General features: G+C 42.4%; 2 protein-coding genes across 7 annotated transcripts; both read right to left on the minus strand.

The window, feature by feature from the left end:
- Positions 1 to 28,431: 28,431 nt before the first annotated feature.
- On the minus strand, positions 28,432 to 122,317 carry FBLN5 (fibulin 5). Of its 4 annotated transcripts, none has more exons than XM_055555381.1 (12): positions 122,179 to 122,317; positions 121,795 to 122,016; positions 117,886 to 117,940; positions 115,480 to 115,531; positions 111,229 to 111,483; positions 59,965 to 60,087; positions 54,288 to 54,404; positions 50,120 to 50,239; positions 44,136 to 44,258; positions 42,933 to 43,059; positions 39,025 to 39,220; positions 28,432 to 29,401 (listed from the first exon to the last, which is right to left on the minus strand). In XM_055555381.1, the coding sequence occupies exons 2-12, from the start codon at positions 121,809 to 121,811 to the stop codon at positions 29,240 to 29,242; spliced, it is 1,347 nt and encodes a 448-aa protein (XP_055411356.1). In that variant the 5' UTR covers positions 121,812 to 122,016; positions 122,179 to 122,317; the 3' UTR covers positions 28,432 to 29,239. The 4 variants fall into 4 exon arrangements, with proteins under 4 accessions (XP_055411356.1, XP_055411357.1, XP_055411355.1 ...); XM_055555382.1 differs by having other exon boundaries at positions 121,795 to 121,839; positions 122,179 to 122,271; XM_055555380.1 differs by having other exon boundaries at positions 121,795 to 122,278.
- A 16,212-nt stretch (positions 122,318 to 138,529) lies between these two features.
- Positions 138,530 to 207,842, minus strand: TRIP11 (thyroid hormone receptor interactor 11). 3 transcript variants are annotated; one of them, XM_055556508.1, is made up of 21 exons: positions 207,291 to 207,842; positions 203,048 to 203,106; positions 195,679 to 195,789; positions 192,243 to 192,521; positions 189,814 to 189,882; positions 187,878 to 188,043; positions 185,767 to 186,126; positions 182,267 to 182,307; positions 181,634 to 181,720; positions 177,441 to 177,653; positions 173,822 to 176,842; positions 170,989 to 171,129; positions 170,213 to 170,406; positions 166,732 to 166,895; positions 164,460 to 164,563; positions 159,939 to 160,038; positions 146,692 to 146,773; positions 145,752 to 145,866; positions 145,180 to 145,296; positions 144,021 to 144,165; positions 138,530 to 140,534 (listed from the first exon to the last, which is right to left on the minus strand). In XM_055556508.1, exons 1-21 carry the CDS (start codon positions 207,427 to 207,429, stop codon positions 140,314 to 140,316), a joined length of 5,928 nt encoding a protein of 1,975 aa, XP_055412483.1. In that variant the 5' UTR covers positions 207,430 to 207,842; the 3' UTR covers positions 138,530 to 140,313. The 3 variants fall into 3 exon arrangements, with proteins under 3 accessions (XP_055412483.1, XP_055412482.1, XP_055412484.1); XM_055556507.1 differs by having other exon boundaries at positions 203,048 to 203,109; XM_055556509.1 differs by lacking the exons at positions 138,530 to 140,534; positions 144,021 to 144,165; positions 145,180 to 145,296; positions 145,752 to 145,866; positions 146,692 to 146,773 and adding an exon at positions 157,114 to 157,691 and having other exon boundaries at positions 203,048 to 203,109.
- Between the last annotated feature and the right edge of the window lie 6,874 nt (positions 207,843 to 214,716).

Below are 214,716 nucleotides of genomic sequence, written 5' to 3' on the forward strand. Positions count from 1 at the left end.
TAGTAACCACAGGGTCTTAATCTATTGCCTGTAGCTTCCAAGGCGTTTCCCTCTGTTATAGCTTCTTCTGTTTGCTGGTCTCTTCAGTGTCTGGTTTCCGCCCTGACACAAAGGGGACAGTGGAGGACACTTTTTTTTTTTTTTAGGCTCACTTGTTCAGTCGCGCTGTGGGGAGGGAGGGAGGGAGGGATGCTGCAAACAAATAACACTGGCGTGCGCTCGAAGTGCCTCAGCCACACTGGGTCTGCCCCCGCTCACGGCGCGTGTAGCCTCCCTGCCCACACTGCTCGGGCTCTAGGTTGTTCTGCCAGGAATCATCCGAGCCCGGCCCTGGGCTGCTTGCACTTCCCAGGTCCAAGCTGCTCGGGTTCAGGCACTCGGGTAGTCCTCAGAGGCGCAGACTCTCGGTTGGGCCTGCATTTTGTGCCCTTCCCAGATCCAAGCAGCTCAGATGATGAGGTGTTTGGCCTGCGCGATTGCTGCAACTTATTGCCTCCCCGCCACTCGGTTATCTGGGTGTAAAACCAGCGCACCTTCTCAGGCAGATGTTGACCGTCCAGACCCCCAAGAAGTTTTAGTTAGCAAAGAAGCTTGCTTACAGTTTTATAGATAATGTCTCTCTGGGGCTGCGATTGCCCCCTTCCGGCTCTGGCTGCCTGTCACCGGAGGGGGAAGGTCTGCAGCCGGCTATCTCTGTTTGGTCCTTTGTTCCGTGCGCAGGCCTGGCAGTGTCTTAGGTTAGGGCTGGCTTTTCGCGTGGTAGATATCCCACAGTCTGGTTTGCTAGCCCAAATTATTTTGCTCAGATAGCGCTCAGGGTATTCAGGCCAGGTTCTTACTCTAAGCGATGCAGCCCATGCTGCACCTCCCTGCCCAGCCCCCGCTTGCTAATGGCGTGTGCAGGCATCTGCGCTGCTTCTCCGCTGGGGGAGTTACCGTAGGGCTCGCAGTCTGCGAGTTTTAATTGTTTATTTATTTTTTCTCCCTGTTATGTTGCCCTCTGTGCTTCCAAAGCTCGGCACAGATTTGGCAGTGAGAAGGTTTCCTGGTGTTTGGAAACCTCTCTTTTTAAGACTCCCTTCCCAGGACGGAACTCCATCCCTCCCTCTTTTTCCTCTTTTTTTGTCTTTTATATTTTTTCCTACCTCCTTTCGAAGACTTGGGTTGCTTTTCTGGGTGCCTGATGTCCTCTGCCGGCATTCAGAAGCTGTTTTGTGGTATTTACTCAACGTTTAAATGCTCTTTTGATGAATTTGTGGGGGAGAAAATGTTCTCCCCGTCCTACTCCTCCGCCATCTTGGCTCCTCAATGTGTCTGCTTTTGAATATGCTATCTAGGTTGGTCATAACTTTCCTTCCAAGGAGTAAGCGTCTTTTAATTTCATGGCTGCAGTCACCATCTGCAGTGATTTTGGAGCCCAAAAAAATAAAGTCTGACACTGTTTCCACTGTTTCTCCATCTATTTCCCATGAAGTGGTGGGACCGGATGCCATGATCTTCGTTTTCTGAATGTTGAGCTTTAAGCCAACTTTTTCACTCTCCACTTTTACTTTCATCAAGAGGCTTTTTAGTTCCTCTTCACTTTCTGCCATAAGGGTGGTGTCATCTGCATATCTGAGGTTATTGATATTTCTCCCGGCAATCTTGATTCCAGCTTGTGTTTCTTCCAGTCCAGCGTTTCTCATGACGTACTCTGCATATAAGTTAAATAAGCAGGGTGACAATATACAGCCTTGACATATTCCTTTTCCTATTTGGAACCAGTCTGTTGTTCCATGTCCAGTTCTAACTGTTGCTTCCTGACCTGCATACAAATTTCTCAAGAGGCAGGTCAGGTGGTCTGGTATTCCCATCTCTTTCAGAATTTTCCACAGTTTATTGTGATCCACACAGTCAAAGGCTTTGGCATAGTCAATAAAGCAGAAATAGATGCTTTTCTGGAACCCTCTTGCTTTTTCCATGATCCAGTGGATGCTGGCAATTTGATCTCTGGTTCTTCTGCCTTTTCTAAAACCAGCTTGAACATCAGGAAGTTCATGGTTCACATATTGCTGAAGCCTGGCTTGGAGAATTTTGAGCATTACTTTACTAGCGTGTGAGATGAGTGCAATTGTGCAGTAGTTTGAGCATTCTTTGGCATTGCCTTTCTTTGGGATTGCAATGAAAACTGACCTTTTCCAGTCCTGTGGCCACTGCTGAGTTTTCCAAATGTGCTGGCATATTGAGTGCAACACTTTCACAGCATCATCTTTCAGGATTTGGAATAGCTCCACTGGAATTCCATCACCTCCACTAGCTTTGTTTGTAGTGATGCTTTCTAAGGCCCACTTGACTTCACATTCCAGGATGTCTGGCTCTAGGTCAGTGATCACACCATCGTGTTTCTTATTTTATTTATTTATTTATAATAAATATAAATTTATTTATTTATTTATTATTATCATTATATTTCTTATTTTATTTTATTAAAATAAAATAAGAAATATAATTATTGCAAGTCCCAGACATTTGTATCTAAAGGTGAAAACACTACACCCTGCAGAAATAGCCTTGTAAGAAGCTAAATGAAAATCAGAAGGTTGTCTGGGGAGGGATGTGGAACTAAAATTAGAAGAGTTAGGAGGACTATTGATTGATGAATAGCATCAACTTATAATTACTATCATCAATACCACAGATAAGCTGTGTGATTCCATTATGAAGTATACAGAGTCATAGGCCTTCTTCTCCTTAGTAGATTACAGGACTGGCTTGAGCTCTCCTTGAATCCTACCCTTTGTCATGACTTTGAAGTTCCTTCCACTCATCAAGTGGAATATATTTCCCCACCTCTTGATTTTGGGTTTAGCCACGTGCTTACTTTGGCCAACAGAACGAGAAGGAAGTAATGGTGTTCAAGTTCTGAGGCTAGACCTGAGGAGATTTCATATGTTACTGTTTGCCCACTTGTGTTTTTCCATTACCATGAGAAAATTTTGCCTGGGCCAGCCAGCTGGTCCAAGAAGGATGAGGGACATAGATCATCCTAGACAAGTCCAGATGAGTGGGACTAATCAGAACTGACCAGCAGATTGTTGTCTTACATCATGGCATCTGGGGACTATTTGTCACACAGCAATAATTACCTGACATACTCTTCAATCATTATTTTCTGTGTTGGGGTGGAGAAGGTACTCTTACCCCACTGTGGCCCCAGAGTTCCAGACCAGTGTGCCCAGGATTCCCCTCCCAAATCACTAGAGGTCTCCTTGGACAAATAGTAAGTCGGGGGATTCAGCTTCCCATCTTCAGTAAAATCCTGTTTGATTTTTTTTTTCCTGTCCTTTCAGTTAGATGTAAAATCTAAACATGTGTCAACACAGAGGAGAGAGATTTTTAAGCTCTTCCGAAGGCTACTTCTGAATATTAATGGTTGTTTACAAATGCAACTCAAAATCATTATTTGAAATAAAACTGAAATCTGATCACTTGTAATTTGTGCTTTCACCAGAGTTTTAGGAAAACTCATACGCCCAGCAAAAATCCCCAGACAGCTTAGGATGCCAAGATGTTCTTCCCCTCTCTTTTAAATCTGCTCCAAGTCCATAAGGAGAGTTCATGAATAAATGTGGTTGGCGGAGGAACTAAAAGTGCAAAGACATATTTTTATGACAATTGCATATTCATTTGTTAGTTTGAAATATGCATTGGTCTTTATATGAATTAGAAGCGTGGCGGGGTGGGGGTCTCAAAACACTTTCCAATCCCATTTTTATTCAGACATTCCTTCTTTCCCCTCCACTCCCTGCCTTTCACTAGCCTCCCCCACCCTGCTAGTTTATGAAGGGACTGAAAATGTTGGGATATTTTTTGAAGAAATGTGGGAGGTCTGCAATCCATTTCCTACTTGGTGTGGGTTTCATTTACCAGAAGAAGAAACAACAACAACAACAATGCAAACACACTTCCAGGACAGCTGGATAACAGCTCCATGCACTGGCTTTTAAACAGCTATGCTATCACCCCACAAGGCAACATCACTCAGGGGACGGGATGGGGTCTGTGAAGGCCAGTGAAGCGTGCCCTTCTATTCCTGAAAAACATCCCCACAGGAAACAACTTGGCATTTCCTGCAAACCATGAACTTGCTTGGCAGTGGGAGCAACTCATCACCCCTGTTCATCTCATATTGCCTGTCTGATGAATAACAATAACTAGTCCAAGAACAGAGTGACTACAACTTCAATAGGAAAGAGGGCCATGGGAGATAAACAATGCCCTCGCCAAAGGAAAAAAAATGTGTGTGTGCACACAGGCACACACTCTCCCTTATAAAATGTTGAGGGACTTCCCTGACAGTCCAGTGGTTAAGTCTCCACACTTTCAATGCAGGGAGTGTGGGTTCGATACCTGGCTGGAGAACTAAGGTCCCACATGTTGTGTGGCGTGGCCAAGAAAATATATATTTTTTAAAAATGTTGAGAAGTACAAACTGCCTCAATCAAAACCACCTTATGTTACTGGAAACAAGGTTGAAAATTACTACCCTTCTCCCATCCAGATATGTTTGGAATGCTAACAGCTGCCATTCTTCATTGACAACCATAAAACAATCATGGTGTTAATGGTTCATATCCATACACTTATTTTAATTCTTGCAAAAACCCTGCAGAGGAGATATCTTAACTTTACAGTTAAGTAACCTTTCCAAGATTACAAAAAAGTGATCAAGGAGCCAGGATTTTAAACCAAGGTTGTGTGTGATGCCAAAAGCCAGGCTTGTTTTATGAAATCATAGGCTTGGTTGATAAACTGTGAAACCCAAACACAGGAGTTGTTTTTATTAATACATAAACCTAAGTCATGCCTCATACTGTTCATGGGGTTCTCAAGGCAAGAATACTGAAGTGGTTTGCCATTCCCTTCTCCACTGGACCACATTCTGTCAGATCTCTCCACCATGACCCGCCCGTCTTGGGTTGCCCCACCAGCATGGCTTAGTTTCATTGAGTTAGACAAGGCTGTGGTCCTAGTGTGATTAGATTGACTAGTTTTCTGTGAATATGGTTTCAGTGTGTCTGCCCTCTGATGCCCTCTTACAATACCAACCGTCTTACTTGGGTTTCTCTTACCTTGGGCATGGGGTATCTCTTTGTGGCTGCTCCAGCAAAGCGCAGCCACTGCTCCTTACCTTGGTCTAGGGGTATCTCCTTACCGCCGCCCTTCCTGACCTTCAACGTGGGATAGCTCCTCTAGGCCCTCCTGCACCCGCACAGCCACGGCTCCTTGGGCATGGGTTTGGTCCTCCTGACTGCCGCCCCTGGCCTCAGGTGTGGGTTGCTCAAACCACTTCAGTATTCTTGCCTTGAGAACCTCATGAACAGTATGAAAAGGCAAAATGATAGGATACTGAAAGAGGAACTCCCCAGGTCAGTAGGTGCCCAATATGCTACTGGAGATCAGTGGAGAAATAACTCCAGAAAGAATGAAGTGATGGAGTCAAAGCAAAAAGAATACCTAGCTGTGTATGTGACTGGTGATAGAAGCAAGATGCGATGCTGTAAAGAGCAATATTGCATAGGAACCTGGAATGTCAGGTCCATGAATCAAGGCAAACTGGAAGTGGTCAAACAAGAGATGACAAGAGTGAATGTCGACATTCTAGGAATCAGCGAACTAAAATGGACTGGAATGGGTGAATTTAACTCAGATGACCATTATATCTACTACTGTGGGCAGGAATCCCTCAGAAGGAATGGAGTAGCCATCATGGTCAACAAAAGAGTCCGAAATGCAGTACTTGGATGCAATCTCAAAAACGACAGAATGATCTCTGTTCGTTTCCAAGGCAAACCATTCAATGTCACAGTAATCCAAGTCTATGCCCCAACCAGTAACACTGAAGAAGCTGAAGTTGAACGGTTCTATGAAGTCCTACAAGACCTTTTAGAACTAACACCCAAAAAAGATGTCCTTTTCATTATAGGGAACTGGAATGCAAAAGTAGGAAGTCAAGAAACACCTGGGGTAACAGGCAAATTTGGCCTTGGAATACAGAATGAAGCAGGGCAAAGACTAATAGTGTTTTGCCAAGAAAATGCACTGGTCATAACAAACACCCTCCTCCAACAACACAAGAGAAGACTCTACACATGGACATCACCAGATGGTCAACACCAAAATCAGATTAATTATATTCTTTGCAGCCAAAGATGGAGAAGCTCTATACAGTCAGAAAAAACAAGACCAGGAGCTGAGTATGGCTCAGACCATGAACTCCTTATTGCCAAATTCAGACTGAAATTGAAGAAAGTAGGGAAAACCACTAGACCATTCAGGTATGACCTATATCAAATCCCTTATGATTATACAGTGGAAGTGAGAAATAGATTTAAGGGCCTAGATCTGATAGATAGAGTGCCTGATGAACTATGGAATGAGGTTCGTGACATTGTACAGGAGACAGGGATCAAGACCATCCCCATGGAAAAGAAATGCAAAAAAGCAAAATGGCTGTGTGGGGAGGCCTTACAAATAGCTGTGAAAAGAAGAGAAGTGAAAAGCAAAGGAGAAAAGGAAAGATATAAGCATCTGAATGCAGAGTTCCAAAGAATAGCAAGAAGAGATAAGAAAGCCTTCTTCAGCGATCAATGCAAAGAAATAGAGGAAAACAACAGAATGGGAAAGACTAGAGATCTCTTCAAGAAAATTAGAGATACCAAGGGAATATTTCATGCAAAGATGGGCTCGATAAAGGACAAAAATGGTATGGACCTAACAGAAGCAGAAGCTGTTAAGAAGAGGTGGCAAGAATACACAGAAGAACTGTACAAAAAAGATCTTCATGACCCAGATAATAACGATGGTGTGATCACTCACCTAGAGCCAGACATCCTGGAATGTGAAGTCAAGTGGGCCTTAGAAAGCATCACTACAAACAAAGCTAGTGGAGGTGATGGAATTCCAGTGGAGCTATTCCAAATCCTGAAAGATGATGCTGTGAAAGTGCTGCACTCAATATGCCAGCAAATTTGGAAAACTCAACAGTGGCCACAGGACTGGAAAAGGTCAGTTTTCATTGCAATCCCAAAGAAAGGCAATGCCAAAGAATGCTCAAACTACTGCACAATTGCACTCATCTCACACGCTAGTAAAGTAATGCTCAAAATTCTCCAAGCCAGGCTTCAGCAATATGTGAACCATGAACTTCCAGATGTTCAAGCTGGTTTTAGAAAAGGCAGAAGAACCAGAGATCAAATTGCCAGCATCCACTGGATCATGGAAAAAGCAAGAGAGTTCCAGAAAAGCATCTATTTCTGCTTTATTGCCTATGCCAAAGCCTTTGACTGTGTGGATCACAACAAACTGTGGAAAATTCTGAAAGAGATGGGAATACCACACCACCTGATCTGCCTCTTGAGAAATTTGTATGCAGGTCAGAAAGTAACAGTTAGAACTAGACATGGAACAACAGACTGGTTCCAAATAGGAAAAGGAGTATGTCAAGGCTGTATATTGTCACCCTGCTTATTTAACTTATATGCAGAGGACATCATGAGAAACGCTGGACTGGAAGAAACACAAGCTGGAATCAAGATTGCTGGGAGAAATATCAATAACCTCAGATATGCAGATGACACCACCCTTATGGCAGAAAGTGAAGAGGAACTAAAAAGCCTCTTGATGAAAGTGAAAGTGGAGAGTGAAAAAATTGGCTTAAAGCTCAACATTCAGAAAACTAAGATCATGGCATCCGGTCCCATCACTTCATGGGAAATAGATGGGGAAACAGTAGAAACAGTGTCAGACTTTATTTTGGGGGGCTCCAAAATCACTGCAGATGGTGACTGCAGCCATGAAATTAAAAGACGCTTACTCCTTGGAAGGAAAGTTATGACCAACCTAGATAGCATATTCAAAAGCAGAGACATTACTTTGTCAACAAAGGTTCATCTAGTCAAGGCTATTTTTCCTGCGGTCATATATGGATGTGAGAGTTGGACTATGAAGAAGGCTGAGCGCTGAAGAATTGATGCTTTTAAACTGTGGTGTTGGAGAAGACTCTTGAGAGCCCCTTGGACTGCAAGGAGATCCAACCAGTCCATTCTGAAGGAGATCAGCCCTGGGATTTCTTTGGAAGGAATGATGCTAAAGCTGAAACTCCAATACTTTGGCCACCTCATGCGAAGAGTTGACTCATTGGAAAAGACTCTGATGCTGGGAGGTATTGGGGGCAAGAGGAGAAGGGGACGACAGAGGATGAGATGGCTGGATGGCATCACTGACCTGATGAACTCCGGGAGTTGGTGATGGACAGGGAGGCCTGGCGTGCTGAGATTCATGGGGTCGCAAAGAGTTGGACACGACTGAGCGACTGAACTGGACTGAAGTCTTTCCTCAAGGCCCAGGGATATAGCCATCTCATCTGTAAATTTTTGACTTGTTATAGACAAAGCTTTTGATGGTTACCAGTAACAGAAACCCACCCAGATTTATTCAAGTGAAAGAGAATGGAATCCTAGTCCCAGCCCTGTAAGGGAACATTGGGAACACAGAGGAATTTAGGAACAAGTGGAACTCAGAAAAGACAAGACCTGAGGCAGCCCAACTACCCTTGGCCCCTCACCTCAAGGAGACTGCTTGTCTCTCACACCCACACATCCTTTCCACTTCTCTGAGTCTCCAGCCCCTCAGAGTTGTAGTCTGCATACAATTCCACAATGATTTCCTTGATGGCAAATCTACTAGGTCTTTGAACTCAGGGTCTACCACCTCAGACAAGTAACTGCTTCTTCTTTTCTGGATTCCTGGGAGAGGAATCTGATGGGCTCAGCTTGTATTTTCCAGCCAGTTTCCACACAAGGCACAGGTTGTTGGCTGGTCTCTTGCTCAGCGCCCCTGGGTCAAATGTTGACCCTGGTCCAGTGAGAGGTGGCCGGGGAGGGGGGATCAGACCTGGGGCTGCACCTTCTGAAGTCCAGAAAATGCTTGGCTCGTCTTCACTCACTATTTCTTTCTAAGGCTGGTTTGTGCACCTGGTTTAGCACTTAGTTTTAAGAAGCCTGATGATGCTCTCCAGTTGCCTTCGATTGCCCTCTATTAATTTTCTAGGTTTCTAGAGAACCACGTCTTATCACCATTATGTCTGCAACACCTAGCAGAATGCTAAGAACACAGTGAACACTTAAAAGTCATTTGTTTTATTACAGTTCGCTGTGGGGCAGAACAATGCAATGATCAAGAAGAATTTCTTTATTCCCTCTTTGCCCACAAAAAGACCACTGGAATTAAAAAGAGAGTATGAAGTGTGATCCCGAGTCTTTACCCTCACTAGCTTAGCTGTTGCATATGCAGAGAAGGAAATAAATTTGAACTTTTAGTACACAAACTCCAAATCTCTTCCAAATCTTCCTAAAAGAGGCATCCAGGCCAAAAGATCTCAACCTGGAGTAATGCTCCCATGAACCATTTTCTTGCTCTGATTCTATCCTCTTATCATCCATTCCGAGAAGCCTGTTGTTGCTGTTCAGTCGCTGTCGTGTCCGACTCTTTGCAACCTCATGAACTGCAGCATGCCAGGCTTCCTGGTCCTTCACTATCTCCCAGAGTTTGCTCAAACACATGTCCATTGAGTCAATGATGCCATCCAACCATCTCAACCTTTGCCTCCCCCTTCTCTTTCCCTCAATCTTTCCCAGCATCAGAGTCTTTTCCAATGAGTTGGCTCTTTGCATCAGGTGGCCAAAGTATTGAAGCTTCAGTTTCTGTCCTTCCAATGAATATTCAGGGTTGATTTATTTTAGGATTGACTAGTTTGATCTCCTTGCTATCCAAGGGACTCTCAAGAGTCTTCTCCAGTAGCACAGTTCAAAAGCATCAGTTCTTCAATGCTTAGCCTTCTTTACGGTCCAACTCTCACATCTGTACATGACTACTGGGAAAATCATAACTTTAACTGTATGGACCTCTTACACTATTATAGTGGTAAGCTTGATTATTCTCTGACTTGCAAAAAAAAAAAATAGCTTCAAAACCTAGGTATTAAATTACTAGTAACTAATTACTAGTAAACATTTTACAATTGGTATTGTGATTGAGAGTGATTAATATAAGACATTCTCCTGTCCACAGCTGTGCATGCATGCATGCCAAGTTGCTTCAGTCAAGTCTGACTCTTTGCAACCCTATGGACCATAGCCCACCAGGCTCCTCTATCCATAGGATTCTCCAGTCAAGAATACTACAGTGGGTTGCTATGCCCTCCTCTAGGGGATCTTCCCCACCCAGGGATTGAACCCCCATCTCTTGCATCTCCTTCATTGGCAGGTGGGCTTTTTACCACTAGCACCACGTGGGAAGACCCCCCCCCACCCCCGCCACACACACACAGCTGAGATGACACTAATTCTAGAAATAAGAATGTTTTCTGCTATTAATAACAGAATACCCAATTTGAACAGTCATAAACTTCAGGAAATGTATTGGCTGATGTCATGGCTTAAATAATGTTGTAATTCTTTGAAATTCCTCTCATCAAGGTTGGGATCCATGTCCTTTCCCTGTATCGAGGGTAACCATAGTGACTAACTGACCAAGAGAGTAACGTGGAAATGACAGAATGTGGAAATAACGGAGTGAGTGATTACAAATTAGAGAGTCAATGTCACGATTAGAAAATGAACTTTTTTTTAAAGCATTTTTGCATAGATCAACCAAAATGAACTGGAATTGAATCAAGCCTAAAGAGTTCATTCTCCCCCTTATTGAACTGTCTAATTGGATTTCTTTTAAAAATTACACACACACACACACGCACACACACAATCTGTGTTTAAAATGGTTGTTGAATCATTGCCATTGCCCAGAATCCAGCCTGACCTTGCAGCACTCCTAGATATTAAAAATCCTTTCCATAGTCTTACATTTTTTGGTTTAACAAGCACAAGAGGCCATGAACTCCAATATCTGAAGCAAACGTGTTAAACATCTGGGACCTGGCACAAGTTTCTCCTGTGGGATGCTTTGTTTGTGCAAACTTTTATTGAATTAAAAAAAAGTAAGGACTGAGTTTCAAAATATTCGTGTAACCTAGTAAGATTATTTCTCTGAAGCTCAAGTCAAAATACAGAGTTCTTCAAACCAGTTAATGAGCTTAATTTAAAATCAGGCTAGAAATATGGTCTTAAAAACACAGAGCAGAGTCTAAAGGGAATCAAACTGATGTATCCAGAGCTCTCATTCCAACAAGAAGATGGCTAGGGCTTCCCTAGTGGCTCAAATGGTAAAGAATCTGCCTGTCATGCAGGAGACTTAGGTTCGTTCCCTGGGTCAGGAAGATCCCCTGAAAAAGGGCATGACAACCCACTTCAGTATTCTTGCCTGGAGAATTCCATGGACAGAGGAGCCTGGCAGGCTTCAGTGCATGAAGTTGCAAAGAGTCGGACACGACTGAGTGACTAACACATACACAGTCTAAATTAGGTGGATTTTTCCAGGCTAAGGCTCCAGTTCACAACCACTTGAAGAAAGGCCACGACATTGGCAGGAAGGGCACTGGTCTGTGGTTTTGGACAAGTTCTGTCACTTAAACACAGATGATCTTAGGCCATTTACTTTACTTCTAGGCTTGATTTTCCTTATATCCTATAAAAAATGAAGAGAACAACCACCCCATGGGTCTTAGAAATTTACAAGCATTAAAAAAAAAACAAGTAGAATAATGAGGGTGACAGAACATGTTAAAAAGTACTATTCCTATAGAAACATGGGAGAAGAGGAAATACATAGAGAGAGGAGGAGGAAATAGAATGCAAGAGATTATTATTAGAAGATGGGAGAGATCGAACAAAAGAAGAAAAGCCAAGCTTGGTCTTCCAGGTTATTCTTCAGGGTGGGCTTGAATTTTTTAGCATTTCCCCAAAGTGCCCAGGGCTTCCCTGGTGGCTCAGACAGTAAAGACTCTGCCTGCAATGCAGGAGATCTGGGTTTGATTCCTGGGTTGGGAAGATCCCCTGGAGGAGGGCATGGCAACCCACTCCAGTATTCTGGCCTGGAGAATCCCCATGGAAGAGGAGCCTGGTGGGCTATAGTCCATGGGGTCGCAGAGTCAGACACTACTGAGCAACTTAGCACAAAGTGCCAAGGGCAGCAGCCACTGATGACAGATGTAACCATCCCTCTCAACTTTCACAGTCCATACTCTGAGCATACTAAAGGGTGGGGTGAGGGTTAAGGCCAACAGGTTTAACCACTGGGTCTAACAGGCTGGAGGACAGGAACTAAAGAAGAAACATGTCTTCTTAAAGGGGTACAGAAATCATTTTCAAAATCCACCTCTTTCTTCTAAGAGGGGCCAGTAGTCCTACAAAGTGCTTTGTGCAGCTGAGCATTTGGAGGGGTTTTGGCCTGAATGGTGGGCTGGGAACTGAGCTTGAGAGTAAGTGTTCTATATCTTAGAGCAAGATAAATTTGGAATTCATGGACTTTTTGGGAAGGAGGGACAAGGAGCAAATTGAACAGAAGAGAAAGAATGCAGGGCAGGTGGGGTGGGGACGGGGGATGACAGAGGAGCTTGTGAAAGAGCAGAAATGGAGAACTGAAATGTAAATTACTCTCTGTCCTATGCTGTATTCTCAAATACTCAGTAAAGTTGACTACCTACCGAGTCACCACAAACTGGGTGGCTTAAAACAACAGAAATTTGTTCTCTCCCATTCTGGAGACTGCTGCTGCTGCTAAGTCACTTCAGTTGTGTCCCACTCTGTGTGACCACATAGATGGCCTCCCACCAGGCTCCTCCCATCCCTGCGATTCTCCAGGCAAGAACACTGGAGTGCTAGAATCCCCAAATCAAGGTGTCAGCAGGACTGTGAGCCCTCTGAGGCTCTGGGGAAGTAGCCTTCCTTGCCCTCACCCAGCTTCTGGAGGCTCCTGGAGTAGTATGATCTCAATTTGATCAATTATATGTGCCAAGACCCTATTTCCAAATAAGGTCAACTCAGATGTTCTGGGGAGATATGAATTCGGGGGAACACTATTCAATCCACTACCATGTTTCCTCTTTTTTTGTGTGTCAAATCAAGTGCAAGGCAGTTTCATGTCAGAATCAACTGCCATGTTGGTGGTCAAATGGCCTATGCAACAAATGAATTAATTCAGAAAAGTTCAGAGTTTGAAGTTGGAGGTGACCACCTCCCACAAGAACATTCAGAATCTAGAAAGACGTTGGAATTTTACAGGACATGAAATGAGGCGTTCAAGCCAATATTACCTAGATCTCATGGGCCAGGAGACCACAGCTAACTTCTATGCTTTAATCATTATGTCATGTCCGACTCTTTGTGACCCCCATGGACTGTAGCCCGCCAGGCTCCTCTGTCCATGGGGTTTCTTCAGGCAACAATCCTGGAGTGGGTTGCCACACACTCCTCCAGGGACCTTCCCAACCCAGAGATTGAACTCAAGTCTTCTGCACTTCAGGCAGATTCTTTACCATCTGAGCCACCAGAGAAGCCCAAGAATACTGGAGTGCATAGCCTATCCCTTCTCCAGCAGATCTTCCCAACCCAGGAATCAAACCAGGGTCTTGTGCATTACAGGTGGATTCTTTACCAGCTGAGCTACCAGGGAAGCCCTCTGGATTATCAATAAAAGAAAAAGGTCTGGAGCAGGGGAAGACAGAGAGGTAAAGAAGAACAACAAAAGAAAAAAGGTGGGGAGATGAATAAGAAAGACGTATGAGTTTTTAAAGGGAGACCAAGGAAAAAGAAAGCAGGGTTAAGAATCTAAGGCAAGGCCTGGTATATTTAAAGTGCCTAAGAGAAGTTTAGAGAAGAAAGAGAGGGAGGGAGGGAGAGGTGTGGGGGTAGCCTATCCCCTTCCTTATGTAATGTCACCAAAAATTGCCTCCACAGTCACCCAGAGCTATCCATACCATGGCGATGTGCTCATAACCCTAATCCGTTTCAAAGACCAGAGTGACATGTGGAAACCCTAGTTGCTTCTATCTCTGTATCAGTGTTCTGTGGACTAAAGAGGCCAAAGTCCATTTTTCACCCAAGGCCCATGATATATTTTCTTTTCTGATGATGTATATTCTATTTCAACTCTAGTTTGAGTTACCGCATATTTCTTGTCTCTTTGTGGTTTTTGCTGTCCCTCACTGTGCCAGAGTTTATCTTATTGAATTCATGAAAGGACATGCCACTGCTGCTGCTGCTAAGTCGCTTCAGTTGTGTCTGACTCTGTATGACCCCATAGATGGCAGCCCACTAGGCTCCCCCATCTCTGGGATTCTCCAGGCAAGAATACTAGAGTGGGTTGCCATTTCCTTCTCCAATGCATGAAAGTGAAAAGTGAAAGTGAAGTCGCTCAGTCGTGTCTGACTCCCAGCGACCCCATGAACTGCAGCCTACCAGTCTCCTCCGTCCATTGGATTTTCCAGGCAAGAGTATGACAATGGTCTAAATTAGTGAATGTCTTTCAGCACAGAAGGGCAAGGAGAACCCTTGTGGATTAAGCAAATAGCTTTTGGATCACTTGAGACACAATTGAAATAGTTCAGGACAGCAAAGATTCTGTGATTTAGGGGAAAGAGAACTACTAGACCCAGAATCAGGAGACCTCTATGCCAATATACCACCAGGTTACCTGACACAAGTAAATCCCCTATTCCTAGCCTTGGATTCCTCATTGATGTCATGGCATGATTTCTAGATCCTTTTGGCTGTCATTGTCTATGTAGAGGCATTATTAATGAATTTCGATTAAAATGACCTCCCTAGGACATCCATGGTGTATTGGGAGAATGAAAATATTGCTAGAAACCACATTCCCACTTGTAGAAAGTGAAGATGAAATGGACCTGATTTCAAGTCATGGAGTGAAATGAAATGCAATGGAATGAGAAAGAAACTGCTGAGCATATGCTGAGGGAAGTGAGGGCACTTCAGTCCTTCAAGTTCCAGGAACTGTTTATAAAGTGAGTTATCACTTGGGTAAATGACTTGGATATTTGCAATATCTGAGGTGAAGAAAGTCAAAGGGCAATTGCTTTTCTGCTAGGACAATAGAGAAGAAAATCAGCAAGAATTTCCACACACATCATCTTGTTTCTCAAAACAAGGAGGTATCGTTATCTCCATTTCATAGATGAGGAAACTAAGATTCAAAGAACCTAGGCGACTTATTCCAGGTTGCAAACTAGTAAGTGGCAGAATAGGATCCAAATCCAGGTCCATTCAGCTCCAATCCCAGTGTTCCCTCTGCCTCCCCAGATGGATGCTATTACACCCAGTTGTCTGAGCCAAAAAATACCCTATAAAGAACCTGAAGGGTGCATATCTCCCTTTTTCATCCTCTAGCATAAAGAACCAGAGAAGGCGATGGCACCCCACTCCAGTACTCTTGCCTGGAAAATCCCATGGATGGAGGAGCCTGGTAGGCTGCAGTCCATGGGGTCCCAAACAGTCGGACACGACTGAGCGACTTCACTTTCACTTTTCACTTTCATGCATTGGAAAAGGAAATGGCAACCCACTCTAGTGTTCTTGCCTGGAGAATCCCAGGGATGGGGAAGCCTGGTGGGCTGCTGTCTATGGGGTTGCACAGGGTCAGACATGACTGAAGTGACTTAGCAGCAGCAGCAGCAGAAAAAACATAGGCATGCTTTCGAATCGAGAGCAATGACTAGCAGGCCAAAGCCAAGAACAGAGTAGAAACTTGAAAAATATTTGTTGAGTTAAGTGAATACTGAGTTTAGAGTTAACCTTTTTTGCAGGTTACAAGAAAAATCTGAGATTCAGAGAGGCCAAGTGTCTTGCCTTAGGTCAAGAGACCTAGAAAAGTTCTCTCTTTTTCCAGAGAGAGCGAGAAAGGAACCAAAGATGTCTAGACTTCCACACTAGAGATATGCCTACCATATCACCATAACTCCTAAGGCCAACAGAATTTTTCTTACACATTTAATTAAATGCAGTATACTTTAGGAGGAAATGAATGCTAACCTCCAATCAAGAATACTTACTTGCCTTATTAATTATCTTATTAATGGGTTAATAAGAAAATGACTCTCTGTTTCAGAAGCTAATAGATGGCATGGTTAGTATAATTTTCAGTTTTGATATGGGCTATGAGTCATCTTTGTTTTATCTTAGCATTTTTTCCTCAGGTGTGGTATGTACTGACCATAATTACTGGGAATAGGAGGACTGTCACTCACTCAGGAAGTAATTGACAGACTTGCAGTGAGTGGATGACTGTTTTCATGAGTATGTTTGGTCATTTAAGTCAAAAAATGGGTCCTTGGGGGATTTTGCTCGTCAGGTGGTTGACTGTATTTTCACTGCAGGGGATGCGGGTTCGACCCCTGGTCAGGGAACTAAGATTCCACATGCCACTAGCCAAAGCCAAAAAAAGGAGTGGGGGGGTAGTTCTCCAGAGCTTCTCATCTCTAATGAGCCACTTCATCTGCATCCCCAAGACCACATCTCAAAGGACCCCGAGAACTCAATCTCTAGTATGAAACTCTCTTGTCCAACTCACACTTCTGACCATCTTCAGAAGACCTCCACCTGGATGTGTCATAGCCACCTCAAATTCAGCAGATTCTACTTGCCCAGTGGTATCTAACTGTGGAATTAAGATACAGGCACTTCCCTGTATGTAAATTGTATGCCACAGAGAAATAAAAATAAAGAAGCAAGTTTAAAATGGAGTTCATCTTCCCCTATTCCTCAAACTCCTCCTTCTGAGGTATTCCTTGACTTGGGTCAGGGTGTGTCTTAGTTCCATAGCCTCCACACCCAGTAAGTCACCAAGACCTATTGATTCCATCTACTACCAAGAACGAGGAAGTCTTCTCTTGTGGCTCAGCTGGTAAAGAATCTGCCTGCAATGCAGGAGACCTGGGTTCGATTCCTGGGTTGGGAAGATCCCCTGGAGAAGGGAAAGGCTACCCACGACAGTATTCTGGCTTGGAGAATTCCATGGACGGTATAGTCCATGGGGTCGCAAAGAGTTGGACACAACTGAGTGGCTTTCACTTCACTTCACTACAGTTCTTTATACTCTTTCCCCTCCTCTCCATTTTCTCTTGTCAATTCCCATAATCATATCACCTGAATGACCCTGACCCCCTACTTTGGGCCAGACAGACACTATGCTAGCCCTTATGTCTATAGTGATGAGCAACATGCATAGGGTGTCTTGAAGGAGTTTGCATTTTAGAACTCCATGTGGGAATCACAACCACAGAAACACAGATAAGATAAGAAGGAGCATTTCATCTTACAAAGGAATAGGGTTCAGAGTGAGCAGTGCAGTTCCAGGGTTTCAGGGATGGGTCTGGAAAGCTCAGACAGGAGTTGACCTCTTAGGAGAAAACTGAGAGATGAATAGGCATCCAGCAAGTGGACAAAGAGAAGCGCTGCCAATGAGAAGAGCTCTAGCAAGAACAGCTGGAGGGAACATTTAAGCCTTTCAGGTTGGCTAGAGAGGTGGGGCGGAGAAGGCAATGGCACCCCACTCCAGTGCTCTTGCCTGGAAAATTCCATGGACGGAGGAGCCTGGTAGGCTGCAGTCCATGGGGTCGCGAAGAGTCGGACACGACTGAGCGACTTCACTTTCAATTTTCACTTTCATGCATTGGAGAAGGAAATGGCAACCCACTCCAGTATTCTTGCCTGGAGAATCCCAGGGACGGGGGAGCCTGGTGGGCTGCTGTCTATGGGGTCGCACAGAGTTGGACACGACTGATGTGACTTAGCAGCAGCAGCAGCAGCAGCAGAGAGGTAGGGACATTGTTTGAGAATTTGTTACAAAGGAGAGGAAAGTGATAGGAGATGGAGCCCAAAGGTGGGCAGGAACCAGATCATTGGAAAGCTTTGTCAATTACATTTAAGAGTTTGAACTTTATTCTATGGGAAGAGGGTGGTCAGTAAAGACTTTTAAGCAATGGACTAAACAGCCTTCTCTCTAGAAAGATCAATTTAGAGATAATGATCTCTAATGCGAACAACTCAGTATTTTTCTTGATGCCCATTTCTCTCATCTCCATAGACCACTTCCAAAGTGATCTTCCTAAAAATAAGACCATGTCCCTTTGCTTAAAAAGCAAAACAAAATAAACTATAAACCCTACCATAGCTTCCTATAGCAGACGGTGGCAATTCCCAAACTCTAAGGAAAATTATCCCTGCAGATGTTGATGTTCTGGGGAAAAAACACAATTCCCTTGAAAATAAGTTTCATTCACTTTTATACAATAATTAAACAGTTGTCCTTTTCATTGTAGGACTTCTCAGAGGCTTTAATGTTCAAGTGTCAATTGTGAAGCTTTCTAAAAGGGATTCAGAATTCAGATTTCCAAATCTATTAAGCAAGCGATCTCTTCAGTCTTGGAGCACTATTGACATCTCCATGGACTAGTGTTCTGTGAAATTCTGGCCTCTACACAAAGTCCAAACTTATTTAGATGAGCAAGGCCATCAGTGATGTAAAAAATTTCATTGCTGTCTGCCATACTGACACCCATGAATCCTCTGCCCCAGCCACATTGGTCTTTTCAGTGTCCTTTCCTTCCTATGCTTGCGGATTTCTTGGTCATCCTTTATGCTGTTGTTCAGTCACTGAGTCACGTCTGGCTCTTTGCAACGCCATAAACCACAACATGCCAGACTCCTCTGTCCTCCACAGTCTCCTGGAGTTTGCTTAAATTCATGTTGATTGAGTCAGTGATGCTAATCTAACCATCTCATCCTCTGCTGCTCCCTTCTCCTTTGGCCTTCAATCTTTCCTAGCATCAAGGTCTTTTCCAATGAGTCAGACCTTTGCATGAGATGGCCAAAGTATTGAAGCTTCAACTTCAGCATCAGTCCTTCCAATGAATATTCAGGGTTGATTTCCTTTAGGACTGACTGGTTTGATCTCTTTGTAGTCCAAGGGATTCTCAAGAGTCTTCTCCAGCACCACAATTTGTAAACATCAATTCTTCAGCGCTCAATCTTCTTTAGGGTCCAACTCTCACATCCATACATGACTACTGGAAAAACTATAACTTTGATTATACAGACCTTTGTATAATCACTTTGTCAACAAAGTGATGTCTCTGCTTTTTAATATGTTGTCAAAGTTTGTCAGAGCTTTCCTTGCAAGGAGTAAGTGTCTTTTAATTTTATGGCTGCAGTCACCATCCACAGTGATTTTGGAACCTAAGAAAAGAAAATCTGTCACTGCTTCCACTTTTCCCCCTTCTATTTACCATGAAGTGATAGGACCAAATGCTATTATCTTAGTTTTTTTAAATCTGAATTTCAAGCCAGCTTTTTCACTCTCCTAATTCACCCTATTCAAGAGGCTCTTTAGTTCCTCTTCACTTTCTGCCATTAGAGTGGTATTATCTGCACGTCTGAGATTGTTGGTATTTCTCCTGGAAATCTTAATTCTAGCTCGTGATTCATCCAGCCCAGCATTTCACATGATGTACTCAGTATAGAGGTTAAATAAGCAGATGAAAACATTCAGCCTTGACGTACTTCTTTCCCAATTTTGAACCAGTCTGTTGTCCTATGCCTGGACGAGTTCTAACTGTTGCTTCTTGACCTGCATACAAGTTTCTAAGGAGACAGGTTAAGTAATCTGGTACTCCCATCTCTTAAGAATTTCCCACAGTTTGTTTGATCCACACAGTCAAAGGCTTTAGCATAGTCAATGAAGCAGATGCTTTTCTGGAACTTCCCTTGCTTTCTCTATGATACAATGAATGTTGGCAATTTGATCTCTGGTTCCTCTGCCTTTTCTAAACCGACTTTGTACATCTGGAAGTTCTCGGTTTACATGCTGCTGAAGCCTAGCTTGAAGGATTTTGAGCATAACCTTGCTAGCATGTAAGATGAATGCAATTGGATGGCGGTTTGAACATTCTTTGGCATTGCCCTTCTTTGGGATTGGAATGAAAAACTGACCTTTTCCAGTTCTGTGGCCACTGCTGAGTTTTCCAAGTTTGCCAACACATTGAGTGCAACACTTAAACAGCATCATCTTTTAGGATTTGAAACAGCTCAGATAGAATTCTGTCACCTCCACTAGCTTTGTTCATAGTAATGCTTCCTAAAGTCTGGCTCTAGGTGAGTGACCATACTATCATGGTTATCCGGGTCATTAAGATCTTTTTTGCATAGTTCTTTTATGTATTCCTGCCACATTATTCTCTTCTGCTTCTGTTAGGTCCTTAATGTTTCTGTCCTTGATTGTGAGCATCCTTGCATGAAATGTTCCCTTGATGTCTCCAGTTTTCTTGAAGAGATCTCTAGTCTTTCCCATTCTATTTTCCTCTATTTCTTTTCACTGTTCATTTAACAAGGCCATCTTATCTCTCCTTGCCATTCTCTGGAACTCTGCATTCAGCTGGATATATCTTTCCCTTTTTCCCTTGCTTTTTGCTTCTCTTCTTTACTCAGTTACTTGTAAAGCCTCTTCAGACAACCATTTTTCCTTCTTGCATTTCTTTTTCTTTGGGATGGTTTTGGTTACTGCCTCCTGTACAATGTTACAAACTTCCATCCATAGTTCTTCCAGCACTCTATCAGATCCAATCCCCTGAATCTATTTGTTACTTTCACTGTATAATCATAAGGGATTTGATTTAGGTCATACCTGAATGGTCTAGTGGTTTCCCCTACTTTCTTCAACTTAAGCCTGAATTTTGCAATAAGGGGTTCATGATCTGAGCCATAGTCAGCTCCTGGTCTTGTTTTTGTTGGCTATATAGAGCTTCTCCATCTTCAGTTGCAAAGAACATAATCAATATGATTTTAGTATTGACCATCATTTGGTGATGTCCATGTGTAGAGTGGTCTCTTGGATTGTTGGGAAAGGGTATTTGCTATGATCAGCATGTTTTCTCAATAAAACTTTCCACTTTGTATGCCAAGGACAAACTTGCTTGTTATTCTGGGTACCTCTTGACTTCCTATTTTTGCATTCCAATCCTCTATGGTGAAAGGACATCTTTTGTCGGTGTTAGTTCTAGAAGGTGTTGTGAGTCTTCGTGTGTGTGTGTGTATGTGTGTGTTAGTCACCCAGTTGTGTCTGACTCTTTGTGACCCCATGGACTGTAGCTCATCAGGCTCCTCTCTCCAGAATTCTCCAGGCAAGAATACTGGAATGAATACCCATTCGCTTCTCCAGGGGATCTTCCCGACCTAGGGGTCGAACCCAGGTCTCTCACATTACAGGCAGATTCTTCACCATCTGAGCCATTAGAGAAGTCCTATAGGTCTTCATAGAACCAGTCTTCTTTGGCATCAGTGGCTTGGGTGTAGACTTGGAATACTGTGATGCTGAATGGTTTGCCTTGGAAGGAAGCCAAGATCATTTTGTCATTTTTGAGGTTGCACCAAGTACTGCATTTCAGACTCTTTTGTTGACTATGAGGGCTACTCCATTTCTTCCAAGGGATTCTTGCCCATAGTAGTAGATATAATGGTCATCTAAATTAAATTCACCCATTCCATTCCATTTTAGTTTACTGATTCTTAAGATGTCAGTGTTCACTCTTGCCATCTCCTGGTTGACCATATCGAACTTACCTTGATTCATGGATCCAGCGTTCTTGGTTCCTGTGCATTACTGTTTTTTACAGCACTGGAGTTTACTTTTACCACCAGACACATCCACAGCTGAGAGTTGTTTCCACTTTGACCCAGATGCTTCATTCTTTCTGGAGCTGTTAGTAATTGCCCCCTGCTCATACACAGTAATGTACTGGACACCTTCCATTCTGGGGGGCTCATCTTTCAGCTTCATATCTTTTTTCCTTTTCATACTTTTCATGGGGTTCTCACAGCAAGAATACTGGAGTGTGTTGCCATTTCCTCTTCCAGTGGACCACAATTTGTCAGAACTCTTCACTATGACCCATCCATCTTGGGTGGCCCTGCATGGCATGGCTCATAGCTTCATTGAGTTGCACAAGCCCCTTCACCGTGACAAGGCTGTGATCCATGAAGGGGGTCCTCCTTTAAATCACAGCTAAGTCTGAACTCCACTGTGAAAAGGGGGTGTATGGGAAAAGGTTGCTAAGATATAGGTGGATCTGAGTAAAGGTTAGTGTTCATAAAACTGCAGTATGTTCTTTATGAGAATAGTTTGGATGAATAATTCTATAAATTGTGAATCTATGAAAAGTGCTAGACTACATTTTACAAAGAATGTTGAGTTATTTGTTATGAGCAAAAAAACTCTGGTCTTTAGAGACAGTGCATTGTCCCGTGTTTAAACAGACTCCAGTTTTTCCCAGCCTCTGCTCCTGACTACGTGAAGAATATAGGCACCATGACAAGATGGACTAGGGACAAAGAGAGTGCTGGAAAGATTTTTTAAAGTGCATTTCTGGGAATGAGTAGGGGTAGCCTGGCTCCTGACCAAGGGATGTTGTTGGAATGAAGGAAGTCAAGCCTGGAAGGGAGAAACTGGAGGTCAGAAAAGATCCTGAGAATGACTCCTCATGAACAACATCCACAGGGAAGACCCAGAATCAAATCACTGGATAAAGAGTCTTTCTATTTTGAGCAGGGAAGAGAGGAGAAAAATGAGGAAAGGGAAATCGTGGCTTTGCTCAGGAAAGGATGTTCCAGAGACTGGACAGAGGTTCTGTGTGCTTGGGAGAGAAGAGGAAGGGAGGTGTAGAGAGAAGACGTCAAACTATATCCGTCATTTTATACTTTGCCACTCGGACCCAGCTCTGCTTTCACTGGACAGGACCCTACCACCAACTTCCAACTTTGGGATGGAGATCAGGGAGTGGGAGTTAGGGGACAGTGTGGAAAAAGAAAGAACAGAGGGAAGAGAATAAAGAGAAGCAATGAGAGGAGAAAAAGGAGGGGAATGAAGGATTCTCCCAACCCCAAGCCCACAACCTTACTCAGAACTAAAACGAGGAAATGGAGCTTTTATTTGGGAGGAGGAACAAGAGAAGCCCCATCCTTGTCTCCATCCTTGCCCTCTTCTTCCCATTTCCCAGCCTTCAGCAGGTTGTTGAGGAATCAACAAAGGAGTGGAGCGGAGCTGAGTGAAATCTGGTGAAAGTTACAAACTAGAGCAGCCTTGAGGCAGTCTCCCAAGATGGAAGCTTGCAGCTGGAGGAGTGAGTATGACGAGCAGAGTATGTATTAGCTGAGTATTAGCAGTGTGCTGGCTCGGGATTTGCTGGAAGAAGGAACTTCCTTCCCTTCCAGAGCCTGCCCTATCTCTCCAGCTGCTCCAGAGGAGCAAACCACTGCTTTTCCACGTGCCTTATGGTCACAAATTCTTGCAGCACACCTGCAAGCTCTTCACCACTTACTTGAGAAAAGTCTTGGCTTTTTATGATGGAAAATGATGCCATGAGTCTTTAAAAGTGGTACTGAGGGCTCTGAGAAGGTTATACATTCCAAAGTTCCAACAGGAAAAAAGCAGGAAGCAAGATGGGCTAGCTCTCCCCAACTCTGGCTAGATTCTGAGCTGAAAAGATCCTCTGGACTAACTGTGGTTTTACTGAAAAATGCCAATTATGATTTCAATAGTGCCTTTGCACATAAAAACGCTGCCTTTGCTGCAGTGTTACTGGCCCACAGCTCTGCTTTTCAGAAAGACTGGGAGGATGCTCTATGGAAACGCCAAGCTTGGGGTGGACACTTCTGTGGGGTCTCTTTCAATGTGGAACTAGAAGGAAACGAAATAAAGTAAGACAACAGAAAAATGTAAGGCTACAGGATCACTGTAAAGAGCTAATTGATTTGCAAATACCACAGCTTGGTTTAAATGATGGGTACTTTCTCGGTAAAAATTTTTAAGAGCAGAGAATGAAGACTGTAAGAGCGATCTGTGCTCCTCTTTAACACAGGGAGTTCAACCTGGTGCGGTGCTCTGTGACAACCTAGGGGGTGGGGTGGGGGTGGGGCAGGAGGGAGGCTCACAGGAGCGGAGATATACGTATAGTTATGACTGATTTGCGTTGTTGTACAGCAGAAACCAACACAACATTATAAAGTAATTATCCTCCAATTTAAAATAAACTTAAAAAAGAAAGGGGCAATCCAAAATAGGGTAAGTTATAAATGGTTTGTACGTTAAAGCTCAGAACTCAAGGCACGTGTTTGAAAGTATAGTAGCTATCTTGTGATAGAAGCCAGTTCTGCAACATCAAATGTATTCTCAGTAGAAAGTAGGAGAGTAAGAATTAGAAAAAAGGCTCGGTTGAAACCAAAACAACCCTCTCCAAACAAAAATTACTTTAAAATGGCATTCAGCAATCCAGTGACTCTGGTAGTCTTACTACTACGACTACTGCTAAGTCGTTTCAGTCGTGTCCGACTCTGTGCGACCCCACAGACTGCAGCCCACCAGGCTCCCCCATCCCTGGGATTCTCCAGGCAAGAACACTGGAATGGGTTGCCATTTCCTTCTCCAATGCATGAAACTGAAAAGTGAAAGTGAAGTCACTCAGTCGTGTCCGACTCTTCGCGACCCCATGGACTGCAGCCTACCAGGCTCCTCCGTCCATGGGATTTTCCAGGCAAGAGTACTGGAGTGGGTTGCCATTCAGATTAATAAATTACCAACTTAAATCTTGATAGATATCATAAAGATCTTAATATTTACATGTATGCACAATTTACTCCTACATTCACCTTACATTATTGCTCAAGAATACTTCAAATTCCTGAAAAAAAAGGGTTGCTAGTCACCACCTGTCAACATGTCTTTCCCTCTGAGAGGACACCAACAACAAAATAATAGACCATTCCTGTGTTGACACCTGTTTTCTCACCCTAACGGTCGGTTTCACTGATGGATGCTGGCGAAGGTTCCTCACCAGGAATCATTAGCAAATCCAAGATTCTAACTGGATGCTGTCATTCCCCCACCCAGGGCCAAAAAAAAAAAAAATGCTACAAAAGTAATAAATCTTGCCTCAGTGCACTCCTTTTGTCCTGAAGCTTCTTGGTTATTATTATTATTATTATTTTTTTACAAAACTTCTTTTAGTTATTTATGTCAGGGATTCTAATGAAGCTATCAGTGATCTGTTAAGTAAAGACACTAAGAAATTTGAGAACAAAAACATCAACAAGAAGGAACAATCTGTGTATCTATGATAGGTGATGGGTGTTGGCCAATTTCAAAACAATGAAGAGCTTTACTATAAGTCTGCTTTTTTTCCCCTAGAGATGAAAACATTGCATTTCAAAGTACATACCCACAGTATGTACCTCATATCCTAGAGAGAGAAAAAATCCAGCCTCAGTATCCTAGAGAGAGAAAAATTTTGGCTAACATTGATTTTGTGTTTCCTTTCAGTGTACTTAGTAACTCCTAAGCAGAGGCTTTTGAACTGTGGTGTTGGAGAAGACTCTTGAGAGTCCCTTGGACTGCAAGGAGATCCAACCAGTCCATCCTAAAGGAGATCAGTCCGGGTGTTCATTGGAAGGACTGATGCTGAGGCTGAAACTCCAATACTTTGGCCACCTCATGTGAAGAGTTGACTCATTGGAAAAGACCCTGATGCTGGGAGGGATTAGGGGCAGGAGGAGAAGGGGACGACAGAGGTTGAGATGGCTGGATGGCATCATCGACTCAATGGACATGAGTTTGGGTAAACTTCGGGAGTTGGTGATGGACAGAGAGGCCTGGTGTGCTGCAGTTCATGGGGTTGCAAAGAGTCAGACATGACTGAGCGACTGAACTGAACTGAACTGAAGCAGAGGCATCTTAGTCTAAATTTTAAACACGTGCCTGAGGATGTTCATAAGAAATTTTGTTGTATGAAATAGATGTCTTAATAATTATGAAAATCTAACCCAAATCATTTTGTTCACACTGCTAAACTGCATCCACCACAATGTATTTCACTTCGTTTTGTCTCGGAGGCTGCATCAACCCTTAGATATTCATAAATTTCTTATGGGGACCTCTATCTATCTCATTCATCTCTCTGAATCCAGAAACTGGCCCAACCCAAGTGGACTGAGTGGATGCTTAACCAAACTGTGTTCTCCTCTTACAATGAAGACTTTTTACAAATAGGATTTCATGTGTTGAGAGAGGAAAAAGAATAGTTGCTCTTTGGTCATGTCATCTCTCTCTGGGGGACCCTCAGACCACCCTCTTGGGTTACCCAGATGAAGAGTTTGTACATATTACAGTAAACAATCAGTCCACAAAAATACATTGAAACCACCAAATAAATGAAGCAATCCGACCAGCTGAAAAATTTTCACCATCTGGGAAAATAACACCCCAAGCGCCAAGACAGTTACCTAAGAAAATTTCTAAGTACGTTACTCAGGCCTGAGAGGCAACAGGTAGGTGGATTCCATGCCAATTAGAAAGTGTTATGATTGGCAAACCGCTGTAAAACTCTAAAACTGCAGTTTAATGGAAACGCTGGCTGTCATCCCCAAAGTACATTTCAAGGAATCACAGAACTTTAGAATTAAAGGCAGCTGAATGGAAGTTTTCATCCATATTGAACCCAGAAGATTAGGTGGTAACACAAGAACTTCTGCAGGTGTCCCAATTCTTAATCTGGCATTTCTTCCACCACATAACCCTTCATTCCTCTGACGGAGCTGAACAGAGCAAGGTTCATGTGACAAGCTACTGGCCAGCTCAGAGATGGGGTAGAGCTGATGGGGTGGAGGGTGGGGGGAATGGCCTGATACCTCAGGGTCCAAGGGAACAGCCAGCCCCTGCAAACTCAAGCAGAGTGGGGCACAGTGCTGAGATTCGAAGAGCAGACTTATTCCTGGTCTTGTGAAAACAGTAACACCCAACTATTCTCAAAGGGTGGCCGAAACCAACAGATTTTGGGTTCTGGGAGCCTCTGAAACTGTTTCCCAAATGTTTGGGGTTTAGCCCTACAGCACATACACGCTTTGCCCCAAGGCATCTTTCCCTTAATTTTTAGGCCCCAGTGTATTTAAGGTAAATTGATCCCACATGCTTCTGATTCATTTACACTGAACTCATCAGGCTATGTTTGGAAAGAGCAATCTGAAGGCCAAGAAGCCCTTTGAGACTGCTTTTATGTGCCTTTTTTCTTAGAAACAGGAAGCCACGTCTTGACATGAACAAATAGAATGCAAGCCCTTGAGACTCAGGTCTGGTTCCAAAGGTGGCCCCTCTGAAACCCAAGGGTCCTCAAATCACCAAGACAAGGCTGCCCCTCCTACTTTTTCAGAAGTTAAAGGAAACCTTACCCTAGCGGTGTTATGAGCCTGAATCAGTCATTCGGAGTGGCTTGGCGCAGAGCTCACACAAGCCTTTAGCATTCTAACTCCACACCCATTCCTGACACCTAGGACTCCAACATGCAAGGGGAGCCTCAGGCCCAGGGCCACCTCTTCTCTCTGCTCTGTGGGGCTGGGCCTGCAACCTGGCAAGTCTGTAGGAAATTGCTCTTTTCATCTGAGCTGCGAAACTGGGCCGTTCAGTTGTTGATTTGTTGCTGGTGTTACTGTTAACATCCTTGAACCTGACAGAGGAGGCACAGTGGGAAATGGTTCAGAAAGGGTTCCTTTTAGGGAGGAAGAAAACATATCCCCTCCAGCGGCTGACCAGAACCAGGAAATGTTTGACTTTGCTTTCTCTCCTTTTAGTATAAAAGAAGCCTGAGGTCTAACTCAGGCAAGATGGTTTTTGGGATATGCGTCAAAAGTCTCAGTCTGCAGACTTTGGAACAAAGTCATCATTCTTTGCCCCAACAATTGGTCTCTCAATTTATTGACCTGTAGTGAGGCCAGCAGTGTGAGCCTGGACTCCGTAACAGGTTTGATCTCTGGGATGGGACACAAAGGCAGCTGTCCCAGTCCATTCTCCCATCTGTGACCTGCTCTGTTGACTCCCTTTAATCCTGGCTGGGGTTCCAAGAGTGAAAGGAATCCAGGTCACTGACTAGGAAAAGGACAATGAACTGAACAAGTTATTGAAAAGATGTTGAAGACAAAGTGGCCAGGGCTTGCTCCCATTTGTCTCCCTCTCTTTATACAATGCACTCTCAACTCCACCTACTCACCAAGTTTTTAAAATTCTTAGGCCCTACCTAAGAGCAAGTAAATCAGAATCTCTAGGGGTAAGGCCCAGGAAGTCAAGTTTTTGTCTTGAAAACTCCACTGGTTATCCTACTACGCCATCAGGGGTGAGGGCCACCAATTTAAAGCAACTTGAATACTTTCCTGTTCTGGAAAAGTACCTGGAAATAATCCACATCACAGAGGGTTTGATCATTGTCTCCTAATGAAATGGACTAGGATTTGGAGTTGATGCTCTCCTCTCCCTCACTCCCATTATGTTTTTAATGGTGATCATGCTCTCTGGAGAGCTTTTCAAGCCAGTACCCAATAAACTAAAGAGAACTAGAACCAACCCCAAAGGCTGAATCATCTCCCATGTCAAAATGAACCAAACACAAGATCTCTTCAAATATTTAATCAGTTTGGAGACCTCTGCCTTCCAACCCAGTTGGGTAAAAATTCAAAAGAAAGCATGATGAAGGGGTCTTCAAAGAAAACACTGGACTAAAATGGAGAGGAGACTGGGTTTAGGAAGACAGAATATAACATGTGCCTTATGACCTTTTGAAGGCATTCTACCTTGGATTAAAAACAATAATCATCATCAAAATGAACAAGAAAGGATTAAACAGTTATACAAATTTAAGGACAACTAAAACTTCTCTTATGGCTGAAAATACCAGACATGGCTTTGAAATAGACTCTTTAAAAACCTTTAGATCATTCTGTGGTTTCTTTCTATAGCCTTCTGTACATGCAAGAAGCAAGCTAGCTATACCTAGCATCCCCGGGAGCTTTGGGGGGCCTTGGCAAAGAAGCAATCAGTGAGAGATAGAGAGAAGGCCTGGAGGAGGTGAGAGGAAGTGGTTCACAGTTTTTGAACGTGGACTCAGACCCCGCAAACCTAATCTATTTTCTTTGAAAACTATGGAAATAAACTGAAGGCCTTGAAAAATCACCGTCGATCTCAGGTCAGTGTGCCGATGATAATGCTTTTCGATAACTGTGTCATAGAAACTGGGGAAGTATGTCCTTCAAAGTGATGGGTCTGTAATAATAGAGGCGTGGTCGGGACTCATGCTGACTCCTCAGGAGACGTTCAGCAGAAAAGGCCTCACGTCTGTCTCACTCTCGTGCTCTCTCTGGTTTCTCTGCTTCTCTGTCCCTTGGTGCAGTTGGAGGCAGTGTCAGAGGCTGCGGCCCGGTGCTCAGAACGGGTACTGGGACACATATATCCGCAGTCGGATCACAGAGCTGCCTCTGAAGTTGATGACGGTGTTGACCGTGATCATTTCCAAGTCCAGCTGTATGTCCCGGGGCCCTTTGATGGGGCGAGTCATCACCAGGGTGGCACTGATGGGGCCCGTTTGCTGTGGACGGAACCGGGGATACTAGTTAGAGAAGATCCGACCGGCTGAAGGAGCCAAGGGTAAGCTTGACTCTGGAAGCTGTCAAACAGCAGAAAATGGTACAGATGAGCCTGTTTGTAGAACAGGAATAGAGACGTGTAGACACAGAGCGGGGAAGGGAGCTTGGGAGAAGTATTAACATATATACAGTATCATGTGTAAGATAGCGAGAGGCTACTGTATAGCACAGGGAGCTCAGCTCGGTGCTCGGTGATGACCTATAAGGGTGGGATGAGGGTGATGGGACGGAGGCTCGAGAGGGAGGGGATATATGTATACATAAAGCTGATTCATGTTGTACAGCAGAGACTAACACATTGTAAAGCAATTATACTCCAATAATAAAATTTTTAGAAAAAGAAAACAAACAATGGTAGAGAGGGTGAGGAAAGCTGCCCTTCAGGTGACATGGCCTCTGGGACAGTCACCAAAGCCTAAGTCAAGTGGTCTGGTTGCAGCCAGCCTCTGTAGCCCCAATCGGGGTGCTCCCCCTTGCCCACTGCCAGCAGACTGGCATCCCTTGATGCCCTCCTCCCTGACTTTGCTCATGTTCCCCTGGCTTCTCCCTGCTGCCCCTTCAGGTCTCACTGAAATATCACCTCCTCAGATGAGCTTCTCTGCTTTTCCCAATTTGATTCAGGTCCCTGTGACCCTCTGCCAGTGCACCCCCTACTTTACCAAGGAAGAAGACTGTTCATTATCACATGTCATCATCCACGCTATTTACCAGGTCCATGTCTGATGTCTAGGTCCACACTAGACTGGGGGTGGGTTTTCCACCACTGAGCCCTCCAGAACCCAGAATGACGCCTGGCACATGGTAACTGTTCAGTGACTGTGTCTTAAATGAAAGAAGAAACAGTTGCCCGAACTATGTGACTCCAGGCTGTCACTTCACCTCTCTGGACCTCCTCTCTAAAAGGAGAGTTTGTACCAGATCAGTAGTTGCCAAGTAAACAGCTCCATAGCACCTGGGACACTTTTTAAACTAACAGTTCCAGGGGCCCATTCTGAGATTTTCTGCTGCAGTGGATTTTTTTGATGATGCCTGAGGAAGTGTGACTTGTTTACCAGCCTCCAGCTGGTTCCAAGTGCAGCCTCTGCTGGAGCTTCTGGCTGGACACACCGCACCCCCTGCCCTGCAGCTTCATCACTCTGTGAATCTATCTCTGTTGTCCTGATAACTTCATGTGAGCTTTTTTCCTCCACTGAATCTTTTCCTGAAGTTTTTAAGGTGGTAAGGAGAGAAGACTGACATAACTGAGCTTCTGCTATGTGTGAAGCACTCTTCTGGCCACTTTTATGTACATATTCTGATTTAATCCCTGTAAAAGCTCTGAAAGGCCTGGCTACTCAAAGTGTGGCCCTTGGACTAGCAGTATCAGCATCACCAAGGCACTTATGAATCACCTTAGCACTTGCCTAAGGCATGCTAAGCCAGAATGTGTAGCTTAATATAATCTGCAGGTGATTCATGGGCACATCAACAATTGCAATGGCACCCCACTCCAGTACTCTTGCCTGGAAAATCCCATAGATGGAGGAGCCTGGTGGGCTGCAGTCCATGGGGTCACGAAGAGTCAGACATGACTGAGTGACTTCACTTTCACTTTTCACTTTCATGCACTGGAGAAGGAAATGGCAACCCACTCCAGTGTTCTTGCCTGGAGAATCCCAGGGATGGGGGAGCCTGGTGGGCTGCCGTCTGTGGGGTTGCACAGAGTCAGACACAACTGAAGCGACTTAGCAGCAGCAGCAGCATCTAAAAGCACAGGACCCAGTCTGGGGACCCTAGCTGTCATACTAAAGGTATGTCTCGTTATCCCCTTGTTTTGTTGTTCCTTGTGAACTGAGTCTCCATAAGTTAAATCACTGCTTAGGGTCACTAGACCACTTATGGGCAGGGACATGGGGTTCCATTCCAATGCTTTTGACCACAAACTCCAGGCCTTTTTCACTGCACAGCAATTATCAGAAAAGACTGATATGTGTTTTATTTCTCCCTAGCACTGCCCTAAAGGACAAATACTCAGAGGGCCAGAGAGTAGGTCCCTGGAAAAGAAATAGCACAAAGGAACAGGACATGCTGGACGATCCCTTCCTACAAGTTGCAGAGCCCGGCGCTATGTCCAGAAACAAAGCAACAAGCTCTGCAAAATCAAGAAACTTGGCTTGTTTAAAGCCACACCAGACATTTTATCTGTCTCCATGAAGGGAGAGCTCCCCATAAAGTTCTGGACATCACCAAGAGCTGCCACAGGTATGACAAGGGCAGGGCAGGCAGACAGGTTTCACCCAGGTAGTGGGACCTCCCCTGTCCTCTGGGCTATCAGCAGCCTGACACCACACAACTTCCTCTTGGCATCAGCTCCCTCTGTTCCCGTCAGCATCCATGCACTTGGCACCCTCTCATACAGAGGATTGTTCCGACTTCCTTGTCAACTCTTGAAAACCCTTGGAGCTCTGGGCTAGGACTTCAGAGGGTACAGCCATACATGGAAATGCCCAGGTCACTTACAGATCTAAATATCTCACCAGCTTTCACTGTTTGCACAAACAAAGGCCAGGGGTTGAGGACCCTGAGCTGTGGACAGGCTTGGGCGAGCTGTGGGCAAGCTGTGGGCGGGAGAGTTGCAGAGCCAGGGACAGGGAGTGGAACAGCTGGAAACTTCCCAGTTGTTCCTTTGGGCTGTCCTTGAAAATGTCTCCAGAGTGTGAGAGCATCACTGCCTCTTCTATTTGGAAGTAGTCTTAGAGGTCAACCAGTCTGATCCCCAGCAGGATCAGATCTGCAGCAGCCTGAGAAAGGCCCGCCCACAAGCACACGGAGGACTCAAGTGCCTGCCAAGTTTGCTGAGGACAAATATCTCCACTCCTCACTAGGCTTTTAGGGCAGACCCAGGGCATTAATGAAATAGGCCCCCTTGAGAGGCTCTGGTCATTAGTGGACTTGGTGATCACTTGGTACAAAATGATGATGGTGATGGTGGTCATGGCTGATACTCAGCATTTGGCTATGACTTGGGCTTCCCTGGTGGCTCAGATGGTAAAGACTCTGCCTGCAATGTGGGAGACTCAGGTTAGATCTCTGGGTCAGGAAGATTCGTTGGAGAGGGGAAGGGCTACCCACTTCAGCATTCTTGCCTGGAGAATCCCCTGGACAGAGGAGCCTGGTGAGCTACAGTCCATGGGATTGCAAAGAGTCGGACATGACCAAGTGACTGGTACTTTCCCTTTATTTTGCATACATCTCCTTTTTAATCTTTATAACCCTACAAAGTAAGTAGGTTAAGTACATTAGCATATGGTACTAGAGCATCTGACTCCAAAAATCAAGCTTCTAGCTACTAAACTCAGATAAGTTCTCAGTATCTCTCCATTTCCAGACCATCCCAGGCACTTAGTCTACTTGAGAATCACTCCTTTGAATTGTAAATGTTTGCCTGCTTGTTTTTCCCTCCCCTCACAGTGTGGATTCCTCAGGGCAGAAGCCGTGTGTTCCTAAACTCTCAGAGCTGCATATGTAGTGGATCTGAATTAACGTCAGTGACCAAAGGTGGATGCGAAGTCGCAATGCCGGTGAAGGGGCCTGCAGGGGAGTAGCTTGCAAACAGCCCACCTGACCGTCTGTCTTCTTGGGCCTGCCCCTACACAGGCTCAGGTTTGTCCTGAGTCAACCAGAGAGGTGGCATTGTCTGACGCAGGGCAAGCAGCCAGGCCACAGCAAGTCAGCTTTCCCTGATCCCGTCACCTGATCTCCACGCCCTTTGGCACAGTTTATGCCCCGTGACCGTGCTCCTTCTTCCCGTCCTAACTGTCCCTAAGTCACCTGGCCAAAGCCAGTCACCAGTTGTCTGTCCAGGTCTCAGTGGGAGAGAGAGTGCCAGTGGGGGCTCATGAAAGGGCTGTGTGTGTACGTGTGTGTGTGAGTGTGTACGTGTGTGTGTGCATGTGAGTATTTGCATGTGTGTATGTACCTGTGCACATGAGCGACTGTGTGAGTGTACATGTGTATGTACAGGCATGTGTGCATGTGTGTGTACATTTGTGGGTATGTATGTGTGTGGCTTGCCTGTTGTGTGAAATGAAGCTCTTCCCAGGAGACTGTAACACCATCAGTGACACTCAGGGTAGCAGAGCCTGAACAGCCATCAACACCCACCCCCGACAAGATGCTGCAGTCCCTTGGGCATCTCCAACATCACCAACCTCGACAACCTCGCCAGGGCCCAACAGCCCACAACCTCCTAACAACAGTAGCAGCAGCCGCAGAAATGACTCTACCAATACAATCATCAGGTCAGATCAGATCAGTCGCTCAGTCGTGTCCGACTCTTTGCGACCCCATGAATCGCAGCACGCCAGGCCTCCCTGTCCATCACCAACTCCCGGAGTTATTTCTTGTTTGACCACTTCCAATTTGCCTTGATTCATGGACCTGACATTCCAGGTTCCTATGCAATATTTCTCATAATCAGTGCTTATTGGACACTTTCCTTTTTTTTTTTTTTTGATTAGATGTTAAAGGAGAGATTTTTGTTATCTCAATTTTGGCTGAGACCCCAAAGCTAGACAAGTACTCCACATCCTAAAGAGAAATGTGAGAGTATGTATAGATACTAGCAGCACACTGTGTGGGTTCTAATCCCGCGCTGGGATTTCCTAAGCTGCAAGATCTGGAGCAAGTTCCTTCACCTCTCGGTGTCTCAGTGCTCTCATCTGTAAAGTCAGGGAGGGCAAGCAAGCTTAGCAGCGGTCCCCAACCTTCTGGGCACCAGGGACTGGTTTTGTGGAAGACCGGAAGCCAGGGGATGGCTTCAGGATGATTCAAGTGTGTTACATTTATTGTGCACTTTATTTCTACTATTATTACATCAGCTCCACCTCAGATCATCAGGCAGTAGATCCCGGAGGCTGAGGACCCCTGCCCTAGAGAACAGGGCTGTGATGAAGATGAGAGCAGTGACATATGGAAAATACTTGGCATATGTCCCGCACCGTACAGGGTCAGCTGCCACTGCTCTTTGTGTAGATTCTCCTGCTGTTGTCATAGAGGACTTGAAGGCCATGGCCCAGCGCCAGATCTGTCTCTCTCACTCTGTCACCTCCAGCCTGTATAAGTGTATGAGACACACTTACCAGCCCCCAAATCAAGCTTTCAATGTGGGACCTCTGAACTTAAGGATGCAGAGAGTGTACCGGACTCTGTGGGGAAAAGAGAGCCCAGAGATGCTGTGCACCATGCGGGGGACAGGGGGCTGTGGGGGAGCTGGCTATTGGTGTCCTGAAGGCCCAGTGCAAGGTCTGCCCGCCAGGGTGAGGCAACACCCACACATGCAAACTTTCTGAGAGAGCGGTTTGGGGTGGCAAGCAGCCAACCAGATGCCCTCGCCCACACCTGGGAATGGTCAGTGCAAAGTCCTCAGGGAAGTCTCCAAAGAACCGACAAAGCATCCCATGAAAGCAAGAGCATTTGGGTCCCAGAAGAGAGCACCAGGTCCTGCCTACAATGGCAAAAGGGAATAAGACCCTGGCCCCCCTCACCGCCTCCCTTCCACCATCTGTACCCCCAAAACCCCAGAGGAGGAGCCAGGTCAGCACCATCAGTGAGGAAAGGGGAAGAGGAAGGCAGGAAAGAGGCCAAGCTGGCGGGGACTTTACACTGAAAGACTCGGTGGTTGGCTTCTACCTAAAGCAGCTGGGACTTCTGATATGCGGGAGAGAGGCAATTCAATAGTAACTGAGAGCATTTGTGAATCCAATGGGCTCTGCCTGAGAGCTCACTCAGGTGTGTGCAGGTTCAAGATAGCCAGAGGAGAAAAAGAAAGTTATTGAAAGTTTCATCCTGCTTGTTTGATAAAAAACAGCTGCTCTGTGCTCCAGGCACTGGGCTAAGTAGATGATCTCATCCAATCCCAGAGTTGATACTGTCATTCTCCCCTCTATACAGCTAAGGATGCTTCCCAGGTGGCACTAGGGGTGCAGGACCTGTCTGCCAATGCAGGAGACATAAGAGATGCGTGTTCGATCCTGGTTGGGAAGATCCCCTGGAGAAGGAAATGGCAACCCACTCCAGTGTTCTTGCCTGGAGAATCCCATGGTCAGAGGAGCCTGGCGGACTACAGTCCATAGGGTTGCAGAGTCGGACACAACTGAAGTAACTTAGCATGCACAGGTGAGAAAACAGTCTCAGAGAGGTTAGAGTGTGTGTCCAGGCCATAGCGTTGGTGAGTTTTAGAAGGAGATGAGGTGGGTCAGCCTGGCTCCACAGCCCATGACTGCATGGCCTTCTGAGGAAGGCACTGCTGCTTTGCACAGTGTCTGGAGGGAAACCCTACCTCCTCCTGCAGGGAGGCTGCCTGGCTTCACAGGGCCCCTACACCGGGCCTGTCTTCTCTTCCCAAGAGCAGCCTTTAGGACCTTTCCAGCCAGGATCCAGCTTCCCATCCCTAAGTTCCTTCAGCCATTCCCAGGGCAGGTCTATGTGCCCTCATCCCCTCTGTGTCATGGCATCCTCAGTTGAATAAATGCTAAAGAATTAGGGCCCTTCTCAATGTTCTCCAGAGAGAGAGAGCAAATCACATACAGCTCAAAGTTTTGTGAGTTTCAAGGGTCCCCTCATCGCTGTAACAATCCAGGCACTAGATGAAGCTCGCAGGAAGGGGCCCTGCTCCTGGTCACTCGCCTGCAGAAGACAATCTTCCTCCCCTGCCATCACGGGGCAGCTCTTACAAGTCAGCTACACGGGGAACATTTGGATCAAGGGGATTTTAGTAGGTGGTGACCTGGCCAAGACAAGGCCACTTCCTACAGAGCTTCTGTTCTGCAGCGGGGAAAACCTAAAGCAGCTGATATACGTGATGGTATTTTAAATCCCCTAGAGGGGCATCTTTGTACCCTATGATTGGGACCTGCTGTGTCTGGACAGACCATAGAGGGCAGATTGGAGAATGCTGGCGGGCTGGGCTTATGCTCAAGGGGGCAGCAAGCCCACAGAGGCGGGCAGAGGTGGGTTCCGCTGGATGGCCATGGCTGATGGGAACGCAAGAAGGACTGACAGAAACGCAGCTCCATCTTTTTCATCTTGAGAAGTTCCTCTACCCTCAACTCATTCCATCTTTTTACAAAGCCCGTGACCCCACTACAGTGTTCTACAGATGCTGGGTCCACAGGTGCGTTATCACATGTGACCTGGCCCTGTTAGAGTCTTGCCAAAAACATATTAGTGAGGAAACAGACATAATGCTCGCTCCTGAGGCCTTTCTAATCTGTTATAATCCTGCTTCTGAAACTTCTCTGTTTTCAGATGGTCCCAGCCCCAGAGGCAAAGACTGGAAGAGAAGGGCTTGGGAGAGGGCGGGGAGAGCTCAGACACTTGGTTCTTTCACCAGCCCACAGGCTGAAGCTGTGAACTTCTGAGTCGAGTGCCCCACACTGACCCTGGAGGACCACATACTGTGTTCATTAGAAATGCAGATTCCCAAGGTGAACCATGGCCCCCAGTGGTATCAAGTCCTAATCTCTGGACCCTATAAATATTACCTTATATGGAAACAGGATCTTTGCAGATGGGATTAATTTAAGAATCTCAACATAGGGGGATTATCCTGGATTATCTGGATTATCTGCTGCTAAATCTCGTCATTCTTGTCTCTGTGTGACCCCATAGATGGCACCCAACAGGCTCCTCTGTCCCTGGAATTCTCCAGGCAAGAATACTGGAGTGGGTTGCCATTGCCTTCTCTGCTGGATTATCTGGGTAGGCCCTAAATACAATCACAAGTGACATTCTAAGAGACAGGGGGAGATTTGATACACACAGAAGAGGAGGAGGGACTGTGACAACAGATGCAGAGATGGGAGTGGTGTGGTCACAAATCAACAAGACTGGCAGCACCAGAAACTGGAAGAGACAAGGAATGGATTCTCCTCTGTAGCCTCTGGAGGGAGCACGGCCCTGCCGACATCTTGATTTCAGCACGTGCATGAGTGTGCTAAGTCACTTCAATTGTGTCTGACTCTTTGACCCCATGGACTATAGCCTGTCAGGCTGCTCTATCCATGGGATTCTCTAGGCAAGAATACTGGAGCGGGTTGCCATGTCCTCCTTCAGGGGATCTTCCCGACCCACTGATGGAACCCCCATCTCTTACATCTCCTGCATTGGCAGGTAGGTTCTTTACCACTAGCTCCACCTGGAAGTCCAGAGCAGTGGGTAGATTCTAGCACAGTGACAATGATTTCGGACTTCTGACCTCCAGAACAAATTCCTGTTGTCCTAAGCCACCAAGCAGGTGACAATTTGTTACAGCAGCCATCAGAAACCGATACCCTAGGTCTTAGCCACCATCTTCTGAAATAAATTCTCTAGAGAGGAAGTTCTGGAATTCACTTTTTCAACAAGCATCCAAATTCACACTGAAATGTGAAAAACATAGCTGTAAGACAGTGGGCTCCAAAGACATGTGACCACTCCAGAGGCTGAGGGAAATGAAGCTCAGTAATAGGAATGGTACAGTATCATGTGTGTAATTTACAAATAAGCAAATACATTTAGGATGTGTGCTCCAAAATTTGTTCCTGATAAATCCACATCAATGTATCCTGATATGGCTAAATCAATGTTAGCCAACCAAACTTTCTACAGTGATAGAAATGTTCTGTATCCAAGCTAATACAGCAGCTGAGCACCTGAAATGTAGTTAGTGCAACGAAAGAAACTAATTTTTAATTTTACTTATTTTACTTCATTTTCATTAACTTAAATTTAAAGAACCATGTGGCTACTGTGTTGGACAGCACAAGTAGAGCCCACTTCTTTGAGGAATGCCTTTAAGTTCACTGCTATGTAAGTGCCATGAAGGCAGGCGTTCGGGACCTTTTTGTTCTTTGCTGTAGTCAGTTTCTAGAAGCAAATAGTGGGGACTTGATGCGTGTTTGAGTGTATGCTCAGTTGCTTCAGTCATGTTGGACTCTTTTGTGACCCCATGGACTGTAGCCTGCCAGGGTCCTCTGTCCATGGAATTTTCCAGACAAGAATACTGGAGTGGGTTTCCTCCTCTAGGGGATCTTCCTGTCCCAGGGATGGAACCTGTGTCTCCTACAGCTCCTGCCTTAGTAGACAGATTCTTTACCTGGGAAGCCCAGGGACTTGAAAGAATATACATATATATATACAGACATAGATATAGATATGTCTATATCTGTAAATATAACTGAATCACTTTGCTGTACACCTGAAACTAACACAACATTGTAAATTGTCTGTACTTCAATTTTTTTTAAATGGTTAAAAAAAAAGAAGAAGTGCAGGGAGAAAGAGACCTACCATTGCATCTTGGCCTAATTTCTCATTGCACAGATAAGGATCCTGAGGCTCACAGAGGAGGAGCAACGTTCTCAAGGCCGCTCAGAAAGTGAGAGGAACCAGGACAGTGGAGTCCTGACTCCCATCCACTTTCCCCTCCTGTCTCCACACCCACCCCTCTGAACTGCACTCTGGCCTGTTTCTAGAAGCACACTCCGGGCTAGACAACAGAACAGCTTGTGGAAGATGGTGACCAATACTCAGCACCCCCTCTTACCCGCATATAGAATTCTCTGCCCTCATTCCCAGACTTGATCTGGAAAATGTAATAAGCGCCAGGGTAGCGGGTCGTTGCTTGCATTTGGAAGATGTCAGCGGGAACAGAGCGTCCTGACACCACATCCATATCCCGGTACAAGATGGTGAAGGGTTGGTCTCTGCAGCCAGGATTCTCCGCAGGACACATACAGCGGCTGTCGGGAAGGGAAATCATGTGAGAAAGCGGCAGATCCTTTCCAGATGCTGGTTGTACCTACCTCTGTGCTTGAAACATGGAAAAGAAGGACACCCCCTTTCTACCATCCAAATGCTGTGGCTGTGGAGGCCCTCTCCTTCTGTCTCTAGTCTAAAAACTCTCCAGCATGTAGGTGAGCCCTCTGTTTCCTAGAGAACGGCCTGTTCCGGCCAATCAGATAGTCCTGCTACCGAAGCATAAACCTGAGTTGCCTGGTTTTCAGAACACTGGGACATCCTGTAATATTCTTCATGTTTGTCACTTATTTAGTGGGCAAAAGTGTGCTGCAGAGCCCTTCACTTCCCAACCATCCATACTCATTGAGAAGCTTTAAAAATGAGAAATTACAATAGATTGATGGGTCTTGAGTGGTCTTTTTTACATTTTTTATTGTACTTACCCCAGTCTGTGTGGGCTAGAATTGGGTATTTCCTTTCTCTAAACAAAACATCAGAACTCACTATGTACAAGATACATTAGGACAGGACTTTCAGATGTTAGGATACTTATTGCAATGATAAATTTAATTATCTTAAATTCACTCTTTAATAGGAGAAATAAATCATAGACGCAAATGTCTGATACAAAGCATCTCATTTGAGACACTAGTCAGAGCATAGTCTAACTATGTATATTTAACACAGTATAACATAGTATAAAGTTGACTCATTACCAAGGTATGCGTTTTACAGACACCCCTGGATTTATCCTGAATCACCCCCTCCCATCTCTCCCCTCATTCCTGAGATTTCCCCTAGGGGTCCGAGTGCATAACAGGATGAGGATATCTGTTGATCTATGCCTTGGCGGCCAAAACCGGGAGTAAGTTTTGCTGTTTCTGTCACTCTCCCCTGACTTCCAATCCATCTTCAAAATCTATCCGTTCTACTTCTAAAATGTAGTCCAAATCCAGCTACTCCATGTCCACAGTCACTGTCAGTGACAACCCTGCTGTCTCACCTGGACCTTGTGACAGCCTCCTTGATGGAACGGAAGGCTCTCCCACTCCAACCTATTACACCGCAGGCAGAGTGCCCTTCGTCAAACAGAAATCAGATTATGTCTGTATCCTGCTTCAAAGGTTCTACAGTGGCACCCGTTGCAACTTGCATAAAAACTAAACACATACTCTAACCTCTAAAACCTCATGGGATCTGGTCTCTGTTAGTTTCTCTAACTTCCTCACAGGTCACTGTCCATGTCATTGATGAGGCTGCAGCTTCTTCCCGTCCCTGAAGACATCAAGGTCACTCTTGCCTCATAGTGTTAAACACGCTATTCCCTCTGCTCTTCTACTCTGTTAACATCGACTCACCTTTCCATTCCAGCTCAAGGGTCATTTACTCAGAGGGGTTTTTAGACTCCCCAGACTAGACCAAGTCCAGCCTACTCTTTCACTTTGTAAATTTCTTGTTCCTTCCTACAGTCCCTACTACCATCGAGGATCATGGATTCATTATGTGACTATTTGTTCATTGTCTTTCTCCTCCACCAGCATAAGAACAAACACCACAGCACCTGGCACTGGGCACAGACCAGGAGTTCGACTAACACTTGATAAGTGAGTGTATAAAAAGAATTTTTAGGGCCTTTCCTGGTGGCTCAGTGGTAAAGAATCTGCCTGCAGGAGAGGTTGGATCCACATGCAGGAGGTACGGGTTCTATCCCTGGTCTGGGAAGATCCCATATGCCAAAGAGCAATTTAGCCCATTGCCACAACTATTGAACCTGTGCCTGGGAGCCACAACTGCGGAGCCTTCACTCTGAAACTACTGAAGCCCATGGGCCTAGAGCCTGTGCTCTCAACAAGAGAAGCCACCTCAATGAGAAACCCTCGTACTGCAAATAAAGAGTAGCCCCTGCTAACTGCAACTAAAGAAGAGCCCAAGAAGCAATAAACACCCAGCACAGCCAAAAATAAGTAAATCAATAAAATTACTTTTAAAAAGGAATTTTTAAAGTTTTGTTTTTTTAAGGCTCCATAGAAACAGCCAAGTCAAGATGTTCCGGGTGCCAAAATAGCCACATTAAAATGTCACATGTCACACAGAAACTAATTGTTTTCTAAAAGAGATTTGGAGGAGGGAGAGATGGCTCCCAGCTGAAGAGGATCGCAAACAGCTGGGAGGTGGCATTGGCACCCAGATCTGAAAGATGGGGCAAGTCTGTCCCTGTGGCAATGGCAGGAAAGCCTTCCATGTGCAGAAAACGTGTGCACAGAAGCCAGGAGGCAGGGCATTCTGGGGTGTGGGTGAAGGTGAGAGCAGGTCATGCTCAGGTTGGCAGGAATACAGGACACCTGAACAAGGAAATGAGCTGGATAAAGGCAGCTGGAGTGAAACTGGAATGGGGCCTGAAGGCAGGGTGCAGGAGTCTCCCAGGGCTCTTAGCAGCTCGTCGGGGCCCTGCCAGTAACACCAGCTCAGGGTGGGTCCCCACCACAGACAACTGAGACCTGGAGAAACCCAGAGACAACCAGGAATGGGAGTCGGTGAGGGTGGAGTTCTGCTCTGCCACAAAGGGCCCTGGAACCAGAAATCAAAGAACGCTATTCCACAGGGCTACTTAGAAGCACAGCTCTTAGCAGCCAGCAAAGACTCCTTTAGGACCTGTCTGTTCCTGCTTTGTCCTCTTCTGCCAGCTTTTGATCAGAGCGGGAAGCATACTGGTAAGGCGTGAATTCCTCTTAGGAGCCGTGTCCTTAGAGGACATGCACAATGGACGTGTCCCTTCATCCCTGTATCCCAGTTGGGAGGGCTGGGAGCTGTGGGGGTAGTAAACAGGTGACTGGAAGGGAGGAGGGCAGAAGACATCCGTGTGTGTGTGTGTGTGTGTGTGTGTGTGTGCACGCGTGCGTGTTGCAAAGCACGCAGGCTGCAGTGGAACTAAGACAGTTAAATAGGAACTGAACAGTAAAAAAAGGAATTCCTAGTACACGGGGGCAGAAAACCACTGTTCTAGTGTATCACTCTGTAGAGGTTGTCTTCACTTCGGTGCTCACCTCAACGAAATATTTGCCATCTGGTGATTTCATTCAATCACTACTATGACATCAAAAACTTGATTAGAGCAAGCTAGGTACCCTGAGTTATGAGAACTCTCTAGCGACCTGTCCAGCCTCTCGCTACTCCCAACAAGGTCCAGGAAGACTGGAAGCATCCATTTCATCTGGGGGCTTGTCTGCAAGGCCGAGTCTCATACCAGATCAGGCCCACAGAATCAGAATTGGGCCACTAACAAGATCCCTGGGTGATTTCTATGCATGTGATCTTTGAGAAGCCCAGCTCTAAAGACCCTGTATATCCACCAAAACAGCAACAACATCCAGGACAAAGTCATTAAAGGGAAAAGGAGATTCATGAACCCCAGCTCTCCTCTTGATTAGCTTTCTAGAGAATCTTCATATAGCTCTGGCATAAGCGGGGGAACGGTAGAGAAGTGTGGCGGGGGAGGGGGGCACGCATGTGTTGTGTTCAGTCCAGTCGCTCAGTGCTGTCCGACTCTTTGCGACCCCATGGACTGCAGCACGCCAGGCTTTCCTTGTGTAGGAGACAGTAGACCACATCTCCCATTACCCTGGCAGGTACTCTCTCCTTGACACCACACCGGCAGATTTCTGAAACAGGCTCCTCATCCACATTCCCATCTCCCCAGGGGAAGCCATGACTTACTTATCACTGATCCGCAGATAAGGCTCCTCACAGCGGATGGGGTCAATGCACTTGAAGCCCCCTTGCAAATTGTAGCAGGTCTGCTGCAGGATGCACGTGTGGTTTCTGTGCTCACACTCGTTGATGTCTGAAATGCGTGATAGACAAGAGGCTGAAGCCAGGCAGCACTTCCGAGGTGCCAGTCCCGGGGCCAGACGGGTGGGAGTTGGGGTGGAGGCGGCCTGGGTCTCTCTATAGAGCTACACTAGCCAGTATGGCAGCCACGGCCACACGTGACCACTGAGCACTTGAAATGTGACTAGTCTAAACTGAGATGTGCTGGAAGTGGAAAATACAGATCAGAGTCCAAAAACTTAGTAAAGCCAAAGAATGTAAAGCATTGATAATTTTTATATTGAGTACATAGTAGAATGGTAACATTTTAGATATATAGCTCTAAATAAAATATGTTCTAAAATTAATTTTACCTGTTTCTTTCTATTGTTTTAATGTGACTACTAGGACATTTAAAATTACATATGTGGCTCACATTTATAGCTCACAATATATTTCTACTGCTTGGCACTGTTGTATGGAGAATTCTTGCTTGGTGCTGGGATAAGGCAAGTCCAAGGAGCTTAAAATGAATCTGTTGCCCAGCTACCAGCCTCCTCCATCTGCCCCAGTAGGTGAGCATGGGCTGGAAAGCATCTTGAGCAGCCAATCTTGGGGAGACCCCACCCCCTTCACAGCCGGAGGTCACGACCCTTTGAGGCATGTAGCAGTCAGAAGATGCAGGTGGCCCCCGCCTGCGTCCATTCTCTAGGAAGTTGGTAGAGAAAGGCTGACCAGGCTGCTCTCCAGGGACCATGAGAAAACCGGCTCATGGACCATGACCTGGCCATCAGAGGTCCTGGTGGGGTCTGGAGCCTTCCTCAGAGGGGCTGCAGAGACCTGCCTGGGGAGGCAGGACCAGCTGCGTGTATCTGCAGAGGGCATTCCAGCAAGGAGAGTGACCTTGTCCTTTCTGAAGCCAAAGGATGGGGTTGTAGGGCAGGAAGGTACCAGCCCAGGCATCCTGCCCAGAGCCTGTCACACTGGGAGTCACCAGCACCCATTCATACCCTCACCCCTGCCACCTTCCCCAGGCAAAGACATCCAGGTGGCCCCCTGAGCCAGCCCCATCTCACACCTCCCCCAGCTGGGTCCCTCTAGCAGCCTCACCCTGGCAGCTCCGGTTGTCATCCAGCAGGATGTAGCCGGCTGGGCAGGAGCAGAAGTACGTGCCTGGCTGGTTCACACACTCGTGTTGGCAGAGGAACTCAGAGAAGCTGCATTCGTCCATATCTGGGGGAGACAAGTTACACACGCCATTTATAATCATAAACTACCTGGGCATGGGAACTTACTGCTATTCTAGCTTTATTTATCCCAGCCTGCACACTCTCCTTGGTCAGCAAGGAGATCAAATCAGTCAATCCTAAAGGAAATCAACCCTGAATATTCATTGGAAGGACTGATGATGAAGCTAAGGCTCCAATACTTTGGCCATCTGATGCAAAGAGCCGACTCATTGGAAAAGACCCTGATGCTGGGAAAGACTGAAGGCAGGAGGAGAAGAGGATGAGAGAGGATGAAATGGTTGGATGGCATCACAGACTCAATGGACATGAGTCTGAGCATGACGAAGAGAGACGGGGAAGGACAGCGAAAAGTCTGGTGTGCTGCAGTCCACGGGGTCGCAACGAGTCAGACATGACTAAGCAACAAACAATAGTAACCACACTCTCCTGACACATAGGATAGCTTCTCTGCCAAGAGGTTTCCAATTCATTTTTGAACACTTCTGGTGATGGGGAGCTCACTACCTACCAAGGAAGCCCATTTATAACTGGACAGCTCTAATTGGTAGAAAATTCTCTCCTTCATGAAGCTAAATTCTATCTCCCTCAAGCTTCCAACACCGTTTGCCTCTGGCTCAGCTACATCATCTACTCATCACTGTCTCATTTTGCCCTGTAGGTGAATCTACCCTCTACATCTGGAGGTGAGATTTGTTTGTCTGCTGGAGTTTTCTGGGTACAGAGCTCTTCCCCAGACCTAAAAAACACATTCACTGGACCTAGTCTTCTGAAAGGGCAACTTTACCAGTGCCTTGTTGTTATTTAGTCACTAAGTCATGTCTGACTCTTTGCAACCCCATGGACTGCAGCACGCCAGACTCCTCTGTCCATGGGATTCTCTAGGCAAGAATACTGGAGTGGGTTGCCATGCCCTCCTCCGGGGATTTTCCTGACCCAGGGATCAGACCCACGCCTCTTATGTCTCCTGCATTGGCAGACAGGTTCTTTACCACTAGCGCTTCCTGGGAAGCCCCAGTTACCAGTGCCAACTCCCCTCTAATCGCCCACAAGTTGAGAAACAATATTATTCCTAAAATCACAACTAAAAGGGACATCTCCAGAAGGCCAGGGGGGGTGAATTTTATTAAAACTTCATTGTATCCAAAAACCTCCCTGAGGGACTTCCCTGGTGGTCCAGTGGCTAAGACTCTGTCCTCCCAATGCAGGAGGCCCAGGTTCCATCCCTGGTCCAGGAACTAGATTTCACATGTTGCAACTAAAGATGTCACATGCTGCAATGAAGATCGAAGAGTCTGTGTGCTGCGACTAAGCCCTGGCATGGCCAAATAAATAAATAAATACTAAAAACTTCCTGGAAAGGGAAAACTCTGTGTGGCATGGGGTGGCCCGCCTGCCTCAGGTGGTCCTTGGGATGTAGGACCTGGTGCTGGGCCACTCTCCAGCCACAGAGGTGGGGACCTGAAGAGGGAGCCATTGAACTTGTAGACTGTGGCCAGGGATACAAAAGCAGGCGCTCCACAAAAGCCAACTCTTCATCACACACAGCGTTTGGCAAGAGAACCCCCATTTGAGCCTCACGCGATAAGCACGCCAAAGAAAACATGTTTTTCTTTCATTTGTTGTGTTCCCGAAAACTTGCTTTCACTGACTTCCCCATGTGACATGTCCTCGGATTGCTCTCTGGAATCACCCAGAGAGGGTGTCAGCGCATGGGAGGCTGCTCCTCCACTATGCGATAATTCCTGTGTTACATGCCTGCTGTCTCTCACATTTGAGAAGGAAAAACTCCTTTCCTTCTCTCCCAGGGGCCTCCAGGCGATGGGTTACGAGCCAGCAGAACTGAGATGCTGCTTTGAAAAGTTAAAGCACGCTTGGTGAGTCAGATCTGCTCTGTCCTGCCCACTCCCGCTCCCTGGGGAGCCTCGTAGAGTCTGGTCTTGGCCCCAGCCATCCTAACAGAGTGTCCTGTTTATTTCTGTTAAGCGTGTAGATTCCATTCATACCCTTAGTAGAAGGCAGTGGTAAAACCTGTCATTTCCTGAGAGCTCGCTGTGTACCAAGCCCTGGGTTACATGCGCTACACGCCTCATCTTATTCAATCCTCACCTCAGCCCTAGAAAGGGGTGCTATTACTAACCATACTTGACAGAGAGGAGATTGAGGCTCACAGAGATTAGGTAACTTTTTTTTTCTACTTTTTGGCCACGCCATGTGGCATGTGGGATCTTAATTCCCCAACAAGGGATCAAATCTGCCCCCTGCATTGGAAGCACAGAGTCTTAATCACTGGACCACCAGGGAAGCCCCAAGGTTAGGGACTTTGACTAAATTTACAGATAACGAGTAAGCAGTAAAGCTGGGATTTGAACCTGGCCAGCCAACCTCCGGATTCTATACTCATAAACACAATGCCATAATGTCTCTCTGAATACATCCTGCCTGAATTGGACTCCAAATCGGTGGATCTGGGGAGTCCTGGGCTTGGGAAGTTCCCTGGCTGGGGCGCGCCCCACTGCAGATGGAAAGAGAGCAACCACCTCCACCTAACAGACCCCTCTGCTTATGTTAGAGTCACAATCCCCAGACTTTACTAAGGACTGTGGCTCCATCCTCCATAAGCAGAAATGCAATGGACCTAGAGAAAAAAAGTTATGACAAACCTAGACTGCATATTTAAAAGCAGAGACATTATTTTGCCAACAAAGTTCCATCTAGTCAAAACTATGGTTTTTCCAGTAGTCGTATGGATGTGAGAGTTGGACTGTAAAGAAGGCTGAGCGCCAAAGAATTGATGCTTTTGAACTGTGGTGTTGGAGAAGATGCTTGAGAGTCCCTTGGACTGCAAGGAGCTCCAACCAGTCCATCCTAAAGGAAATCAGTCCTGAATATTCATTGGAAGGACTGATGCTGAAGCTGAAGCTCCAGTACTTTGGCCACCTGATGTGATGTGATGTGATGTGAAGACCCAACTCTTTGGAAAAAACCCTGATGCTGGGAAAGATTGAGGGCAGGAGAGGGGGACGACAGAGAATGAGATGGGTAGATGGCATTCAATCTTCACCTCAGCCCTAGAAAGAGGTGCTATTACTAACCATACTCAACAGAGGGGAGGGTGAGGCTCACAGAGGTTACCGATTCAATGGACATGAGTTTGAGCAAACTCTGGGAGATAGTGAAGGACAGGGAAGCCTGGTGTGCTAAGTCCATGGGTTTGCAGAGTCGGACACTACTGAGCAACTGAACAACAATAAGTAAGTGAAGTAAGTCAGAAAGAAATATCATATGTTAATGCATATATGTGGAATCTAGAAAAATGGTATAAATGATCTTATTTGGAGAGCAGAAATGGAGACACAGACATAGAGAACAAATGTATGGATACCAAGGGAGGAAGATAGGGATGGGAAGAATTGGGAGACTGGGATTAATGTATATACACTACTATGTATAAAATAAATAGCTTACGAGAACAGACTGCATAGCACAGGGAACTCTCCTCAGTGCTCTGTGGTGACCTAAAAGGAAAGGAAGTCCAAAAAAGAGGGGATATGTGTATACATACAGCTGGTTCACTTTGCCATATGGCAGAAATGAACACATTGTAAAGCAACTAGACTCCAATAAAAATTACTATTAAAGATTGAAGCAGGAATAAAAATGAAATACAGGCCAGTTTCTGGCAAGGAGCACAGTTTCAAGCATCCACATGAGACTCCATCATGGTTTCCTGGGTCAGCTCACTTAGCAAATCTCTAAGGGACATGGGGCTGCACGGAGGGGCCACAGCAGCTGGAACAACACAGCAAAGGTCACAGTTCCCGGCCGGGAAACAAGCAGCACAGAAAGGGAGTAAGTAGGAAGGGACAGACAACAAGCTCCCAGCAAACATCCCCGCAACTCCTGTCTGACTCTCTGCAACCCCATGGACTATAGCCCTCCAGGCTTCTCAGCAGAGGGGAGATTTGTCCTGTCCATGGGATTTTTCAGGTAAGAATGTTTGAGTGGGTTGCCATTTTCCTCCTCCAGGGGATCTTCCTGACCCAGGGATCAAAACTATGTCTCCCGTGTCTCGTGCATTGCAGGCAGATTCTTTACCTGCTGAGCCATCAGGGAAGCCCAGGCCCACAGTGGACAGGGGTTACCTAAAGATTTCAGAAAGTGTGCATCATTACGAATATGGGGAAAAAGATGACCATTTTGGTTAAAGCGAGTCAACTGAAAATCTTTGCCAAAACACCAAGGATGGCTTCTTGAAAAACCAAAAGTTTCTTACACTTAGGCTTAGAGAAAGTAAGTTAACACAAATGACACTGAGGTCCCCCAGCTCATTCACCTTTATGACTGCCCGTGAAGGTGTTTGTTGGTTGGTTTGTTTTTTAACAAATGAGGAAACTGAGGCTCAGGAAGTGACTTGGCCAGGGAAAGTACTGAACGGGAGAGCTAGAATTTGAAATTGGCTTCGTCTGACTCCACAGTCACTCTCTCACACCTTCTCTGCAGGTGGTCACATTTGTGGATGTGCAGACAATTCTCCAAAAATGAATGACCCCATTGCGTAATGCTAAACTTTTCACCTCTTAGTTCCTTAGCCCAGATTCCCCAAAGGAGCACTACAGGAGGTGGAGAGAGACGGGGATTGAAATCTAGGAAGAAAGTAGCTTTTTATGCCTGAGGGTATCTTACGACTATTTCTGGGACTGACATTTAATCGGCCTACGGCTCTCTGTAACTGCCTACTTGTGGCTCTATCTTTCCAGGCTCTGGGGAGAAGAGCTCGTTTGTTTCAGAGAATTCTGTCCCCAAAACACTCTAGTTCTATCTGAAGCTATCACACAAGTTCCATTCATGGCCTGGGTCAGTTCCTGTTACGATGAAATCCAGGATTAGGAAACTTTCTATTCTGGAGGACAAAAAGATTTTCACACTCTAGGATATGGCCCACTGGTTTTGAAAAATACAGTGAAGCATCATTAATTTGGACTGTGCTCCTTCACAATTGCTGATGATGCTAAAACTGAATAGAATGGAGTTTAAGTCAACATTTACCAAAAAACAGGAAAAGAAAGAAGAGAAGGAAAAATGAAGCAAAGAATGAACTATACATGGCCCTCTGCAGAATGCTACAGGAACAGATAGGAGTAAGAAGCTACTCCTATTCCCAAGGAGTTTACTGGAGTTTACAAGTTTCTAAGATAATTATATGAGTCCACAAGCTAGCATGAGCCAAGAGTCATAGCTTCCTGGGCTTGGAAAGAATTTACAAAAGGTCAACTGAGCCATCTGTGTTCTCACAATAAATTAAGATTTTATTCATTCAACATCCAATCATTCATTAGTTGATTTGAAAACTAGTTACTGCATGTTCATGATGTGCCAGGTCTGAAGTTAGGCACTGACTATAGAGATTTTAATAGTTTACATACATAATCTCATTCATTCAACACTCCCCCTCCCAACCCTACCCTGTGACACTTGCTTTTATTCCTGCTATCATTCTATTAGTACTATCTGCCCTATTCCCATGACTTGACTCAGTGCTGGGTGAAGACAGATAACTCAAACCAGCATGTAAAATTAGGCAATTCGTCTTCCTCTTCAACCCCATGTCAGATCCTAAAAGTTAGCTTCACTGATTTTTGCATTAAGGGTCAAATGACAAGGGATGTGCAGTTGCATGCCACCTTTGGGAAGTGACTCATCTGTTTTGTGTGGTTGTAACCCCGCTGCACTGGAAAATGTCCCAAACTGGAAATCTGTCTGGGAAACAAGAGGAAACACCTGTGAAGAAACCCCTGTCCCAGTGTCCCTAGGACAAGTGGAAGTCTCCAAAGCCAAGCTCATTACCACTGCAATGAACGCCATCATCCTCAAGTTCATATCCTGGGTCGCAGCGGCAGATGAAAGAGCCGTAGGTGTTGACACAGGTTTGTACACAGGGATTCTCAGTTGCACACTCATTCACGTCTGTGAAAAACAAAAGCATATCACTGACCATTCCCACAAGAGAACGTTTGTATTAACTCGGCAGAAGGATGCACCAGCAACAAAATCCACTACCACCAGGAAACCAGATCCACAGATACCAAGGATCTCCACTAAGACCTGTCAGATGGAGAGCTCAGACCCCAAGGGTTCACTGAAGAAGCATGGGCTCCATCCATACATCCCCTATGGGGCTGCAAGTTAGGAAGGGTGGAAATGGCATGTATACGTATCATATACGTGTGCAGACATGTACACATTTACACCTCCAAGGAAGTCCACTCTCCAAGGCTCGCCAACAGGAATTTCTAAGCTACATCTGCTCCTTCTCATCCCCAATTAGCTCTTACCTCACCCCCACTGACTTTGAAGTTTCAGATAAAGAGGTAAATAAGCATGATAATTTACAAAAAATAACTATTCACTATTGCTGTGGACTGAACTGTGTCCCCTCCAAAATTCATATGTTGAAACCCTCATCCCCACATGTGATGATATTTGGAGATGGGGCCTTTGGGAGGTAATTAAGGTTAAATGAACTCATAAAGGTGGGGCCCTTATGAAAAGAATCACTGGAGCTCTTGCTCTTGCTCTTTCTGTTGTGTGATGACAGGGGGAAAGTGGCCACCTACAAGCCAAGAAGCACCCAAGCAGCCAATCATGCTGGTAACTTCACCTTGGACTTTCAGCCTCCACAACTGGGAGAAAGTAAATTTATGTTGTCTAAGCCACCACGGTCTATGGTATAATATTTTATCATGGCAGCCTGAGCTGACTATGATAGATGGACTTAAATAATGTCACTGATTATTACAGAAGGATCTCGTACTCACCGAATCCTTACAGCCTGGGCTCAGGACCATCACCCCATGTTACAGGTTCAGTAGGTTAAGGAGAGAACCACAAAAGGGCACAAGGAAACTTTAAGGAGTGATGGGATATTCATTGGGCTTCCCAGGTGGCACCAATGGTAAAGAACTCACCTGCCAATGCAGGAGACATAAGAAATGAGGGTTTGATCCCAGCATCTGGAAGATCCCCTGGAGGAGGGCATGGTAACCCACTCCAGTATTTTCCCCTGGAGAAGCCCATGGACAGAGAAGCCTGACAGGCTACAGTCCATAGGGTTGCAAAAAGTCGGACACGACTGAAGCGACTTAGCACACACACGTGGGATATTCACTGCCTTGAGCTGGCGATGGTTTCGTGGGGATACATGTATGTCAAAGTGCATGAAATCGTGTGCCTTTAACAGTGCAGTTCATCTATGTCAATTATACATCAACAAAGATGTTTATCTTGGTTTTGAAGTTGAGAGATGTGCCCAAGTCCCCAGGCTAGCAAGGGCACAGTTGAAAATGGGACATGAGTCAAGGGTCTTTCCACAATATACAGGATTCATTCTGCAGAGCTCAGAGAAGGGGAGGCAAGGAGGGAGCCATTGGTACAATGGCATTGGCTGACCCATTTTAAACTCCTCTCCCTGATACTCCATATGACAATGACCGAAGTGCCAGCTGAGAAAATTTCTATCCCTTTCAAAGTCCAGGTAAACCTCTTCAGACTCTTAATAGAGATTTGAATGCTTTCAGAATTAAAAGAGAAGTGGCTTGAGAAGTTTTCCTTACTGAAGAGGGCAAGCCCATATCCACATAGCTCCCACATCCTGGCATCTTTGAAACTTTCAGAGCGGAAAAAAAAAAAAAAAAAAAAAAGATGGCCATGCAGGGCGAGTCCAGGGAGATGCCAGTCTCCACCGGTGCAAAGGAAGTCTAGAGGCTGTCCACCCAGGAGGCCAGGAAAATGTTGTGATGCCAGGCTGTCCAGGCAGGACTGCACCAAGGAGAAGGAGGGCTCGAGTCCTCAGCTTCCAGCCAGAAGCTGGCTGTGCAAGGAGAGCAAGCTCAAGACCTGCCCTCTTACAGCTTCAGCTACTTGCACTTCTGCCCCTAGGACCCTGGTGGCCCTCTCTGGCCGGCCCTGCCCTCCACACATACCCAAGGGCCCTTCTGAATCCTGTGAGAGCAGACCCGCTGCCCACTCCAACCTGCTGGACAGGACGACTGGACTCTTGGGCCTTACGCTCCTTTCTGCCACCACCTAACTGTGTGACTCTGGCCACGTTGCTTAACCTCTTTGAAGCCTGATTTCCTCATCTGCCCTGCCTACCTCACAAGGCTATTGTTGGGGCTCAGTGAAATGAACAAATGGGACAATCCTCTGACGAGGGCAAAGCCCTCTACCTTGCTTGAGGTGTTAGGAATACAAAAGCTCGCTGGAGTTTGTCACATCCTGTGTCACCGTGGGCCCTGCTGATGCAATATCCCAGTGGCTGAGTGCCTGCATCCAGGCCTGGGTGCTGTGTCTGTTGCTTTCTCACACTGCCAGGTATGTTAACTGCTCCTTGTCAGAGGATGCTCTCCATGGGACACAAGGGCCTTTGGGCTTCTCTGTGCATGGCTGTGCCTTAGGAGGGGCTGGCATCTCAAACCTCCAGCCCTGGCATGGAGAAGCCTGCATCTGCGCTAAGCCACTTATCACAGCAGCAAAGGAGCCAGGCGCCTGCTCCCCTGCCCAATCAGCTCCCTCAACCTCCTAGGCCAGCCTCTGCTCTCAGAAGAAAATGACCTCTCCTGGAGAGAGGAACACAGTCGAGACTTCTTGGAACAATCAGCAGAACCAGCTTTGGAAGAGAGACTGACAAAGAATCCAGGATCCAGCTCTTTAACGCTGATGCCTTCCTGTTTACTCAATGATTTAGATACGATTAAACTAATGGAGACATAATATCCTCCAACTAGCTGGCCAGGAGCCTGCCAGCCAGACCTCGAGTGCTGTGACAAGGAAATGGATCCTGCAAAAGCTGGTGGCAGGCTCCAAACAAAGACCTCATTCTGAGTCTCTGGCGCTGTCTCCACCCTGGATGGGGCAGCTGCCAGGGACTGGAGGCCCCGGGCTGGGGGCTGCGGGTGGGGAGCTGGGGGCCAGGCAGGACTTGCGCTAATTCTTTGGGTCTTAAGTCCCCTGTTCAGTTCCTGAGCAGAAGATACCTTCAGCTGGAAACTGCCATAAGCCTGGAACTTGTTTTTCTTACTTATCAGTATGTGACGCGATCATGTGAAAGTCAGAAAATGCCTTTGTTTCATTCTGTTACTGCGGGGAATGTCGGGTTGTAAGGGAAGTTACCACCATCACCATCCTATTACTCTTTAAAATAATAGGCCCTCCTAGCATGGACAAGGGAAAGCTATAATGACAGGCATTGAAGTTGCCTGTGGGGCTTCCCCTGGTGACCCCGGGGTAAAGAATCTGCCTGCCAATGCAGGAGACAAGGGTTCCATCTCTGATCCAGGAAGATCTCTCATGGCACTAAGCAACTCATCCCGTGTGCCACAACTCCTGAAACCCCCAAGCCCTAGAGCACGCCCTCTGCAACAAGAGAAGCCACCACGATGAGAAGTGCATGTACCACAGCTAGAGAGTAGCTCCTGCTTGCTGCAACTAGAGAAAGCCTGTGCAGCAACGAAGACCCTGCACAGCCAAAAGTAAAATAAATGAAGAAAATTATTATTTTTTAAAAGTTGCCTGTGAAACCCTTGCATAAAGTGTATGTGAATACCTCGCAATTCATCAGGAATCAGGAGCCCTCTCTCTTTATCCCTCTTCGGGCCTTGGGAGTTGAAGTCAGTCAGGCTAAGAGGACATGTGAGAAAGCTTCTGACTGATCAAAAATGTTGGCAAGGCTACTTGTGGACAGCGGATACACAGAGAGAAGCAAATCCATGAAATCGTAAGCTCCCAGCTGGTGGATGATGTGGTTCTAATCTCAGTAAATGCGCAGAGTACATCCTGACATGTTTCACATAAGCTCAGTTAGGATCTCAGGTTTCTGTAAGCAACGGCATGAGTGGGCAGTGAGTAGAAATACACTTTAACAACGGCGTTTCCCACCGACATAAGCTGTCAGACTCTGAAGAAGACAGCATCTAGGGTTTCACACTGTGTTCAAGTTATCATTCACATCACATACCTTGGCAAGACCTTCCATCCTCGTTGAGGGTAAAACCAGGGTTGCATGTACAGGAATAAGATCCGGGAACATTCGCACACAGCTGCTGGCAGTAGCCATAACGACATTCATCAATGTCTGGAAACAGAATTGCAAGCAAGGTAAGATATTTCTTCTCTATCACCGATGCCACCCCCAGCATCACTACTGCCCGTTTCTTCTGGAACAGGATCCATAAAGGGAAGCGAAGGGGAGCTAACGCAAAGACAGCACAGACTAAGCCTCAGGGAGGGAAACAACCCTCTGGATTCCAGGCTCAATCTCCCCACCATCCTCCCTGACCTGTCTCAGTCTTGTGAACACCTGAACCTATCTTGAAAGTTGCAGAAAAAAATTTTTTGCTTAGAGAGGAACGTTGGTCCAGGTGACCTCTAGGATTTCATCCAAATCTAAGACTTAACACTAAGATGGATCCAACCCTGACAGTCGCTCTAAGATTCTACAGAAGCATGTCACTGCCCTGGGAACGGACAAGTTAAAGTGTAAAAGGATTCCATAGTCTGGTTCCTGTAGGCTCTTTGCCAGCTCCCCTAATAATGAATATGGGGACCTTCCTGGTGATTCAGTGGTTAAGAATCTACCTGGTAATGCGGGGGACATGAGTTCAATCCCTGATCAGGGAACTAAGATCCCAAACATCATAGGGCAATTCAATGCTCGCACCACAACTAGAGAAGCCGCCACTCGCCACAACCAGGCCTGTCTGCTTCAACGAAAGACCCCGCATGATGCAACTAAGACCTGACACAGCCAAATAAATAATCATTTCTCTAAAAATAATAATAAATAATGAATATGTCTGGCTGTTGGGAACAAGACTGAGTACCGGCTAGGCCAAGCTGGGGAGCACTGCAGTCTGGAGACCTGTGAACCCAGGAGCACAAGAATGCTGGAGTTCGCCTTGAATCTCCTCCTTGTAGCACAGCAGCCATAAAACTCTGGATAAATACACCTTTTTCAAACTACAACCAGCCTTTCTTGAGCAAGCAGCTATGTGGGTGAATGGTTCCTTTTAGCAGAGCCAGGCTGACATGTGCCAGTCTGTGGGGAGTCTGAGGTTATAGGAAAGCACTTCCCAACACCCCAGGCTGATGGGCTAGAGAAACCACTCCTGCAAGATAGGATGTTTTGAATGAAGCCTCCAGGTGGGGACTAAGCTCTCACTTGACTTATAGCTATAATGGGTCCCTATTTCATGCTCAACTCCTCCTAAACGCTCCCCCTATGGTATCCCAGTTCCTTTGGAACCAGGATCCACTCAGGGTTTTGAAGACCAGCTTAGAACTTTTCTCTGTGCCTGGCTTCTACCACCTACTGCCAGAAAGCAGTAGTTCCTCATTGGAAGGACTGATGCTGAAGCTCCAGTACTTTGTTGCTGATGAGAAGAGCTGACTCATTGGAAAAGACTCTGACGCTGGGAAAGATTGAGGGCAGGAAGAGAAGGGGGTGACAGAGGATGAAATGGTTGGATGGCATCACTGACTCAATTGATATAAGTTTGAGCAAACTCCAGGAGAGAGTAAAGGACAGGAAAGCCTGGTGAGCTGCAATCCATAGGGTCACAAAGAATTGGACAAGACTGAATGACTGAACAACTGCCAGAAGGGACCCCACCTCCACATTACTCATTGTTCAGCCCACCTCAGAAGCTGTGCCCTGCCCTTGTCAGTCTGTTTTATCTCTGAATGGCAGCTACTTTTAACCTGGCTCACCCCACCGCCCACTGAGTGGTATGCAGCTCCCACATGGAAAGCACACTGACTTGTGCAGTTGCTGGTCCTGACTCTTATGTGGGTGCAGTTGGGTGCATCCCCAAGCCCAGAGAGGCAGAGGGGGAAAACAGGGCATCTTCTGCCTTAGGGGTGGCTTGGAGGAAAGGCAATCTCCTGGCCATTCTTTTTCTGCAAAGGCAATACCTCCAAAGTCATGCAGAAAGGGTGGTGGATGGCTATGGAACTTGCACCTTGAAAGCAAAAGAAGAGTTTGGCCAGGAGAAGGCACAAGTTTAGCCATATTGGGGAAAGTGAAAGTGAAGTCGCCCAGTCGTGTCCGACTCTTTGCGACCTGTGGACTGTAGCCCACCAAACTCCTCTGTCCATGGGATTCTCCAGGCAAGAATACTGGAGTGGGTTACCATTTCCTTCTCCATTTCCTTTCTTCTTGGGGAAAGGTCCTCACTTTGGATGTCAATTGTAAGCAGACTGTGCGTGCAGCACCAATTAGGCCTCTAGGAGCATCCTTCCTGAAGCTTCATGCTCTGTGAATAAGAACAACCCTCCTGGGGGAGGAATGTCCCAGTTACTGTCCCTACTCAGACGGGGAGGGGTTTCCTGGCCCCAACTGCTGCTACTGCTAAGTCACTTCAGTCGTGTCCGACTCTGTGTGACCCCATAGACGGCAGCCCACCAGGCTCCCCCGTCCCTGGGATTCTCCAGGCAAAAACACTGGAGTGGGTTGCCATTTCCTTCTCCATTTCCTTTCTTCTTGGGGAAAGGTCCTCACTTTGGATGTCAATTGTAAGCAGACTGTGCGTGCAGCACCAATTAGGCCTCTAGGAGCAACCTTCCTAAAGCTTCATGCTCTGTGAATAAGAACAACCCTCCTGGGGGAAGAATGCCCCAGTTACTGTCCCTACTCAGACGGGGAGGGGTTTCCTGGCCCCAACTGCTGCTACTGCTAAGTCACTTCAGTCGTGTCTGACTCTGTGTGACCCCATAGACGGCAGCCCACCAGGCTCCCCCGTCCCTGGGATTCTCCAGGCAAGAACACTGGAGTGGGTTGCCATCTCCTTCTGGTCTCTGCAATCCGGCCTGTGCGTCCCAGTCACCTGGTCTTCTCTAGCACCCCCTGGTGGTGGAAAAAAATGGACTGAAAAATAGGACACAGATTTTAGACCCAATAGCATATTCAACAGAGAAGGCAATGGCACCCCACTCCAGTACTTTTGCCTAGACAATCCCATGGACGGAGGAGCCTGGTAGGCTGCAGTCCACGGGGTCGCTAAGAGTCAGACATGACTGACAGACTTCACTTTCACTTTTCACTTTCATGCATTGGAGAAGGAAATGGCAACCCACTCCAGTGTTCTTGCCTGGGGAATCCCAGGGATGGGGAAGCCTGGTAGGCTGCCGTCTATGGGGTCACACAGAGTCGGACACGACGGAAGCGACTTAGCAGCAGCAGCAGATTCAAAAGCAGAGACATTACTTTGCCAACAAAGGTCTGTCTAGTCAAGGCTATGGTTTTTCCTGTGGTCATGTATGGATGTGAGAGTTGCACTGTGAAGAAGGCTGAGCACCGAAGATTTGATGCTTTTGAACTGTGGTGCTGGAGAAGACTCTTGAGAGTCCCTTGGACTGCAAGGAGATCCAACCAGTCCATTCTGAAGGAGATCAGCCCTGGGATTTCTTTGGAAGGAATGATGCTAAAGCTGAAACTCCAGTACTTTGGCCACCTCATGTGAAGAGTTGACTCATTGGAAAAGACTCTGATGCTGGGAGGGATTGGGGGCAGGAGGAGAAGGGGACGACAGAGGATGAGATGGCTGGATGGCATCACTGACTTGATGGACGTGAGTCTCAGTGAACTCCGGGAGTTGGTGATGGACAGGGAGGCCTGGCGTGCTGCGATTCATGGGGTCACAAAGAGTCAGACACGACTGAGTGACTGAACTGAACTGAACTGAACTCTTTGTCCAACATGTTCCTCCTCTATGCGTCTCAGTTTCCAACTCTATAAAAGGTGGATGACATAATATATAACATCCCTTCCAGCTCTGAAATGCTACATATTGAGTTCCCATACAAATAACTCACACTGATCTGCTTATGTTCAAATCAGTGGCCTCAGATTTTCCATAATAGCTGAGGTTGGTTAAAATGCAAAGCAATCATCATATTCACACATGCCCATGTGCAGCCAACTCTTCGGGGCCTGGAAAGGAGAACCAAGTGAGGTCCAGGCTGGCTTGTCAGGCCCCTTTGGGCAGGGCTCTAGAGGAGACCTCAACACAGTTTCAATCAAGAGAAAACGGGAAAAAAGAATCTTTTTGTCTGTTTGTTTCCATGATGTTGTTTGGATTTATTTCTTAGCACCTCCAGGACTGACTTTCAGGCAACAGCAGTGTCTTGAGACTTTAAACTAGAAGGGCTTTTCCAAGAAACAGCAAAGAAATCACACCCTAGAAAGAGAAATTGCAGTGACAACTAGAGATTGTTATGAATGCGTGCACTTGGCTAAACCAAAGACTAGAGGGGAAGAAAGAAAAATAGCCCTCCAGTAAAAATAAACAGAAGGATCATATAGCTGATGCCAACTGCAAGGGAGAAAATTCTCAATAGGTGCTGACTGACTTCTTAAAAAAGACCAGAGCTAGACGGGTGGGCATGGGGTGGGGGATATGGTGGGGTATTGGAAGGAGATGATGTTAGATCTGAATCCCCTGATTTACATTTGAAACCTGGGACATTTCTGTGACAAAGCAAGCACCCCCTTGTATCGGTAGGATTTCTAATTAGGGACAGAATAACCCTCACCTCTACCACTTCCTGCCTCTGTTATAAATTTCCAAAGGCAGAAAAAAAGGTCTAGGTAAGACCAAATATGAACCTTTAAAAATTACATTAAAAAATTCTGATGATGGAGAGGCAGGGACGAAGGCCTGAAAAGCACCTTCCTATCCTGGCAGAGTCTTTATTAGACTCTATATAAACAGGGCAGCCAAAGGGAGGAAGACTGCAAGGCTCAGGGCCTGAAAAGCAGGGTAAGCAGCTGCAGCCATGATGGATCGATCCCAACTGTCAACAGCAGGGAGCCAGGCTGCCGCAAGCTTGGATTTACCACAAGTCTGCATTTGGGACTGGACAAAAACATGTTTTGGTGGTTCAGTGGTAAAGAATCTACCTGCAATGCAGGAGATGCAGATCCGATCTGTGGGTTGGGAAGATCCCCTGGAGAAGGAAATGGCAACCCACTCCAATATTCTTGCCTGGGAAATCCCATGAACAGAGGAACCTGGAAGGCCACAGTCCATTGGGTTGCAAGAGATACACCTTAGTGAGTAAACCACCACCGTTATCATAATAAAAATAAGAGAAAGTGAAAGTGGCTCAGTCATGTCCGACTCTTTGCGACCCCATGGACTATACAGTCCATGGAATTCTCCAGGCCAGAATACTGGAGTGGGTAGCCTTTCCCTTCTCTAGGGGATCTTCCCAACCCAGGGATCTAACCCAGGTCTCCTGCATTGCAGGCAGATTTTTTACCAGCTTAGCCATGAGGGAATACTGGATTGGGTAGATCCAAGAATACTGGAGTGGGTAGCCTATCCCTTCTCCAGTGGATCTTCCTGACCCAGGAATCAAACCGGAGTCTCCTGCATTGTAGGCAGATTCTTTACCAACTGAGCAATCAGAGAAGCCCAAAAATAAGAAAGTGGGGGAAAATATCCCTGGTGATGACATGCCGTGATGCGGTGATGGTGACAAGTGATCTTAAAGGGTGGTGCTCCATGTCAGCTCAACGGTCTTCTGCCACCCCCAACCCCAAAGAAAAGCCCATTGCCCTTAGGCCACCCAGCCATGACCACAATTCACAATACCCCCAGGCAATCATTCACTTTCAAGAGCTTCTGTATTACCTAAGCACTGGCCTTCGAGTAGCCAGTAGCCATCCGTGCAGGAACAGGTGTAGCCTCCTTCGGTGTTGATGCAAATCTGGGTAGGGTTACACTGGTGGGAATCCGTTGCACACTCATCCACATCTGTAACACAGACATATTCCAAAGAACGTCACCTACATCTGTTTAGAGCCCTTGGAGCCACCAGACGTGCTAACTGCTTGCTTGTCTGGCTGGGAGGCAGTTGATTATGTCCCTGGATTACATCACCTCCCTGACAGGTACCACTAGGAGACCCTGGCTTTTCTGGAGGGGGCAGAGCTAATCTGCTCCCTGGAAAATCTACCAGGGAAATGGCCAAAAAGAAAACACACATCCTTAAGCATGTTCTGCCATCCTGTCCAACATTCTCTGAAAGCAAGTTCACCTTGATGACAACCATTACTTGAATTAGGAATGTATTTTGTATTAGGCTCATCCATTCACATATAAACAGGTCTGCTGTGTACCTTCTGGGTGCACAGAGCCATGATAAACACCTCTGAGAACAATAACGGAAGGAAGAGAAACATCCTTCATTAGTGGAAGCTTGCGAGTCACTTGACTGCATCCACATATGAAAATCTTTTAATTTGGGGCCCCTGCATCTTCAGGAAGATTCTAGGAGCCCTCCAGCCTTCCCTCCTCCACTCCAGAGCTCTGGGGCTCACCTCCTGCTGCCCTCTGCTCAGATTGGTTTCTCCATGCTGTCGTTACACATGCCCATCTGTCTGCTGCTGGGCAGGTACTTGTGCCAAGTCAGTCCCTTCTCCTTCAGTGGGACCGTCGAAGCGCAGAGACCAAGCTGTATTATGGCCACGTTTCTCATGTGGTGTACACAGTACTCAAAACTGTTTCAGCTGAAACGAATCCTAGTTTCTTTTCTCCCCACACTGCACCTTAGGGAGTCCTGTAACAGGTGCTCCTGACACCACGCCCTCACTTTGACCAAACTCCGCAGGGATTCACCCAGCACGCTTAATTCATCCGGCCTGGCCCTGCCTCTCCCCTTCACTCCCACCCTCACCTGCCTGCATCCTTAGCAGGGCTCTGGCCTTTTGCCCTCTCATCAGGGTTTGCTCATCTACACCCTAACCCTCCAGAATGGACCATCGCACCATCAGAAATATCAAGTTGACAAAAAGTTTGTTAGGGTTTTGCCATAACAGCTTCTGAAAAACCCAAACAAACATTTTGGCCAACCCAGTAGCATTAAAAGCTGCACTTCAGGGAGACTGAGCCGTGCACCTGGCTCCTCATTTTCCTCTCACAGTCGCCCCATGCAGTGGGCTCGTGATTCCCATTTTACAGATGGGAAAATGGTGCCGAACATGCTATAGCACCGAGGTCTGTGCAGGGATGACAGGGCTCATGCTGCCGGGCCCTGGCAGCTCAAGCAGAGGAGAGAGGGTTGAGCTTTTGCTGCCTTTTCCTGCCCCACCTGGGAAACTGTCTGCCTCTTAATATTGTAGATGGCAGACTGGGGGCGGGGGGAGGGGGCGGTGGTGCAGCGTTGGGGGGCCCCGAGGATTCCAAAGCATTAGCTCCATAGGTAGCACAGGGGTGCACTCAGGAAGCCAGCACAACTGATCCAGTGAAACAAACATTCAGCCAGGTAAGTGATGGTCTCCTGGGTCCAAGGACACCACCCACCACAATCCACCACCATGTGCCTCATCAGTCAACACCAAGGACGCTGGTCAGTTCCCACCCCAGCCCCAGTGACCAGAGTCTGGACATCACAAGGAACCAGGCTCCAGCCTTCTCAACATGGACAGCCTCCAAGAACCTATTTCCAGGGTGGCAGCCACCTCTGCTGCACCCCAACGATGTACAGCCTTGATGGCAAAGACCCAGGGCCGTTCTCAGCTGCAAGAGCTCCTGCGTTTGCCCCAGGCATCACCTCCAGCCCCAGCTCTGCCCACCCAGCAAAGCCTCCCAGGGGATCCCGCAAATAAGCTTGGCCAACAGCCAGCCGCTCCTGCTCAAATCCGTATCGAAGCCTAGGATAATAAATAACGCCACTATCGGCCAGCACATATTTACATTTTTCCGGCGGGAAGTGATGGATGACAATTGTACCCTGGGAACAACTCTGCCTTAGGAATGTGTGCTCTTTATCCTGCTTCAAGGGGAACGGAGGGTGAAGGAGCAGCAGAGCAGTCAGAGAGCCCTGGTGACAGCAAGTTCCCTTGCTCTGTGCTGTGTAACCTGCATGGAGACGACGTGCCCCCAGTAGCCTGATAGAGAGCCACCAAACTGGGAGAGGCCCAGACTGGGCTCAGAGGAGCATGGGAGGCCTCAATGTGTAGGCAGGTACAAACTATTCAAATCATCCAGAAACAAAATCTCTAAGGTTCATTTTTTTTAAATCCACCATTTTTATTCAGTTAAAGAATTAACTCAGTTATACTGCATATCTGTTGATGGACATTCAAAAAACTACTTGAATTGACTGATTGGATGACTTGAACGGGTTGAATTCATTGTCAATTGATTGACGTTGAACGGATGGTCAATCTAAATATGTTCTGAGAACTCAGTAAGTCTGGGAGTCTCTGGGGGAAGTATGTCCCATATTTATATCCTCAAAATATACCTGGTTTTAACTTGATTTAACATGCATGTGTTAAATCATGTCTGATCCTTTGTGACCCCATGGATTGTAGCCCACCAGGCTCCTCTTGTCCATTGGTTTTTCAGGCAAGAATACTGCAGTGGGTTGCCATTTCCTCCTCCAAGGGATCTTCCTCCTCCAAGGAATCTTCCCACAGGATGGAACCCATGTCTCCTCCTTGCGTCTCCTGCATTGGCAGGCGGGTTCTTTAACACTTAAGCCAGCTGGGAAGTCCCCACCTTGGGTCTATAGTAAATCATCAATGAATGAATGAATGAACACATGGGCAACACACATTAAGGCCTTTCAGTCCCCAGACAAGTTTTTCCAGCCAACTTGCTGACAAGTGTGTAGACTTTAAAAACAACCACCTCCACCGAAAACCCCCATCAGCTTGCACACCTGAGGGGCTGAAACTGAGAACGTTCACGCCTTGGGTTCCGCACGAGGTGAAAAGACTCATCACACATTCCAGCTCACAGCTGAATTGCTTACATTAAATACCTTTGACTTAAATAACAGAAGGGAAAAAATATGTCAAACCACTCCCAAGGACATTCTTTGGCAAACATTCTTTTCTGCACCAGTGGAAAAGTACAAGTTAGGGCAACCTAAGTAAGTACCATTATCCTCAGATGCAAATTGTGCTGGTTACTTTTTTCCTTTTCTGTGTAATGTTTAGGAAACGTCCCTTAAGAGAAGAGGATGCTGGGTTCATTCAATCATTCATGCCCTCGCTCATCTATTAATTCTTTCTGTTCTACTGTGGCTGCGAGTGCGTGTGTGTGTGTGTGTCTCCTCCCAAATCTCCAGGCTGCTGAGAGAGCCAGTGGGGAGCACAGTCCCTCCAACCACGTGACTCCCACAGTGTCTCTCCTGGGGCTGTAGCCCCGGGCAGCTGCCTGGGCCCTTCGAGGACTCTAGCACAGCAGCTGTGGCTCGTCTCTCCTCCGCTGGGACGACATCTACCCGCTGTCGTCCAGCACCCCGATGACTGGAGGACAGAGCTCCCTGACACCTCCAGAACCAGATCACAGCCCAGCACTGCACCTGTCCAGGAAGAAATCATTCTCCGTGTTGAACAACACATCCCTGCTGCCCGATGCAGCTCTGAGCTGTTGCCCTTTCCTGCAGACCTCCCCAGGGTGGCCGTCAATTACAACATTCTCGGGACTTCCCTAGTGGTCCAGTGGCTAAGACTCTGCACTCCCAATATAGGGGGCCCTGGTTTGATCCCTAGCCAGGAAACTAGATCCCGCATGCTGCAGCTAAGAATCCACATGCCATGACTAAAAGATCTCACATGTGGCAACTAAAAAGAAAATCTTATGCCTCAGCAAAGACTGAAGATCCTGTGTGTTGCAACTAAGACCTGGCACCCAATAAATAATAAAATAAATAAATACACGTGCATGCATATTAAGTCACTTCGGTCGTGTCTGACTCTCTGCGACCCTATGGTCCATAGCCGCACCTGCCAGGCTCCTCTGTCCATGGGACTCTAAAGGCAGCGACACTGGAGTGGGTTGCCATGCCCTCCTCCAGGGGATCTTCCCGACCCAGGATTCGAGCCCGTGTCACTTACACCTCCTGCACCGGCAGACAGGTTCTTTACCACTAGTAGCATCTGCTGCCGCCTAGGAAGCCCCAAAATAAATGCATATAAAAATGATTTTTAAAGTACAGCAATCTCAAACGACAACTGCTCACTTAGAAAAGTTCTCAAAGCAGTCAACCTCATCTCCTTGACCCGCTTCCAGGAGGCAGAAGCGGGCTCCCGGCCTTGGTACAGCGGCCCACATGTCAGACATACTCATTCAGAAGGTCATATCCATAGCTGTCCCATGTCCCCAGCTGGTGCACTAAGGCAGCAAGATCTCACAGGGGCACCAGGTGGAGAAACTGGCCTCAAGACATCAGGATACAACTGCCCAACAAACCAGGACAACAAAAGGAACAGAATCTTCCAGGCTGAGACCTTAATAAACATTTCTCTGAACAGAACATACAAGTAGCCATTAGGCACATGAAGAGATGCTCAACATCACAATTATTAGAGAAATGAAAATTAAAACTGCAATGAGGTACCACCTCATACCAATCAGAATGGCCATCATTAAAAAGTCTACAAATAAATGCTGGAGAGGGTGTGGAGAAAAAGGGACCCTCCTACATTGCTGGTGGGAATGTAAGTTGGTGAAGCCATTATGGAAAATAGTATGGATTTCCTCAGAAAATTAAAAATAGGATTACCATATAATCCAGCAATCTCACTCCTGAGCATATACCTGGACAAAACTGTAATGTGAAAAGATCATGCACCCCTAGTTCATAGCAGCACTATTCACAATAGCCAAGACATGGAAACAGTGTAAATGTCCACCGACAGACAAACAGATAAAGATGTGATGCATATATACAATGGAATACCACTTGGCCATAAAAAGAATGAAGTAATGCCATTTGCAGTAACATGGATGGACCTAGAGATTATCATATTTAATACTAAGCAAAGTAAGTTCAGAAAGAGAAAGACAAATACCATATGATATCACTTACGTGTGGACTCTAAAGTATGACACAAATGATCTTATCTATGAAATAGAAAGAAAATCAAGGACATAGAGAACAGAATGGTGGTTGCCAAGGGGGATGGGAAATGGGGGAAGGATGGAGGGGCATGTTGGGGTTAGCAGGTGTAAACTATTATATACAGAATGGATGAACAACAAGCTTCTACTCTACAGCACAGGGAACTATGCTCAATATCCCATGATGAACCATAATAGAAGAGAACATGAATAAAGAATGTCTATATGTGCATACGTCCGAGGTCAGGGGCAGCAGCCGAGAGTACCAGACTGTGACGGCGCAGGAACTGCCGAGAGGAGCTACCCGCGTCCGAGGTCAGGGGGGCAGCGGCCGAGAGGGGATACCCAGCGTCCAAGGTCAGGGGCAGCCACGAGAGGAGTTACCCCACGTCCGAGGTCAGGGGCAGCCACGAGAGGAGTTACCCCGCGTCTGAGGTCAGGGGCGGCCACCGGGAGGAGATACCCCACGCCCCAAGCCCGAGGCCAGGGGTGACAGGCGGGAGGAGATACCCCACGCCTGAGGCCAGGGGCGGTGGCCGGGAGGACCAACCCCACATCCAAGGAGCCGTGGCTGCGCAGGCACAGGAGGGCCTAGAGGAGCTATCCCACATTGAAGGTCAGGAAGGGCGGCGGTGAGGAGATACCCCTGTCCAAGGTAAGGAGCAATGGCTGTGCTTTGCTGGAGCAACGGTGAAGAGATACCCCACGCCCCAGGTAAGAGAAACCCAAGTAAGATGGTAGGTGTTGTAAGAGGGCATCAGAGGGCAGACACACTGAAACCATACTCACAGAAAACTAGTCAATCTAATCACACTAGGACCACAGCCTTGTCTAACTCAATGAAGCTAAGCCATGCCCGTGGGGCAACCCAAGACGGGAGGGTCATGGTGGAGAGATCTGACAGAATGTGGTCCACTGGAGAAGGGAATGGCAAACCACTTCAGTATTCTTGCCTTGAGAACCCCATGAACAGTATGAAAAGGCAAAATGATAGCTTACTGAAAGAGAAACTCCCCAGGTCAGTAGGTGCCCAATATGCTACTGGAGATCAATGGAGAAATAACTCCAGAAAGAATGAAGGGATGGAGCCAAAGCAAAAAGACTACCCAGCTGTGGATGTGACTGGTGGTAGAAGCAAGGTCCGATGCTGTAAAGAGCAATATTGCATAGGAACCTGGAATGTCAGGTCCATGAATCAAGGCAAATTGGAAGTGGTCAAACAAGAGATGGCAAGAGTGAATGTCGACATTCTAGGAATCAGCGAACTAAGATGGACTGGAATGGCTGAATTTAACTCAGATGACCATTATATCTACTACTGTGGGCAGGAATCCCTCAGAAGAAATGGAGTTGCCATCATGGTCAACAAAAGAGTCCAAAATGCAGTACTTGGATGCAATCTCAAAAACGACAGAACAATCTCTGTTCGTTTCCAAGGCAAACCATTCAGTATCACGGCAATCCAAGTCTATGCCCCAACCAGTAACGCTGAAGAAGCTGAAGTTGAACGGTTCTATGAAGTCCTACAAGACCTTTTAGAACTAACACCCCAAAAAGATGTCCTTTTCATTATAGGGAACTGGAATGCAAAAGTAGGAAGTCAAGAAACACCTGGAGTAACAGGCAAATTTGGCCTTGGAATACAGAATGAAGCAGGGCAAAGACTAATAGAGTTTTGCCAAGAAAATGCACTGGTCATAACAAACACCCTCTTCCAACAACACAAGAGAAGACTCTACACATGGACATCACCAGATGGTCAACACCAAAATCAGATTAATTATATTCTTTGCAGCCAAAGATGGAGAAGCTCTATATAGTCAGAAAAAACAAGACCAGGAGCTGACTGTGGCTCAGACCATGAACTCCTTATTGCCAAATTCAGACTGAAATTGAAGAAAGTAGGGAAAACCACTAGACCATTCAGGTATGACCTAAATCAAATCCCTTATGATTATACAGTGGAAGTGAGAAATAGATTTAAGGGCCTAGATCTGATAGATAGAGTGCCTGATGAACTATGGAATGAGGTTCGTGACATTGTACAGGAGACAGGGATCAAGACCATTCCCGTGGAAAAGAAATGCAAAAAAGCAAACTGGCTGTCTGGGGAGGCCTTACAAATAGCTGTGAAAAGAAGAGAAGTGAAAAGCAAAGGAGAAAAGGAAAGATATAAACATCTGAATGCAGAGTTCCAAAGAATAGCAAGAAGAGATAAGAAAGCCTTCTTCAGCGATCAATGCAAAGAAATAGAGGAAAACAACAGAATGGGAAAGACTAGGGATCTCTTCAAGAAAATCAGAGATACCAAAGGAACATTTCATGCAAAGATGGGCTCAATAAAGGACAGAAATGGTATGGACCTAAGAGAAGCAGAAGATATTAAGAAGAGATGGCAAGAATACACAGAAGAACTGTACAAAAAAGATCTTCACGACCCAGATAATCACGATGGTGTGATCACTCACCTAGAGCCAGACATCCTGGAATGTGAAGTCAAGTGGGCCTTAGAAAGCATCACTATGAACAAAGCTAGTGGAGGTAATGGAATTCCAGTTGAGCTATTCCAAATCCTGAAAGATGATCCTGTGAAAGTGCTGCACTCAATATGCCAGCAAATTTGGAAAACTCAGCAGTGGCCACAGGACTGGAAAAGGTCAGTTTTCATTCCAATCCCAAAGAAAGGCAATGCCAAAGAATGCTCAAACTACTGCACAATTGCACTCATCTCACACGCTAGTAAAGTAATGCTCAAAATTCTCCAAACCAGGCTTCAGCAATATGTGAACCGTGAACTTTCCGATGTTCAAGATGGTTTTAGAAAAGGCAGAGGAACTAACATCCAGAAAAAGCAAGAGAGTTTCCGGATCACGGAAAAAGCAAGACAGTTCCAGAAAAACATCTATTTCTGCTTTATTGACTATGCCAAAGCCTTTGACTGTGTGGATCACAACAAACTGTGGAAAGTTCTTAAAGAGATGGGAATACCAGACCACCTGACCTGCCTCTTGAGAAACCTATATGCAGGTCAGGAAGCAACAGTTAGAACTGGACATGGAACAACAGACTGGTTCCAAATAGGAAAAGGAGTTCGTCAAGGCTGTATATTGTCACCCTGCTTATTTAACTTTTATGCAGAGTACATCATGAGAAACGCTGGACTGGAAGAAACACAAGCTGGAACCAAGATTGCCGGGAGAAATATCAATAACCTCAGATATGCAGATGACACCACCCTTATGGCAGAAAGTGAAGAGGAACTAAAAAGCCTCTTGATGAAAGTGAAAGTGGAGAGTGAAAAAGTTGGCTTAAAGCTCAACATTCAGAAAACGAAGATCATGGCATATGGTCCCATCACTTCATGGGAAATAGATGGGGAAACAGTGGAAACAGTGTCAGACTTTATTTTTCTGGGCTCCAAAATCACTACAGATGGTGACTGCAGCCATGAAATTAAAAGACACTTACTCCTTGGAAGGAAAGTTATGACCAACCTAGATAGCATATTCAAAAGCAGAGACATTACTTTGCCAACAAAGGTCCGTCTAGTCAAGGCTATGGTTTTTCCTGTGGTCATGTATGGATGTGAGAGTTGCACTGTGAAGAAGGCTGAGCACTGAAGAATTGATGCTTTTGAACTGTGGTGTTGGAGAAGACTCTTGAGAGTCCCTTGGACTGCAAGGAGATCCAACCAGTCCATTCTGAAGGAGATCAGCCCTGGGATTTCTTTGGAAGGAATGATGTTAAAGCTGAAACTCCAGTACTTTGGCCACCTCATGTGAAGAGTTGACTCATTGGAAAAAACTCTGATGCTGTGAAGGATTGGGGGCAAGAGGAGAAGGGGACGAGAGAGAATGAGATGGCTGGATGGCATCACTGACTCGATGGATGTGAGTTTGAGTGAACTCCGGGAGTTGGTGATGGACAGGGAGGCCTGGCGTGCTGCGATTCATGGGGTCGCAAAGAGTCGGACACGACTGAGCGATTGATCTGATCTGATCTGATATGTGCATAGTTGAGTCACTTGGCTGCACAGCAGAGATTGGCACAACATTGTAAATAACTATACTTCAATAAAAAATATAAAATTAGAATCTTCCAGGTGGACTCAAGGGACAGCATGGGAAAGGGCCACAGTCTACAAAGCTGCTGAATGGTTAGCCCTTGGAGCTGGAATCTGTGATAGAAGCAAGTAGCAATAGACAGCTCCCCCCGGTCTTGTCAGATGGAGTTCTCACAGGGCACCCTGACTATCATGCTGTTGCTTTATGCCTCATACGTCCTTCCCCGGGAGTGAGTGAGTTCTCAGCATACAACCCACTTTCTCATTCCCTATAAAACTAATGGTTCCAAGTATAATCTTAGGGTTAACTCACAGTTTATTATATAAAAACCTCTACAGGCAGCTAAAATGGACAACATGCCGCTATAAACACGCGTAAACGTGTGTGTGCTTAGTCGCTCAGTCGTGTCCGACTCTTTGCAACTCCATGGACTGTAGCCCACCAGGCTTCTCTGTCCATGGGGTTCTCCAGGCAAGAATCCTGGAGTGGGTTGCCATTTCCTCTGCTGGGGATCTTCTGGACCCAGGGATCAAACCTGTGTCTCCTGTACTGCAGGCAGATTCTTTACTATCTGAGCCACCAGGGAAGCCCATGCATAAACATGTTTGAATACAAATAATATGCATATATAAGCCAGGTACTTATTATATTTGAATGTCCATATTATATACCTACACATATTTACATTTCAGCATTTATTCCTAAAAGTTCAAGGGAAAATAGTTAAACTGTTCTCACAACACAAATTCTCATTGAAATAAATGTCCCCAGAAAACTGTAAAACAAAGCAAACCCAAACAAAAACTAACGGTTCCTCCATGCCCACAGGGAAAAGATTTCCTAAGTCATGCTGCCTGTACCAAAGCTTAAGAGGAAAAAAAGACTAAAGGTCTGAGACCTCCCCAGAAAGGGCTGCTGGGTTAAAAAAAAAAAAAAAGTCGAGGGCAGGCAGAGCTGGGTGTGAATCCAGTTCTTGCACTTAAGAACTGAATATTACCGACAAGTTGATTAATGCGAGGGATGCTCAGATGCTCTGCAAAACGGAGCTGCAAGAGCCTGCCTCCTCAGCTGCTAGGACAGTTCGCAAATAATTGTGTTTGCAGGTGCTATTGCCGCCACCTGGCGCACAGGAGGTACTTGGGAAGTTTTAGTTTCCTTCCTTAGTGAGTTGCTGTTTCTAAGAGTTGTGAAAGATGGGGGAAGCTTGTCCTCTGCTGGCTGCAGGCTTTGTCCTGGGATTCAGAAGACACGATGACGACAGCACTCAGTGGGCCGTGAGACACAGTTAGCTTATGGTTCAATCAACCACAGTCGCCAGCCGTCCATGATTCTGTAACTGAGGATGTCCGGAAGCCTAAGGTGCGTGTGTCTCACTGAAGTCCACAGCCAAATACCTTAACACCATGATTCTTCCCTCTTCCTGTGTTTTCTCTTCTCCGATACTGTGATTAAGGCAGGGCTGACTTTGTGAGCCTGTGTACACACCCTCGGCTGAGCATCTCGGTTCTTGTGTGAGAATGGCCATCAGCCAAAGGGAAACATTCTCAGTGGGTGACACCAGGAGAAAGTGTCCAACGCCTTTGGAAGACTGCACCTTTCCAAAGGCCTCCACGAGTCCTTTTTTGGACACAGCCAAATCATTTCCTTGGTAGTAAATTTTTACCCAGTGAAACAACATGTTTTCCCAGCCTGCTTTTGTTCCTTCCTTGCTCAAGCTAATGGGGCTTGATAAGAAAGAAGAAAATAAAAATGGCACATTCCAATGCCTCCAATTGAAGCCAGTTTCAGGCCTGCTGCTGGGCTGGATCGGGGCCATTTTTCAGCGAGACGAGCTCAGCCAAGGCTGGAAGCTACACAGGACCGACTTCCCAAACACCTGCTTAATTAAAGATCTCAGCGTTTGAGAACTCTCTTGTTGAATTCCCAGGACATCTGCATTCCATGTGTCTTATGGGGCCAGGGCAGTCATCAGAAGCCAGCTCTTTCTGTGTTTACAGCACTTTTCCCAATGCTTGATATTAAGCTTAGAACATAAAGCCTGCTCGTTTCGTGCCTCTAATTAAGCAACAAATATGTGGTCCATTTTCCAAACAACAAAATATCCTCTCAGATGAAACCAGCTGGGCTGCAGCTTCCAACTTCTCCGTGGATTCTATTTTTCTATCCATAAAGCAAGAGCTTGGAGGAGAGCTCTGAAAGGCCCTTCTAGCCCTGACCTTCTACAGAAACAAACTGTGCAACTAATGGGGATCACGTTGTTTGGTTCTTGGCTAATTTTTTTCATCCAGAGTGCTTGGTAAACATCAGCTGACTTTAGCTGCTCTCAAACTGGGCAGTGAATTGGCTAGGCTCATTCAAGTTTTGACAACGTGTGAATGATCACTGCAGGTTCAGGCATGGGGGTGGGAGTGGGGCAGCAACACATACATTCCTTCCTGAGTATCATGCATCAATAGTCCTGAGAGGTCTCTTCACTGCAGAGTTAATTACTTAATGTATTTATTAATAATGACTTTAAAGTATTTTGTAGAAATATACTGTAAGATTCTTTATGCTAACATTATCATTAGCATTCTTCAGATTTACGTTCTCTAAGAATCTAGGTATTCCCCAAATCATTAACTACCTGAAGATTTTAAAAAATTATAAACTTCCAGCAATGAAAAATATTTCATACTTGGGAGCACATTACACAAAATAATGTGAATAAATTTGTTTTACTAGACTTAAAAAAAAAAATTGTCCTGAGAGTAAGGGGACAAGGCTGCTTATTGACAATGTAGACAATGGTATTTTTCAAAAGAGCACGAGACTTTAGCTATTATTGTGATTATAAAGCAACAAACGTGGAGCTCAAACAAGATTTCCATTTGCCAACATTCTTGCCATTTGTCCATCAACAGAGAAGGATTTTTGCAACTATACAAGTCAGTGGTTCACAAACCCAGCTGCCCAAGAGAATTACCAGGCTAACACAGAAAGTCTGGGGTGGAGGCTTGAAAAACTTTTTAAAGTGACCTGAGTGATTCCAATGTAAAACCATACCTGGAGCTTGCTGTGCCAGACTAAAACTTCTTAAACTTTAATGTGCACATGACTCTGAGGATCTTGTTGAAACGCAGGCTCCAATTTGGTCTTCTCTGCGTTTCTAATAAGCTCCCAGGTGATGCCAATTCTGCCGGCTCCAGGACCTCACTCCACGAGGCAAGGTGCTGGATTATTGAGAGCGGTGTTTGGTTCTGTAACCACGCAACCTGCTCAGAGTTTAAGAAGCTGTTCAAGAGAGTCTGGGAGGGAATTAAGTGTTCAAAAGTCAAACTGGCAATCCCTAGCCAGATTCTTCTCTAAGATCAAACCTGTTAGTTATAACAGTATTGTGATTTTTAGGGCCTTATTTAAGAAGTTCTCAACACAGTGAAAACCACAGTCTAAAAATGCTTTCCTGGGGGGGTACAAACAACAGCTATTACTCACATCCACCTGCAATGGTTGCGAGCACTGTGTACCTACAAAAGGTTCTCCTTTCAATTTGCTGGTGGTGTTTTGATTTCCTAAGAGTTAACTCAGTTCACTGAATCTTAACTAAGTTAGAAAATACTGTCCCCAAAGTGATGACAAAAAGTGCAAAAGATTCCAATCAGGAGAAAAGACAGGGTTTTTCCTTCAGTGCAGACCATCCCTTGTTCAGGAACACAGTCTATAAATACTTAGCTCTTAAATTGTGTCATCTCCACTGCATCTCCCATAGGCTCCATCTCCCAGTTCCCTCTGAGCTATTCCTCCCCCACACCCTCAGCTCATCTACAGTGCCCCAGGCTGGGATCTCCTTGTCCCTGATCCCCACACCCTCCTCTCTGTTTTGCAGAACCCCAGGCTAAAAAGCTCAGACTTCCTTAAATCCTTTCCCCCACCCACGACTCTCACACAGTTCTCCTTCTGGAAATCTTGCAAATTCTTTCTTACCATCCCTTATACCCTAAAATTCCAAGGCCTCACTGTCTTTTCTCTGAATGACTGGAATAACTCCATACTAGTCTGCTGGCTTCCAGCCTCTCCCCCTGAAAGCAAGCAAAATGCAACCTCCAGAACCATGCAAGACACAGCATGTGTGGCCCCTACTACTCAACACTGTATATCCCCTCCTTAGAAACCTCAAAGCTTTCTTTTTACATTTTGGCAAAGCACACGATGTGATGTGATGTAATTAAGCATATCAGGTTTTCCAGCATCTCACACCATATTATATAATTAGCTGTGCAGGGCTCCATCTCCTTCCACTAAACTGTGAGTTTCTTGAAAACAAAAAGTGGGTCTTATTCACATTTGTGTCCTAAGCAGATGGAGGACATCTGGGGACTGTGCTTGCCCAGCAGACCTCAGGCCCCCGCCCGGGATGTGTCCTAACCCCTGTCCAGTCTTTGCCGAGGGCTGATTTGAAAGTGTCTACTTTCAAATTGTGGTGCTAGAGAAGACTCTTGAGAGTCCCTTGAATTTCAAGGAGATTAAACCAGTCAATCCTAAAGAAAATCAGCCCTGAACACTCATTGCAAGGACCGATGCCGAAACTCCGATATTTTGGTCACCTGGTGCAAAGAGCTGACTCATTGGAAAAGACCCTGTTGCTGGGAAAGACTGAAGGCAGGAGGAGAAGGGGTTGACAGAGGATGAGATGGTTGGATGGTATCACCGACCCGATGGACATGAGTTTGAGCAAGCTCTAGGAGATAGTGAAGGACAGGGGAGCCTGGAATGTTGCAGTCCATGGAGTCGCAGAGTCGGGACATGACTTAGTGACTGAACAACCAACCTCCAAAGGCTATGACATGCCATGTTCTTGGCTTGATGGAGTGAGTTATATTTCCTCTTTCCTCCTAAAGAGCCAGACAAACTAGACAAGCAAAAAGTTTATTCTCAACATTCAGGAGGGAGGGACATCAGAGGAGAGAAAAGATACACCTTTTCCTGGCTTGAAAATGGGCATCGACAGGAACTCGTAGAGCACAACCAGGAAACCCAATCCACTTTGCAGACCCTCAGTCTGGTGCCAGCTGTGAGAATACCCAGGTGTGCAAATTCACCCCAAGAAATCAATCATCCTGTTGTCAGGATCAAACACTCCCTGCCAATCCCTCCCAGAGCACAAGAAAGGAATCTGCATATGCCTCCCCACACAGGGGATCAGAAGCTCTGCTACCACCTCTGACGCCATCACCAACTAACCGGCATGCCCGTGTGTATGCCATTGGCCTGCCTGTGCTTCCCTGTCTCGGAAATGGGGCCTCAGAGGACTTGTAGGCTTGTGGGGAAGACAGGTGGTGAACAAAATGAGGAGTGCACTGAGGAACGCTATGGGAACATGTAACAGTGAGTGTCCCACACCTGGGAGGTGAGGGCAGGCTTTGACCCCAGACAGTGACATAGGGGAACGCTTCCTCCTTATACACCCATTCCTGGAGCCCTAAGACAAGGGAGGGGGGAGACAGATGGCTCTTTCCACATAAGTTACAAGCAGCAGGCCAGTAGGTGATTAAGGATATAGATATTCCATCCTGAGACTTCCCTGGTGATTCAGACGGTAAAGAATCTGCCTGCAATGCGGAAGCCCTTGGTTCAATCCCTGGGTCAGGAAGATTCCCTGGAGGAGGGCATGGTAACCCACTCCAGTATTCTTGCCTGGAGAATTCCATGGACAGAGGAGCCTGGCGGGCTACAGTCCATGATGTAACATAAGAGTCAGACATGACTGAGGGACTAACACTTTCACTTTTCTTTCATCCTGAGATCACCCCCTTTGATGATCTCCTCTCCTGCTCCCCACCCCCTACTCTGCTTTGGTCCAAAGTTCCCTGTTCCTCATCTCCAGCCAATGACCTCAGCACATCAGAGAATAACTGTTGAGGCTACAACTCAAGAGGAGGTGAAACCCCACAGGATGGGAGAAAGAGGTCAAAATACAGAGGGGCTCTAAGGTTAGGGGAGAGGATGCCAGAAAGAGAGAGGGTCTGTCTGGTGACTGAGGGGTTGCATGTCCTGAGAGTCTGGAAAGGAAAGCCCCACCCCAAACGGAACAGGACTGCAACAGCCACACCAGCTCCACACAACCTTTTGGACTTGGTAAGCCTTGGGTTGTATCCCTTAAACCTAAAATAAATATTTGAACTGATTTAATACTTCCCAGGATTGTATGTTTACCTAGCTGATGGAGTAGGGGCTGCTCTCTTCCATCTCCCCTCTGGGCTCACTAGCAGATGTCTGGATTTCTCTTCTTCGGAAGGCAGGGAGGTGAAGGAGCAATATTTGAGGGCAATCAAGTAGGTGACCTGCTGACCAGTCTAGCCCTCCCTCCAACCATCAAGAGCTCAGCACCAAAGACCCAGGGCCTGTAATACAGCTATTCAGGATTCATTTATGCAACAGGCCTTCACCGTGAGCCAACACTGCTGTAGGTACTAGGGAGTCAAAGATAAATGACACGTGGGCCATGTCTGTTTACAGTCTAGCAGGCAACGGACAAGAGACCAGATAATCCCAATTCAGTATGGTAAGTGCCGTGCTGGAGAAAAGAACGTGGGCACTTCTGGGAGGAAGAGATGTCTTGGAATAGGGGGTGGATTCCTGGAATAGGACATTGGGGTGAATCTAGATGGATGATGTGGCAGAGGCTACCCCAATCAGACACAGTCTTCTGATACCCATTCTCCCAACTAAAGACTGCATTTTTCATTTTCCTTCACAGTGATATGTGGCTATGTGATGAAACTCTGGCCACAGGGATATAAGTAAAAATAATATGTAACAACTTCTGGATCATGCTTTAAAAGAACAAATGTGTGGTTCCCTTGTCACCTCTCTCCTCCCTCTGGCTGGGATGCAGGTGTGATGGCAAGAGCTGGAGCAGCTATTTTGGGTCCAGAGGTGAAAGCCACACATTGAGCTTGGTCTAGCCAGCCTCTAGCCCTGAACTGTGTGCCTCTGGACTGTACTATGAGAGAGAATTTTAATTCTCTCCTATCTAAACCAGTGTGTTGAAAGTCTCTTTGTTATTCTAATTTAACTTGTTTCTCAATACAAATGAGTAGGAGTCAGCCAAAAGAATGGCATGTGCAAAGGCACTGAGGCATAAGAGCCACAGAACATTTAGACAGCCAAGAACAGTTAACACAAGCAAACATATATGGGTGATTGCAGGGAAGGGAAGGGAAGATAGGAGCCCATTTGTAAAATGATTGTGTACCAAGCTAAGGATGCTGGAGAAGGGGGAAGAGAAGATGAGCAGAAAGAACAGGAAAGGGGAAAATAAAATGAAAAAATGAAGAGATGATAAGGAGGGCAAAGGAGGAGTGAGAGGAAGGATAAAAAAAAAAGCCATAGTCATCATTTCCTGCATGTGGGAACTTGCATTAGTTCTCAGTTACCACCACAGAAGTCCTAGCCCTTTGTGGTTCTGCAACAATTAGCACTAAGCTTCATGTTTTAATGAGCTCTCTGAGTTGGCCTCAATCAGAAAATTTTGACTTATTTTTTTTTTAAATAACACAATAAGATGAACCCTCTAAAATATAGTTACTGATTCTAAATGGTTGGGTTAAGAGTATGCTCAGTTGAGTTCATAATAAATGCTGTTTTGATTAATAGTAGCCGTAGTGAAGGAAATGCTAATAAAAACACATGAGCCAATGTAACTCCCCTGTGACCATCGAATTTCTCTGGGTCCCTCTGTCACAGTCTTCCTGGAAGTAATTGTCTACAGTCACTGCTCTGCCTTCCCACCTCCCACTCTCTCTAACCTGATACAATCAGACTTCTATCTTTTTGATTTTACTAGAGCCTTTCTGTTCAAAGTCACAAATGATTTCCACAAGGTCAAGAATGATGTTCACAAGATCAAATCCAAAGCTTTAGTCTTTATCCTTCACTACTTCCCTTCAGCATTTGGCACAGTCATCCTTGCCTTATTTCTTTCAAGACTTTCTTCATTAGACTTTCATGATCACACCTTTCTCTGGTTTGGGTTCTCTCCTAAGGGTATGCTGGTGGTCAGTACGGGTGGGTCAGGACATATTATGGGTAGTCAGCATGGATGGATTGTTACAGCATTAATCACAATAGCTGAAAGATGGAAGCAATCCTACTATCCATCGATGGAAGAATGAATAAACAAAATGTGGCCTATACATACAGTGGAGTATTATTCGGCATTTAAAAGAAAGGAATTTCCGACATGCAACAGCATGAAAGAACCCAGGGAGACATTATACTAAGTGAAATAAGCCAGTCACAAAAAGACTAATATTAATGATTCCACTTATATGAAGTAGCTAAAAGTAGCCAAATTCATAGAACACCTAAGGTATAATGGTGCTTACCAGGGGCTGAGGGGAAGGGTAAAAAGGGAGTGATTCTTCGATGCGTACAAAGATGACAAACTTCTGGAGATCTATTTCACAATAATGTGAATGTCCTTAACAGTATTCAACTCTACTCTTAAAAACGGTCAAGATGGTAAATTTCATGTTATGTGTTTTTACCCCCAATAAAGTTAGTATCTGTAAATCAAAACATATTCATTGACTTCGACTCTAAATTTTATCGATTGTTCCTACTGGAAGACATAATTGACCTGTGATCTGAAATAAAATCCCAGAGAAGAGGCAGACAGTAGCATCCTGTGCTTCTGACGAGCTTACCTCCCTGCCTATCAGCCCATATCTCCTTCACAGCTCCCTTCTCCACAAAGGAATCAAGATTTGAGTATCCTTGGATGGGAGCAGCAAATCAGGAGAACAAGGATGGAGGGGTAGAATGATGAAGGCATAGAGGGGAGGGGAGTGGAACAGGAACAAAGAGATCTGCACTAGGGCATGGGGCATCTCCCACTTCTGTGCACTAGGTTCAAAGGACAACAGAGGTCGGTGGGAATATTGGCTTTGGAGTCACACCTGTTTCAAATCCTACGGCTATGTGATTTTAAGCAAGTCTTTTCTTATTTTTTGCTGATTTGTTTTAGCCCCTAAAAGCCTTGTTTTCCCTCATTTGTAAAAGGAGTTGGTGATGATACACAACTCCTGGTGTTTTGTGAGGATCCCATATAAGTAAAGCCTGTAAATCAGTGCCCAACACAGAAATGGCCCTCAGCCAAGGCTGACTATTCCAGCTTCATGTCAAAAAGTAGGAGGAAGAAGGGGAGGAAAGGGATGGGAGGAGGGGAGCTCACCTTCTAAAAGAAGAGAAAAAACAAGGGACTGAAAGCCAAATCCTAGTCCAGAACCTTCCACTAGCTCAATGGTGGCCCCAGGCGAGTCCTTCCCAGCCTTTCCTCCTCTGAAAAACGAGATCTGGGGTCTCCTTCATCTGGAAAGTTTGATACATCTGAATCTTCTCTGCTCCAGAGGAGTTCCCTACTCTCATCACTCACTTTACACCTCTTACCTATGCAGGGCTAAGGAGGCCCTCTAGAGGACACAAGAGGAAAAGACATAAACATGGCTGGAGGCTCACAATTTGACTCTGCATACAAAATAAGGACATGATCTTGTAGAACAGACTATTACAAGGTTGGGAGAAGACACAGGATAAGAGAGAGACCTAAATGGGGAAGGGCTTCTTACCTGATACTCTTGGGGAACACAACTAAGTTAACTTCTACTTTCTGGTTGTCCCCATGTCAAGTGTCTACTACAATATATAAACATTGCTATCAGGTATGACTATGCCAAAGCCTTTGACTGTGTGGATCACAATAAACTGTGGAAAATTCTGAAAGAGATGGGAATACCAGACCACCTGACCTGCCTCTTGAGAAACCTGTGTACAGGTCAGGAAGCAACAGTTAGAACTGGACATGGAACAACAGACTGGTTCCAAATAGGAAAAGGAGTACGTCAAGGCTGTATATTGTCACCCTGTTTATTTAACTTATATGCAGAATACATCATGAGAAACACTAGGCTGGAGAAAGCACAAGCTGGAATCAAGATTGCCTGGAGAAATATCAATAACCTCAGATATGCAGATGACACCACCCTTATGACAGAAAGTGAAGAGGAACTAAAAAGCCTCTTGATGAAAGTGAAACAGGAGAGTAAAAAAGTTGGCTTAAAGCTCAACATTCAGAATATGAAGATCATGGCATCTGGCCCCATCACTTCATGGGAAATAGATGGGGAAACAGTGGAAACAGTGTCAGACTTTATTTTGGGGGGCTCCAAAATCACTGCAGATGGTGACTGCAGCCATGAAATTAAAAGACGCTTACTCCTTGGAAGGAAAGTTATGACCAACCTAGATAGCATATTCAAAAGCAGAGACATTACTTTGCCAACAAAAGTCCATCTAGTCAAGGCTATGGTTTTTCCAGTGATCATGTATGGATGTGAGAGTTGGACTGTGAAGAAATCTGAGCACCAAAGATTTGATGCTTTTGAACTGTGGTGTTGGAGAAGACTCTTGAGAGTCCCTTGGACTGCAAGGAGATCCAACCAGTCCATTCTAAAGGAGATCAGCCCTGGGTGTTCATTGGAAGGACTGATGTTGAAGCTGAAACTCCAATACTTTGGCCACTTCATGCGAAGAGTTGACTCATGGGAAAAAACTCTGATGCTGGGAGGGAATGGGGGCAGGAGGAGAAGGGGACAACAGAGGATGAGATGGCTGGATGGCATCACTGACTCAATGGACATGAGTTTGGGTAAGCTCCAGGAGTTGGTGATGGACAGGGAGGCCTGGCGTGCTGTGATTCATGGGGTCGCAAAGAGTCGGACATGACTGAGCGACTGAAATGAACTGAACTGAACTGATGACCATTGTTACAGTATATGAACATTGTCATACTATGATGCAAGTGTTGTTACAATATATGAGTGCTGTTTTAATGTATAAACATTGCCATCTTCCCTGAGATACACTCTGAAAGAAGAATGGTCCCATATTTTCCTCTGGAACTCTTTTAAGACCTGTTGAATAGGCATCTTCAGAAGGCCCTTCTCAGGGGCTTAGGAAAAGACTGAGAAGCTTCTAATTAATTAGTTTTTCTCTTATATTCCAGCTTCACGCTCCCTAGGTTTATGTCAGTGTTTCTGTTTTTTAAATGGGTGTATCATGCCTAACTTCTTTCAGGGATTCAGTGAAATACGAGTTTCCTTTGGAAGAAATGCCAACTCGTACATATTTTAGAGACTATTATCATTATAGAAGAAATATTTTTCTCCAGAAATAAGTATAAAGCAATTATCTAATTCTATTATGTTGAAGACTGGGTCTGATGGTCTCACACTATCCGTTTTGCAAGCAACCTCTCACCCACCCACTCAGTGTCTATTTCCCAGGCCAAAGGAGGAAGGGTGTGAGCAGGAGAGGAGACGGTTTTGGCGGGCCATTATATTCTTAGTGCGCGTTTGCAAGGGTATTTTGGAATAAGATGTAGCTGGCAGGACTGGACAACTTGGCTGAGTAGAAAGAGCTAATTTCTCTAATGCCTGGTCACTAGACATTTATTTATCTGTCATTCATCAGATCAGAAAACATTTACCAAAAAACTTCCACATTCTTGGCATTATGCTAGGCACTGTGGATACAAAGTGAGTAAATCCTGTTCCAAGCAAATCTCACAGTATCACACAAATCATATTCCCTGATGACAGTGCAATTAAGTAGAAATCAATAACAAAAAAGATAACCCCCATAAATACGTAAAATTTAAAAACTCATCACTAAGTAAATCATAGACCACAAGTAGTAGTCACAATAAATTAGAAAATCCCCAGAACTTAATGGGATTAATGAAAATACTACATATCCAAATTTGTACAACACAAAGAAAAATATATAGTCTTAAATATTAGGAAAGAAGGAAGGTTTAAAATTAATGAGCTAAGTATCCAGCAAAAGAAATTAGAAAGGGAACAAAGAAATATTTTAAAAATTAGAAAGACGATACTAAGGATAAGAGCAGAAAAATAATGAAATAAAAAGCAAAAACTAAAAAAAAAAATCTACAAAGCCAAAAACTGGTTCTTTGAAAATGACTAATAAAATAGATATGACTTTAGCATATTTTTAAAAGAGCACTAAAATCCTGGGAATGAAAATAGCAACAGAACTACAGAATAGCAACAGATTCAGCAGAGATTTAAAAGAAAATAGAAAGACTGCTATGCAAAAGCTCATGCAAATTAATTTGAAAACTTAAAATAGACAATTCTTAGAAAAACATAACTTTGCAAAACTGACTTAAGAAAGAGTAAAAAGTCCAAAAGTCCTATAACTGTTAAAGAAATTATATCAGTAGCTAAAAATCCTCACACACACATATAAAATCAGACCTCAATGATCTTATAGAAAAATTCCAATAACTTTCCATGAATCATTTTAGCCTTCCAGAGAATAGAAAAGAGTATCACGCTATCAAGATATCAAACACAGCAAGAGTAATTTTTTAAAAGAAATACAAGTCATTTTAATATATAGACAGTAATGAGAAAATTCTAAACAAAATATGAGCCAAACAAATTCAGCAGTTTATTTGAAACAAATTATATGGTATCATGAAAAAGCTGGTTATACTAAGAATGAATGAAAGGTGGATTAATAAGAAAATCTGTCATTGTGAGTCCCCACAAAAGCAGATTTCAAAAGCATATAATTATCTCATCAGTTCAGTTCAGTCGCTCAGTTGTGTCCGACTCTTTGCGACCCCATGAATTGCAGCACACCAGGCCTCCCTGTCCATCACCATCTCCCGGAGTTCACAGAGACTCACGTCCATCGAGTCGGTGATGCCATCCAGCCATCTCATCCTCTGTCGTCCCCTTCTCCTCCTGCCCCCATTCCCTCCCAGCATCAGAGTCTTTTCCAATGAGTCAACTCTTCACATGAGGTGGCCAAAGTACTGGAGTTTCAGCTTTAGCATCATTCCTTCCAAAGAACACCCAGGGCTGATCTCCTTTAGAATGGACTGGTTGGATCTCCTTGCAGTCCAAGGGACTCTCAAGAGTCTTCTCCAACACCACAGTTCAAAAGCATCAATTCTTTGGCACTCAGCTTTCTTCACAGTCCAACTCTCGCATCCATAAATGACCACTGGAAAAACCATAGCCTTGACTAGACGGACATTTGTTGGCAAAGTAATGTCTCTGCTTTTGAATATGCTATCTAGGTTGGTCATAACTTTTCTTCCAAGGAGTAAGAGTCTTTTAATTTCATGGCTGCAGTCACCATCTGCAGTGATTTTGGAGCCCCAAAAAATAAAGTTTGACCCTGTTTCCACTGTTTCTCCAATTATCTCATAGTTGTAGAAAAAGCATTTGATAAAATTCAATAACAATTAATTATTTAAAAGAAAAGAAAACATTCTTAATGAGGAAAAACAATGGACACAGTCCTTTTACCATCAAAAGGCACAAGAATTCTATTGTCAACACCTATGTCCAATATTATTCTAAAGGTACCAGCCAGTACCGTAAGACATAAAAACAAAGAAAAGGTTTAAAGGTTTAAAAATTAGAGAAGAAACAAAATTCTCATTTTTCATAGATAGTGCAGTTGTCAAAATCACCTGAAAGATTCTACAAAGTATTGGAAAGAATATGAGAATTTCACAAGCTATCCAGATATAAGATCAATATTTTAAAATAAACTGTTTCTATACACTAGCAACAAAAGAAAGACATAATTTTTAAGATATCATAAATATAACAACAAAAATATGTATTATATATACACACATATATATACACTTCCAAGAAATCAATCTAGACAAAGATGCACAAAAAGGGAAGAGATTTAACGTATACAGATAAAGAGATACAGTAAAATGAAGAAGTCAGTTCCCTTCAAATCCATCTAGGAACTCACTGAATTACAACCAAAGTCTCAAAAAGTTTTTTTAAGGCACTTGACCTAAGAATATCCCAGACACTCCTGAAAAAGGAGCCTGCCTTGTTAGATAGTAAGACTTATTATGAGCTATAATAATTAACACTGAGAGGTACTGGTGCAGAAACTGACAACAGAAGAGAGTGACAAGAACACAGAAACAACACAAGTGTTGTTTCTTTGATATTTGATAGGCAAGTGAGGGGGCATTACAGAGCGATGGGGAAGGGAGGTGCTACTCAGTAACAGGTGTTGGGGTAGTTCGTGATTGTCCATGTGGAGAAAAGTGAAACTGGATCTATACTTTTCACCATATACACTAATAGATTCCAAATGGATTTAAGGTTTATATGTGAAAAACAAAGCTTTAAAACTTTCAAAAGACAATATAAGAAAACATATTTATTATCTTAGGGTTGGGAAAGATTTTTCGGGCAAGCCTCCACAAAAACATTTGACTACATTAAAATTGGGAATGTCTGTTCTTCAAAAAACTCCATGAAGATACTGAAAAGATAAGCCATAAATTGGGAGAAGTCAACTGCAACTCATACAATTAAAAAAGGATAAGTATCTAGATATATAGATTCATACAAATCACAAGTACAAAAAGGAAAGAAAATCCAATAGGAAGACAGGCAAAATATATGATCAGATAATTACACAAAAGAAGAAATACAAATGGGCCAATAAATATATTAAAATATGATTAACCTCATTAGCAACCTAGGAAATGCAATTTAGAACACAAAAAATACCTTTACAACTACTAGAGTGGTAAAAAATTAGGAAGTATGTCATACCAAATGTTGGTGAGATTGAAGATCAACAGAAAATCTTAATCACTGCTAATTAGTATGTAAACTGGTATAACTATCTTAGAAAACAATAAAGCATTGCTTTGTAAAATTGAAATTTCCATACCTTCTTGGATATGTGTCTTAAGACACATATTCAAAGTCACATAGCTAGTGAGATCTAGGGTCAGGCCCAGATACCCTGGCCCTGGCTCTAAGGTCTTCCTATAGATGCTTCTCCATTAAATACTTGGAGGGAATATTCTAGTCTACTTCTGACATCTCAGGACTATGCCCTGAGCGTAACTCAGGTCCTTTACCAGAAAAGCAGTATTCAATTGCTTCAGATTTTCTTTCTCAGTCATGGGGCAGTGGTATATCCCTGGACCATCATTCCAGTTCAAAAGCTCTTAGAAGCTATCCTTACTCTGCAAGTGATCAATGGGGCTTTTCTTTAGGACAGAAGTTAATTACTCTAATGAAACAAGTCTTAGGGAATATATGGCTACCTAGAGCTATGCTTCTTACTTATTCTAACATCACATACTTTGTATACATTCTTTTAATCCTCCCAGAAAAACATGAGATAGGCATTATCCTTATTTTATAGTTAAGAAAACCAAGGCCATTCCCAAGATTTACCATGATAAGGGGCCAGGAGATAAAAAAGAATCAAAAACTCTGTCCATGTGAGTAGAGGCAATTAACGTACACAAACAATTAATGTATCAGTGCTGGTGAGTGCTAATTCTCCTCAGCCATGTCCAGCTCTTTGTGACGCTATGGATTATAGCTCACCAGGCTCGTCTGTCCATGGGATTCTCCAGGCAAGAACACTGGAGTGGGTTGCCATGCCCTTCTCCAGGGGATCTTCCCGAACCAGGGATCAAACCCATGTCTCTTGGGTCTCCTGCATTGGCAGGTGGATTCTTTACCACTAGTGCCACCTGGGAAGCCCAGAATTAATGTATCACCACCATTAAAATAAAAATGGAATCAGAGACACACAGGTCCCTTGATGTGCTATGGTGATGAAAATGGTTATACTCAGTACTAATCTGCCATACCTGTTTTTTATTTTTTGTTTTTCTTAAGCACAGGATAAGAAAGAGCAGCACAAATGATTTGAGCAAGACAACAGGCATTTCTCCTTGACTCAGAAAACTGTAACAGCCTGGTATTTCTATAAAGAGGATTTGTATTATTGTCTCCCTGGCAATTTTTAATGACTAAGAGCGTTAATCATCTTCAAGGGGCAGTGTGGATACCCAGCTACATGAGGACAGATGAGTAACATCTGGACAGTTCCAGGGCCCTGACTTCTTTCTTTACTGGCGACCATCCCTCTATGTCACAGAAGGTGCATGTACAAGGGACACTGAATTAGCTGGGGAGCACATTCTCCTTTATCTATCACTGTTGACTCAGAACAAACTACGGTCCTTCTGTTTCCTCTGTTTCCATGTGGAAGACAGAATCTGCCCTGAAAATCAAGAAGCCTTTATAGTGGAGACAGGAGATCCCAGATACAGCTCTTGCCCACTCAACATCCAAACTCCTTTCACAAGGTAACAGTATTCTAAATTTCCTTTGAGAAACCATCTTTCCTCACCTTTAGTGCAGTGTTCCAGAGAGCTTTACAACCCAGTACTGGCTCAAGCATTGGGCTGGTGATGTAGGCTCAGTGAATCACAGCCCAAATTGTTGCTGGTCACAGTAATAGGCTCAGGGCTGGGCATGTGACCCAAACTAGCTAATAAAATCCTACTACACCCTTTTACCAGAGTTCCAAAGATGGAAGCAATCTCTCATGTTGCTAATCCAGTAAGAGAAAAGCCTGCAGCTGCTAGGGGCTACCTCTTAAGACAGCTGCCCCAAGAATGAAGAAGCCTTTGTATTGGAGACAGGAGACCAGGAGAGAAAAAAAAAAAACAAGTCCATATGATACCACATGAGCCCTTGGATCTAGCCATCTCTGGGGCTAATTCTGCTCATGGGCTTCTCAGTTATGAAAAACCATAGCCTTGGTTATACAGACCTTTGTTGGCAAAGTGATATCTCTGCTTTCTAATATGCTGTCTAGGTTTGTCATAGCTTTCCTTCCAAGGAGCAAGCATCTTTTAATTTCATGGCTGCAGTCACTGTTCACAGTGATTTTGGAGCCCAAGAAAATAATATCTGTGACTGCTTCTACTTTTTCCCCTTCTATTGATGGGACCAGATGCCATGATCTTGGTTTTTCAATACTGAGTTTCAAGCCAACTTTTTCACTCTCCTCTTTCACGCTCATCAAGAGCCTCTTTAGCTTCTCTTTACGTTCTGCCACTGGGGTGGTACCATCTGTATGTCTGAGATTGTTGATATTTCTCCCAGCAATCTTGATTCCAGCTTGTAATTCATCCAACCTGGCATTTTGCATGATGTATTCTGCATATAAGTTAAATAAGCACAGTGAATATATACAGCCTTGTCATACTCCTTTTCCCAATTTTGAACCAGTCCATTGTTCCATTTCCAGTTTTAACTGTTGTTTCTTGACCTGCATACAGGTTTCTCAGGAGACAGGTAAGGCAGTCTGGTATTCCCATCATTTTAAGAATTTTCCACAATTTGTTGTGATCCACACAGTCAAAGGCTTTAGCATAGTCAATGAAGCAGAAGTAGATGTTTTTTCTGGAACTCCCTTGTTTTCTCCATGATCCAACAAACGTTGGCAACTTGATCTCTGGTTCCTCTACCACTTCAAAATTCAGTTTGTATAACTGGAAGTTCTCTATTCATGTACCGCTGAAGCCTAGCTCAAAGGATTCTGAGCATAACCTTGTTATTAATAGCATGTGAAATAAGCACAATTGTACAATAGTTTGAACTTTCTTTGGCATTGCCTTTCTTTGGGATTGGAATGAAAACTGACCTTTTCCAGTCCTGTGGCCAATGATGAGTTTTCCAAATTTACTGACATATTGAGTGCAGCACTTTAACAGCATCATCTTCTAGGATTTTAAATAGCTCATCTGGAACTCCATCATCTCCACTAATTTGTTCATAGTAATGCTTCCTAAGACCCATTTGACTTCACACTCCAGGATGTCTGGCTCTAGGTAAGTGACCACACCATTGTGGTTATCTGGGTCATTAAGATCTTTTTGTATATTAATACACTGAATGTAATCAAATTGCCCTACAACTTTAATGAACCATAGAGTCCTAATGTTGGCTTTCACTTTGTCCAAAGTCAGAGCACCAAAAGTAATAGGTGAATATATTTCATTTTAAAAGGTAAATACTGAGAAACCTACTCAGTGATCCTAGACATCTCTGAAGAACACATCAGTCTAAAGCAGTCCTCACCAACCTCTTCCATTTGGGGGCATACATAGAAAATTCTAAAAGTATATAAGGCACAATGGAGAGAACCAAGGTAACTGGTCCAAGGACTCAAAGCATCCCAAGGCCCTGGCAACCATCCCAGGAGCTGAAGGGACCAACATCCAGGTACACCTACCCTCCGGGAACCAGGTAGGAAGCTTTACTAGAAGAAAGTAGAGGAAGGAGGCGAGGGAACGTGTTTCAGAGCAAGACCTCCAAGGAGTCTTCTCTTAACACGACGGGTGACCTCCCTTATCTAATAGTACATTCCTCATCCTCTGTACACCATTCTGAAATAGTGATTTTAAATTATCAGCATTGTTTTTCAGAATCAGCCTGCCAAAACCCAGCTGTTTCTGCACAGTCAGGCTTTCTGGGCTGTGTGGCTCTGGGTCCGTGGGAAGGACCCTCACTCTCCCGAAACTGCCTCTGCTCTCAACAGCAGAGCCAGACGCTCAGCCAAGAAACAAGGGGACAGAAGGTCACAGGACTGGGGGCGGAGGGAGGAGCATCCACAGAGCCTGGCCAAATGAATGCCATTATTCAAGCCATGATTGAAGCGCTTCTTAAAGACTGGCCAGGGGAGTCATTCTCTTTGAACTCTGGGGGTTTAGGAATGCTGAGAACCCAGATGGCAGACTTCTCTGTTGACCCTTGTGGTCAAACAAGGATAGAAGGGTGGAAGGAGCTTCTTTTTTTGATAAACCCAGGAGCTCGACTTTGTCCATGAGTGCAAAGACTCTGAGGAAAGGCATGTTGCTGTGGCTGTTTTATTAATAGCTGCATCTTCCTGTTTATCCAGCACTTATTACCCAACTTCCTTGGACAGCCGGACCATCAACAAGCCAACAAATATTACCAAACCTGCTCCATATGCAAGACAGGAGGCGGTGGGCTATGAGAGAGACACAAAGATGCCTAAGACATGAGGCTTAAGTAAATCAGGAGCACAGACACATTTCTAATGAAGTCTAAGGGAGATGATGATAAATGGCTCAACAGAGGTACCAGCTAAGTGTCTGAGGAAGTCAAGGGGCTGTGGGGAGGGAATCCAATGGGCTTGGGACAGAGCACTAAAGATCTAAGAAGGCTTCCTGGGAGAAATCACCTAACAGCTGGGTCATTACGGATAAGACCAAAAACCGGCTTTCCCAGTGGCCTTTGATGTCACAAGGGTACCCTCCACCAACCCTGGGAGGAAAAGGACTGTGTCTTACATTTCGGGCTGAATTGTGCTCTCCCCAAAATTTATATGTTGAAGTCAAACTGTCTCTTGAAATTCATTTGTTGAAGTTCTAAGCCCTGGGACCTCAGAATGTGACTGTATTTGAAGATAGGGTTTTTAAAGAAGGGATTAATTAAAATGAGGTCATTAGGGTGGATCTTGGTCCAATGTGACTGGAGTCCTCACAAGATGGGGGAATTTAGACACAGAGATGCACACAGAAGGAAGATGATGTAAAGATGACTTTTTGCAAGCCAAGGAGAGAAGTCTAGAACAGACCCCTCCCTTCAGGCGCTCAGAGGAATCTGGCTCTGCTGGAACCTTGACCTTGGACTTCCAGCCTTCAAAACTATGAGAAAACAAATGTTGTCCTAGCCCTCTAGTTTGTGGTACTTGTTACAGCAGCCCGAGTGCTCTAGGACTTTCTGTGTGCTTCCTCCTGGCCCCGAACACCTCCCGCCCTGGAGACTGTCCCCAGACTCCCAGAGGGACGCGATGGCTTGCCCTCCCCTCTCCTCCACCCGGTCTCAGGGTTCTTAGTGTGTGTGTGGGTCACTGGACTCGACTCGAACCCCACACACTCTTCCTCAAGGCCAGTAGGCTGCCCTGGAATGCGATTCTGGCAAGCCTGCCCTCCTCATGAGAGCTAAAAGCCAAGTCACACTATCTCCTGCTGTCTTATAATCGCTTTCTATTTTATTAACTCTTTTGTGACTCGTTTGCTTCTGAAGTACCAGGGTCTCCTGCCACCTTTTTTATTTTCTTTTTTTTTTCATCTTCAGAGGGAGATCATGCTAACAGTCAAATTTATTCCATTTACAACACTCTTTTCCAAATTGGATTTTTTAAAACTGCTTCTTTGGTTTTTGTTGTTGCTGTTGTTCTTCATGCTCTTCTGCTTGTGGGATGTTAGTTCCCCAACCAGGGATTGAACCCATGCCCCCTGCATTGGCAATGCAGAGCCTCGACTACTGGACCTTCAGGGAAGTCCCCCATTTATAACTCTTTATGGAGCTTGAACATGGAAAGAACAGAGCTGTATGACTCACAAAGAAGATTCAGCTCAGCCTGTCCATGCAGCTGGGTTGGGGAAGAATTCCCGTGAAACCAGACTCTAGTGAAAGCAACTGTAACCAATGCAATGAGTCTGCTTTAGAAAGACAGTTATGTTTATGCCCTGACTCACCTTATCCTGACAAACAGTAGCTTGCCCAAACTGCGTAGAATATAAAAGTTAACACCGGCGCCAGAACCAGAGCTCCCCAGTCTGTCCATCTGAGATCGTATGATGTTCATCTCTTATCCCCACAATGAGTGAGGGCCTAAACTAACCCTACAGATCACTGTCCTCTGTGAGGCCCACAGACAAGAAGGGACTTGTTCAAGGTCACTCAGCTTCACATCATCTCTTTCCACAGCACCACACGGTTTTCTGGAATCAGGAATCCAGTGAGTTTAGGCTCTATCCCTCCTCTGCAAATGACAGGTAAGGTGACTTTGGGCAAATTATGTCTCACCCCTGGTCTCTAGGTTCCCATCTAAACTATGCATGTCCCTTCTCTGGGTAGATTTCTTGACTCTCTTGGGCAGAGGTAGTTGCTCCTGTAATATGTATTCCAGAGCAGCCATGTGGTTTGCAAACCCATCCCTTCTTGTGTGGGCACGTGTGTCTGCACACGTACACACACCCACTCTCTCTCCATTCCCCATGGGTCCTTGAAGGAGTCCTGCCCACAGCTGGAGGATGAAGCGTGGGCCATCTTGGCCCCAGCCCCCTCTCAGCACTCCATAAACACCTCAGACCTCATCTTCCACTCCGCTTTGACCAGGAAAATCAAATTTTACCTTTAAAACCCAATTCCAGTCTGACAAAATCTCAACTTTTTTCTCTTGAAACCACAGGGTAGGAGAGGCCTCAGACACTTGAGGTTCTGAAAGTACCACTCTGGGAATTAGAAGTGTCCCATGCAAGCCAGTCCTAAAATTCTAATTCACTAACCCAGAAAATTCCCAAGAGGTTTAGACCTGTGATATCTGGCTGGGTCGTAGTTTGTTTGAACAAAATGCTGACAAGCCCAAGATGAAGGTTTCTTCCTGTAATTTCAATCTGCTCATCACAGAGGAAAACCTTGAGCCATGGTCACAGCCTGCATGCCCCCAATCCATCACAACCACAGCTGGCTTGCCGGTAATTTGTCCCAAGTGGGAAGAGTGAGGATGTGTGTGCTGTTCCCCACCTGTTGACAGGTGAGGTGAGGTGAGTATCAAAGTTTAAGTACAGCACAGAGACGTGGCCGACTCAGGGAACCACACTTGGCTGGATATCCTGGTTGGACTTTGGACAGCCCTCCTTCAACCCAGATAGCCTCATTCATTCATCTGGAATTTCAAGAAAATTGTCCATAAAAACTATATACCAATTTAATAATAACCCTTAGAACAACAAACTAGTGAATTCAACAAAAAAAAGAAGCAGACTCACAGATATAGAGAACGAAATAGTGGTTACCAGTGGGGAGAGGAAGTAGGGAGGGGCAAGATAGAGAAAGTGGACCAAGAGGTACAAACTATTGTGCATAAAATAAGCTATAAGGATATAATGCACAGCACAGGGAATATAGCCAATATTTTGTAATAGCTATAAATGGAATATATCCTTTCAAATGGTGAATCACTATGTGGTACACATAAAACATATATTTTTGTATATCATCTATAATTCATTAATAGTAATAATAACCCTCAGAAAAAGCTTAAGAGTGAAAAAGTGAAAGAAAAAGGTAACAGGGAGAAGAGATCAGACCATATAACTCGATGTTTCTGCCAATGTTCCACCTTTCTTCTTAGGTGTGGGATGACAACACAATAAAAGAGTTCATCTGAGCCTTCAGTCAACACTCATTTGACAAATACTTGTCAGGCACCAATGATGGACCAGGCATAAACAAGGATACAGCAAAAACAAGATAAGAGGTCGAACAGACAATAAACAAACAAGTACTGCCAAGATACGAAAACAACTCACATGTCCATCAGTGGATGAATGGATAAGGAAATCAGCCATAAAAAGGGAAATCTTGCTGCTTGCTACAACATGGAAGGACTGTGAAGGCATTATGCTAAATGAAATAAGTCAGAGAAAGACAAATTCCTTAGATCTCACTTACACATGCAATCAAGGGGAAAAAGCTCCTGTATACAAGAATAGACTGGTGGTTGCCAGAGACTGCACTGGGAGGGCGGACAAAATGGGTGAAGAGGGTCAGATGGTACAAATACCCAGTTATAAAACAAATAAGCCATAGAGATGTAATATAACTCATGGTGACTAGAGTTAATAATACTGTATTGCATGTTTGAAAGTTGTTGAATGTATATCTTAAAAGTCCTCATCATAAGAAAAAAAAATTTTTTTTAATTGTGTGTGGTGATGGACATTAACTAAACTCACTGTGGGGATGCAATATATTTTGATACTGTGCTTGAAGTCCTCCAGATGATTTTAAACCTGCTCCATTTCAAGACAAACAGCATGGACCTAACAGAAGCAGAAGATATTAAGAAGAGGTGGCAAGAATACACAAAAGAACTATACAAAAAATATCTTAATGACCCAGATAACCGCAATGCTATGATCACTCACCTAGAACCAGACATCCTGGAGTGTGAAGTCAAGTGGGCCTTAGGAAGCATCACTACAAACAAAGCTAGCAGAGGTGATGGAATCCCAGCTGAGCTATTTCAAATCCTAAAAGATGATGTTGTTAAAGTGCTCCACTTAATATGTCAGCAAATTTGGAAAACTCATCAGTGGCCACAGGACTGGAAAAGGTCAGTTTTCATTCCAGTCACAAAGAAGGGCATTGCCAAAGAATATTCAAACTACTGCACAATTGCACTCATTTCACTTGCTAGCAAAGTAATGCTCAAAATTCTCCAAGCCAGACTTCAACAGTATGTGAATCAAGAACTTCCAGATGTACAAGCTGCATTTAGAAAGTGTAGAGAAACCAGAGGTCAAATTGCCAACATCCACTGGATCAAGGAAAAAGCAAGAAAATTCCAGAAAAACATCTACTTCTGCTTCATTGACTATGTTAAAGCCTTTGACTGTGTGGATCACAACAAAGTGTGGAAAACTCTTGAAAAGATGGGAATACCATACTACCTTACCTGCCTTCTGAGTAATCTGTATGCAGTTCAAGAAGCAACAGTTAGAACTGGACACAGAATAACTGGTTTCTAATTGGGAAAGGAGTATGACAAGGCTGCATGTTGTCACCCTGCTTATTTAACTGATATGCAGAGCACATCATGCAAAATGCCAGGATGGATGAACCACAAGCTGGAATCAAGATTGCAAGAGAAATATCAATAACCTTAGATATGCAGAAGACACCACCCTTATGGCAGAAAGTGAAGAATAATTAAAGAGCCTCTGAAAGAGGAGAGTGAAAAAGCTGGCTTAAAACTCAGAAAATGAAGATCATGGCATCCAGTCTTATCACTTGATGGCAAGTAGATGGAAAAACAGTGGAAACAGTGAGAAATTTTGTTTTCTTGGGCTCAAAAATCATGAGGACAGTGATTGCAGCCATGAAATTAAAAGATGCTTGCTCCTTGGAAGAAAAGCTATGACAAACCTAGACAGCATATTAAAAAGCAGAGATATTACTTTGCCTACAAAGGTCTGTATAATCAAAGCTCTGGTTTTTCCAGTAGTCATGTACGGATGTGAGAGCTGGACAATAAAAAAAGCTGAGCACTGAAGAATTGATGCTTTTGAACTGCAGTGCTGGAGAAGACTCTTGAGAGTCCCTTGGACTGCATGGAGATCCTAAAGGAATAGAGGAAATCAACCCTGAATATTCATAGGAAGGACTGATGCTGAAGCTGAAGCTCCAATACTTTGGCTACCTGATGTGAAGAGCTGACTCACTGGAAAAGACCCTGATGCTGGGAAAGATTGAAGACAGGAGGAGAACAGGAAGACAGAGGATGAGATGGTTGGATGGCATCACCAACTCAGTGGACATGAATTTGAGCAAAATCCAGGAAATGGTGAAGGACAGGGAAGCCTGGAATGCTGCAGTCCACGGGGTCACAAAGAGTTGGACACGACTGAGTGACTGAACAACAACACAACAGCAAGTTCAGAGCAGATAATGATAAGACCTGCGACAGAATGACAGCAGGGTGACTTCAGACAGGGTGGAGAGGAACGGGCTTGTTAAGAAGACATCTACTAAGCTGAAGCCTGAAAAGGGGAAATGAGCTAGGGGGCATTCCAAACAGAAGGATTTGCAAGTGTAAAGGCCCTGAGGTAGGAAAGAGCCTGCTCTGTTTGAGAAGACAAAGGAGGCCAACGTAGTCAGCATATATCTTATGGGAGGAGCTGGGTCTGAAGATCAGCAAGTCTACACTCTGGTTGGCCTCTCCCATGGACAAACTGTGAGATGTGACAATCATGCAGCCCTTCAAAGTCATCCTTCTGAAATGGGGACATGATTCTAAGCCTGCCTACTGGTCTGTTTGAAAACTCAGTGAGTTACTGGATGTGAAAGCACTTGGAAAATGGAGAGGCAGTGTTCAAGTGGGAATTATTACAATAAAGGGAGTCACTTAAGGATGTAACCACAGGATCGAGCTTCCCACAGTGAGTGGCCATCAGACCACAGGCCAGCACCACCTGGTCCCTGGCCAACTCCTGCTCTCTGCAGCTGAATGAGATTGAGATGATCCTTTAAAAGGGTCTGTTTAGAAGAACTGGGGGTGGGGAGGGGGGGGATTTCCCTGAAAGGCGTGATTGTAGAACTCTTACATTCTTAGCCCATTGGTCAATCTCAGAAGAGTCTTGGCTCTGTAAGGAATCTGTGTTTTGCTCCAGCTGCTTGCAGACTCTCCCCAGGTGTTACAAAGGCAATGCCAGATTTCTTACAGAACCAGGCCGTGTGCTATCATCACAGTCAAAGCCAATTTCATCACCGTCCACTGATGACCCTTTCCTGGAGGTACTCAAAAAGGACTCATCTCTGCCTCAAGCTTAAAAGAAGGCTCCACAATATCACTGATGAACATAGATGCAAAAATCCTCAACAAAATTCTAGCATACAGAATGCAACAACATATTAAAAAGATCATACATCATGACCAACTGGGCTTTATCCCAGGGATTCAAGGATTCTTCAATATCCACAAGTCAATCAATGTGCTACACCACATTAACAAACTGAAAGATAAAAACCATATGATTATCTCAATAGATGCAGAGAAAGCCTTTGACAAAAGTCAACATCCATTTATAAACCTTCCAGAAAGTAGGCATAGAAGGAACATACCTCAACATAATAAAAGCCATATATGATAAACCCACAGCAAACATTATCCTCAATGGTGAAAAATTAAAAGCATTTCCCCTAAAGTCAGGAAAAAGACAACACTGCCCATTCTCACCACTACCATTCAGCATAGTTTTGGAAGTTTTAGCCACACCAATCAGAGAAGAAAACGAAATAAAAGGAATCCAGATTGGAAAAGAAGAAGTAAAACTCTCACTGTTTGCAGATGACATGATCCTCTATATAGAAAACCCTAAAGACACCACCAGAAAATTACTAGAGCTAATCAATGAATATAGTAAAGTTGCAGGATATAAAATTAACAAACAGAAATCCCTTGCATTCCTATACACTAACAATGAGAAAACAGAAAGAGAAATTAAGGAAACAATTCCATTCACCGTTGTGATGAAAAGAATAAAATACTTAGGAATGAATCTACCTAGAGAAACAAAAGACCTATATATAGAAAATTATAAAACACTGATGAAAGAAATCAAAGATGACACAAATAGATGGATAAATATACCATGTTCATGGATCAGAAGAATCAATATAGTGAAAATGAGTATACTACCCAAAGCAATCTATAGATTCAATGCAATCCCTATCTAACTAACAACGGTATTTTTCACAGAACTAGAACAAATAATTTCACAATTTGTATGGAAATACAAAAAACCTCGAATAACCAAAGAAATCTTGAGAAAGAAGAATGGAACTGGAGGAATCAACCTGCCTGACTTCAGACTATATTACAAAGCTACAGTCATCAAGACAGTATGGTACTGACACAAAGACAGAAATATAGATCAATGGAACAAAATAGAAAGCCCAAAGATAAATCCACACACCTTTGGACACCTTATCTTTGGCAAAGGAGGCAAGAATATACAATGGAGAAAAGATAATCTCTTTAACAAGTGGTGCTAGGAAAACTGGTCAACCACCTGTAAAAGAATGAAACTAGAACACTTTCTAACACCATACACAAAAATAAACTCAAAATGGATTAAAGATCTAAACATATGACCAGAAACTATAAAACTCCTAGAGGAAAACATAGGCAAAACACTCTCTGACATACATCACAGCAGGATCCTCTATGACCCACCTCCCAGAGGAATGGAAATAAAAGCAAAAACAAATGGGACTTAATTAAACTTAAAAGCTTTTGCACAACGAAGGATAAGGTGAAAAGACAGCCTTCAGAATGGGAAAAAATAATAGCAAACAAAGCAACTGACAAAGAATTAATCTCAAAAATATACCAGCAGCTCATGCAGCTCAATACCAGAAAAATAAATAACCCAATCAAAAAACGGGCCAAAGAACTAAACAGACATTTCTCCAAAGAAGACATATAGATGGCTAACAACACACGAAAAGATGCTCAACATCACTCATTATCAGAGAAATGCAAATCAAAACCACAATGAAGAACAATCTCACGCCGGTCAGAATGGCTGCTATCGAAAAGTCTACAAGCAATAAATGCTGGAGAGGGTGCAGAGAAAAGGGAACCCTCTTACACTGTCAGTGGGAATGCAAACTAGTACAGCCACTATGAAGAACAGTGTGGAGAGTCCTTAAAAAACTGGAAATAGAACTGCCTTATGACCCAGCAATCCCACTGCTGGGCATACACACCAAGGAAACCAGAATTGGAATTGTACTCCAGTTAAAGTGCACTCCAATGTTCATCACAGCATTGTAACAGCTAGGACATGGAAGCAACCTAGATGTCCATTGATAGACGAATGGATAAGAAAGCTGGGGTACATATACACAATGGAATATTACTCAGCTGTTAAAAAGAATGCATTTGAATCAGTTCTAATGCACCTCTAATAAGGTGGATGAAACTGGAGCCTATTATACAGAGTGAGCTAAGTCAGAAAGAAAAATACCAATATAATATATTAACACATGCATACAGAATTTAGAAAGATGGCAACGATGACCCTATACGTGAGACAGCAAAAAAGACACAGATATAAAGAAGAGACTTTTGGACTCTGTGGGAGAAGGTGAGGGTGGGATGATTTGAGAGAATAGCATTGAAACTAGTAGGTCACCAGCCCAAGTTCAATGCATGAAACACTGCACTCAAAGCCGGTGCACTGGGACAACCCTGAGGGATGGGGTGGGGAGGAAGGTGGGAGAGGGGTTCAGGATGGGGTATTTATGTACACCCATGGCTGATTCATGTCAATGTATGGCAAAAACCACTACAATACTGTAAAGTAATTAGCCTCCAATTAAAATAAATTGGACTTCCCTGGTGGCTCAGACGGTAAAGCGTCTGCCTACAATGCGGGAGACCCAGGTTCGATCCCTGGGTCAGGAAGATCCCCTGGAGAAGGAAATGGCAACCCACTCCAGTACTCTTGCCTGGAGAAATCCATGGGTGGAGGAGCCTGGTGGGCCCCCAGTCCATGGGGCCATAAAGAGTTGGAAACGACTGAGCGACTTCACTTCACTTAAAATAAATTAATTAATTAAAAAAAAAGAAGGCTCCAACCAGGACTCTGTGGAGCATGGAGGTGATATCATTGGAGGTAGTCTGATAATTAACCCCCAAAGTTTAGACTCACTGTAAAATCACTGCCTCCAATGAAAAGATACCACCTCTAAGTCTACCTGCCTCCAGAAGCTAGTCTCCACTTAGTTGTCATAATCATGTCCACATCCCAAGCAGTCAGGGCTGGAGGGAGCCTTGGAGACTGTGGTCCAGCCCCATTGTGTAGACAGGGAAATGGAGCCTAGAAAGAGAAGGTTCAGGAGCCACGACACCTTCTACCCCGAGCTTGTGCAATAATGAGATTAAATCAAGACTCCAGTCCACTGGGCTCCTAAGCCAGGAATCTTCTTCAAATAGGTATCAAGACACTACTCCTCCACTTAAAAACCAGTGTTCATAGAACAAAGCCCAAGAGATTATCATGGCATACATGATAGTTCCTGCCAAATATCTTAGCCTCATCTGTCACTCTATGCCTGTTCCCCTGCCCCACCTTATTTCCATGCAGCAGCCATGCACTGGGTATCACAAATGGGCAAGTGACCAATGGGCTCATGACCAAGGCTGGCCCTCACCAGTATTCTTCAACATATCAAGAAGTTTCTTGCCTTCATGTCTTTGTCCAGGCTGTTCCCTCAACTCAGAAAGCCCTTCCCCATCTCCACATGAAAATCCTACTCAAGCCTCCAAAGATCGACTCAAAGGCCATTGTATTCATTGCCAGGGGCTTCCCAGGTGGCTCAGTAATAAAGAATCCACCTGCCAAGCAGGAGATATGGGTTCACTTCCTTGGTCGGGAAGATATCCTGGAGAAGGAAACGGCACTCACTCCAGTATTCTTGCCTGGAGACTCCCATGGACAGAGGAGCCTGGCGGGCTACGCTCTATGGGATCACAGAAGAGTTGGACATGACTTAGTGACTACACAATAACAATCCATTGCCAGAGCAGAATCCCTATTCCTTGTGGGCACTCGTACAGCACTTGCCCATACTGCTCTCACCACACTCAAGCTCATGGAAAGACTCTGATGAGTTACATGTATCTATCCCTCCCCAACTCCCACTCACATCTGCTCAGCTGTGAGATCCTGAGGGCAGGGACTGAGTCTTATTCATCTTTAGATCTCCTCTCAGAACTTGGCAATATCTAACACAGAGACATACTCAGTGAATACCTGTTTAATCAAATAAATGCACAGATGTGTAACACCTGTCCTTGTGGAAGGATTCTGCAACCACTCCAGCCAGGGCCAACAGAGGATCTCATATCTGTTTTGACTGCTGTCCCATTTCCTTGAGCTGTAACTGTGTATGTGTTGGTTCCCTACCTCCTACCAACCTACCCCAACTCCTGGCAAGAGAACAGAACTCTCCAGAGCAGTGATGATGCCTGATTTACCTTTGTGTGCACAGCACAGCTCCCACATGAAAATGATACATGAATAAAGTCCATTAATGATAATAAGTTAACCCATGTGGTTAATTTATTATTTATTGGGAAGTAATCAATTTCTCTGGCTCATTCGACTCTATAAATACAATTCACCTCTATACCTATTAGTAAATACACTTCACCTCTATATATAATTCTGCTTATTAAACAAATATTTTGTTGTTATTGTTCAGTCACTAAGTTGTGTCTGACTCTTTCAGACCACATGGACTGCAGCATGCCAGGTTCCTCTGTCCTTCACTATCTCCTGGAATTTGCTCAAATTTATGTTCATTGAGTTGTGATGCTATCTAACCATCTCATCCTCTGGTGCCCTCTTCTCCTTTTGCCTTCAATCTTTCCCAGCATCAGGGTCTTTTCCAATGAGTTGGCTCTTTGCATCAGGTGGCCAAGTATCGCAGCTTCAGCTTCAACATCAGTCCTCCCAATGAATATTCAGGGTTGATCTCCTTTAGGAATGACTGGTTTGATCTCCTTGCAGTTGAAGAAACTCTCAAGAGTCTTCTCCAGCACCACAATTCAAAAGCATCAGTTCTTCAGTGCTCAGCCTTCCTTATGGTCCAACTCTCATATCTATACATGATTACCAGAAAAACCATAGTTTTGACTACATGGACCTTTGTAAGTAATGTGATGCTTTTACTTCTTGATACGTTATCTAGGTTTGTCACAGCTTTCCTTCCAAAGAGCAAGCGTCTTTTCATTTCATGACTGCAGTCACCATTCTGCAGTGATTTTGGAGCCTAAGAAAATAAAATCAGTCACTGCTTCTACTTTTTCCCCTTCTATTTGCCATGAAGTGATGGGACCAGACGCCACAATCTTAGTGTTTTGAATGTTGAGTTTTAAGCAAATATTTATCAAGCACTAAAAATACAAGGTGAACAGGACAGAAAGTTCCTGCTGGACATAGAGATGTTAAATACATAATCACAAATATCTATTTATCACAGTTATGGAGCATATGCACCAGACACAGTGCGGGAGGCGGTGGTCACTGCTGTTGGCACTGAGTTCATCGTCTGCCATGGCGCCAGCATCCCATCATGCTTCACTTTGCTCACAGTGGCCCCAGCAGAGGTGGCCACCCCTCACCCAGCTCAGATGCAGAAAACAGATGATTTGTCTTTCTCCCCAATGGGAATGAAGCTGAGTCTGGGATTTTTGTGCCTTTGCATTATTAATATAATCTCCCTTAAATTATTATCCCCTGCTTCCCACGGGAACTGTTGAAGATGCCAATTTCATACTGATTCCGGATGCAAAGTCTGTTCTGTCTGACCTCATTGATTCCTGGGGGATGTGTTAAGACCTATGAAATATGTGGGGCTCATAAATCAACTCTGGCTGGGTTTCTGCAAACGTTTTAGTTTGAAGGAAAGTCAGTTCACACTGACAAGTCCCCCACGCCTCACCGCCTCCCAGCCTCGACCCGCCCGCCATCCCCTGGAGCCTGTCGATGCTGGCTGCCTGGGGCAGGGCCCGGCACTGGCTGTCCCCATCTCCCCTCTGGCCCAGCTCCGACAAGCCGAGGGGAATGGGAGGTCAGTCCTTAACATCCAGTCTGATGTCTGAGGCCCTCTGGAGGGAAGGAATCCTGTGAATGTCCTTTCCCTGCCAGCCCCAAGGAGATGGCCCGGGGACCCTTCCCCAAGCATGCACCTCTGTTTCCAAGACAAATAGGAGCCTCCCGCTGCTTGTTGGGCTCCAGAGGATGCCAATGGCAGGGCCGCACAACTGAATGGCGCCCCTTGGAGTTGTGCGAGGAGCTGACCCTGGCTGCAGGCGGATCCCTGAGAGCCAGTCCCTCCCAGGGCAGAGAAACAAAGCCCTGGTTCCAAGGAGAACACAGCTTATCACAGATTTTTCCTAGCATAGCCCAGGGCAGAAAGGATGGTGGAGGTAAGGTCTCTTGGTAAATTAATCTGAGCAGATGATTCTTCACAAGCATCTTTTCCCATCAGCCCCTCAGCTACAGTGTAAATTCAATTCAGTTCAATGCTTGCCAAGTGCCAGTGGTCCAATGAAGCATGCTGGGTGCAGGCACACACCGTGAACACGGTGCTGGCACTCAAGGGGCAGAGATTCTTGGTCATCTTGGTCCCCCTTTGGCATCCAGCACAGTGGGAGCCATTCAAGGGGCGTGCTTTGAGGGGGTGATGAGAGACCAAATGTGGAAGTGAGTGAAGGTCCCCCCAGTCACCTGGGTTGAACGGTGCCCATGCTTTCCTTCTATTCATCCCGTCACTCATCCATTCATTAGTTGCCAATAGCTTGTTGAGAGAGGAGGGCATGGCAACCCACTCCAGTGTTCTTGCCTGGAGAATCCCCATGGACAGAAGAGCCTGGCGGGCTACAGTCCATGAGGTCGCAAAGGGTCAGACATGACTGAGTGACTAAGCACAGCACAGCTTGTTGAAAATTCACACTGCCAGATGCTGAGGGTAAACAGTGGATGCTGGAGCAGTGGCTGCATCCAAGGAAGCCCCAACACTGTCTCAACTCCCAGCACCCATGTCCTGGTGAGAGCACGTGGACTCCTGCCTGCCCTCTGTCATATACCTGGAGGCTGCCAGGAAGCCTAGCCTTTCTGCCCTTAAGCAGGAGACCACCCAGCCTGCTCAAAGATCATCTGACTCAGGGGTCTCTAGATGATGGGTCAGCCCAGCCCACCAGCACTTCCTAGTCACCGCCTCCTGGGGCAATGTGGTCTGGAGTCTGTCTTTCTGTTGGCGTGTCCACGTGTCCAGAGAGGCTGGCAGCCGAAGAAAGAGAACGAGTATATCCATCTGGCCCCTTGGCACCCCCAGAGGTAAGAGAGCCCAGAGAATGACTCAAAGCCAGCCCCTTTGGCTGAGCAGGGATCAAAGTGGAGCTGGGAAGAAGCATCAGCACATGGTTACAAATCCCTTTCCCTCCTGACAGCTGCCCACCTGGGATAAGCCACCAGTGAGCAGCTGCCACTTGTCTGTCCCTGTGCTGGGCAGGGATTGGCTAAATGTGATGCGACAGAGGCGCTGCTCATCTGTGGAGAGGGTGGTGGGAGTGATAGACAGCAGCAATTGTTTGGGGGGTGTAGACAGCACATCCTTTGCTAAAACCAACTCCAAAGGGTAAGCACTACCATCCCATCTGGAAGAGAGGTCTCTCAAAGGGTTTATAGCTTGGAGCCAGGCACCTGTGCTGGGGGTGGCATTTGAACTCCAGCATCTCTGAATCAAAAGCCCACGCTTTCCCCACACATCACACTGCCCTCCACCACTCCCCAGCCTGTCACCCAGTCCCTCCAGGCCTTTGAGAACACAAAGATCCCCTTTCTTGGCATAACAGCAGATATAACTCGGGCCTATCAGATGGTATTTACATGAGGATGTTGTTGTCGGCAGCATTAAACGTGATTCCTCATTTACAGCTTGAATCAGTTTCCTTGTACACATGCATACACTCTCCGCAACACTAACACTTTGCTTTCGTATGGCATTTTTACTTCTTTATTTCATCTAATCCGTTCCTAACAGCACAAAGAATTCCCAGATCACTGTTTCTTGCATCACACTGGGTGTAGGAGCCGCACACATGCCCTGTGGACCCCGCCCACACACGCAGATCAGAGCCACACGGAGCTCCAGCAGAAGCTGCGAGGCGGGCAGAGAACCTCTGCGAGAAGCTCTGTTCCCGGGTGTCCAGTGGTGTGCTCACCCCACTTCATCAGAGGGATCTTTGAAAAGAAATCTATAACCTGCCTCGACGATGTGGAGGTACAATCATCTTCCTACATATCGGGAACCACCGAACATCTTTGAGAACCACAATACCAGGCACCTACCACTAATTTCAAACACATGTGGCTAAACAGGCTGCAATGGTCCACTCGGCCCTGGCCCCAGAAGGTGACAGCAACCTCGTGCCCTCCTGCCCTGCAGCAGGGCTTGCTGGAGACCTGGCCTTACACTCGCTTTCACCAGAAACAACCACAGCAGGGCTGGAGCTGCCACAGCTCAGAGTCCACGTTTCTCCATCCTCTTGCAATACCGCTTGCTCTTCACACACAACTGGCTAATCCTAGAATGGAACATGATGAAAAGAAACATGACCAGACCAAGGAACATAAGGTGAGAGCCAAGAAAAAGTTGTGGTTCATTGAGAAAATGGCCATGCGAGGCAGCAGGGAAGTGCCTACCACATACACAAAGGCCCGGAGAGTTCCCGTCCAGCCCCAAGGCCAGCCAGTGCCCTGACCTCACCGCGGTCAGGGTGAGGTCACCCAGGCCTCACCTAGGCCAATCCCTGCAGCCAGCTACAGCTGTGGGTAGGTCAGGCTTCCTCATAAATGGAGGACTGGCATGGTCCCAGCAGAAAATGTCACTGAGTACGTGGGCTGGTTGAAACACACAAGTAGAGAAGGACCACAGTACAAGCAATCCAGGTGGGAACGAGTTAACAGAAAACCCAGGCTGCCTGGACACAACCATCATCTTCCCTAAGGACCAGGGATTGAAGAAATCATCTGGTGTAGGGCATGTGTTTTTCAGACCAGTGAAGCCATGGACCTGTTTCTCAGAGTAATGCTTTTCATTGCATAAATTACATTCATAGGATTATGAAAGAAACCAATAATACTGAAAGTTATCAAAATATTTTTTAAACAAATGTTTAATATATCTTAGAAATGACAAGGTTGAGCAGTAGGTCTAGTATCTCCCACAATTTTGCAGTGATGGCAAGTGGGACTATTTCAAAATACATCAAGATCTTCAAAGTGTGTCAGAATAATTGGTACAGCTCTAATGTGATGTATAAATATCTGTGTTTCTCTTGTCAATACTGCCACAGGTATTGCTAAGTGTCCTGTGGTTTATTGCCTATATAAGGCAGATAATGTTAAATTTCATTAGAAGTTAGTAGGGAAAAAAAGATGAAAACCGATCTGCTAAATTCTATCCACAGATCCCATAGTAAGACCTCTGCTGCTGCTGCTGCTAAGTTGCTTCAGTCGTGTCCGACTCTGTGCAACCCCATAGATGGCAGCCCACCAGGCTCCCCCGTCCCTGGGATTCTCCAGGCAAGAACACTGGAGTGGGTTGCTATTTCCTTCTCCAATGCATGAAAGTGAAAAGTGAAAGTGAAGTCGCTCAGTCGTGTCCAACTCTAGCGACCCCATGGACTGCAGCCTACCATGGGATTTTCTAGGCAAAAGTACTGGAGTGGGGTGCCATTACCTTCTCCAGTAAGACCTCTAATCCCTGCTTTTTACAGATAATAAACTTTAGGTCAGAGAAGCCAAGTGACTTTCTTAATATCACACAGCTAATAAATAGCTAATCTGGGATCAGAGAACATTTCTTATTGATGTCCTAACTTTACTGCTACAGCATGATGCTTCAATTTAGACTTTAAAAATATTTCTTTGGGGCTTTTTGTTTTTGTTTTTCAACAAAAATAAAACATTCTTCTAACAAATTCGAACAATATGGGAATTACATTAAAAATAAAGTTTCTACCTTTCTTCAAATCCCATAGTAAGACCTCTAATCCCACAGTAAGACCTCTAATCCTAATAATTCAAATGCAGGCCTATCTAAGGGTAGACAGATGGATGGTAGCTTCCCTGGACCAGCAGCATCTCATCATCCAGGAGCTTCTGCAAAATGTGGAGCCTCAGGCCCCAGAGCAGACATGCCAAGTCAGATCTTCCCCACAGGTGACTCTGGGGCACATTCGTATGTGAGAAGAGCTGTCCTGGACACCCTCCTGGAGTCCCTTCTCTGCTGAGTTCCCCTTGGAAGCACAAGTAATGCCAATTCCTGCCACCGAAAGTGGCAAGAATTCAACCCTCCATGCTCTAAAAGGCCTGTACTCTTTTCTTGTTGTTGCTGTTTCTGCTGCATAACAAAGTGAACCCGCTCTGCATATACACATGTCCCTTTCCTCTGGAGCCTCCCTTCCACCACCACTCCCCCCATCTCACCCCTCTAGGTCATCACAGAGCACCAAGCTGACCTCTCTGTGCTATACAACAGCTCCCCACTAGCTATATATTTTCTGCTTGGTAGGGTATAAATGTCAATGCTACTCTCCCAATTCATCCCACCCTTTCCTTCCCCTCCTGTTCACATGCCCATTCTTTACATCTGCATCTCTATTCCTGCTCTTAAGTCTAACTCCCAGAGGAAAGAATAAACAATAGCAGAATAACAAGACTAGAAATATGGAGTAGCAGAAGTCATCACAGAATGATAAGATCTGACACACCCAAAACAGTATAACAACTATTAACCCTTACAGAAAGCCAGTCTCCATGCTAGACAAGTTATGTGAACTATCTCAGTGAAATCTCACAAATATCCTATACTAATAATTGATACTGTCACCCGGTTTACAGATGGAAAAACTGAGGTTCAGAGAAGTGAAAATGTTTGCTCACTATCCCAGCCAGTGACTAGGAAAGATCTGAAGCAAGATGGGACAACCTGAGTGCGGGGACTGCACACGATCAGGCTTCCTAAGGCCCAGTTCACAGGGACATCTGAACAAATCTGTATCCTGCTTCCACCTGGGTCCCCTCCTCCCTGGGCCTGCCTGGTCTGGTCCCAATTCAGCAGCTAAAGAGCCCAGTGTCTCAGTTTCCTGTGCTTCCCTCCTGGTCTCATCCTGAGGACTTGGTTTCAAACCTGTATTTTAAAAAATATGAAGAAAAGCCTGCAGGAGCTGCCCCATCCAAGCACTCCTGCCCTTGTCTTATCAGCTGGGTAGTTTATTTTGTTTCACAATTGAATAAATTCAGGGTTCACCAGCATCTCAAAGCACAATCTGACTGAAGTCTCATAAAGTGCTAAACTGGGCAAAGCCCAACAAGGTCTGCAAGGTGAGTGAGTACCAAGCTCAGTTTTAGGTCATTTTAAAGGTTTTCAAGAATTAGGACCTTGGGTCTTCCCTGGTGGTCCAGTGGTTACGACTTCTCCCTTAACCACTGAGTACAGATTCAATCCCTGGTCGGGGAACTAAGATCCTGCATGCCACATACAGCCTGGCCTAAGACATTAAATAAATTAAGTTATAAAGATTAAAGCATCCTTGCAAAAGAAAAAAGAAGACCAGATATCAATTTAAAAAAAAATTAAGGCACTTAATACATTTTCAGACTTGATGACTCTCTACAAGTTATCATCTCAAGACCTGAGAATCTTTCTTTTCTCAATTAACATTTACCGAGTGATACCCTATGCAGACACTGGGTGAGATATTTTCACATGTTATCTGTGAAATAGGCATTGTTGTACCCATTTTACTGATGAATAAACTGAGGCCCCAGTCTCATACCTAGGAAGTAGCCAAACCAAGGTGAATATCAAGGCCTGACTGGTTTCCAAGCCCAGCCCTCTCCACTCCAGGAAACAGAGCCTTTTCCTGTCTGCCTTCTCTTCGAAAAATCTCAGGAACCTATCAGAGGCCGCCAAGTATTTCAGCTGCTTGTTCCATGACTAATCGCCCTTCCTTGATGGTAAGCTCTGAAGACAGTCCCATGGCTGTGCCCAGACTCCCTGCCCCCCTCAGCGCCTAAGCCAGAGCCTGGCACCAACGAGGTGCTCTATAAACAGGGATTGACTACATGTTGGCTGACTTTCAGGAAAAATAACTCAAGAGAATGCTTCAGGCCAATGCCATTCATCTTCCAAAAGGATCCATATGTGTTCCTCTCTGCCTGCTCAGGCGCTTTGATCAATGAGAAAACCCTGGGCCAGAAGGAAGAATCAAGATATTGCTTGTAACTTCACAAATGACCAGAGGAATTCCTGTAGTCCCTGGGGCAGTGTGGTTCTAGTAAAAGGCTGCTTTCTCAATTGTAAAATGTCTCATGAGCATTAGTTATTGGTGGAGTCCCTAGTTTGGCCACAGAGCCAAATTGATTAGCAAAGCCAGAATGAAGAATGTCCACCCAGAGAGGTGACAAGTTAAGCCACAAAGGAAACAGACACTCCTAAAAGAGTGGCATCAACATGAGGGACCTTAGCCAAAGTCCTGTTCTCAGAGGCAGTGTGATGGTAGAAAGGTTCCTGAGTGGGAGTTGATATTCTGAGTGCCCCAACCACTCAGCTTAGCTCACCCCTCCCTGGGTCCTCACATCAACCCTGTTAGCCCCACAGCATCCTGCCTTTCAGGCACCAGTTCCATCCTCCTTGCCAATTAACCAAGTCCATCTGGTTCTCCAATCTCTGAGATGCTGACCATCAGCTCTCCCAAGGGGCCAGGATCCAAGGAACACACTTTACCCAGCCACGGGTCCCACTACCCTCACAGAGGTTGCCTGGTGCTGAACATCCCTAAGCCAAGATGCTGGTTTTCTTGATGACACAAAACTTTCTTGGTTCATGTAATTCTTGTGTCACTGTTCACTCAGCCTGCAGAGGTCCTGAGTGATCCAGGTTTACATCTAGGGGTTTGTGGACTCAAACCTGAGGCCAAACTTTGTTCCAGAAGGAGCAGGGTCTAGGGATCTCCCAAGTAGAACTGAAAACAGAGAGGTCAAGAAGGAAGCTCAGAGGCTCAGGGTACCTGGGCTCGGAGTCTGGCCCTGCCTGGCCTGCAGAGACAGAGGACAAGGAAGGAAACTGCTGTCTTGGAAATGGGTCCAAAACCCAGAAGGAGCAAACCTCAGTGAAAGTGTCCACTTGCTTCTTTAAGCCGGACTTACTTACAGTTGATGTGCAGAAACCTGGACATGGAAAGAAGAGCAAGGACACTACCTAGAAAACAACTGGCCCCAAATTTAAACTTAAATTGGATCAAGTCTCTAGATCTAACTATTACCAGTTTACAGAAAAATAGATAGGATGAAGAAATATGCTAAATCCACTCCAAGAACACAGCAAGCAAGATCTCAAATGTAGGAAATTCTACAGGACAGACAACTCAGCCTCTTCAACAAATAAGTGCGAAAGAGTCAAAAAAGATTAAGAAGGCGTTAAGAGACTTGTTGATCAAATGTAATTTGTAGACCTTACTTGGATCTGATTCTAAAAAAAAAGAAAAAAAGGACATTTATGAAAGAATCACAGAAATCTGAACTCTATCTGGATATTAAATGATAAAAAGGAATTATTGTTAATTTTTATAGGTTTGACAATGGTATTGTGGCTATTATTTTTTAAAGAAGCTTTATCTCTTAGAGATAGATACATTTTGAAGTATTTAAGGATATAACGAATTGATTCCTGATATTTGCTTTAAATTGATCCACTGGGTCAGGGTAAAGAAGAAACAAGAGTGGGTCTATATTGACAATTACCAAACTAGGTGACAAGTAGGTAAGTGTTCACTTTGTTTTCTCTGCTTTTGTCTAGATTCAAAGTTTTACAGAACAAAAATTTATTTACCAAAAAAAAAAAAAAAAAGGCAAGAGAAAGCCCTAGTTTTTCATCAGGGATCCAGGACTGACTCCTGTGAGGCTTGAACCTTGACCTTGTTCAGCCTCAGTTTCCTCATCCAGAGCCTGAATGGGTTCAAACCCTGGGTCAGCCCCCACCTGCTGTATGACCTTAGACAGATTCTTAACCTCTCTGTGCTTCAGGGCCAAAGAGAATAACAACAGGCCTGCTGTAGAGGCTTGTGGTGAGGATTCAACATGTTCATTCAGGTAAGGATCCCAGCACACAGCACCATGTGCTTGCTATTATTACTGCTGCTGCTGCTGTTCCTGTTGCTGAGCATTTTCTGTGCTGAAGAGGAGGAGGAGAGGCCCCTAGGAGATGTGGTCCTCCTCTCCCACAACATCCAAGTTTGAAAAACAATAGATATATGCGTATGTACAACAGAATCGCTTTGCTGTACACCTGAAACTATCACAACATGGTTAATCAACTACAATCCAATATAAAAGCTTAAAAAAAAAAGAGGGATTCCTTGGTGGTCCAGTGGCTAAGACTCTGCTCCCAATGTAGGGGGACCAAGTTCCATTCCTGGTCAAGGAACTAGATGCCACACGTCGCAACTAAGAGTTTGTATGCCGCAGCTTAAAGTTCCTGCTTGCTGCAATTAAGACCCTGCTAAGTCAAAGAAATAAATACATTAAAAACAGAAAAAGAATACCCAAGTTTCAGAAACACTTTCCAATTCTCCACATCACACGCCACTCACTGTAGCTTCCTCCACAGGATCAGACTTACGTTCACCCCCTCACCTCCTCTTTTGCCAGCAATATCCCCTTCTGGGTTCCTTCGGTTCCTCCCCACCTTCCCCCACCCCCCACCCCCGCCCCAGCCTTGCTTCCCCGTGGCCTGTTCCCAGGCCCCGCCTCTCTCATCCCTCCTGGGGCCTCCTCCCTCTGACGTCCCCTCTCACAATGCCCAGAAGAACCAGAGTAAACCAGGAAAGGCGGGGTGGGGTGAAGGGAGGCGGGGAGGAACCCGGGACTTATAAATACATAAGGCTGAACTTTTCGGAAGTGGACGGCCCGGTGCCAGTCCTCGCTAGGGTTCCTGGATTGTATTCTCCTTACAAAAGGGCCATTATGAGGCTCCGCATCTCCCGTGAGACAGGTTGGAGGCCGTAAAAGTGCTGACGTCACAGGGACCGGCAGATGAATAGGGTTCCCAGCCGCTTATTCTCCAGTGCTGGGATCCTGGGAAGAGGGCTTCAGGGGAGGGGTCGCATTGGTGTTCCCAGCTGTCCCCCAGAAGGGGTCTGCGGGACTGCCTCACGGCCACCGAGACCCGCCCCCGCTGAAATCCTGGAGTGACTCACAGGGTCCTGACAACCCCTTCCTCACTTCAAGATGTGCACGTGGTCACTCGGCTTCTCCAGCCCCACAGGACATCCTGAAGAGCAGCTCCCCACCCCCCAACTCTCTTTCTCTGCCTTTTCTTCCAGATCATTCCTTTTCTACCAAATGAGAGCAGTCACGTAGGCGAGTGAGGAAAACGTAGGCTGCTGTCAGCAGAGCAGGACCCCCATCCTACCTTTGTAATTACCTCTCTTGGTGGAGTCCACATCCCCGTTTTTATAGAATGAAGAGGCTGTGGTTAAAGATTGTTAAAGTCCCTTTCAGTTACAATGGCCTACTGTCCTAGTGGTCATAAGGAAGTACATTACTATCTTCCCCACCAGCACTTCAGTCCGTGACTTGATTGGGTCCTGTATTCTTTTTCCTTGAACACTCATCTATATTCAACGTGACCATCAGTCAGCTTCTTGTCCCTCTCTCTCTCTCTCTCTCTCTCTCTCTCTCACACACACACACACATATCTTGAGATCAGTAAGAATAGAGAAGTTTGGACAAGGCGAATCCAATTTTCCCCTCTGCTCTGAAAGACACTTTGTTCGCATATTATTTCCATGTAGTCAAATGAAAATGCACACTCATTTGCATGGGCATATAGAAGACATGGCAAAATCACCAACACACCTCCCCAGCAGCAGGTTACAATACCACCTTCAGAGCCCTGGAATGGGACCAACATCAATCTCATTAAGTACCCTGATGGTCTCGCAAACTTCCAGGGCACAGGAAGGAAATATTAGAATTTCAATTCATATTTTATTTTGATCACATTCTTTAAAATTTTCTACATCTCACATATGCTTTACACTCCTCAAACCATATGAGACTAACAGGATATGTATGTAATTTATAAACATGCATGTAATAAGGGTCCAGGTTCAAAAAGATTTTGCAGATGGAGAGTATGATCAAAAAACTTTGGAGTGATCATCACTCTAGACCCACCTTCCAATGTTGGAAACAGTTGCAAAGTTTTGGTCCAACCAAAGCTTAAGCAACGAGGAGGGATACTGGGTAACCCTCCACGAAAGCCACACTGGCCCACAGAGCTCCAGCACTCCCCCAGGCACCATCACAACACTTGCCAACAGCCTGGGGACCTCATGGCATATGGCATCTCCTTCTTCCCCAAGATCCACTCACACTATGAGCTCCCATCTACAAGGTTCCGCTTGGTCAAAAGACTGGTCCCCACCCAAGGAACCCACTTTCTTTCCAGAACAATTGGCCTTGTCCCTCAAGGCTTCTTTTCTTTCAGGAGCAAACATTCCATTCAAGGGTGTGTGATGCTGAAGGCTCTAGAAAGCTGGTCCTTTTTAGATCTTTAGATCCTCTCTCTGGGATTCACTTAGTATGTTTGACCAAATATATTTGTTATTGAACAGAGAAAAAACATGAGCTTGGTCTTCAAATAGATAGATGATAGATACAATTGAAAGACAGATAGGTAGGTAGATAATAAATACGTAGATGATAGATAAGATAGATAGGTGAATATATAGATGAAAATAAAGCGAAGACAAAGTGGCTTCCTGGAGACGACCTTGGGCTGGACCTGCTGGACAGGAACGTGGCTTTGCCAGCCTAGAGGAAGCCTAGGACGTTGGGCTACTCACCCACACACTGGTTGCTTTCATCCATCTGGTATCCAAAGCGGCATATGAGAGGCCTGGAGATGGTGGGGTAGTTTGGAGCTGACAGCGGGGGTGCAGCTGCTGGGTAAGAAGCTGAGTAGGGGTTGGAGTAGGGGTTGGAGTAGGGCCCTCGGTACACGGGGTTCGTTCGGGGGATGCACAAATACCCGCCGTTTTGGTTGACACACATCATGTCTCCTCGGCAGGCCTCAGGGATGGTCCGGCACTCATCAACATCTGCAAGGCCACAGAAAGGACAGGTGTTAGCAGCTCCTCAGCCACATGGCGCAAACTGAAGCAGAGCTCTGTGCTGACAGCACCAGGAAGGACCCCAACCATGATTTACCAGCATCTGCTCCCAAATACGTAGGGCAGCGCCTGGCTCATCACCATCTGGTACTACCCAAATATTAGCTGAATTGAATCAAATTGACAAGTCATCAAATACCCGCTACCCTGGACTGTCACATGCTTGATCCAATTAACCAATCCATCGTGTGTTCGGTCCTGTCCAACTCTTTGCAACCCCATGGACTGTAAACCACCAGGCTCCTCCGTCCATGGGATGTCCCAGGCAAGAATACCAGAATGGGTTGCCATTTCCTCCTCCAGGGCATCTTCCCGACCCAGGGATCGAACCTACATCTCCTTTGTCTCCTGCACTGCAGGCAGATTCCTTACTGACTGAGTCATCAGGGAAGCCCCACATGCTTAACACTTTTCTCTAAATGAATCCACATTGTAAACCCAAGTGTGCATATTTTTTTCATCTTACATGAAAGCAAATGAAAAAAAACACTATCAATTGTGAAAAATAGAAGGTAAGAGTAAAAATAAAATATAAAACTATTAAAATAAAGAGTGTTTTTCTGTGGATATATCACCCAAAAGCATCTCAGGTACTCTTGTGTGTCCATACGACACTCAGGAAACACTGGGATGGTTCTCATCATTGTATTCAATTCTGTTCCAAATAACAGCTAGGCAGGGAGAAAAAGTCCCTTGTGTCCAGAAAGACAAGGCTTGGCCAAGAGTGAGTTACTTGTTAGGAAAGTGGAGACTTACTTGAGAGTCAGCTCACACGGTGCCAACAAACAGGGCCCGCTTCCAGCCAGGCTGGTGCTCAGTTTGTTGTGTCTAGAGTTGGGGGTGGGGTTTGGGGGTGAGGGTAGGTTCTCTAGAAAATCAGCCTTGCTGGACTGGGGACAGAGGAGGCCTGGACTGGGTTGCCAGCAGGAGCAGCTGACCTGACCCCACTTGCGGAGGTCAGGGGCTTCTCATCAACCTTGGGTGGTCTGTTCTCCGTGGGACCAGAGGTTGGGGGAGAGGGCCCTGAATCCTGACAGCTCACCCCACCACTCCTCCGAGAGACTCGTGCCAACTCCCCCTTCAGGAAAGAGAAACATGGAGCTCCGTTTTCTAGCTGTAAGCCTGAAGTCATCATTAAAACTGGGGGGGCAGGGAAGACGGCTGTCATCCTTCCCTGCATCCATTGGCGCATCCTCACGCCCCTTCACCTTGAGTCAAAGCGGGAGCCTGGAGCTTCCAAGTCATGGTTTTGTTCCTCACCACCCATCATTCTTTTCAACCCTAAGCTCAGAGATTACAAATGATTTGGTCTAAATCAAATATAATTTAAAAGGTAAATATATTCCCAAGATGGGAGCCGTATTCTTTTTCTATACTCTATGCTTCATCCACAGCACGCTATTCTATACTCTGATTGTCTCCCTGGTCTTTGCTGATGCTGTTCCTACCACTTGGGATGCTATTTCTTGGGATCTTATTCATCCTTCAACACCCAACTCTATGCTTCATCCACAGCACACTATTCTATACTCTGATTGTCTTCCTGGTCTTTGCTGATGCTGTTCTTACCCCTTGGGATGCTATTTCTCAGGATCTTATTCATCCTTCAACACCCAACTCAAATGTGACCTCCATGAAGGCTTTCTTTATTGACCTCAGACAGAAGGCATCACTCTCTCCCCTACTTCTCTAGGGGACATCACCTCATCTTGGCAATGACTTTATTCCACTCCGTACAGCTCACTCCGCCTAGGTCTACCACCCCCACTAGATGGCGTGCTAGGAGAAGAGCCCTAAATTGTCCTCCTTGGAACCTGCATCCCTGCTGCTGGCTCAGCTGGTAAAGAATCTGCCTGCAATGCAGGAGACCTGGGTTTGATCCCTGGGTTGGGAAGATAATCTGGAGAAGGGAAAGGCTACCCACTCCAGTATTCTGGTCTAGAGAATTCCATGGACTATATAGTCCATGGGGTTGCAAAGAGTCAGACACAACTGAGCAAATTTCACTCACTCACTTGGAACCTGTGACTACATTAGGTTACAAGACAAAGAGGAATTAGGCATGGATGGAGTGAATTTAAGGGTTTCCCAGGTGGCTCAATGGTAAAAGAATCTGCCTGTTAATGCAGGAGATGCAGAAGATGTGGGTTCAATCCCTGAGTCCTAAGGATCCCCTGGAGGAGGAAATGGCAATCCACTCCAGTATTCTTGCCTGGAAAATTCCATGGATAGAGGAGCCTGGAGGGCTACAGTCCACAGAGCTGCAATTGCAAGGAGTCAGACACAACTGAGTGACTGAGCATGCATGCACTCACAGAATGGATTTAAAGCTAATCAGAAGACCTTGAGATGAGAGGATTATCTGGGATTATCTGGGTGGGCCCAGGGAAATCATACAAATCCTTAAAAGTGGAAGAAGAGGCAGAAGGATTGGTCAGCGAGATGAGGCAACAGAAAAAGATGTGATTAGAAACATGTGAGGGACTTAACTTGTTGCCTCTACAGGCGGAAGACCAAGGAAGAGGCCAAGGAAGAGGTGGCCTCTAGAAACTGAAAAAGGCCTTCAGCTGACAGCCAGCAAGGAAACAAGGCCATCAGTCCTACAACCGCGAGAAACTGAATTCTGTGGAATGTAAATTAGTGCAGCCACTACGGAATACAGTGGGAAGGCCCCTCCAAAAGTTAGACCTAGAAATACCATACAATCCAGCAATTCCAATTTGGGGTATATTTATCCAAAGGAAATGAAAATAGAATATTAAAGAGATATCTGTACTGCTATGTTGATTGAAGCATTTATTCAGGCTAGCCAAATTATGGAAATACCCAAAATGCACATCAATGGATAAAGTTCATAACAGATAGATGTGATATTATCAATTAATATTATCATCATATGAATAATATAATATTAATAATAATCATATGACTATTATTCAGTCATGAGGAAGAAGGAAAAGCTGCCATTTGCAACAACATGGATGGACCTTGAGGGCATTATGCAAACAGAATTTATGAATTCAGGCAAACAGAGAAAGACAAATGCTACAAGATATCATTTATATGTAGAATCCAGAAAAGCCAAACTTAAAGAACAGAGAGTAGAATGGTTGTCATTAGCGGCTTGGGGGTGGGAGAGATGAGGAGATGTAAAATGGTACAAACTTCCAGCTAGAAGATAAGTTCTAAGGAACTAATGCACAGTATTGTGAGTATTATGAACTATACCATATTGTATACTTGAAAAATGCTGAAAATAAATCCTGAATGTTCTCGCCACAAAAAAAAAAAAAAAAAAAGGTAATTATGTGACAGGAGGGAGGTGTGAGCTCTAAGCTATGATGGTCATCACACTGGAGTACATAAGTGGATCGAGTCAACACACTGTACACCTTAAACTTGGGCGCTATGGTATGTCAATTATATCGCAATCAAAATAAAAGAGAAAAGAAACTGAATTCTGCCAGCACCATGCATGAGCAAGAAAATGGATTCTTCCCTCCAGTCTCCAGAAAGGAACAAGGCCCTGCCAACACCTCAATGTTATCCTGGTAGAGCCCCATCAGGCTTTTGACCTGTACATCTATAAGATCATATAGTTGTACTGCGTAAGCCCCTAAGTTTGTGGCAATTTGTGAAGGCAGTCCTAGGAAACTGACGCAGACGGGGAGCTCCTTGATGGCGGCGATCAAGCCTTCCTCATCTTCGCCCTGTCGCACAGGGCTTACCAGTGCTGGGCACAAAGAAGGTGACCAGCGGAAGAGTTCATTGATTTCAACCATCCCGTGGCACTGTTTCTGCCCACTTCTGTGGGCAAGGCTGATACAGACTTGACAATACTGAACAACAGCTGAGAGAGAAGTGGCCCTGCGATGGCGCTGTGGCTGCACCCCCGCCCTGCGAATGACCTTCAGGGCCTCATACCTAAACACTGTCCTGACGAGCGGTCCAGGTCAAAGCCGTTAGTACATTGTTGCTGCAGGAAGGAAGAGAAAAAGGAGAAGTAATTTTACTTACTTTTTTTTTTTTTTTTTACTATAGAAGTATTCTAACTGCATCACAGAAAGTACAGGAAATGGGTAAAGAAACAAGGCATTTGTAATACCAACATCTGTGTTATAACCCCTTTTGGTCCCTTTTTAGGTATTTTTTTTTTACAATCATTTTACACCTAGCATCACTTTTTAAACTCCTGCATCATTGTATCAAAATGCCCATTTTTAGCAAATGGTTATTGGGGCCTTTTCCTGCTCTAGTTATGAAGAGCAATACTAATCACATCTGATGTGCCCAGCGAGGCTTGCCCTGTACTCACCCCTTCCTGGGAGAGGATATTATTGCTTTAAGGGCAACTACTCTCTTTCTTTGGGAGCTATTTAACTCCTTTCCAGTGCCCAGCATGAGTTCTTTGGCCCCTCTGAAATCTTGTACCTGATTATAGGGTCTGTGTATAAAATAAATCTACACAGTGATGCAGTCAGTTTTCTAAGAGAAACAGAATTGGGGAAATTCTTCCGTTTTAACCTCAGGAAGACAATTACACAAAGATGCTTCCAGAGATAGCCAGGTCTCAACAGTCCCCGAGGGTTGCAGGCTTCACATACAACTTGAGTTACAACTTCATGCATTTAGAAAAATCTCATGGGCTCAACAATCAACCTCTAGAGCTGACATGTTACAGGAATAAGTCAAGGAGGTGTGGTTTTGCCTGGCTTTCCCTATGGTTTGGGGGGAGTTAAACTTCCCTGAGCTATGGGTTGATATGTGGAGATGATAGATTCAGCTGCATTCCTGGGAGTGGGTTCAGGTATCTTAGGGCCTTGGGGCAAAAGAAATGGAATGAATGAGCCAGGAGGCTGTGCCATAAAGTTCAGAAAACCAGGAGATGTGGTAAGCCTTAACCTTCGTTCGCTAAATGCAGGTGTGGGTTCAAGTCTACTGACTGGCTTCCAACTCTCACTCCAGCCCCCACTCACTGCATAACTTTTCTATGCCTCAGTTTTCTCATCTGTAAAATGGGGATGATAGTACTTACATCTGAGTGGTTGTAAGGACTAAATTGTTAATGTGCCTAACATGCCTATAATGCAATAAACACTATATTATAAACACGGCCCTCTCTGGATCTAGATATCAGCTGTCACCACAGAGCTATAATGGAGAATGCCAAGACCTTTCCAAGGCCTAAAAGTCTTTGGTGGGACTTCCCTGGTGGTCCAGTGGTTGGGGCTTTGCCTTCCAAGGCAGGCGGTGTGGGTTTATTTCCTGGTTAGGGAGCCAAGTTCCCATATGCCTTGTGGCCGAAAAAAATGAAACATAAAACAGAAACAATACTAACAAATCCAATAAAGACTTTAAAAAAATGGCCCACATCAAAAAATGAAATCTTTGCTACTTTTCTCAAGATTCTTTCCACCACCAATGAAATCTATTTCAAAATTCTTAATTTTGAAAAACCATTTAAAGGATGTGATCAAAACAAATGTGAATTAAAATTCTAAGATCTCCTTCCTAGACCCTGAAAGTTTGGGAGAGCATCCGTCTACTCATTGAGAGTTTGGTTGGTCCTGTTTCAGGGCTCTGGTGTACACAGCTGAAACCAACAGTTGGAGGGGCTGTGTTGGTGATTTTGTCCTGACTTCTATATGTTCATGCACATGCATGTGCATTTCCACTTGACTACGTGGCCCCTCAGCCCTGCTCAGAGGTGGGGCTTCTCTCATTTCTGAGCTGGAGATGCAGAAAGGCTGCCCTGAGCTCCTTAGGAGGGATCTGCCCACATTTCTCAAGAGCTGACACAAACATCACTTTTGTAAAGTCAGGGATACTGCAGGTTTCTCCACATAGCCCCCCAGGAGCTTAAGATCCCCCTTCACACTCTTCCCAGGGGTCTGGGCCAGAGCCGGGTCTTCACTGGTTGGGAGCTGAGTCACCCTTCCTCTGCCCACCTCCTCCAGTTAGGGCACATACACACACACGGGCAACATGGGGAGAATAGAGAGGCACCATTGCCCAGAAACACTAGAACATGCTTGAGTTTTTAGCACCTACAATAACTCAAGACCCCCAACGAACACAAATGAGGCAGCATGATCTGATTATAAGAGTCTTGGATGGCAAATCAGGACACCAAGGTCCCAGCCCTGCCGCTTATAAACTGCACCAGCTGGGGCAAGTCTCAGCTTCCCTGAGCCCCAGCCTTAACCTCTGTACAATGAAGAGCTAGGCTCAGGTAAACGACATGATCCTAAGATTCTAAAATGCATGGCTGGACACCCTTAGCCTGTTTTTTAACATACTTCATGACAAGTAACAAAATAAAAATCTTACCTGTGCATTCCCAGGACTTGGAAGACAGAGAGCCAGAATGGTCACGGTGAGTATCCTGTGGGAAGTAAGAAGTTGATGTAAACGCCCAAGACACTTCCAGCGCCCGGGTCTGGTGACTTCACCTTGTGCTTATATTTGGAGGGTGAGGGGCGTGCTCCAGAGTGGCCGGGGACATGCCAGATGTCCCAAGCATCCCGAAGAGAACTGCGCCCCTTCCACTCATTTCATATCAACATATCAACACAACATAATGTGTTAGGTGGCGTTTTTTAAATAATTGAAAAAAATTTTAATGGCGATTGATTTATAACATTGTGTTAATTTCTGCTGTATAGCAAAGTGATTCAATTATATATATATATGTTCTTTTTCATATTCTTTTTGATTATAGTTTATCACCAGATATTGAATATAGCTCCCTGTGCTATACACTAGGACCTTAGGTTTTTTTGTTTTTTTGCCACAGTGTATGACTTCAGGTGGCATTAAAAACAAAAAAAAAATCAGGGCTTCCCTGATAGCTCAGTTGGTAAAGAATTTGCCTGCAATGCAGGAGACCCCAGTTTGATACCTGGGTCGGGAAGATCTGCTGGAGAAGGAATAGGCTACCCACTCCAGTATTCTTGGGCTTCCCTTGTGGCTCAGCTGGTAAAGAATCCACCTGCAATGCAGGAGACCTGGGTTCGGTCCCTGGGTTGGGAAGATCCCCTGGAGAAGGGAAAGGCTACCCACTCCAGTATTCTGGCCTGGAGAATTCCATGGACTATATAGTCCATGGGGTCGCAAAGAGTCGGACACAACTGAGCAACTCTCACTTCACTTTAAAAATAAACAGTTTGACTGCTTCAAAGAACAAACCTAACACCCACCACTGTGGTATTAATAATGTATTCACCACTGCTTGACCTTCACTCCTGACCCAAGGGGACTTGCCTGAGTTTTGAACATCTTCACTCTGAAATGACTACAGCGTGAAGGGGCCGTTGTGCCCCCGGATGATGAAAGTACAAATGTGAAGCGTGTGAGTTCCCCAGAATGGAGGTGTCACAGGGAACACACACGCTCCCAGAGTGCACCTCACACAGACCCAGATGGAGGACAGGACATGGGGACCCAGGCAGCCCCAAGAAAAAGGAACACAGTGGACACTTAGAAGGAGGTGCCAAGAAACTGTGTATCCACTTTATATCCATCAGGTGGCTATAACCAAAAAAGCTCAAAGCTAGTAAGGCTGTGGAGAAACTAGAGCACTTGTGCAGTGTTGCTGGGAAGGTATGCTGATGCAACCGCTATGGAAAGCAGTCTAGAGGTTCCTCAAAAAATTAAAAATGGAACACTATATGATCCAGCAATCCCACGTCTGGGTATACACACAAAAGAACTGAAAACACAAGCTCAAAGAGACGTTTGTACACCCCTGTTCACAGCAGCATTATTCACAGCAGCCAAAAGGTGGAAGCAACCCAAGCGTCCATCACCAGATGAATAAACAGTGTGTTACACACATAAATGGAATACTATCAGCCTTAAAAAGGAATTCTGACAAGTGCTACAATACGGATGAATCTCAAGGATCTTACGCTAGGTGAAACAAGCCAGTCACAGACAGACAAATACTGTTTGATTCCATTTATATTAAGGACCGAGAGCAATCAAAATCATAGACAGAAAGCAGAATGGTGGGCGTCAGGGGCTGGAGGGAGGAGGGATTAGGGAGTTGTTGTTTGTGGGTGTAGAATTTCAGTTTTGCAAGATGGAAAGAGTTCTGGAGATTGATTGCACAACAGTGTGAATGTACTTAACACTATTGAACTGGACACTTAAAAATCATTAAAATGGTTTTTAAAATAATCTATGCAAATACAGAGCTTTGTTTGGTGCTATTATTACTGAGTTCAATAGAGGGTTTATCTGAGCAACTACTACTTACAGGCAGAAAAACTACAAAACTATGACACAGACGCTGCTCTGGAGAGCAGGTTGAGGGGCCACCTGAAACAGTAACGTCTAGACACTTTGGTTAGGGCATGGATAGAAACACCCAATGAGCACCAGGAGAGCCAGGCTGGGGCTAGAGAAGGTCAGGGAAGACTTCCTGGAGGAGGTGACCTCAAAGGCTTCTTCAGTAAAGCAGTGGACCTGGGACCTGCTTGAATTTAGTGACCTGTTACGATCAATATACACCTTCACTTTACAATCCCTCTCTTTAGAAAAAGAGAGTTCAAAAGACTACAAAGCTCACTCAATCCATGACACAAGGTTCATAGGAACAAGCAATGCTGGGCTACTTGGAGAGCCCCAGAATTAAGGTGAGGTTCAGAGGAAACAGGACCCTGATGTGGCGCTAGGAGAGGCAAGCCCACTCCCTTCATCTAATCCTTGATCTGAAGAATAATGACCCTAAGAGTCCACAAGCTTTCATTTCATCTCAGCGCCTGCACGAGACAGGTTCTAGAACGCCGGAGATGGCTCTGACCTTATAAAGTGCAGAGCCAAATCCAGGGCTTTTTGATATTTGCAAAGGCCAGATTTATATCTGGAAGGAATGAAAGAACAATAACAAATTTATTTTCCAGGCTGTATATTATGAATTTCAATGTTTTCCTGTTTCTTCACATGAAGTTTCCTTTTGGTTGGTTATAAAACCCTGTCTCATTTTTGTTGGAGACAGAACAGGCTGACTGCACATAGTGGACTTCAAGACCTAGTAGAAAAGGCATGCTAACCCCCCACGTCTCCCCTACCCCTGACTCCCCCGCTCCCTTTGGCCAGAGGGCAGTCCCAGGACAGGTCTCCCCTGAGAGATCCCGCCCCAAGCCCAGCCTCCTGGAAGAGCCCCAGCTGGGGCCTGGGGGCCAAGTAAGCTCCAGGCTAATTGAGACAGTTTTCCAAAAATGAAATAACATCCAAGCATCCCTGCTCTGACAGTGTCACAAACAGTTACGTTTGTCATGAAAACCTCCAGAAAACTCCAAGATAAATTAACTACAGGAACCCTGGGGATCCTCTGATGTTCATAACTGGTCCCCGGGACTTTCAAAAACAGGTAGGTCCACCTATTTTGTGTTCCATCCTCAACTGGGAGGAAAGCCAAGAGGGACCAACCGAATCTCAAATCTCAGGACTGTCTGTCAAAGAAGTTCTGGTCCCCGATCCAGGATGACAGGATTACAGCTCCATTTTCAACACACACACACACACACACACACACACACACACACACACACACTGTCTAAAGCAGTTACGTTCTCAAGAGTTCCCTGGATAAAAACTGCAGATGTAATCCAGATAAAGTTCTTCAAGGTTGAAGGATCACTTGACTGGAACTGCAATTTCCTTAAAGAATATCAAAATGTTTGCTTACATGCGTTTCTGTCTGCAGTCCCCACTTTTCATTGGCTCGAGACTTCTGGGTCGCATGCCCTTTGTGAATCCCACACAGACATAGAGCAAATCCAGCCCTGGGAGGTGCAGCTAGCTTGTTCGCTGGTCCAACAGCCGATGCAGCAAAATAACTGTTGGTGAACTAGTAACTGATCTCTCAAATTAAGAAAAAAAATTTTTTTCTTTTTTTAAATTAAAAAAAGAATAAAAAAACGGCACACAAATCTGCGGCCGTTTCGGAAAAGAAAGAGGAAAACCAAGCTCTGAGATTTTTGCTGTGCTCTGTCGGATGCTGGCTTCTGAAACTGTCTTATAAAGTACCCACTCCCAAAAGAAGACTTCAAGATGGAAATTACAGAGGCGCAGCTTTTTATAATTAACAATATCATTGCATCACTAGCTAATGCCTTTTCCAATATCCTGACACAGCCTGAATCACGGCCATAGCCATTTTCCACCCATCGGGTTTTGAGTAAGGTTTCCAGACCCTGGAGGGAAAAAAAAAGTCCGGAGCAGAGAACGTACCTTTTGAATCCTGGCATGTCCAAGATGCGTGGGCAGGAGAAGCAGCTGGTGGGGAAAAAGAGGAAGAGCTCTCAGCGCCCGCGGGACCCCGGAGGAGCAGTTCCTGAACTTCGGCCTCCTCTGGGCCTGTGGGGCTCGCCGAGACTTTTATTCCAGGGGGGCCGAGCCGAGGCGTGGAGAGGAACAAGGGGAGAGCCTGGGTCCTCCGAGCCACTGGAGAGCCTACAGAGAAAGCACCTGGTTTTGCTTAGCCCTCTTCAGTAATTCAGCATTAAACCAATTGGAGGAGGAATGTTAAAAATGAACACTTCATTTTCTAAGTATGTTAAACAATGCAAATGGGGCCTCAGTCTGGACACAGCTGGTTCAGATTACAGCGCTCACCAACTGGCTAGACTCCTCACAACAATCTTGGGGCGTCTGCCAGGACCAAGTGCTCAGCGCTGGGAGGAGAGCCCTTTCCCGGCGGAGCAGTCGCCCTCGCTTGGGCTCCCAGCATCTCTATGGAGGCGATTGGCGGGCAAGTGCAGGAGGGTGGGGTGCGGGGCGGTGGGTGGGCGGGTGGCTGGGAGGGCCCGTTGACCCTTTACTTCCCACCCGGGGAGGAGGTCCCCGGGGCTGGGCAGTCGTGGGCCGAGGCGGGGGCGAGGATCTAGAGCATCAGCACTTCGCCGAGCCGTCGGGACACCAGGGAAAATGACTCCCACCCTGGGAAAGGACTAACTCGAACTCGTGACAAACAGCGACAGGGACTAGAGTCTTTTGATTTATTGGGAAACCAGACCCAACGAAGCAGAGGCTTGGGGTAAGCCGCGGGAGACTCAACGATTTTCCAGAAGGGGTGGGGAGCTTGAGGGAGTGGGAGAGAGGAGGAGGATGGAAACTGGCTGACACGAACTCCAGACGTCAGCTTGTGCAATGCAGACCTCGGAGAGGACACGCTCAGGCCCGGCTTCATCCTGGGATTCTCAGGGCCATGTTCTTGCTTGAATCAAAATTTGTCCCTGTACCAAATCAATGATTTGTACACCTTAAAGGTATACAGCGTTGTCTGTCAAGTACATCTCAATAAATCTGGGAAAACATTTTTAATTGAAAAAAGGTGTCCCTTGGCTTGAAAGTGATTTTAACAAGTAACCAGGTGATTTGAAGAGAAAGTCAGGGTAAAGCAGAATGACGGCCAATAATAATAAAAGCACTACTCTGAGTCCTTTACATCGGTTGCATTGGTGGTTTCATACTATTTCTTTTTCTTTCTTTTCCTTTGTTTTTTAAGCATTGTCTGTGGATCTGTGCCCTCGGTCGTGTCTGACTGTTTTTCAACCCCATTCCTCTGTCCCTGAGATTCCCCAGGCAAGAATACTGGAGTGGGTTGCCATTTCATCCTCCAGGGGATCTTCATGACCCAGGAATCGAACTGCATGTCTTATGTCTCCTGCATTGGCAGGCGGGTTCTTTACCAACTATGCCACCTGGGAATTCCTTTTTAAGCATTAGATCCTTTTTTATCAAATGAAATTTTACTAAAGACCCTATTCTTTTCTTTTCTTTCTTTTGGCCGTACCATATGGCATGTGGGATCTTAGTTCCCCAATCAGGGATAGAATTTGAATCCCCTGCATTGGTAGCATGGAGTCTCAACCACTGGACCACCAGGGAAGTCTCAGTCTCTATTCTTTAAAAGATGAAAATGGATTGGTAGCAGTCCAAGCCCCTCCTTTCCCACCTGCATCTTCCCTTGGGCCCCTCAACACAGCCCTACCTCCAGCTGAGGAAGCACTGATGAGATTCTTTTTTCTCTTTATAAGTCTGTGCATAGGAACTATTATCTCCACTGTATTGGAGGCGGTTAAGAGAGGTTAGTTTACTTCCCCATGATAACACAGCTATTGATACCACTGAGACTCCAAAGACTGCATGTTTAGCCTTTTTAAAGGGCTTTTTTTTTGGTTAGTAAATGGAGTCCTCCTCATGAAAATACATTTGACAAGAAAGGCAAAATGTTGATGGTTGTTGAAGCTGAGTGTCCATTATACTATTCTATTTACTTTATATGTGTTGGACATTTCCCATAGTAAAGTATTTTTAAAATATATTTACAAGGTTATTCATTGCTTGGAATAGCAAAAAGTATAAAGAGACATATCATCAATCAATTAGGTATCAATAGGGTTAAATAATGTGCAACCAATAGAAAAAATAGAAACCAATAGAAAAAAGTGGACGTATAAGAGTACATACTGGATGACAACTTTAACATGGAATTCAAAATAAGGTAGTAAATGGGAGCGGGCACAAGGGAACTACTCCACGCTGGTAATATTTTAATTAGTCGTCTAGATGCGGGCTCCACAGGAGTGGGTACACTTAAGATTTGTGAAATCTTTGATTTGTAAAGTTCATTAATATTAAAAAAGAAAAGAAAAAAAGATCTGTGAAGTCTTATGTATGTTGCACTTTATTTTAAAAAAGAAAAAGACTGAAACAGTTCCTTATGGAATTGTGAGTCATTATGGACTAATAATGAAAGGTTTCTAATAAATTTTGTAGATCAAAATGGAAGAATATCAGTAATTTCACATAGATCAAACTAATATATTAATAAGTATATCAATACATTGTAGAACTGTGTGTAAAGCATGTCACCATTTGAGAAAAATGTATATGCACAAGTTCTAGCTTGTATATGTATAGAAAAGACTACTCTAGAAGGATATGGGAAGAACTGTTAGCGTTTTTTGTCTCCTAGGAAGGAAATTGTGTAGGCAGATGGGAAGGAGATATAAGAGAAGAATTAGCCCTTTCCTGCTTACCTTTTGCTATAATTTGAATTGTGTACCATGTACCATATTGTACCTATTTAAAATATGAGGCTAATTTAATAGTATACGGTATTTGTGTAGAGCTCTTTGGTGGGGTAGAAAGAGGTTTAAATGACTTCGTCCATTACCTCAGTTATATTGTCAACCCTTCTGAAGGATAAGGAGAGAGAGGAAATCAATATGACTGCTTTCTACATGAGCAAAAGGAGTCTTGAAGGCAAAACCGCCCAGAGATCCATCTTGGACCAGAGATCGTTCCCGCCTTAAAACTGTAGGATTGGAAGAGAGGAGAGAATAAGCATTCCAATGAAAGTCTGAGTCTTGATTTTTGCCGATTATCTGATGGGTGACCTTGGACAAGTCACTTAACATCTCGGTTTCCTCATCTGTAAAATGGAGATACTATTTATGTCTCGGTGGCTGTGGGAATGAAATAAAGGTCACTCAATTGTGCCCTACTCTTTGTGACCCCATGGACGGCAGCCCACCAGGCTCCTCTCCATGGGATTCTCCAGGCAAGAATACTAGAGTGGGTTGCCATTTCCTTCTCCAGGGGATCTTCCCAACCCAGGGATCGAACCTGGGTCTCCTTCACTGCAGGCAGATTCTTTACGGACTAAGTGACAAGGGAAGCTCTTTACCCTCATGATGTCATTGTATCTAAATTCCCACCCATACACACTGCTCTCCAAAATACCTTTAATAACTAGTAAATTATCCACTTCCATGGGTGAAACAGCCCCACTCACTGTTGAACAGGTCAAATTGATAGAAAGTTCTGTCTTGCACTGAATCCAAATCTGGAAAAGACCCTGATGCTGGGAAAGACTGAGGGCAGGGAGAAAAGGGCGTGGCAGAGGACAAGATGGTTGGATGGCATCACCAACTCAGTGGACATGAGTTTGAGCAAACTCTAGGAGATAGTGAAGGATAGGGAAGCCGGGTGTGCTGCAGCTCAGGGTTGCAAAGAGTCAAGAGACTGAACAACAGCAATGGGTTACTATCTTCCATGGATTCTATTAATAATTCTTCCCTCTGCAGCCATGGGCTATTCCCTCTTCTATGTAACCAACTTCCTTTTCGTGAAAACAGTTCTGCCCCTTGCCCCTACTGGTATCTTCTTCCCCAGGCTGAACAACACCCTCCCCACCAACCCTACCCATGTCACATGACCCTGCAGCAGCTGAGTCTGTCTCCTCCCTGGGCTGCATCGCCTCTTGGTTCTCACTGAACTTGCACCAGTGAAACAACCTGCGGTCCACAGACTGTTCAACACCGTCTCCTCCATCCCACACTTGGGTTGCTAATTTTTTTTAAGGGAGACAAGCTCTGCACACATCTCTATTAAGTTTTCATCCATTGTTCAGGATCTTTTTTCAAGATGACTTCTCCTGTCTAAAGTATTAAGTATCACTCTCAGCTTCAACAACTACAGATATGTTGATCTTGACTATCATGACTTTATCAGAATTATCAATGAAAAATTTACTGGGACAGGTGCTGGAGTGAAGCCCTCAGTCCAGGTTGGCACAGATCCACTTATTTTGTCAACATTTTGGGGCCACTGCTGATTGTCTACTTTGGGGTGCCACCAACTCCTCTCACTCAGCTTACATTTCTGCAACCTGTCCACAGAGACTGGGTGAGAGACTTTGTTAGATGTCCTGCTAACATCAAAATTCACTTTTTTTTTTTTATCACATTTCCCGATTTAGCAATTCTATTTTAAAAAAGAAAATGAGATTTGTTGAGCATGAACTGCCAAGTGATTGTGGTCGGTTTCTCAGAACTTCTTTTCCTAAGAGTTCTTTGTTTTTGGTTTTTCATTACAAAATAAGGATCTGAACCTCTGCCCCACCTCCCATCATCAGAATCAAATACATCACAACTACAGAACAACATACAACATGTAAACTGTAGTATAAATGTAGATGGTTATCACCTGCTGAATGGAACTTTCCTGCCTCCAGTGGAGCTCAATTTGTTCACAAGGCCATGGGTTGGAAGACAGATGGACTTTTTTTTTTTTTAAGATAATACTTTAGGATTTTCCTGGCAGTCCAGTGGTTAAGACTTCACCTTCCAATGCAGGGGGTGCAGCTTTGATCCCTGGTCAGGGAGATAAGATCCCACATGCTTCATGGCCACAAAACGTAAAACAGAAACAATATATTGTAACAAATTCAATATAGACTTTAAAAACAGTCCACATCAAAAAAAGGTTTGTTTTTTTTTTTTTTGAAAAAAGATAATGCTTCAAATTGGTGGCTGGGGATTCACAAAATTAGACAATGATAGATTTTGATGATTAATACTAAATTGTTTATTTTTTCACTGTCAAAAAATAACTACATTGTAATGTCTTTATAGAAACAAATTCAAAGTGGGGAAGGGGGTAATATTAAATGTCCACTGTTGTGCTAGGCTCTCCACACACCCTCTCCTTTGACCCCCACAATGACTCTGTCAAATAGGAAAACTCTTCTTTTTGCAGAAGGAAAAACAAACCCAGAGAGATCAGAGCCACACAGACACTAAAGAGTCCAGATTCAAGCCAAAATCAAGCCAGGTGGTTCTAGAACCAACATTGGCTCCGGCTGACCAAGCCTTGCTTCCCCTGACTTTGCTCTTACGTGGCTGGTTCCTACCCTTCGCCCTAGCTCCTCAGGAACACCCCGGAACTCCCGGGGCTCTTCTATCATTACCATCTTTTTCTATTTTCTTAGCACCAATATAGTCTTTTCTTCTCATATTGTCCAAACTTGGCCCCAAACAGCACAAAAACTAAAATGACAGCCAGTGTTGAAGAATAGCATCAGGCAGCAGCTCCACTCCACAGGTCCTCCTACCCTGGGAGGCGGGAGGTTGTTGTCCTGATGTCCCAGTGGCTTCTGCTCTCCTCCTCCCTCCAGCAGACTTCTCAGTCAGTCACCTCCTCACCAGCTCGGCCCGACATAACCCTCTGAAATCTAACCATGTCCCACCAGTTCTCCCAAATGGTGCTCCCTAAGTCTCCTAGTGATCTCACGGCCAAAACAATGACCTTTACTCCGTTCTAATATTCCTTTGTGTCTTTTGTTGCAGGAAAGAGAATGGGGCATGAGAGAATGGTCCCTTCCCAGGTTACGTCTGAGTCCCTGGGACTGCCACCAAGTGTAGGTTCTTGGCTTCTGGAAGGAAAGAGTTCAAGAAAGAGCCACAGTAAAGCCAAAGAAGGTCTACTCGGAGGAAACACACTCCATAAACAGAGTGTGGGGCATCTCGGAGGGTAAAGGAAGCACCAGGGTATGGGGTTGTCAGGTTTTATAGGGATGGGTAATTACATAGGCCAATGAGTGGGATGAGTATTCCAGCTGTTTGGGGGGATGGGGTGGGGATTTCCAGGAATTTTATTAGCTCATGGGAGTGAATGTTTTGATCTCTACAGTCTGAGTGCCTGTGGGTGTGTCATTGAGCACGCTGATGTGTTACAGTGAGCGTATAATGAGGCTCAAAGTCTAGTGAAAGACAACTCACCCGCCATCTTGGACCTAGTTGGCTTTAATCAGTTTATGTCATGTCCTTGGGCTAGGTCATTCTTTTAAAGGATGTGCCCCTTTCCTGTCTCACTTTGAAGTGTTTGACCGTTGATGACCCATCTTCTCTCTTGTGTCCACGACTCTAAGTTACCCTGGTTTTCCTCATGTGACCCTGACTACACTTTCTCCAGACACAGCCCCTTTTATCTCCTCCTCCCTAATAAGCAAAGAGTTCCACAAAGTTAGATCCAGCCTCTCTACTCTTTCGTACTACCCTCTTGTCCTGGGATCACTGGTCCCATAGCTACTATAGGACCTAGGTCTCATAAACTGTCAGCATTTTACACACAACTCTAAATAAATTCCTCTCACATCCCTGACTTGTCTCTTGCTCTGCAGACCCAAATGTTCAACTACTTGTGGAGTATTTCCCCCAATCCATTTCTACTCCTGACTTAGTGGACACATCTCCTATCTTATCAGACACATATTAGTTTACTCCCATGAACTAATAAAAAAATCAAAATGATTCCACCCTAGTGGTGGTTTTTGGTTTGGGGGGAACAGCTACCCACTCCAGCATTCTGGCCTGGAAAATTCCATGGGGTCGCAAAGAGTTGGACACAACTGAACAACTTTCACTTCACTTCACTTTGAAGGGTGGTGGTTTGTGGTTTCTTTTTCTTCTTAATAGAAATAGCTCAATATTATGTTTGCTGGTAAAATGACACATGTTCTCATATTATGCTCTATAGGTTGTAGTGCAAACATTTTCCTCAGTTTGTCTTTTGCCTTTTAATCTTCTTTATGATATTTTTGCAAACGTGTTTTGCATATTTAAGTATTTAGATGACTTCATCCCATCCTTCATGGTTTCTGCCCTCCTTGACATGCTTATGTTAAACACACAATGACCTTTAAAAGTATTGGTTCTGTTTCTCTGGAGAGGCTGGACAAACACAGGACTCTGAGCTAAAGTTTTTAACCTGCTGAGCTTCAAGTTGTCAGCTGTAAACTGGGCCCACTGGTTAAGATCCAACACTTCCAAAGCAGGGGGCACGGGTGATTTCCTGGTCGTGAACTCAGATCCCACATGCCTCACAGAGCAATGAAAAAAAAGGGGGCAGGGAGCAAAAATATATCACAGTATTGTAAAGGAGATGGTCTTCATAAAGCACCTAGCAGATGCCAAGGCACAGTAGGCCCTCAGAAAAGGTTAGTTCTTTCTCTCTCTCCTCCTCTCTCCCTCTTTCTCTTTCCCATGAGGCACTGATTGGTCAGCAGGGCAAGTACTGACCCCCACCAGTCTTGAGAATGTTAAAAAAGAACATTGTCTCGAGGAGGGGACCAAGTCCTGAACCTTATAACTTGTTTACTGTAACCCCCTAATTTTAAAAACGTGAAAACTAAGGCCCAGAGAGATGAATTGATCCAATTTTACCCAAGTTCATATCATTAGAAGCAGAATAGGGACTGGAACACAGGTTTCTGAACTTTTGCTCCCAGATTTCTTCTGCTACGTGTGGTCTCATGTGTACTTTAATGTAACCAACTTTTCGAGGATGTCAGGATTTTTTGCACATACTTGAAATTCTCAGGAAATTCAGCAAATCGTGAAAATACTTGGACTTTTCTCATGGATTGTTTTAACTGATTGTGGTTTTAACATATAACCAAGTATAAAATATGAGATCTTTACAAAAAGATTTTAGGTAAGCACACTCTTTGCCATGGGGCCCCACCAGAGCAACACACAAAAAATATAGCTAATAGCATTCTGCTAATTTGTCATCTCTGTTTCCTTTGGGCCTGTTTGCTTCCCGACACATAATGGATTGAGGTTTGGGGCAAACTTAATATTTTAAATATAACTTTATAATAGAATGATGTCCAAATTATCTCATTTCCTATTTATGGCCTACACAAAACAAGTGACTCTCAGATTCTTGAATTTACCAGACCAGTAAAATCAACCCCTTCCCAAATAAAAAATGTATACAACTATATCATGTCACATGTTACACAAAAGAATGGACTTTTAACACCAAAAGTAGGAGAGACTGTGGAAACTTCTCTATGGATGCGGACGGAATGTCAAATTTTAACAACGGTCCCAGAGAATTCTCAAACAGGAGAGGCATATATTATTTGACCATCTATTGTTCTAGTAAAAGGAGCAAGACTGGCTCTTTAGTTATTACAGTTTTAAGACATGGTATGTGAAAATGCTTTCAAACTGAAAAAGGGAAGTAAGTGAAATGAGAGTTGAAAGTCAATCTTGAGTTGATAATCATTGAAGCTGGTGATGGGTAAACAGGTTCATTATGCTTCTCTCTCTACTTTTGTGTCTACATCCAAAATGTTAATAAAAAGTTTTAAAAATTCTTTAGAAAATATGGCATAATGTTAAGATTTGATAAAGCTGGGTAATGAGTATGCAAGTATTTTATTCTGTATCCTTTAAACACACTTTCCTTTAATTTTTGCATTTACAGTCACTGCTTTCAAGTTTTTGTGGGCTAAATTCAAAACTTAGACCCACGCAGTTTCTCCTAACTGCTTTTTTCCCATGTATGGGTCACCCTTTCTTCTTTGCTTCACTCCTAATTTTTGGCTGAAATCTGGACAATTTAGATTATACTGGTAGTGCTAATGATTCTGATATTTTTCTGATTTTTAAAAACTTGATTGGATTTAAGCTGAGAAATCCGTGTTCCTCAGGAGAGATTGCAACTGCTGGTGGCTCTGCTGTTTTTATATTATTTTTATCCTTTGAGGGAGCTTCCCTGGTGATCCAGTGGTTAAGACTCTGTGCTCCCAATGTAGGGGGCAAGGGTTCAATCCCTGATTGGGGAACTAAGACCCCACATGCAACAGAGCACGGAGCCCAGAAAAGCACTGCTGTTTTCCTCTTTTTCTCTGGCTTCCCAGAGGGTGCTCCCGCATGGCTTAGCGGTCAGTAGAGGCTGTGCTCGTTAAATTCCTCGAGCCCAGATTGTTTCCGTCCATGGCAGTGGATCTGCGTGTGGATTGAGAAACTCTCAAAGGCCAGTCTCACGATGGCTTAAGGCTTTTCTTCCCACCAGGCTCTCTTGGTTCCCATCAGCCAGGGCCCTTCCATGGCTTCCTCAGTTCCAAGGACTCCCCATTAAATTCCTACTGCTGAGCCACTTTGCCCTGTGTAAAGGGAAACCTCAGGCTAGCAACACTGGGTCTTTGCCATGTTTCCTTCCACCACCAGTGAGTGACAAAGTCATATGTTTTTGCAGCCTCCACCCCCACCCCTGGCCCCCGTCATTGAGTTCACCCCCTTGGGCCACTGGTTTCCATAGCTCATTGGTACTAGAGACACTGGGAGGTCTGGTGAGTGGGGAAGCTGCAGGCAGGAAAGCTACAGATGTCAGTGTTCTTAACCTGTAGCTCTAGAGGTTTTTCAAATATCAATATTTTTCAATTTCTTGTCTGCCGTTGGTCGATTACCAGAGGCCCCAGATGGTTGTTTTCGACCATTTTAGTTTTATATTCGTTTTTTGTAGGGAGGATTGGCTGACATCTTCACGCTGCCCTGCCCAGACGTCCCTCCTAATATCCTTGTTGTCTCTTCTTAAATGTTTAGAATATTTCACACATAGAGAGATACAAATTAAAGGATGACAGCAGGCATAAAATTACTTTTCACCACGTAAAACTAATGTCTGAAGGGAAAAAACCAAAAGTAAAAAGAGTTCTAAAAATGGAAGTATTCATTTCTTCAAGTAGCAATTCTGTGGAGAACTGATGTTTACCATCATCAATATTTTTCAACACAGCAGCTACAGTTGACAAGTGCGGTCCTAAAGGGAACTACACAGTTTGAATGCCTGTATCCAGACTATTCTAGTAGTAAATTTGCATGAGGCCCTGCAAATGCCTTAGAGAAATGACTTTGAAATGCTTCCAACATTTTTCAAAGACTATACATTCCATATGAGTTTTCAAAAATAAAAAATTACCTCATTAGTCTGCAACTTGTAACTTTATCACCACTATCCCCTTTTTATTCACAGAGAGTGCCTGAAAATCCTTTTATAAAGGGATTAATGTGTTAACTCCTAGATGACACGGTGACTCTTTAAATACAGCTAAACGGAAGGAGCTGCATAGGAAACCTGAGCAAATTTGTTACTGTCTTTCCAACTTTTTTCTTTCTTTTTTAACATTTACTTTATGTATTTGGTTGCACCAATGAGATCCTTTAGTTTGGCATATGGGATCTTTTTTAGTTGGAGCATACAAACTCCTGGTTGTGGCATGTGGGATCTAGTTCCCTGACCAGGGATCAAACCCAGGCCCCCTGCAATGGGAGTGTGGAGTCTTAGCCAGTGGACCACCTAGGAAGTCCCCCAACTCTTCCTTAAACGAAATCATATTTCCCTGCAACACCTGGGATGCTCCTTGCTCTGGGACATGAATGCCCTTTAAATACATATCCATTTACCCAGGGGTCCAGAGGGCTTGAGACTGATTCACCATTGTTGGAGGGAAGCTTCTCACAATATAATGTCCTTCAACATCTAAAATGCCTCATAGTTTACAAAATAAAATAATGTGTCTTACATTTTTAACAGTCCAAGTATATCTAGAAAACAACTTTACCAAACTCTTAAGTTACATTACGTTCACAAGTATTTTCAATCACTGAGATTTAGTTCTTGAGCATCAAAAACATTTCACTGAAGTCTAAGAATATCAGAGGTGAAAAGGAGAGTATGTTTGTAAAAAAAAAAAAAAAAAAAGTCACAGCTGAAAATGATCACAGTCAAAGTATCATTATAGTGCAAAGTATTAATTTCTCAACCCAAGAAGGGCTAAAAGGCAGATACACAGCAATAGCCAAGGCAGAAAACCAACTAAGGGTTCAAATATTTGCCTTAAGGGGGGATGCATTTATGAACATTCTTGAATTTTTCTCTATCTCCAAAACAAATATTGTTGTAATTATAATGAACTAATAATTTACTGGATGTATTAAATTATAATAATAACATGCCATAAAACTCTCAGATATATGATATATATTCCCATGACCTAAATCCCAAGGATAGGAAAACAAGGTTTAAGTTAGTAATAATTGGTATTCCAGTAGAATGGGTTTGGGCAAGAACTGTTTTTTATCTGTGTGTCCTTCCCAAAAGCACTGACAGATGTTCACATCTCCCAGCTAACAACTCCCTCCACCCTACTCTCCTCTCCCATTATCCCCTTTCCTAACCTGATTTCTCAGAAGAGTTGCCTATAAACACCATCATCACTTGCTCAGCACATACTCAACCTACTTAACATGGCTTTTGTTCCCACCATTCCACCATCACGCCTCTAAGTCAAAACCAACAACTTCCTGAGCCAGTTCCTAAATCTGAGAGATTCTTCTTACAAGGTATCCCATCAGAGCAACAAGCACTTCACGCTTTTCACCTCTCCTTACCTTCTAGAAACAACACTTGGATTTAGTAACACCCCCATCCCTGACATTCTTATCCACTTTTTGGCAGTGATTATCACAACTTGTAACATCTGTGTAGAACTACAGACTTTAGTAGGCATTTCCACTAGTGGTACATTTATTCATTTAATAAATATTATGAATGAACATGCTGGATTGTGAAGTCAAGTGGGCCTTAGGAAGCATTACTATGAAGAAAGCTAGTGGAGGTCACGGAATTCCTGTTGAGCTATTTAAAATCTTAAAAGATGAAGCTGTTCAAGTACTGTAATTTTGTGAAATAGAGCATCTCAGTTTGTTTCCAAGGCAAACCACTCAACATCACAGTAATCCAAGTCTATGCCCCAACCACTGATGCTGAAGAAGCTTAAGTTGACCAGTTCTATGAAGACCTATAAGACCTTCCAGAACTAACACCAAAAAAAGATGTCCTTTTCATCACAGGGGATTGGAATACAAAAGTAGGAAGTCCAGATACCTGAAGTAACAGGCAAGATTGGCCTTGGGAGTATAAAATGAACCAGGGCAAAGGCTAACAGAGTTTTGTTAAGAGAACCCACTGGTCATAGCACACACCCTCTTCCAACAACACAACAACTCCATACATACACATCACCAGATGGTCAATACCGAAATTAGACTGATTATATTCTTTGTAGCCAAAGGTGAAGAAGTTCTAGAGAGTCAGCAAAAACAAGACCTGGAGTTGATTGTGGCTCAGATCATGAGCTCCTTATTGCAAAATTCAGACTTAAATTGAAGAAAGTAGGGAAAACCACTAGGCCATTCAGGTATGACCTAAATCAAATCCCTTATGATTATACAGTAGAGGTGATGAATAGATTCAAGGAATTAGATCTGGTAGACAGTGCCTGAAGAACTACAGACAGAGATTCGTAGCATTTTACAGGAGGCAGTGACCTCATCATCCCAAAGAAAAAGAAATGCAAGAAGGCAAAGTGGTTGTCTAAGGAGGCCTTACAAATAGCTGAGAAAAGAGGAGAGGTGAAAGGCAAGGAAGAAAGGGAAAGATACCAAACTGAATGCCAACTTCCAAAGAATAGCGAGGGGAAATAAGAAACCTTTCTTAAATGAACAATGCAAAGAAATAGAGGAAAACAATAGAACGGGAAAGACTAGAGATCGCTTCAATGGGCGATATCAAGGGAACATTTCATGCAAGGATGGGCAGGATAAAAGACAGAAATTGTAAGGAGGTAACAGAAGCAGAAGAGATTAAAAAGAGGTGGCAGGAATACATAGAAGAACTACACAAAAAAAGTCTTAATGACCCAAGCAACCATGATGGTGTGGTCACTCACCTAGAGCCAGACATCCTAGAGTGTGAAGTCAAGTGGGCCTTAGGAAGCATCACTACGAAAACTAGTGGAGGTGATGGAAATTCCAGCTGAGCTATTTCACATCCTAAAAAGATGATGCTGTGAAAGTGCTGCACTCAATATGCCAGCAAATTTGGAAAACTCAGCAGTGGCCATAGGATTGGAAAAGGTCAGTTTTCATTCCAATCCCAGAGAAGGGCAATACCAAAGAATGTTCAAACTACCATACAATTGGGCTCATTTCACACGCTAGCAAGGTTATGCTCAAAATCCTTCAAACTAGGCTTCAGCAGTAAATGAAGGGAGAACTTTCAGATGTACAAGCTGGCTTTCAAAGAGGCCGAGGAACCAGAAATCAAATTGTGAACATCTGTTGGATCAGAGAAAAAGCAAGGGAATTCCAGAAAAACATCTGTGTCTGCTTCATTGACTACACTAAAGCCTTTGACTTTAGTGCATGGGTCATAATAAACTGGAAAATTTTTGAAGAGATGGGAATACCAGACCACCTTACCTGTCTCCTGAGAAATTTGTACCCAGGTCAAGAAGCAACAGATAGAACGAGGCATAGAATGGCTCATTCCCAACTGGGAAAGGAGTACGACAAGGCTGTATACTCCACCCTCCTTAACATATATGCACAGTACATCATGCAAAATGCCAGGCTGGATGAATCACAAGCTGGAATCAAGATTACTGGGAGAAATATCAACTTCAGATATGCAGATGATACCACTCTAATGGCAGAAAGTGAAGAGGAACTAAAGAACCTCTTGATGAAGGTGAAAGAGGGGACTGAAAAAGTTGGCTTGAAATTCAACATAAAAAGAACAAACAACTAAGATCATAGCATCTGGTCCTGTCACTTCATGGTAAATAGAAGGGGGAAAAGTGGAAGCAGTGACATATTTTCTTTTCTTGGCTCCAAAATCACAGTGGATGGTAACTGAAGCCATGAAATTAAGATGCCTGCTCCTTGGAAGAAAAGCTATGACAAAACCTAGGCATCATATTGAAAAGCACAGACATCACTTTGCCAACAAAGATCTGTATAGTCAAAGCTTATGGTTTTTTTCAGTAGTTACGTACAGATGCGAGAGTTGGACCATAAAGACGGCTGAGCTCCAAAGAATTGATGCTTTCAAATTGTGGTGCTGGAGAAGACTCTTGAGAGTTCCTTGGACTGCAAAGAGATCAAACCAGTCAATCCTAAAGGAAATCAACGCAGAATATTCATTGGAAGGACTATTGCTGAACCTCCACTACTTCGGCCACCTGATGCCAAGAGTCGACTCATTGGTAAAGACTGATGCTGGGAAAGACTGAAGGCAAAAGGAGGAGGGGGAGGCAGGGGGTGAGTTTGTTAGATAACTCAATTATTGACTGATTGACTCAATGGGCATGAATTTGAGTGAACTCTGAGAGACAGTGAAGGACACAGGAACCTGGTGTGCTGTAGTCTATGGGGTCGCAGAGTCAGACATGACTTGGTGACTGAACAACAAGAAATGAATGAACAGGTCATTTGATCCTTATAACCCCTTAAGTTTAATAGGTGGGCATTATTTTAGAGACAAGAAAAATCAGTTACACAGTGAAAGTAGTTTGTTACAGGTCACACAGAAAGGTTCAAAATCTGTACTCCAATCCATCTCTCAACTTTAAAACTCATGTTCCTTCCAATCCTACCACATGAATAGTAAAAAATATACAAGTTCTGGGACTTCCTTGGTGGTCTAATGGTTAAGACTCCGAGCTGCCAACAGAAGGGGCAGAGGTTCAATCCCTGGTCAAGGAACTAGGATCCTGCATGTTACAACGTGCAGCCTAAAAACCAAACGAACCAAAAAACCAATTTCACATCTAAGAAAAACTGAGTACATAGCCGATCATTCTGCAGAAAAACCAAGAGCTCACTGATGCATACTATCACCTCTGGGGAAAAAAGGCCTGGCTAAAACCTCTCAGATCCTCTTCGCACACATAACCTTGAGCATCTATTAAACTGTTCATAGTTAACATTTCCAAAGCTCAAACACTACCCTAACAGCAGACATCCGGTGAACACTTGAAGATATTAACTTCAGTAGTTCATCAACTGCTGCTATAAACAACATGTGTAAGTCATTTCTCCCCCTTCTAAAGAAAAAGTCAGCAGCTGTTTGCTAAAAAAGTTTTTTTTTTTTTTTATTGTGGATGAAGACATCGCCAGTTTACATATATCATTTTTATTTGGACTAGTTTTTCTGCCTTGCAGTGCTCCTGAGAAATTCAGAAATGCACTGACTTTAGTTCTATAAAATACAAGCCAGTATTAAGGTTGGACTGTAAATATTCCATAAGATATTTCCCTAAAAGTCAAAAGACAACTTATCAATTTTAACTAGAGAAACCTTAATAAGTTAGAAAGTAAAGACTGGCAAATAATCACAAATGTCAGATCATTAAAAGTACCATTATTTTTTCCACAAAAGTGAAAGTTTTTTCCATAGGAATATATAAATGTTATACTTGATGTTTACAAAATTAAAGATTAATTTTTATTAATGGAAGATGTTTTAAATACTTTCTTATATGAAAAACTTGATTAGCCTTAAAAATAAAATTAATATACCCTAAGTATGATACACAATAGTGCTTTATCAACAATTCTTATTTCTCTCTTGTTCCTGAAGCACTGTTGTTTTGTTTCCCATCCACTGATTGGAAAAGTATTTTGACTTTTCCCTCCTTTCAACTGTCCATTAAAAGGTTAAAATAAACTAGATGCTTTATTTGAGGGGGATATTTAATATTTAATTGGATGGTTTTAAGAAAGTCAATCCTCTTCCCCCATGTTTTTGTTGTTTAGTTTTTAACTCGATAATGGCAGGAACTAAAAAATAACCATGAAATACAGTATTATACTAAAATCAAATCCAATGGCTGGATGAATTTTCTACTACAATAAAGCAGTTGAAAACCATTAGGAATGTTGTGGAAAACTGTGGCAGCGATGGTAAAATGCAACCACAAATTTTAGTAAGTTTCTAGAGGAATAAACAGTAAAATTACTGTAGTTAAAGTACTGCAATAAAATTAGCATTAGCAATATCCAACTGCTAACATCAGAATTATATGCTTCATCACTATATGATTACTAAGAAGATTCCTTGAGCAGATGGTTCATCTCTGACACAACTTAATTCAGAAAATTAGATGAATTATGCCTGGTTTGGATCAACAAACACTTAGTATGCATACCAGTGAGCTATAGTTTCGATGATGATACAATTGAAACATTAGATACTACAGCATTAGGACAAGGTCACATACTTTTAAAAATAGCAGCCATGTAAGGTCATGTTGGGAGGTTTAGATATGCAATCCACCCATAACAGCTTTCCAACTTCTGTTAAACTATGGGGTGAGCGGGGATAGGCTGTTTGGAGGCAAGAAAGGAAATACTGAAAATATCATAAAAGGCATTTAAAATATGACGACATGCTACTTATACCCACCATGCATCTCCTTTCCAAATTAAAAGAGGAAATTTTTTCCTGTTATTATATTCCTTCAAAATAAAGGATCACGTTGTCTTTTCTTTTTTTTTTTAAACTGAGAAAACTTTTATTTCAGATGCTCCACACTGACATGAAAATTCAATGGCAAGCAGCAAATAATTTAGGGTAGTCAGTGAAAGTATCTTTGAAAGAACCTTATAAAACCTAAGAATAATCATTTCATAGAGAAATAATAGTGGACAAAACAGACAGGAGGCAGTTTGATAGTTCTAATATAGAACTGGTATGACAACTTCCTTTAAAGTATACTAAATAAAGAATGGCAATATAAATAAGTTAGCCAAGGAGACAGGGGAAGTTCTGAAGCAGCAATGTCTAAGTTACTAGATTTTCCAGAAAAACAAGCTTTATCTAGCAACACATAATGACTTCCAATCCTCTAGATACAGTACAAAAGTATACAGTTAATCACAGCAAAATTTACAAACGACCAAATTTAGCCCTGGCCAGAGCCAGGCCTATTTACATATTTGGATTAGTATCATTTTCATCTTTCCTTATTATACAGATGTTTCTATTTTAAAGGCATGTCGAAATTTTCAAAATCTGCAAAGAAATGTCTTTAAATGTACAACTTCAACAACTAATACAAACATGAACATCCTGATATAACTAAATTCCAAGTCAGGATTTTTATGAGGGGTTTATAAAAGAATTAAAGGGATACTCCCTCACCGTTACGTTCCAAACACCCGGTGCCGGTGCTGTCCAAGTAACTCACTGCCCTGGTGACTGTGCAGACAACGACGACCCCTGGGTGGCCGTCCCTCTCACGTCAACACCTCAGGTAGAGGCAGGAGGTGGTGTATCTAGGGATATTGCTGATTATAGTTCTGTAAATGCAGCTGTACAATTTAACACTTAGATCAAAGTTGTGAGTAGGGTTGTGGAAACATTTTGTTTTAAGATGGTTATCTTTAATGAGACACTTGAGCTCTTAAAGCGAAACCATACAGTGACAACATGTACTTAACAGTGAAAAGGACGAAGCATCTGATAGGTTCAGCAACGTAGAAGGATCTCAAGGGAATTATGGTGAGTGAAAAAAGGCCATCTCCAAAGGTTACACTGCACGATTCCAGTGGATGGCACTCTTGAAGTGACAAAATTACAGAGGAGCACTGTGAGGGTGCCAGAAGGGCAGGAGCCGGGAGGGACGACGGCGGCTATGAGTGTGAAAGCGGGGCGGGGGGCTCCCGGATGAAACTGTGTGCTCTCTGTGCTCAGTCTACACACACGATGAAGCTGCAGAGAGCCAAGCAACACGACTTCTACCTCAGGACACCTGTCACCTCCCAGGGACAACCTTGTTCTTGGCCTAAAGATAAATAATATGCTTTAGATCAATTTTTACACTATGTGGATAAGCCACTACTATTTTCTTCTTCCCCCTTTTTTTTTTGGTAAATCTACTGATTATCTTTAAAAGATAACTATACGTCTCTAGTTTAAATGAGCTTGAAAAGGAAAGAACTGATATATAGCTACTAGTATTTTTGTCTTTCTTTTTATTTTTCTTACTTTTGTAAATTAAAATTAAAAAGAATGTTTCTAGCTTAAGTTAGGTCAAATGAGACAGGGGGAAAAAAGGAGATAAGATAGCAAACACTTCCTCCTTTAACTCGTGCGATTTCTAAAAGCATTAAGAATATTAGTATTAAATTTAGAGAAAGTATAACTGCAAACAAATACATGACTTCTTCCAAAAGGCCACTTAGTGATAAAGTATGTACATAGTGTTGACGGTTTGTTTCTTTAAAGTGCGATATATGTCAGCTCTGGCTTGAGGATAATCTATTGCTTTAAAAGGTCTTTCAGCACAACTCCAGCACTGTTGTCAGGCGACACCGGCAAAGGCGTAAACGTGGGCAGAACGTCGGAGATGGGTTTCAAAAGGAGATGCCCAGGTCCGCCAGGTCCAAGTCCAGCTGGGTTAAGGAGAGGCACAGCTGCAGAGCGGGGAGCCAGGAACGGATTCACATCTGTTCTTCTACCAGCCCTGAATTCCGCTGTATCTAGATGACAAAACAAGGATGATTTAGTCTCCCACATATTATCTGGTCACTGGTATACATGTGTTTTAGGTTCTGAGATTTGGCCCCCAAATAAATTTAACTTATACGCTGCTAGGTTCTGGATCTGATAAGCAGGGTCTATGAAACACAGAAGGTGAAATAAAGAAGCAATAAATAAGAGAAAGGAATGGGAGAGAGAAATATTTGTATGTAGAGCTAATATTATTAAACACATTAATATTGCTGTCTTATACTTAATACCAGTTATGTGCGTTGTATTGTGTGCTGAAAGGGGTAATTGCTCAATTGTGTCTGATTCTTTGTGATCCCACAGACTTAGCCCACCAGGCTCCTCTGTCTATGAAATCTTCAGGCAAGAACACTGGAGTGGGTTGCCATTCCCTTCTCCAGGGGATCTTCTCGACCCAAGGATTGAACCCAAGTGTCCTGTACTGCAGGAAGATTCTTTACCATCTGAGCCACCAGGGAATTCCCATCTATATGGAATGAGGTAGGGAAGGAGAGATGCAATCAGGTAGAGACCTGTGCACCTAGAGGGGACAAAGAAGAGGAAGGGGATTGCACAGGCAAAGATACTCTCTGGGGAGTGAGCCATTTGAACCACATAGGGAGCTTCCCAGTTCTGGGGATTAATGTCATTTACTGTAACAACAGTTTTCTAAAAAGTGTTTCCTATGTCACCAGGCAAATTCTATCTAACCATTTGAAAGATGGGAGGACTTGAGAACTTGTTTTGCCCAAATAATTAAAATGGTCCTGAAAAAAATTGGCATCCATATTATAATAACAATCAGATTTAATATTAATTTACCAAAACAAAAAGCAATGTATGCATTACATTAAACGGTCATCTTTTAGACATTCAAAGGTTTGAAAACAATTCTCATTAGATTATTTTTCTGTGAAGTCAGGGTGAACGATTAAGTTTTTACTGGAACAGCACTTAGTTTATGCCCTAAAGTCTTAGTGGACAGAATTCTGCTTTATTACCCAAGGTCATTAACAACTTCTTTGTTCAGAGACAAGCAACCCCTCAAAGACACCCTCTTCAGTGATGGGAAACTAAAATAAAAGAGGCCTCTAAAACAAAGGGAGCATTGAGACAAATGTATCAAAGCTACTTATCACTGAGCACCCTTGGGTCCGCAAGCTGTACTTTTTCCTGTGAATGACAATTTCCCAAACTCTGAAATAGCTACATGGTAAGCTCTGGCTTTTGTCTCTGAGCAACACAAATCAAGCCGGGCATGTGACTTGATAACTGAAGTGGGGAGGTGTACAAAAGAAAAGGAGAGGAAAGAAGGAGAAGGGCAGGGGGAGGAGAAGGGGGAAGGGAGACCCTGCTAAAATAAATTTTAGAATCTTGAAAGATGCTAAAACTGGGGTTTCCCTGGTGGCTTAGTGGTAAAGAATCCACCTACCAATGCAGGAGACATGGGTTAGATTTCTGGCCCGGGAAGATCCCACATGCCTTGGAGCAACTAAGTCCATGAGCCGCAACTACTGAGCCCGTGCTCTAGAGCCCAGGAGCCGCAACTACTGAAGCCCGTAGGCCCTAGAGCCTCGCTCCACAATAAAAGAAGCCACTGCAATGAGAAGCCCACGCATGGCAACAAAGAGTAGCCCCTGCTTGCTGCAACCAGACAAGCCTGCAGCAATGAAGACACAGCACAGCCAGAAACTATTAAAGGAAAAATAAAACCTAGTATAACAAGAAAAAACTGTTTTTAGTATAGTCTACACATTAAAGTTAAGACTTTTCTAAAGCCTAAATTTAGTAGACAAACCTTTCACCTAAAATAATTTCACTACTTTCACTTTCTATAAACATTCAGGAAAACAGAAATATTCATCTAAGTAAGGACTAAAGAGGGCCTCCCTGGAGGCTCAGATGGTAAAGCGTCTGCCTGCAGTGCAGGTGACCCGGGTTCGGTGCCTGGGTTGGGAAGATCCCCTGGAGAAGGAAATGGCAGCCCACTCCAGTACTCTTGCCTGGAAAATCCCATGGATGGAGGAGCCTGGTAGGCTACAATCCCGGGGTCACAAAGAGTTGGACACAACTGAGTGACTTCTGAGAGCTGAGAGAAGGACTAAAGAAGTGTTTAAAATTTCAGAATATAAATTCAGTATTTTATCCAAATCTAAGTACTGAGCAAGTGACATAAACTTGAGAGTATATAATATGTACCTTTACAGTCCAGTTAGCAAACATGTTAGTCTATTAAAATATGAAGATTTCAGATAAAACATATACTATGCTATGCTATGCTAAGTCACTTCAGTCGTGTCCAACTCTGTGTGACCCCATAGGCAGCAGCCCACCAGGCTCCCCCGTCCCTGGGATTTTCCAGGCAAGAACACTGGAGTGGGTTGCCATTTCCTTCTCCAATGCATGAAAGGGAAAAGTGAAAGTGAAGTCGCTCAGTCGTGTCCGACTCTCAGCGACCCCATGGACTGCAGCCTACCAGGCTCCTCCGTCCATGGGATTTTCCAGGCAAGAGTACTGGAGTGGGGTGCCATTGCCTTCTCCGAGATAAAACATATAGCCCTTCCAATAAAGAATCTGTACAGAGTCTAAAGGGCTTTACTAGTGGCTCAGACTGTAAAGAATCCACCTGCAATGTAGGAGACCCAGGTTTGATCCCTGGGTTGGGTATATTCCCTGGAGATGGGAATGTCAACCCACTCCAGGGGGAAATCCCATGGACAGAGGAGCCTGAAGGGCTGCAGTCCACTGGCTCGCAAAGAGTCAGACACAACTGAGCGACTGAACACGCACGTGCACGTGAGCACAGAGTCTAACGGATTACACTTCAATCTGAACTCAGGAAACTGTACTGCATGACAGCACAGGGGATATGAACAGCACAAATAAGATCCTTACAACCTAGTAGGGTAGAAAATACGTCCACATATTGTAGAACCGCCAAACCATCTGCTTCCAGGCAGGCCTTTCAACACATACGAACTCTTCATAGTGTTCTTGGATGTCTGAGCTAGTTTACTAAACTGCGCTTGTAAATATTATTAACATACCAACTCTGGTTACTGAGTGTAATACTCAGATTATCACATGGAAAAAAGTCTTTCTCTAACTATATAAACTACAATTCTAACTGATTAGCAATAAGCACTATTAGTGAGAAAGGAAAATGGGTGAACAGCGGTTTACCAGATCCACCAAGCACTCCCAAGAATAATTCAAGGTGGCTTATGCAGAGAGAATTATTCCAATATATAAAGGGAAAATATTTCATGTTGCTCAAATTAACCTAAGCTAATTAAATATCAGCTTGCAATAAGAATATACTTATGAAGCCAAAATCTAATGCCTTACTGGAAGTTTGGAAGACATCGTTGCACATTTTCAAAAACACTAAAACTTCCATTAGTATCACTGTAAAACATAATCATGAATCATCAACTTTTTAAATTGTAGGAAAGAAAATAAGTATCTGATTTTACCTTTAAAACTTTCTGGTGTACTTGTATCTGGTTTTCTCCTTCCTGGTGAATCTAGAGGTTTCATATCATGAACAGAAAGCTTGGGTGGTGGAACAGATGGATGAGATTCTGTTTCTAGAAATTTAACAAAAAGTTCTGAAAAAGACTAAGAAGAAATATTTTGGATATATTAGGCAGATAATAAAATTATATTCACTACAACCAAGAAACTGTACCAGCTATTCTAATTCATATTAAAAACTAGTCATGCTATCTGAATCATTTCTTTATAAACAAGACTTATGAACAATTAAAAGTGTTACTACTCTAACTGATACACAGGTATCAACAGAAAACAAGCATCAAATAATCGCATTTTTCTACAGTAGCACCCAATCAATGAGTACAGTAAAAGGTCACCAGTAATATTATTATCAGATTAAAATAATGTAGTGTAGAACTTTCCTTTCAATTTTATGCCACTCAATTTAAGAGTTCTATCTCTCACCAGCTTCAGGTAAGTCACCTAGCCTCAGTTTCCTCTTTAGTTAAAAATAAACAAATAAATAAATACATAAAATAAAGAAGTAAACTCCACATTCTAACTCACAGTGGTACTCAATTCAATTAATACTCATTTGAAGCCTACTGTATACCAGGGGTCATGTTTTCATGTTAATTAACTGCTACCTCCGACCAGAATGTCAGTTTTTCTGAAGAAAAGCACTTCATCTATCTGGTGCGTAGCTTGCACTCTCCATGCTCAGAACAGTCTGACACACAGCAAGTGCTCAATAAGCATTCAATTGGCTCAGTGACTATATAGATACATACAGGCATAAAACAGAGCCTCTGTCTTTGAGAATCTAATAATTTAGTAATAAGAGACAAATGATTATGTGCTGATAGCAGTACGATCAAAAACAAAGGAAGCAACAGTTAATATTTTGAAAAAAGTATCATGTAAACAAAATGTTAAAATAAAACCTATATGCAATAAAACTATTAAAACTGGCTTTCTATCCGTAAGCTAATCACCTCTTTGGATCTCAGTTTCCACAACTCCAAAGTAACAGGGCTGTATAAAACAACCTGAAAAAGAAGTCTAATTCTTTGCAAATGCATGTGAAGCACAACGATGTCACTACTCCTATTTGGCCAGAACGAAGCCGACTCTTACACTATTAAGCAGAGACTGCTGACTTGGTCTCAGAGGTGTGCTGGGAACACTCTTCGATCCTCCTCCAAGCCACCCAGTCATCCACCTGGTAACACCGCCCTGGTCTTCAGTCAACAACTGAAAGATTATTTTAAAAGAGCAAAGTATGATCAATACAAGAAAAGAAAACAGAAGCATTTTTACATGATTTCAGATGGTAGTAACTCATGCTTTTCAAGTCCATTTCCCAGTTTCCTACTGACGGAAGCTATATATACACTGAAATGCCATCCCAGCACTATCTCAAATAAAACCTGAGGGCTGTCATCTCTCAAACTTTCAGCATTCTGATATGAACGGTGACTTATAAGTTATGAAACATTTAAGCTAATATTATACAAACTGCACAAATCTTCTCTGTAATATAAAATGATTCCATTTCTACATTATTGTATTCAGCAAAAGTTATATAAAACACAGGGAAAAAAATGTTTATATGATGCCAAGTATTTTAGTTATAAATATACTGAGATTCTTTTATATGATGCCAAGTATTCTAGTTATATTCAGAATGGCATTCAATGTTCAGTTACCTGATCCATTTCCTCCTTTTTGATGCCTAGAATGCTTCCCATTAATCGTAACACTTCATGACGCTGATGTTTTGGTGTGTGGAAGTGTCCAGTGAAGAGGTTTCTCATCAGGACTCTGAAAATGAAGGCAGAAACAGTACAAGCTAACTTGCCAGTTGTCTCAATATCCAGTGTACCCAAACAATAAATAATGAACAAACAAATATTTAATTATACTTAAACAGCACTTAATTACAAAGAACACTAAACAATAAAATATTTTAAAGTAGCTTTAACAAAATCTTGACAAGTTTAATTAAGGAACACCACCAACAACTCAAAATGTGCCCCTTTAAAAACATCACTTAACAAGCCACCCACTTTCTTCAATCAAATAATCAACTGAGATTGGTGCTTCATTAGTAATTTTCAGTGCCTGCTTAGGTTGATATTATAAGGAGACGTTTCAGATTTCTCTCTCCTCCCTACCCTAAATGGTGATGGACAGTTCTTGTGCTTAATGGTTATGCTTATATTTCCCCATTCATTCACATTTATTAAAAACTTGCTAATAATATCTAAATCTTTAAAATGTTAAGATACATACTACATGTATACTTAGGTTTCACACCTAATGCATTTGAGCAAGATACGTCCACTTAAGGGCAATAAAGAGAACAAAAAAGAATGGCAAGAATAAACTTCATATTTTCGAAGTACTTCATACTGTGGTGATCTCTTCCATATGGTCTTAAGAAAAAGAACCTTAAGCTGGGAAAATATATTTAAAAACCAAGAGAAGGCAAGTTACTGACCCCTCATTAAAACTACCTGCAACTCATCACTATATAAGAAAAACAAAAGGTTTTTAAAAACTTAACACACACATTTACATGTAGAAATTGTTTTTACCATACAAGTGATCCCCATAAAATACATAAAAGTAAAAGGCAGAGCATACTTGTCCACTTTTCCTTCTGTGCTATTTACTAAATTCATCATTTTCTTTTGTACATCATCCAGCATTTCTTGTTGGAGCTCATCTGTTTTAAAATACATGAATAAGATAGTCATTAACTGATTAAAATAATCTGTATGACTATATAATGAGATTTATGACATCTTTACTGAATTTTGAATATATGTACTTATTCTAATTAGGAAAATTAAATTACGTCCATCTCTTCTTTGGTTCAGGGAATTAGGCTTTCTGGTATAGAAATTACCTAGAAGCCAGAGTATGAATTAATTCACATTGTTTACCCCCAATAAAATAATCAATTATTTAACAGAAAATTTAGAAACCAAAGGTTTTCATTCTCTTCAGAAGCTTAAGCGCAAACAAGAGATTTTTCACTGCTGCTTCCTTGCATGAAACATTTCCAGAGCCACTTTTTAACGGGAAAAAACGGAAAGGACAATTTTAGATTTTCCTTTTTCCATTTTCCTGGCTGGACTCTTTTTTGGTGAGCTGACGAAGAAAAGCAGCTAACACAATCAAGACCATGGCTCAGGAGGCAGCTGCCAGGGCAAAGTATCCTGAGGTAAACTGCAAAAAATTCAGATCACTGGTTCTAACAGACTAGGCAAGATACTATATAGCTTCTGACTGGTTTAGAAAGATGTTTGGACTATTTTATTTTTAAATTCTTAGTTATTTGAAAAGGAAGCAAAATGTGTAAAGTCTTGGCAGAACACTTGGAATCTAAACAGTATTAAAAGCAAAGTCTAAAATTACAACAGGGAGAGACCCTGTTCATAATCAACCATGCCATGGAGCCATGGATTCCTAGACTAAGGAATTCTCAGCAGACCCATGGAGTCTACACCTGTTTCCTCAGAAATGGATAGTTTGAGCCAAAAGAGATGCTTATTAACATCAAGCTAGATTACAAATTTCATTCTGAAAGAAATGAAAAGGAGAATGCTTTGCAGTAGAGCTCAACTTTTCAAATCAAGAAATATTCACATCCGAACACTAGACTTTGACCTCTTTCCACAAACCTACTCTTTGAGTTATGCAGCATTTTGCTAGTAGCAGCAGGATACAAGCTTCCTTATCCACTATATGACTTGCAAATATTTCCTTCTACTCTGTGGGCAGTCATTTCACTTTCTTGACAGTATCCTTTGAAGCACAAAAGTTTTAATTTTGATGAGTCTAATTTATTTTTTCTTATGTTTCTGGCCTTGTCTAAGAAGCCACTGCTTAAACTCAGTATCACAAAGATTTACTCCTATGTTTTCTTCTAAGAGTTTCACAGCTTTAACTCTAAAATGTAGGTCCATGATCCACTTTGAGTTACTTTTTCTGAATGGTGTGAGGTAAGGGTCCAAGGTTCCTATATGTGCGGATACCTAGTTGTTCCAGTAGTAAAGTGTTGAAAAAACTATTCTCTTGGAATCTTTGTTAAAAATCAATTGACCAGAAATGTATGGTTTATTTCTGAACTCTCAATTCCCACTGCAGACCTCTGCAAATGTTTTTCCTTCTGCCTGGAAAGCTCTTTTCCGTTGGCACTGCCTATTAATATTAACTCTTTACCCTTCACATCTCAGTGCCCAAGTCCCTTCCTCAAAGAAGTTTTCTCTGAACCTTACATGTTAAGCCAGATTCATCTGCTTTATGTTTTCATTGTCTGTACAATGCCTAAAATTCTGATTTAAGTACTAAACGTATATACAAAATGTCCAGTTTAACTGTTTGCAATAACCGTGGCTTTTCCAAATCGCCAAAATCTCAACTGCAAAATGTAATAGGCTAACTTTTACCAAAACAGAGATGGTTGTCATAACCATATTATAAAAGTAAGGTTTGTGTTTGGAAAATCTACTACAAACATTTCCTTTCCTGTGTTTCCAGGGAAGAATTTAAGCTTGGACATTAAGAGACACACAGACACACAGAGACAGAGAGAACAAGACTATTATTTAAGTCTGGGTCAGAAAAAGACATTGTAGATTCTTAATGGACACATATATACTACCAACCAGGGTGCCAAGTGGGCCTTTTCTAGTGAAGGGGCCTTTTCCAGTTCTCAGTATTCAGAGGAAGAACAGCAAGTAAATTAATCTCTCATTCATGTTCTGAATAAACCACCCCATTCCTCAACTACAGTAAGTGCCAGAGGAGCACAGTCTTCTCTTTTGTCCTCCTCCACTTCTGCCCCAGGCTATGGAGAGGTGGCAGAAGAGAAGGTCAAATTTAGCCAACCCCCATCTTCCCTTTCTCTGAGACTTCCCTTCTCCTATTTACTTTCTTCTAAAAACTAATGATTTTTCTATTGATTAAATTTCAAAATGATAAATACTAGATACAATATAAATTCTAGATAAAATATATTATTAAAATTAATCTCACAGTATCTTTTTACTTTTTAAATGTGGCTACTAAAATGTTTTTAATTCTAACTGTGGCTTACATTGTATTTTTTTTAATGGATAACACTACTTTGGAGTATAACCCGAATACAACCATTATACTATACTATCTCATTAAAAAAGAAAAGATAAAACTGAATGGTTGGATGGCATCACCAACTCAATGGACATGAGTCTATGTAAACTCTGGGAGTTGGTGATGGACAGGAAGGCCTGGCGTACTGCAGTCCATGGGGTCGCAAAGAGTCGTACATGACTGAGTGACTAACTGAACTGAAAACTGAATGATAACTAGACATCTTCAGCGTAAAATTCACAACCTTGCTTCTGATAAAAATGACTTTAGTAAAATAAATTAGAAAAATTAAACTTTGCTCTGTGAAAAATTGATCAAGAAATCCATCTTAATAAAGTTCAAGTAGTAAATATTTTCTTGATGAAAATTAGTTAATATTGGTAAAATTCTTATTGAAAGCTCTGTGTTCTGAAAGATATAAGCAAAACATCCTTGCACGCATGTGTGCTAAGTCACTTCAGTCCTGTCCGATTCTTTGTGACCTCAGGGACTGTAGCCTGCTAGGCTCCTCTGTCCATGGGATTCTCCAGGCAAGAATACAGGAGAGAGTTGCCATGCCCTCCTCCAGGGAATCTTCCTGACCAAGTGATTTAATCCATGTCTCTTATGTCTCCTGCAATGGCAGGTGGGTTCTTTACCACAACCACCACCTGGGAAGCCCTCAAAACATCCTTAAAGCCAAAATAAAAGGGTACAAATTTCTTAAAATTTTCATTATCAGAATATAAGCTAGTCCTGAGCTAGTGAGAAAGAGAACTGACAGTGTGACTATCCTCGAAAACATGCAGAGGACTATTTAAACTTCAAGTAGCCGTTTAAGAGGACACTGATACTTGAGTCTAGAAAACAACCTTGGACTTTGGGGGAAAGGGTTGGAAGGGTGGTATTAACTAGGAAAGACTTAGAAAAGAAAGTTGAATACTGACTTCAAAGGTCCCTACAGATTTGCTCTTTTCTCCAGGCATACCTATTCTCCTCCCATCAGATTCTCAATACTTCTCCACAAAAACTGCATACTAATTCAAACCACAATTTGAAATCAGAATTTTATTTATATGGGCAGGCAAAATACAGTTATTCAGAAATGAGTATCTAGCCAAATACAATATCCCTGTGAAATAACCTAAAAACATGCCAAAATAATTCTTTGGAAATTAGAAGGGGAAAAAAGGGCAGGGACAGGGTACACTTTAAAGCTGAGCAACAAAGTAACTGGGATTGGTCTGGTTTAGGTTAAGAGTTACTCTGAATATCTGACATCCTAAAACCATATTAGAGCCTCTTCTCTGTAATACTGAGAGATGGTGCCAGGGTCCTCATCACCTGATTTAAAATCAAAAGTAAACATAAAATGTGAGTGACTACAACAAATCAGTACAACACAATTTTCCATTTTATTTGCGGTTAGCAACACTGTACTATAATACTGTCTTTAGAAAGCACTGTAAAATTAGGTCACACTCCTTACAAACTCACTGGCTATTTTATGACTAAGCTCCCTTGGACAAGACTCAAGTTTATTTAACAGCCACTTGACCAAGAAAGGGTTTTCCTGATGGTTAATATGGTAAAGAATCTGCCTGCATACTGCAGGCAGGCCTGGGTTCGATCCCTGGGTTGGGAAGATCTCCTGGAGAAGGGGAATGGCAACCAACTCTAGTATTCTTGCCTGGAGAATTCCATGGACGGAGGAGCCTGGCATGCTACAGTCCATGAGGTCACAAAGAGTCAGACACAACTGCACGACTAATATACACTCGCTGAGAAAAGAAAGGTGGCTGGAGCAGGACTTGAGAGTCAGAAGACTTGCATGAAACCGCGCTCCTGTCCGAAGACCTGAAATATGAATCACGGTCCTGTCACCAGGGCCAGACTTCACTGTCTATTTTGCAAAATGAGCTTACTTATCTCAAGAAATTTTGAGAGAACCTACTGAGTGATTAAATATGACTTTTCAAAATAGTAAAGTGCTATATAAAGTACTAGAACTCATTCATACGATTTCGTAAAATACCATCTTTCAACCTTGCCTAACTATTATAATATGTATCGCTTTGGTTAACGTTAACATTGGTAACTTTTCCTCCATTTTGCCTTGTCATCTTTACAAACTAAGGCAAAGAAGTCAATACAAGGAAGAAAAGACCATTAGAAATATGATTTTATTATAGGTATGTCTATAGATGTAGATTTGTCGGGCTAGAAGTGAGGAGAACATATGAGAACTTTGCTCCAGAAAAAAAGGGACAAGGCTGCTCCTTGCTGGTTATGGTTTTCTCAGGTGACTGAGAAATTTACGGGAGTGGTGGAGGCCTAGCCCTCATCCTGTGCAGTGGTCCCATGGGAAACCCACTCATTAATTAAAATACTTGCTTCTCTGGGGGTTGCACATAAGAGCTAGCCAGTCAGCGACCTGAGCAGTCACAGTAGTTTTTGATTGCCAAAGGCAGAATCCAAGACTCTTAAGATGGGCTCAAACAACTCTGGGGTGACTCCTGGAGGAGTTAAGCTCACAAGTAGCACGCGGGCCCACTACACAATTTCACTAGTGATTTTTATCCCTGACAAATTCAACTTAAAATGGGAAACAGAATCTCAAAAACCGAAACAAAGGGGTGTCAGAAAGCTAACCTCTGACTAACACTCCAGCAAGATTCATGTATAATACGTACGGAGCTCATACTTACAAGTATTTACTTATTTGGGGCTTCTCTGGAAGCTCAGCTGGTATAGAACCCACCTGCAATGCAGGAGACCCTGGTTTGATTCCTGGGTCAGGAAGAGCCCCTGGTGAAGGAACAGACCACCCACTCCAGTATTCTTGGGCTTCCCTGGTGGCTCAGATGGTAAAGAATCCACCTGTAATGTGGGAGACCTGGGTTTGATCCCTGGGTTGGGAAGATCCCCTGGAAGAGGGCATGGAAACCCACTTCGGTACTCTTGCCTGGAGAATCCCCATGGACAGAGGAGCTTGGCAGGCTACAGTCCATGGGGTCGCAAAGAGTCGGACATGACTGAGCGACTAAGCAGATCACACCACCCTTATGGCATAAAGTGACGAGGAACTAAAAAGCCTCTTGATGAAAGTGAAAGTGGAGAGTGAAAAAGCTGGCTTAAAGCTCAATATTCAGAAAACGAAGATCATGGCATCCAGTCTCATCACTTCATGGCAAATAGATGGGGAAACAGTGGAAACAGTGTCAAACTTTATATTTTTGGACTTCAAAATCACTGCAGATGGTGATTGCAGCCATGAAATTAAAAGATGCTTACTCCTTGGAAGGAAAGTTATGACCAGCCTAGATAGCATATTCAAAAGCAGAGACATTACTTTGCCAACAAAGGTCCGTCTAGTCAAGGCTATAGTTTTTCCTGTGGTCATGTATGGATGTGAGAGCTGGACTGTGAAGAAAGCTGAGCACCCAAGAATTGATGCTTTTGAACTGTGGTGTTGGAGAAGACTCTTGAGAGTCCCTTGGACTGCAAGGAGATCCAACAAGTCCATTCTGAAGATCAGCCCTGGGATTTCTTTGGAAGGAATGATCCTAAAGCTAAAACTCCAGTACTTTGGCTGCCTCATGCGAAGAGTTGACTCATTGGAAAAGACTCTGATGCTGGGAGGGATTGGGGGCAGGAGGAGAAGGGGATGACAGAGGATGAGATGGCTGGATGGCATCACTGACTTGATGGACGTGAGTCTGAGTGAACTCCGGGAGTTGGTGATGGACAGGGAGGCCTGGCGTGCTGCGATTCATGGGGTCGCAAAGAGTTGGACACGACTGAGCGACTGAACTGAACTGAACTAAAGCACGGCACACGGATATGTCAGTAAATAAGCTGGGTCTGGTGTCTTACTTGCACTGGCTGCCTAAAAAATAAATTTAAATCTGATATATTAAATCTAATATAAGGAGATTTAGCCTCTTTGGTCAATTAAATATAATCAAAGCAAAAGCTAAAAATTTAATGGTCTTATTAACAGAATTTCAACTTATACAAGACCACTTTCACTATAACAGCAAATTATATTTTTTAAATATAAAGGCACCTTGTATTTCTTTACATTTGAAGACATATTACCATCTGCTTTGTCTTATAACTCAATTCTTTTCAACCATTTCAACAGAATTTTAAGGTCTAGAGTATATGGTGAATGCTTTCTTGTTCCATAATTATAATTATTAATTGCAGAATGAAAGGTAATTTTTGAAACTCCATTTCCTAGCAAAGAACTCACAAAAAAATTTTATGAATACAGTATATCCTCATTAACTTGAGTTTTAATAGACTAGAATCTGATTAAGCTCAATTATCAATGTTGAAGTCTACTGGATTATTTGTACAGTTAAGTTAGAATTAGTACATGTATATGAAAGAGACTTTATGTAAATATTTTAATATAACCAGATCAAATTTACTTTCCCTCGCCACCTTCCTCTCTCAACCATTTAAATTAAAATTCAGATAATCTGTACTGCATTCTTCCATATCAAAACAAACAATTTTTTTAAAGACTGAATATTGTGAATCGTTATAAATTTAATTTTTAAATTTAAAAATTTAAATTTTAAAATATGACACAGACCTGTCATATTGCAAAAGAAAGGGCCTCAAGTGGGTCAGTAATGAGTAAAGTCATAATAATAATTTTGCCACTTACTGAATATCATCACCACTGTATACTAGTATGTACTGATTTAGATTAATGACAAATGGCTTTCTAAGCTACAGACTAAACCGTGACCCATTTCTGAAAGCTGTTGGAAATCAGCATGGACTAAATCTGATACAAAGAAATGTTTGTTCAGCCCACAGGGTTTTTCTTTTCTAACTTAAATTACATGTCACATCAAAGTCTACACTTCTGGTGTCTTCTGAAAGATCTGAAGATTTAGCAACCCTGGACCCATTTTCCTGCATGGCAACAGTTGGATGAAGAGAATCTGTTGCCCCAGAACTGCTCTCCAGTTCCCCTGTCTCTACTTAGTCCTATTTGCTATACTATACTAAATTATAGTATAATTTAGCCCCAGTTTAAAACTTGTGTTCATGATCCAACAGCTTACTCTCACCTCTGCCTTCTCCACACTCCACACCAGTGCAGCACACACGCATAATGAGTCCACTAGATCCTCAGCCAGTTTCCAGACCTGATGCTGTTTCCTATGAATTCCTCCCTCCATCTAGAATGTTCCTTCCCAACTCTCTGCCTGCTTCACTGGACGTATTCACCATTCAAGTGAGGGCAAGTATAGCTTTCACTAGCCTTTTCTACCCTTCCATATCACCATCATGGGTAGAATAGATTGTCTTCCTTTTCAAACAGCTTGTTGCAAGTATGTGACTATCCTCCTGAACTCTTGTCCCCTATCTTTGTATCTTGAGCACTTATTTTAGTGCTTGGTACACAGCAGAAAACAATGAATCTGTGACAAATAAAAGAATGACTGATTTTTCTCTGGGAAGGGAGACTATCTGAGAATGTAACACAGAACAAAAAGAATAAATGATTCATCTTATGAATTACTCGTCTATATGAAGAAAAAGACACAAAACACATTAAGTCAAAAATTCTCAAAGTTACATATTTTGCTTTTCCCTTTATACTTAGAAGAACTAATAAAACATACATTTTAAAAATATAACCATTAAAAAATTAAAAAGAAATAAAACCATTATGTTGAAAAGGGCCTATTTACCTAATTGACACAAGCTTTTTTCTTAATTAAAAATTTTGACATTTTCTAGTACACCCAGATGTTTATATCATCACAATTTTTTAACTATTTATGGCAACTCAGAAAACTGCATCTGGTATTTCTTATATGTTTCCTCTAAAATCACAACTTCTGCCAAAAACATCTATAAAGAAATCCCTCAAAAGGTTTGGGTAACAAAGCGTCTGGGAATGTATCTGGCCTATGTTCAACAGGACATTATATGTTTTCTTGTATAAATCATGTCCTGGAAAACGGAATGTCTTTATTTAAAATAAAAAATCCACCTTCCAGCACCATAAAGGTGGCTCCATGAAAAACAGTTTAAACGTTTTATATCTGTAGTTTTAAAATGTTTTTATGCTTCATATTACAGTTGGTTTACTGGGGCTCATTTTATACATTCTTCTAGATTTTCTTTAAAAAAACACTCTAAGGAAATTTTCCATTCTCAACTCATAGAAGACATTTTTAAAAAGCAGTAACAAAACCTTAAAAAAAAAAATCCGTGATGGGGCCCTTTAAGATATGGCTATAAAACTGGCACACAGACTGAAAGACTTCCCCGGTGCTGGAATCTAAGCTTGCATTGCTTATGAAAACTTATTTTTCTTGGTGTACCATAAAATTTACCAGCCTTTTCAATAATAGTTATCAAAACAGTAATTCTTTTGTGCTTCCTATTCCAATTTTATCCAAACATTTTCACTTTAAGCAGGAATTTATCTCAAGGATGACGATAGAGAACAATAAGCAAAAGAAAGAAAATGTTAAATCTGCCCATGAGCACAGCCATATAACACGTCTTTCAGTGCTTCAGCTGTAGGCTAGGTTTCCCTAGGTGTGCATTCTCCCACGAATGACAACTCCATAGAAATTCTGAACTCTGATCAACTCAGAATAGTTCATGAAAGACATTATCCTACCTGCTTCACAGAGGACCAATGTCTTAAGTTTGAAAAAAATCAATAAAATCTAGGATGGCATGTGAAATAAGTCTTTGGACCTACACTGAAAAAGAACACTTACAGAAAAAATGCTGAAAGAATAATTTCTAAAAGGAAAGAAAGCAGCAATTCTTCTACCAGCCAACACTACCCATTAAATTATAGCACCTACAGGATCTGAGGGTTCTTTTCATTGTTACTTTCCCACAGTGTGGGGCTGGGGGGTGAGAGGGAGAAGACAAAGAACTTACACTTTGGGAGGAAAATCTTACTACTAGTTTAGAGCTCTGTCTACTCAGGTTTCTTTTCTCCATGGAATGTCCCTAACCCTTAATGGGATTCTTGGAGAACTAAATACGCACTCGCTGACAGAGCTGAGCACCACTGTCTTAAACTATGAACCTATGGTGTGTATCTAGGCCAGGTGTTACCTCCTTAACTAAGTTCCTATAAAAAAGAGAAGTAGGGGGTGCTCCTAACTAGTATCTCACACGGCATCTAACATGAAGCCAAGTAGTTGGTTTGCATTAAGTATTTAACACCTGATTAAGGCATCGTCATACTTTTCACACAAAGCCTGTAAATACTCGGGACTCATCACCATAATTGCACATACACAGCACTAACAATTATCTACTCTAAGAAAGACTGAAATCATCAACAACCTACTGTTTTAATACTGGTGTTATAAGCAATAGCTCCCTTTTCATACGTTTGACCAGACTGAACCATCTCATCTCTGGTAGCAATGACATAAGCATTTCAAACAAAATACTGCTTTTTAAAATGAGTTTCCTAATATTGTTTAAATGCTGAAACCACATATCAACTAATCATCGAACAGTCCACCGATGCTTAGAAATAAAAGAATACTTTGCCTCTACGATTCAAGTTTCTATGTACTTTCTTGCAACAAAAGCCAATCTGTCTTTTTCAAAACTGTTTCTTCTGGCAAATATTTTTGCTGTCTGGCCAAGTTTTGCGTTAAAAATAAAGTACAGTATTACAACATCAATCAACATTTAAAGTACTTAATGATCTATGAAAGAAAATATACAATGATTCTTTTGCAACAACCAAGCCAATCAAAGTTTTATTTATATTATCAAATCAAAAATGCAGCTTTGAGAAAATAAAATCACATTTGTGTTTAGAGATCTAGAAGTAATATTAAGCACTTAGGTAATAAAAGAAAACAGACTGTTAAGAAGAGCTTAAATGACAAGAATGACTTAAAGACATAACAGAACTAACCGTCCCTTTAACCCCCTCCCCTTCCCGTCTGTGCAACACTGGCCTCTTGCCTGCCCTTTCAAAGACCAGTTGTATAAGCATTATTAGAGCTTTTTCTGTGGTTAATATTAACTTCACAAAATGAGTCCAGAATTCTATATATTTACAATGAATATTACTTTTAACTTTTTACATGAATAGGGACCTAGGCCACCTAAGCCTTGTCACTTAGAATCAAAATCTAAAAATATTCTACTACTGACGATTTAAATGGGTGCCTGAACAAATTACTAAGTAGTGTAGGGACTCTGAAAATATTTAGTAACTACAAAAAGTCACAGCATTTTTTTCTTTCTTATCATCTACTGGGAAAAACACGGGTAGTTGTCTAAAAGGGGAGGTGAACTTAAATATTCCAGTAGCATGACATACAGTTGAGTTGTCACAGACCAAGAAGTTGGCTCAGAATACTGCCTTTTTACCTGTATTAGTCTAGCCCTACCCGAAGATATTGATTCTTCGGTTAATCCCTTGACTGCTCAGTGTGTCTCCTTCAGGCTGCCATATGTCTTCCGGGTAAAGCTGTAGACATGCAGATGACACCACCCTATGGCAGAAAGTGAAGAGGAACTAAAAGGCCTCTTGACAAAAGTGAAAGTGGAGAGTGAAAAAGTTGGCTTAAAGCTCAACATTCAGAAAACAAAGATCATGGCATCCGGTCCCATCACTTCATGGGAAATAGATGGGGAAACAGTGTCAGACTTTATTTTTTTGGACTCCAAAATCACTGCAGATGGTGACTGCAGCCATGAAATTAAAAGACGCTTACTCCTTGGAAGGAAAGTTATGACCAGCCTAGACAGCATATTCAAAAGCAGAGACATTACTTTGCCAACAAAGGTCCATCTAGTCAAGGCTATGGTTTTTCCTGTGGTCATGTATAGATGTGAGAGTTGGACTGTGAAGAAAGCTGAACGCCAAAGAATTGATGCTTTTGAACTGTGGTGTTGGAGAAGACTCTTGAGAGTCCCATGGACTGCAAGGAGATCCAACCAGTCCATTCTAAAGGAGATCAGCCCTGGGTGTTCTTTGGAAGGAATGATGCTAAAGCTGAAACTCCAGTACTTTGGCCACCTCATGTGAAGAGCTGACTCATTGGAAAAAGACTCTGATGCTGGAAGGGATAGGGGACAGGAGGAGAAGGGGACGACAGAGGATGAGATGGCTGGATGGCATCACCGACTCGATGGACGTGACTTTGAGTGAGCTCCGGGAAATGGTGATGGACAGGGAGGCCTGGCGTGCTGCAATTCATGGGGTCGCAAAGAGTCGGACACGACTGAGCGACTGAACTGAACTGAACTGAAAGCTGTAGTTACACTGGCCTTCAACCTAACTAGACTGTTTTCCAAATAATCACTGCCTCTGGGTAAGGGCAACCATTTCAATATTTAGAGTATACTATCCTATCTTCAAAGGAGATATATACAGAACAAAATACAAGTTAGCCTATAAACAACTGTTTCCTGACAAGAAATAGAGCAACATGGAAAGATTATGAACTTTGGTCAAGGATAAAAGATCATAGTTTAAATCTCAGTGTCTTTAACTTATAAACTGGAACTAATACCGCCTACTTTAGTTTCTTGTGAAGGGTAAATAAAATATGAGAAGACTAAAGAATACAGTACATGTATATAAAATGCCCATGTAGACCCAATATATAACTGTTTCCCTGTCCATTTCCAGCCCCTTGATTACATTGAGAGTTCCATGGCTGGCCAAATCTTACAAAGCAAACAGAGGACTTTTAGTTGCGCACTAATCTGCCTCAGATTAGTGACCTTAAGGATACGACTTCACATTCTCTTAGTACTTTTTTTATTTCTAACAATCTCTCATCTCCCGTCTCCTGCTTGTTTTAGGCCAACCTATCTGGCCTGTCCCTTGGCATCCACAATTCAGTGATTTGTCTGCTTGCCTCCTTAATGTCCAAGTCAGCGTTTTCTGTTGTCTGACAGTGTTTGTGCTGTGCCATCTCCTACTTTTGCCTGTTTCTATCTCATGTTACGAGGTACTTCTTAATTCCTTAATTACACGCCTTGGTACTACTGCTCCTAACCCATCCCCTGAAGCTGATACATTTCTAGGTTCTCATCACCCTTCTGATAATCTTTAATCATTACCTACTAAATGCAGCCATAGAATAGCTTCAACTTCCTGGGGACCATTAAATCAGAGATTAAACAAGGACATGCCATCTCTGTCAGCAGTCAGTTAACAAAGCACGATGAATCACCCGGTTATCTGAGGCCCAACTGATAATCCTAAACACAGGACTCACCCTAGGGAACTGACAGGGCCTATGAGATAACTTACAAGCATCAAAAAATACATGAGTGCCTACATGTAAAGCATCATCTATAATCTTAACATGCTAGTTATAGGCAGACATTCATTCCACAAAAAGTTACTCTTTTACTTAAGAACACTGCCTCCTTTAACATATCAGACAGCTTTAGGCAGGATGAACATGGATTGAACAGGAAAAAGTCACACTGTGACAAGCTGACTCAGTCAAATCTATCCCTTAGATGGTCAACAAGGTGGCAGAAAGCACAGCTGAACAGCCTCAATATTCAGAAGAACTAACCAGTAGATAGCCAGGGCCAACTTATGACTCTGGTTTCACTAGGAGCCGTATTCAAATCAAAGTAAACTGATCATGGGGGACAGAAGTGGAAGTCACATTCTAGCAGAAGTTGTTCTCACTCGACTGTACCAATGCATGGCAGGAAACTACATCTGATTCAACACTGGTATTGCAGAAAAAAAGAAAGAGGAAAAAACCTACTTTGTTTCTTAAGTTCTTCAATTTGTTCTTCCTTTAAATCTAACTGTTCTGTAAGTCTTGATGCCGAATCTAATGCAGCATTTGCTTCATCCAAACGTTCCTGAGGAAGAAAAGTTCATTAAAAAGCAGCATGCAAAAACTACTTCACAAACTATAGAGCTGGAAGACAGCTTAAAGTCAATCAATCCCTTTCAGCTGATGAAGCCGTATTTCTCTGACCTTGGGCAAGTTCATTTGATACTGGTAAGTATGAAAGATAAAACCCACAGTCCACATCATCATAATGTCTCTTTCAGAGGAATTATATATATATATATTATAAAGGAGAGAGAATGCTATTAAAAGACGACATGGTGACAAAAATTTTAAAGGTGACAATAATAAGAAAAAACTATGAAAAAGATAAAAAAGTCAAGAAATATAGCAACAAATGTTCTCTTTAATTTTGCAAGTCTGATAGGTATAAAAGTGATGTTTCTTTATTACTTTAATTTTTATTTCTCTACATACCAGTGGATTTGAGCATTTTTTCGTGTTTATAGGACAGCTGGAACTACCCTCATGCAAAAATCTTCGCACACCTTGCCCATTTTTCCATTGAGAAGTCCTTCTCTCATAAGCTAGTCTGTAAGAGCACCTTGTATAGCAAATATGAACACTCTGTCATCCGTGTTACAAATACAGTCAAACATGTCCTACTTTGCTTCTTGAGTTTTAGTTGATGTTAGGCTCCTCCCTGCCTCTGGACTACACATGTGGTCTTCTAGATTTTCTTGCAAAATATTTTTCTTTTTTAACATTTATATTTTTAAAATATAAAAGTTAAAGATATAAATGACAGAGGATGAGATGGTTGGACGGCATCACTACCTCAATGGACAGGAGTGTGAGCAAACTCTGGGAGATAGTGAGGACAGGGAAGCCTGGTGTGCTGCACATCCATGGCGTGGCAAACAGTCAGACACAAATTAGCAACTGAACAACAACCACTTTTAAAACAGTATTTCTCAGTGGAAGTGCTTTTGATATTCCTGGCCCCTACCCACTTGCCAGAGGACCCACCCAGTCACTGTAACGGCCAAGAACAGCTCCAGACTTCCAGCACCCCTCACAGTTAAGAAATCCTTGCTTGAATACAATTGGAATTTACTTTTGTATACAGTGTAAGATAGGGTCCAATTTTATTTTCTTCAGTATAAATAGCCAGTTGTGCCAACACTGTTTATTAGTTAATCTACACTTTTCCTCATTAAATTAAAAGTAGTTTAGAATTTAGTTTTAAATTCTCAAATGTAACTTGGGCTCCATTTCTGGATTCTCCTTCTGTTCTACTAATCTAGTCAATATGGTATTGATTTATGGCTCTATTTTGACATTTAGTAGGCAAGTCCCTCCTCACTATTGTTTTTACACACTTTTCTTGGTTATTCTAAAGGATTCAACCACAAAAATGTGAGATCACAGTTTCATCATCTTGAATCAGGGTGTGATAGCTTTTTCGTTTGTAGTATCATCTTGGATAGGCTAGTCCCCAGTTATCCAAATGTAATGTAGATGTTGCTATGAAGATATTCTGTAAAAGTGATAAATGCTCCTGATCAGCTGAATTTAAGGAAGGCATATTATCCTGAATAATCAGGGTGGGCCTGACTGAACCAGTTGAAATATCTTGAAACTAGAACTGGGTTTTCTCTATAAAAGAGAAGCAAATTCTATCTGTGGACAGCAGCGTCAGCCCATGCCCACTTCAGTTCATCCTGTTTGTGATTTACATTCTTGACCACCTGGGGACAACAGCTTTGGCCCAAACCTATGAGTTCCAGCCTGCCTATGATGTGACCTTTCCATACTATCAAACCTGCAAATTTCCAACTTGTTTAGCCAGACCCCACAATCATATCACCAATTTCATGTAATAAATCTCATATGTGTGAATCTGTATATAGTATACACACCAGTGTATATGTGTGTGTGTGTACACACATACACATCCTACTGGTTCTGCTTTTCAGGCTGAACCTTGACTGATAGAGAGGCTGAAACAAAAAATTTTAAATGAAAAAAACTAACATTTGAAATCTATAAGATTAAATTTAGTATAAATTTAAACTTTCAAATGAATTTGTTAACCTCACAGCATTTATAGTTAAGAAAATATAATTTTTTAAGAAATTATAACAGCTTAAAACTATACTAAAAGATTTTTGAAAATTAATGTTTAGATTCCACTACTCATTTTACCATTTTTTGGGTTTTTATTTCATTAATTTCAACTTTTATCTTTACTAATTCCCTCTCGGTTTCTTCTGATTTGTTATTTTTCTAAATATATATTACATTTTAAATTTTTAAAAATAAAGTCAGTTTAAAAAGAAGATCTGGACTTATAACAGTAGCAGACTAGATGTTTTGGACCCACTGAAAACAATTAAAAGCATCAGATGAAATAAATTTTTAATGTGTTAATGAGCTGATCAGAAAGTAAACACCAATGGTGAATAAACATTTTAAAAGATGCTAGACCTGACTACTAGAAATGCAAATTAAAACCCTAAGATAGATAGCCCTTCTCACCAACCACACTGCTTTTTCATACTGCTCATGGGGTTCTCCAGGCAAGAATACTGGAGTAGTTTGCCATTTCCTTCTCTAAGGAAGAAGCTGGGAAAGACTGAGGGCAGGATGATGAGATGGTTAGATGATACCACCAACTCAATGGACATGAGTTTGAGCAAGTCCAGGAGACAGTGAAGGACAGGGAAGCCTGGCAGTCCATGGGGTCACAAAGAGTCAGATACGACTTAGTGAACAACAACCAACCACGCTGGCGAAAACTTTAAAAATTCTGGTAATGGTAGTGTTACCAGAGATGTATTAATAGAACAAGAACACAAAGTACTACTGGCAGGAGAAAATCATCACAAATGCTTTAGAAAACAATCTGCCACCAAATCTAATAAAGTTGAAATTGCCCATATATATCCCATGACCCAGCAGTTCCAATCAAGATACATACCTGAAACTCACATATGTGCACCAGACGATATTGCTGTTCAGTCACTAAGTTGTGTTTGACTCTTTTCATTTTTTTTGCATGTGTGTGTTCAACTCTTTGTGACCCCAACAACTGCAGCATGCCACGCTTCCCTGTCCTTCACTATCTCCTGGAGTTTGTTCAAGCCCATGTCCACTGAGTCAGTGACATCATCCAACCATCTCATCCTCTGTCATCCCTTCTCCTCCTGCCCTCAATCTTTCACAGCATCAGGGTCTTTTCCAATGAGTTGAGATATAAACAAGGAAATTCATAACCACATTGTTTGTATAGCAGATAATGGAAATGTCCTTTATCAATAAAATAGGTAAATAAATTATATATTCATGCAATGAAAACAGCAGTGAAAATAATGAACCTTCTAACATAGTAATATGACTGAAATTTATGAAAATAACACTAAGCAAAAAAAAAAAGTCTCAGAAGAATTCGATTTACATACAGTTTAGAATTCCATTTATACAGTTTAAAAATATTTTATAATTATCCAATGTATTATAAAAAGACACAGATATATTCAATAAAACCATGAAGGAAAACAAGGGAATAAAAAGCATAAAAGGTACTAAGGAGAAGAGGAGAAGTGGAGGGATGCTTACGAAACTTCAATGGGTGACATTCTATTTCTTATACAAGATGGTGAGTATGTGAGTATTTGCTGTACTGCTATTCCTATATTATCTAAATATTGTTTTGCACAATCCTCTAAATTAATGTTATCCCCAATCTCAAAGACATGATCATAAAACATGACTCAAATAGAAGTTATTTAATACTAGAACAAAATTTTAATGAAAATAAGATGCTAGATATTATATGAGTAAGTTTATAATAAGAAAAACCTAGACTACAATACTATTTATGTGAAAATTTCAGATGAATTTGCAACCCTCTATGCTGATCATTTTCTGGAAGATAACATGACATTTTGGTAATAAAACTCAAGTTGAAAAAAGTAATGAATAAATACTGTTTTGCAGTCACTCAACATTTAGTAAAAATTTCAAACCATTAAAGGAAATATCTTTTCAATATGAGGGTTCATTTTACTTCTTATATATAATTTTTTATGTATAGCAGTAATAATAAAGAGAAAAATATTTTAAAGAATTAGTCTGCAAAAGAAAAAAAATCTAATGGGATAATACACATTATTTTAATCCATGTGAAACAAAGTACCCAATATATTTTGTTGAAAAGAGAAAATTATAAAGTCAAAATTATACATTATTTTTTTTTAATGATCTCTAAGATGCCCACCTGTGCTAAAAATGGAAGTCTCATATTTGCTATGTCTATTCTAAACTATAAGTCACATGAGGGAAATTCTTAGTATCCTGTTCACTGCTATGTCCCAGCAACATTTACTAAATTAATTGTTCAGGAGATTATTTCCAAGAGAAAAATTGTACAAGTAATTGTTTTGTGAATAATAAAATTCACAAGAGTAAATTATTTCAACCAACCTGTAATGACACAAGTTTTCCTTCCAGATTTTCTGCTTTTTTCTTCCATTCAGCAATAAGTTGTTTGTGCTTTTCTAGTTCAGCAGAATACATAGCTTTTTCCTCTAAAGAGGAGAAAAAAGTGACATTAGCATTTTATAATTGTGTGATAAAATTATAATTTTAAACCACTTGAAACTTTAATAATACAACAAAAACATTAATAGCTCAAATGTCTCAACAAGAAAATTATATATGCCTTAGTAGTGATGTTAACCGGAATTAAATTAATGAGATCAGTTTCCTCTGCTTAAATCTTTCTCCAGATCTTGCAAACTTTCCTTCCCTTCAGAACTCTATTCAAATATCAGTACTTCCTCTTTAGCAAAGCTTTGTCTATGGCCTCAGCCACTATCACACTATCTTGTACATTTAAAATTCAAAACTCTTACATTTAACCCTTACATTTAAAATTCAAAATTTCAACCACAGGAGTAACCCTGATATGTACATATGTACAAATGTAAAGGTTTGCTCAGTCACAAAACTATGACTTTCGTTATTTCAGTAGCATCACATCCTCTAACCACCTCCTCCCTACTAGCAGTTCATTCATTCTCAGTAATTACTGAATGTATGAACTAACAAATGGATGGGTGAATGATCTAAAGGCGGTAAATCTAAGGATGGGAAGTAGATGTGAAAAAGTGTATTTGGTTATCAGGGTACCATTCACAGTACCAGGTCCTATTACTACTATGTGTCTAGAAAAGTACTTTCCACCCAAATGAGAAAATGCAGTTAAAGTATAGATGAACAGCTAAGAACAAATTAACCAATATTTCAAAGGACAGTAATTACTGATGATTAACTCTTCAAAGTGGATTCAACCTCCAACTGACAAAGGACCATATAGTCAAAGCTATGGTTTTTTCCAGTAGTCACGTACGGATATGAGAGCAGGACCATAAAGAAGGCTGAATGCTGAAGAATTGATGCTTTAGAACTGTGGTGCTAGAGAAGACTCCTGAGAGTCCCTTGGACACCAGGGAAATCAAAGCAGTCAATCCGAAAGGAAATCAACTCTGAGTATTCATTGGAAGGACTGATGCTGAAGCTGAAGCTCCAATATTTTGGCCACTGATGCAAATAGCTGACTCACTGGAAAAGACCCTGAGGCTGGGAAAGACTGAAGGCAGGAGAAGGGGGCGACAGAGGATGAGATGGTTAGATGGCATCACCAACTCAATGGACATGAGTTTGAATCAACTCCAGGACATAGTAAAGGATAGGGAAGCTTCATGTGCTGCAGTCTATGGGGTCACAAAGAGTCAGACATGACTTAGCAACTGAACAACAAGTCTATCATAACACAGGCAGAAGGTGAGTGATAATTAATATAAATTTAATGTGTTAAGTGTTCTTAGTGTTCTATAACTTTGCTTCCAAAGAATCATAATACCATAAGGTATGCCTCTTTTGTAATTAGAAAAACTGCATATCAGGCTATCATCACAAGTGTTTTTTTTTAATGTAACACTGTTTCCAGTACTATATTATGAATATGACCATATTATTGTATACCATAAAGACTTTATAACCATTCATTAGTGTAAAGGCTAGGCTATCATAAAGCAGTAACACTGCTTCTTCATTATCAATCATGAATCATTATACCTATAAATATGAATTTCTTTTTCACACATTTCATTTTTGATGTCTAGTGTTAGTAGTATATATAACATCTACAGTGTTTTTCTTATCATACAAGAGAATACTGATGTAGGCACTAATAGGCAAATAATTCATCTTATAAACAGGTAACATAAACTTACTGTATCAATAAATACAGTACAATAAATGTATTCTCTCTTCCTTATGATTTTTTTGATAACATTTTCTATAGCTTCCTTTATTGTAAGAATACAGTAGAGTATACACAACATATAAAAATGTGTTAATTGACTACTTACGATATCAGTAATGCTTTTGGTCAACAGTAGGCTATTAGGAGTTAAGTGTAGGGGCTAGGGAATTCCCTGGCAGTCCAGTGTTAGGACTCCACTCTTCCACTGCAGGGGGCACAGGTTCAATCCCTGGTCGGGGAACTAAGATCCCTGAATGCCACCCAGCAGCCAAAAAAAAAAAAAGTGGAGTTAAGTTTGGGGGGACTCAAGTTATATGTGGATTTTCAATTGCGGTGGGGTGGGGGGGGTGGTCAGCATCCATGCATTGTTCAAGGGTCAACCGTACAATGACTTTTCTTCACTGAAAGACTGGCCATACAACTGACCTTGCTGGAAGTGCTCCAGGACCATCTGGAGGTTGGAGAGTGACAGCGCATACTGCTTCACTTGTTCCTGAGACACGGAAAGCTGTTGTGCAGTTTCATCCCTTTGCTTGGATACCACATTCAACTGTTCCTGCAACGACTCTACCTGTAAATTGGCTTGATGGCTTTGAACAGAAAGAATAAAAGTAAAACTGTTTCTGTTTGGACACTTTAACAAGATGAAATATCCTCCCTACATATTATAGCACAAAGTGCAAGTTATATTCAAAGTATTCAGATACTTTAACGAGATGAAACCTCTTCCCTCTGTTTTTTTTGTGTGGTAAAATATACATAACATTTACCATTTTGATCACTTACTAGTGTACAGTTCAGCAGTCCTAAGTACATTCACATGGCTGTGTAACAATCACCACCAACCATCTTTAGAATGCTTTCCCTCTTCCTAAGCAGAAACCCCATGCCCAGTAACTTCCCCTGCCCCCCGGGCACTACCATTCTACTTTCTGTCTCTATGAATCTCTGCTTCCCTACATTTCACTGCATTGAATTCAAGTTAGATTTCAAACAAACTTGAAGAGTTCCTCTGATCTTTGTTCTCTCTGCTTTTGTTAAATCAGTCATCCTTCCTGTGAAGGTGACTTTGAACAAACAGCAGTCATTTTAAACAGAATTGTGCTGATCAAGAAATGTCAGCGTAAGAAAAATTCACAAATAGCCTGCAACTTTTGTTTCCAGGCTAAAACCCTTAGGGTGTAATTTATCATAAACTTATACCGGTAAGCTATAAGGGATTTTGGAAGTCATTTTGTCCAGCTCCCAACCTAACAAGCAACGGATTCTATGATAACCCCTTGTTTTTAGCACTCGCAATCCTAGTGAACTAACAAATTTCCAAAGGCTATCCCATTGATTAACTGCCCTAATTATGAGTTAATTAACTTCTACTATCATCTTTCTGTTTATATTAAATAATCCCTACACTTGTTCCAAATAATAAATCAAGAGATCCTTAAGAGATTTACAGAACACCTATAGCCTTATGTCACTGAGATACTTCTTTAATGTATAATTATTACATACAAAATACTGTAATAGCCTTTCCTAGGTTTTCAATACCCAGCCAGCTAAATTCTTATTCAGAGCAGCCCAATAAAGCCAATTAAGAGCAGCTCACTTTGAAGAAACTTTACACAACAGCACCCTCTTGTGGAAAGAGCAGTAAACTGATAACCAGAGGACTTAAATCCCCTCTTCCGTCCCTGGACTTTAAAATTGCCTGTTAGCAAATCACTCAATTGTAAGGATGAAATGAACTGTGATATCATTCAAAATGTTAACAAATACAAGATATTACTATTGTTAAGGGCTCAAAACACCACAACCTTATTTTATAGATCTGAGTTACTTATACACCAAATATTTACTGGACCGCTATGAAACTATGTATAAGAATGTACACTGTGGGAAGGGTGTAAAATAGATGGCATCATTTCTACCCCCCAGTAACTTTACACTTCATTGGGTGGGAGAGGGCATAAAGCAGGTCACCAATTACCTATACTCCGAAGTAAAATACAAGTGCTCTATCGAAGACTCAAACATCACACTAGGGTTTGATTTTAGATTTGAGGAGTGGGGTCCTAACCAAAGAATTCTTTATGAAGGAAGTGCTATTTGAAGAACAAGTGAGATTAACAAAAAAAAAAACGGTTAGGGATCAGGCCCACTCTTTTTATAAAGAAAGAGTAGGAAAGAAAAAGTAGGAAAATAGCTCTATCTGAAGAAGTGAGGAATAGTTTGGTTGGATGAAGATCATAATGAGAAATAAGGCTAAGGGGGTAGATAGCCTGGGCCCAAATCATGAAGACTCTACCATGGTTTTGAAAAATGAGCAACAAGATCACAGGCCTACCTAAGGAAGACTATTTTGACAGTTATTATGAATGGTAAACGAAAACAGGCAGAAACTAGTGACTTTTAATTAAAGAAAATAATGGCCTGAAATAGAAAGATGATCAATTTTACAGATTGAGGATGTTTTTTTCTGCCAATGTGAAAAACATATGCAAATGTTCACTCACTGCTTTAATTCTTATCTTAAACAAGTTCTTCTGAGTCTGAAGGTACAGTAATATATCCAACAAAAGGGGCAAGGAGTTTGCCCTCAGAAGTGTTATCCTATATTGTCTTTGCAGACAAGAGATAATATCTACTATATCCTTGTATTTCCCTCCACATCATATACAGTAAAAAGATTAAAAGATGTACATACAACTAACAGAAATACAGATATGATTTTTCTGGAAGATTATTTGGCAGTATATTTCAAATGTTTTAAAAACACCCTTCAAACCAGAATTTCCATTTTTCAAAATTTACACTAAGGAAATAATCTATCATCAACACAAAAATGCCTATTTTGGGTTATCAAAACAGCACTCTTAGTAATTCTGAAAAGTTGGAACATTCTAAATGATCAATAATAAATGAATGCCTTAAAGAAATTATGGCAAATACAATAATGGCACTATGCAGCCATAAATGATACTGCAGAAACACACAGCTTCATGTGTACTGATATTCATATTATTAACTGACAGAAGCAGGTTACAAAACAGTATAAACAGTATGATCTCAACCATTTTGCTTTAAGAGAATAATATACAATATATATACACATATACAGAAGCACTCAAGGGCACAAAAAAACACTGTTTCTGGATAAGTGAGACTGTGGCTGTAAGTGCTTTTGGGTTATGTGATTTTCTTGAAGTGGAAAACATGTTTTTTGTAAAAAGGGGGAAAATAAACAGTTTTATTGAGAGAAATAAAACTGAAAAATACATAAGCAGGGACCTGGTCACTCAATAGTTCTAGTAAGCCTGGAGTTAATTCACACTGACCTAGGCCTTCACAGGTTACATCTTTTATTTTAACATCCAAACTTTGTCCAACTTTAGATCACTTGATTAAAGATTAAATCACGGAGTTCCCTGGTGACCTAGTGATTAGGATTCCACGCTTTCACTTCCGGGGCCAGGCTCGATCCCAGGAACTGAGATCCTGCAAGCTGTAGCGCATGGCCTGGGGCGGGAGATGGTATTAAATCACACAAACTAGTTATTGGAAAACTTGGGAAAGCTAATTAATTGGTCAGAATTTAAGCCTAGCCTCCTAAAGTGATGAGAAGGACTTATCTAGGATAACAATTAAGATTCAAAGGAGCTTTAATTGAATGCCAAATCTGGATAAGGGCTACAAACCCAAGTGTGAGAACTACACGTGTACTTTGTGTCCCTGATATTGGGAAGGTTACTAAATCTCTTTACCCTTACTTTCTTAGTCAGTAAAATGGAGCTAATAAATTCTGTGAGAATAAAATGAGGTAACATATGAAAAACTCTTATTGAGTCTGACACTCAGGAGGTGTTCAGTTAATGTTAACACTAAAAAAAAAAAACAAACATGAAAAAGTTACCTTGCATTTTCCATTGCATTGGAGGATGAAACTAGCTTTTCCTCTAATATTGTGACTTTCTTTCTTAGTTTCGCCTCTCTGTCTTCTGCAGCCAAAGCTTCACGGGTATAAGAATCTTCTGATTCTAAAAGATGGTTACGCAATCTCTCTAGCTCCTGGTTTAAGCGTAATTCTTTGTCACGTAAATGTTGAACCTAGGTAGAGACATTTCATTTATTTTTCCTCCATTAAAATCTCTCCCCTTTCCCTCCTACATGCCATTTTGTTATTAAATCTTTTCTCCATTATGAAGTCTATTAATTGTATGCTAATTTCTCATATTGCAAGATACATCTGTGCTAGGAAAAAAATTCTCCGGCAATCATCTTGAATATGGAAGGTTTACTTTGTAAGATCTCATTCCCTATGTTGGCTATACTAAATAATAAAACTACAAAGTACTAAGCTTTTTGTGACAGGCCACTTTTTTCAGTAAATCTTTTTTTTTTTTTTTAATACTTTACAGGTAGGAAAATTTTTTTTTATATCCAAAATACGCCATCTTGTTCTTTTCTTGAGGTATAATTAATTTTAGGTATACACCATAATGATTAGATCATGGTTTTTGCTTGCAAACTGAAACAATGCACTTTGGGAGATCAAAATCCCACTAAAGCACATCAGAGTAAGACTAAGATAAAAATCAGCCAACAGAGAAACTCAGTTTACTTGGTAATCTTCACAGTTTTCTTACTTAGCAGTTTTTAAGATTTTGCTTCTTTAAAGTGAAAGTATACCTCATTCTGTACAGCAGTGTTTTCCATTTGTTTCTGTTTCAGGGCCAACATGACTTGGTCTCTCTCTTGTTGAAACATAACTGTCTTTTCCTGCATTGACTTAACTGCATTTAAAAGCTGATTTAACTCCCCAGTCTTGCCCTTTTGGAAAGAAATAATTTTAGCTTTAAAGAAAAATACATTTTAAAAAGACATTTCTTCATTAAATAATTTAAAAATTCAGTTAACTATGTCAAAGTCATCAAAAACAAGCAAAGTTTGAGAAACAATTACAGTCCAAAGGAGCCTAAGAATACGTGATAACTCAATACAATGTATTCTCTGGATGGGACCCTGGAATAAGAAAAGGATATCTGCTAAAAACCTGAGAAACTTCAAATAAAGTATTAATTTATCTAAATAGGTTCATTATTTGTAGTCAAGGTACCACAAAGCATAAGATGTTAAAAATAGGGGAACCTGAGTGTGAGTATATGGGAAGGCTCTACTATCTCCCCAACTTTTTAATAATCTAAAACTATTCTTTAAGAAAAAGTTTCATTTTAAATGCTTTAAAAAAGGACTCAAAGGACACAATCTCCTCAAATTTATCCTACACAACAAAGTGAACACAAACCCCCAAATTGCCCAAAAGCGTGTGTGTGTGTGTGCGCGCACACGCGCGGGTGTGCACACGTATGTGCCAGCATTTGTCAAGCACACACAACTGTTGTTAGGGAAGTAACAGTGCCAAGCTGCTGGCAGAGGAGAAAAAAGGGAAGTCATTTCACATGCACAGTCTATTTTAAAAGAACATTTTGGCAACAGTTTAATGAAAGCAACTCAGGAATGGTATCTTGCTAGACTGCTGTGAAAATTTATCCCTGAATACATTCCTTACAAGCACAATATATTAAAGACTTTCATTGCAAATGCAGGGCCATGAATTTAAGATGATAGCTGGAATTCTAAAAAGCACAAAAAAGTGTCAGCCTGTTTACAGCCAATTCTTTTCTCTGTATGAAATATGCATATTGTCTGCATCTATTAATAGATTGGTATTATTTTTACATTTTCATGTAAACTTTCCATTTCTTTAAGAATAAATTACACGTCCCTCAAGGCAAATCGTCAAAACCAAAACATAAAACCATCTGTTCCTTTTATCTCAACACCCCCTCATGGAAAAGGGAGCCAGTATTTTCCAAATAGTTTTTCAGTTAAATTTTTTTTCATACTAGAGAAAGTAAAAATGCTTGAAAATTAAAGAGCTGAAGATCTCCTGTTGAGAACACAACTTTCTCCCTGAAGAAAAATGCTATTTAGTACATTAAAAATATAATAAAGGTACTCTTCAATTATATAGGGTATTATAAGAAATTAGTTTATGCTAATTAACTTCAATACAATACATACTTAAGTACAACTTAACTGACTTAGGAAAGCGTCCTGAAAGCTAGGTGAACCTTAATTAAATGTGCATACTTTGGATCTATAAAGTCAATGAAATAGATTGTATGAGATGCTAAAACTATCATACAATAGGAAAAACACATGAAAAATGAAAACCTACTGACCTCCATTCCCCTGTTATACTCTTAAAAGCTCTTAATTGTTACACACAAATTTGGCTCGTAAGCAAAAGAAAGCTTCTACCCTCTACAGACCAGTACCATAAAAGCTAAGAAGCTACTCCTGGAAGGAGGAACACACCTCAACACATCAGTGTACTTACTTAATTAGATGACAAAGAAGGGGAAGATGACGTTAAGACTTTTCTTATTAAGTGAAAACTACATCAAGCATTCCCAAGCTTTAATCTGAGATTCTTAAAAGAGAATTTAATTGGCAAAAGATGTTAAATCATTTTGTTGTGCTGGTCGCATGTAAACACTCAAGAAGCACTTTTTGAATATTCCATTGTTCTGCCTCGTTTCTTTTCCAAATTTCTACTACTAAGTATAGAAATCAGAGTAAAAAGGCCTTACCCCAAAAGAGCCCATAGCTTTGATCATAGTAAGATGTACTAGGTCTTCAACACATTCTTATCAAAATCTAACATCAACTGCAATGTAAAAATTTAAATGTATCAAAAACTACTGACACCTTAACCGATATACAGCCTTTCATTTTATGGTTGAATAAACAAACCAGTGAAGTCAAAACACACCTGAAGTCACATCACTGGTACAGCTAGGATTAGAATAATTACTGAGTTCACTATGTGAAAAGTACTATTCATGGCTAATGATTTTCAAATACCAGGCTGTGAATAATTCATAAAAGTCAGTTTAATGGGTCATACAGAACTTGTTTTTAACAGAGCATCACATGTAATGAGGGTAATTTCTGATTCCTGAAACTTCTGCTTCAGTGTTCCACACACACATGCTTACTGTGTCACAATGTAAAATGTATTTCTTACTTCAGATCACTGTCAAAGATGTAGATGTATTTCACAGAACTTCCTTTAATATACAAGAAGCTCTAAAGCCAGTAGTTAGTGAAATATGCCTAAAATGTGATTAAACTGCAGTAACATCCAAGTTCTCTCTTTTAACATATTTCTATTTTCTAATGAAAAACTGCTTCTATACTCTTTTTTTCTACTTAGACCATAAAGAAATTAATCTAGCACTACAAATCATTGGAACTATCTAGTAATCTGGGGAAAAACTTTTCCTAAGATGCCTCTGAGGAAAATTTATTTAAAATGAAGCACAATGCTTTGAAGTACATATTTCTAAATGAACAAATTCACCTTCCCCTTTAAAGATAACATCAATAAAGCAGCACACTAAAATTTTTCCTCCACCCCCAAACTTCCTTTCACAACACACCATCCAGAACATACCTGCTCTTTTTCTTTCAGTAGTTGCTCAAAAGCTACAGCCTTCTCCTTCAATGAATGGCACTCAAATTCTTTTTCTCTCAGCATCATAGAAAACTTCATATTAGTCTCCTGTAATGCTTGATACTCTGTTTCCTTTCCCCTGGATGTTTCTACTATTTTTTCATTTTCCCCCTTTAGTTTACAAATATCCATTTCTAAAATTAATGTTCTCTCCTTCAGGTTCGTTACTGCTTGCCTCAAAAGCTCATTTTCATTCACTTTGTTGGTGAAATTTTCATTCAAAGAAAGTAACTGATCACTTTTGGCTTTGATCAAGAGGTCTTTTTCCTTCAGTGACTTTTGTAAGCTCTCCTGTTTCTCCTTCAGCAGCTTAATTTCTGAATCAGTCTGTTCATGCTCTTTTCTCTCTAGCTCTGAGGAAGCAGCAATCGAATCAGACAATCGGTGATTATTTTCCTGGAGAGTTCTAATTGTCGCATCTTTTTCCTGCAGGGATCTTCTTAGCTCTTCTATCTCTTGTTTAGAAGACTCATTCGACACATCAGACTTAATTGTTCTCAGAGACTCTGCTGTCTGAGAAGCAGTCGATGATTCAGGGGAGAGCTGCGGTGAAATAATATCAAGTTTTCCTAAAAGAAGATCTTTGGTATTGCAAAGCTGCCCTATGCTATGCTGAACTTGTGCTAATTCCTGACCAAAATTTTTGAGCTTGGTTTCATTCTGCTCATAGCTCTGGATCAGGCCAGTGTAGTCCACTTGTAACTTAGAGCTGTTATTGCTGTCCACCAAAACTTGCGCCTGAAGCTGATGAAGCTCCTCCTGGAGCTGGGCAGACTCGTGCTGCATATTCTGTACCGTGGTCATTACCTGCTGTTTCCACTCTTCCATTTTCTTGACCTGTTGTTTCAGCTTATCTCGTTCCTGTAGGAGCTCCTCAAACTGATTACTATTAACACCTCCAACCTCATGTCCACTGTTGGATGCTTGTAAAACTGTCAATAAGGTCTGACATTTTTGACTTAATGCGTCGATTTCAATGTCTTTTTCTCGAATGATACGGGATAAATTCTGAATGGTTTCTTTAAACATATCTTGGCCACTACTTTCAAATCTTGTAAACAGTTTTTTGTTTTCATCTTGCAGCTTATTGAGGGCTGCCTCCTTGGCAGCCACTATATCCATCATCTTGTGGTATTCTGTTTTGAGATGGCTATTCTCCCTAGTCTTCTCACTCAAAACAGCCAGCACCTGCTCTCGCTCCATAGCATAGGCCTGCAGCTGCTGTTGAAGGTAAACGACATCCTGGGTGTAGGAAGTGGAAGAAATCCGAGCATGAAGAGCTTGTATCTCCAAATCTTTCTGCTGGATAATCTGAGTTAGTTTACCAACCTCATCTTTGGACAGCTGATCAATCTGTTTAGTTAGAGATATATTCTTTTCATTTAGAAGTTTAATCTCCAACTCTCGTTCTTTTATTCCTTTCACTAATCTTTCAGTTTCAGCTTTGGATAAATCGTGCTTCTCACTTCCATTTTCTATATTAAGGCCTTGAACTTTTGTTTCTTGAAAAATATCAGAATTCTCTGTTTGAACGTCCGGTCTTTCTTCATGCAACTGGGTTTTGATTTGTTCAATTGTCTTTTGCAAATTCTTAATTTGCTCATCTTTCTCTAAAAAGAGCTGGGTGTGTGTGGTGTTCATTTGCTCATGCTGGTATCTAAACTCATCCATTTCTTTCTTCTGCTCCTGTAAAGATTGAAGCAGTTGTATTTTACTCTGGTTTTGATCTTCAATTATCTTTTGATGGTGCTTTATTTCCTCTTCAAGATTATCCTTTACTATATTCAGCTGATTTATCTCAGATTCTAGCTCTGTAATACTATCGAGGGCTTTTGGTTCAGCCACAGGTGCAGCTCGGCTCTGCTGTTCCCTGAGGCGTTCCAGCTCTTCTTTCAGATGACTGTTTTCTTCTTTCATGGAGCCAAGATTTCTGTCTTTTTCCTCTATGGTTTGCCTTAAAATTTCGTTTTTTCTTAGGGCCTGAGTATATTTATTTAATTCCTCCTGAAGCTCTGAACTTCTTTCTTTAAGCTTTTCAATAAAAACTTCTTTCTCATTTACAAGTTGGGTCAAATGCTTCTGCTCTTCTAAACTAGATGACAAAATTTTCTTAGTTTCCTTATGATCAGTTGCCATCTGCTCAATATTCTTTTTGAGTTCTGCTATTTCAAAGTCCTTCTCTTGATTGAGTTTAATTAAACGTTCATGGTCTAACTGTAACGCAGAGGTGCTCGAATGACGTGCATGGGACAGTTCTTCAATGGTTTGCTCATACCTGCTTGCTTCTTCCAACAACCTCTTTCCAGCCTGACACAATTCTGCTTCTAATTGTTCTTTCTCCAGCTTTAGAGCCTCCACAATGGCATTTTTTTCCACAGCAATCAGACTGTTACCTGCAAGAGACTCTTCCAACTGATGTCTAACATCTTCACATGCTAAATTCAACTTTTCATTTTCCACTTTGAGATCAAAAGCAACTTCCTTTAAATTTTCATTGAGGCGTTCTACTTCTGAAAGATTTTGCTTTAAGTTTCTGACTTCAGCTTCCCTTTCTTTAAGTAAGTTATCCTTAAAATTACTGTCAGAGTCTTGATTAAGAGACTGCGTTAACTCATCCCTGACTCTAGAAAGCTCCTCCTCCTTTTGTTTAATATGTTTCTGAAGTTCAAAGTTCTCCTTCTGGATACTTAAATTTTGTGTGTGTGATTTATTTAGCTGGTCTACTAAATCATCTACTTTATCCTCAAGCTTCTGCTTGCTTAAATGTAAATCATTTAGTACCAGTTCACTTTGAATTAACTTTTCTTTTTGCACATCTAACTCTCTAGTAATGTTCATTTTATCATCTTCAAGCTGATGAACTCTTGTTTTTTCATCATTTAGATCTTTTTTCAGTTTACTGATGATATTATCTCCCTCGTTTTGTTGTTTTGATAGTTGATCTTTGATCAAAATCATGTGCTGAAAGAGAAAGTAATTTGCACAGTAACTTTAAATATTCTCTCATTTTAATACCTAAATAAAACTTTTTAAAATGTCATACATAATAGGAGAATAATCCTTAGACATTTCTAATCCTTCTTAAAGCAACTTAAAAAAAATTCTTAACAAAGTCATTTACTAATTATCTTACAGCAAATCTATTTTTGCAGAGGTTAGAACTTAAAAGCAAAGAAGATAGATGATAAACGTTGGTGATGTTCAACTCAAACACGGAAGCAGGGAGACAACAAACTATAGCCCACAGGCCAAATCACACCTGCCTGTTTTTGTAAATAAAGCTTTAATGGAACAAAGCCAGGCTCATCCGTTTACATAAGAGGACAGCAGAGTTGAGTAGCTGCAAGTGAGACTACATGGCATACAAAGTCAGATATTCACTATCTAAACGTTACAATAAAGGTCTGACAACCTCTATAACTAGAGCATCACTAAAATACTGATTAAATCACAGAAATTAAATCACGTCAGTATTGCTTATTAACCCAGTGTTCAGTCTACTGAGTAGAATTTAATATATTTCACTGTTTTTAATATAAAACATATTTAATATAGTTACCTTTGTAGCCTCTTGGTTTTGTTTATCCAATTCTTCTAACTCAGCTATTAGTATTTCCTTTTCAGTAATGCTCTGATTGAGTTCTTGTTCCTTTGCCTCCAAATTTCGTCTTAAATCACATAATTCTGAATCCAAATCCACATCCCTTGCAGCTGTACTTTTAACTACTTCATACTCATTGTTCAGTTTTGAAAGTGACATGTGAAGTTCTTCCTTAAATGATAAAAGAAGAAAAAACACCACACACTGTCAACTGGAAGAAGACACACCAAAAGATGAAAAATATACATGTATAAGCTTGGGAATCTATTTTTAGATGTTCTCTGTTAGAAATATTACTGAATCGTATCTCAGTAGTAATACATGAAATTCAACAAGCCACAGCCTTCATTCATTTACATTTTATTTGCAGCTTCAACCAAACCATTTCTATAATCCCAGACAAGATACAATAACTGTAAGTTTGTTCTCTAGCTCCAACTCCTTTACACAAAAATCTTCCTTTTTGAAAAGATTGCCAATCCCACTCCACAGCTACTTCCCTTCTGTCTCCTCCTTTCCTCCCACAACACACACACTTTTCAAAATGTCCCAAGCCTTCCAGCTCTCTTCAATTCCATTCCCTAATATTGCGCACCAACGGTCACAGACAAAAACGGGAAATATCAAAACTCAATCACTAAAGTTTGTCCTCTCTAATTAGAAAATAAAAGGTTTCTTTTCCCTCATAAAAGCAGTTTCCTTATTCTTGGTTTCCGTCAGAACATAAAACCTTTTCTTGACCCAAGAAAGAACCCTCTTTTCCTTCCTTTACCATCTCACCAAAGCACAGACTAGGTTCCCCTCTCTCAAGCCTAACACTCCTAAAGATAAGCCTGTGTATGATTTTTTTAAGTATATTTTATGTTCTGTCCTATTTGTATTTAATGCTTCTCCTCAAAAATCCCCGACATGGGACAGTTCCCTATGCTTCAACGTTATTTCAACCACTGAATATGATGTTTGTGACAAACTCTCTATCATTGTAAAGACGTCTTTCATTGAGAGAAATTTTTTTTTTCATAATTTTGTTTATTTTTGGCTGTAATGGGTATTCATTGCTGCACGGGCTGTTCTTTAGTTATGCCAAGTGGGGGCAACTCTTCACTGCAGGGTGTAGGATTCTCACTGTGGTGGCTTCTCTTGTTGGGCAGGAAGGGTCCTTGGGCACTGGGGCTTCCGTAGTTGCCACGTGTAGGCTCAGCAGCTGCAGCTCCCAGGCTCTAGAACACAAGCTTAACAGTGGTGCATGGGCTCAGCTGCTCTGAGGCATGTGGGATATTCCTTTATCAGGGATCGAACCCATGTCTCTTGCATTGGCAGGCAGATTCTTTACCACTAAGCCACCCGAGAAGCCCTGATAGAGATTTCTAAAAGCAAACTTCTACGAAATCCTTTTTAAAGTAAATAAGAATCGGACCAATGAAAACTATATTAGAACATTTGCCTTACAATTTCATTCTCCAATTCAAAATGTTTCTCCTGAACTACAACTGAAAGATGGAAACAGCATTCTCTTATGCCTTTCTAAAGTTATCTGTTCAATTTGAAGAACCACAAAAAGAACTTCCCTGGCAATCCAGTGGTTAAGACTCAGCACACCCACTGAAGAGGGCATGGGTTCGATCCCTGGTTGGGGAACTAAGATCATATAGGCCACACGGTGCGGCCAAGAAAAAAAAAATTCTAAGACGAGAACCGTAAAATTTTTTGTCATGTGCATCTTAAAAATGACTTTGCAGGTGTTTCTGGCGTTCTTAGCCAGTGAGCAGACCCACTGTTGTTCAGTCACTCAGACGTCTCTCTTTGCCACTCCATGGACTGCAGCACTCCAGGCTTCTGTCTTTCATCATCTTCCAGAGCTTGCTCCAACTCATGTCCATTGAGTAGGTGATGTCATCCATCTTGTCCTGTCATCCCCTTCTCCTCCTGCCTTCAATCTTTCACAGCACCTGGGTCTTTTCCAATGAGTCAGCTCTTCGTATCAGGTGGCCAAAGTACTGGAGCTGGAGTTTTGGTCCTTCCAGTGAACATTCAGGGTTGATTTTCTTTATGATGGACTGGTCTGATCTCCTTGCAGTCCAAGGGATTCTCAACAGTCTTCTCCAACACCACAGTTCAAAAACATAAAACATTAATTCTTCGGTGCTCAGCCTTCTTTATGGTCCAACTCTCACATCCATACATGACTAATGTAAAACCCATAGCTTTGACTAGATGGACTTTTGTTGGCAAAGTAATAATCTCTGCTTTTTAATATGCTGTCTAGGTTTGTCACAACTTTTCTTCAAAGGAGCAAGCATCTCTTCATTTCATGATGGCAGTCACTATCTGCAGTGATTTTGGAGTCCAAGAAAAGAAAGTCTGTGATTGTTTCCATTGTTTTCCCATCTATTTGCCATGAAGTGACCGGATGCCACAATCTTAGTTTTTAAATGTTGAGTTTTAAGGCAACTTTTTCACTCTTCTCTTTCACCTGCATGAAGAGGCTCTTTAGTTCCTCTTTGCTTTCTGTCCTAAGAGTGGTATCATCTGCATATCTGAGGTTACTGATATTTCTCCCGGCAACCTTGATTCCAGCTTGTGCTTCATCCAGCCCGGCATTTGGCATAATGTAGTCTGTTAAATAAGCAGGGTGACAATATACAGCCTTGACCCATAGCAGACACAATTCAATCAAAACTTGCAATGGATTACGTAGCATTAAAAGAAAGGAGAAACAGCTATCAGGAATAGTTATAGAATCCAAAATTAACAAAAGAAGGTTGCAGGCCCTATCAAATACATGTAAGAGATTTGAAAACTACAAAATACACCTAGGCCACCAGTTATAGAAAGGAATAACTGAATGAGAAGACTGCAATGGAAGAAGAGAAGAACAGAGGAAACATACACAATAATTAAAAATGACCGGAAGACACTCCTGGCATTTAGTGGGTAGAAAAGTGGGGGCAAGGAAGCTACACGTCAGAGGACAGTGCACACAACTAATTCTCCCACCTGCATGGCAACAGTGTCCCTTTGAGAAACACTATCTATATACTATACTAAATGTGCAAGGATAGTGAAAATGTAATATTAAGGTATGTATAAACAGTATATAATATGCTAATCTTTGGGCTATAAAAAAACGATGTGTGTATTCAGCTGTGTCTGACTGTTTGCAACCGCATGGACTGTAGTTCACCAAGCTCCTCTGTTCATGGAACTTTCCGAGCAAGAATACCGGAGTGTGGTGCCATTTCTCCAGGGGATCTTCCTGACTCAGGGATGAAATTCACATCTCTTGAATCTCCTGCAGTGGCAGGTGGATTCTTTACCACCAGTGCCACCTGGGAGGCCCATCCATGTTTATATATAGAAACCATATATGCAAAGACACAGTCTGGAGGGACGTACAAGGAACTGATAGAAAAAGAACGGCTCAGAGGAAAAGGCCAGTCAACAGAAGTGTGAAGGATACTCAAGTTTTACTGTCTGCAGTTTTTTAGGATGTATTATGCTGAATACATATCAGAAAATAAGTGTTACTATTTTAAAAATTAACATTTTAAATCGAGTTGAGACACCGGCCTGTAAGAATAATAAATACCAGCCTACAACTGTTCTGTATTTAAGAAGCTATCTTAACCAAAGACTTACCACCCAAGTGGTACAAGCATTAGAATGTTACCTCTCCCCATTCCCAACACTGCATTACAGAATCTTATCCCATCCTTGCCACCAGTGTACTTATTTCTACCAGTGAGAATGTCTCCCTTTGCCCCTCACCACGAAGAAACTCCTGTCTACCACACCAGACACATTCTGGGGCATACAAGTAGTATACACACAATATAATATGCCACTCTAGACTCTAAACCCACCTGTGTATATTGCTGCTGTCAAGACTCATGTAAAACCAATACAAAGCCTTTACCTATCTTTTCTGCCTACCGTATCTGTGTGCTCACTGGCTTATCTCTAAACATAAACTCTGAAAAGCCTCTCATATTCTGAACCTTGCCCAAGTACTTCATCCTGGTTTGACAAGCATCAATGAGATCAGCTTTATCCTCAGGACTCCTGAGAACTGAATACGCCATTCTGATTAAAAACTGGCCCTCGGTTATGATCTACAATTTTAATTCTGCCCCCATTTTTATTGTACCCACCTTTTCTTGATTTAATAATGAATTCTCTTTTTCTAAAACCTGGACATGCATTTTAAGTTTCAGATTGTCTTCAGCAAGATTATTATCCTAGAAAAATGTTAAAACAGTATATTTTCAAATAAGAAACTTCAAGTTTACAAAAAAGCAGGCAAGTGATACAACTGTGCATTTCTACTCTTTGGCAATATATAAAAATTATAACCATACATGGGACATCTAAATCCAATCATTTTATAGACATTTTTAAAGAGGATTTCTTTTATTACATTTGAAAAAATATGTCAATACATTTACAAAATAACTTGCAATCATTAAAAAAAATTTTTTTGAATTCTCCTTGAATTCTTTAGGGGAAATCAAAATCTACTACCACTGTCTATACATACATAACATCTGTCAAATTAATCTTCTAGAGATATACTTGTATTTTTCAATTATGTAACTTTTAAAGTTATGTCAATTTATGATGTAAAAAGTTTCTATTACTTATCAGCAAACATAAAATTACAAGATGAAAGTTCCAAGGATAAGTTCACATGAATTTGTAAAAAATGCAAAATAAGTAATTGTAATCAAAATACTTTCTCTTGGCAAACCAGAGACAAAAGCTTTCTCTCTTAAAAATGAGTTTACCTGGTTTAAATTACTCAGTCTCTTTATTTCATTTTCAGCATCTGTAAAAAACAATGAATCTGACATTAAAATTCTTGGAAATAACAATAATTATATTCTATATTAAACTCAGAATGAAATCCAATTAAAATGTTATTTATAAGCATAATGAGCAAGCCCAACAGTGAAATGTAGTTTTGCTATTTTGCATTTTTGTTTTGACTGTACCAAAGAAGTCATAAAATAAATACCAGTCAGAAATTATGTTAAAAGACAATTCTAAGGAATAGTATAAGAAAGAATTATAATTGTATTCTGGATGAGTCATAAGTTACTACCTCAATTAAAAACATTAACAACTACATTTCACAATGAATTGATTAGCCTGTGCAGCAGGAATATAAGAACTAAGATTAGAATTTTCCTGGGCTCCAAAATCACTGTGGACAGTAACTGCAGCCAGAATATTAAAAGACCCTTCCTTTTTGGAAGAAAAGTTGTGACAAACCTAGACAGCATATTAAAAAGCAGAGACATCACTTTGCTGACAAAGGTCTGTATAGTAAAAGCTATGGTTTTTCCAAGTCATGTATGGATGTGAGAGTTGGACCATAAGAAAGGCTGAGCACCGAAAAATTGATGCTTTTGAAATGTGGTGCTGGAGAAGACTTGAGAGTTCCTTGGACTGTAAGGAGATCCAACCAGTCAGTCCTAAAGGAAATCAGTCGTGATTATTTATTGGAAGGACTGATGCTGAAACTGAAGCTCCAATACTTTGGCCACCTGATGTGAAGAACTGACTCACTGGCTAAGACCCTGATGCTGGGCAAGTCTGAAGGCAGGAGGAGAAGGGGGCGACAGAGGATGAGATGGCTGGATGCCATCCCTGACTCAATGGACATGGGTTTGTGCAAGCGTGGGAGACAGTGAAGGACAGGGAAGCCTGGCGTGCTGCAGCACCGGGTGTCACAAAGACTCGGACATGACTGAGGGGCTGAACAACAACCAAGAGTCATTGTAAAGAAATGGAGACATCCACACAGAAAAAGCAGCAGAGGCAAAGGCAACAGAGTTCAAACATAACACTGCTGGCTTACGGAGCAATACACAAAGTTCAACATGGCTAAAATTTAGAATGTTAGAATGGAACCAGTTAAAACTGCAGAGGCAGACAGAGACCAGATCATGAAAGACATCGTATGTCCAACTAAGATGTTCAGACTGTACACTGAAGTTCACAGGGAGCCACAAAATACCCAAATCAGGGGAGTGACCTACTTTACATTTCTGAAAAATTGTTCTGGGAGCAGAAAGAAAATATATTGATTGAAGAAGGATCACGGAGACCATGGAATAACAGATAACACGTTTATAATGCTTATTATGGGCTAACTGTTCTAGAGAGAACTTTACACCTAGTAACTCATAAAATCCTACAACTACCACCATGAATGCAACAGGATTATCCCAACCATATAGATGAAAAAACCAAAGTATAGGGATGTAAATTAACTTGCCCAAGCTCAGTTAGTTAGTGATGGAGCTGGATTCCAACCTAGTCATGTTCTTAACCACTATGCTATTCTGCTCTACTGAGACTGCTTCCCAGGTGGTGCAGTCATAAACAACCCACCTGCCAATGCAGGAGACACAGGAGATGAGGGTTCAATCCCTGGATGAGGAAGATCCCCTGGAGTAGGAAATGGCAACCTGCTCCATTATTCTTGCCTGAAAAACTCCATGGACAGGGGAGTCTGGTGAGCTACAGTCCATGGGGTCACAAAGAATGGGACGTGACTAAGAGACTGAGCAAAAGACACTGTTATAGTTAAAAAGGCAAAAAGAAATTGTGATTCACTGAAGTTATTCACTGGCAGTGGAAATGGAAAAAGGGGGAAAGACTACTTACAGAGTAGTAAGTTTTTAAAGCAAAAAAACTCATATACATCACCCAATATATTAAAAAATAAATTTATTTTGAGAAGAACAGAGCTACTTTGAAGTCAAAGGCAAAAGAAGTCCAGAATCCCACCACACAGCCTTCCCTTTGCTTCATGGCTTCCTCAGACTGAGGCACCTATTAGAAACTCTAGAGCTCCTCTGGGACAGAATCCTGAAAGAGCACTGAGCAGAGAAGTCAAGTAAATAGAACCTTCGGGGCTTGCATGGTGATGACTTCAAGTTTTCTCTTTTGGGAGAATGGTAACTGCTACCTATCAAAGTAGGGAAAGAAGATGGGAGGAGGGTCACTCTACTTTAAGCGTAACCTTGAATTTACTCCAGGTCAAGAGCTCATGATAAACAACTAAATAAGGAATACAGAAGGGGCACAGTGGGTGGGGGGTGGGAGGGAGGGTTGCAAGCAAACAAGGGCTAGAAACCACCAGAGCAGGAACGAATGAGTTTATAAACTGACAGCTCATATTGCGAGGACAGTGAAAACCAAAACGCCTCTTTTCAGTGGAAGACCTCCCATTATGTTTTCTGGCATAAACAAATACGAGTGTTTGGCCTATTTCATGCATATTTACTTTTTGTAACCTAGAACATTGTGTGTGGGGGGGGTGGTGTGTGTGTGTGTGTGTGTTAGTCACTCAGTCACGTCTGACTCTTTGAAACCCCATGGACTGTAGCCTGCAGGCTCCTCTGTCCATGGAATTCTCCAGGCAAGAATACGGGAGTGGGTTGCCATTCCTTTCTCCGGGCAGTTTTCCTGATCCAGGGTTTGAACCTGACTCTCCTGCATTCCAGGCAGATTCTTTACCATCTGTGCACCAGGGAAATTCAGAACAATGGTATGTAACCAAATATAATCATGAACATGGTAAGTGGTGGAAGACCCATGGCTCTTAGCATTCTAAGGTCTGCTTAGATACAGATCATTTTGAAAGGTAATACAGACTTTTGAAGAAGGTAGGCTGTATTCTCTAACTGGAGGGTCTGGACCCTGATGAGTTATAGGAAGTGCTTAGTAACCTCCTCCCAACAAATGTCTATATAAACATTTCTCAGAAATCTACATGGGTTCCAACATCAACAGTGTGTGTGCGCTCAGTCCTGTCCAACTCTTTGTGATCCCAAGGACGTAGCCCACCAGGCTCCTCTGCATGGAATTTTCCAGAAAAGAATACTGGAGTGGGTTGCCATTTACTACTCCAAGGAAACATCCCAACCCAGGGATCGAACCTGCATTTCTAGCATCTCCTGCAGTGGCAGGCAGATTCTTTATCACTGTACCACCTAGGAAGCCCCCTAGGTCAACGAGTTCCATGCAAAAACTTAAAAGATGAGGAAGGCAAGAAACCTACCCAATTCTTAACCCTTTTAAGTACAAATATCCTATTTGTGATCTATTAATTACAGTACTGAATCCAAAGCAAACAACTCTATTCAAATACCACACAGTTATTTCCATTAATACTTAATTTCTATAAAGTGTTTGATCATTCAAGTGTTTGCCTCTAAAAACAACTAGTATGAAATGAAACGCCAATGAGCAATAAGTTCCAAACATTTTATACCAGACAGTGCTTGCTGCAGTCTGAACACTTCTTCTACTGATAAACTCTGCGGAATTCTTTCCTTTTCTGTCATCGTGTCACTCTGCTTCTCAGAATAAGGCTGTAATTTACTACATTCCAGTTTCAAACTTTCACATTCTTCAAGTATTTGTCTGTTTTCCACATTTAGTCTGTCTTGTTCCCTCCTCAAAACATCTCTGTCATTTTCTGCAGAAGATAGTTTTTTACTTATGTCTTTTATTTTATTCTCAAGTTCTTCAATTCTTTTTGTAGACTCTACTTTTTCAGCCTGTAGAACTTGAATAGTTTTTTGCATCTCTTGGGTTTTAGAGTGATCAGTTCCTGCAATTCCTGGGCCACCTAGGACATAAACATAAAATCAGGGACATATCAAATGTCAAGTACCAAGAGACAAATAGCCTGCTATATACAACTAAAGATTCAATAGACTTCAGAACGTGAAAATCTTAAAAGGAAAAGTTAAAATAACAGTGAGGTGATACTACTCCTGTTAGAATGGCCAAAATCAGAAGAATAATACCAGCATATGTGCTTAAGTATGCGGAGCCACAGGGACTCTCATTTACGCCTTGTGTGCGAATGCAAAATGGTACAGCCAGTCCGAAAGAGCTTAATAATTTCTTACAAAACTAAGAAATACAATATTCTTATCATATGATCCAGCCATCATACTCCTTCATATTTACCCAAAGGGGTTGAAAACTTACATCCACACAAAAACCTGAACAGCAATGTTTATAGTAGCTTTACTCATAACTGCCAAGACTTGAAAACCACTAAGATACTGTTCATGTATGCAAGCTAAGTCGATTCAGTTGTTCAGTAGGTGGATGATTAAAATCTGTGGCATAGTCAACCAACAGAATATTATTCAGTGCTAAAAAGAAATGAATTATCAAGCCAGAAAAACATGAAGGAAATGTACACCTGAAATTTATAATACAGTACATCAACTATACAATAAAAAATTATTTAAAAAAACATGGAGGAAATTTAAATGTACATTACTAAGTGAAAGAAGTCCATCTGAAAAGGCTACCTATTATATGGTTCCAACTTTGTTACAATTCTGGAAAAGGGAAACAGTGAAGAAAATAAAAAGAATAGCTCTAAGTCTGGGATAGGGGAATGAACAGGCAGAGCACAGAGGATTTTTAGAGCAGTGAAAATACTCTGTATGATACAATGATATACATTAGTCCAAATCCATAGAATGTACACCACCAAATGTAAATCCTAAGATAAATATGGACTGTGGGTGACTTATGACGTGCCTTGGTAAAAAATGTACTATTCTGATGAGTAACGTAGACAGTGGGGGAGGCCACGTGTGTGGGAGGATGGGGTATAACCAAGATATCTGTACCTCCTCAATTTTGTTATAAATTTAAAACTGCTCTAAAAAAATAGAGTCCTTTAAAAAAAAAAGTTAAATTACTATAATAAAGCATTTTTAAATAAAGGAAAGATATTGTGCTGTGCTTAGTAGCTCAGTAGTATCCAACTCTTTGAAACTCCATGGACTCCAGGCTCCTCTGTCCATGGGGATTCTCCAGGTAAGAATACTGGAGCAGGTTGCCATGACCTCCTCCAGGAGATCTTCCCAACCCAGGGATCGAACCCAGGTCTCTGGCATTGCAGGCAGATTCTTTGCCAACTGAGCCACCAGGGAAGCCCAAGAATACTGGAGTAGGTAGCCTATCCCTTCTCCAGGGGAACTTACCAACCCAGGTCTTACCAACCCAGACCCAAATTGGGGTCTCCAACACTGTAGGCAGATTCTTTACCAGCTGAGCTACCAAGGAAGCCCCAGGAAAAATATTATTTGAAATCAAATACTAAAAGCCTTTGTATCTAAGTCTAAAAAAAAGTGAAAACACACCAAACAATGCAAAGAAATATCTCTTATAACTGTTTACCACAAAGGCAAAAGGACTTTTTCATTTTTGCAGAATCTTAACAATAGTGGTACCACTGTAAATTTCCAGCAGATGAGAAGAACTAGTCATTTATTCATTCTTTAGAACTTAGACCAAGTTTATATCAGCTAGGTTTGTCATTTAATACATTAAAATAACAAAATTAATAACCTTGTTGTAATAGATTTTCCAGTTCTTCAATCCGATCTTCATAGTCACTTAATTCTTCTCGATGTCGACGAGTTATTTCTGTCAATTTCTGCTGATGTGCATTCTGCAACACTGACATTTCATGTTGATGGTTATCAATTTCCTGACTTCGATTCTGTTTAAGTTCCTTAAAAAAATTGAACAAAGTTAACCACATTTATTTATAATAAATAAGTTTAAGCTATTTCATTGTTTCCAAAAGTCCATATTATTAAAAATAATTCTATGAACATGCTAAGGCTGAAAAAAGTTTAAACACAGGCTTCAAATTTGGATAATTCTAAAAGACTCCACCCTTTCCTTTCTTGGGCCTTAAAAAGTTTTTCTACTTTTAATGAGGGAGCACCAGGAAGAAGCACCTGAAACAAAAAGCAAGCAACATCTTTTTTTCATTAGTATCTGTGACCATGAATTTCTCCTGCTAATGACATAGTCCACCAAGATCAGTGTCCACCTCTGGCCAATCTGTTCCTGTTGTTGTCTTATTACAGCTGTTTTTTTTGCTCAGCCTTTCCTTCTCTCAGTCTTGATGGGACCCCTAAACTGTCAACCAAGATGTCTCACTACCCTAGTTGATACCACTTTCTCTCTCCTAGGAACCTGAATCTTGAGATGCATCTTTCAAAGGAGGAAACCGATTAGACCAGAAGCATTATAATAGCCACACCCTGGAGAGCCTGTCCACTGTGTCCCACTACCTAGATTTCTCATGCTGATCCAATTTCTATCCTTCCTGAGACTAAAATGCTCCATTTTTCCTTCAATCCTGTGGACAGACTATTCCTGACTTCTTCCGATAAATTCTCTTATGCTTTACTTAGCTAGAGACAGGGTTTTTTTTTTTGGCTTGTAGCCAAGAATCTTAATCTGTAAATTAACCTTGATTTCCTGAGAAGACAAGTGAAGCTATTCTTTAGACTTTCGGACTTATGTGCCAGTACTTGACAAGGAATTTTACACTTCAAAAACAATCCTTCAAGGGAGGTATTATGATAATATCTACTTTACTGATGATAAATCAGAAGCTTGTAAAGGTTAAGTAATTTGACCAAAGCAGGAAAGCTGGTAACTAGTATAGCCAGGATTCAAACTCAGGTCTGAATGAGGAACTCATCCACAGAGAAATTAAATTCTATACATGAAAATAATTTACATATTAAAAACAATTCATTGCCGTAACAAGTATATGTAAATCAAAGTTCTCTTAAGGAAATGACTGATACAAACTAGTAAATTTCCACCATGAAGGGAAAATAACTATTTACAGTAAATAACATTAACATTATATTCTGTCAGTGTTCTTTAACCTTAATCCTTGAAATTTCAGTAACCCTGGAACTGTTTTAATCAACAGTTTTACAAGATACACAATAGAAAATAGACTTACAAAACATAAACTACCTAATAAATAAATGTTCAAAACCAAATCAGAGAAGACAATGGCAACCCACTCCAGTACTCTTGCCTGGAAAATCCCATGGACAGAGGAGCCTGGTAGGCTGCAATCCATGGGATCGCTAAGAGTCGGACACAACTGAGCGACTTCACTTTCACTTTTCACTTTCATGCGTTGGAGAAGGAAATGGCAACCCACTCCAGTGTTCTTGCCTTGAGAATCCCAGGGACAGGGGAGCCTGGTGGGCTGCAGTCTATGGGGGTCGCACAGAGTCAGACACAACTGAAGCAACTTAGCAGCAAAACCAAATGACTTTGGAAAGAGATATTTTTATACTCTTAAAAGTGTCATAAAGAATAGAGAAGATATAAAAATGGCAAAAAAAGAATATCATAATCTATAAAACACTTTTATAAATGAGTCTTTTATTAATTTAGGCGTATACTTTTAATAAGCAAATTTTAGATGTATAACAGCCATTGTTTCAACAATCCACCTTACCTTAATGATATTTTGCAGTTTGCAGATATCACTTTGATCAGAGCTATCTGATCCTTGTGCTTTAGAAGTCTAGATCAGAAAAACAGAATTAGAAAGTAACTGTACTGATTTTCTTATAAAAGAGAATGTCAAAAACTAACTTTAATAAAAGATACTTTTTTTTAAAAAAGGGGCATTTACATAGGGAATACAGCCAATATTTTATAGCAACTTTAAAGGAGTACAATCTATAAAAATACTGAATCACTATGTTGTACACCTGAAACATACTGTAAACCGACTACACTTCAGTAAAAACAGAAAAAGAAACACAAGTAAGAAAAAATGGGGGGCGTTTCTCAGACAAATTCTTATTAAAGACTGCCAAGCACCTTTTAAAGAACCGAGTCGGACAGTGAGTAATAATACACAATAAATAAACGATACTATTCAAGAGTCTGTTAACTAATTAAGGAAGGCCATACCTTTACAAAATAAGAAAGAAAATACCGCAGAATGTTTTTCTTTGCTTAACAAAATTTAAATTTGATGATAATCAAGCAGCTTCCTAAAAGGTTAATTTCTAAAATGGAAATGTTACCCAATATTAACGCTAATATTAATACTACTAATAATGCTAATATTAATGTATTGGCTTTTGGATGATTTTCTTTTCATTCAAAGCTGTGTATTGCTCATTTATCTTTATTAACATTTACCACAGCATGTTAAGGAACCAAAAATTGCTCTCCGATCAAAAGAAGGAACACAATACATTAAAAAGAATACAGGGCTTGGAGTTGAAACATGTGTGTTTAAAGCACAATTTAAATCACTGTGACAATGAGTGTATTACTTAAACCTTTACTTTGCTTATCTGCAAAACAAAGGTAATAAATACCTCACATAGTTATTAAAGACTGTATTAGATTAGTATATAGGGAAACTAAAAATTAAAGTATGATATAAATATTAATTTTTATTATGCCTTACTAGAAAAGTAAGCCCCCTGAAATGGACCCAATTATACCTTTTTCACCATAATACCCCAGTACAGGTCTGTCTTACAGAAGGCATTCAAGATATGCTGAAGTAAATATACCAAAAATTCATCTTTTTCCACACGAACTCTTAGCTTGGCAATGTTTCTTAGAATGTGTTCCTCAGAACATCAGAATCACCTGAGTACTTATTTGACCATATTTTCCATCACCCTAAAACAGCCTACAAAACACTAACCTTGAAACTCTGGTTAGCAACAGTGGAGCTGCAGTATCACCACGTTTCTCAGGTTATCCTAACACATATCAAGTTTAGGAACTATCATCTTTTAGGGATAAGATGGACTAACAGATCATCCTCTCTAAGGTTTATCTTGGGTACTGGGAATATCTAGCAACTTGGGAAGCAAGGAGATCATTTTAATTAGGAGGCTTTCTCCTTTATGTAACAAGATAACACTCACAAAAAGATAGAAAATAATCTCTTATACTTTAATTTTTTTAAAGGTGAATTGAGTTTTTTATTAGAAAAAATGCCATATTTTATAGATGACCATTTATGAGATTTTCTCCACAATACTAAAATAAAAGTCCGTATGAGCACTATTTCAGTTTATTTCAGGTCTTGAGTACACTGGCTACCTCAATAATACATAAAATCTGATATACAAGAAAAAAAGGGATTCTTGGAAGAACGTTTACAGTCCAAAATAGAAAGGACTTAATATCTATTCTAATATCTGAGAAAAAAACACAAAATAGTTTGTGTCTTGTAATACCAATCTATTATCAGATTTTTTTCATTTAACATATAACTAATGGTGGCTGAGATGGTAAAGAATCTGCCTGCAATGGAGGAGACCCAAGTTTGATCCCTGGCTTAGGAAGATCCTCTGGAGGAGGGAAGGGCTACCCACTCCAGTATTATTGCCTGGGCAATCCCATGGATAGAGGAACCTGGTGGGCTACAGTCCACTGGGTCGCAAACAATGCGACCAATCTGACCTCAGTCAGACATGACTGAGCGACCAACAGCAATGCAAACAAGAACCTCACACCACCATCTACACGAACAGTTTCATATCTGGTGCCCTGGAGCCCTGAGTTCCACCAGGGAAGTCTCAGGGACTCCAGGGAAAAAGTGCAAGTTCAACCACAGGAATTTTGTTTTGATCTCTTTTAAGGGATGAACTTGTAACTTTTATCTTAAAAGTTCTCTTGCTTTAAATTAAAAAAAAATTTTCTTTCAAATATTGTATACAAGAGAAAAACTGAGGCTCAGAGAAAGATGACCTGACAAAAACCAATTTAAAAAGTCACTGGCAGAATTAGAATTAGAATACAGGTTTTCTGATTTCCTAGTCCAGGGTTCTTTCTGATACCAAAACGTCTATATAGAGCATGAACATTTTTACTCAGTTTTCAGAAACTCATGAAAATTCTACCTACCTGAGCAATATGCCTCCAATGGCCAACTTCAGACTCAAGTCTTGAAACTTCATTTGACAATCTATTTATTTCTCGCTGTGATGAAATGATGTCGCCGAAATCCATGTCATCATCATGGAAACCTGAAGCATGATGACTTAAACCATAACCAAACGACGAAGATGCAGTGGTTGCTGGTACAGCACCAGCTCCTGAACTCACTGACTGAGCAGCGGACTGAAGCTTCAGCAACTGATCCTGCAGCGCAATCTGTCTTGCTTTAAGATGGCTGATTTCTACCTGTATTTATAATCCGTATTTTAGAGAAAGCACTGTGAAACAATCATACTGACCCTTTAATATATTCCTAATGTTAAAAGTTATAATATTTTAAAATTACCAATGATTGTACTCTACCAACTGAATCCAAGTAGTCTATAACATCCCAACGTAACACTTTTATTTCAAAAACAAACATTATTGATTTCCATAAAGCAGAGATAATGTTTTGATTAGTATGAGGAAAAGAATTCCACTCATACATCAACTAAAGCAACAAAATGCTCAAACATCAGTTTACCATTAGGAGATACTACATTATCAGGTAGTTTGGCATAGGCAATTTCTTCAGGTGCTGTTTGTGATTATCAAGCCTCAAGAGATGAGAAAATAAAAGCTTCAGCAGTCTACGCACTGTTGAGTTTCCGTAGAACACCTGTTGGAAGAATCTTTTGAACCTGATTGTGCATGGCTGGATTTGGGCTAATGCACCGTGAGTCAGGTATGGATGTGACAGTTGGCCTGTGAAGAAAGCTGAGCGCTGAAGAACTGATGCTTTTGAACTGTAGTGTTGGAGAAGACTCTTGAGAGTCCCTTGGACTGCAAGGAGATCCAACAGTCCATTCTGAAGGGCATCAGTCCTGGGTGTTCATTGGAAGGACTGATGCTGAAGCTGAAACTCCAATACTTTGGCCACCTCATGCGAAGAGTTGACTCACTGGAAAAGACCCTGATGCTGGGAGGGATTGGGGGCAGGAGGAGAAGGGGACGACAGAGGATGAGATGGCTGGATGGCATCACCAACTCGATGCACATGAGTTTGAGTAAACTCCGGGAGTTGGTGATGGGACAAGGAGGCCTGGTGTGCTGTGATTCATGGGGTCGCCAAAGAGACACAACTGAGCAACTGAACTGAACTGAACTGTGAGTCAGGTAACTTGTACTGGTCTACACAATACAGCTGAAAGAAAGCTTTGATTTATTAATCCAATCTTCACAGTAAGTCTTGTAGATTATTAATTAGCCCATTAGTCTCAGAAGGAAATCATGTATTCAAAGAGGCCTTGGTTTTAGCCTTGGCAAAAAGAGACCAGTGAAAATCTAACTCCACTCAGGAAGAGAACTGTATAAAACCTGTGATACGCCAAACGGAGTTGTGACTGAAGGCTGGCAATACTAAGTCAACATCCAAAAGAGGTTACAAACACAGGACTTAGCATAATGCCATATCCATTCCAAATGAGAAACTACACAAAACATGAAAGTGAGTGAGCTAGAGAAAACTAAAATAAGCTTTCTATAAAATACTCAAGCTAGTCAAGATATCCTGCCACAACTAAGGAAAATCTGACCTGAGGAGACAGCCAATGAGTAACAGTATTTCTACAGGTATAATGTCAAGCAATTAGACAAATAAAAACCAAATACAAATATGTCAGATGTCATAGTAAACAGTCACTTTTTCGCATCTAATAAAAGCCCCTTTTCTAGTTGAGGTTTATAGAAATGTGCAAATCTTATTTTCCCATAAATGATATGAAGCAATCTGCATTTTTGGGCAATCTGAACATCACAATGAAAGCAACAAACAGATTCAGAAAACAGCAGATCTAAAGTATATATTATCTTTGATTCTAATAAGAAGTAATGAAATCAACAGTTCTTTTCAAATGTAGCTATAATGCAAAGCAAGTTCTCATCATACAATAGACAGTTACACAAAGTTGTAGAGGTAAAAAGTACAAACTCTACTTAAAAAGATGTACTCCTAAACTTGAATTTTTCATTTGCCCTCTGATACCAATAGCCAAGTAAAAAGTAAAATATCAAAATTTTCCATAGTTTTCTCAACTAGGATGTAAGTATCAAAATAAGCTATGGGAGTTTTGAAAAATACCAGTACCAGGGTCCCTTCCCAGTACACTAAATCAGAATCTCCAAGAAGATCTAACAATGTGTATTTTTCATGATTCAGCTGTAAACCCCTAGGTGGGAGCTATCGCTCTACCGGAGTATAAGTCAGTGCTGCTCAAAGCATGTCTGTGGACCAGTGTCATGAACATTTGCTCCAGTCCATGACAAGTATAGAAAACTAAAAGAAAAAGGTTTAAAAACTTTTAAAGCAGTTTGAGAGTAATTTTATATCTGCTGAATCTTAAAAAAAAAAAAAAAGACTTTTCACTTGAACTTATAAATTTGCCTTTTACACTCATTTTATCTTGTAGTAATACTGTATTTTATTGTATTGAATTGTAGTTTCATTGTATTGTTGTTTTTATTGTATTTTATGAAATCAATTCCAAACAGATTGGAAATTTAAGTTCTTTAAATATTAATCTTTAATGTGGTTTACTTTTTCATCTTAGTATATCACTAAAAGAACTAGAAATCAATGCATCTAAATTTTTAAAACCCAAATATAAAGTGACTGTAGAAATGAACATTTAATCAACAAACTGAAGAACATCCCAATGATCTGAATAATTAAACAAGCAATGGCTCAATTCTATAGAAGCATTTACTGAATTCCACTTATGTACTAAAACTAAAGAGAATTCAATGACCTAGGTACATAGGTACAAAACCTAGGTACACAGTCTATATTTTAAGGATTCATAGTAGCATTGGTTAAATTACATAATAGTATTGGCACCGCAAAGGCAAGACAAGCTACCTCCAAAATAACTATTTCTACCAAACTAAAGAGGAAAAAATATACAGAAGAGGGTAAGTCAACTATAAAATACCTCATCTTCTGTTTTTCCATGGAAAATCAAGTAAACACAAATAAGCATATGTTAACATTTCTGGTTAAAATCATTTTCTTTAAAAAAGAAATGTTATTAGCAATCACATTGATTTAAAACAATTTAGATAAATAGGTGAGAAATAAGTTTCATAAAATCAGAAATTATAAACAACAGACGCCTGAAGATATTTTATACAAAGACTTTTATTCTTCTGGAAAGCAGAAATTAAACTCCACAAAGGTTAGTTTATGTAATATAAATATAAAAGCTTACAGAGTCCTTGTTAAATTAGTGATATCACACTGAATTGGGAATTCAACACCTTTTTGATATTTTTACAAATCTAAATAGAGCTTGATTTATAACTCTTAGAAACCATCCTAAATACATTGTAGTGAAGTAAATATGAAATCTGTTATAACCTTTACCTCTTTCTGTTGTAGTTGATGTCGGTAATTCATGGATTGCTGCTTTATTTGAAGCTCTGATGCCTCATGCTTCTCTTCCAGATCAGCACAAAGTTTTTTGAGTCTCTCATTCTAGAAGCAAAGAAAAAAGTGTTTTCAACAAAAAGACTAAAACATGTTAGTAACAGTTATGTGCAGGACATTATAAAAAACATATTGTTTTATGCACAAAAAAGATGCACTATAATAGGTCTCAGAATCTCGGTTTTTAAAACACAATTCCAATTAAAGTTACACGTACAATAAGCATGTTAATAGATTAGGCATATTGTTTTTTAAAAACCCTGCTCAGCTTGATTTTCTGCTAAGAGAAAGTCACTGATCAGTGCTTCCCCCATCTTTGTACACCCAGTGTCTAACATACTGTAGGCAATAAATGTCTGGTAAATGAGTGACCTAGATTACATGTTTCAACTTTTGTATTCTCCCTGAAGGTACAAGTTTTTCTGGTCTTTTTTCATCAGTACAATTTTTTGGAAGAAACCCTTTATAAAAAGACTTATGGTTGAAGTACAGGTAGGAGGCCAAAGCCTCACATTACTTGTCTGACTGAACCCCAGCCTCCTGAGCAAGGCATCTTTGAAAAACTCATTTTGAAATCCACTACTAGAACTGTTTGAAAAACTACACTTATAAGTACAGAGAATATTCTAAATATAATTCAATAAATTTAGATATCACAATATTTTAAGATATTGGAAAATATGGAAAAAATTACTTAAATTTTCGGTTCAGTTCAACTCAGTTGCTCAGTCGTACCTTACTCTTTGCGACCCCACAGACTGCAGCACGCCAGGCTTCCCTGTCCTTCACCAACTTCTGGAGCTTGCTCCAACTCATGTCCATTGAGTAGGTGATGCCATCCAACTATCTCATCCTCTATCGTCCCCTTCTCCTCCCGCCTTCAACCTTTCCCAGCATCAGGGTCTTTTCCAATGAGTCAGTTATTCACATCAGGTGGCCAAAATATTGGATTTCAGCTTTTAGCATCAGTGCTTCCAATGAATATTCAGGACTGATTTCCTTTAGGATGGACTGGTTGGATCTCCTTGCAGTCCAAGGGACTCTCAAGAGTCTTCTCCAACACCACAGTTCAAAAGTTATCAATTCTTCAGCGCTCAGCTTTCTTTATGGTCCAGCTCTCACATCCATACATGACTACTGGAAAAACCATAACTTTGACTAGATGGACCTCTGTTGGCAAAATATGCTGTCTAGGTTGGTCATAGTTTTTCTTCCAAGGAGCAAGCGTCTTTTATGGCTGCAGTCACCATCTGCAGTGATTTTGGAGCCCCCCAAAATTAAGTCTCTCACTGTTTCCACTGTTTCCCCATCTATTTGCCATGAAGTGATGGGACCGGATGCCATGATCTTAGTTTTCTAAATTTGAGTTTTAAGCCAACTTTTTCACTCTCTTTCACTTTCATCAAGAGGCTCTTCAGTTCCTCTTCGCTTTCTGCCCTAACGGTGGTATCACCTGCATATCTGAGGTTATTGATATTTCTCCCGACAATCTTGATTCCAGCTTGTGCTTCATCCAGCCCAGCTTTTTGCATGATGTACTCTGCGTAGAAGTTAAATGAGCAGGGTGACAACATACAGCCTTGATGTACTCCTTTCCCAATTTGGAAACAGTCTATTGTTCCATGTCTGGTTCTGACTGTTGCTTCTTGAGCTGCATACAGATTTCTCAGGAGGCAGGTAAGGTGGTCTGGTATTCCCATCTCTTGAAGAATTTTCCAGTTTGTTGTGATCCACATAGTCAAAGGCTTTGGCGTAGTCAATAAAGCAGAAGTAGATGTTTTTCTGGAACTCTCTTAGTTTTTCGATGATCCAACGGATGTTGGCAATTTTATCTCTGGTTCCTTTGCTTTTTCTAAATCCAGCTTGAACACCTGGAAGTTCTCGGTTCACAAACTGTTGAAGCCTGGCTTGGAGAATTTTGAGCATTACTTTGCTAGCATGTGAGATGAGTGCAATTGTGCGGTAGTTTGAGTATTCTTTGGCATTGCCTTTCTTTGGAACTGGAATGAAAAGTGACTTTTCCAGTCCTGTAGCCACTGCTGAGTTTTCCAAATTTGCTGGCATATTGAGTGCAGCACTTCAACAGCATTTGATTTAGGATGTGAAATAGCTCAGCTGGAATTCCATCATCTCCACTAGCTCTGTTAGTAGTGATCCTTCCTAAGGCCCACTTGACTTCACACTCTAGGATGTCTGGCTCTAGGTGAGTGATCACACAATCGTGGTTATCTGGGTTATTAAGATCTTTTATGTAGAGTTCCTTTATGTATTCTTGCCACCTCTTCTTAATATCTTCTCCTTCCGTTAGGTCTATACTGTTTCTGTCCTTTATTGTGCCCATCTTTCCATGAAATGTTCCCTTGGTATCTCTAATTTTCTTGAAGTGATCTCTAGTCTTTCCCATTCTACTGTTTTCCTCTATTTCTTTGCACTGTTCACTTAGGAAGAGAGAGGAATAAAAAAATGAGAAAGTTTCTTGATGGGGTTCAGTTCTGGTTGAAGCCATTTCCTAAAAGACTGGCTAAAATTTCTGCCCTTGGAATCCATAAGATTCATATTTCTATCCTTAACTATCCCATTAACCCTTCTTATATTATCAAGATCTACTGAAACCAATTCTAGTTTTTCAGTTTCATTTTTTGAGCAGTCCTAAGGACTGATATTTATAACATTCTTTCTTAGTAGCTTCCAAAAGATAAGAAAAAAATATACTTAGAAAACAAACAAACAAAAATATTTTATTTTGTAATTACCATGGGGTACACTGGGCACTTTTATAAATCTAAGAATAATCAGGAGGTCATAATGATCTTGTTTTTTCTGTACCTTGAAACATTTTGCTATTTTATCATCCTAAGAATTAACCAGGGCTCCCAGGTGGCTCAGTGGTAAAGAATCCACCTACAATGCAGGAGACGTGAGTTCAATCCCTGAATCGGAAAGATCTGGAGAAGGAAATGGCAACCCACTCCAGTTTTCTTGCCTGGGAAATCCCATGGACAGAGGAGCCTGGTAGGCTACAGTCCATGGGGTTGCAAAAGAGTCAGACATGACTTAGCGACTAAACAACAAGAATTAATCATTACTCATCAATTGTTTACAACTATGTTAAAAAAAAGAAAAAGACAAGAAAATGGAGACTGACGGAATCATCTAGTAGAATGATAAAGTAACAGTGAAATAACCAAGTACTACATCATCTTTTAAAAAGGAAAAAGCAATGGAGACACTATCTTTGCAGAGTTTTTTGTTTTGGGTGTTTTGGTTTTTTTTTTCTACTTTCATTGAACATAGCTGGAAATTCAGAATTCTCACTTTTCAACAGAGAAGAAAACTGAGGAAAATATTCCACAATTAGACAACTAAGAACACAAATGCTGAGAGACAGAAAACAGCACTCTAGAGTCTAATGGTTATGGTGAAAATGATTGTAGAAGCAAAATCTCAGACAAGTCTTTGAAAAACAATATCCTACATGAATTTCTCAAACTCAGGAACTGAGGAATGAACAATGTATTTCCAAGAACAAAAAGGAAATATGGTGTTCTCATGAAATTAATCATTCAATAAGATTTTATCTCACAATATTTTGTGAAAACAACCTGAGCCATCCACCTCATTTTGATAAAGGGACATGTAACAGCGTTCTTTCATTATGGTATTTACATATCAACATTTACGTGATGTAGTCCCCATGTGGGCAAACGCTGAAGACACAAGTGTACACCGGTGACCAGGAGGAAACAAATGACAGAAATGAGAAAACTCAGTGGGTTGACAACTCTAATTGGTATTTATAAATTTAACAATTAAAGCACTTTGTACTTATGGAGCAGTCATGTTTTTAACAAAATCATAAGTCATCAAAGTTTTCGTAAGTATTGGTTTAAATGACCTAAGTCAGGAAAAAGAACTAGAAGATCTAAATCTATCAGAGATGTAACTGAAACCTGGAGTCAGTATTTACAAGAAACAGTCCAGTTCATGAAAAAAGTTAATAAGCAGTTATCTGCATTCAAAGAACACTGCCTCTTTTGAGGTAATATATGTAAGTTTATATGCATGCATGCTCAGTCACTTGAGTTGTGTCTGAGTCTTTGCAACCCCATGGACTATAGCCCACCAGGCTTCTTTGTCCATGGGATTATCCTGGCAGGAATACTGGAGTGGGTTGCCATTTCCTCCTCCAGGGGATATTCCCCACCCAGGGATTGAACCTGTATCTCTTGAAGCTCCTGCATTGGCAGGAGGCTTCTTTACCACTGAGCCACCTGGGAAACCATATGTATGTGTATGTGTGTATACACACACACACATATGTATATATGTTTTTAAATGCAGAAACATAGGGAATAAAAATTTAAATTGTTGTTAAGTGCTCACTGAAATTTCTGATGAAATTTTTCACTATCGCTTTATTCTTACGTCTGTAAATTATTTATAAAATAATTTAACAGGAAAATTAAGAGTCCATTGGGTTCAGATGGTAAATGGGAAGACTATTTTTCTTGGCACAGATGGTTAAATTAGCTTAGGTTGGTTGCTATTACTTGCAACTCAGGAAGCCTAACTAATTTAATCAGTCTCAAATATTAACACCTGTAAGCAAATCTAATTTCATCTAGAAAATATACTGCCCTCTGTCTATACTGAAGCTTTCTAAATAAACAGAATTTTCTATTGTAATTTCCTACTGGTTTTAATCATATGTTCACCTTCTTTTTACCGTCACGTAAGGTGTTACCTTTATGAAGTGTTTATGTGCTGAGAGAAGGCAGGAATCATGTATAGTCAAAATCACCTTGGAAAATAAAACTGTTGAGAAATTCAATAGTCTGTTATCCTCTAGTATTCGAATAGCTCACAGTACTCTGAATAAGCACCAAATAAGGAAGTTATCGATCACTTAGATTTGTTACACCAAAAATAAATACTTGTGAACACTAGAATCATACCTGCTACTGTCCAAGGACAATACTAGGAGAGAGACTAGAGTTGAAATCAACAGAGGGACAGAACATTTCTATCTTCCTCCTTAAGTTCAATACAGAACAGTCATTCATTAAGCAGGTTAATCCCATTTACTACCCCCATCCCCCACTCCAAACATATACTGGCAAATTTAGCTTAATTAATGCCACTACACACATCTCTGCCATCTAATTTTTCTGGGTAGGCCCACAGTGAGTACTCTCTCAAGGATTTCTTTAGAGACTATAGGAACTATTTCCTATCTTGGTTTTACAAAGAAAGAAGCTATTAAGTTCATCTGTCACAAAAACACCTACTAACTAGGTAATTACAGCTAAGGTCTCTTCAGATCTCTTTGAGACCCCATGAATTGCTGCACGCCAGGCCTCCCTGTCCATCACCAACTCCCGGAGTTCACTCAGACTCACGTCCATCGAGTCAGTGATGCCATCCAGCCATCTCATCCTCTGTTGTCCCCTTCTCCTCTCGCCCCCAATCCCTCCCAGCATCAGAGTCTTTTCCAATGAGTCAACTCTTTGCATGAGGTGGCCAAAGTACTGGAGTTTCAGCTTTAGCATCATTCCTTCCAAAGAAATCCCAGGGCTGATCTCCTTCAGAATGGACTGGTTGGATCTCCTTGCAGTCCAAGGGACTCTCAAGAGTCTTCTCCAACACCACAGTTCAAAAGCATCAATTCTTCGGCGCTCAGCCTTCTTCACAGTCCAACTCTCACATCCATACATGACCACAGGAAAAACCATAGCCTTGACAAGACGAACCTCTGTTGGCAAAGGAATGTCTCTGCTTTTGAATATGCTATCTAGGTTGGTCATAACTTTTCTTCCAATGAGTAAGCGTCTTTTAATTTCATGGCTGCAGTCACCATCTGTAGTATCTTCTATTGAGGCAGAATGGGGCTTCCCAAGTGGCACAGTGGTAAAGAATTCGCCTGCCAATGCAGGAGACGCAAGAGATGTAGGTTCAATCCCTGGGTCAGGAAGATCCCTTAGAGCAGGAAATGCCAATCTGCTCCAGTATTCTTGCCTGAAAAACTCCATGAACAGATGAGTCTAGCGAACTACAGCCCATGGGTTCACAGAGTTGGACATGACTGAGCACGCGCACACACACACACACACACACACACACACACACACACACACACACACACATTGAGGCAGAAAACTTCAGTAGTCCCTCTTGAGAGATCCTTCCACTTTCAAATTTACAATCTTACATTGGTAATCTAACGTGTGTGCACTCCATTGCTCAGTCGTGTCCAACTCTTTGTGACCTACTGGACTGTAGCAGACCAGGCTCCTCTGTCCATGGGGTTTTTCAGGCAAGAATACTAGCGTGGTTGCCATTTCCTCCTCCCGGGGATACTGGAGGATCCAATATCCTCCCTGGGATACCCAGGGATCGAATCCGCATTTCCTGTGTCTCCTGCACTGCAGGTGGATTCTTTACCTGCTGGGCCATTGGGGAAACCCTTGTTAATATAGACCAGAGTTCAATGATGCTTGTTGTCAGAAAGTATTTTCCTATATCTAAATTCCATTTTCTTTTTTATGGGCTTAGCAAGGGGAAACATGCTTACACAGTCCTCTAAGAATGTCGTTTGCTGAAATACTATTATGCGCTCCCTCACCATTCTTATCCAAAGGCTAAACATTGTCTTGGCCAAAAAGTTCATTCAGGGCTTTCCATAACATCTAAAAAACTTTCTGGCCAACCCAATGGTTAGATGTCTTTAGTACTTTATAATAGATGCCATTTTAAAACCTTTCATTTTTTTCATGGCTTACCTTTGAACTCTTCAAGTTTTCGTCATCCCTATTAAGTACAATGACCAGAGCTAGTTACCACAAGGCACTGACTAATAATGAAAAAAAAAAACGGTAAAATTAATTTGCTATTCTTACATTCTACATTCTCTGCATACAAATATCACACCTTTTTAATGTTAGGGAATTAAAAACTCTATATTAAACAGAAATGCATTCTTCACATTACACTTAAATGTACAACTGAAGTTTTAGCACACTATTAAAACATTGTAAATCCTTGAAATGTTGAAATTGTTGCCACTATTGTTTCTATATTGGGCAGATTTCCTTCTTCCACTATTCAGAAGCAGAGGTGGGAATATTTAACAGAAAAGTGCAGTAACATGTAATTATATCTTCATCAAAGGAAGATAGAGCTTCAAAAAAGACAAGAAAACTAAGATAAAGGGGAAGAGAAAAAGTGCATTAAAAAGAGAGGACTGAAATAAAGTGTAAATAACTCATGGTTTCAAAAAAGAAAAATCTAAATCTTTAAGTTTCCTTACCTCTGATCTTAAGATTGTATGAATGGCTTCAACTTCCTTTCTCCTAGCATTAGGTAAATCTGCTACAAAAGAAACGGCATATACTGAATATATGGTCAACATCACGTGAAGTAAACAGGCATCTTTAGGAAAATATATTTCACTGAGCTTTAAACAGAATGGTATGCTGATCTGAGGACAAATTCAGAAGACAAACATCACCTGATTGTTATCACTATTCTCTACTGTTACAGACACTTATTGTCATGTAAGTCATTTTGCCTATTTTCTATATTCAAGAGCATCTACCTTTACCCCTTGGAAGTGTTCATTAAAATTTTGTAATGGAAAATTAATCTCTGTTTGCTTAGTATAATTTTTGATGAAAGGTATGCAAATAGGATGCAAAAAAAAATTTTTTTTGGCTGCACAGTGGGTTCCTAGTTCCCCAACCAAGGATTTAATTAGGGCCCTCAGCAATGAAAGCACCAAGTCCTAAGCACTGGACTGCCAGGGAATTCTCAATGACATATTTCTAACTTCTTATGCAACTGGGGTTTAAGGTCTTACTAACTTTTTCTGCTTCCAATACTACCAAAAAAATTAGTGACTTCTTAAACAAAGAATAAAAATGCAGTAAAAGAACCCTTATTTTGAGTAACATGGACACAAGTTATTGAAAATGAGAATGAACTCAGTCTTGTTTTGTACATTTTCATTTAAAAGGAAAGCCAGAGGACCAAAATGGCAGTTGATGCTGCCAGATAATCAACCTCCACACAGTCAGATTTCTTTTCTAAGTATTAATATTTTTCATTACTTTCAGCCCTTTAATACTATAAAAATAACTTCTCTGAATTACAGTTTAAATCAAAAGAAAATACAAGTGTCATCCAATAAATAATAATGACAAACCTGCTCTTCTTGTTTTGAAAAATCACTAGGTGGGGATGCTTGTATGGTTGTTTATACAAATTGCTTGAAACTCTGACAAGACTGTCTAATTGCTACTCAGAAGAGAACAAATTATAATCTAATCTGTTTAGGAAGGTCACTGTTAGAAGCCGCAACTGTTTCAAAGAGAGATTAAAGAAAAACAAGGTCATGAAGACCTCCCTCCATATCCCTCTTCCCAGAATATGGCCTTTTTAAGATAAAGGGGAGATGTTATGCAGACCAAAAAAGTTTTCCTCAATGAGGGAAAACAAAAATAACAACCATCGTTTATTAGTGCTTACTATTTGTTCGGCACGGTGTTAGGTTAGGCATGTTGCCCTCATTATTTCATTTAATCCTCCCAACTTCATGATAGGTAGAATTATCTCTTTTTAACAGATAAGAAAACTTTGCTTTTTAAAGGTTAAGTATTTAATAATTTGCTGAAGACCCCACAATCTGTAACCCATGGATGTGGAATTTCAATCCATGTCTGATTTAAAAGCCCAAGCTCTAAATCAGTGTAGTGCTTGGTAGAATAGCAACTTTCTGATATTGTAACTACAGACAATTTTCAAGTTGTATCAATAGTGCTATTCTGAACTGTTATCTTGTTCATTGCTGGCGCAGGGTAGACACTCAATATTAACATTTGTTGAATGAATAAATGAACTGCATTCTGACCCTATTTTTAAATGATTTATAAACTCAATAAACTGGATGTTAAGCAAGTCCTATTTTAATACAAAGACAAAACAATAAAAACAGATTTTTAATTACTTAGCAAAATTTTTACTAAGCATGTACTATGCACCAAGGAAGGTACCACACATGCTAATAATATAAGGACCAATAAAATAGAGCTGTCAGAGACAGAGATCCACAAAGTCCTGTTAGACACAGGCGACTCAACCTGCCACGGAGTGAGAACGGTTTCACCAGGTACCTGACATGTCAGCAGGGTCGTGCAGGAAAAATTGTTTTCTAGGCAAAGGAGGGTAGCACGCTATGCTAAGTCGCTTCAGTTGTGTCCAACTATGTGCGACCCCATGGACAGCAGCCCACCAGGCTCCTCTGTCCAGAGGATTCTCCAGACAAGAATACTGGAGTGGGATGCTACTTCCTTCTCCAAGATAAAGACTGCTGCTGCTGCTGCTAAGTCACTTCAGTTGTGTCCGACTCTGTTCGACCCCATAGACAGCAGCCCACCAGGCTCCCCCGTCCCTGGGATTCTCCAAGCCAGAACACTGGAGTGGGTTGCCATTTCCTTCTCCAATGCATGAAAGTGAAAAGTGAAAGGGAAGTCGCTCAGTCGTGTCCGACTCGTAGCGACCCCGTGGACTGCAGCCTACCAGGCTCCTCTGTCCATGGGATTTACCAGGCAAGAGTACTGGAGTCGGGTGCCATTGCCTTCTCCAAGGAGGGTAGAGGAGGAGGTAAAAAGGAAAGGCTTTCCATGCATAGGCTTGGAGCTGTGTAGGTACCTCACAAAGTTCCCTTACAGAAATCCTGGGTGCAAGCATGCTTGTGTATATGAATGTACATCTATGTGGCTATTGAGAGAGAAGGGGGAGGGAACAAGGGATAAGACTGAAAGAGATAGGTTGAACCCAGATAGGATAGGTTTTTGGTCCCCCCCCAGTTAAGATGTTTGAGTTTTATCCCGTAAGTACAGAGTCAAGATTTTTAAAGCACATTTGTTTTTAGAAAAGTAACTGGTAACACAACAGAAAATGGAATAAAGGAGGAAGAAACAAGTGACAGGATATGAAAGAGAAATAGTGTGTGGGATAGATAACAGGGATGGGAACTAAAGGAGGAATAATAAAGGAAAGGACAAATATAAGAAGCACTTCAGGCACCAGATGAACAAGATTTGGTGACCAATTGAAAGTAGGAGAAAAAAGAGGCAAAACAATGAGACAAAGATTTCTAGTTTAGGAGAACGGGTAGCTGGTGAAACCATTAAAAGTAAGAATACGGGAGCACATTTGGTAGGAAAAACAAAATGAATTCCACCTTAAGCCTGTAGGACATCCAAGTTGGAGGGGGACGTCCACGGGTTCTGGCTTAGGGTCAAAGAAATAGTCAACTGTTTTCCCCTATCTAGGAAACAAGGAGAGACTAGGCATTCCCCAGGTTAGCTAGCCCTTTTCTGCTTCTGACAGCCCTCAATGTCATATGATCGTTTTCTGAACACAGGAAGAATCCCTTTAACTCCCACCTCAACCCGTCCCACCTGATGTACCCCCCACCCCAGGGGTACCCCAAGCAGTTAAATGGTACCAGCTACCATTTAACAGCAGCTACCCAATCTTCTTCCCTTCTAAACAGACCCCACAGAAATCCTAAATATAGATACTATCTTTCTAAATCAAACTATCTTTCTCTATTTCAACCAAATAAACATGCATACTCCATTAAATCAGTATTACAAAATTAAACCAGAATGCTAATTTATTTACAACAAACAAAACTAGCAAAGGAACTGCTCTCATCCAAAAGACCACCCTCTCTGGAGGCAGATCTAGACTGAAATTAAAGAATTCTTTTGATCTAAATACTACTTGATGAAAGAAGTATCAAGAAATCAAAACAGCAATTAACTTAATCATTGATTACCATGTAACTCCTGGCCACTATTCATTAGTAAAACAAAATGAGGACTTCAAAAATGAGTGAAGGTTGCTAAAGGGACCGAAGAACAGGGTTACCTTCCTTGCTCTCCTGAGCAATATGGGAGGCACTGGGCAATTAGGCATGAATATACACTCTCAGCTGAGACGCTGTAATGTGCCATCAGAATTAGCAAAAATACACAATAATAGCAAAACCATACTCATGTTTCACTAACATATATTCAAGTGAGAAAGGGTAAGAGCCACTAAATATTTTATTGTTACGAAAATCGAAGAAACCCCCTCCAGCCAAAAAAAGTGACTACGTGTCATAATACAAATAATTATTTAAACTATGTCGGTATAAAGGAAGAGGATCAAAATCAGTTCCGCCTCCAAGTTAAGGCCAAAGTAAGCGGTGGGTGTGGATGAACCAAAGAAAAATAAACTCTACGCGATGTAAGGGCAGTTTCACTCTGCTCTGAGCTATCCCGGGTACTCAAAGGAGAACCACCAGAACTCTTTCCCCCCACCCTAGTGGTCTCTCATTAGAGAAAATCACTTAAGAGGCAAAAGGAGAAATGTAAAGAAAAAAGGGCGGAGTGACGCTTCTCTAGACCTGTCTGCGACTCATGACAGATGGACCTGGGGACCAAACGGACGCTCCCAGGGTCCCAATAAACCCCTCCCTCCATCGCCCCAGCTGTTACCTTCCACTTCCTCCGTGCCCTCCATCAGCATATCCTTCGTAAAGTTTGAAATCTGGCCAGTGAGGGAAGCCAGGCTGCCCCCGACCTGACCCAGGGACTGGCCCAAGCCGGAGCCGAGGCCCCCAAGCCAGGACGACATCGCTGCGGGTTAGAGAAGGTCCGCTCTGCTCCGAGAAAAGCAGCCAGCGTCGTCGGACTACTCTGCCAAATGTCCTCGAACCGCTGCCTCCGCAGGACTGTCCAAATCACAACACTCAGGAATCGATAACACGACTGGGGAATGGTTCCCAGTCCACGCCGGTTTCGGGGGCTCCCACCAACCGCCGGGCTCTGATTAGAAACGCAAAGGCCTGGCCTGAGACTTTACCAGGGGCCTGCCTCCAGTGACACAGTCACCCCCGTGGGCCTCCGCTCATTCTCACGACTTCCCACCATCCGGATTAGGCCACTTCTTCTGGTTCAGTGACTTTCCCTAGTTCCGTGGGCAACTCCTGCCAACTCGACGCCGGCCGCCATGACACCCACTAGGAACGCGTCTATGGATCATAGAGAGGCGCCGTGATAGCGTAGAAAGGCCCTTCAGAGCCGCCGGACGTGTCCTGGGCGCCGGGGAACATGGGATCGTGGAGGACTGCGTGCGGCCGCCGTGGCCGCAGCCTCCTGCCCCAGGGCAAGGTCAACTTCCACGTAGCCCGCCGGCTTTGGCAGCAGGTGGAATACCAATCGGAACCCGCGGCGACGCGGCGCTCTTGCCAAGTGCAGCTGGGTTTCAGGCAGAGGCGACCCTCAGGGGATGCCCCCCGAAGCCGGCGTAGCCTGGGAACCCCATGGACTCTTATTCTTGGGGAAACCTGAGTGTATTAATTCTGATTACCCTCGCGAAAGCAGCTGTGCGAGGAGACTGGGCGGGGATCCTCCACCGGATCAGAAGTGGATTTTACATAACTTATCACACGTGTACTGTGACAATTATTCTACACCCTGTCAAGGGCCGCTGTGTACTGGGGACTACGGTAGGAACCAAAGCTACACAGAAAGGATGGGTTGCAAATTCAAATGTCCAGGCAGCAAACATACTTGTGTTGATTACTTTCATAGAGGAAATTTTCTCTGCAGCCTTTCCAGCTCACAGCTGAAACCAATGCCTTCTTTAATAAAAAGAGCTTTTTTTTTTTTTTAATGAAACCGACCTAACCTGTAAAGTTAAATATACAGACTACTTGTTTCAAAATAACTCTGAAGAGGACAGCGGGGCAACTTTATGCAGAAGAAATGCTCTTCTAATGTGAACTCCCTCGTAGGGTATTATGACACTAGCCCTGCAAGGGCCCTCCCCTCCCAGGATACTCAGTTACACAGTTGGTGCACACACCTTCCCCAGAGGAAAAATGTCACGTGACTTACAGGCATTTGCTGCAGTGCTATGTGGACCTACGCTACCTGGCCAGAGAGACGGCCACATTTTTTACTTTGAAAAGAATAAGATAGGTCTGCAGTTCTTTTAAGCATAGAACCTAGTATACTGGCACCTTTCTCCTTGATTTTATTCACAGCAGGGGTCATTACAGATTTCATTATTTGTGAATGGAACATTAGGAATGCCTCAGGTGTTTGAAATATGATGGCACCAAGGAATAGTGTTATTCAGTCACTGAGTCACGTCTGACTTTTTGCAGCCCCATGGACTGCAGCATGCCAGGCTTCCCTGTCCCTCACCACCTCCCAGAGTTTGCCAAGTTCATGTCCAAGGAATAGTAGCCCTCCCTGAAATCTGAATGCTTTTAGAATAAAATTTGTATCTTATACTGGCAGTGTTTATTAAATGTTTTCTATATATATTTTTTAAAAGGCATCTTTGCCCAGGGGTTAGATGTGCAGACACTGGGGTCTGACTGCCTAGATCTTTATTAGCTGTGTGACCTTGGGTAGGTTACTTAACTTCTATGTATACCAGTCTCCCATTTGTAAGTTGGGGAATGATAAATAATATTGCCTACAGGGTGGGGTTTTTTGGAGGATTAAATAAAATTGTATTTTTAAGTGCTTGGAACAGTGCCTGTACATGGTGAGTTCTATTTTAAGTGTAAAGTTTTAAAATTATGACATAAAGGTGACCTGCAAGTTATTCATGGGCAGACGATGAGTTGGTTAATAGCATCACTGACTCCATGGACATGAATTTCAGCAAACTCCAGATGATAGTGGAAGACAGAGGAGCCTGGCTTGCTACACTCCATGGGGTCGCAAAGAGTTGGACACGACTGAGTGACTGAACAATAACAATAGATTATTCTGGGCACTGGGGATATAGCAGGAGAAAAAACATACACAAAGTCCCTGATCTCATGGAGCTTGCATTCTACTGGGAAGGAACTGATGAGAAAATGTGTTAAGTATTACATGATGATGACTGCTGTGGGGGAACTAACACTATTAAACAGGGTAAGAATGGTATGGAAGGGATGTAGGGGAGAGAGCACGCTTGTAAATGTTGTCGAAAGTGGTCAGAACTCCCTGGTAAGGTGATATTCGAACAGAGACTTGAAGGAAATAAGAGAGTGATACGGGTATCTGGGAAAGAGCAGTACAGGCAAAAGAAACAGCTGATGCAAAGGTCCTGAGACAGGAGAATTCTTACCAGGTTAGAGGATTAGCAAAAAGGCAAGGATGGCTGGAGCAGAGTGGGCTGGAGAAAGGCAATAACCAGTGAGGACCAAGAAGTTCAAATAGGGGAGGGCAGGTCATATAGGACCTGATAATTGGGTATAGTTTTTACTCAGAGTAGAATGAAGAATTGTTTAGAGAAAAGGAGTCACATGAACTTAGAACCTCAATGGGTTCCTGTATAACAGGGAAAAGTTTGGTGTAAATCAAGCTCTTATTTCCTAGAGGTGTAAATTCTCTGGAGTGTCATTTATAAATTCATGTCATGCCATAAAGATATTGCAGTTAATGCAGAAAACAAAACACATGCCTTTGTATTATGTATTAAGGTATTAACATAAAAGCTATGTCTAAAATCCTCTTTATCGAGGATTGTTTTCATTGTGATGGACTATGGTCCAAGAAACTTAAAGTATGATTCTGATATATATAGCATGATGGACTTCCCTGGTGGCTCAGATGCTAAAGAATCTGCCTGCAATGCAGGAGACCCAGCTTCCATCCCTGGGTCAGGAAGATCCTCTGGAGAAGAGAATGGTTACCCATTCCAGTATTCTCGCCTGGAGAATTCCATAGACAGAGGAGCCTGGCAGGCTACAGTCCACAGGGTCACAAAGAGTCAGACAGGACTGAGGGACTAATGCACACACACATATAGCATGATGTGATGTTTGGGATGTGCTTAAAAAAAATGGGGACAGGGTGGATGAATCAAGAATTGTCAGGACTTGGTCATTATTGATGCTGGGTGATGGGTACATGTTCTTGTTGCTGTTCAGTCGCCCAGTCGTGTCCAACTCTTTGCAAGCCCATGGACTGTAGCACACCAGGCCTCCCTGTCCCTCACCATTTCCCAAGTTTCCCCAACTTCATGCCCATTGCATCAGTGATGCCATCCAGCCATCTTATCCTCTGATGGGTACATAGGGGAGTCATTTGTTTTTGCATATGTTTGATATTTTTTTACTGTACAAAAGTCGTACAAATTTGATGAAGCTTGGGCTAATGGCCCTCTCCTTTTCCTACCAAAATCCCCTATAGCGAATAAGGCTGTTCATCATCACTTAATGAGTAACAAAACAAGCCCAGCTACAGCAGACACACCAGACACAGCCCAGGAACCTGAATAAGCTCCCTGTGGTGAAGCTAGGCTGCCCAGTTGAAATTCTGAAGCTAGGATTTTTGTAAGCTCAACAGATAGAAGATTCTTTTTAAAAAAACTAACCAAAAAATGCTATCAACTGCAAACTTGTTTCCATTTCTCAAGAGGCAGCATCATCAACACTTCTCTAGGGAAAGCAGTCACTTTGTTCTGAAGAAACCATCCAAATGGGTTTATTTATACAAAAAGAAAAGAACCCATTTTTTTATGTTTATGTAAAGAAAAAAATGACTTTTTAGAGTAGAATTTAAAAATATTAGTCTGATCATTCCCTCTCGATTTCTAAATATGATCCTTATATTGCCATTTTCTCATTATTTTCTCATAATTTTTGACATTATCTACCTACTCTCAATTACAGAAAATAAAAGATTAGAACTCTTATATTACTACCTATCTCTATTTCCCTTCCTTCTAAGCTCCCAGTAGAATGACATCATAATTATTGGTAAAATTAAAATTTTAATTTACCAATTAAAAATTCAAATTGAAGTTTATCTTATATGCCTACATAAGTGTTGTTCATTGACTGAGCCACATGGTGTACTAAGATTACATTTCCTTTATTTTTCAACCTGTTCTTCCTGAAGTTAACAAACTCCATCTTTTAGATTTGCATAATTTTCTGTTACCCCATGTGTGCTAAGTCGCTTCAGTTATGTCTGACTCTTTGTGACCCCATGGACTGTAGCCCACTAGGCTCTTCTGTCCATGGGATTCTCCAGGCAAGAATACTGGAGTTGGGTAGACATGCCCTCCTTCAGGGGATCTTCCCCACCCAGGGATGAAACCCATATCTCTTATGTCTCCTGCATTGGCAGGCAGGTTCTTTACCACTAGCACCACCTGGGAAGCCCTTTTCTGTTTATTACAGAATCACTAATCCTTCTAAAAGTTAGCAACAGAATTGTAAAACATGCTCCTAATTCTGTTTTCAAGAAGGCATCAAGAATTCTATTATTTGCTTAGACTCTTCTACCCAGAGTCCTCTGTTCCCTGCTCCACTCTCCTCTGACCTGTTCTCTGGGCCTTGTTTTTCCTTCTGGAAGCTGTAGGCTCTTATTGTCTATGATGCTCTGAAGTTAATAAGGATGTGCCCTGGGTGGGTTTGTTTGTTGTTTCACTCATTGTGCTTGGCACTTAGCAAACCCTTTTTAAAACTATATCTTTCAGTTCTGCAAATTATTTAAATTTTTTTTTTATTGATGAATGTCCCCTCTCTAGGGAAACAGCTGTTTTTCAAGTATTTTTAACCAATCCTGATTTCAGTCCACATCTCACCCCTACCTTCCAAGACAGTTGTTGCTCCCTGTCCTGTGTGCTGTTGGACATCCTTCTGTTTAATACTTACTATGCAGCTCCCCCAGTTCTGCTCATTCCTGTATCAACGTTCCATCTTCAAAAAAAAAAAAAAAAGTTCACATCTCCTATCACCTCCAATGGTGAAAGAAAGTCAAAGTGTTAGTCAGTCGTGTCTGACTCTTTGCAACCCCATGGACTGGCTACCCCCAGGCTCCTCTGTCCATGGGGTTCTTCAGGCAAGAATACTGGAGTGGGTAGCCATTCCTTTCTCCAGGGGATCTTCCTGACCCAGGGATCAAACCCACATCTCCTGCATTGCAGGCAGATTCTTTACTGTCTGAGCAGCCAGGGAAGCCCCCACCTCAGATAGCAGTGACTGTTAATTGTTCCCCAAAGTCTGTTCTCCCCTTTCACACAGTGCTTGAATCCTCACTTTTTACCTGGACCTGTGGCACGACAGAAGATGCCAGTGTTCCTCCTGATCTCATCATCCCTTTACTGGTTTTGTGCACGACCTGTTCTTGGGGTACTTTTACTCCCAAAAGTCAGCACCTGTTTCTCTTTGGCAGGGGGCTGCCTTTGGACTGCGAGAGCCCACGTTGCTTGTGCCCGAGAGTCCTATAACACAACTCCCATGCCCACCGTGGAGCATCTCTAAGATGGAACTACACTGCCTCTGGACCTGTCTGCAGGATTGAGGCTCTGTTTACTCTTACAAGCTTGCTTGACCTCCTTTTCTTATCTCACTTTCCCACTCCCCTACACCTGTTCCATTCCTTCCTGAGAGCATTTTTTTTTTTTCCTGAGAGCACTTTTTGAAAAATAGTTTTCCCTTATCTCAAGGTCTGTCTCAAGGGTGCCCAAGCTAAGACTCATGACTACCCAGAATGAAAACCACCTTGTAGCTAGGAGTGGTCTTGTGAGTCACTTCTGGCCCATGTCGAAGACGTGGAAGTGACGTGTGCAACTTCAAGGAGGTAACCTTAAAGACAGGCATGTGGCCTTTTCCCACCCTTCTTTTGCTTCTTGGTTGCTGAGATGCAGAAGTAATCGTGGGCACCACAGCAGCTGTCTTGGATCCATGAGTTGACATTAGCAAAGGAAGCCATGTATGTAATGTGAGAATACAGAAAACAGATTCCTGACACGGTGTGACCCTATCACCCCTGGATTGGTAGTCTCTACATTTCCTGAAGACTTGTAGCATGTCAAGTCATTGTTATATTAGGTTTTTCTATGATGGTCAAATCTAATTCAATGAATTCACCTCTTCTGCTGGTCTCTCTGTACCTGAGGTGGGTTGTTTTTTTTTTTTCCTTTAATTTAGGTGGGATTTTGGAAGGAAGTAAATACAGTAATCAATCCCATGTAATTTTTGTTTGTTTTTTGGCTGCACTGGATCTTCATTGCTTTGCAAAGGCTTCTTCTAGTTGTGGGAGTGGGGCCTACTCTTCACTGTGACACTTGGGCTTCTCATTGCCCTGGCTTCTTTTGTTGCAGAGCACAGGCTCTAGGTGCTTGGGCTTTGGTAGATGCAGCATGTGGGTGCGGTAGCTGTGGTGTGTGGACTTTGTTGCTCTGCTGCATGTGGAATCTTCCCAGACCAGGGATTGAGCCTGTGTCCCCTGCATTGGCAGGCAGATTCTTACCCACGGCACCACTAGGGAAGTCCATCCTATGTATTTTTTGTGATAAAATTTACATAAAATTTACCATCTTACAGTATACAATCTGGTTGCTTTAAGTTCAGGCACATTGTTGGGCAGACATCACCATCCATCTCCAGGACTTTTTTCATCTTCCTAAATTGAAACTCTGTACCCATTAAACAGTAAGTCCTTATTCCTTATTGCTCCACCCAGCCCCTGGCAACCACCATCCTATTTCCTGTCTCTATGGATTTGATCAGCCTAAGTACTTCATATATGTGGAATCACACAGAAATCCTCTGTACTTAACTAGAAGCCCCTGGAAGACGTTTGAGATGATTGGTCAAAAAAAAAAAAAACTAAATCTGCCTTGGCCCTGAGAAGGTTTCCATGTTGGAGACAGAGCTCTCCCTGTGCAGAATAGAAATACAGCTTTTGGAGAAACTGTATCTTATTTTGAGAGGGCAGGAATGCAACGGAGACAGAGACAACATGGGATCAGATCCCTCTGATCTATTTTCTGAGAGACTCAGCAGGACTCTGGTCACCAGCAGAGCTTTCAGGAGCCTGTGTGACGATATTTGCTGAAGGCTGAAAAAAGGACCGTTCCACTTACCTTGGCTTGGAACCTGCGACTCATCTGGTGTTT

Source organism: Bubalus kerabau, chromosome 19, assembly GCF_029407905.1.
Source record: "Bubalus kerabau isolate K-KA32 ecotype Philippines breed swamp buffalo chromosome 19, PCC_UOA_SB_1v2, whole genome shotgun sequence".
In the NCBI taxonomy this organism is placed as follows: domain Eukaryota; kingdom Metazoa; phylum Chordata; class Mammalia; order Artiodactyla; family Bovidae; genus Bubalus; species Bubalus kerabau.

Bases quoted from the DNA above. Each gene is read 5' to 3' on its own strand.
- FBLN5 (XM_055555379.1), bottom strand. From the start codon at position 121,305: ATGCGACCCAGAAGTCTCGAGCCAATGAAAAGTGGGGACTGCAGACAG. The intron at 117,941-121,249 runs GTAAGCAAACAT...TACTTCCCACAG, and splicing joins GACTGCAGACAGAAACGCAT to GATACTCACCGTGACCATTC. The intron at 50,240-54,287 runs GTATGTGATGTG...TGTTTTTCACAG, and splicing joins GGATGGAAGGTCTTGCCAAG to ACGTGAATGAGTGTGCAACT.
- TRIP11 (XM_055556507.1), bottom strand. From the start codon at position 207,429: ATGTCGTCCTGGCTTGGGGGCCTCGGCTCCGGCTTGGGCCAGTCCCTG. The intron at 186,127-187,877 runs GTTATTAATTTT...TTTATGTCCTAG, and splicing joins GGAAAATCTATTACAACAAG to GTGGCCCAGGAATTGCAGGA. The intron at 146,774-159,938 runs GTAGGTTTTTTC...ATTTTAAAACAG, and splicing joins TGAAGAACTTAAGAAACAAA to ATGAGCTCCAACAAGAAATG.